Source organism: Podarcis filfolensis (assembly GCF_964270895.1).
Source record: "Podarcis filfolensis genome assembly, chromosome: 14".
NCBI classification, from domain to species: domain Eukaryota; kingdom Metazoa; phylum Chordata; class Lepidosauria; order Squamata; family Lacertidae; genus Podarcis; species Podarcis filfolensis.
Window position 1 is genome coordinate 37,195,783 of NC_139616.1, and position 243,793 is coordinate 37,439,575.

Genomic DNA, 243,793 nt, shown 5'->3' on the forward strand with positions numbered 1-243,793 from the left:
TGAGTCTGCTCTGGCTCCTGAGGTGATGGAGGACCCATTGCCTGCAGGTGCTCCACTCTCAGCCCTGTCAGGGGAAGGTGAGGTTGCCTCTGGGTCCAGTAACCCTCCAGCCTCTCCTGAGCTGCAGAGGCTCAGGGCAGAGAGGCGGAGGGAACTAAGTTCCTGCAGGAGGAGTGCTCGCCTCCAGGCCAGGAGAGGTGAGTCACCTGTGGACTGGGGCCGCCCTATGCCTCGGGGCAGATAAAAGAGAGCCAGCCCCAGTTCCAAGTTGCGGGAGCAACATTGTTGGTAGCCAGTTCCTGCCTGCACGAGCTCCTGACCTCACCCGACTCCCTGCCTTGGACCCTGCTTCAGCTTTGATGGACTGCCTCCCTACTGCACCCTTGACCTTGGACTGGACTCGGACCTCACCTCACGGTTACCCACGGGACCAGCGCAAAAACTTTGGGGAAATGTCTGCTCCAAAGACACATATTTTTGCAGGAGGGTGAATGCCCCACAAAAGTGTATGTGTGTGAGAGACAGACAGACATGCAGACAGACAGACAGATTTTAGAGTTGCTTTCAGGTTAGCATACACAACTCACTCTTCAACACAGCTGTTCTCATGGCTGTGCACTGCCACAGCAAATCTTTCTACTGCAGTACCTTGATGCTCAACATCATTCTCTGTTTTAGGATATGAAGTTTACCTACTTGGTAAGGTGGAGCAGATGTTTCTTTCAATGTTCCTATGGCTGATTTCATTTCATCTCTTTAACACTTTTTGTCCGAGATTTAATGCTTGAACAGCTATAATGAAATTGACCACTGGAGTCTGAAAACAAAGTGGAGGGATCCATCTGCCTTAGAAATTACGCCTTCATTGCCATTCCCCTTCCATTTTCTAAATACTGCTAAGTTCTGATGCTAATCAGAAAATCCATTTCCACTCATTGCTTCAAAACACAGGCTGAGCATATTAACTTTTTAGCTGAAGCCTGTTCATAAACCTCCCTTGCTTAGCCATGATTGTGCTCCTTGGGCACCCATACCTTGACTGGGGAGCAATTAATCTGTTCTACTCCTATACCAGAGTGAGGAACTACTGGTATTTTGAGCCAGAGGGCTGCTGTCCCTTCTGATCAGCCTTCCCGGGGCCAGAGGTGGGGATGTGGCAGAGGCAAAACTGTTAAGTATAATTGTTTATTTGACACTGAAATGGAGAATGCCTGGGTGTGTGTTGCTAACTCTGGGGAAATTCCATTGACGCTAAAGAAGTGCTACCGGAGCTTTCACTACTCGTGTCCGGACAATGTTTGATTCCAAAAGGAGTAAGTTTTTATGCATCCAGTTGCTTCAAGCTGTGCAATATTCACATCTGCAATCAAGACTGGGTGGATCGCTGAATACAAAGTTTGCATTTGCACATTTGGCTAGTCTCTACACACACCACTCTCTTTCCTTCATCCAGGCAAGCAGGAAGCATGATCACAGTTCAAGAACACAGACTAGCCAGGCCAAATCAGGCGAGGTGCAGAGCGAGGGCAAGTCAGGGGTGCTGCCTGTCATTTCAGTTTCTCTTGGGGTGCATTCAGAAGTAGGTTTAATGCTAGAGCTTCTGTCCTGGTTCTAACCTTCTATTTACACTGCATTGCACCATTGTGGAATGGTGCCTTTTTATTTATTTATATACTGCCATGTTGTGCTGAGTTTCGTGCTTTTATTTTTTTATTTTTATGCTGTAAACTGCCCTTAATTTTTGGATGAAGGGTTGTATATAAATAAAATAAAATAAATAAAATAAAATAAAATATTTAGGCATGTTTTACTTGAGTATATGCATTTTTGTATACATTCCTCAGCCGGAAAACTGCACTGCAGAATTTAGAGAAATGCAAATTCCAAAGACGGCTGTGTTTTGGTTCTCGGCTAGTTTCTGGAAGGGCAGATTAGGTAGATTCTCCAGGAAACATGGACTGACTTGAATTTCTCTCCCATCCCTACTTCTTCATTACTGATCCTTCAAGCCAATAAAATAACAATAAAATATAATGCATTGCAGCTTTCTTTCTCCCTCCTCTCCCCACCCTGCAGTTTTGACAGCAAATGATGCAACAGATTCCAGCCCAGTTAATTCACCTTTAAACTGTCTGCATCACCCTTCACCTTGGTGCATTTGGAATGGGGCAAAGTGCTAGAAGTCCCTTGTGTTCCTCAATGCAACTCTCCAGAGGGGCCCAACTCCATCTGACAAAATAGGTCAACGCTTGATTTAGTCTCCACAGACACCCTCCGCCCCTGAAAACCTCTGTGCTGAAAACTTTGTCTCTGCTTTAAACAGAGCATTGCAGGGACTCTGAATCACACCCCTCCATATCATGGTGAATTCACGGACAGGACTACAATTTCCCGTCTTGCTACCACCACTGTTTGCATTCCCACAAACAAGAAAGCAAGCAAGAATCTGATTGCCTGATTACATTTCCTCCGCTTTCTGTTTCTTAGCAATGCAATTCATGAAGCAGATTTTTAAATTATTATTACTATTATTATTCCTTGGGTTGTTTCAGGGCTGGTTTTTATGCAGCTGAATTTCTCTCCAGGCCAGTGGCTGATATTCACTCATAATGATGAATAATAGTCGCTGCTTTAGCTTGGTCTCTTTGCTTGATGCCGGGTGACTTGATGTGGATGAATGGTCCATGAGACAAAAATTGCTTCCTGTTGAATTCATCCTGTTTCATGTTTATGAAAGAGACCGGCACTGGGATATGAGAACTTGTGGCTTGAGTTTTGAGTGTTGGGGCAGGGCAACTGGGTGCAGTTAAGGGAACCGGGCTCTTGTGTTGTAACTCCTATGGAGGTCTCTTGGACTGATCCCAAGGAGGAATGGGATGAGCTCAGAGACTTGGAGCTGGAGGACCCTGTGGAGGGTTGCAGAGAGATGGGGCGATGTGGAGTTGGGACCCCAAGAGCTGACTGTTCCTGTGCAGGGACCCAGTGGGCTAGGGTGTGTGCACTGGAAGGTGGCCAAGATGAGGAAGGGCCTGGAAGCCAAGCCTTAGGAGGAACGGTTGAGGGAGTTGGGTATGTTTAACCTGGAGAAGAGAAGAATGAGAGGTGATATAACAGCCTCTTCAAATATCCACATAGAAAATGGAGCAGGCTCATGTTCTGCTACTCTATTCCCTTTTCTCGCTCTTTCAGCTGGGAGAAGGACAGCTCACTCTTGCGAGCGATCTGAAACAATTGCTTACATAAGGCTTCTGAATCAGACTGAAGACCACAAAATAATAGACTGGGGGCCACAAGCTGCCCATCCATGTTCTAGACTAGGGATAGGGAACAGGATTCACCCCCTCCCTACTCCTTGATGGCCTCTTTGACAGGTTAGTGGTTCCACTCCCCTGTCAGTCACATGACATCACCAGCTTGCCTGGTGTTCCAACTTCAAAGTAATCTGGAACATGTTCTAAGTGTGGTCTTGGTTCTTTCCTTTCTTCTGTTGAAGCCTGGCTTGAAGTCAACCTAGTCTGCAAAGAAAATTCCCTGCTAAAAGTGGGGCTGGCAGGTGTGAGTCAGGTGTGAGTGGCTTGGTGGAAACAGCCTCTCGGGTCAAATTAGCTCCCCTCCCCCAGGGCAGATTAGTCCCACAGGTGAGACATTCCTCACCGTTGTTCTAGAAGTTGCAATATTCATACCAAGAGCACTTCCACATCCATCTTCCATCGCTGATCAGTTTTCTGAAAGGTGCATTTACTTTCTCTCCTGACAGGGCGGGAAGCAAGCTGGGTCCCATTTCCATTTTCCAAATTTGCATTTGACTCACTTCACATGCAAAATGATTACAAGTTTGAAGTGTGCTTGAAGGAAATCTCTTCCAACTTGACATTTATTCAGTTAATTATTCACCTTCAGCAGAAGTGAAGGGAGGAGGTGTGGGAGATCATGCAAGACATCAACAGCATCATTTGTGCCATCATTATGCAAAGTTGGTGTGAAAGTCACAACCACCATATTCCCTTCGAACACCTTCTAGGCGAAGAGCTGCCATCAGAAATCCTAATTCTTGTTTGCTTCCAAGATGTCAAATATTATCTTGGGGTGGGAAGCTGCCTGGAACTGAGCAAAGGCTTGCGTACAGCAGAGACTGATTCATTAGGGTGAATGGGGTACCAGCCTCAGTCTACCCTCAGCCACAGGTGTCCCAACTTGGCCCTGCAACTGTGGGTGCCTGGGGCTGTGGGTGCCATGCAGCGTGCATGGCCTTGGTACCAAAATTTGTGGGTGCCCAACCCCTTCATGTGGAATTTTGTGGGTGCTGAGCTACCCAGGGCTCCAGGGAGTTAGCACCTATGCTCAGCCAGCTCCCATCTGCCTGCCTTCTTACTTACAACCAGTCTAATGGGTAGCATTGCCTGTTAAATTTGCTAATCCTTATTTATTTATTTCATGCAATCCGTATACCACTTGATTATGAAAAACTTCAAAGCGGTTTGCTAAAAAGAGTGCAGCAATGAAATTATTAGCAAAAAGAACTAAAATGTTCAAACGTTAAAACCAGCAATGAATGAAAAGCACACCTGTGTGCCAGATATCTGGGTAGGCTTGTCCAAACAAAAAAATGCTTTTAGCAGAAGCCGCAAAGCGTACAGTAAAGACCCCTATTTGATGTCAATAGGCAGGGAGTTCCAACGTGTAGGTGCCACCACATTTTTTTTTAATGTTTAAATTTTTTATTTTTTACCAACCACACTAATTATTATTATTATTATTTTACAGATGCAGAACAGGTATTATGTGGCACTTGTAACAGTGCCAGTTCTGCAGATCGAAGTGGTCGAGAGGGCATATATGGGATAAACTGGTCCCAAGTTGCTAAGGGGTTTATATACTAATAGTAACATCATGAACTTGGCCTGGTAACAAATCGGCAAGCAGTGCAGATCTCTCGGCCAACCGGTGTTATATGCTGACAAGGTCTCACTCCTCCAGAAATCGTGCTACTGCATTCTGTGCTAACTGCAGCTTCTGGCACAAGGAAAGCCCAACACAGAGTGCATTACAGTAATCCAGTCTTGAAGTAACTAATACATGAACTACTGTGACCAAGCTTTCCCAGTCCGGGAGTGGTTGGAACTTAGTCCTGGTGTTGTCCTTGTAGAACTCAGCAGAGAAGAGGATGGGGAGAAAACTTGAATTAGGTGGTTCTGTCCATCATTGGCTCTGGCTCTACCTACTGTTGGTCTTCCTGCCTTCCGCCCCATGAGTCCCAGATCAGAGGCAGTATGCCAGCTGCTTGTGAGAAGCAGTGGGAGAGGGCTATTGCCCTTACTTCCTTATTGTTCTTCCACCCCCATGGACATCTGGTTAGCCATGATGAGAAACGGAATTCTAGACCAGGTGGGCTTTTGGTGAATGGCTCAGATTCTGCATTGAGGCTCATTATAGACATCTTATCGGCTACTCTGAGAATAGGATGCTTTTCTCCTCTTCTTATGAAGTTTGAAGGACAAACTAACAGGACAGTGACATAAGGAGTGATAGTGTTGCTTATATTCTTTTGTCCTCCCCATAATCTTTCATTGCCCTCTTCCATAGTCTGGATTTGAAAAAAGCTGTCAAGTATTGCAGGCAGAAATGTGTCGATGCAAAGAGAAGAGTTTGCAAAGGGAATGTCGAGTTTTCTAGGACACAGGATTAGCATGCTCTTTTGATGGACATTATTCATCCAGAGGACCAGCTGTCAAGGATTAACAGCAGAAGATGGATATCACTATGATGCTTTGCTTCTGCACTTCCCAGAGGCATCTCTGAGAGACAGTTGGCAAGCAGAACGCTGTGCTTGATAGAACTTTGGCTTGAACTGGGATGATTATTTTATCCAGTCCTGTCTGAAGGAATGAGTGGGTTCCTGCAAGGGCCTGGAATATGGAGAAACCTGTTCCAAATTAGAAGTTGTAGCTTCCAGATAGACAGAAGTGCCAATAACTGGAATGCAAGAGCCAGTATCAACTCTAGATGGTTTGCCAGGAGTTGAGGATTTCCGCTTCCTTGATCACAGTCTGCCACGTAGTGATGAGTCTTAACCACCCCTGCAGCTGTACCAGGACTGCAGAGATAAGCAATGGAGAGCAGAAGGCCAACTCCAGCTGGACAAGCCCTGCCCTGCCCCAAGCCATCTGCCATCAACTGCACTGTTTGGAAGATTCACAGAGAGAGAAGGAAGCAGGTGGAGGAGACCTGAGATGGGCTGCCCAGATGGACTTCCCTCTGCCACTGACCGACAACCTTGCTTGGGAGATTGAAGAATGAAGGATGGGTGCAGATTTAGATATGTTTTCTATAAAGCCAGAAACAGAGTTTTAATTCCTGCGTTACTGCCATTTTCTTAAAAAAGAAATCCTTGTTGAAATTTATGAGTGTGCATTTATACTAACAAACACATTTTTATGTGCACTTTTGACTAATTCCCATTATTTTTTGTCAGCCATTTACCCTAATATAATGCATTTTTAATGTTATTTTCACAACCATATCCGTTTTTCGTGCACATTTCCCCCCAACATACACATTTTTTTTGGAAATGCTGTTTGGTTGCAGAACTGAATTGAAAAATTCAGAGAAGTGCAAATTTCGAAGGATAGTTGTGTTTTGTAAATTAAGTAGTTTTGCCTTTAAATGTGAACGGGAACAAATATCTCCCCCATCCCGACTGAGAGGGCTGGGTTGAACCTGCAGCACCAAAGTCCTTCCCATCTTGCCTAAGGCTACATTTATCCAGGCAGCTTAGGCTGTTTCACTGTGGTAAGACTCCCAGTAGCGTAGCTCCAGAAACTCAGCGGCTGTCCTGGTGCACTAGTCATTATTTTCTCATCTGGTCCCAATCCCAACAATGCTCACCCCCACCCTCAATTCCTCAATACAGGCTTCAGATTACCCCAAAGAAGCCTATTTTCTGTATTGTGTGTTTGGCCTTGCATTCCTGCAGACCATATGGTGATGCTCCACTGCACTGAGAGGAGGCTGCGTTATCGATCTCAGCTGCTGTTTCACATTTGTTAAAAATACTGGTTCTCTTGTATACATTAACAGCCTGAGTGCACATTACCATATATGTCCCGGGTTTGGGAGAATAGCAGTTTTGGTGAAAGCATGGGAGAGGGACCCACCACGCAGAATGTTGGTGTTAATAGCAGCCTCACGCTTCCTCAAGATGGAACATTTTCTTCTCACAGTGACCCTGTGAAGTAGGCCCATTACTGAGAATAGATAGGCTGGTATTCAGCAGAATGTTAGGATGAACTTCTTGATGGCGAGAGTGGTTTGACAAAAGAAGATGTGACATAGAGGGCAGATGACATCTGCCTTACCGGATGTCTTCAGATCCATGTGTGGAGTGTGTTCTAATTGTGCATTCCGAGCATTGATCACAGATCCTGAAGCTGAGACTCCAATACTTTGGCCACCTCATGAGAAGAGAAGACTCCCTGGGAAAGACCCTGATGCTGGGAAAGATGGAGGGCACAAGGAGAAGGGGACGACAGAGGACGAGATGGTTGGATAGTGTTCTCGAAGCTACCAGCATGAGTTTGACCAAACTGCGGGAGGCAGTGGAAGGCAGGAGTGCCTGGCATGCTCTGGTCCAGGGGGTCACGAAGAGTCGGACACGACTAAACGACTAAACAAAGCATTGATCAGTGGGTTGGGCTGATCCATTGCCCTAGAATTCCATTGCCCCGGAATTATGATGTGCCACAGTTTGGCTACCAGGGGCATAGTATGTGATTGTTTAGAACAGAGATGGGGAAATATTTCTCAGCCTGAGGGCCACATTCCTTTCTGGGCAACCTTTCAGGGGCCACATATCAGTGGTGGGCAGGCTAGAGGCAAAACTGGAGAGGGCAATAAATGTGAATTTTACCTTCGTACATTAGACTTGTATCTAAAGCCTACTCACACATCACTTTCTATCCCCTATCCAAGCAAACAAGAAGCATGAGTGGAGTTCAAGTCCACATTCCAGCCATAGGAAGTTGCCTTATTTTGGGTCAGGCCATTGGGTCCATCTAACTCTGCATTGTTTACACTGACTCTCGAGGATATCAGGCATGAGTCTCTCTCAAACTAACCTGGATATGTGGGAGATTTAACCTGAGACCTTCACTGCATGCAGGACAGATTATCTACCACTGAGCTTCCCTATTTGTTAAAGACACAAGAAAGCATTGAAGCAGGCCTTGCAATGGGTGTAGCTGAGGAGGGTGTGCAGGCTCGAGAGAGTCCTGAAGGGCCAGACAGAGAGGCCTGGGATGCTAGATTGGCTCCCCCAGGCCTGAGGATTCCCATCCCTGGTTTAGAAAATGAGACCCACACCTCTGCTCCCTTTCCCACTCCTCTGTGAGATTTCACTTCCAGTTAGCAGCAAGTAATGCACATTTATAATGCAAGTGTGAGTGATGTTGCTAAGCAAAGGAATTCAGAGATGACTAATGCAGGCAAGGTGCAAATGAGAAGGATCTGTGTTTTACAATAGACTAATATTTCCAAAGCAAAATTTGGCAGAAGGACTTAATCCCTGTTTAAGTTCGCTGGAAGCTTTTCAGCTCCCAGCTCATTGTTATATCAATATACGAATAAGCAGTCAGGCCATGAGCCACAGAGAGGAGGAAGCAGGAAGAGCATCCTTTTGTGCTCTGAAGAGAAGACTACAACTCCCATTATCCCTTAGACAAGTTGGCAGGGGCTGATGGGAGTTGGAGTTCCACAACGGCACCTGGTTTCCTTACCCACATTAAGGGCTCCCAAGGCCACCTAGTTGACAGCAGATTTGAAATTGGTACTATCAAATCCAGGCCCAAAGCTCATGCTATTGTAGCATATTGAGAGCAAGAAGGAATGCTGCAAACAGAATAAACAGAAAGACATAAGGCAGAAAGGGCATACTCAAAGACATTCAAGGGAACAAAGTGCCACAAAAGTAGGTTCGAAAAGTGTCGAATGTGAGCCAGCGATTGTGTGAAGGGTAGAAAGTGCGGAGAGTGGTTGGTGAGGGAATGAGAAAGTTCAAATGGAAACAATTAATCAACTTGGCAGAAGTTAATAAAACTACCTGGAAGAGATGGCCTGCTGCCCTCATTTCCTCAGGAAGCTCCAGGAGTAAATTGCTCCCCCATGTTGGGGCATCATGAGTCTTCAGGACAGAGAAATATCCTGAATCTGTGTGCTTACATCAGAACTGGGGGATCCCAATTGTTCATGACCTTTGACAAGTGGCCACTGAAAAACACTCCATTCTTCTTCACCTGCTGGGAAGACCATGTATGCACATAGATGTAGGTGTGCATCTTCGTTGATGGCCCTCACTACCTTTTGTGGGAGCTAACTTCACAGTTTACCTGTGTACTGTGTGACGAAGTACTTCCATTTGTCCCGCCTGAACCTTCCAACATCTGTCTTCATTAGATTCCCTTTTATGAGATCGGGTGACTTTGTTTAAAGAGGCTGTGCATATTGCCTGCGCTGGGTCATTCTGTCTCCCCTGCCTTCAGAGGCAAGCTGACAAGACTAAGGAGGAGTCATCAGGATTGCAGTGGATGAAGAGTCAGGCGTTGTGATCTCAGACTTCAGCTGGGGGCACTTTGAAGTGAAGCAGTATTTGATTCTAAAGGTCTTGAGTAGCTCTCCAGAGCTTTTGAAGAATTGCTTTTCATCTCAAGAAATAATGGCACCAGAAACTCTACTCTTCATTTGATAAATTGTCTCCTGTTTTAATTGCTGTGCTGCTTTAATTGGATTGCTTTATTGTGCATTTTAATTATGGGTGTTTATATTTTAATGTCTTGATTGGATTGTTTTTATTGCGCCTTTTAATTTTGGGTGTTTATCTTTTAACGTTTCTGTAACTGATTTTTATCCTTTTAAAAATCACTTAGGAACCTTGTTCAGGTATTAAGTGGTTTATCAACCAGTCAGCTAATTAATAATACATTCCTGAACTTCATTTCAAAAGGGAGATGCCATTAGCTGGGGACATCACGTGACTTGGATAGGACAATATCCTTACTGAAGTCATCTGCAGCTGTTTAGTTTCCAGGTACCTTTTGGTCAGGTCCAGCTCTACCGTTAGGCAGAATGAGGAAGCTGCCCTGGGTGCCAGATGGTGAGAGTGCCATGCAACCTACTGTACACTGCTCAAGTGTGGTGAACACTATCCTATGTAAGATTTGGTTACTGAAGAGATGGGAAACCTCAGGCCTGGGTGCTGGGTGTGGCCTCTATATATGACCCTCAGAAGTCTGTTGGCTACAGCTTCTCACCCCAAATGGCTAGAATGTGTCCTTGAACTCCAATGATGCTTCTTGCTTGCCTAGAGAGGGGTGTGTGAATGTGTGTCGAAACCAGACTACTGGATCAACATACAATTTACGTTTGTTGCTCTACCAACCTTTGCCTGTTTACTTACTCATCACTGGTATGTGGTTTCCCAGAAGGAAATGTGGCCCTCAGAGCGAAAAAGATTCCCATACCTGAGGTACTGTTGGAAGAGCAGGAGAGGGCAACATCTTGTTCTTCACCTCAAGTAGCAAAATGCCTACAGCTCTGGCCGCCTGTAGGAAGGGCCCACCAGCAACGTAAGCAGCTAGCATTTACAAATGGAGTCACCAGTTCACACACACATATAATCAGTTTTTATTGCCCAGTAAGAAATTCATATTAATATAGTGAATACATATGTTTACAAATAAACAACTTTAAAAAACAGACATTTTCTTCTTCTTCTTTTTTGTGTTTAGTTGTAGGAAGTGGTTCTCAAACTCTGTCATCGTTAACAAGTATTAACACATGTATACTTACAGAACGTACATTTACTAAAGTAGCTTCCACGTAAAAAGATGCTCGAGTCACACAAAGGAAATCTTGAGTGGGTTATTTTGAGCACAGCTGCGGTGTGTATCAAAAGCGCATGGACTGAGAGCGACATTCCGTTCAAGGGTTGAAGGTGAAGCCTCTTTGTGCGTCACGAGGAAGCAGTGACTGAGGACGCAGGGGCAGCTCATGCACCCTCTTGCCACATTTCTGGGGTGCAGGGTGTGTGTGGGTGTGTGTCCCAAAGCTATGGAATTTCCCCTTCAAATGGTCACCAAAAGCAGGGAAAGAAAAGGCACGAGTGACAGAGGAGTCCTGCGCCCTCAGCCATTGCTTCTGCACAATGTCACTCATATAATGCGAAGTTGTGCTGAGCGCTGAGGCAGCCCTAAGGTTGTGGGAAGTGGTTGGGGTCAGAAAGGACTGAATGGGAGAGATTCAGAAGGAAAGCAGAAATGCCCCCTGGTACTCATCCATTCATGTGGGACTTCAAAGATCAGGGAAGGGAAACCTTAGGCCTATGGGGGCATGCACAGTCCTTCGGGCTTCTCTGCCTCAGGAATCCTCAAGCCACACTTCCTTCCCAGGCCATGCTTCTCACTGGCCCTCCTCTACACCTACTTCCAGTTCTTTTGACTGATTTGTAAGAGTGCTTCCTCCTTGATGTGAGTGTAGGGATGCCTCCAAGAAAGTCCTACTTAGACCCATGGAAATGACTGGACGTGACTCATCTAGGGCCATTCACTTCCAAGGGTCTTCTTTGGGTGGGACTTATTTGGAATCTACCCTTTACCTGGAGCTACAGAGGTTGCCCCACCCACTGCTGGCAGGCGGCCCTTGGAAGCTTGCCCATGTGGGAATGTGGCCCGTGGGCTCAAAATAATTTCCCCACCCGTCATTGATGATCCCATAGCAGCACACTTCGGTGAAAGGTTTACTGAACCTGATTTCAGGTGCAGAATTTCGTCATTCTCCAAGGATACACATATAAGTCAGGCAGTTTTTTTCTCAACCATGAATGCATGGCAGCATGCATTTCTCAGGTTAACAGGGTCGCCGGACGAAAGATTTGGAGGCACCTCTCTGTTTCTGAGATCTCAAAGAATCATGGCCAGAGTCCATAATGCTAAGATGGACTAATGGTTTGATTCAGTGTAAGATAGCGTTATATGTTCATAATTGCTGGGGCAGAATACGTAGTATTTCAGGAAAAACTAACTAACTGGGGAAAATATAAGTTAATGATTATTATATATAATAGTCAATCTTTTTGGTGTGGCAGCATCTGCTAGCAGTTAATATTTTAATTTAGCAGCATCCATGTTTTGGAACCTCCCTGCCTGTGAAAATTAGGCAGACAACCTTCCTTAGGGACGGGCGAAACTGTCAATTTCAGTTTCTTTCAGCTGCTTGTTCTCCCAGTCCTAAACTCAGTTCTCTATTTTTCCTCATCAATTTGCAATATACTTTTATAAAAAATTAAAAGTCCTCAATAAAATTCATCAGCATTTTAGTTACGCATACTTCTTTTTAACATTTCCTGATTTTATCTAATCATTGTTTTATGTACACCACTTAGAGTGGTGCCTCTAGTATATACATATATAAAATATTGAAATATATTAAATATCTCTTATATCTTCTAAACTTAGAGATCTCTGGTTAAACAATGGTGGGTGGTAGTGGGAGAAAAGATTTCCTAAAACTGGGGACTGAATTCTTTTCTGTATGAGGAAAGAGTGAAATTCTGCCAAAGTTTCCAGCCCTCTCTTATTACTAATTTCTGAAAACTATTGGTTTGTTCTTGGGCTCTCTCTGCACTATACGTTTAAAGCCATATCATACCATTTCAAACAATCATGGCTTCCCTCCCTTGAAGAATCCAGTGGACTAGAGTTGTTACGGGACCCTTATTTCCCTCAGAGGCCTACAATTCCTAGAGTTCCCTGGAAAGAGGGATTGATGGTTAAATCACCTCAAAACATGTGGCTCTGTGAGGGGAAAAAGGGGTGCCCTAACAGTTCCCAGCACCCCTAACAAACTCCTGTTCCCAGGATACAATGGGGGGGGGGAACCATGGCTTTTTAAAGTGGTTTGAGATTGCTTTAAATGTATACTACAGATAAGGTAGTTACACATTCCTCACCATTTACCTAAATCTTGTAAAAGCAATAAAAAACATAAGAAAAGTCAGCCAAGGGCCCATCTAGCCTGGCAGCCTGTTCTCACAGTGGCCTATGGGAAACTCATAGGCAAGACTTGAGCACAAGCGTCTTCTTCTCTCCTGGGGTTTCCAGGAACAGATATTCAGAAGCACTGTTGTCTCCAGCTGCAGAAGCAGAGCAAAGCCATCATGTCTAGGAGTCTTCTATAGCCCTCTCCTCCATGAATTTGCCTCATTATCTTTTAAAGTCATCCAAGTTGCTGAGCATCACTGCCTCCCGTGAGAGCAAGTTCCTCAGTTTAACTATGTGCTGCATGAAGAAATACCGTATTTTTTTCGTGTATAAGACGCCCCATATTTTGGGGGACTAAAATTTAAGAAAATGGGGGGAGATGGCACAAAGTTGTTGAGGGTTTTTTTTTGGGGGGGGGGAATTGCTCAAGGTTGTTGAGCTTTTTTAGAGGGAATTGCTGAAAATCGCTAACCCACACGCCAGCAGAAGCTGCCAATCGCCCGCCCAATGGCCACAGTGACAGCCAATCAACACCAGCCCTTCACACAGCCCAATAGCTTCTGACAGCCATGGCAGCAAGCAATCAAACATCCACCCTATCCGTGTATAAGACAACACCCACTTTTTAGCATACTTTAACCCCCCCCAAAAAAACCCTAGTCTTATACACGGAATGTGAATCTTCCAGCATTCAGCTTCATTGGAGGTCCACAAATTCTAGTTTTATGAGAGAGGGAAAATACTTTTCTTTACCCACTTTCTCCATGGCATACACACTTTTATAAACTTCTGCCATGTCACTCAGCCTTCCTCTTAACTACAACATCTCAAATGTTGCAACCTTTCTCCACCCCCTTGATTATTTTCGTTGCCCTTTTCAGAGCTTTATTTCCAACTCAAGCAATATATTCTCCATTGTGAATACCTGTGATAATTATCATAACCTTCTACAAACTCTGTGTAGGCTGGTCCATTATGGCCCACCAACTTCAGTCTGCCTTCAGCCAGCCAACCAACCCCTTGCCTCTCTTCTTATGTTACAGCCAATCCAAGAGCACAGCCTACCAGCTTCCTCCTCCTTAGCCTTAACGTTGTCCTTCTATGACTCAATAGGGAACAAAGCGAGAATTAATTGGCTCTGACTGGCTCTGGCGCCATCTACTGTTGGTCTTCCTGCATTCCGCCCTACCAGTCCCAATGGGCAACAGCCACTACCGCACAAACCTACACCCAAGATTTATAGAACATGGAGGGGCACAATCCAGACCTTGTCCAGGAAAATCAATTTTAAGCCTAGGGAAATCAATTTTAAACACACATGAGCTGGGGTGTGCTCTGAGTTATCATTTGTGGTGCACTACCATGCATAATGGGGGTGGGGGATGGGGGAATACATTCAAAACACAACAGAGGTTATCGACATCATTCAGGCAGGAAAACAAAGGGCAGGCACCCTTGCTATACTGTTTTAGATGCCTTGCTAAATGCTCCCTTTTTTATTTCGACAAGCCTATCCAGATATATAATTCAGTATTTGTTTTTAACTTCTGCTGGCTTTATCTGTGTAGCTTTGATAATTATTTTATATTGTTATAAATAAATAAAATAAGAAATACTTGTTTTCATCACTTGTTTTATGTACATTGCTTATAGACTGATTTTTTAAATTAAACGGTATATCAATTCTTCTAAATAAATATTCGTAAATCAAAGTATAGTTGTACTTCTGCTGGCTCATAAATTGAACTTAAGCGCAATGGAGAACAAAACCCTCCACATTTGTGGAGTGGAGTGTCTAGGAGTGCAATCCTATATTTTCTTTTAATGGGGAGTAAGCTCCATTGAACTAAATGAGACCAGCATTGGGCTGTAGGGCTCCTTCTGTACTATAATCTTAAAGCAATATACCACTTTAAACAGTCATGGTTTCCCCTCAAAAATCCTGGGAATGATGATTTGTTGAGGATGCTGGGAGTTGTTAGGAGACCCTTGAGCTCCACCTTGGAGCTTGTTGTTCTACCTTGAACTCCTTGGAGAAAAGTTAGAATATAAATGTGATGATAAATGCAATAAACAAATTAAGGTGTTCGGTGTCAGGGATCTCAGCAGCACTGCACTTTGCAATGTGCCCTGCCACCTTACAAGGAAATATATATATATATATGGCAGAAGGAGGCCCAGGGCTCAGGCCACCTCACAGGGCCGCCCCTAACAATGCTTGTACCAGTCTCCCAGCATCACGAAAACACCTCCCTCTCCTTCCCTATCGCTCATGGGCCACAGGTGTGCAGATGCAATGAGCAAGTATGGGACATGTATGAAGGAAAGGAAGGAAAAACAAACCATTAGAAGGGAGGCAAACCATTAGCATCAGTGGGCCCTGCCAAGGCATTTGGGCCCCAACAGCTACGTGGACAAGCCAGGTGCTGTCACCATCCCTGATGAGACTGAGTTTTGCTTTCTCCAGGGAGTGGCGGAGTTTAGTGCACAGTGATTGTAAAAATCTTATCTTTTCAGTTCATTGGCTCCCAAGCATGCAGACACAACTCTTGCATGCTTGTTCAACCTCAGCCTTGATCCAAATGTCCTTTATCATCCCAGGAGTAGCATGCCTCACATTTAGATGGGTATATTAGCAGGAACAAATGCATATCAATAATGAGAAACTAATAAAAATATATATTTTTCTTTTTTTACATGCAGGCTTCCTTTATGGGAAATGGTAGCATGTGACGCTCCCTTTAAAACATATGGACCTTTTAAAAGGGATTAACCATATGGGGGGAAGAGAGAGAGAAAGGCTGAAAAGAAGTTAACGAAGGAACATTGGCATAAATGCAAAGATGGAATGAAAGGCTGAAAGCCAAGGATAGCCAACGTGATGTTCTCCAGATGATGATGGACTACAGCTCCCATCATCCCTGAATATCCACCACGCTGGGCTAAGGCTGATAAGAACTGAAGTTCAGCAACTTTGAGAAGATACCACATTAGTAATCTTCATACTGGGGAGATTTGAGGCAGGGAGAGATTGTTTCAATAGGTGAAGAGGCAGGCCAGGAGAGCAACTTCTGGCCTGGCAAAAACACGACACATCAGTAAAACATGTTCTCTCTTGGCAGCAAAATGGACGGAAGGATACCTGATTGGTTGCATCCCACACATGAGGAAAGAATCGTAAGTTGGTACAGGTTTCACTTTAAAAACAAGACGATCATTAAACGTTAGCAATACAGTAAAGGCACCACCCACGCTTATTTATCTTCAGTCCAAAGTAACAGGAAACGGAGGAGAGGGAATCAGGGTAAGAAAAATTTGGAACTGGCTGAAGAGCAACTGGCTTTATTCATTGCCCACAGATAGGGCAGCTTAGACTGGGGTGAAGAATCCCCACCAACATCCTGCTTCTTCTGGCCCTACCCCCACCCCCTGAAAAGTCCTGAAAAATGTAAGACATAAAAGTGGGGGCTAAAATCATCTCTCGTGTGAGCTTTCCACTTCCTAGAAAGTCTCCATATGCTTGTCACTGTAACAGTCTTCACAGGTTTTGCGTGAGTCTTTTCTTATGTTTCGTATGTATATAGATATTTTTTGCTTGCTTGCTTGCTTCTTTAGTGACGGTACAAAAAGAAAAGAAAAGGAAACACTAAAACGTAAGGATTTCTACCCAGGCGTTTGCTCTTTGTTTCAGCTTCCCCTTCTTCTCCACAGATCTTAAAATTTGTACAAAAGAAAGCCCCGAACTTCACAATGTCCCTCCCGCCCTGATGTATCGTTTTGCGTTGATGCCCATCTAGCCCAAGGTAGGGACGTTGCAGAAAAAGTTCTTAAGCTGATGGATGGTGTCTCTAGATTGTGCTACTTCTCATCATGGATTTGAATTTGGAGTAGAAAGAAAGAAAGAAAGAAAGAAAGAAAGGTTGGTTCAGTCCCAAGGGGTTGGTTTCCAGTGTAAAATACAAATGGAGTTCAAACAACCTTCGGTGTATATTGCTATATAGCGCTAACCCAATCTTCGGCTCATAGCTGGCTACCTTAACCAGGAACCGCCGCCTCCCCTCCACCAGGAATGTCCACCTCTCCTTGTTCCGAGCTTTTGATCTTATCTCTTCCAGTTGTGTTTGTGTTTTTCCCCCTTGTTGTTTTTTTTAATTAAAAAAAAAGAGTAAGAAGAAAGTTGGTCTCAAACAGTCACTTCTGTCTTGCTGTTGGTGATGAAGTATGGCTGTGTGGGTAAGTAATGCTGACTCCGCGTCGTGAGTGGATCACTCCCCGCCGGATCACCTGCGAGGTTCCTCCCTTTGGTTGCATAGGCATGCCTTCGGAGGGACTGGTCGCTAGGGTCCCAGGTTTTGTACGCTAAAGGGTGCATGTGTGGCTTGGAGGCTTTTGACTTCTGCCCGTTGTGTTTCATGGTGCCGCCCTCGAGGATGTGTGGGCGGTCATCCTCCATATGCACCGGGTGGAGGGGCAGGTTCCCCTTTGCGGCGAACTCCGAGAGATGGCGCCGTTTGGAGTAGAAGTCGTCATTGACCTTGTCAGCTGGTTAAAGGAAAAGGAAAGGGAAAGCAACGTCAGCTAAGAGTCAGTGGGGAAAATGCAACAACCTTTGAAATACCATACTGGACCGAATATAAGCCGCACTCACAAATAAGCCGCACCTTTAAAATTCAAGGGGGGGGGAATACCCAAATATAAGCCACTCCCTTATAATTCCGCAGGCACTCATACCCATAAATGGCAAATGTAGAAGAAAACCCTACAGCAATATCGTAAAAGCCAATTTTTGTAAGGTCGCAAATTTAAGCCGTACTTTTCACGGTCAGAATTTTTTGGGGAGGGAAAAGTGTGGCTTATATTCGGGCCAATACGGTAAAACATGCATTCGACAGACGACGCTGTATAAAAAGACTACGACGTTGGTTAAAAATAAGATACGCTTCCAGATGGGAATAGCTCTGTCTTCATAAATAGCGCTTATCAAAATAAAAATACAGTGATTTTTCCCTTACAGAAGGGATGAGGAAACTGTGGTCTTCCAGACGGTGGTGGTGGACTCCATTGCCCACCAGCCCAACTGGCATGGCCAAAAGCCAGGGATGCTGGGAATTGTAGTTCCACAAGATCTAGAAGGCCACAGGTTCCCTATCCTTGCCTTAAAGAGATCTGTAAAATCTTAGCACAGCAGACATTGCTTTCTTTCGTGGTGCTCCAACAATTCATACAGTCCTACACGTCTTCCTGGGACACTAATGTATTTAATGGTTGCTAGTTTTCTGGATTTTGTCCTGGCATTTGTTTTATTTTTTTTATTAGGTTTTAAAACATAATGATTTTCAATATAATGAACAATTACACAGCATTATTATGATTATTTATGATTTCACATATGTCATGGGTAATTTGGATGGCTATTTGTAAACAAGGAGAAGACGCAAAAGTGAAAGAATATATATCATAGGTGATACCTGACAGAAGGAAAACAACAGATAACCACATGATCTACTATAAAAAAGCAGTGGGATGTATCCAATACTAGCCCTACTCAGAGTAGACGTTTTGAAGCTATTGGACATGATAAGTTCATTAAATTCAATGAATCTGAGTGGAACTTAGACGAAGACCACCCTTAATTTCAATTTTCTACAGGTTCTGATGTTTATTACAGCCTTTGATGGCAGGTATTAAATTTCAATATTGTTTCTATAAGAAGTAAATATATATATATGCCATGCTTCATAAAAGTTGCTTGGTGTCCCTAGATCTCTTCACAAACCCACTTCATGCATTAGTATTTTGGCTATCACCTACAGATATTTGTGCATCATAAATCCAATTAGGTACAGATTTTTCAGTTCAGCTGCCAAAATAGGAAAGAGAAGTAAATATGAAAAATTAGAATCATCCGAAAAGGTTATTTTTAATCTTCTTCTCAATTAATAATAAAAAAAAGTATAATAATGTGGCTTTTATTGTTTTTTATATTTTACAATTCCCCTCTTGGGAAGGATCAACTGGAGAGGCAGATTATAACTACAATATTAAGGTAAGCTTTTCTCCATGTGTGCATGTTGTCAAATGTCCTGAGGTTCGCCCAGATGAGATGGCCTTTTGGGTGGTGGTTCCCTTGCTATAGTATGCTTTTCTGTTCCCTCTGTCTGTCTGTCTGTCTGTCTGTCTGTCTGTCTGTCTGTCTCTCTCTCTCTCTCTCTTATATTGGTCTTTTAGTCCCTGCGGTTTGGCTGGCTGGCGCTTGTTTTAGCTCCTCTGCTTACTGATTGTTGTTCGTACCTGTGATTTACCTTGTATTTCATTATGTTATTCTTTCTGCACTTGGGTTTCATTCCTGGTTAATTTTTTCTAAAGGTTTAAGATAACCTTTGTTAAGAGACCAGAAACCATTTTTATTAGGCATTTCAGGTCAAGACATGCGAAAAGAGAAGAAGAAACTCTTCATGTATGCTACAACTGCGGCTAGGATATTGCCATAGCTGTCAACGTTTCCCTTTTTTAAAGGGAAATTCCCTTATTCCAAATAGGATTCCTCGCAAGAAAAGGGAAAAGTTGACAGCTATGGATATTGCTAGTCCCAAAATGGAAAAGTGATGAAACACCAGCCAAAGAACAATGGCAACAAAAATGGAAGGAATATGCTGAAATGGCGAAACTAATTGAAAGACTTAGAGACAACGACAATAGAGACTTTTAAAAAGACTGGGAACCATTTATGAAGTACTTACAAAAACAATGTAAAGAAATGGACTCACTAGCAGGGTTTGAGTAAACACTTAAAATTGATGGTAAAATGATAAGAGAACGATATACGATATAAAGAATCCAATATGAAGATGTAATATAGCAAGCAGGGGAAGCAAACATCTTAAAAAACAACAACAACCTTTATTACAGTCCAAAGACCCAACAAATCGTTACAAAGCAATACACAATTCATACAGCCTACCTCCAGGTTAAGCATTTTGTTCAGAATATAGGGATCATTGGTTCTTGCAACCACCGATAAAAACTTTGCCGCTGCTAATGTTCTAGCATTTGTCCGGTCTTCCAATAGGAACCTGACATAGTGAGCCTCTGATTTTCCCGGGAAAGGTACCAGCAAGGGTAGTATCAGTTCAGCCCTGGCTTGCTCATATTTTGCACAGTGCAACAAAATATGTTTTATGGAATCGATGTCTTGAGCACACAAGCAAAGTCTGTCCTGGTCTTAAAAAACCAGAAGAGGATGTTGAGGGAAGTCCAGGGAGGGGGGGATCTGGGGAAATGTTTTATTTTTCTTTCGTATGTAATATTAATATGATAAAAAACTGTAAAGCTCAAGAAAAATTATTTTTTTAAAAAATAATTTTTCTAAATTCATTTTGGAGTTTAAAAATTGCACCATTGTGAAGGTTTTGTTTTGTATGGCACCTAGAGATCATGTTTTATGAAGCCAGTAAATAGCTAATAACAGCAAATAAATAAATAAGCAAGTAAACTCTGGATTGTAGGTATCATCTTCGAAGAAGCTCCCTTAGTCATAGAGAGATGGGTTCTATGTACATAAGACGAGGCTGCTGGATCAAATCAGTGGCCTTTCTGGTCTAGCCTCCAGTTCTTACAGTGACTGGTCAGATGCTCGTGGAAAGCTTGACAACAGCACAACAGCAAGACTGGGGGGAAATCTTGCGAATCAGCAGCATTTGGAATCTGAGTTGGACTCAAGAAATACAGCATTACTCTAAGAGGCCTCCTGCTGCAATATGTGTGGGAATCATCTAAAATATGGGTGGGGTGGGGTGGGGTGGGAAATATATGACCAGATTTAGCTGGGTTTTAATTCCCATCACCTCTGAAGATGGAGCAGACTAGTTGGGACTAATGGAACTTGGATCGCAAAACAACTGGAGGACCACAGCATCCCCCACCCCAACCAAAGTTCTTTTCCCCTTGAGAATTAATGTATTTTCATTTGGAAAGATATGCATGTTCAGTCAATTAATCAAATAAACCCACTCTGGTTCCAGTTTGGGATATTTCTCATGTTTGGGATATTTAGCTGCAAAGACAGATTATACAATGATTGCAATGAAAAGATGTTTGCAGTTTCCAAATTGTTCTACATTCTTCTTGCAAACACATGCCAGATCACACATTGTTCCCCATTCAAAAACAGCAGCTACAACAGACTGGGCTCTTTCACCTAGTTTGCTATTCGGAAAGCCAAAGTCCTTGGCTCTTATGAATGGGCCCTTTTCAAAGATCTGTCCATTGTGTTTCATTTCCCACTTTTGAAAGGGAGCCATTCTACTGAAAGAAGAATGGAATCGTTGACTACTAGGGACGCACAAATCTGTCAATTTCACTTTCCATCTTTCTTTCATTCTTCTGACCTGAAGTCCAGTTCACACTGTTCCTACTTCAGTTTGTGGTTTTTAAAATAAAATTTAAAATGTATCGGCATTTTAAAGTGCAGCCTTTTCCCTAATACACACATTTTGTGTGTGTCATTTTCCCTATATGTAGAGACTTTTTGTGCAGGCAGCTTCCCCCAATATACTGCGTTTTCATTTGACATTTTCACTCACATAAATTTTTATGCACATCATTTATTGCATTGCAAATTTGGAGTTGTGCTAATTCAAAGGATTGGCTTTCATATTGTTTCTGGATGTGCAGATTGGGTTGATTTGTATTAAAGTGCAAAAATGATCTGAATTCCTCCTCTACCTGTGACTGATTGTCATGCTGGTTATACAGAACCTCCAGGACTGAAGCCAGTATATTATAGACAGGGAACCTGTGACCTGCCAGATGTTCTTGGACTGCAACTCCCATCTCCCCTGAACATTGGCCGTGCTGAACATATGCAGAGCCCTGCTGGATCAGCCCAATGGCCCATCTAGTCCAGCATTCTGTTTTCGCAATATATGAAGTTTAGCATGCTTATGTCTGGGACGCGGGTGGCTCTGTGGGCTAAACCACAGAGCCTAGGACTTGCCGATCAGAAGGTCAGCGGTTCGAACCCCCGCAACGGGGTGAGCTCCCGTTGCTCAGTCCCTGCTCCTGCCAACCTAGCAGTTCGAAAGCACATCAAAGTGCGAGTAGATAAATAGGTACCGCTCTAGCGGGAAGGTAAACGGCGTTTCTGTGTGCTGCTCTGGTTCGCCAGAAGCCGCTTAGTCATGCTGGCCACATGACCCGGAAGCTGTACGCCGGCTCCCTCAGCCAGTAAAGCTAGATGAGCGCCGCATCCCCAGAGTCAGCCACGACTGGACCTAAAGGTCAGGGGTCCTTTACCTTTATGTCTGGGAATTAATTTTGATGGAAAAGTTAACAGAAAGGGTACATGAAAGAAAACAACATGGGAAACTACATAACTTTTATACAATGTGGTCCTTCTTTATTACATATGCATCAAAGAAAGAACATGCATTTAAACCACCTAAGACACATGGGAGCATGTGGAATGATATTTTTAAAACCAGCAACTGTAGAAATAATTTTTTATTTGATTATATTACTAATGTAATTACCTGGATGTAGTTGGGGCTGGTTTTTTTTGGGTGGGGTAGGGGAAAACTGTATTTGATTGCTTGTATTTGATTATATGTTGTTCTTATATTCAACTAACAAAATATTTAAATATATATATATATATTTGTGATGGATAGGATATGGTTCAGATTCTGAGAATGAATGGGTAACAATGGCACTTCCTGCTACACTCAGGTATCATTTCTGGAAAGGGCTTGTAATTCAAGTCATATAATGGCTTGTGGGCTTGCAGACATGAGTTTAAAATGTAGCATGAGGAATCAGCTCTTAAAATACTGTCCATCTGCAGATAAGTAAGACTCCAGGAGTACTTAAGTGCTCCAAAATTCTCCAGTTGGGACTTTGCCCATGGTGAATTTCATGGGCAATTATTGCCATGTGAGTTGCTAGGCTTGCATCAAGGACATTAGGTGTTTAACAGCTGCGTGCTCAGAGTTTCTTTTTGGTGCCATAATATGTTCCCTTCCTTAAAGAGATGATTTTCCTCCTCCAGGTGAATTTAAATTGCTTTTGAAGGAGCCCATGTTGTAAAATTACGCTCTACACGCCTTACCTGTCTCCATCTGTCTCCTTCTTAATTGGCGTCTGAGTGCTTTATATAACATGCAGGTGTAGTTAAAGGGATGTCTTCTCTTTTTAATTAAAACATGGAATGTAGATAATGGCCTGTTCCAATTTCCAAACAGGATCTGAGATCGCATCTTATAGGGCTCTTGTCAGCCTTCATTGCTGCCTCCTTTTGGAGATCTGGAACCTATCAGTGAGGCATTTTCCGTCTGCTAAAGCTTTTAAGTTTGGCCAAGCAACACAGACATGGGGGGGTAGAACTGACCCCCAATATATATAATTTTAGCCAATGAAAAGGAGATGAGCTCCTTTCAAGGAAAGGCTGAGGAGCATTTCTGCATTCAAGGGCTGTAACTCCATACACACATTCCCCCTCCCCCAATATAATATATAAGTTGTAGCCATTCTGAATTTTTTTTTAAAAAATGATAGCAAAGAATATATATCGGTATAAGTAAATAAATCTCACTATGTCATTTTCATGAGTTTCTGATTTTTTAAGCACACGTTCCCTATTAGAGTACACATTTCTTGGTTGGAAAACGGTAACTGCATAATTTGGAGAAGTGCAAATTTCAAAGGTGAGCCAATTGCTTTTGTAGGATTGGCACAAAACCCCTGAAGCCATCACAGCTTCTCACTTTTTCATGCAGAACCCCAAATCCCGAGAGGGCCTTTCCTTCAGTACACCATTTCAACATGTTACTGGAAGTTCAGACCCATGCATCCCTCTAAGTTCAGACCCATTTCCCCTCCCACTCAATATGGCATCACTTCCTGTTTCTATGAAAAACAAGGTCCGGGTCACTTGAATGCCCCCGAGAAAGTTTTTCACTGTTTCCCCACTACTCCACTGATTGGTCTTCCATAAAGAAGTGGTGAATGGGAAACCGAAGTGGGTGGGGCCTGTTTGCAAGGCCACTGCTATGGCTGTGAGGGGCGCTGAGGGGTCATGGGCACTGAACCTGTGACTTTCTGTATGCAGATTATATGCTCTGCCACTGAACTACAATCCTCCCCCATTAGTCTTCCTGTTCACCACTGGGACAGTGAAACTGCTTTACTAGTATTTTATGGATTTGCATTACAGTCATACCTCAGGTTACAGATGCTTCAGGTTGCGTGTTTTCGGGTTGCACACAGTGCTGAACCCGGAAGTACCGGAATGGGTTACAACCCATTTACAACCCAAGCGTCCACTGTACTAGTATTTTATGGATTTTTGCATTTTAATTAATCATTTTTTAAATGTCATGCTTACATTTATGTTTTTAGATTCTGTAGTACCTTCAAGAGCCTGTTTGGACTCAGTTCTAGAAGTACATAGGGCAAAAAATGTTCAGCATGTTAACTGAAAAAACAGCTTCTTTTTTTTTTGCAAGAGGCAAAATCAGGACCTTGGTCAGGCAGCTCTTCAGGGGGTGGAAATTGCCTTCTGATAGGAGAAACGTAGGGGTTTCTTTTCTGATTAAAAGCGGGGGAAGGGTACTCTGTCTTTTGTGCCATGTTTTGAAAGAGTTTTATTACCATATCTCCCATAAATGATTTAGCACTGCAAGCGTCATTAGAGTACTTTGTTTTCCACCCCCATTAACGTTGCAGCTAATTAAATCAAAAGAGGTTTTCCTGGAGTGGCACGGAACCAGGAAACTTGAGAGTTGGGAGAACAGAATCACTTAGCTCAGGTGGAAAAACAGGGGCTGGGAATGGAAAATGCTCCATAAAGACGCAGGGAGGAATTCAATGTCACACTTTTCTGATTGTTCTATCAGCATTTCTGCTTCCCAGACAGAACAATCCACCCCACCTCTACCCCATATGCTGTTCTAGGGGTTCTCCCAACTCTCCAGATTGGATTTGGTGGGATCCTCTGTGCTGGTTTTTCCTATTGTGCTGGTTTATCTGGGTCAGTACTTGGTGCTAAGGTAGACACAGTGCTAATTACTGATCTCCTGCACCACACTTTTGGCCTTTTGTGGGGGGTTGAAATGGGAAGAGTGGATTTTGGACAATCTACTGAGATTAGACTGGGAGTGGTATCATTGTGCTTAAGACGTTCCCACTGATGTTTTGTGCTATGATCGCTCTGCTACAATTTTTCAAAGGACTGCTGCTTCATCTTGGCTTCTTTGCAATTTTCATAAAAGGTGAAGGTAAAGGGACCCCTGACCATTAGGTCCAGTCATGGCCGACTCTGGGGTTGCGGCGCTCATCTCGCTTTACTGGCCGAGGGAGCCGGCGTACAGCTTCATGTGGCGTACAGGTCATGTGGCCAGCATGACTAAGCTGCTTCTGGCGAACCAGAGCAGCGCATGGAAACGCCGTTTACCTTCCTGCCGGAGCGGTACCTATTTATCTACTTGCACTTGACGTGCTTTCCAACTGCTAGGTTGGCAGGAGCAGGGACCGAGCAACGGGAGCTCATCCCATCACGGAGATTTGAACCGCCGACCTTCTGATCGGCAAGCCCTAGGCTCTGTGGTTTAACCATAGCGCCTCCCACGTCCCTGCAATTTTCATATTTTTCACAAATACTTAGATATGTGTTGGGGCCTCCTGGCATTTCATTTTATTCTTTAAAGAAGCTGTGTGCATGCATATGGGAGTGCTCTGAGTTTGATGGAAACAATAGCGCAGAGGGAAGGTGTGTTTCACCCCCCCCACCATCCCCCCAACTTCAGTGGCCCCACACCCTGTCTGCAATTAGCTTCTCTTGTTTCCTTACTCAATCTCCCACCTTTCTTCCAAGTCGCGTAATACAACATATCTGGTTCTTCTCCCACAATTTTCTCTTTGCAAAACTCCTGTGAGGTAGGTTTGGCCAATTGGCCCAACGTCACCTAATGAGCTTCGTGCCTGAGTGGGAATTTGAACCTGGGTCTCTCCAGCCTTCATCCAACTCTCTAACATGAGGCTTCAGAGCCAGTTTCCAGGAAAGAAAATACTCTGTCTGAAGGTGTGGTCTCTCAGCATGTCCAAGCCAAGCATGCTGAGATAGAACACTCTTCTCTTCTACTAGGAATGACTAGATTCCCTCCACACTCCCTCCCATCTCACTCCTTCACAGTTCTCTGCGTATACTGGAGAGAACGTATAGAATTTATTCTGAAATACGGACCTGCACTTTCTGGTTTATTTGCATCTTCACTCTGTGATGCCAATTGGCAAGTACACTTTGATAAAACACTTTTTTCCCCAGAAGGAAGCCTTGATATGATTATACCCATGATTGAATCGAGACTTTTGCAGTGTTCGATGCATGCAGGTGGATGCCTTCAAAACATGTTTTTATACCTCCTCTGAAAGGGGGGATTGCATAATTTGGGTATCTGCCCAAAGTAATGCATTACATTATGAATGAAGTGGAGGACTACATCCTTGCCTGCTACAGGATTTCCCCTCTCTGAAACCATCTGAGCTGAACTTACGGATGGGAGAGAAATTCAACTGAGTTTGAATTTAAAGATGAACCTGACAGAGAATATGGAACTGAAACACAGCCAGCCTTCTCTGACTTTTGCCATGCACTGCCAAGGAAAGTGCTAGGGTACTGTGCACATAAACATGCAGATATTAGTGAAAATAACATACAAAACAGCATTACATTTGTCCATATATATTTTATAGTTTTCCAATGAGACAGGAGCAATTGCTTCGCAAAAATGTATATACATCAGGGGAAATGACATACAAAACATTGCCTATTAGGAGAAATTCACACTAAAACGTGGATGAATTTGCACGAGGACTTCTAAAAGGGGAAAAAATCATAAACTAATGCAGAAATGTGGAACACTGAACAGTATGGGAAACACGTGGAAGAATATTACTATCATGACCTCCAACAGGTCATCTTTTGTAGAGTTTATTTAGAGGCCTGAAACTACTTAATTAGACTCCTTGTCTAATTAACTGGCTATAGAAATATATTATGTCACGAGTAAGAGCTGTGCACTTCTGTAAAGACCACAGCATGAGTACAATAATAGGGGCGGTGAGCTTCCCTTAAGGCAATCAAATATGACACTGGACAGCAGTTAGGTTTCTTGGGTGCAAGAGATTAGCACAGGACCCATGACCTATCTCCCTCGGCTATTAGGCAGTCCTTTGACGTCACCCATTGGCTTTGCAGTCATGACAGTGGAAAGTGTGGAGATTTCATTCTAAGACATTAGAAACAGTACATAAAGCCAAGTAGAGCCCTTGCTTAGTGGAGGTCCCAACACAAACCTTAAGAGACAGGAAGAGTGAGATGAGATAACTTGACCATCAGGACTTTGGTAATGTTGCTAAGGAGAAGATTTCCCAGCAACTCCAAAGGCTGTAAAAGATCTGCTTTCCTTTGTTTTCTGCTACATACTTATCAAACACATAAAGCCTGTTAAAGTGCCTGCTTGTTTGCCAGCCAGATTCCCAAAGAACACCTTGCCCCCTTAGCAAGGCGTGGGTTTATGGATGGGAAAATGAGAAATTTGCCTCTCCCACCCCAGACCTCTAGAGCGTTATGAGAAACTGTACCTATAGCATTGCCCACATGGATGTCACTGAATCCCTGCAGTTGGTGGATCTGGGGTGGGTCCCTAGCTGAGTTGGAGAGCACATGCTTTCCATGCTTATGGTCCCAGGTTCAGTCCGTGAAAAAGACTTGGTTTGACAGATCTGAACAGCCATCTCCTGTGAGAATTCTCAACCAAATTCTCTGGTGTAATATAAGGTGGTTCCTACCTCATCCCAAGATCCTGAAGCTGAGGCTCCAATACTTTGGCCACCTCATGAGAAGAGAAGACTCTCTGGAAAAGACCCTGATGTTGGGAAAGATGGAGGGCAGAAGGAGAAGGGGACGACAGAGGAGGAGATGGTTGGACAGTGTTCTCAAAGCTACCAGCATGAGTTTGACCAAACTGCGGGAGGCAGTGGAAGACAGGAGTGCCTGGTGTGCTCTGGTCCATGGGGTCACGAAGAGTCGGACACGACTAAACGACTAAACAACAACAACAACAACAACAACAACCTCATCCCATGATGGCTGGGTCAGAACTTTAAGTGACTCCTCTCTCTCTCTCTCTCTCTCTCTCTCTCCACTACTCCAGGCATTATAAACATCACAGCTTGAGCTCCTCTTTCCCCAATTTCATTTTTTCTTTGCTGCACATGAATTGATTTCAAAGCTGCCTCAATACAGTGGATGCCTGAGTTTACCTGGGGATGAATGTACGGCTGAAAGGCAACCGTCACTGCATGCCTCCAAACCCCATTTTCAACTGTTAATGCCGTGTGCAGCTGTGACGTGTCAACCTCAAAAGACAATGGTGTTCAAAGCTAGCCTTGCCAATCCAATTTTCCACCTCTTTTCTTAAAAAAAAATGTTTTGGGGTTTTTTGTTCTTTTTTTAAGGCATCTATCTCAAACACAAACAGCAAAAAAGCACACTGTCAAAACCCATCAAAGCTGCCAATATCCCTACATGGCACATATTTTATGCTTTCCGAATTGTCATTGTCACCAGGGTGGGGATGGGGGGGGAGAGAACTCAACTGACAATGGCTGAACATTCACTGATTGTAAGAGAATTGTCAAGGCTTATGCCGGCACATTTACAGTAATACTATGTGTACATCCCCAGGCACCAGGGCAGCGTGCTTCTACAATGTGCTTGGGAGCAACATTGGAGCTGGTGGAAACAGCAACAAAGACAGACTATAGGTTTATTTGGACCTGTAAGTCTCCCCCTTTTTGAAATAAAGGGAAAAGAAGAGGGGTGTATCTATCAAGAAGGGAGTGAGTTCCAGAAACACCCACCCCCCTCATTTGGGCATCATTAGAATGGAGGTGGATCCGGGATGCGGGTGGCGCTGTGGGTTAAACCACAGAGCCTAGGACTTGCCGATCAGAAGGTCGGTGGTTCAAATCCCCGCAACGGGGTGAGCTCCCGTTGCTCGGTCCCAGCTCCTGCCAACCTAGCAGTTCGAAAGCACGTCAAAGTGCAAGTAGATAAATAGGTACCTCTCTGGCGGGAAGGTAAACGGCATTTACCTTTCTGGTTCACCAGAAGCGGCTTAGTCATGCTGGTCAGATGACCCGGAAGCTGTACGCTGGCTCCCTCGGCCAATAAAGCGAGATGAGCGCTGCAACCCCAGAATCATCCACGACTGGACCTAATGGTCAGGGGTCCCTTTACCTTTACTAGAATGGAGGTGGAGGGCCTATTATTTGATAGAGTAAGGGAGAAACTCCTGGCATTGAATGCTGCGAGGTAAGGAATGATGCTGTGGATTTGGGTAGCCAAGTGATGTATGCTATGTGGCCTGCCCATCACCCTTACTCCAGGCTATTCTGTTGCTCTTTAGGATGCTCTCTGATTGCTGGTGCAGAAATAAGAGTAAATAAGAGTGTACCAGTGGATCCTGCTCTTGTGATTCACTGCCCCCTGCAGGAGGCAAGGGAGACCTGAGCTTGTGGACTTAACAGGGCCTGCAGGAATCAAGAGAAGCATGGGCTACTTCATGGTTTTTCCCACATCAAGATTTTTGCATAGTACACACACACACATCATGATTTGCGATATGTTGCCAGGTCAAAAATTATGAAACCAATATCACAATGGAGACTTCAAACTGGCTCTGGATTGATTGGTCACTGTGAAAAGCTCCCTGCCCCAGCACCAATGGGGTGTTTTTTGGGGGGTGGGGGTGGTGAATAGTTGTGAAAGAGTGAAAAGGCTTTTCCTGTCCACCCTCCCCCCAAAAAAACATTGCCATGAAAATAAGCATTGTGAAGATGCACCTGGACTTTGCTCTCATTAGTGATGTGACGAATCACCCAAACAATCCACACCAGGTAGCTGAGCTTGGGTGCAATAAACTATGGTTGAGTCAAAATGACTCACCATTTTCTCATAGCATTTTCTATAGTGTCAAAATGTAAAGGACCCCCCTCCCCATTCTGACACGCCTTATGAAGATGTTTCCCAGTTTACATTGTCCACTCTCATTCATTCTTTCTCAAATGGGTTTATTTGCCCTCAAGTGATCTCATCCCATAGCGGTAGTGTTCTGTTCACCACACGATCTCTCATCCACTGGGAACGTAGGTTGTGTAATTTGGATTAAGACCGTCTCTTTCATTGTAAACCACTCTGAGGTCTACAGGTGAGGGTTAGGGTAAATGATAGTAGTAATAATTTACCATCAGTAACTGTGAAACCTGAATGACACACACAGTTGTGATATACTGTCCCATTCACAATTTAATCCTTGATTGACTGGGATGACTCACATAACTAATCCAGAAGTGGTATCTTCAATTTCAATTGACTTTGTCAACAGTGGTGTCATCCCGTTGCCAAATCTGATTGGTTGCACAGTGTTGTGACAGCATCCTAGGTATTACATGATTCCTGATTGGTTGGAATTGCATAGCTAACTAATCCAGAAAAAACAAAAAAAAATTTTTCCTTCCAGTAGCACCTTAAAGACCAACTAAGTTAGTTCTTGGTATGAGCTTTCGTGTGCATGCACACTTCTTCAGATATCAGGTATCTGAAGAAGTGTGCATGCACACGAAAGCTCATACCAAGAACTAACTTAGTTGGTCTTTAAGGTGCTACTGGAAGGAAAAAAATTTTTTTGTTTTGACTATGGCAGACCAACACGGCTACCTATCTGTAACTAATCCAGAAAAGTGAAAGAAACTTTAATGGGGATGGTGGCACTCAATGAGAGAGTGGAAATTTTCTTCTTCTTCCCTGAAATATTTATATCACTCTCCCTCCTAATTCACATTTTAGAAAAGGAAGTAAAATAGAACATATTTGGTGGAACCCAACAATAAACTCATGGCATAACAAGCTAACTGATACCTCTCATATGATGTCTATAGCATCGTTGGGACCAGCATGCAATGATTTCTCAGCATTTCAGAAACGAGGTATGCACTTTACCTCTCACCATTAAAATGGTGAAGATGGGAAGTGTCTAGATTGGTGGCTTAAGGAAAGGCTTAAGGATAATGAATCCAGGGAGATCCTAAAATCTTTCAAAGGCGTTTGATGCTTCAGTGTATTAGTGTAACCAAATTAGCTTGATCCTACGTTGATCCTGGTGATTATCTCCTTGTTTGCTGCAGTTATCTGAATTCCTTGAGAGGTATCACATCACCATGTCTCCCTCTCTCCTCTAGTATGGACTGATATGCCTGTACTATCCCAGCCTTGTCAATCATTCAGTCATTAGGAACCCCGAGGAACTGACTTTTCCTTTTTCTTTTTTTTAAGGAAAGGGCTTTACTAGCACTGTGCTGCTTTTATTATCTGCATGTTAATAGATTTTTTTTATATTGTATTAGAGTTTAATTGCTATTTAAATAAAGTAATTTACTTTAAAAAACTATTATCTTTTATATGTTTTTAGCTTTTTGTATTTTATCTGTGTTGTTTTAATTGGTGGAAGCCACCTTGTATCCTGGTCTGGGAAACGCATACACACACACACACCTGTACACAGGGTGCAAGAGGAGGGTTCCCCAGCCATGACACAGATTAAATTTCCTGCAGCCATGCCTCCTGCCAGCGCTGATTGGACAGTGGGGTCCCACACAACACCAGTGACGTGGCCCAAACAGCAACGAGGGGGCATCAGTCTCCACTCCCTGCCAAACCACTGCAGGGGGGCCAATGCCTGGCCGCAATGCCACCCACCAGAAAAGGTGATCGGACTTCCCAGAGTTGCTTGGAAAGAGAGATTCACTGTTAAACCACTCTAGACACTGTAGCTCTGTGAGGGGAATAAGGGTCTCCTCATAACTCTCAGAACCCATAACAAACTATGTTTCCCAGGATTCCTTGGGAGAAGCCCTGACAGTTTAAAGTGGTATGCTGCTGCTTTAAATGTATAGTGCAGATGGGCCTTTAATAAGTACTATTTTATATTTCTATCAGCATTCAGTTCTCCACATAACACCACAGGACTTGTTTCCCTTACTAAATGCTCTTTTTTTTTGTTTCTGCAGAAGTGGAACTCTCTCCTTCTGACTGAAAAGCCTGTTGTCTCAGTGACAGCCGACGTCGTCTTAATGGATCTCGTCGGCAGCACAAGGACAGTTCCTTAATGTGCAGTTTTGTCACATCAGTGTGGAAATTTCACTAAGTGCTAAATATGTGGTTTCAGGTTCCTATTCTGCAGGCGACAAAAAAGGTCCATTGAAATCATCATGCCCATTGTGTGCGAGCTTTTCTTCTCCTTAAAAGTGGCGACAGCTGAAAAGCCTAAATGGTGAAAAATAGTGGGTTTTGTCTTCCTGTGGGAATGGGAACAAGGTCGCAGGCGTTCCAGTTCACAGTAAACATAGGTTTGGGTCAGATGGCAATAGCAAAAGCCTCCTAGGAGGCTTAGCTTGTTGAGAATCAAGTACAGTCATAACTCATGTTACATTTGCTTCATGTTACATTCTTTCAGGTTACGTCCCACGGCGACCCGGAAGTACCGGAAAGGGTAACTTCCGGGTTTCGTTGCTCGTGCATGCGCAGAAATGCTAAATTGCTCTTCGCGCATGCGCACAAGCGCCAAATCGTGCCGCACACCTGCACAGATACAGCGCTTCAGGTTGCGCTCTTTTCATGTTGCGAACGGGCCTCTGGAACGGATCCCATTTGCAACCAGAGGTACCATTTTATACACTTCCAGAGTCAATGTTAAATAAATTACTTCTGGTAAATGAGCCACCGTAGCTGCTAGAGGGCCATGAAAGTTTGTGTCCCAGGTCCAGTCTGGACCCAGCCCCTCAACCCCTCTTGTTTCTCCCTCCTTGCATAATTCTGGATACTTCGCAAAACCATTTTGCCCCTTGATATCACTGGAACCTTCCAAGGGAAAGATGCTGGGATGTTCTTGGACTGAATGTTCTTGAGGGCTGAAATAAATTTCCAAATCTCTGCAAATGAGGGCTCTTGTACTATGTTGCTTGGATCTGTTGGGTCCCAGAGCTCATTTCACACGACATTTCAGTCAACCCTGCTCTGAAGCAAAAAAAGTCAGGCGATGTTCTCCACACAAAAACCCTCCCCAATATTAGCTGTGCGATAAAATCAGCCACGGAATATGTTTTTTTCTAGAATGTAAGAGAGCAATACAGAGAAGTTGTACACTTTATTCTGAACATAAAGCATAAACTTCCTTGCTGTCAAACTAAGAGCTTTTTTTTCTTGACACAGAGTACTCTCTGTACTGAATATATTACTTTTAATGCTCACTGTAGCTTTTCCTTCCTCCCTAAGAGTAGTTTGCTGATTTGACTACCAAAGAAGAACTGATAGAATACTTTGCCTTAAAAAAACCCCCAAAACCGTGCAAGAAACATTTACACCTAGGAATGGATGACTCAATCTGTTCCCATCTTGGGTCAGTTTTGCATGTGTTCATTCATATGTCTGTTCCTTCCACATTATTCTGCTGCTTTATTTTCAAAATCAGTATGGAAACTGAAACTAAGTCCTGAAAAGACAGAGGTGCTATGTGTCCTGACTTTCTCAAGCCCAGTGGCGTAGCGTGGGTTGTCAGCACCCGGGGCAAGGCAAGTAATTTGCACCCCTAACCCGTGGATTTGCGCCCCCTAACCCGTGGATTTGCGCCCCCTAACCCTAACCCCCAGATGTTGTGCCCGGTGCGGCCGGCCCCCCTGCACCCCCCACGCTACGCCACTGCTCAAGCCCAGGAGGTGGGGAGATGGTCTGTCCTGAGCAGGCCCATGACTTGGTGGTGCTCCTGGACTCAACACTGTCCCTGGAGTCTGAAAGCCCTAAACGGCCTCAGGCCTGTACCTGAAGGAGCGTTTCCACCCCCATCATTCAGTCCAAGGCTTTTTCTGGTGGTTCTCTCACTGCAAAAAGTGAAATTACAGGGAACCAGGTAGAGGGTCTTCTTGGCAGTGGTGTCCACCCTGTGAAATGCCCTCGCAGCAAATGTCAAGTAAGCAAAGAACTACACAACTTTTAGAAGACATATGAAGGCAGCCCTGTATAAGGAAGCTTTTAATGTTTGATGTTTGATTATGTTTTATATGTATTGGCAGCCGCCCAGAGTGGCTGGGGCAACCCAGTCAGATGAGCAGGGTATAAATAAAATAGCAGCAACAACAACAACTGCAATGTGGATGACACCCAGTGACTAGGAGTCCATTTTTCCAGCTCTAGCTGGCTGGCGAGTTACAGCCCCTTTTGGGCAGAAATGACCACTTTATTCCATGTTCTGGTAATGTCTTTGTTAACAAATACTAATAAAAAAAGCACCAAGCTTCTCGAAATAACAACCACTCATTTCTCCTGCCCACAAAAAAACCATACTCAGATTTGTTTGGAGGTGTGGCTTTGAAGAAAACAGCTCTGAGCATGCTCAGAACAGCTCCTGGGTCTACCCAAATGATAGATCAGTTAATGCTAAATGCCTTACCCGGATTGAGATAATGATAACAGGAGGGAAAGGAAAACTAAACAAGCAGGACAAATAGTAGCTCTGTTAAAACAAAACAAAAAAATGTGGTTTTTTTTCTGCCTGGTGGCAAATGAGTGGGACCTCCTAGCCAAAGAAATACTTTTGGATTGAGATTGGCTGAGTGGTGCAGAGGGATGATTGGCCAGAAAATAGGAGATTGTTGTATCCAGGACTGTCTCTATGTTAAAATGGATTTTGGAAGGATTTGTGGGACAGAAAAGAGTATACCACTAATACACACACACACACGGCATTTCATTTGATAGGGTTGAGCCCTTTTTGTCCTAATGGACCAGCCTCCACTGCTTAGAAATCCTGATGGGCGCCATGTTGGCAACTTTTGCATAAATTGACCAATGTCTCATACACCTAGACCTGTGCACAATGAAGGACATTTGTGGATTTAGCCAATAGAACTCAAACTCAGCCAGAGATGGGTTACTCACTCCTCTTGAGAGTGTCTCTCCCATTGTATCTGTTCTGCTAACATCTTTCTGTCATGTTAGTAAAGGTGGTTGTCAGATCAGCTAGCCACAAGTCTGACAAACAGATTATCTTTAACCTTTAAATCTTCTTTAAGTTTAAACCTGTCACTCAACCTCTTGGGTTATCCATATTCATGTCTTTAAGATGCATTCCTGAGACATCTTTGCTCAGGATGAGCCATTAAAACTTTGAAGATCCTCCAAATCCATTTCTAATTCCATTTTCCTTTCCTCTGATGTGTAAGGTTCTTTATTATTAGTAGTGTAAAGTAAACGTTGCATTTGAGTCTGAGTAGGGGGTACAGAAGTAATTCCCTGCTTGCTCTGAAATGTGTTGAGCCTTAAGTTATGCTTATGCCATACATTTAAAGCATTTTGATACCACTTTAAAGAGCCGTTGCTTTCATCAAAAAGTCTGGGAGCTGTAGTTAGTTAAGGAGCAGTAGTTAGTAGTTAGTTGAGAGCAGTTAGGAGACCCCTGTTCTTTTCCCAGAGCTATACAGAACTAGAGTGGTTTAACAGTCATTTCCTCTTCACAAGGACTCTGCATGAACCCAGTCCTTGATGGATCATCTTCCCCCACCAGGAACTAAGACTGCCTCTCCCAGAAGTGATCCTATGTGGAACATTACTGTAGACTTAGAGCGCCCAAGTCCCAATGGGATTCTGGGATTTCTTGGGGGATCTGTTTCATTTCCATGACAGGAAAAAATCATTCCATACTGGGGGGTTTTCAGTCCACCCAGAAGAAATCTTTAATTAAGTTGACCACATTGGAAATTATGTTGATGTCTAGAACTTGGGGATATCAAATGAAGATGAATGTTGGACGCTTCAGTGCAGACAAGAGAAAGTCTGTTTTCATATACTTGTAGGAGCAAATGCCAAACTTTGACTAGACACTGGATGAAGATGTACCTTTTTTGTCTATCCTGAAGCTTCTAGTAACTATTGGTTAATCAAGACATGCTCAGAGCCCCTCTCCTTAACGCCAATGTTTAATAACTGTTTGCAAAGCTTTACTCTATTTGCAAACTTGTCTTTCTGCTCCTTTCACAATCACTGACAATTGATAGTAAATTGGGGGGATGGGACTGTAAGTCTGGCTGTGCTTGCCAAATTCTTTAGGACTGCTTGACAAGCAAAAAAGTGAGATGGATGAAGTGCAGTAATTCTAAGTGTGCCATAACTTGGCATAGAATCTGTTTTGATGAGGGCAGCTCCTCCAAGTGGGCTGTAGCTCAGTGGTACAGCATCTACCTTGCATTCAGAAGCTCCTGGGTTCAATCCCCAGCATCAGAATGTCCCCTGTCTGTTTTTTTAATATAAATATTTATTAGATTTTCCACTTTTATACAAACACAAAAAGAAAAAGAAAAAAATATTAAAAACAAGTCAATTTCAGTAACAATTTTTCAATAACATGTTTCTTCCTCATACCTCCCCTTCTTGTTTTCTAGTTCAACTTGTTAATCCAGCAAATCCTAATCTCTTAACATTCCTTTTTAAAATAACACCTTATTTTCCACTCAACTTTTTAAATTTTATGACTTAAACAATTTTAATCCCTATTATCTTTATCATAACAGCTAGAGACCACAAAAGTTCAATCCAACATCTTTTCAGAGTTCATTAATTTTGTAGTGTTTCTGTAAATAGTCCTTAAATTTCTTCCAATCTTCTTCTACCGACTCTTCTCCCTGGTCGCGGATTCTGCCGGTCATTTCTGCCAGTCCTATACAGTCAATCAACTTCATCTGCCATTCTTCCAGAGTGGGTAGATCTTGAGTCTTCCAGTGCTTTGCTATAAGTATTCTTGCTGCCGTTGTAGCATACATAAAAAAAGTTCTGTCCTTCTTTGGCACCAAATGGCCGACTATGCCCAAGAAAAAAGCCTCTGGTTTTTTCAAGAAGGTATACTTAAATACCTTTTTCATTTCATTATAAATCATTTCCCAGAAAGCCTTAATCTTTGGACACGTCCACCAAAGGTGAAAGAATGTACCTTCAACCTCCTTACATTTCCAGCATTTATTATCGGGCAAATGATATATTTTTGCAAGCTTGACTGGGGTCATGTATATCATTTTCATAATATTCTCTCTTAAGGCATTACATGCCGCAAATTTCATACCGGTGGTCCATAACTGTTCCCAGTCAGCAAACATAATGTTATGTCCAACATCTTGTGCCCATTTAATCATAGCTGACTTAACCATTTCATCCTGTGTATTCCATTTCAGCAGCAAGTTATACATTTTTGACATGATCTTAGTTTTAGGTTCTAGCACTTCTGTTTCTAATTTAGATTTTTCCACCTGGAAGCCAATTTTCTTGTCCAAATTGTAAGCCTCCATTATCTGAAAATAATGGAGCCAGTCTCGCACTTTATTTTTTAATTTCTCAAAGCTCTGCAATTTCAGTCTATCTCCTTCTTGTTCAGAATGTACCCTGTCTGGAACCCTGGAGAGGTGCTCAAAGTTTGTGGAGGCAATACTGAGCTAAACAGGCCAATGGTCTAACTTGGTACAAGGCAGCTTTCTGTGTTCCTGTGAAGAGGCCCACAACTGACCTTTGCAATATAACAGCTAAGACCAATCTAGTTCTTGTGTTGTTGTTGTTTAGTCATTTAGTCGTGCCCGACTCTTCGTGACCCCATGGACCAGATCACGCCAGGCACTTCTGTCTTCCACTGCCTCCCGCAGTTTGGTCAAGCTCATGCTGGTAGCTTCGAGAACACTATCCAACCATCTCGTCCTCTGTTGTCCCCTTCTCCTCATGCCCTCCATCTTTCCCAACATCAGGGTCTTTTCCAGGGAGTCTTCTCTTCTTATGAGGTGGCCAAAGTATTGGAGCCTCAGCTTCACGATCTGTCCTTCCAGTGAGCACTCAGGGCTAATTTCCTTAAGAATGGATGTGTTTGATCTTCTTGCAGTCCATGGGACTCTCAAGAGTCTCCTCCAGCACCATAATTCAAAAGCAACAATTCTTCAGCAATCAGCCTTCTTTATGGTCCAGCTCTCACTTCCATACATCACTACTGGGAAAACCATAGCTTTTACTATACAGACCTTTGTTGGCAAGGTGATGTCTCTACTTTTTAAGATGCTGTCTAGTTCTTGTAGAATCATATAATTGTCAAGTTGGAAGGGATCTCAAGGGCCATCTGGTCCAACTTCTTGCAATGCAGGAATCACAGCTAAAGAATCCTGGACAGAGGGCCATCCAACCTCTGTTTAAGAACCTCCAAGGAAGGGGAGTCTACCACCTTCTGAGGGAGTCCGTTCCACTATTGGACAGCTCTAACCATCAGAAAGTTCCCCCTAGTGTTTAGTTGGAATCTCCTTTCTTATAATTGGGATCAGCAATGTGAGATCAGATGGCTGGGCTAGCTGGGTCTTTGGCCTGATCCAGCAGAGCTCTTGTTATGCTCTGATAGCGGTGGATGTTTCCTTTCTGCTTCTCGCTTGGGTGGGAGAGATCCATGGCCCAGGGTGGTGAATCAAAGGGAAAACACCTAGCCGAGCATTACATGTAAACCTGAAGATACCTGAAGATACATGAAATCATTAAATGTATCATCCTCTGGATGTGACAAACGATGCATTAATCTGTACTTTGCAGCCTGCTTTTTCGGCATTAAACCTGGAGAGATATCCCTAAGGCTAAGACTCCCTTGATCTATTTTCCCTCCTCCTACAGGCGTTTCTGGAAGCTGAAAGTTCAATATTTTACTGCTGTCTGACACAGAGATTTGGAGGAGGGAAGGGGGAAAGTACCACTCTTCTATTAGGTTTGCAGTCCCTGGCTGAGTATTTTCAAGGAAACGTAAGTCTCTTTTTACAAGTCTAGCAGCGTTGATGGAAACACGGTCAGAATATATTAGCCCTGCGCTGCTTCGACTTCCCCATTTTTCAAAACAACATCAGACAGCATTATCTGTCCTGGAGCCATGCTTGGATATTTCCTTTTTATTTACAAGAAAAGAGCACCATTTCTTGGGGGGTTTCTTGTCTTCCATTCCATTATTTCCACTGCTCACTCTGTGTATACACACATCTTAGCCAAACTTCCACAGGCAGGAAGCAAGTAGCTTGCCTGGAATTCAGGACCACATTCCAGGAGAAATATCGAGAGGAACAAGAACTGCAGCAACGTTTCTGTACTTCTTACAGATATGCATCTGCCTCCCCCAAATTCACAAAGCAAATTTATATTAAATCTGCATCTTCTAATGCCCATTGATAGAGCACTGCATTAGTTTCTGGTCTTCCTCCTTTTCCTTGACCCTCTTGAAAGCTCTTTTGGTTTGTGAGCTGTTTTCATGATTTGGCCAATCAAGGGTTGTATAGCCAGCATATTATAGTACCATGTAGCAGGTTGGTGGAACTTTCTTTCATATGTGGTGGACTTGTAATAGGGTTGTGATAGGGTTGTATCCGGGGTGAAAATCTGAACACAAATGTTGTTGTTTGCCATTTCTGATCTATTTGGAACTATTATTTATGAAAAACAGCACTGCCCACATGCCTTGCCATACATCTGGATTTTCCCCGACATCAATTTTTGCCTGAACACTGCTTTCAACCACAGTATTCCGGGTATTCTGGACGTATGGCAACCCTAACTTGTAAGAAAGTGAGGGTTTGGGGGGACATGACATACGACAAGATAAAAAAGATGTTTAAAGTGATTATACCAAAACAACCGGAAGCCTTTCTCTTAGGGATTATTGGGACAGAAGTTCCCAAAAAGACGATTAAGTCATTTATGTAAATAACAACAGCAGCCAGGATTCTCTACACACAAAAATGGAGGGGAGAAGTAGTTCCCTCCAAAGAAGAATGGATAAGTGAGGTTGTGGACTATGCAGAACTGGCAAAGTTAACAGCCAAAATAAGAGAATCTAACGATGATTGCTTTGTGGAAGAATGGAAGTCCTTTTCGATTTAAGTAAATATTATAGCATGATGAACTCGCAAGCAGGACTTGAGATATGAGCAACAGAAGGAATTAGAGAATACAGTAGGGAAGTGTTGGTATAAGAGATAGGAGGTATTGTGCAGCAGAGGGGGAGAAATTAAAACACCATGGAAAATGGGGTGGGAAGTCGGAAAAAGACAAATTTATTATGTATTGAAGTATATATGTCAAATTTTTGAAAATTTTATAAAATTTATTAAAGCAAAAGGTATTATAGGTAAAGGTAAAGGGACCCCTGACCATTAGGTCCAGTCGTGACCAACTGTGGGGTTGCGGCGCTCATCTCGCTTTACTGGCCGAGGGAGCTGGCATACAGCTTCCGGGTTATGGGGCCAGCATGACTAAGCCGCTTCTGGCGAACCAGAGCAGCACACGGAAACGCTGTTTACCTTCCCGCTGGAGCGGTACCTATTTATCTACTTGCACTTTGACATGCTTTCGAACTGCAAGGTTGGCAGGAACAGGGACTGAGCAACGGGAGCTCACCCAGTCGCGGGGATTCGAACCGCCAACCTTCTGACTGGCAAGTCCTAGGCTCTGTGGTTTAACCCACAGTGTCACCCATGTCCCTAAATTATAGTACCACATAAACCATCAGATTTTCTTAGCTGGTGACATCACAAAACTGTATCAACAGAGTCAAAAGTATTACTGCTCTTCCTCTGAATGGCAGAAGATTTGCCATACTCCAATTTGCAGCCCCTCAAACTATCGTCCAAACTATAGGAAAAACTTTTTTTCCTGAGATCATCTTCTCCCCCACCTCATTTAAGGTCAGGGTTATTCTAATGGCTGCAAGTAAAGCTTGACCTGTTTATGCAATCCAAATGCTGAACTAATTCCACAGAGTCCCTGAGATAGTCCTCTTTCTAGCCAGCTGTGATGAACAAGTCCAGGTACGTTACCTCTGCTCTTGTCATTGGCGCATGAGTGAGCAGTGACCATTTAAGCATGGGAGTAAAAAAACATGCTTGATGAATCGAAAAAGAGAGAGAATAATTTATGCAGAAAAACCACTTTCAGCACTTTTCTACATGAATAATAAAGTGCCGGAGAAATCCCCCAAGAGACCACAACTGTGTCAGTAATAAGGAAAAGTCTGAAAGCAGAGTTTGGGCACATGTGTCTGAAAACTTTCCCTTAACACTATTGGCTGAAGTAGCCTTTCTAGGAGAAATATACTAGGGCTGTGCGCATTGGTTCTGTGTGTACCACAAATTGTGAGCCAGGATGGTGGAGAGGGAAGCAGGGGGGCATAGTGGTTACAGTTGTTGGGCCAGGACCTGGGAGACCAGGGATCAAATCCTCACTTGGCCATGATGCTCAGTGGGTGACCTTTGGCCAGCCACTGCCTCTCAGCCTAACCTACCTCACAGGGTTGTTGTGAGGATTAAATGTGGAGGGAGAGAACCATGGACACCACCTTGAGCTCAATGGAGTAAAGGTGGCATATAAAAGCAATACATAAAATAAGCAAATAAAAAGTAGGTGATCTGGGGTTTGTGAGTCAGGTGATCTCATCTTTGTGAGTCAGACCAAGTCATTAACAAGGGATCTTGAGTTGTATGAGGGGTCACCTAAGCTTCCAAGCAACTCTGTAGCCTCAGGTGACCAAAAAACCGAACCCTAAATAAACCCACAACTGTTTTTTGTTTCTGTTTTAAGAAACTAAACCCAGTTGTCTGGGTATGTGCCCAGAACTTGAGAGGGAAGGTGGTGGAGAAGGGGTGGTAGAGAATCTTTCATTTTGATGCATGTCTGGCTTTTAATCACAGTGAATTTCCCCCCTCCACTCTAATCACTGTGATTCAGGATGGATTATAGTGTTCGTTTTTCACATGGATCTATGACTTCCTCTTTGTGAGTCTATGGAATCTCCATAGTGCCCTGAAAAATCTGTTTGTTGGGTGGAACAGAAGTCCACCCCCACCAATGCACTTTGTTGTTGGGGGTGTTCACATTTTCCCCACCCCACTTACCTGGGAGTTGTGATGGAAAAATCTATCATTGTTGGCTTTCTCTTATTCTAATTTTTCCAATCTTAAATTGACATCTCCACATTTCCACAGCAATTTACAGGATTGTATTTTGTTGTTGTTGTTTCATGAAAATTCATCATCATATTACTGCAAATTTCTCCTTTTCGTCTGCAATTTTGCCTAATATACACATTTTTGCAAGCCTGTTTTTCCTGATATGATGCATTTTTGGAAGTCATTTTCACTAATACATGCATTTTTATGCACACCTTTCACGAGGATATGCATTTTTTTAAATACATTACTTCGCTGAAGAACTGTACTGCAAAATTCAAAGAGTGGATTCCAAAGGATGGCTGCATTTCAGTTCATGTATTGTTATGGGAAATATGAAGCAAGTAAGTTTGCCTTTAAATGCAAAGTGGATCAAATTTCCCCTCCATCTTTACCTGGGAGTAAGCCCCATTGAATTCAATAAGACTTACTTCCAATTAGAGATGGTTAGGATTACAGCATCATGTTGCTATCTTGTATGTATTTACTTGGGGGAAAGTGCCAATGAGTCCAGTAGGGCTTATTTCCAAGTAGAATGAATAGGGTTGTGCGTTTGTTAGTTTCATATTATAAAGTGACTTGCTCAGATTGTCCAAATTCTCCTTTAATTATAGGACCACAACTAATTTGTTGTGCTAGTAGAAGGCAAAAAAGGTAAAAGGTAAAGGACCCCTGGACGGTTAAGTCCAGTCAAAAGCGACTATGGGGTTGTGGAGCTCACCTCGAAGGCAGCATGAGCTCCATCAGAGCAGGCATGTCCAAAGTCTGCTTTGGGGGCCCTAATCCGGCCCCTGGCAGTTTATTTTCAATCACAAAAAAAGCTCAACAACTTTGGTCAGCCCTCACTTCATCAAATCTGGCCCTCTTTGAAAAAAGTTTGGGCACCCCTGCACTAGAGCAACAAGACTTTGACCCCTGCTCCTCCTCCTCTTGCACCCTCCATGCCCCCCAAATCAGCTTTGGGGGGTCATGAGAAGCCTCAGAACAGCACACAGAGGGAAGAGGGAAGAGCATAAATGTTGGCACTGAAATAGTGCAACACTGAAATCCATCCAAAGTCTTCACAGTAGGCTAACTTTTACTTAACGTACACCTAAGCTAGTCATGGTGGTTCATTTCAATAGGTCTACTCTGAGCAAACATTAGTTGAATACATTGTTTACCCAATGCATTGAGTACCCATTGTTTCTGAGCTATGAAACCAAGAGGTTAAATGCTGGGCTTTGTTGTACACAGCTTAAAGCTTGTATATTATTTAAAATTTAAAGAGACAGGGGATTATCAAAGTGAGACTATGGAAAACAAAGATCCCCGCCTCTAATATTGATGAAATAGTTGGACTTGTGCAAAATAGCTTTGCTAGATTTCTTTTAAAAAAAATACATGAGGGGAATAATTTTGAATATATGAAAACTTTTGTACATTATTTTATATGAAAAAGCAGGCTTGCTGCTTTTACAAAGGCCAAGAAATCTCACTCCCCCCCCCCATTTAGCTGTGTGAAATATTAAATGGACATTGGGGCATTCAGCCTGCTGAGGTGGCAAAATTAATGAAGGAGGGGAATTCAATATTTTTTGCTTACCTACTGCTTTTAGGGATGCATACTTGTTAAGCTCCTTCCCTGGCGGCTGCTGTTCGTACGGATTTGTGATCTGTCCCATGCTTGGGAAGGAGTGCGGATGTGTCAGCTGTGGGAGAAGAGGCGATGTTGGCACCACGTTGTTCATCTGTGTTGCATCTGTATAAGAGAAGTAAGAGGAAGATCATCACACCGAAAACCAATCAGACCTCTAAGGTTCAACATCAGGGAAATGTCCTGCCTGTAAGGCAATTTCAGGGGTAGGCAATAGTGTCCTCCAGGTGTGGTGGAATACAATTCCCATGAACCCCAAGCAGGGGATGATGGGAGCAGTAGTCTAGGGTCACCTAAAGGACACGGTATTACATACCGTATTTTTCGCTCTACAAGACGCACCAGACCACAAGATGCACCTAGCTTTTGGAGGAGGAAAACAAGAAAAAAAATATTCTGAATCTCAGAAGCCAGAACAGCAAGAGGGGTCACTGCGCAGTGAAAGCAGCAATCCCTCTTGCTGTTCTGACTTCTGGGATAGCTGCCTAGCCTGCATTCGCTCCATAACATGCACACACATTTCCCCTTACTTTATAGGAGGGAAAAAGTGAGTCTTATAGAGCAAAAAATACGGTAATTAGGGTTGAGTGAACCTGTCAACATCACTTTCTCATTTCTCCACATCAGTTTGTGATATTTGCATTGCAGGGAGTTGGACTAGATGATAATAATAATAATATAATATTTATACCCTACCCATCTGGCTGGGTTTCCCCAGCCACTCTGGGCGGCTTCCAACCAAATATTAAAAACAATACAGCATCAGACATTAAAAACTTCCCTAAACAGGGCCGCCTTCAGTAGTCTTTTAAAAGTAAAATAGGTGTTTATTGCCTTGACATCTGCTGGGAGGGCATTCCACAGGGCAGGCGCCACTACTGAGAAGGCCTCTGCCTGGTTCCCTGTAACTTGGTTTCTCGCAGTGAGGGAACCGCCAGAAGGCTCTCAGCACTGGACCTCAGTGAATGAGCTGGATGATGGGGGTGGAGACGCTCCTTCAGGTATACAGGACCGAGGCCGTTTAGGGCTTTAAAGATCAGCACCAACACTTTGAATTGTGCTCGGAAACGTACTGGGAGCCAATGAAGATCTTTCAGATGACCCTCATGGCCTCTTCCAACTCTACAATCTATAATTCTATATTCTTCATGAAAATTCACCAGCATCTTATTGTGAATTTCTCCTAATATACACATTTTTTTTTTTGCAAGCAAATTTTCCTAAAGTGCGTACCTTGCAAAGCAGTTCTCTCAGATACAATGCATTTTTGTGTGCTGTTTTCACCTGCATATGCATTTTAACCCTTGCGAATGTATTTTTGTACACGTTACTTGGATGAAGAATTGCGTTACAAATTGGAGAAATGTGAATTTTAAAAGATTCCTGTGTTCCGGTTTGCATATTATTTCACACAGTGTGAATTAAGGAAGTTTGTATTTAAATGAAAACCAAAGTAGATTTCCTCCGTTCCCATCTATATGCATATGCATTCTCACTGGGTTAGAACCCCGCCCCCCTGCTGTTAGGAAGACTGTGGAGGTGAGGTGACATGGGCCCTGCACAGGTTTTGAATATGAATTGCAGAAAGGGAAACCATTGATGCTGACTGCTGTTTGGGGGCATCTTTATAGGTAAAGAAGTAACACCCTAGAAAAAGCATTGCTATTTTACTAATAAGATGAAAATACTGTGTGGGTGTTACTGTCTGTCTGTCTGTCTGTCTGTCTGTCTGTCTGTCTATCTATCTATCTATCTATCTATCTATCTATCTATCTATCTAAACTGGCCATCAAGGCAGCTTGCTATTCCTTTCTAAAAATGGTATAAAAATAACCCACTAAAACTAACTTCAACACAACTTAGTGCCCTTCCACACCAAAAACCACCAAAAACAAGAGAAAGCAGCTAAAAATTAGTAAAATGGGTCATCTTATTTGACATTAGAGGCCCAGAAGAATAGGATGGTTCTAACCAGAAATTTAGTAAGTTTTATGAATGCGGCCGCATGCGCGTGCACACACACACACACAAATTCATTAGAGTAATACTCATCAGAATACATTAGATAAACTATTCTAATGCACTCTTAAAAGAAAAACTGTTTTTCCCATGGCTTCATCTTTATTTTTAAGCCCAGTATGCTTCATGTTTGAAGAACAATTTGAAACCAAGTCTCCTACATGAATTGGCAAGACTCTACTGGGTCCAGCCCAAGGTTTATAGCTGCTCTAACACTGCACATCTGTTGATTTCTACTCAGAAGTAAGTGCCATTCAACTGAATGGGGCTGACTCCCAGGTAAATAGTTTTTGGATGGTAGCCATCTGAAAGCAGCCCTGTTTAGGGAAGTTTTTAATGACTGATGTTTTAATGTATTTTTAATCTTTTGTTGGAAGCCGCCCAGAGTAGCTGAGGAAACCCAGCCAGATGGGCAGGGTATAAATAATAAATTACTACTACTACTACTACTACTAAGTCATCCCAGGGGCCATGGGATATAGTAGGTTCCTTCTCTGACAATGGAGAGGAAGATTCTTCTTCTATTGCTGCAGTATAAGTGGACTCATAATTGCATATTGTTGGACCCAAGAGGCATCATTCAGGTGGTGAACTTCTAGGCTGTCTCTAATTGCCTCACACCCCTGGAATTTTGGCACCCTAAGTAGTTGAATAGTTGAGTTGGCCTCATATAACATCCACAATATAGCAGTTGCTTGCTCCTCTATTGCCCTATCATTGAGTTCCTTTTAGCTCAAAAAGAGGATGGGGAAACAGCCACGATACCTTTAATGTGCCTTATTACCTCTTTCCTAATATTTCAACATTAGGGCACTCCCGTTGCCTTTTAATGCTGTCGCTCAACAAAGTGACTGAGAACCATCTATCACTTGTAACAGCCGTGGCATGGCCAGCTCCAATCTAAATCACAGCACAAATCACACAGCAGTGCCTGTTTTCTGCTTACTCCCTACAGAGGAGCCAGAAAGCTGAACTCGTGTGGCAGGCTAGTTAACTCCCCACAACATCAAATTCAGGGTTAGAATGTTCAAGTCCAAGTGGGAGCAATCTTGTTCATGCAGAGTGAATTGTTCCCTTCCCGGGAATCTGGCGGTGGCCTCGATGGCTCTGCAAAGGAAGCCAGGATTTTGAGGGACTCTTGCCACATGGTTTTCTGCAAATGGCTAATGGAGCAGAGTAGATCAGCAGGAGCACCCAGGGGAAAACATTAAAAAAACCCACTCTGCCAATACCAAAGGAAATCGCTTGAAAGTCTGAATGCCAATCTCAATTAATAGGGAAAGCAATTCTGAAGAGTGGATGGAGAAATTAGGTGAAATTTCAGGGGGTGGGGGCTTATAATAGATGTCTTGAAGATGGACCTGAAATTCAGGAGAGTGAAATTTTAGAACCCTGGGTGTCATCTCTTGGGTATCACATTGAGTGTCACAAAATCTGTCTTGCATCTGTATCTTTGGTAAGGAGCCTGATCTCTCTTGTAGCTGCTCTATGCCTTTTCAATCCAACTCGTTATTTAGAACCAGTGGCATGCGGTCAGTGGACTAGGGGGACCAGGCTAGTCCCCTAAATGTTCCCAGTAAATTAGAGTATGAAAGTATTAAAGCCTAGTGCCTCCTTCCCCAAACCTGGGAAGCTTCTGCCTGGGCTAGGGAGGGAGGCGTGATGCTCCAACAGGGTCCAAGAGACCTCCTGCCACCTTCCCAAAGCCCGCCTGGCAGGCATGATGCTCCTTCTACCCAGCTTAGGGAGGGAGAGGCATGATGCTCACCTGTGGGATGCTCAGCTGTGGGATGTCCAGCAAGCCTCTTGTTACACTTTTATGTTCTTATGCTATTGTTATAGGTCTTGGGTGCTGGGGTTTGCGGGTGCAAGTCATACATAATTCTTAGAATTAGTACAAGTTAGAATCAATCAAGGTTTGATTAAACCATGCCAAATACGGAAATTCCTGGGTTCCGCTTATGCTAAGGAGCCAGAGGGCTAGCTGAGTGTAAGTCATTAAGGAGCAAAACAGAGTAATGGCCCATCAAGGGAGCCATCAAGAGAGAGTGAAGACTGCCAGACAAGGAGAGGTGGGGCTCCTCTTCCAGCTGTGAGCTAGTTGGCAGAGACCACAGAGGATTTAAATGACAAGCAAACAGGAGGAAAATATCGGTTTTGCAAGTGGTTTGGCAAGCAGAGGGGGTGGGGGGTGGGCAGAACACCATGTCAGCTGAGGAAGACAGGCTAGAACAAAGAGACAGAGAGACTATGGTGGATTTCTCTGTCTTTAGACCTAACCCTGCTAAGCCAGTGGAAGAAGCAAGAGCCCCTATTGAAATGTGATGTGTGCAAATAAAACCGTCTGTTATAAAGACACCACAGTCTCTGCTGTGCCTCATTGTCCCAAAAGGGGACACAGACCTTGATAAGCGCAACTGCTAAGCTGTGGAGATTGGGGTGGCATGCAACATTATGTTCTTGTTAAATTTTTAGGGCAAGTTACTGACCTTGACATCTAGAGGCTGACTAGCAGCCTAGGAGTTAAAGAAGTGAAATCTCCAGTTGGAGAATGCATGCCTCTTGTATCTCACAAAGATCCACTGCATTGTTTAAACTGATTTTTAATCATGTTTTTCTTTTTCTTTTTTAGTATCATTTGTTTATTGAATTCATATCCCACCGTCCCTTCCAAAGGAGTCACATCCTCAATATATATAAAAAAATTATAAAACAGCTAAAGCATCTAAAAAGAGTTTCAGTTATTCCCCCCCCCCAAAAAAAATCAACGCCCAGTTTCAGTTAAAAACATCGTCTCATCCAGTGATATCAGGGTTATATTTGTTGTAAACTGCCCTGAGACCCTATGGTAGGGTTATCAGATGTCTCCGGTTTCCGGGGACAGTCCCTGAATTTGCAAATCTGTCCCCGGACAAATTCCATCCCCGGAATGTCCCCAGATATGCAAATGTTTCCCCGGGAAATGTGGCAGCAGCAGCCTCAGCAGCCTGGAGCCAGCCTGATAGCACAGTTGGCTTTGGCTGGCTTCAAGAGCTGCTCACTGCCGTGGCGCCTGCCATTTTTCTTCGCCAGAAGTCCCCATATGATGTATCTTATGTGCAACACATCATATGGAGACTTCTGGCGAGGAAAAATGGCGGGTGCCATGGCAGTGAGCAGCTCCTGAAGCCAGCCAGAGCCAACTGTGCTACCAGGCTAGCTCCGGGCTGCTGACTACTGCTGCCACCGCCACTGCCGAAGGGGAACCAGGGATGTCCAGCGCTAAAGATCTCCTGCCCCCTTCCCCCTTTGTTTTGACTAATTGGGGGAGGCTTGGAAGTTGTGGTCGGCCGGCCGTTGCCCACTTTTTCAAAAACTCTGCGCGTTTATGTTTCACAAGGTGTGAAAGAAGGGCTTTGCACCTTGCCTGGCAGAGAAACTATGCGCCTTGCATCCCTCCTGGGCAATGCCCGCCCACCCGCGTCTCCTGAGCCTCCCCCCGATCAGTCAAAACAAAGGGGAAAGGGGGCAGGAGATCGGGGAAGGCTCAGGAGTTATGGGCGGGCGGTGCGCCGTTGCCCAGTTTTTAAAAAACTCTGCGCATTTATGTTTCACAGGGTGCGAAAGAAGGGCTTTGCACCTTTATACAATATGCATGTGTGCTTGGGCCCAGGGTCTTTTGCCTCACCATCCCCACAACTGACTCTCTGTTGCTACTCAGCTTCAAATAATAATAATAATAATAATAATAATAATAATAATAATAATAAAGTGTCCCTGGATTCATTGAAAAAAATCTGGTAACCATACCCTATGGGGAAGGGTAAGAAATCCTATAATGACAAATGTTGGCAGCAGATTTGGGGGACCCTCTCCTTTGATGGCACTACCTCCTCAGTGCTGTAGGCGATTTGCTTGCCTTGGATCTCTGGGAACAACCCAGACCACTACCCAGGGGAAGAGGGCATGGCCAGGGCTGAAACCACATTGGGGGGTAGGTGTTCTCCCCTCCAGTGGGCCCACAGCACCCCCCCTGCTGCCTGCTGCAAAGCTTATCACAAAGGAGAGAGCATGGATATGCAGAGAAAAGTTATTCTCTCTCTCTCTCATAACAACTAGAACTTCCGACAACCAACGAAGCTGCATGTTGGAAGATACAGGACAGACAAAACAAAGTTCTTCTTCATGTACCACATAGTTGAACCATGGAACCTGCTCCCACAGGAGGCAAAGAAGGCCACCGATTTTGATAGGCTTAGAAGAAGATCAGACAAATTCATGGAGGATAATGGCTACCAGCCACAATCTCTGTCCAGCCACCTCTGCTGTCAGGGGCAATATTCCCCTGAATGCCAGTTGCTGGAATCACAAGTGGGAAGAATAATGCTGCCCTCAGTCCCTGCTTGCCAGCTTCCCATAGGCATTTGATTGGCCACTATGAGAGCCAGATGCTGGATTACAGGGCCATTGGCTTGATCCAGTAGGGCTCTCTTCTTATGTTCTTACCTGGGAGACCAGGGTTCAAGTCCCTACTCCACGAAGCTCACTGGGTGACCTTCCCCCCTCAGCCTACTCTACCTCACAAGGTTGTTGTTGGGATTAAATGAGGTGAGATGGTAGGGGAACCGTGTAGACCACCTTGAGCTCCTTGGAGAAGAAGTTGGGATATAAATGCAGATAAATAATGAAGAAATGAATGTTCAAAGCTCTTGGCGGTAGCTGCACCTTGCGGCAATGACTTCCACGAGCAGAGAAGAAATTTAAAACAGAGCAGAACTAATGCTCAGCGAGCATTGAAAGAGTCTTCTAATATGGCAGGTGAAATCATACATAATTGAAAAGTAAAAAGGGGAGGGGGAACGAGGAGAAAAGATCTTTCTCTTGCTGACACTTTCCTCTTCACACTGAAGATATTCTCTCTCCCCCCCCCCCCACCACCTCAGATAAGAGATAAGCTCAAGGGTGAGCTTTGTTACCATTTCGGCCGCAGCAGCCCTTCTTTTTTACCCATCAGCCTTCAGCTTCAAAGGCAGTCAAGATGCTGCGGGTGTCTCAACCTGATGTTATTTTAAGAACCTATTTCTCTGGAGCTTCCGCAGTGATCGATAAGGACTGTATCTAGACGGGGATGTCTTGTCGTGATGATGACCCACTTCTATTTTGGGTTGCGAGGGAGGCCTTCTGATGAAGTGAGACTATTTCACTAGCAAAAAGGACGCGAGGGCAGGGGGGAAACCCATACCTTTCAGCATATGGAAACGAGAGTGGCAGAAAAATTAATGGAGTGTGAAACATTTTCTATTATTATTTGTAAGTGTCCCCAGTGTTGGATATGGATGCTGATGCTACAGCAGGGACAAGGAACTTATTTTCAGTCCGAGAACACTAAGAACTTGATCTTTGAGTGTGGCAGCACCTACTCTTCGGAACTCCCTGCCTGTTGATATCAGGCCGGTTCCTTCACTATACTGTTCTGCACCTGCTAAAAACATTTTTGTTTAGATATGCCTATCCAGATATTTAGGGACATGGGTGGCACTGTGGGTTAAACCACAGAGCCTAGGACTTGCCAATCAGAAGGTCGGCGGTTCAAATCCCTGTGACGGGGTGAGCTCCCGTTGTTCGGTCCCTGCTCCTGCCAACCTAGCAGTTCGAAAGCACATCAAAGTGCAAGTAGATAAATAGGTACCGCTCCGGCGGGAAGGTAAACGGCGTTTCCGTGCACTGCTCTGGTTCGCCAGAAGCGGCTTAGTCATGCTGGCCACATGACCTGGAAAAACAGTCTGCGGACAAACGCCGGATCCCTCGGCCAATATAGCGAGATGAGCGCTGCAACCCCAGAGTCGGTCACGGCTGGACCTAATGGTCAGGGGTCCCTTTACCTTACCTTTATCCAGATATTTAGCATGTTGATGTGTGTTTTGCTCTACTGTTTTTGTTTTACTGTTGATTTGCATTTTTCAATGCTTTAAATTATTGTTGTTATTTGTTTTCATTGATTTTACTGTTTTAGCTTTTAGCAAACCACTTCAAGGTTGTTGGGTTTAATAGTAGTAGTAGTAGTAGTAGTAGTAGTAGTAGTAGTAATTTATTTGTACCCCATCTGACTTGGTAGCCTCAGCCACTCTGGGTGGCTTCCAACATATATAAAAACATAATAAAAGATTAAACATTAAAAAGCTTTTTACAATCAAGTGTTGTAAAATTTAATGAAATAAATAGATAATAAGCTGTGCTCCCACATGACGGTGGTGAGTAGGACTGGATGCAAAAGTGGGCATGACCAAAGATGAAAGTGAACAGAGTTAAGGATGAGACTCTGACCTTTGTACCAGAGGTTACATTCGAGCCACACTTAAGCCAGAGGTGTCTACGCACCCACCCACCCACCCACACCACTTCATCACCCATTCACAATTAAATGATCACATTTCACAATGACCACACTTCAAACACACATTTCAACTACTCATAATAACTCAAGGAAGGCATGGGACAAAAGCTGAGAAGGGATGGTGGTCGCCTAAGGAGAGTCCTGAGACCAGACACAGAGGTTCTACATATTGTCTTGATCTATACTAGTGGTAGTCACTAGTAGGGCAGTAGGAGACATTGACAGTAGCCAGAATGCGCCGGGACACTGGAGGATAGATTCCCTACTGAGGACATCCTTGGCAAAGGACAAGGCATAAAGGCTATCAAATATTCATTCAGTCAACTCAAGGTCTGACCGGAGATCCACTAGCCGTGGCACCACAACTAAGAAGGCCCTGCCTCATACGCATGCCAATCTAATGGACCTTAAATGATGGAGCCTCAGCAACGGGCCCCTCAGAAGCCCATCTTAGAGCTCAGTTTGGTTCACACAAGTGCAGGTGGGTCTTCAAAAAGACCTGCATTGTTACCTTCCAAAGTCCAGCCCTGGAAAGACTATTCCGTCAGTCTACATGATGACCAGGATTACCTGACAGAAGCATCCTGGACAATCTCTCTCCCTGGCACTTCCTTCAAATGCCCATGAGCATCTCTATGAAGCTACCTAAGCCATTCATGTATCAAGCCTGCACGTGGGGTTCCCCTCCCCCCTTTAAGTCGCTTTGGGATTTGCAAATATTTTCGATCAGGCAGTTCATTTCACAAATCCTCTCCAACATTAGTCACACACTCCTTTGCTGCTGGCAGGGATTTGCCTGCTTTCAGCAGCGTGTTTGTGTTTTCCACCTTGCGGAGGTGATTTGTAATGCAAAAGTCAACAGGAACTCGGGAAAACATAGAGCAGAGGGCAGGAAACAAACCCAAGAAAGGGGAGATGGAGTGGGAAAACATCACATGCTCTGAGCTACAGCTCGAGACTCAAACAACAGTCCTGCATCTTCTTCAATGTTGTCGTCTGCTCTAAACAGCCCTTCCTCCCATAAGAGCCCAGGGCAGTTTGCAGGGATTATGTACAGCCTCTTCCATCGAAGACTTTTGCATTACAAACCTGTGCCACACATGTCAGCAATTCAGGTGCCCACATTAAAGGGCATCGCTGTGTTAAATCTCGACTAGGAATGGGTCCCCTCATTCAGCAGCAGTGACATATGGTTTTCAGGGAGATTGAAATGCAGAATGCAGACGAAACACTCCTGTCCCCAGAGTTTCTAATTGTTTGCCATGTTTTACAGTGCTCAGGTCATAGCATACCAAGTAAACACAAACACATACACAATACCTGTTCACTTCTAGGCAGTGTTCACCTTTGCTCAATATGCACACAGATTTAGAATGAGCTACAGAAACATGTATAATTTTAAAAATCTAAGCAGAAGCAAAGCATTTTGCAGCACCAGAGTGGCTTTTCCTTTTCAGCTGGCAAGTTAAGTTGCTGTGGCAAAAAAGGTGACCAATAAATTTAATAATACTAATAATTAACAATACTAATACAGTGGTACCTCGGGTTACATACGCTTCAGGTTACAGACTCCGCTAACCCAGAAATAGGACGAGAAGCAGTGGTCAAAACTCTCATCTCTCACCTTCCTATCCATATTGGTAAGTAAGAAACTAAGATACAGTGGTACCTCAGGTTACATACGCTTCAGGTTACATACGCTTTCAGGTTACAGACTCCACTAACCCAGAAACAGTGCTTCAGGTTAAGAACTTTGCTTCAGGATGAGAACAGAAATCGTGCTCCGGCGGCGCGGCAGCAGCAGGAGGCCCCATTCGCTAAAGTGGTGCTTCAGGTTAAGAACAGTTTCAGGTTAAGAACGGACCTCCGGAACGAATTAAGTACTTAACCCGAGGTACCACTGTAATCAGTGCTGTTTTTATAGAAAAAGAGGTGCTGGAACTCACCATGAACACCTCCCTTGCTCTTTTATAACGTCAATGGTGCCCAGCACCTCCCTTGTTCTCTTATAATGGCAACAGTGCCCACCTGAGAGGTGCAGGGACTGAGTTCTGGCGTGTTCCAGCTGAAAAAAATGCCCCACTAATAATTATTGTGATTAATTTGTAGCCTACTGCATCTAGAAGGCCATGCAGGGGCATAAAAACACGATCGGGGGAAAGCTGTTTCTCCAGATGCTGTTGGATTCCAGTTCCCCCATCCCTAATGGTAGGTAAGGGATGATGAGGGCTCGTTCATGAGTCCCGTGAAGATGTCTTGGCAGGGTTGGTCAGAAGGGAAGGAAGAATGGGCTGACTCAGTAATGGGCAGCTTCCTAGGTTTCTATGGTCCTTGAACTGGAAAAGGGGAGATAGCCACCATTTTTCAGTCTCACGCAGTGGGCAGTCTTGTGCCAATATGAGCGGCCTGGGACACTGCCTTCAAGCACAAATTAAAGGAGCAAATATCTACTGCGTACAATGTTTTTACATGAACCAAAACAACCTGCAGAACCTTTCGTTCTTCAAATAGGAGGAAATCTACCCAGAAGGCAGATAAATGTGAACCAAATGTGAACCAAATTGCCAATTAGGAAATCACCCAGGCCTGGCAAAACCCAATCATCTAATGGATGTATTCTACCGCTCAGTGATAAGGGCTTTAAAGACCCATTCACCTCTTCCCCCAGCTAGCCTGTTTTGCATTCCTTATTATTTTCATGGCGGTATGAATGCCCTTTGCAGAATTGCTCCTTTGACAACTAAATAGAGGCACAAAGGGCAGTTTTGCAATTTTTAAATGTATGCTTCTGTCCCGTGGCTAGAGGCTGAGTAGAGGACCTGACCTTTTGGATGATAAATGGAGAAAATCAGACACATAGATTAGTAATAATGTTGTCGGGGATGTATTCGTTTAAAAGCATAGCCTCTTTTTGCATGGCATTATTGGTTCTTGTCAAAGCATGGGATTTCCTCGAGGAATTATACACATTCACACTGGGGCAGTAAAAAGTCCTGGATTTTGCACTGCCTGCCCCTGTGCTTGCAAAGTTTGAGTGCTGTTTACAAGCTGTGTTGCTCAATCCCCTATAAAACAGTGTGGAATCAGAGTGTCACCCATGCAACTAAAGGATGAGAAGCAGTGGTCAAAACTCTCATCTCTCACCTTCCTATCCATATTGGTAAGTAAGAAACTAAGATACAGTGGTACCTCAGGTTACATACGCTTCAGGTTACATACGCTTTCAGGTTACAGACTCCACCAACCCAGAAATAGTGCTTCAGGTTAAGAACTTTGCTTCAGGATGAGAACAGAAATCGGGCTCCGGCGGCGCGGCAGAAGCAGGAGGCCCCATTCGCTAAAGTGGTGCTTCAGGTTAAGAACAGTTTCAGGTTAAGAACGGACCTCTGGAACGAATTAAGTACTTAACCCGAGGTACCACTGTATTCTGATTGGTCCATCAAGTACAGTACTGTCTACACCAGGCTTCCTCAAACTCAGCCCTCCAGATGTTTTTGGCCCACAACTCCCATGATCCCTAGTTAGCAGGACCAGGGGTCAGGGATGATGAGAACTGTAGTCTCAAAACATCTGGAGGGCCAAGTTTGAGGAAGCCTGGTCTACACTGACTGGAGGTGGCTTTCCAAGTTTTGAGTATCTACACTTCCGACATGTGTTGCCATACGCCCAAGTTTTCCCGGACATTTCGCCGATTTACGGAAATTCTGCCCGGATACTATTTCCAGCAGCCAAATCCCAGCTATGTCTGGGAAATTCCAGGCGTATGGTAGCCCTACCCCTGCCTGATGTGAATAGGCAAGGAGTTCCAATGTGCAGTGTTGCCATACTAGTACCTGACCTACTGGTGAGTGTTAATGCTCTCTTACATTTTGATATGAGCTGTTAATTGCTGATTTCTAAGTGGCTGATCGCCGAAGAATTGATGCTTTTGAAGAATTGGTGCTGGAGGAGACTCTTGAGAGTCCCATGGACTGCAAGAAGATCAAACCTATCCATTCTTAAGGAAATCAGCCTGGAGTGCTCACTGGAAGGACAGATCCTGAAGCTGAGGCTCTAATACTTTGGCCACCTCATGAGAAGAGAAGATTCCCTGGAAAGATGGAAAGATGGAGGGCACAAGGAGACGGGGACGACAGAGGACGAGATGGTTGGACAGTGTTCTCGAAGCTACCATCATGAGTTTGACCAAACTGCGGGAGGCAGTGGAAGACAGAAGTGCCTGGTGTGCTCTGGTCCATGGGGTCACGAAGAGTCGGACACGACTAAACAGCAACAACAACCAAGTGGCTTTTTGTTCGTTTAGTGCAGTAGTATTATACTTTTTATAAAGTCTCATGACTGGACTACTGCATTTAGATGATTTTGTGTTGTTTTTTTTAATGTGAACTGCTTTGGGCACAGATGTATTTGTGGAAAGTGCAGTATATAAATAAAATTGACTATGACTAAATTAGCACATGGACATTTTATGCAAGCCAGCATCCTCCTTGATCCTCTTTCCTTTTTTGGTGGTATGTCAGTGGCTGCTCTGTCAGATGTTCTTATCTTCCTCAGACAATAATAAAAGCTGGTGGACCTCCTTCTCTACACATTGAATGCTGCCTCTGCTGGATTCAAGGGGTCAGGGAGCGTAGGTGTGGTGAACCTTTGGCTCTCCAGATGTTGCAGCTCCTGCCATCTCTGACCATTGTACATGCTTACTGGGGCTGATGGGAGTTGTAGTTCAGCAATATCTGGAAGACCACAGGCTCCCCATACCTGCCTTACTGCCTTCAGTGAGACCTCCACTTCACTGTTCTTGTCACAGCGCCACTTGGCTATGACACCTGTTCTTATGACCTAATCCAGGCATAGGCAAACTTGGCCCTCCAGATGCTTTGGGACTACAACTCCCATCATCCCTAGCTAACAGGACCAGTGGTCAGGGATGATGGGAATTGCAGTCTCAAAAACATCTGGAGGGCTGAGTTTGCCTATAACTGACCTAATCACATCATGAGGAGTATGGTGGGATATGCATTCATAACAGGGATCAGGGAGAAATGAATTACTCTCTCTCTGTGTGTGTTTCTGTGTTTGTGTTTGTACAGAGAGAGTTCAGCTTGCTGAGGCTTCTTTTGAATTGAGCCGAGGAGAATTTGCTCATCAATAATTGCCTCACAAATTCTTACATAGAAAGATTTCCAGCCTTTCTGGCACGGCTTCTTTGGGTAGCCGGAATGTAAAAGTGGTGAATAATTCAACATCCCACTGACCTTTATGATTTTTCTCTTCATATAAGGAGGAAATGTGCTCCCATTGAACACAAGGCCAGCAGGCTTTTCTCCTTCAGTTGGAGCATGTTAACCAGGAACGGTGGGAGGAAAAAGATTGGCTTTGTTTCTTGAGGTAAACATGTGTTTATTATTTATTATCATTTCAGTTCTGTCCCGCCTTTCCTTCAAGGAAATCAAGGCAACGTATGTGGTTCTGCTTCCCACTTTTTATCTTCACAACAACCCTCTGAGGTAGACTGTGACTGGCCCTAGATCGGCAAGTGAGCTTTGTGGCTCAAGTAGGGATTTGAACCCTGGTCTCCTGGGTGCTAGTCCAGTGCTCTAACCATTGCACCACAGGGGCTCTCGGGCAAATCTGCACCCAGGATTACATTCTTTAAAGTTTACAAGTGTCCATAGGGGATGCTGAGGTGGGGATCATTCCCTATACCCCCTTAGGCTGTGTTCTTCATGCAAATAATCCAGCAAGAGCTGCTAATTGCTTTCTGTGTGAAAACTTACAAGTACTCATACATTTTAGATGCAGAAGTAAGTCTGATAAAGCAGCCTGCAGTTTAGTGGGAGATGTCCCTAATCCGAAATTCTGGGCCTAGGTTCAATTTCCAGTATATCCAGGTAGGTCTGAGGGTGACTCCTACTGGAAATGCTGGACATCAGGGCAAGATGGACCAATTGTCTGACTTGGTATAAGCAGCTTCCTATGTCACAAACACATACACACACTCATACTCATTCATTTCATTCGTTTATTATATTTCTATGCTGTTTTTCACTCATATGTGTCACAAAGCAGCTTACATACAATAAAAATAACATAACATATTAATAATGACATAGGACTCAGCTAGATTGGTAAAGAAAAAGTGTGTGTATACGATATAACACTGTGACACCAGGTGGCGCTGTGGAGTTCTGTCTCTCCCTACCGGATTTCCCTGTATGAGTTTACCATGCTTTTAACTAAATCGCTCCTTTGATGTGTCTAGGTCCAGCCATAGTAGAACATCACAATTGCAACATAAATTATATAAAATAATTAACAAATCATCAATAAAACAACTACCTTCTATAAAACATGATTAACAAAACAACTTGAAAACAGGTTGAACAGCACAACCACAAGAATAGTAATAGTAATAGTAGTAGTAATAATAATAATAATATTTATTTATTTGTACCCCGCCCTCCCCAGCCAGAGCCGGGCTCAGAGCGGCTAACATCATATAATACAAAAATAATACATAAAAACAAGCAGTCAAATGATTAAAATGCATCTCAAAATTAATTCAAATAAATTAAAATTAAAATTAAAACTGGACAAATGACAATCCTCAGGTTAAAATTGAAAGTGGTTAATAGTCGCCAGGACCTACGCTTTCCACTGATATTATAAGGCTAGGAAACCTCCTTCACGCTTGTTCTTATACAAAGGGAAAATGAGTCAGACTGAACCCTGACCAAAGGCCTGGTGGAACAGCTCCATCTTGCAGGCCCTGAGGAAGGATGTCAAATCTCACAGGGCCCTGGTCTCTTGTGAGAGAGCGTCCCACCAGGCCAGGGCCACGGCTGAAAAGGCCCTGGCTCTGGTCGAGGCCAGTCTAATATATAATATATAAAACCCACAAAGCATTACAGCACTCATAATGCACAAAACAATATTAACAACATTAACAAACGAAGCCAAAAGCAAACTGAATTCACACACATGCACAGCATAGCTGTAAGCTGCTTCAAGCTGTGTGTGCTCCTTAACAACAAAAATGGTTGTAAAAATCCAATTCTCTTAGTTAAACTGGAATTCAATAGGTGTGGAAGGCAGTGCAAACATCCACAGCTCTAAATAAAGGGCAAGAGAAGGAAGGCTCCATGAACCTCTGACACAGAATGACCATCATTTTAATGAGGCTTCTCCCAAATAATCCTGGGAGCTGTAGTTCACCCTCACAGAATTACAAATTCCTGCACCCTTAGTGAACTACAGTTCCCAGGTTTCTTTGCAGGAAATCATGTGCTTTAAATGTGTGGTGTAGACCTGTAGTCATTCAACAAATCCAACTTAAAAAAAATTAAAATATATCTAGACCGTTTTTGTTTTGGAAAGTGAAGGGGAAATGCACTGAAATGCACGGGATGAACAAATGATTAATGGGGAACATGTAAATACCCCACAAACACTGTGCTATAGCCACCCCATAAACAGTTCAGAATGAATGCTCAGTAAAGAAAGGGCATGATCTAAGCACAACGTAAGCTTTGTGCAAGCAATTCAGGATGAATGTTCAATAAGCCGGTCTTATAGTGGAAGCCAGAGCACTTTAATTCACTTTAATTGTGCAAGGCTGAGTTTATGGTATTTATTAAACTTGTAGACCATCCTTCATCTGAAGATCACAGGGCAGTTCACAACATAAAAATACAAAATAAGAACACTATATATATATATATATATATATATATATATATATATATATATATATATAACACAAAACAAACCAATAATCTCCCTCCTACAAACACATTTAAAAGGTCACAGAATGTACTTTTGTTTTATTTAAGATCTCTCCTGCAAAATAAAGAACAGACTGGAGGCAACCTTAGAAAGTTTATCACCCTTTCTACTTAACGGTGGTCCCTTGTGCAGAAAGCTTGCTGCTGATAACCTCGGCGAAGATGAATATCGTTCAGATGTCGATGCAATTAGTAACTAAGCCAAATGCCCTCATATTATGTAAATACCGAAAACAGCATCATTTGAGGTGGCATGAGAACTGCAGGTGACAGATTACTTCCCTGTCCTTTTCATCCGTCAAGTCAGGCTAGCCTGGTAGTTAACATATTTTACCATAATATTAAAGGCAGTTTAGCATTAGGAAGTCATTAAATAAAATTTAAAAAAAACATTTCTCAGAGGTATTAATTAGGGAAATGTTGCTTTATGCTCATAAACGCTTTATATTTTCCCGACTAAGGGGGTCATTTTCATAAATAATTTGAAATGTTTGCAGTTCTGATGGCAAAGAACAGGAACTTTAAAGGCCTGGAGGGAGAAGCAAGGAAGGGAGAAGAACGCTGAAGGGCAAATCAGCAACGGGGCCAAGTGCTAAGAGAGCAACTTTTTAAAAATGGTGGATAAAGACAGGAATGTAGGCAAGCCACCATATACCACTATTTCTCCATTGATCCCAGGGGTGTGGAAGAGTTTCACATTCCCTTCTGGGCAATCTTCTGGAGGCCACATTGCTGAGGTTGATGAGAGTTTTGGTCCAACTACACAAAGAACCATAGAATTCAACCCCATGCAATGCAGGAATATGTAGCACACATAGCCTCAGACTTATCGAATCAGGCTGGTCTAACGCTAATCTCAACAGGAAGTTAGAACTGGCCTGAACCACCTTTCCCAAACCTGGTCCCCCCCCCCAGATGCTTGGAACGACAGATCCAAGTAGCCAGTGTGGTGTAGTAGTTAGTGTGTTGGGCTAGGAGCAGGGAGACCAGGGTTCAAATCCCCACTGGCCATGAAATTCATTGGGTGTTCATGAGCCAAACACAGCCTCTCAGCTTAACTACGTCACCAGGTTGTTGTGAGGATAAACGGGGGTGGGGCATGTACACCACATCAAGCTCCTTGGGGGAAAGCCAAGATATAAATGAATGAATGACCATTCACCATGCTGGCTGAGGTTGATAGTCCAAAACATAGAATCATAGAATTGTGGGGCTGGAAGGGGTTCCAAGGATAATCTACTCCACCCCCCCAGCAGCACAGGAGTCACAGGTAAAGAATCCTAGATAGATGGTCACCCAACCTCAAGCCTCCAATGAAGGAAAGTCCCCCTCCTTCCAAGGTAGTCCCTTACACTGTTGAACAGTTGAATGGCCTCGGTCCAGTATACCTGAAGGAGCCTCTCCACCTCTATCATTCAGCCCAGACACTGAGGACCAGTTCTGAGGGCTTTCTGGCAGTTCCCTCGCTGCGAGAAGCCAAGTTACAGGGAACCAGGCAGAGGGCCTTCTCGGTAGTGGCACCTGCCCTGTGGAACGCCCTCCCACCAGATGTCAAAGAGAAAAACAACTACCAGACTTTTAGAAGACATCTGAAGGCAGCCCTGTTTAGGGAAGCTTTTAATGTTTAATAGACTATTGTATTTTAATATTCTGTTGGAAGCCGCCCAGAGTGGCTTGGGAAACCCAGCCAGATGGGCGGGGTATAAATGATTTTATTATTATTATTATTATTATTATTATTATTATTATTATTAATTATTTTATCAGAAATTTTTTCCTAATGTTTGGTCAGAATCTTCTCAGTCTTCTCTTCTGCAGGCTAAACCTACACAACACCCTCAACTGTTCTTCATAAAGCTTGACTTCCAAACCCTTTAACATCTTGGTCTCCCTCCTCTGTACAGGGCATGAGATTGGGGAAGTCTGCTGTGAGGTGTCAGGCAACAGTAGTCTTTTTTGTGGAGATAGAATAACTTCTCTGAATAGCAATAGTACATTTCTGATCTCTTGTGACATCAATTGTTACACAGGTCCACAAATGAAAAGTGGTGCATTAACACAGAAGCAAAAACAAAAATATTGTAGTTTAATGATTCAGCAACAGCGACTTTTTAAAAGCAAGAAGCAGGTCAACAATGCATTCCCCACCACTAAATGATCATAGCAGGGGAAATTAGGCTGCATTCCTATGCTCATTTGCCAGGAGGTAAGCCCCATTGAATGTGATGGGTCATGAGACAAGGTTCCTGAGATCCACATTACAAAGAAGTGCAAAAATGGAAGGTGTGGGGTCTTCCTAACATAGGACTTCTTCCCAGGTGGGCAAAGCAATCCAAAATACAGGAAGCCAGTGGGATTTATGCCAGATTAATGTAAACTGGTGTAAATTACCCTCTTCCAGGAGCAAGGCTGCTGTAAACTAAGCTGGACAGAACCTGATAGAGGGAATATGAGCCTCAGGTGGGCTTGACCAAGAGGGTAAATGGAGTGGGAGGCAGCAGGAAGGTCAGTGAGCTGTAAACTCACTCGCAGAACCAATCTGGCACTGCTGCTGGTGTGCTCCGAACCATCTTTGCCCCTTCTCCTGTTAAGCAACAGCAACCTGCCTGCCAGGAAGATAGCATCCTGTCCCTTCCCCAGTTGGTGAACCACTTCTGGGAGCTATGAAGCTCTCGCCCACTGACATTTTGAAAAGCTCTGTAAGCCCTCTGATACAGCTCAAAAATTAATATTAGTAATAAGGAACAGAAAGAAGCTTAGCCCAGTAATGAACATCTGATATGTTTACACTCTTCCTTAAAAACAAAACAGAAACAAATCACACATACACAGACCAGAAGCAATTTATCTGTTCATGGAGAGAACCAATACCAGCTTAAATAAAAGCAATTGTTTATTTGTGAAAAGGTGGTGGAGTGAAGAAGGATGGAACTTTAAGGGATATCACTGGCATCAACAAGCCAACTTAGACATATTGGAGTCGCATATTAGTGATGTATTTGTCTGCAGAAAACACTGACTGGTGTGACTGGAATGTAGGGGAGTTTAGAAAGGGGAGAGTTATGGATGTTGCTCCACCCACTTTTGCTTCTGGCTCCTCCCACACTGGCATGTGGTTCTTGGAAGGCTTCCCACAGTAGGCTATGGTAGGGCTGTGCACTTGGGCCCCTTATCTGATTTAGGGCATAATATGTTGCTTTAGTGGGGCCTAGATCCAACTCAGCATAATCTGGGATTGACCTGACTCAACCTAGATTTGGTCTGACAACTGACACAGGAGCATTGCATAGTGTTCAATAGAGTTGACCCAGGGCTGCCTCAACCCATCTGGCTGAATCCCATATTGACCCAAATCAGCCCAAGTCAACTTAGGGAAGTGCTGGTTGAGATCCCATGGACAGTAATACTAAAAGGAAAGGGAGTTCATGATGGCTGGGAGTTTGTTAAGAGGGAGATAGTAAAAGCACAACTTCAGGCAATACCAATGAGACGGAAACATGGAAGGTGTCTAAAGAAGCCAGGGTGGCTATCTAAAGAACTTTTAACTGAGTTAAGATTAAAAAAGGATGTGTACAAAAAATGGAAAAGGGGGGAAACAACCAAAGAGGAATTCAAACAAATAGCCAGCACGTGTAGACACAAAGTCAGAAAAGCTAAAGCACAGAATGAACTCAGGCTTGCTAGAGAGGTTAAAAGCAACAAAAAAGGCTTTTATGGGTATGTTCGTAGCAAAAGGAAGAACAAAGAAACAGTGGGGTCACTCAGAGGAGAAGATGGTGAAATGCAAACAGGGGACACAGAAAGGGCTGAACTCCTCAATGCCTTCTTTGCCTCAGTCTTCTCCGATAAAGAAAACAATGCCCGACCTGAAGAATTTGGAGCAAATGATTCAGCAGAGGAAACACAGCCCAGAATAACTAAGGAGATAGTACAAGAATACTTGGCTAGTTTAGATGTATTCAAGTCTCCAGGGCCAGATGAACTGCATCCAAGAGTATTAAAAGAACTGGCAGATGTGATCTCAGAACCACTGGCAGTCATCTTTGAGAATTCCTGGAGAACAGGTGAAGTCCCGGCAGACTGGAGGAGGGCAAATGTTGTCCCTATTTTCAAAAAGGGGAAAAGAGAGGACCCAAATAATTACCGCCCAGTCAGTCTGACATCAATACCAGGGAAGATTCTGGAGCAGATCATTAAGCAAACAGTCTGTGAGCACCTAGAAAGAAATGCTGTGATCACCAATAGTCAGCATGGATTTCTGAAAAATAAGTCATGTCAGACTAACCTGATCTCATTTTTTGACAGAATTACAAGTCTGGTAGATGAAGGGAACGCAGTGGATGTAGCCTACCTTGATTTCAGCAAGGCATTTGACAAGGTGCCCCATGATATTCTTGTAAAGAAGCTGGTAAAATGCGGTCTTGACTATGCTACCACTCAGTGGATTTGTAACTGGCTGACTGACCGAACCCAAAGGGTGCTCATCAATGGTTCCTCTTCATCCTGGAGAAGAGTGACTAGTGGGGTGCCACAGGGTTCTGTCTTGGGCCCGGTCTTATTCAACATCTTTATCAACGACTTGGATGATGGACTCAAGGGCATCCTGATCAAATTTGCAGATGACACCAAACTGGGAGGGGTGGCTAACACCCCAGAGGACATGATCACACTTCAAAACGACCTTGAGAGATTAGAGAACTGGGCCAAAACAAACAAGATGAATTTTAACAGGGAGAAATGTAAAGTATTGCACTTGGGCAAAAAAAAATGAGAGGCACAAATACAACATGGGTGACACCTGGCTTGAGAGCAGTACATGTGAAAAGGATCTAGGAGTCTTGGTTGACCACAAACTTGACATGAGCCAACAGTGTGACACGGCAGCTAAAAAAGCCAATGCAATTCTGGGCTGCATCAATAGGAGTATAGCATCTAGATCAAGGGAAATAATAGTGCCACTGTATTCTGCTCTGGTCAGACCTCACCTGGAGTACTGTGTCCAGTTCTGGGCACCACAGTTCAAGAAGGACACTGACAAACTGGAACGTGTCCAGAGGAGGGCAACCAAAATGGTCAAAGGCCTGGAAACGATGCCTTATGAGGAACGGCTAAGGAAGCTGGGCATGTTTAGCCTGGAGAAGAGGAGGTTAAGGGGTGATATGATAGCCATGTTCAAATATATAAAAGGATGTCACATAGAGGAGGGAGAAAGGTTGTTTTCTGTTGCTCCAGAGAAGCGGACACGGAGCAATGGTTCCAAACTACAAGAAAGAAGATTCCACCTAAACATTAGGAAGAACTTCCTGACAGTAAGAGCTGTTCGACAGTGGAATTTGCTGCCAAGGAGTGTGGTGGAGTCTCCTTCTTTGGAGGTCTTTAAGCAGAGGCTTGACAACCATATGTCAGGAGTGCTCTGATGGTGTTTCCTGCTTGGCAGGGGGTTGGACTCGATGGCCCTTGTGGTCTCTTCCAATTCTATGATTCTATGATTCTAACCCAAGATCCAGGATTCAGCCATTTCCAGTGCACAGCCCTCGAATTATGCTCTCTGAAGAAGGGTCCCTGGTCCCTGAAGGGATAATATACCAGTGCTCAAAATCACAATATTATTTCTCATATATTTCTGAAAAGTATCAGCGGCCTAGCAAGGAGTGCCTTTTTTCAAACATGAAACTGGCTCTCAGTTACAGTTTTGGACTTGCTAAATCAGCTTAATGGGGTATAATGATATTAGCGGCATTAGCAATCAGACGTTCAAAAGGGTGTGTGTGTGTGTGTTTTAAAGACTCTCCATGAAATGCAGAGCTAATGCATATCGCAGGAAGAATTTCCGTGCAAAAACAAAAAAAAGCAGGGGAATGCAAAACGATGCACTCTTGACAATGTTTCTGGATGATCCATGCTCCTGGATGAGAGGAGCATTTAAATAAATGTGTGCTCGTGATTGAGGAGTTCTCTTCCCACTCTCTCATTTCACTTATGCAAATTGAATATTGGCTACTTAAGGAAAGGCATGAAGTGAGAGGCACAATCTTTAAAAGAACATTTGTATAATGGGAGTATAATGGGTACAGTGCAGTAGGAAAAAGGCGGGCAAAGGGGCCCATCAAGTTTGTAGCTCTCTACTATCTCGTGTTCAGGCTACGTGATAGTCGGGGGGGGGGGGAATGAAAAGCCCAGCATTGTTGAAGGATAAGCAGCAGGTCCCACAAACAGGCATTTTGCAGATCAGGGTGGGACCACCTTCCTTCTTCTGACCTGGACCACAGCCCTCTCCCCTCTTTGACAGCATGGCTGCCATCCCTGCTGATGGCTTTCTCCCATACCACTACAATTGCCCAGTCACCATGTGTAACAGGTGGTTCCACTGCAGTATTTGCCAAGTACAGTGGACGCTCGGGTTGCGAACATGATCCATGCAGGATGCACGTTCGCAACCCACAGAGTTCGCAACCTGCATCTGCGCATGCACAAAGCTCAATTTAGTGCTTCTGCGCATGTGCGACCCCTGAAACCCGGAAGTACCGGAATGGGTACGGGTCTGTAACCCAAAAAAATGCAACCTAAAGCAGGTTTAACCTGAGTAAACCAACTGTACTGGTGCCATCTCCAGGGGGCTGCGGGTACCTGGCCTTGGTGCCTGGCCTCCGCCCCCCTGCTACCACCTGCTGCCTCCACGGCCACCTCCACACGCCACCACATCCATGCCAGAGCTGCCCAAGGGGGTATAGGAAGGCATTCTTCTCACCCGTGTGCTCCCTCTCCCTTTAGCCTGCACGCAGACATACAATTTTGTCTCTGTCTGTGTGTCTCTGTGTCAGGGAGCGAAGTGAAGCACATGAGGCAGGAGTTGGTAATGCAGGTGAGCTGCGCACAGGTGAGCTGCCCAGCTCTGTGGAGGCTCCTTTTATTGATACAATATTCAAACCCAGGCAGATACATTTTGGACTGTGACCTTTACACATCTTCCAGTCCCGAGATAGTGGGGTGGTACAAAGTTATTTTGGCACCTATTTCCACTGCGTCATTTTCCCCTTGCACAGTGTATGACGAAGGAGACAAAGGTCTCAGAGAAAAAGGTTACAGACAGGACACCGCAGACTACTGAGACCGCAAAAGGTTAGATAGAGGGCACGATGTTCAGACAGCTGTGGCTTTGTCTGTGAGGGTGAGTGTGCAGGCAGGCTGAGGCTGCCTGCAGGTGGGGAGTGTGCTCCGCACCCAGCGATCATTCCCACAAGGGAGGACCACAGCTAATACAACCCCCATTCTCCCTCCAAGGGGCCTTCTTCTCCCCCTGGCTCAGGACTGAACCCGCAGGGAGTCTGTTGGACTTGGGTTTCTTTTTGAATTCTCCAAATTCCTGGAGGAGTAATGCCTGCTAGTCCAGGCCTGGAGGCATTTTCCTGCAGAAGACTGAGGTCTATCGGGCTCATGCCCTGCTTGTGGACTACATGGAAGAATCTAATTGGCCACTGTGAGAACAAGATGCTGGATTAGATGTATCTTTGGCCTGATCCAGCCGGGTTCTTCTAAGGTTCTCATACAAAGAAACATTATTTCTGTATGATTTGTCCCAGAGTGCGGCAAGTGAGGACCTAAGAGCCTGTAGCTTCATTATTATTTTTTGGTAAACTGTGCTCTGTCACATTGAATAAGATAAGCAAAGGATTTAAATTGAGGGCATGGCCTACAATCTAAACAACACATTTAAGATGCCTACAGATTTCCAGCATTAATAACTGGCTGACCCAAACCATCCTGTTAAATCTTGCTGTTGCTAAATACCATCTGAACACTTACATCCTTTCGTTAGACCGGCATATTTTAAGGCATCCACTTTCAGCATTGGGTATCCCAAGATCACTTCTGCATAGCATGTCTACAGCACTCCCACAGTGCAATCCTGTACATGTTTGCTCAAACATAACCTCAGTGGGGTTACTCCCAGGTAAGCGTATATAGGAGTAGATCTTCAAATGTTCAAGATGTTTCACTTACAGTATACAGTCATACCTCGGGTTACAGATGCTTCAGGTTGCGTTTTTTCAGGTTACGGACCACCGAAACCCGGAAGTACCGGTACAGGTTACTTCCAGGTTTTGCCGCATGCACAGGAGCTCTAAATCGCGCTATGCGCAGAAGCACTGAATTGCAACCCGCGCGTGCACAGACGCGCAGCTGCGGGTTGCAAACACTGCGAGTTGCGAACGCTGCGGGTTGCAAATGTGCATCCTGCACGGATCATGTTTGCAACCCGAGTGCCCACTGTATATTGTTATAAGTCTCGCAGCAACCCTTCAATGTAGGTCCGTAGCACTAACCCCAGTTTGCAGTCTGAGAGACACCTGCCCATCTTTCATCAGGTCATCTTCCCCTGGCCCATTGGATCAGGGTCTACCTGCTATGAATCCTGGCCACAGGTCAGCCAGTCTTAGATCACAGATCTAAGGCACAGTTGCCTGTGTCCTGGGAACATTCAAATGAACAAAAAGTTAAGAAAGGTACAGGAAAGTCTAAAGAGCTGGGGTGCCTCATCCATTAAAACCTTTCTTAGGAAAGGCAGGCAGTTAGGTAATTTCAGACTCTGGACTTAATAGCCTTATGCCTCCAGCTCTTTAGATTGTGAAAGTGCTTCTTCATACAGCGCATAGCTAAACTCTGGAATCTGCTCACACCATCATTCAAAAAAGACCTTAATTAAAATATTCAATAAAGGAATCCCATTAAAACACAGTGATTAAAACAGCAGACTCGGGACAAGAAATCAAGGTTGCGAGCAGTGCAAGAGATCAAGGAATAATTTGTTTATTTCACTCTTGCCCCAGTGTGGGGTGTCCGCCTTGTTGCACTCGGGGGCCCTTTCGGTCCTTTTGCTAAATGGGGGCGCCCCCTGGCATCTGCCAAGATGGCGCCACTGTTAAACAATGTTAGAATTTGTGGGTGGCGGTGGCTAACTGTAAAGTTTCTCTGTGTGAATAAGGCTGCAGTTGGGCATGAAGGTATTTAAATATTCAAATTTATCCTGTGGAGGACATCAGTCCCTCCAAGCAGGATTTGATGAGAAGTTTTGGAAGCTCCCTTTTCCTTTGAATAAAAAGCAGTGTGATTCCAGTGATGGTGAGAATGAGATTAAAGTTACTAAGATGAAATGCAACAGGGACCCAGAGGCGCCCAGATCCTGGCTCCACCACTGTGTTGCGGGTGGGGGAGACATGCATGAGCTGTTCCAGAGGGGTGAAAAGACTGATGTGCATTTGGGGAGATGGAAATGAAGACTGACACCTGAAGCAGGGCAAATTATCCACAGGACTGTATTTATTTTTTTAAGGGTGCATTTCTGCCCTACCTTTGCATCACATGAGACCAGTTCTCTTCCCAAAGCCTCTAGTTCTGTCCTCTAAGTCTCCCTGACTTTGGATGCTCTTAGCACAACAAATATACCCACAATTCGCAATATTGGAGATATAAGCCTTCAAGTACGGATGAAGGAGAATTTTTTCTGGTTTGCATTTAAAGGTAAACCTATCTAATTTGAACTTTCTGGAATTCACACGTTTTTCTGGAATTTTGCACTGCATTTCCCCATCCAAGGAATGTATACAGAAATGTATACACTAGGGAAGAGTGTGCATAAAAATGCATGTTAGTGAAAATAATATTTAAAAATGCATTATATTATGGAAAATATAAATACTAGAGAATATATATTTTGCAAAAATAAAAAAGGACCCTGGGCGAAAGTGCATATAAAAATATGTGTGTATTAGAAGTTTGCACCAAAATGCTGATGACTTTTCTTGGGGTTTTTTTTTTTAATGCTCACCCGTAGATGGTAGACATCTGTTTTGCATGCAAAAAGTCCTAGGTTTAATCTTCAGGTAGAGCTAGGAATGCCCTTTGCCTGAAATCCTGGAGCATCTCTACCAGCCTGTGTAGACAATACTGAACTAAATGGTCCATTGGTCTGACTCACTATAACGGTGCTTACACAACAAGATCCAAAATATGAAAATCCTGTTTTGAACATGAAGAACGTAAGTATATATACAACTTCATGAAACTCCTGTATTGAACTTTAAGAAAATAAATATATATGTTACAATTAAACAACAGGGTGTGATATATATCAGAAGACCGACACACTGGTTGAAACTCCATTTTGACTAATTAGTCTTTTGCTTTCAATCCCATCCATTGAATGGGAAGAATGAAAACACCCAACTCCTGAGGAAGTGTATCCCAAGTCCTTCATGTGCATTCCTGGCTGAAAGTAGTTCTTTTGCCTGTGCAGCTGCTTTTTCATTGGTAGATTGTTAGCTACCCCCATCGTTCAGCCCGGACACTGAGATCCAGCACCGAGGGCCTTCTGGCTGTTCCCTCATTGCGAGAGGTGAGGTTACAGGGAACCAGACAGAGGGCCTTCTCGGTAGTGGCGCCCACCCTGTGGAACGCCCTCCCTTCAGATGTGAAGGAAATAAGCAGCTATCTTCTCTTTAAAAGACATCTGAAGGCAGCCCTGTTTAGGGAAGTTTATAATATTTAATGCTGTATTGTTTTTAACACTTGATTGGAAGCCGCCTAGAGTTGATGGGAAACTCAGCCAGATGGGCAGGGTATAAATAATAAATTATTATTATTATTATAAGCACAACACACGTGTGGGGGGGGGCATCGTTAGACAAAGAAACCCAAAGAAACAGCATAAAATAAATATCCTCCCTCCAGACAAGCAAGAGCCATTGCATGGACAGGTGGAGTCCCCCAAACCCTGGGCGGCCCCCATGTGGAATAACGACTCAAGACTATGGGATTAAAATTGGCCACAACTTTATTATGTTTCAGATGTGGGTAGACCTTGGCTCAGGCATTGGGCATTTATCCCTCCCAGTCCCCCGCTAGAGATCTGGGGAACATCAGGGTTATTCAGTGTGGGGGGGGATTGGGCTGGCTCTGGAGAACATATATTCAAGCAGAGAGAGCCTGCCCCTGTTACGCTGCCATCTCAGGGAAGAGCAATGACAACCTCTAGGCATACGGCCAAACAACCCCTTTAACAGGGAACCCTGGTATTGCCACCATGAAGAGGAGGAGGCGTGGGTCACCACTACAAGCCCTCCCCCATTTAGGGAAGATAGACTAAAGGATTCCACCCAAGGCCTGATACCGCCAAAATTGTGATGTTTTGCTACGGGAAAGGCAAACCTGCCAATGCAGGAGAATTCCTTTCCGGCCCGTCAACAGCGACCTTGATGTACCAGCACCCACGTACCTGTGGAGAAAAGGTTAACCTGCAAAAGAAGTCTTAACTGAGGGTGGGAGAAGCTCTGGAGCCAACGATTCCCAGGTAAGATCCTCCCCCTATTGTGTAGGCAGGTGGTCCCTCCCCCTACCTGGCCTGATCACCTTGGCAACGCCTCCTCAGGTGGGATTAGGCAACTGGCTGAGGTGGGCGGAGACCTCCAGGTATCCCACCTGGGGAAGGCGAAGCCAAGCCTGTGCAAATGGTGCCGCATAGGGTCCAGGGGGCTGCGTCCGACCACGCAAAGGGCGCCCCCTATTTAATGTGGGGAGCGGTCATTATCAGAGTTCAATGTCCCTTTCCAGCCAGGCGTGAATACTCAAGGAGGGTGTAAAGCAGAGTCAGTGAGCGGTGTGGCCTGGGGAGTGGGGGTGTGGCTTGAGAAGGGCTATGGCCTAGGGAAAATCTCTTGGGTTAGACATAGCAGTTTGGAGGGCTGCATTAGACCCCCACCCCACCCAAAAGCCTGATGTTCCTCTGTCCTGAAGTACAGTAAGACTTCAGTGTAAACATGCACAGGACTTCTCTGTCACCATCATATGATTAATCAACCATGATCTACTTTAACAGGATGACAGCCTTCATTGTAAATTGGCTGGGGAGTGGATATTCTAATATTATGCAGACTTAGTCCTTCCTTTCTGAGCCTGTATTGCTCTAGTAAAGCTAGATTGCTGTATTCCACCCCCCCACCCCCAATACACACAAACACACACGGCAACTTGTCTCATTTTTGCTTCTCTGCAAGACAGTTCCAGACATCATAAAAAAAAGAAAAGACATTTCTGCAAAGGGATTTGACGCATTAAGTTTACTCTAACTAAGATTCATGATAGCCTTCTTGCTCTTTTCCACCAGTGGAATCAAACAACAAAACACTTGGAGGGAAGATTAGTCAGTATTCTTTTAAAATGCCTTTAAAGTACCACTGGGGGGCAATTCCATTTTAGAAAGATACAGCCGTGCTGCTCCTTATCTGTGCCCTGAAGGTCAGGCAAAAGTGCAAGAGGTTATCGTTGTCTCTTAAGACAGAATTTATCCTTGACCTTTTCCCATCAGAGAATCCAACATGAATAAATGAGGACGTGCGGTTGACAGAGCCATCCTATACATTTCTGCTGAGATATTTTAAGTCTTACTGACTTCAGCAAGGCTGGAGATTAGGACTGCACCTTTTCTCTTAGTATGGAAGAAAGAAGTAAGAACCCAAGAAATACCAGTCCAGTCTCCACCAACCTGGTGCCCTCCAGATGTTTTGGACTACAGCTCCCATAAGCCAGTATGATATAGTAGTGAGCCCATTGGACTGGGACCTGGCAGATTGGGGTTTAAATCTCCTCTAGGTAATGAAACTCCTTGGGTGGGCGACTAACCTCCCCAACAGGGCCATTGTGAAGATAAACTGGGAAGCAGGAATAGCTCCATAGAGGAAAGGTGGGATATCAATGTGGTAATAGCTAAATTATAAATAGATAGATGGGACGCGGGTGGCGCTGTGGGTTAAACCACAGAGCCTAGGACTTGCTGATCAGAAGGTCAGCGGTTCGAATCCCCGCAATGGGGTGAGCTCCCGTTGTTTGGTCCCTGCTCCTGCCAACCTAGCAGTTCGAAAGCACTTCAAAGTGCAAGTAGATAAATAGGTACCGCTCCGGCGGGAAGGTAAACGGCATTTCCATGCGCTGCTCTGGTTCACCAGAAGCAGCTTAGTCATGCTGGCCACATGACCCGGAAGCTGTACGCCGGCTCCCTCGGCCAATAAAGCGAGATGAGCGCCACAACCCCAGAGTCGGCCACGACTGGACCTAATGGTCAGGGGTCCCTTTACCTTTAAATAGATAGATAAATAAATAAATAAAAAGCCATTTGCCATGTGGGCTGAGGCTGATGGGAGTTGTAGTCCAAACCTTCTGGAGGGCATTGTGTCGACGAAGTCTAACAGTGAGTGTAAGCATTTGGAGTGGGTGATGAGGAAGAAAATTACTTAAGAATAAACCCTGCACTTCATGCCTGAGGCCAGCCAGGAAGCAAATTTAACACATCCTTCCCAGAAAGGCATGGTTCTATTCTTTTGCTGCCACCTTCCTAGCATCTTCCTCCACTTAGCTGCACTGTGCTATATGGAGAGAGGGAGTGTACAGTCTATTTCTATAGCAAGCTAAATCCGAGGATGGGATCAGAAGGTGCGTCAGTGAAAACAACAGAACTCCGAAGATAAAACAACAAACTTGAACACACAAACTCAGCGGCATCAAGGAGTTTATGAGTCCTTTTGTTAAAAAAAAAGAAAAAGCACACAATCACAGAACTATGTAGCTGGAAGGGACTGCAGAGGTTATCTAGACCAAGGTTTCCCAAATTTAGATATCCAGCTGTAGTTGGACTACAACCAGTGCCAGATTTATGTATAAGCTAAACAAGCTATAGCTTAGGGCCCCACTCTCTTGGGGGCCCCAAAAAAACTTTAAAGGAAAAGAACAACCTGGATGTACATTTCCAAAATATAAAATAAATATTTGTTATGTGCAAATGGCTTTAGATACATATTAGGTCCATAAATTAACATATAGCATATATTCAACACAAAAACAGTGACAATTTGTTGTTGACAAAGGACAGCTGGACATATAAAGGGCCCCATTACCTTCTGTAGCTTAGGGCCTCATCAAACCTAAATCTGGCTCTGACTACAACTCATCATCCCTGGCTAGCAGCACCAGTGGTCAGGGATGATGGGAATTGTAGTCCAAAAGCAGCTAGATACCAAAGTTTGGGAAACCCTGATCAAGACTAACCACTGTTCAGTGCAGACATCTTGAAACTACAGCACCCTTGAGAAAATGACCATGCTAAAATATTTGCAACAAAGGACAGCCCACCATCTCCAGAAGCCGGCTACTCCTCTGTTCAACAGTTCTTAGAGCTTGAAGATCTCCCAAATTCTCTGCTGCAATTTCTACCCATTTGTTCTCATCTTGCCCTCTGGAGCAACCACAAACAACTGTGCTTCTGTGTCACAGCCTTTTGTGTGTTTTAAAACGACTCTTGTATCTCGCTTTAATCATCACTAGGCCAAACATATCCAGCTCTTCCAATCATCCTCACAGGACTTGGGTTTCAGACAAGGTCTCCTGATCACCCTCCTCTGGGCATGCTTCTTATAAGGGAATTAGACAAATCCATGAGGAATAAGGCTATGAGTGATGACTAGTCGTGATGTCTCTACGTCTAGTATTAGGGGCTTGGGCAAGATGCCCTCAGGGCCACATCCTCTTCCTTTCAGTAATCATTCACTTGCTCTTTCACAGAGGAGAAGGCTATAAATGTCTACAAGCTCCATAGCTGAAGGCAGTACACCACACTGGCTCAATTAGAGAAAACTAAATTAGTTTTCAAATGCACTTCTCTCCTAACAGGATATGTCTGAAGAATGGATGCTTTGAGAATAGTCCTAGTAGGATGCACTTGGAACAATACCTGAGAAAATGGAAGCTGGAAGGCAACCGAAGGACCACTGGTTTTCCATCCCAGCCCTAGGCAAAAATGACACATATGACACTTTCCTGGAATATACTCCTTTGAGACCAGCTGAAATCATATGAATATTTCCTTGGGAGCGAGCCAGATTGAACTCAGTATGACTTACATCTGAGTAGGTTTCATGAGATACAGAGGATCATAGGATCAGGCCTCCTATCTTAATAATAGTAATAATAATAATAAATTTTATTTGTATCCCGCTCTCCCCAGCCAAAAGCCAGGCTCAGAGCGGCTAACATCATATAAATAAGACAATATGCATAATACAATATACAATATGCAAATAAAATAACATTCAACATTCATTAAAATAATATAGAATAATATTAAATACCAGCATTTCAAAATTAAACAGAAATCCACTCAACAATTACAATAAGTAATTTCTAAACTACAATCAATAAAACAACAGCAAACCACAGTGCATAACATAATACAATAGAAAATAAGAAGCAGAGACTGGAGGGTGGAGCAAGGCAGGTGGAAGGAGGCCTTGCCTGATGGAGTCTCTCCCCTCTCAGTTCTTTCTCCTACTCCCTTCACTGTTGGAGGCAGCACACACCTAAGTTGCTGGAAACTGCAGGAGTGGGTTGTTCTGAAATGCTTAGGTCCTGCTTGCAGGTTTCCCACAGACATCTGTTTGGCCACTGTGGGAACAGGATGCTGGACTAGATGGGCCACTGGTCTGATCCAGCCTGTTCTTCTTCTGTTTCCTTCAAGGAGACAAATATAGCAGTGGCACCTCCTTTGGTATACCCTCACTTTCTATGTCAAGACTTTTCTAAGGAGGGGGAAAGGCAGCGAGCTGCAGAAAGGCTATAGTTACCCATATAGTGAAACAACAACAACAAAAATCTAGTGCCTAATTATACAATTAGGAATTTAGTAACCAAGAATAAATTAGGAAAATGATTCTCTTAATAGGATAAGCATCTCCCTGGGGGTGGAGGCTGCTGCTGTTTAGACCTGTTAAAAATTGCACTAGTGAACTTGGCTGATCCTTCCAGTGACAGATTGCTGGTTGCTAAGGAAGGATGCAGAGGTCAGGTGCTGGGGTCTTGTCAGGCGGCACATCAGGCTGCATTAATTCCAGGGCACGAATTACACTCTCTGGTCTGGGCGGCGTGCAAGGAGACACTCATGAAATCTGCCACAATTATCCTCTAAATTTAGTTACCTAATTATAGGAATAGCATCAAGCAGAAGAAACTTTAAGCGCTACTTGCTCACATTCCATTTGTGTTTCCTTTCCTTTTTTTTATTTATTAAAAAAGAGACACATTCTTGTAATGTCTTCCTCCCACCCCATCCCCATGGATGAGGCCATTCAGATTTAAAGGAGGCCATTGTCCCAAACACCTGTCATGTTAGTGGCTACAATTCATCGTGGAAGAAAAGCTTGTCATTGAGTAAACAGAGTCTACACAATGGATGGGGTACTCAGGGCTCTCAAGATGTTGTTGGACTCCAAGTGCCATCAGCCTCAGTCCGCATGGCCCATGGACATGGATGCTGGGAGATGTAGCTATGAGTCCTCCAAGACCTGCTCCACTGACCTACTTCCACCTGGCTTGGAGTGTGTGGGACTCACTGAAAACTTCTGCTTCTACTGAAGGGGTCTGAGACCATCTCACTTACGAGGCCTGCAAGACCTGCTGTTCAAGATGCCTGGAGACTATTTGGACGAATTATCAATTAAGATGGGTTTTAATTGGGAGGCGGGGTCCATTTTCCATTTTGGAAATGCTTAATTTTTGCTGTTGGTAGAGCCAGTGTGGACCATCTGGGCTGTGAGTCCTGGAAGACTTTGCCTTGCAGTCCTTTTCCCACCTGGCCTGGGAAGGATCAGCCCTGACTGACTCCAGCTGCAGAAGCCGAGGCTGCTGAACAGACTCTTCGGCTGGGGTACTGTTTAGGGGTTTTTGTTGGGGGTTGTTGTTCTTGATATTATTTTTTTGTATCTTTATTTTAGGTGTTATGATTTATGTGGAAACGGTTTCGATTTGGTTATGTACTTTTTGATTTATTGTTTACGACTGCTTTTGTTATGTTTGTGAGCTTTCTCCCCTCATGTTGTAACCACCTTGAGCATGGCTATAACTGTGGAAAGGCAGCATACAAATAACATTATTTATGTATCTATGCGGTGTACTGGTTAGAGTGTTGGACTATTTTCTCAGAGATCAGAGTTTGAATCCTCATGCAGCTATGGTGTCTACTGGGTGACCTTGGGCCAGTCTTTGTCTCACCACCTCAGTGGGTTGGTGTGAGAAGAACATGAGGAGGAGAGAACAATGTAGGCCACCTTGAACTCTTTGGATGAAAAGGTGGAATATAATTGAAATAAATATAATGCTTTGGTATCTTTATTGCTTGACCTTATTATGTGGAGAATACTTAACTTTAGAAGTCTTCATTTACTCCTTTATGGAGGTCCTGGGCTGCCCAGATGACGAGTCCTTGCTCTCGGCCTCACTGATGTGGCCCAAAGGAAAGCAGAGCAATACGTTTGTCACCAGCTTGGCTGCAGGAGTTGCCAGAAGGAGGCATATAAGGTGCCATCCAATCGCCTTAGGGATTCCACTCCAGATTTGTGTAGGGTTTACACCAGGGGTAGGCAACCTAAGGCTCGGGGGCCAGATGCGGCCCAATCGCCTTCTCAATCTGGCCCGCTGACAGTCCAGGAATTAGCGTGTTTTTACATGAGTAGAATGTGTGCTTTTATTTAAAATGCAACTGAGTTATTTGTGGGGCACAGGAATTCGTTCATTTTTTTTTTTCAAAATATAGTCCGGCCCACCACATGGTCTGAAGGCCGGTGGACTGGCCCATGGTTGAAAAAGATTGCTGACCCCTTGTTTACACCTTAGCCTTTTCTTCTCCCGAAGATATGCAGCAGGACGATGAACAATGAAAAAGCCCACAACCCTCCTTTGAAATTTGCACTTCTTTGAACTTTGCAATGAAGTTCTCCAACACATACCACGTACATAAATAATATACTAGGGCAAACTATGCATAATCTTTGCATTTTTAAGTGAAAATAAAATAGAAAGAGGCATTATACTGGGGAAAATGCATTGCAGGAGTGCATATATGAGGATAAATTTGTATTAAAGTGCTGATGAATTTTCATGAGTGTTTTTATTATTATTATTATTATTATTTGCAAACTGATGAGGAAATGTGGAGAACCGAAGCCTGGAAAAATGAGAAACGGAGAGAAAATGAAATTGACCAATTCATCCATCCCTAGTCAGGTTACAAATATTTGACTAAAGAAAAGGAATAAAATGAAACCCTGCAAGGTGGAATTTTAATCTGGGGCGCTACCAGTGTGATGGGAGTTTGCCATACAGAGGAATAGAAACCATATTCCAAAGCAATTGTTGAACCAGATACTGATTTAGCCAGCAAACCTGCCTCTGTATAGTGAAACAAGCTCTACTTGTTCCTATAGAGTTGATCCTCTGCTTTGTCTGCAAAAGGGATACAGTGGATTAAAAATGCTGAAGATGCTGTTTTGAAGGAGGCTGGAGTTACAATATCAGATGCAGAACAGATGGAGTCTAAAATGTCACAACATTGATACAGATAGCAAGCACGCACTGCAATGGGAAGATTATTCATCCCCAAACATTACAGTTATAAACTGCAGCAGCAACAGACATATAATCATGCTGAAATACAGAGACTACTACTACTTCTTATTCCTTCTTCTTCCTCTTCTTCCCAGCAGCAATTGTCAAATAGCCAAGACGATGGCTACCTACACCTAGAGTATCCGCAATAAATCCAAAGGTTCAATCCTGTGCTGGGAAGGAGAATGCTTTAAAATGCTAATGAGTGGGAGATTTGAAATGATTGATTGACTGGCAGTCCTTTGGGCAGGGAACTCGCCGGGACTTCTGATAAAACTGGCACAGAATCAGGCTGTTGGCAAGCAAAGCTTAATCGAAAAGAACTCAAGCACTTTTGAGCTCAGCATCGTATATTTTGCAGATGAAAAAGATATAAAATAGGAACTATGTACAACCAAGAAATAAAGAGGATCACAATGGATTGGTTTATTGTTGCTCTTGTTGTTGCTAATCAAAAGTTGCCTTGAGCCTGGTGGAGGAAGCTGGCTATAACTTTTTTAAACCATTTATATATTTCTTTAACTTTCTTTTGTGTTTCCCTTCAAATCGCAACCCATTTCCCAGCATGAATCACATGGGGGGAGGGGAGGGAAGTGCAGAGGAGGAGAATGGAAATCAAGGTGAGGGTAAGCAGCCAATTTTAGTAGTGATTTGCCGTTAGTTTCTTTGCCTCCCAATGTAACAACATCCCAAAACCGAGGCTAATCCTATCGACCGGTTGCATCGGATCAGGAATGAGGAACCCCTGGCTCCCAGAATGTTATTGGACTTCCATCACTCCCAGCCAGCATGGCCAACAGTCCAGGATGATGGGACTTGTAGTCCAGCTACATATGGAAAGGAAGGGGCTGTAGCTCAAAAGCAGAGCATCTCCCTTGAATGCAGGTCAATCCCCAGCGTCTACAGGTAGGGCTGAGAGACCAGCTCCTACCTGAGATCTTGGATAGCTGCTGTCGATGAGACTGAGCTAGATGGACCAATGGAATTGTATGGCGAAACGCTGTCATGCTGGTAGCCATTTATCTGTAATAGATTGTTGCTGCATGAAGCCTTGTTATTGTTGTAAGCTGATATGGAGCCAAACTCAATTGAAAAGGGGGAGTGTTCACACACTTTCACTCTCATGGAAGTCAGAGAAGGGGTATAAACAGCGCCGGATTTACGTATAAGCTAAACAAGCTATAGCTTAGGGCCCCACTCACTTGCACCCCCCAAAGAAAAAATTAAAGGAAAAAATCCTGGATGTACATTTCCAAAATATGATAAAAAACAACTAAAATGGCTTTAGATACCTATTAGGTCCATAAATTACCATATAGCATATATTCAACACAAAAAACAGTGACAATTTGTTGTTGGCAAAGGACAGCTGGACATATAAAGGGCCCCATTACTTTAGTAGCTTAGGGCCTCATCAAACCTAAATCCAGCCCTGGGTATAAATACCTGGAGAGGCTACATCATGAGAGCCACACCAACCTCAGTCAGCCCCCACATGCCTGCCTTCTTATTTACCATCAGTAAATAATCGAGAGGATGGCACTGACAGTGTCAACTTCCGCTTCAAAACAAACAAACAAACAAATTCCTTCTAGTAGCACCTTAGAATCCTGCCAACCTAGCAGTTCGAAAGCACGTCAAAGTGCAAGTAGATAAATAGGTACCGCTCTGGCGGGAAGGTAAAGGGTGTTTCTGTGCGCTGCTCTGGTTCGCCATGCTGGCCACATGACCCGGAAGCTGTACGCCGGCTCCCTCGCCCAATAAAGCGAGATGAGCACCGCAACCCCAGAGTCGGCCACGACTGGACCTAATGGTCAGGGGTCCTTTTAGCACCTTAGAGACCAACTAAGTTTGTTATTGGTATGAGCTTTCGTGTATTCAGTATCAGTATTCTTCAGATACCAAGAAGCATGCACACGAAAGCTCATACCAGTAACAAACTTAGTTGATCTCTAAGGTGCTACTGGAAGGATTTTTTTTATTTTGTTTCGACTACGGCAGACCAACATGGCTACCTACCTGTAACTAGAACTTCCTCTTCCTTCGTCTCAGTGTCGCCCTTGTAGAAGCAGATAGGATGAGATTGGGGGCAAAACTAGCTTTGGTTGGCTCTGCCTGTCATTGGCTCTGGCACCACCTACTGTTGGCTTCCTTGCCTTCCACTCTACCAGTCCCAACAGCAGCCAGCGCCCACTGATAAATTTGCTAAACATTTTTTAAAGCCTATTTTATGAGGCAGTGGCCATGAATTCATTTTACCCATGAATAGTCAGCCGTCCCACAGGGCTTTGTGTACTTCTTTCATAAGAAGGCTCATTTGAGTCGCATTCCTTTTGTGAAAATCTGTCTGTTTAAAATCTATTTCAATACCTTTCTGCATTGGGAAGAAGGGGAGAGGAATTTGCTGTCAGCATTAGCGAAAGGAAGAACTTACCCAGTGAGCGACTGAATTGGAATGAAGTGGTGGTGGTGGGGAGACTGAATCACTTCCCCACCTGTGAAATAGCCTGTTTAACAAGTGGGACACTGCAACAAAACGTTGCAGCATGGATTGCTCCTCTTCAGAGTTCTAGTCAGTGAATCAAGTGTGCCTTTTCCCAGGATACTCCATTACATTCTTCTACCTGTGGCTTTCTGTCCCATCCCTCTCCAACTGCCAGTCATTCCAAACCTGCATTGGGCTGCTCTGGAGTTTGCTTTCAGTCAGAGCAGATTCACTGAAATTAATGACCATGACTAATTGAGGTCCAATCAATTCAGTGGGTTTGTGCTGAGTAAAAGTTAGTCAAATACAGCCCCGGGCTATATTTCTAGGGGTGTTTGTTTGTTTGTTTGCAGGTTTCTTCCCAAACTTGCAATTCCAGCTACATAAGGAATACACCTACAGACAGTAAGTTCACTATACCTAAAATATCATCAAATGATGTAATCATAACGGGCCTTTGTATATCATACTACTACTACTTTCCCAGTAGTGATGTATGGAAGTGCGAGCTGGACCATCAAGAAGGCTGATTGCCGAGAATTGATGTTTTTGAGTTATGGTGCTGGAGGAGACTCTTGAGAGTCCCATGGACTGCAAGAAGATCAAACCTATCCATTCTGAAGGAAATCAGCCCTGAGTGCTCACTGGAAGGACAGATCCTGAAGCTGAGGCTCCAGTACTTTGGCCACCTCATGAGAAGAGAAGACTCCCTGGAAAAGACCCTGAAGTTGGGAAAGATTGAGGGCACAAGGAGAAGAGGACGACAGAGGATGAGATGGTTGGACAGTGTTCTTGAAGATACAAACATGAGTTTGACCAAACTGCGGGAGACAGTGGAAGACAGGAGTGCCTGGTGTGCTCTGGTCCATGGGGTCACGAAGAGTTGGACACGACTAAACGACTAAGCTACTACTACTACTACTATACCCTGCTTCCCCCAGCTCCTAAGAACCAGGACTCAAGGACGCTTCCAAAAATAAAAACAAACATAAATAAAGCACAGAAAGCTAAAAACATATAAAAGATAATAGTTAAATTGTTATTTAACTATAATGGAATGAAAAACCAAATCTATTAAAATATGGATAGTAAAAACAGCAGAGAACTATAAAAGGCGCTTTTCTTAAAAGCTGCTAGCTCCCCAAAGCCTGCAGCAACAAAACAGCCTTCACCTGCCGGCAGAAAGACCACAAGGAGGGATACTAGGAGTTCCTGAGGCTGCTTTTCCTCAGAGAAGATTGCAAAGCAGTTTACGAAGGAAAACTGAGCTCACAATCCTACAGCTCTTACTTGTCCGGGTGCCTGAAGTCGAAACCTCACGTCATGCTTGATTTAGGCTGGTTAGAAATAGCTATATCATAACAAACGGCCTGATTGGAATAAATGACTTGAATAATGAGATAGCCTTGTTAAGTATTTATATGGTGACCATCAATCTAGGTTCTTGACACCAGTTCATCACATTTATGCCTTTCTCAGCCAAAGATGCATGGCGAAGATAACACGAACAGAGTTTCGGCACAAAGAGTGTAATTATTCCTCACTTCTCTGATTGGCTTTTATAAGATGTTTTGATTTGAAGCATGGCTTCAGGTTCAGACTGCCTTCTCTTCCAGGCCACCGTGACATATGATCTCAAGAAAGTAAACAAAACAAAACATGCAGAATGAAATCCTTTTTGATATATCTATACACGCCACAGGTGGGGAGTATTTTTCAGCCCAAGGGGCTGAAATCCCTTCTGGGGCAATCTTCCGGGGTGGGGGGCACATGACAGTGGTGTGTGGGGCCATAGGCAAAAGTGGGCAAAGAATTAATCTAAATGTTACCTTTGTAACATTTAAACAGGCCAGTTTCTACACACACTCACAAAGCTCTCTATCTTCCATCCAGACTAGCAAGAGGCATAATCAGGCATTAGTAACATTCAAGGGAGGGAAAACACGGCTGTGAGGCCGAGTCTGCATCCCCCACCCTCCAGAACTGAGGTTCCTCACTGTGGGACATCATTGCAGTCAAAACCAACAGTTCATGTTTTACTAGGTAAGCACACTAAAGGGCTGAGGCTCACAGAGCTCTCCTGTAAAATTTGCCAGAGAGAACTCTGTGAGATCTCTTCCTTTTTCTAGTGTGGCAGGAAGCTGTAACACTACATACTTCCTTCCTGTCTGGGCAGCCTCCTCTTTCTTCATCTTGCTTTCAAGTTGACCACACATGCGTGTCTGAGCTGTACAGCTCAAATACCATTTTTGAAGTTGCAAGTTTTGTAACTTAGTAGTAGTTATAAACCTGCCTTCATTTTGCTGCTGAAACTGCTGCTTCAAGATCTACAGTATGTAAGTAAACACTGCTTTTACTTCTTCACAAACCAGAGTACAGTGGTACCTCTGGTTGCGAACGGGATCCGTTCCAGAGCCCCGTTCGCAACCTGAAAGGAACACAACCCGTGTCTGCGCCAAATTGATGTTTTGGCTACAAATGTAACAACTTTGAACTTAACAGTAAATAACATTACGGAATTTGATAAGGACTTGACTCAGGAAGCCCATGCAACTGGACAAAAAGAGAACTTTGAGAATCTTGAAAGTGTGGAGAAAGAGACATATGTTGTTTCTGAGGAGAAGGAAGGAGGAGCTGTAATTTTGCAAATGACAAAGGAGAGCCAGAGGCCTGATATCATGCTCACAAAGGAAAACAAGAAATCAAACCAGAGGCCTGACAGGATGACTACAAAGGAAAATAAGTATTGGATGATGAAATTCTGGCTTGAATTGGCGACTGAAGAATGGAGAGATCTCCTTATGTGGAGACCTGAAGACCTATGGATTACAAATCTGATTAAAGTGGAAGCTGAAGTTTTTGTGACAATTGGACTTTTGGACCCTGCTTTTAAGTATGGAGGTCTGGCTGGAAGAAATATGGACCTTATTGGGGCAGAGCTCCTCCGAGATTTGGAGTTTAATATTAAGGACTATCAAAAAAACCGGCAGAGAGGAACTGAGAGAGAATTAAGAGCCTCGGACGTGAGATCTCCAGGCTGATAGAAGATTAAGACTGATGGACATTTGTTGGGGATCGAAACTGGGAAAGGGGGTGGTGGGGTTTGAGAATCCAAAGGGTGTATAATTATGATCTGTTTTATCTTTTTTTGTTTGGTTATTAATATGAAAATTGGGAAATTCGTGGAATGGAATTTGGGTCGACCTTAGAAAAAGGTTTGTGTATTGAGGTACAAATATTGATGTCTATAAGTCAAAATTGGTGTTTTTTTAAAAAAAATGAATTAAATATAAAAAGGTTAAAAATTGGGGATAGGAACTTGTTGAACAAACAATTTGAATTGGAATACAAGAAGGGGAGGTGTGGGGAAGTCAGGGAAATATGGTAATGAAAATATGGAATTGTAAATTTGATGTGTTTTTAATTTTCTTCTTTGTTTGTTTCTTTCGTCTTTTTTGGTTTGTTTTTTTTTGTATTGAATGTGAAAAATTTTAATAAATATTTCAGAGCCCCGTTCGCAACCTGAAAGGAACACATCCCGTGTCTGCGCGTCTGTGCACAGCGGGTTGTGATTTGCCGCTTCTGCGTATACACATCATGTCATTTTGCGCGTCTGCACATGCGCGAGTGGCGAAACCTGGAAGTAACCTTTTCCAGTACTTCCAGGTCATTGCGGGACGCAACCTGAAAAAACGTATCATGAAGCAAATGTAACAAGAGGTATGTATGTATGATTGTTGTTTTTAAGTTGAGGAAAAGAGATAATACCAGGGAAAATCCAGTCTGCCTTAAAGCATTCTGGATTAATGTTTAGAGGAGGTTAAATCAACCTTGTCTTAGCTTCCAAGTTTAACGATGATACCCCACTGATCTCACTAACACGAACATGGAAGGATAATGATAGCTACAACTTGCTGTATTGACCACCCTTGAAGGTCCATATTGGACCAATGCAGGCATGATTGCTATGTGAACTCTGCCAGAGCCAACTTGAGGTCACGTCTTTTTTCTTTTTGAAATGTAAAGCTATGCTCTATGAGTCACAGTGGTTTGTTATTTGCCCCCCAAAATCAAGGGCTCAAATGCACTTTGGGAACACTGTTTAGATTTTTCATTCATTCCCCTCCTTTTTTACCTGCTGTGAATAATGCATCTGTTTATCATAAACCCTTGAGAAACGGGGATCAGAAAATAGAAGCTGAATTTCAGCCCACTCTGGAGTGACATCGCAGCAACAATGCGCAGCAGATAAGGCAAAAGAAGATTACAGGCGACATGCTGACAGCACGGCCATCCTTAGGCACTCAGAAAGAGAACACAGGTTTCCCGCAGCCTGGAAAAATCACACCAATCCATTCCTCCAGCCTTGGCTAATGTTACCTTCCTTGCTTCCTTACTAGGACACTCATATAATACCACTGAAATAAAGGCAGGAAAACCAATGCACATATCTGTCAGAATTACAAACAAATTCCCATACATGGAAGCATTTCCATCCTCTTGAAGAACAACCAGCCTTCAACTGGTAGGGTGGAATTAGGTGGGGAACCTCAGGCAAGGGCAAAGGATAGTCCTCTCTATCATACTGGCTACCCAGTTGCATCCCCCTTGAGTGTTTTTAACCTGGCTGAAATGTGTCCTTGAACTCTAACAATGCCCCCTGCTTCCTTGGATGAAGAATAGAGAGTAACCAGCCTACCATACAGAGGTTAAATCCAAATTTCAAGTTCATATCCATTGCTCTACCCACTGGTGGGGGAATAAATAGATGGAGAGTGGACTTCCTTCACTTTCCATTTTTTAATTTATTTATTCCTCCCTCCTCCACCAGTGCAAAGCTGCGATTGTGCAAGTAAAATAAGCATAAGATGTGAGTTAACAGTACTCATTATAATTTACGCTTAATCTTTTCAGGGATTTGCCCAACGTTGCATCCAAAGAAAGTGAGTTATGCTAAAGTCCCATTCAAATTAATGGGGGTATAAATCTAGTCACAACTCACAACTTGCCCTATTGATTTCAGGGAGACTTGCGCTACAATACTATGCACACTTATTTCAGAAGAAGCACCATCAAATACATGGCGGACATGTACGGAATCACAGCATCAACCAAAACCGTTTCCCTCTGGATTTGGACGCCTGTTCTTATTTATCAGTTAGTGTTTAAAACATTGCAGGTCTCTTTGTTGCTGCAACGGACTAAGAGAACTACCCCTATGGAACATCACATTGCAGTGTTTCTGGCGCATCTCTTTCCTTTGCGTTGCCTCTCCTTTAGAAGCGCCTGCACCAGAAGATCCTTCGTGTCCCAACATGGGTGCTAGTGCACCTGTTCTTGAAAGCAACATGGATTCACAGATGGCTGATAAAGTGCGTCGGGCACTGACTGCAAATAAAAAAATCACAAGCACTCCACAGCACAGCCTTCAGTCAAATTTAAATGAGCCTCTAGTAAGTTCGCATTACAGTCAATTCACAAGTGCACACAAGGGTGTCTTCACAATAGAGGCTAAGAATAGTACTTGAATTTCCTGTGTTTGCAAATTAAATGAGACACTTGGATTGGGATGAAAATGAACTTTTGCTTTTTTAAAGGCTCTCTTCTGCTTTCTATAGGACATTAACAGCATTATGAAATGGTGCATTGGAGGCGGTAAGCTTTTTGGCAAATGCCCACAAATTAGTGGGAGGCTAGCGGGAATTGGGAGTTGGTGAGTTGGTGAGGTGGGCCCCCGCCAGGGGCGCAGGTGATGGGGGGCCCCTGCAAAATCGGCTTAAAAATATGTTCATAAATATAAATACTGATTATTGCCTCATAAGAAATAGAGAGTGAATTGAATGGGTGGAAGGGGCGGGGTTGGAGGAGAGGCAGAAAGAAGAGCTAATTTGTCCATGGCTAGGGGGCGCAATCTGGATGGTTCTGCCACGGGTGCAAGATCACCTAGCTACGGCTCTGCTCTCTGATGGGCAACTGCCCCTCACCCATGACAAACATGCTTAGAAGAGAGAGCTCAGGTGGTAGAGCAGGTACTTGCAAGCAGAACGTTCCAGGTTCAGTTGCAATTGAAGCTGCTAGACTCAACTACTCAGTCAGAGCGCCAGACCAGAAACAAATTAAAATCGTGTCCATGACAGGCAGCAGTGATGAGCCCCTCCAGGGCATTGGACCCCAAGCAACTGCCCAAAGGTGCCAAGCTCTGAGTCTGTTCCCGAAGCCTAGTTTTACAATGCTTTTAGCAGGACGCAGTATCCTATGGCAAAGGTGGGGCACCTCAGCTCTGGAGGCCAAAAGAAGCCGCCCGGGCTCTTTATGCGACCCTTGGGAATCTTCCCAAGCCGCACCCACTTCCCAGCCACACCCCATAGGCCACACCCATTCCCAGCCTTCCTTAACAACCTGCTTGAGTGTGTACAGTGGTACCTCGGGTTAAGTACTTAATTCGTTCCGGAGGTCCATACTTAACCTGAAACTGTTCTTAACCTGAAGCACCACTTTAGCTAATGGGGCCTCCTGCTGCTGCCGTGCCGCCGGAGCACAATTTCTGTTCTCATCCTGAAGCAAAGTTCTTAACCCGAGGTAATATTTCTGGGTAAGCAGAATCTGTAACCTGAAGCGTATGTAACCCGAGGTACCACTGTATTTCCTGGCTGGGGTGTCCTTGAAGTCTAGTAATGGTACTTGCCTGTCCGAATGGAGCACAGAGTATGATATGTGAGGGTGTGTAGAAACTCACCTACAATTTATATTTATTGCTCTGCTGTCATGGTCTGGTTGGATGCAGAGGAATGGTAGGAGGAACCAGCAAGGGAAGACTGCTCAGAGCGCTGCGGAGTGGTGGTGGGACAATAACAAGTGGCCACAGGGAGAAGAGTGGGAAGAGGAGGTGTTGAAAGCTGAGGGGTAACACGGCTTAGTGATCTGGGATAGACGGTGACAGAGATAAGTCCAGAATTGGAGGCAGAAACAGAAGCAGGAAAGGGGGAGGAGGAAGGCCAAGAGGTAGAGATGAGTCAGGCTGGTGAAGAATCATGGATGTCTCCCCCTCCTGCTGCAATGAGCTCCCTTACTGCCTTATCTCACAGAACCAGAAGAGGCATGAAAAGGGTGGAGAAATTGGTGATGTACAGACAGTCTCCAAATGCTTGGAAAAAACCCTGGAGAGGCAGGCACCTTAGGCAGGTGTGGGGAGGTGGGAACTTTCAGTCCTGGCAACTGATTTCCATGGAGCAAAACCACCAGGAATAAGTTGCTGTGCTCATTAGACCTGACACTCAGCCAAGTCTGTGGAGGCCGTGTTTTTTGCTAATAAAGAGTTAACTCCAACTTTGAGCTGTTTGGTTACTGACTGGCCCACTCCTGTGACATCTGCCTACCTTTGTCTCTGCTCCCTCTCACCACTGGCATGTGGCCCCTGGAAGTTTGTTCAGAAGGGAATGAGGCCCTCAGCCTGAAAAAGGTTCAAGCGGAACTTATCTGCTACTGAATCTCATCTCCCCAGCCCCATGGAGTCCCAGTAATGTACGGCCCTGACATTGCGACTCACCACAAAATATTTCCCTTCCCATCCTCCAGACTGCCAGTGCTGCAAGACTCTGCTGATCTTCTGGAGCGGGGAAAAATCCAACTATATTTTATGGCTGTTTCTTACAACCTCAGCGGTAATAAAGATGCAGGATGTGTGGAAACCTGGCTTACAATTTTGTTGCTGATGAAGGTGGCAGAGCAGAATCCATCTCCTCTGCTCAGCACCACAGGGCCATTGGAACAAACTTGTACCAGGCATAAGGGCTTAAAGACAAATTGAAGGTCGCTACCCAGAAAAAGTGCAAAAGGCATGATTGCTCTTTGCAATAGCCCCAGAGGCTCAGCGCTTTCCCAAACAGGGTATGTGGCCATCCCTCTTACGGACTAACCTATTACATCTCCCCCTGCCTTATAAGACTTGGTTTTATAGCTTGCTGTATCCTAAGGGCTTGAGCACAGGGCAGGCTATTTGTATCTTGGACTGTTTAACACAGTGGAGATTGGAGCATTAGGGAGCATGGGGGCTGCCCCACCAACTCTGTCTGCCCCCATTCAGTCCAGAGGGTGGCACTGGCTCAGGGCTGTCTTACCCAGGGGTAGGCAACCTAAGGCCCGTGGGCTGGAAGCGGCCCAATCGCCTTCTAAATCTGGCCCGTGGACGGTCCGGGAATCAGAATGTTTTTACATGAGTAGAATGTGTGCTTTTATTTAAAATTCATCTCTGAGTTATTTGTGGGGCATAGGAATTCGTTCATTCCCCCCCCTTCAAAATATAGTCCAGCCCACCACATGGTCTGAGGGATGGTGGACTGGCCCACGGCTGGAAAAGGTTGCAGACCCCTGGTCTTACCCATAGGCATTAGGAGTGTGGGGCATCCGTGCGCCGGGCTCTCAGGGGCGCCAGGCTGAGAGTCCAGGGAAGAGCCCACCCGTCAGCTGGAGTGCCATGGTGGGTTCTTCTGCTGCCACGAGTTCAGGGGCGACTGAGCCAGCAAGATGCTGAGGTGGCTGGCCAGCTCTGCCCTCTTGTGTGCCTGGGACTGGGCAACCGGGGGCAGGGCAGGCGGATCTGTGCACCCCGGTGCCGCATATGCTTAAGACAGCCCTGGACTGGCTATCAGTTCCCTCCTCCTTAGTCTCAGTGTTTTCCCTGTAGAACTCATCCCTTTGTAAGGGAGGAGGATGGGATTGAACTACAATTAGTTGGTTCCACCTATCATTGGCTGCAGCTTAGCCTGTCACTAACTCTGGCTCCACCTACTGTCGCCAGCAGCCATGGATAAACAACAAAGGAAATCCCCTGTGAACAACCACAGGCAACACGCGGCTAATAATGTGCTAACAAAATATTTATAACAGTATAATGTTTCACAATTCATAAACAGAAAATATACAATGGAGTAACGAATAATTGGAGAGCAATAGAGAGCATGGTTAGTCAGTATCAGAGAAGTTGGAGATGAAGGCAAAATGCCTTTCAACAGTCACAGTCCTGCAAATGTGCAGTGACGTAGCGCAGAACAGTTTTCCCGGATGACGAACAAGACAACTGCATCTCCTTCTGTTTCCCTTTCATTCTGCAGCCATTGCTTTTCTTAGGTTATTTACATCTTTTCTTTTTTACATATTTATTCGCGTGAGGCCAGCTGATACAAATATTTTTGATGGTAATTCTTCATCAGCAAATGAATTGTCCCTACAGGTACATCAAGTAGCAAAGGATCAGCAATCACCGAGAAGTGCAGTAAGCTGATACCAGCTTACCAGACCAGGTTCTAATCCCCACTCAGCCATGGAGCTTGCCGCATGACCTTGGACCAGTCCCAGTCTCTCAGCCTGACCTCACAGGGGTGTTGTGAGGATAAAATGGAGAGAGGCAGGAGAACCATGCATGCCACACCTTGAGCACCTTGGAAGAGAGATGGAGTATTAATGCAATCCGTATAGTTAAAGCCATGGTTTTCCCAGTAGTGATGTATGGAAGTGAGAGCTGGACCATCAAGAAGGCTGATCGCCGAAGAATTGATGCTTTTGAATTATGGTGCTGGAGGAGACTCTTGAGAGTCCCATGGACTGCAAGAAGATCAAACCTCTCCATTCTGAAGGAAATCAGCTCTGAGTGCTCGCTGGAAGGACAGATTGTGAAGCTGAGGCTCCAATACTTTGGCCACCTCATGAGAAGAGAAGACTCCCTGGAAAAGACCCTGATGTTGGGAAAGATTAATGGCACAAGGAGAAGGGGACGACAGAGGACGAGATGGTTGGATAGTGTTCTCGAAGCTACCAGCATGAGTTTGACCAAACTGCGGGAGGCAGTGGAAGACAGGAGTGTCTGGTGTGCTCTGGTCCATGGGGTCACGAAGAGTCGGACATGACTAAATGACTAAACAACAACAACAAAGTCTAGCTCAGTATTGTCTACTAAGACTGGTATCAGTTCTCCAGGGTTTCAGGAAGGAGCTTTTTCCAGTCCTACCTGGAGATGCTAGGGATCAAACCTGAAACATTATGCTAGGCAGATGCTCTACCACTGAGCTATGGGTCTTGCCATAAGGTGAGGGGCTTATGCTATGTTATATTGGCTATGGAAACCTAAGACACAAGGAAAGTAGAAATTATAGCAAGGATCAATATTTTTCATTTTCTGTTCCTGCACACCTTTAGGTAGAGTTTCACAGATCCTACCCATCAGCCCTACTGAACTGAGAATGTGGGCAGAAGGTGTGTTTCAGGTCTACCCACAATCCCCAGAGAACCGACCACTGCAAGGTATGCAGAAAACCTTTTCCACTTGAATTTTTCCCCTACCATCTTTAGAATGGTGTGTGCGAATGTATAAAACACCCCAAGTAACACCCCTTATAAACTAGGGCAAGGAGAACTTTCTCTGTTACTATGGTGATGGTTGCTGCAAAACTCTTCAGATAGACTGATGTGCAGAACAAAAGCCTCTCAGAAAGACACCGGGGATTTTACTGTATGGATGTGGGTTACCTCAGCAGATCCGGAGAAGGAGCCTCTTGAGAAAACAGTTCCACAGCGAATAGTTACTCCAGAGCATTGGCTTGCCTTGTGTGGTGCCATGCCACCCCCCAAAGCTAATTGTTTAGTGGAGAGAGTGTGCGTGTGGGGAAAAAGAAAGATGTGATCAGAAGTTGTGCTTGCCTGAAGAACCGGGCTTGTTTACAGTAGCAGGTCAACAGATGTGCATTTATATATAAAAAGGTAAAGGACCCCTGACAGTTAAGTCCAGTCACGAATGAATCTGGGGTTGCGGTGCTCATCTCACTTTACTGGCCAAGGGAGCCAACGTTTGTCTGCAGACAGGTTTTCTGGGTCATGTGGCCAGCATGACTAAGCTGCTTCTGGCAAAAGCAGAGCAGCGCACGGAAACGCCGTTTACCTTCCCGCCAGAGCGGTACCTATTTATCCACTTGCACTTTGACGTGCTTTCGAACTGCTAGGTTGGCAGGAGCTGGGACCGAACAATGGGAGCTCACCCTGTTGCGGGGATTCAAACCGCCGACCTTCCGATCGGCAAGCCCTAGGCTCTTTGGTTTAGACCACAGCGCCACCCACTGTATTTGTATATATACAAATATATACAGTGGTACCTCGGGTTAAGAACTTAATTCGTTCTGGAGGTCTGTTCTTAACCTGAAGCACCACTTTAGCTAATGGGGCCTCCTGCTGCTGCTGCGCCGCCGCTGCACAATTTCTGTTCTCATCCTGAAGCAAAGTTCTTAACCTGAGCTAATATTTCTGGGATAGCGGAGTCTGTAAACTGAAGCATATGTAAGCCGAGGTACCACTGTATATGCATTTAAATGTGTACTCTCATGGGGTGTATGAATGGATGAAACCACAAGCAGGGATAGGCAATTCCTCCCAAAGTTGTCCTGATCAAATGACTTGCTGGCTTGGTTCAAATGACCACATAAAACATGGCTTACGAGATTGGAAATGAGCCACAGCCAGTCTCTGGCACATGTATTTCTCCTTCCCTCTCCACGGTTCCCTGTTACATCTCTGGAAATTATGCTTCAAACCACAGTCAAATTAGCACACAAGAATCTGAGGCCATGCCTTGATCCTGGTTTTTGTTTCTTTGTTTGTTTTTAAGCAGAGTGCCCCCTGATATTTTGGACTACAACTCCCATCATCCCTAGTCATTGGTCATGCTGGTTGGGAACGATGGGAGCTGTAGTCCACAACATCTGGAGGACACCACGTTGGCTCCCCCTGGTTTAAACCAATGGGTTGGAGCAAACCACAGCTCCCACAAGTTCACCTGTAACACAGAACTGTGGTTTGCTCATACCACGAAAGGGAAAATGTTCTTTTACCTTTAAACTTGGAGGAGAAATAGAGGACAGAGGAAGTATGTGAGTCCAGGGCTGTCTGGAACTCATTTCTGGCCTTAATTACATTTTTAATGTGATTATCCTAAGTAGACCTTTATTTCTTTCATTGCCTATGGAAAAAGAAAAAAAGAAACCCTAATTCTGGCCTTCCTTACGACAATCGCTTCATGCATCTGTTATCAACCTCCCTCTCAGGTTTCTCCAGGCTAGACAACTGCATCTCCTTCTGTTTCCCTTTCATTCTGCAGCCATTGCTTTTCTTAGGTTATTTACAGCTTTTCTTTTTTACATATTTATTCGAGTGAGGCCAGCTGATACAAGAGTTGAACAAGGATTTAGTGTTTAGAGATGAACAAATATTTAGATGGGATTTAGCATTGCTGGTCCCATACTGTGGAACACTCTTCCAGCAGAGATTCAGCAGCCGTCCTTGCTGTTAACCTTCAGATATCTCTTGAGGACATTTTTATGCTGGTAGGGCGATCTAGTTGCTTAATTTTTCATTTCTTTTTAGATTACTCAGTCATTTTGTGATTATTTTGTATTATACCATAAGATATTTCATAAGTGTAGGTGGTATATTTTATAAAGACATAAATAAACATGAATAGTCCAAGAAAGCTCTCCCCCATGACCAAGTAGTTGAAGTACCTGTTCATGACAAGCTGGAATGTGTGCAGGGGAGAGTGACCAAGATGATGAATGGCCTATAAACCAAGCCTTATGAGGAACAGTTGAAGGAGTAGGGTACATTTAGCCAGGAGAAGACTGAGAGGTGATTTGATAACCATCTTGCAATATCTGAAGGGCTGCCACATGGAAGATGGAGCGAGCATGTTTTCTGCTGCTCCAGAGGGTAGGATGCAAACCAATGGATTCAAATTACAAGAAATGAGATTCTGACTGAACAGTAGGAAGACCTTTCTGGCAGTAAGAGCTGTTCAACAGTGGAAAGGACTACAGTGGTACCTTGGGTTAAGAACTTAATTCGTTCTGGAGGTCTGTTCTCAACCTGAGGTACCACTTTAGCTCATGGGGCCTCCTGCTGCCACCGTGCCGCCGGAGCACAATTTCTGTTCTCATCCTGAAGCAAAGTTCTTCACCTGAAGCACTATTTCTGGGTTAGCGGAGTCTGTAACCTGAAGCGTCTGTAACCTGAAGCATCTGTAATCCGAGGTACCACTGTACCTGGGAAGCTAATGGCCTCTCCTTCATAGGAGGTTTTTAAACAGAGGCTGGATGGCCATCTGCCAGGGATTCTTTAATTGTAATTCCTTCATTGCAGGGGTTGGATTAGATGACCCCTGGGATCACTTCCAATTCTGCAATTGTGTGATTCAGTGTATATTATTGGGGGAAGGGAGTGTGCACAAAAATGCATATATTAGAAGACAAGCGTACAAAGATACGCACAAATTTCCAAACCTGTGTGTAAGATCTGGTAAGACTGGGTTACTCGATTGCATGTCTAAGACACAATCTTGAGGATCTGCAGGATATTAATTCAGCCTGATTTAATTATGGTTCAGTTGTTATCTGATTTTACAGTTGCCTCTGAGGAAGAGCAACAGCTTGAAATGTGTTGGGCACAGTAAATATTTACCGGAAGGTGTGTTGTTTTTTTAATGGATACGTTTTTATTTGACACCTTTGGGATTCCCCTCTCTGTTTCCAGTTATATTTGAGCTAATACCCTGATTCCCTCCCACTCCTCCCTTTTTCGGCCACCTCAAATTCAAGAATCAATACACCACCAAATCTCAAATACAATTCTCCCCTTCGGTGATGCAATGAGGCTGCCAGGGGGAGGCTTTTGTAGTGTTTTGTCAATTTCACATCATCCCTTGAGCTCCTGATTTGTTTCACTTCCCCTGGCTCAAATCGCCTTGTCTTTCCACCAGCATGACTGCGGTGACAGGGACTGCATAGGCTTTACAGCCTTATATGCTTAACCAGCTTCCTGCCATTTCAATTCTCTTTTCTAAAAAAGAAGTGTATTCCGTGTGTCCGCCTAGAGCAGGGCTAGGAAAGAAACCGTCTTTCAGCTCAGGGGCTGCATTCCATAATAAGAGAAGCCTGCTGGATCAGGCCAATAGTCCTGTAGCCATAGTGGCCAACCACATGCCTCTGAAACTCCTAAGCAGGAGCATAAGAGCCCTCTCCACTCCTGTAGTTTGCAGGAACTGGTATCCAGAGGCATTGCTGCCTCTGATCATGGAGGCAGAGAATAACAATCATGCCCAGGAGCCATTTAAAGTCTTCTCCTCATCTAATTCTGTTTTATGGGACTGCCTCTCCTGGTATGCCCTGCAGAGGACCTTAAGGTCCATGAATAACCATAGTTTAGAGGTCCCGGGCCCTAAGGAAGTCAGACTGTCCTCCACCAGGGCCAGGGCCTTTTCAGTGATGGCTCTGACCTGGTGGAATGCTCTGTCCCATGAGACTAGGGCCCTTCAGGATTTAACCTCCTTCCGTCGGGCCTGTAAGACAGAGCTATTCCACCTGGCCTTTAATTTGAATTCAGCCTGATCTTTTATATCCTTCTCTTCCCTTTCCCCTCCCCTTTTATGAAGATTACCCACTCTGAGACCCCACAGCTAATTCTCCCGGTGTCTCCTCGCTGGCCCAAGTAGGCCCAATTCAGCCAGCTAGCCCTGGGGGTTATCTAATGCTTATTTCACCTAAATAGATTTTTGATTTTTATTGTTCTTCATGTTTTTATACTGTATTTTATGCTGCTTTTACAATTAAGTGTTTTAAATTTGTTGTTAGCCGCCCTGAGCCCAGTTTTTGAACCGGGAAGGGCGGGGTATATATATATATATAAAGAACCTTTTTTGCAATTGTGTGATGTTAACATGATTAAAAAATCTTCCTCTCTGCCATTTTTTTTAAATGGTGGTGATGTAGGAGAGGGAGAGTCCATTGGCTTGTCATAAATCCTAGATAAATAGAGTCTTGAAATAACTTTTAGTTTTGTATTTCTTTTTTTTTTTTAAGGAGAAAAAGAAAATTGTCCCACGGAGCAAAGAGCAATGGTGAAATGATGAAACTGTGCGCTTCCGCCATTGCATTAAAAAAAATTAAAAAAAATGAGTGGTGTTGGGGAATAAAACTAAGTGCTCTTTCAATGTTTAGCAGATAAGTTTCCGAAACACTTTATTACGAACTTCTGTTCTGAAAACCATCCCAGGAAGTGCAACGTTCAGGGTGTGTTCTGGTTGAGGGGGATTCCATTGCCATTCCCCCCCACCCCCAGCTCATGAAATATTCTGCTAGCAGTTGAGGCCAGATTTCCAGCCTATCAGCATATTGGGGGCCAGGAGACTAATGAAGTTTTAAAACCTTCATTTTGTGATCTCTGATATAATGGAGCACAGTAATTATTGGAAACCCTCAGAGCGCCTCCTCTTCGGACGGAAGAGGTTTTAATAAAGTCATTAACTCTACAAGAGGAGTGAAAGCCTTTTGCAAGTCTCTTTGCTCCCAATTTACTTTTGGTGTTAAGGGGGGGGGGAACAGTTTGCAAGGTGGCTCCCCAAGGTATTTTTAAAGTGTGTTTTTTATTATTAAAATTAATAATAATGTGCTGAGTCAAGTTATGAAACTGACTGGGAGGAAAACACAGGAGAGGCATCTCTGCTCAAGTATATTTCACTTGCTAATACTTCAGCCTTACTTGAAAAATCACCTTCTTGGTAATTAATCCCGTCCGGTGGGAGCATTCAAGGGCAGCCGCCATGAGAATCTGAAGTTCTTGCAAAAGTCTGCTAATGCTCTGATAATTCATACATGGTCTTCCATTTGAAGGGAAAACCCCAATGACTTTACAGTTTCATCAGGACAGGTTTTGAACTGCAATTCTGCACTACACTTGCATGATGCCTGTTATCTATTATATTGCATAGTGTATAAAATCACACCTGCAACCAGAGCAGGGCCCTGTGGGGAAACTGGTCTCCTAAGGGACGTTCCAGCTCCTTCCCTGAAATTTCAGCTTTCTTTAAATTATATTCACTGCAGGGGGTAAGACTTGATTACCCTTGGGGTCCTTACCAACTCTATGGTTTACACGCAATCTCAACCTCTAGCTACCACTTTCACATTTGGAGATATAAGGGAGAGCTTATATCGTCCTAAAGAATCCTGGAAATGTGGTTTATGAATGGAGCTGAGAGTTGTTAGGAGACCCCTTATTCCCTTCACAGTGTTACAATTCCTGGAGTGGTTAAACGATCAACTGCTCAACCAAGGGGACTCTGGCAATTGTAGCTGTGTGAAGGGAATCAGGATGTCTTTCAGTACCCTGAAGAAACTACAGATCCTATCAATGCTTTCTCCCCTATATTTGTACTTATTGCTGCAAGCTACTCCTTCAGCAGGGAAGATGCAAGAAATGCTTCACACTCCTTTCTTCTGATTCCTTGGCAGCAGTGAATTAAGTGACCAAGTGACCTTAGTAACAGCAGCACCTCCATATGTGCCTAATAAGACTTATAATGTTGCCTCCACATTTTGCTTTCTAACTTTCTTTATAGATATCCAATTGACTTGCTTTGTTTTTCACAAAATGAAAGCTAAGAGTCCAGATCTCATGCTGGGGAGGTGGGATGACAGAATGAACATGAAGATGAACTAGAAATCATGCAAAGTTCTACCCCAAAATAAACTTAATTCATTTTCATTGACTCAGCAATCATGGGAACTGCTTTCAGGTGTTGTTCAGAGATTTTTGAACTGGTGCAATTAACTGTAGTCAACTGAACTTGTTAATTCTATGAGCTGGGAAGAGAGTTGCCAGTTCAGATACAATAGTTTGCATCTGAACCGTGATTTATTTTTATGCCTACAGGCTTCCTCCTCCTTTATCTCAGAAGCACTATAATGCAAGGGGAGAGAACCACACACACATGAGACCAGAGCAAGAGCTTGGCTTTAACCTCTTGCTCTTGTAGTGGTCTGCATGGGGAGCTGTTTCCCTGCATGCACATGCATAGGCAAGCTTACTACAACTATACCTGTGATACCCTCGCTTTGGAGAAAGTCAAGCAAGTGAGAACAGGCAGACCTAGAAAGTGTGAATATCTTAAAGTAAGTTTACTTAAAAGCAAACATCAGGACGGTATTCATTGGTACTTGAATGAATGACTGCACTTAAACAGCTTAGATATGTAGAGGAGCTGAAACTAATGAAGCATGCTTAGCCTCCAGCTTACTTAAAGCCTTTTAGCCTGGAACGAAGAAAATTGGCAACAATGCAATTTTCTTATGAATGAGGGCTGGATGAGAAAAGGGTGGCGGGGGGAGGGGAGAGAGAGCATGGTTGGGCTTTTAAAAATTTGATGTGCAAGGAAGGATGGCAAGGAAGCAAGGAAGGATGGTCTAAAAAGCCCATGACACAATTTTTCACGGTCCTCTAGTGGCTATGGTGGTTCATTTACCAGAAGGGGTCACATACGAGTGATATTGGCCCAATTCTCGCTTGGGACAGTCAGTTGCATTACAGCCATGCAAAAGTCAAAGGTTACTATGCACAGCAGACATCTCTCAATTCTCCTTTCGGCCACACTGAAGGGCATTATCTCAGTTCAAAGATACAGTCCAGCCAGGCAAGAGCACGTCAATCATCTTGTTACCAAAGATGATTGTGGAGCCAGGATCAGTTTGTTAAAGCTGTTTTTATCTTAACGAAAGCTTGAAGAAACGTTTAAAATGCAGACCCAAACTTCCTGCTGTGCAGGTTTTAGAGGCTGTTTCTTTCTGCCCACCCCAACCCAAATCCTGGGTGGTTTCCAACCACCAAAAGCTATGAATATATTTCAATACTTAGGTTGGCGCGAGTAATCTCCCGGAATGAAGCTGTTCATCATTCTCGGAATTGTAATTCGGAGAAGTTGTTAAAAGCAAGGTGCCCAAACTACTTACCCCCACAGCAGCCCATTGAGACTATTTCAGAGTAAACAAGCCTGACAACTGGAGTCTTTTTCAGACTGCAGGCTACAACTCATTACTCAGAAATGGTCATCATCAACATGGCACAGCAGCAAATGAGCCTGTGCTGGTCTGTAAGTTGTTAGGGTGGGCAGCTATGATTAATCCCAGCTTCTGGGCACATTGTCCTCTTTCAGAACACACTGCTAAACTTGTATTTAACTTACATATATTATGTTTTCTTCCCAAATGAAGTGGGGTAAAAATAATCATCATTGAGTGTGCTTTTCATTGCACAATTTACATGGTGGTAGATATTTCCTTTCTAAGGCTCTGTTCTAAAGCCTTGAGTCCCCAACTCTCATCATCCCTGGCTAGGGATGTGCATTAAGTTCTCATTTTTCAAAATCCCGTAAGATATAACACATAATTCACTATTTCGTGCCCTCATCAAAGCAGGCAGACATTGAGAGAGATTCCACAAGCATTCACAGGATTACAACGCCCTGTATCATGTTGGGGTTGGTTTTTTGAGGGAAAAAACTCATAATAAAAAATTCTGCTACATTACCTTCCATTGACCTACGAAATCTCCTTTCCATTTATACCTATATGTCTGTAGTAAAATAATATAAAATTACGCAAACCAAAACATGTTATCAGTTATGTGGTGGAAATTCATGTTATGAAACAGACATCTAAGTTTTGGAAAACAATTATGGAATCTTATGCAGGGATAGATGAGGATCAGGATTACAAAAGAGAAAGAGCTGCAAAGTGGGATGGGCTTGATTATTCACAAAAAAAATGAATGAAGCATGATGACATCACAAATTACAACCCTCTCCCTGACCATTGGCTGCAGGTGAAGGGAGCTGTATCTATGGCTGGCAGAGTATTTATATTCAATTCGCATTTAAAGGAAAACTTACCTAATATGCATTTTCTGAAGTGATCTACAAAGCAAAGCACAGCCACCTTTTGAAAATTGCACTTCTACGAATTTTGCAGTGCAATTCTCCAGCCAAGAAACATGTATAAAAAGTGTGCATTGAATGCCATCTATTAGTGGAAATAAAAAAAAAAATGCATTAAACAGTGGTACCTCGGGTTAAGAACTGAATTCATTCTGGAGGTCAGATCTTAACCTGAAAATGTTCTTAACCTGAGGTACCACTTTAGCTAATGCAGCCTCCCACTGCTGCCGCGCCGCCGCCAAACGATTTCGGTTCTCATCCTGAAGCAAAGTTCTTAACCCGAGGTACTATTTCTGGGTTAGCGGAGTCTGAAACCTGAAGTGAATGTAACCTGAAGCATCTGTAACCTGAGGTACCACTGTACTAGGGAAAGTTGCTTTGCAATGATGTGTACATTAGGGAAAGCTGCCTTCATAAAGATGCATGTTAGGAGAAATTCACATGAGAAAGCCAGTGAATTTTCATTACAAATTGATGTGCAGACACAGAGAACAGAATTTAAGTTTGGAAAAATTAGTTTCCATATTATTTTGGGGAAATGTGCCTTTATCTATTATTTATTTAGTGCATTTATAGCCCACCTTTTTCTCAGCGGAGCTCAAGGTTGAGAAATGCATGGTTCTCAATTAATCCCCATCACAACCCTGCGATGGAGGTTAGGCTGAGATCAGTGACTGGCGCAAGGTCACCTGGTGAGCTCCATAGCTGAGTGGGGATTTGAACTCTGGTCTCCCAAGGTCCTCGACCAACACTCTACCCACTACACCACACTGACAAACTGAATCCTAGTTAACATACTATCTTCCCGCTCCCTGAAATTCCAGTTCACCACAAAACTGAGAATTGACAGACTATTAGAAAATGTGGGCTATTGGAAGTATTGGAAGAGAACGTCCGTTTCACACTGTGTGGCATTTTCAAAGTGACAGCACCGGTGATTTAAAAGAGCTGTAACCCACTTCTCCGCCAGCTGCAGTCACGTCAAAGCAGTAAAAGATGAGCTCTAACTTTTCCTCCTCCTTTGGTCTTAAAACAAAATGTGATGCACCATACCCAGCTGTTTTCATTTACCAGGAATGAGGCGTCACAGGGCTCTATCTCGTCTCCTGTGCAGCTCATCATCTATGTGGAACAGTTGGATGAGGTCATCCGGACAATTGCTCTGAAGTGTCTTTAACATGCTGATCTCACACAGCTCTCCAACTCTTTTTCTTCATCAGTCTGATCTTATGGAGGTCAGTGACGGATTCAGCATGCTGTCCTCAGTAGGATAGGGGCAAATCCAGAAGCGCTGGGTCTCTTCATGATGGTCACAGCAATGGCCCCTCACAGCCAGGCCCCTTCTAAGGTTATACAACCTTCTAACATTATACAATAATCTTATAATTATGCGCTAATTATAATTATTAGGGATGCATTGCAATGATCAGTGCAGATCTCCATGTGTTGCTTTTCCACTAGGTCTACTATCTTCTATGCTTGTACATGGCCAAATAACTTGAAGTGCTCTAACAACTTCTTTCAGAGTGTCATAAGTTGCATTTTCCTTGCAATTCCACTGTACGTAACAGAACTTGCACACCATTCTCTCGAAACTGAAGCATCTTGTGTTTTCAGTGTTCCTGTGTATGTGTGTGTATGTGTTTCCTGAACCTTAGGCTGCCTCTTGTTTTCTCTCTCTCTCTCTTTTAAATCATTTTTATTTGATTTTGCAAATATAAATTTATAACCATGCCAAATACAGTGGTACCTCGGGTTACATACGCTTCAGGTTACATACGCTTCAGGTTACAGACTCCGCTAACCCAGAAATAGTACCTCGGGTTAAGAACTTTGCTTCAGGATGAGAACAGAAATCGTGCTCTGGTGGTGCGGCGGCAGTGGGAGGCCCCATTAGCTAAAGTGGTGCTTCAGGTTAAGAACGGTTTCAGGTTAAGAACAGACCTCTGGAACGAATTAAGTTCTTAACCCAAGGTACTACTGCACACATTCATATAAAGAGATTACTCTGAATCTCGAGACTTCCCCCCATCCACTCCATGGTTCCTATTGTCAACATTTTCAACTCCATATTACTTCGTAATCTATATTTTATATCTATCCATATTGTCCGTAGTATTTGCTACATTACAAGTGAGATTAAAATCCTGCTAATGTTTGCATCTGTTTACAGTGGTCTCCTAAATAAATTATAAACTTTTCCCATTCTTTCTTGAATTTCTTGTCTTCTTTGTCCCTGAGCTTTCGGGTCAGTTTTGCCATTTCTGCGTAGTTGTAGTTTGCCATTCCTCTCTGGTAGGGTGTTTTCAGTGCTTCTAAATGCTTAATTTTGGAGCATACAGACAAATCCTCCTCAGTGTTCTTCCTGAGTGCCTTCTCCAGAGAGACCCTCGGAGCCAATCCTCCATGACGGTCTCATCTCCTTTTCTTCTGGCTCCAGTTTGCATGAAGGGTGAGAGGACTTCCTCTCAGTGACTACAAAGATCCCCACCCATGCTGATTGGGAGGTTCTTAGATGCAAGAGATAGGAGGACCCTGCAAGGACCATGCTGCCAAAACAGTAACATCATCCATTGTGTTGTTTTATTCTGGATTGTTTTATTTGCTGTTTTAATGTAGGTTATAAACTGCTTCAATATTTAAAATATAAAGTGATGACAACAACAACAACCCAGAAACCCAGACTGCTACACTACTGGCTGTCTTCCATTATTTGTGGACCACAACTCTCACCAGTCCCAGCCAGTATTGGCCAATAGCTAGGGACACTGGTAGTTGTGGTCCATAATGTCTGAAGGGCACCATGCGGGCGACCTGGTCACTATGCTGGAATCTGGCGCACACTTCTGAGCATCTGTGTGCATTGTTTTCACACAGAAGCAGAACAACAGGTGGACTCTTTCACATCTCAGCCTGAAATGTTTCCTTACCATTTTCCCCAGGCTTCCACACATCCACTTGCGCTGTATATTAATATTGCATTATATTAATATTACATTGAAATCAATGATCCAAACATCCCAGTGATTGCAATAAAACATTACTGCTTATTATTACCAGCTGTGATGAAAGAAAATGTGCCAAGGTCCATTACACTGAAAGTGGAGTCAACATGAGGGTGTTTTTCTTAGTATTTATTTTCTTCCTTCCTTCCTTCCTTGCTTACTTCCAAATGGATAAACACAACCTTGGCCAGCAGCTAGTTTTAGAAACTGGTCAGTGAGGAACGAAGTGACGGGAAGAATTTATAACTCTAGAACAGGGGCTGTGTAAAGCCCCCCTCCTGATCCAAAATGGCCCCCAACCTGATCTGGGCTGACCCAGGGAACACTCAACGCAACCTGGCCTCATATTTAACTGGAGTTTTATAAACGTTAATTAAGCATAAGGCGAGAGAAGGAGATGTGGTGTCTCCCCGCACACAAGCCACAGAGACTAGAAGCATTCAATACTTCAGGAAGCTGCTTTCTAAGTCCCTACTCCACAGGGAAGGACCTTGCAAGAAGGGATACTGCTCCAGTCTGCAGCCTTCCTGTCTGATATCCCACCCCGGACAGACCCAAATCGCTTGGGGTGGCCCAACCTGGGTTTATCTGTGTGATGGCCTGGGACTCGGAACCGGAGGAGTCTCAGTCCACACCGGATCCTTTGCCTCAGGCATCATCTGAACCAAGTCTGAGGCCTGATCCTGAAGAGTCCCAGTCTGCACAGGTTCCCCTGCAACAAACACCAGCTGGGCCGAGTCAGGGGCCTGAGCCTGCCCTGGCTCCAGATGCGAAGATTACCTTGTTGCCTTCAGCTGGGCCATCACTTACAGCTGCTCCACTACCGGTTGGGTCAGGAGAGGCTGAGGCGGCCTCTGGTCTAGTAACCCACTGACGTCTCCCGAGCTGCAGAGACTAAGATCTGAGAGAAGGAGAGACCTGAGTACTCGCAGGAGGAGTGCTCGCCTCCGGGCGAAACAGGGAGGTGAGTCGCTGGGGGATCAGGACTGGCTGTTACCCTGACAAAGATAAAAGGCTGTCGGACCCCGCCCCGGGTTGCGGGAGCAGCGTTGCTGTATGCCAGATCCTGTACCTGTCCTTGCCTGGTTTCCTGCCTCGTGTCCTGCCTCGGCACTGTCAGACTGACTCCTAGTGGAACCTCCAGATTCTGGACCAGTCCTGGACCCTGTTTCTTGGGTTATTCCCAGGCCCAGCACAATCTGGGGCTCTTGTGACTCAGCTCAGCACAAGCCTGGATGCCCCTACAGTGAGCCTGATTTGGTTCAGTTCTTGGCTGAATCTGGTGCACAGCACATGGGCTTTACATACAGAAGAGTGTTGATATGATAGAGAGGCAACAGAGCTGGCCTCAAGGCAAATGAGACATGGTGCACACCCAATCATGAGTGGTTGCACAGTGGTAGAAGACATGCTGTGCTGGCAAAAAGTCTCAGGTTTGATGCTGACATTTCAAGGTAGGGGTAGGAAGGTCTCCTGTCTGTAACCCTCTGGAGACACTGCCAGTCAGAATTAGATGTTCCCTGCTGAAAATCCCCAGCCACCACAATGTCTCCTCTGTAACAAAGGGCCATACCCAATGCTAGTCCTACTCAGCCCCATTGACATTATTGGAAAGGACTGGCTTAAATTTATTAATGTCCATGGGTCTACTCCGAGAAGGACTAGTATGGGCTGTGTGGTTATATTGGATTTTTATTGCATGTGACTGTGTGTTGTGTTTAGTGCAGCCCTAAGGAAGAGCGTGTTCAAGAGACAATGCAAAACAAAGCCTTTCTGCCAAGACTTAGGGCCCCTTCCTGACACATTTGGACAAAAACTGGCCATTTCTATTTTTTATCTTTGTTACACTTGGGCGTATCCGGATGAGTTCGTTTCAGTGGGTCTTTGGTTGGCGTAATTGTTTTGATAACATAGCGCTCAGAATAGCAGAGCCTTGATTGACTCCAAGAATGACACTGAGGGCTTCATTCATAGAATTAAGAGATCACACACATGTGAAATGTGCATAATTTAAGAACATAATAGCTGTAATCACTAGCACAGTAAAGGTCACTGGGTCCATCATTACTGCTAGACCATTTCCCTTCATTTCCCGCTTTTTCAAATGTCTATGTTACCACCTCAGCGCTTTGTCCGTGCCTTGTTTTGAACAGCTCTTTTTCTCTCGTAAAAACTTTTCTCTGGTATGCTTCCCCCCCCCAATTGCATCAAGAATCTGTGTCTGAAACAAGGCTGACTCCAGGTTTCAGGAGGGCGAGGGAGGGGGCAACAAAAGGCCCTCCAACTGCCCCTCAGAGGGTTTATTTGCTGACAGCAGCGATGCTGCAATCTGTGGTGGCTGGCTACAAGCTGCCTTCCACTTCCATTACCCACAATGCCTTGCTGTAGCATTGCTCCAAAGCATTGTGGGTCAGTAAAATGGCAAGTGCAATACAATATAAATAAGTGTAAAGTGATGCATGCAGGGGTGAAACATCTTAATTTCACATATACACTTGTATGGGGTCTGAACGGGCAGTGACTGACCAAGGACGAGATCTTGGGGTCGTAGTAGATAGCTGGATGAAGATATTGACCCAGTGTGCCACAGCTCTGGGGGAAAAAGGCAAACTACATGCTATAGATCATTAGGAAAGGAATTGAAAATAAAACTGCTGATATATTTATGTTGTTACACAGATCTATGGTGTGACTGTAGGAAACCCACCAGGAAGACTTGAACACAAGAGCAATCTCTCCTCCTGTGATTTCTAGGAACTACTATCCTGAAGCATCACTGCCTCTGTGGAAGCAGAGCATAGTCATCAAGTCTAGTCGCCATTTATAGCCTCATCCTCCCTGAAACTGTCCCATCTTCATTTAAAGCAGCGGTTCTCAACCTGTGGGTCCCCAAATGTTGTTGGACTACAACTCCCATCATTCCTGAGCTCTGGCCTTGCTAGCTAGGGGTGATGGGAGTTGTAGTTCAACAACATCTGGGGACCCACAGGTTGAGAAAGGCTGATTTAAAGCCATCCAAGTTGGTGGCAATCACTGCCTACTGTGAGAATGAGTTCCATAGGTTAACTGTGCTACTGTTTTTTTATGTCTGATTAGCCTCAATCTTCTGTCTACTGAACTTCCAGTTCAAACCACTGACCTCAGAGGCTACCGGCTGTCAAAAAGTCACCCCAGCTCTGGACTTTCATGTGACAAACTAGTGCCCCTGTTGGCTGGGAGGTGGAATTTACTCTGGCCCTTATCCTAATGTGGTAAGAGTTGTTTGACAGTGGAATGGGCTACCTGGGAAAGTGATGGCCTCTCCTCCCTTGAAGGTTTATAAGCAGAGGTTAGATGGCCATCTGTCATGGATGCTTTAGCTGAGATTCCAGCATTGCAGGGGGTTGGACTAGATGACCTTTGGGTCCCTTCCAGCTCTAAGATTCTATGATTCTACTCCATACATGGAACTTTTTATGTAGGGAGCATTGGTTAACAATAACTCCCCCATGCCCCACCATTGTAGGTTTTATTTTATTTTTTAACAGAGAGACTTTAAAAAAAAGTACATTAAATATATCTTAGTAAACCTTGAGGAACAATACCAATAGGTTAACTGGTATGGCATACCCATTAATCACAATAGTAATTATCTGTACAGCATTTCTAAAGAGGTAAGATTTTCTAGCAGCATCTTTTATGGTGTGTTTTTTCCCCTCTCCCCCCTCTCGCTCCCTTGAACACACACACAAACATAACCCGCCTTTAAATTAAGCTAGTTGACTATAAAAGATTATTCCTTGCTCCTTTCTTGAAAAGATTTATATGCACTATTGTATTCTCCTCTCCCCGCCCCCTTTCCCCGGGGAGCAAACCAAAATACAGCCATCGTTTGAAATGCGTGCTTCTCTGAATTTTGCAGTGCAGTTCTCTACCCAAGTGATGTGTACAGAAATGCATATACGGCCGTAACGTTTGCATGAAAATGCATACATTAGTGAAAATAATGTAGATAAATGCATCATACTAGGGAAAATATATGCTGCCAAAATGTATAAGATAGGCAAAATTGCAGACAAAAAAGTGTCTATGTTAGGAGAAATCAGCACTAAAATGCTGACGAGTTTCCATGAGGATTTTAAAAAAGAACCACAGACTGATGTGGAAATGTGGAGAATTGAACTTTAGATGGAGAAAATGCAAAACTGAGGGAAACAGAAATTGACAGAGTCTCCGATCCCTGTTCATAGAAACATAGAGTGGAAGGGGACAACCATCTTCATCTAGTTCAAATCCCTGCAATGCAGAAATCTTTTTGCCCATTGTGGGGCTTGAACCCATGACCCTGAAATTAAGAACTCAGCTGAACAGCTGCAAATAAAATGTTTTCAATGTGTTGTAAAGTGCAATATACAAATGTGACACTAGAGGGTGAGAGAGAGCTATGCAAAACTCAATGTATTTTTAAAAAAGCATTTTCACAGCTAAGAGTCTCATTCCCATAGTTAGAGACCACTCTATCTATTGATCAATCTATCAATCTATCAATCTATCTTAGCAGTCTACAACACTATAAAAACAGAAAGCTAAAAGCAAAAAGAAATGAAGAACAAAAATCAATGGACTGTTGTGGGTGATGTACTTGTTTAGGCCTGGCAGAATAGAAAAGTTTTCAGCAGGTGTTTAAAAGTTGGCATAGAAGTTGCCCACCGGAGGCACATAAATCAGGGAAACATAGGAAACTGCCTTATGCTTAGTCAGACCAACAGTCTATCGAGCTCAGTATTGCCTGCAATGACTGGTAGCTGGCTCTCCAGGTGTTCAGGCAGCAAGTCTCTCCCAGCCCTTCCTGCAGACCCCAGGGGTTGATTTTGGGACCTCCTGGATGTGAAGCAGATCCTCTCTCACTGAGCCACAGCCCTTCCCAAGCTCCAGAGCTGAAGCTACACCAGGCCCCTTCAGACCAATCTCTGTGTTCCATCATCAAGTAGTGGCGATGTTGCACACATATATATTATCTCCCCACAGTTGATTTGGCCTGCAGGCAAATAGGTGGATATGCAAAGCTATTTGATCCTTCAGTCCCGGGGAGATTCTGCATGTCATGCCCATAAGGCAAGATCAGTGCGCTCCTGTTTGCAAGGAAGAAAGAAGCACGTCTATCGCTGAGAATTCAGTGACACAGATGCCTTTGTTCCTTGATATATTTTAGGATGGTGGGAGTGCCACACTTCGCTGATGCTGACGTCTGGGAGTTGCCACTGAATATTGCCCAAAGCAAAATTCAGAGGCGAATTTGGAGGTACCGTTTCAAGCAAAAGACTGGAGCAATTTTCAGAGAAGGAAAGACGAGTTTTGATTTTGATTTTTTTTACAAAAGGATTTTTTTAAAAAAATCATTGGGGTGGGAGGGAATCAGCCTATTCTCATTCCAATTTCACGTTCTAAGTACATTCTATCCCATTTCCTGCAGATTATCTGAAAAAAAATTGCATTTAAATTCCACATGCTATTTGTACGCTCTTCCCTCCTAAAATATGAGATTTGGTTGGCAATGGGGAGCTTGTGATACAAATGCTATTTGTATTTCCAGATGGTCAGCTGTTGGCTCATTACTTGATGCCCTCCTAGTGGGCCAGAGGGAGCTACTTTTAAAAAGAGGCAACTGTTTTTAAACAGAGGTTTCTATTTTAACCTCTATTTTAAATAGAGGTTAAAAAGAGGTGCCAGGGATTCTTTTGCTGTGACTCCCACGTTGCAGGGGGTTGGACTAGATGACCCTAGGGTCCCTTCCTTCTCCGCAATTCTGTGTTTCTGTAAATCCAGCAAACCTCCTAATAACCCACATTGTTCATCTAGCACCTTTCTTACTCCCAAGATAAATAATGCACCAGTTGAGGGTTGTCAAAACCTTTGGAAACATATCTAAAGGATCAAGCAACTACAGTGGTACCTTGGGTTAAGAACTTAATTCGTTCTGGAGGTCTGCTCTTAACCTGAAACTGTTCTTAACCTGAGGTACCACTTTAGCTAATGGGGCCTCGCACTGCTGCCGCACAATTTCTGTTCTCATCCTGAAGCAAAGTTCTTAACCCGAGGTACTATTTCTGGGTTAGCGGAGTCTGTAACCTGAAGCATCTGTAACCTGAAGCGTCTGTAACCTGAAGCATCTGTAACCTGAGGTACCACTGTACTTCACTGCTACTGAGATATCACCAGATTTGTGCCTTAGGCAATGGAGGTGATGAACCTTTTTTTCAGCCTGCAGGCCACATTCTCTTCTGGGTAACCTTCTCAGGGCCACATGCAAGTGGTAGGTGAGGCCAGAGGCAAAGTGGATGGAGCCATGGATGTAAATGTTACCTCTCTACAGCAGCTATTTTCAATGCACATTCAGCAACCTGTTTTCCATTCATGCAGGTGAGAGCATTACCAGAGTTGAACATTTGGGACATGAAGCAGAGGCAGTGATAGGGCGGCCTGGCAAGGGACAAAGAGGCCCAGAACAGCTGCATTTTGCCCCCACGCCTGAGGTCCCTCCCTGGGTCAGAAATTGGCAGGTTACAATGTGCAGCTCTTGGCAGTGAAATAAAGTCACCATTGTGGCTTTATCGGCGTTATTTTTATTCCTCAGTGGTTACTCATTTTATCCTCCAGTCAATGAATTTTTAGCTCATCATGATGGCAGCCTCTGAGCAGTGTGAGAAGTCTTGTCAGCCTCCCTTTCCCCTCTCTGATCCCAATTAAAAAGTCACAATTGTGACGCAAAAGGATTGTGCCACATGATCTCTGTAAGACGGAGAAAAAGGAGCATTTGATTCTACAGCAAGTTTGCTGAAATGATGGCCAAAGCTGGGTGCCTTTCGTACCACGACTTGTGCCAAGGATGCTAAAATCAGGCCAGAACCCCACTTTCTGGACATCCTAGCTCACAACAGCATTTCTGCAGGATTTGGGACTTTTTAACCTCCAGATCCCTTCAGCCCCAGCCAGCATAGTCAATGGTCAGGGATAATGGGATTTGAAGTTCAGAAACATTTGAAGGTCCCCTGATTCCTCCCCACCCCCAGTTTATGGTTTGTGGAAGATTAGGGGGACACTCCCCTGTGAATAAAAGTTGCAGTGTTTAGGACTTGTACTAGTTTAGAGAAAAAGGCAAGAAAGATGTAACATGATAGAAGCAAATATAATTATGCACGGCATGGAGAACATGGGTAGAGAAAAGGTTTTCTCCCTCTCACATAACAATAGAACTCACGGACATTCAATGAAGCTAAATGTTGGCAGACTCAGGGCAGATAAAATAAATTACTTCATCATGCAGTACAAAATTAAACCAGGGAACTGGCTCCCACAGGAGATGGCCGCCATCTTTAAAAGTGGGTCAGGCAAGTTCATGGCACATAAGGCTATCAATAACAAGGGGTGCAGGGGGCGCTGTGGTTTAAACCACTGAGCCTCTTGGGCTTGCTGATCAGAAGGTCGGTGGTTTGAATCCCCACGACGGGGTGAGCTCCTGTTGCTCTGTCCCAGCTCCTGCCAACCTAGCAGTTCAAAAGCACGCCAGTGCAAGTAGATAAATAGGTACCACTGCGGCGGGAAGGTAAACGGCGTTTCCGTGCACTCTGGCTTCTGTCACAGTGTTCCATTGCACCAGAAGCGGTTTAGTCCTGCTGCCCGCATGACCCGGAAAGCTGTCTGTGGACAAACGCCGGTTCCCTTGGCCTGAAAGCAAAATGAAGCGCCACAACCTGATGGTTGCCTTTGACTGGACTTAGCCGTCCAGGGGTCCTTTACCTTTACCTTTTTACTAGCCACGATGGCTATACTCTGCCTCTATGGTCAGAGGCAGAAATGCTTCTGAATATCAGTTGCTAGAAACTGCAGGAGGGGAGTGTGTTTTTGTGCTTCTTTCCTGCTCTTGTATGCTTCCCAAGGGCACTGTGGATGACCACAGTGAGAACAGGATGCTGGGTCAAAAACTCATCCTTAAATATGTTTTTCTACTGGAGGAGAAGAAAGCAACATACACGACATCTTCCATGTGAATGTCTAGCAACCAATTAGCCTCTCTGTTGAGGATTTACCTTACCAATCTTTCCTTGCCTTTTTTATGACTTTGGTGATCTGCTTGTGGGAGATTCTGCCATTACATCCTGAACCTTTTCACAGGTCACTGCCTTGATGCTTTCTGGAAGTCCCCCAAGTAGCTTTATGGAATCACACAGCCTTCTGATGACCATTAAGCAGTCTTCAGAGAGAACCTGGCGTTGCAGTGGGGAATACATATTGAAAAATTGTTAATGTTGGCAGAGAACAGCAGTAAGGGGTTAGCTATAAAATCTTGCTTAGATCTTCTGTTGGATTGTTAGGCTTCATTAAAAAACAATGGGAACATGAGCTAGAAATCAAACTGGACGCAGATCTGTGGAATAAAATATAGACTAGCCCCCCCCCCTCTGATCCATCTTGGTGAGGAATAGAGAATAAACTTTGAAATTAAATTAATTTATGGTATTTAACCCCCAGGAGATTGGCTATAATCTATCCTGGTTCATCCCCAAGGTGCTGCAACTGGAACATACTTACATTTATGGTAGGAAAGCCCCCTCATGGCAAATCTTTGGGTCAAGAATTTCTAGTGAAATATGATTCGATGATTCTGTGCAAATGGCTCTCCAGAATTAGATTAATTTATATAGTATTTATTTTTATGTAGTAAGCAACTTATCAGTTATCTCTTATGAGCAGCAAGACATATCATAACCAGGGCATTTGAAGGATCTTTCTGGTAAGCAACTGGTTTAAACAGTCTGGGAAGGTGCCTTATTAGAAAAACTGGCAAATAAACTACGAATGTTGCATGGACAAACAAAACAGAACAAATTTACTCCAGTTTGGCTTGGCTTTATAATGTTTCCCAGTGTCCCAAAATATCAGCAATCTCCTCCAACAGCATATACCACAATCTGGCTAGTTTCTTTCTCTAGCCTTTTACATACTTGTGATACAAAGGAACACAAATATATAATTCAAATTACTACCCTTGAAACTTCACCTTATTTTTTACCCGTTCCAGAAAACTCATGGAATATTTATTACTATTACCAATGTAGTTGCCAAGTCTTGGGGCTCTTTTTAATTTAAATTTTGTTATGTCTGTGGTTAAGACGGCAACTTGTTAGAACTTCGTTATTTTGTCAAACTATCAAAGATGGGTTGTTGTTGTTTTTTACAATCAAGCTGGTTGAGTTGTTTTGTTTTTTACGATCAAGCAGAAGATGAATTTTATGACACAAGCAAATAAATAAATAAAATTGAGCAGCGCATGTATACATCTCCACCGATTTTGGAAATGAAAAGCAGAACACTCCTCGATTCCTTAATTAGCACCTGCCTGGTGCCAATAGGCAGGGAGTTCCAGCGTGTAGGTAAAGGTAAAGGAAAAGGTAAAGGGACCCCTGACCATTAGGTCCAGTCATGGCCGACTCTGGGGTTGCGGCGCTCATCTCGCTTTATTGGCCGAGGGAGCCAGCATACAGCTTCCGGGTCATGTGGCCAGCATGATTGAGCCACTTCTGGCCAACCAGAGCAGCGCATGGAAACGCCGTTTACCTTCCCGCCAGAGTGGTACCTATTTATCCACTTGCACTTTGACGTGCTTTCGAACTGCTAGGTTGGCAGGAGCAGGGACCGAGCAACGGGAGCTCACCCCGTCACAGGGATTCGAACCGCCGACCTTCTGATTGGCAAGTCCTAGGTTCTGTGGTTTAACCCACAGCGCCACCCATGTCCCCTAGCATGTAGGTTCTGCCACACTAAAATATTGATTCCTTACAAATGTGGAATGTGTATTACATGCCACCTGTAACAGAGCCAGTTTTGCACTTAGGAAGCTAGACTGAGTCAGACCACTGGCTAGTAGCTTAGTATCACTGACACTGCCTGGCAGTAGCTCTTCCAGTCCTATTTGGAGATTCTGGGGATCAAACCTGGGACCTTTGGCATGCCCAGCTTTGCTGACAGCTGCCTAGCTTCATTTCTGCCAGAGGGGCACCTCAGTCTGTGCATCTGTACCTCCTCCCCCAAGATCCGCGCATGCAAATCTTTCTGTTTCCATCTTCCTGTTTGCTCATTCACACACTGACTGAGCTGCATTTCCCATTCATCAACGTCATGCCGCCCAGCTCGGGCCGGTGGCGTAAGCCACAGCTGCTGCTTTGGGAGCCACCATGCTGCTGTAAATAAATGCCATTCTTGGAAAATGCTTTGCAGAAGTGCAAGACTTAACACATTTCCCTTCCTCGGAAATAGGCCCTTTCAAAGTCAGCTGGTTAGGAAAAAATAATAATAAGAGGATGAAATGTTAGGGGCAGGGAGAAATGAGAGTACCAGCATAACTGTCAGGAAGAAACTGTCACTGGTCTTGATATTACTGGATTTCATGCACACCTGGGCAAACTGGTCTATTTTTGCATGTCTTCAGTCAGAAGTGTATCCTGTTTCTGCCTGAATCTGCAATTTGGGAACCAAGCCTTATGAAGAACAGCAGAGGGAGCTGGGTATGTTTGGTCTGGAGGAGTCTGATGGGTGATATGTTAGCCACCTTCAAATATTAGAAGGGCTGTAACATGGGCGCTGTGGGTTAAACCACAGAGCCTAGGACTGATCAGAAGGTTGGCAGTTCGAATCCCCGCGATGGGGTGAGCTCCTGTTGCTTGGTCCCTGCTCCTGCCAACCTAGCAGTTCGAAAGTATGTCAAAGTGCAAGTAGATAAATAGGTACCGCTCCTGTGGGAAGGTAAACGGCATTTCCGTGCTCTGCTCTGGTTCGCCAGAAGCGGCTTAGTCATGCTGGCCACATGACCCGGAAGCTGTACGCCGGCTCCCTCAGCCAATAAAGCGAGATGAGCACCGCAACCCCAGAGTCGGCCACGACTGGACCTAATGGTCAGGGGTCCCTTTACCTTTACCTTTAACACGGAACAAGTTGGAGCTTGTTTTGTGCTGCTCCAAAGAGTAAGACCCAACCAGTGGATTCAAATGACAAGTGAGGAGATTCCGACTAAACATGAGGAAGAACTTTCTGACAGGCTTCTGGAACAGATGACATCAGTAGGTAGTTGGCTCTTCTTGGTATCTGTTGGGAATTCTTTAGCTGTGATTCATACTTTGTGTACGGGTTGGACTCAATGACCCTTGGGGTATCTCCCAGCTCTGCAGTTCTATGATTCTTTGATTCTAATTAAACAACTGAAAAGGCCTGTCAGCATAGAAATATCTTCAAGAGAAGCCTGAAAATCTAATGCAGGGATGATGATGATGATGGATCTGTGTGTATACACACACAAAGAGATACATACACACATTCAAAATGCACATTGTTAAATGCACTTTGATATATTTGCTGAGTGATCTGAGGAGGATGTTTTTACCTCTGGATTTATTGAGCTGAGCAAGGGACCGAAATTAGGATGGGGGAACATTTTTTTTTGGGGGGGTGAACCTACCTAATTCACACTTTCCAGACCAATACACAAACAAAAACACAGCTACCTTTTATAATCCACACTTCTCTGAATCTTGCAAAGAACGTTCTCCAGCCAAAAATGCAAAAAAGGTGTTTATTAGTGTACATAAGCACAAAGGTGCATATATTGGTTAAAATAACATACAGATGCACACTGTGTTTAGGAAATGGTTTGTAAAAATGTGTTTAGAGCAAAAGTGTGCACAACATATGCATGAAAATGCTTTTTATTTTTGAGCAAAGTTTAAATTTTTTTTTTACAAATTGATTCAGAAATGAGAAACTGAGAGAAGCCACAGTGGAGAGATTTGCCCATCCCTAGTTGGAACTAGATGGCCTATAAGGCACCATTGAAGCCTATGACTCCAATTCAGGCATTCAAGCAACACATGGGGAAAGAATGTGGGGGTTCTGACCTTTCTGTATTGAGTAGGAAAGTCTGAGAGGGACTTCTAAGAATGTTCAGATAAATACCTCCAAACAATCAGGGAACCCTCAGGTTCTCCTGAGGGGCTGGAGCTAGTGCATATGATCCCATTGCCCTCTTCACACAAAGGTGAATGTGTGAACCTGAGCAGAGCTCAAAAATGCATCGTTTGCCGAACAACAGGCAGTAGTTTTGCTGAGGCCATATGACTGCAGTTTATTTACAAATGGTGTTCAAATACTGAATTGGATAAGGTGGTATGTACTGTTTATGTTTGTCACTGATTTGACACAATGTCTAAGAAAAATGACTGAGTGATTCATTCAGGCCAGCGAATGAGCAGCCACAAACACCCAGGAAAATCTACACATGAAAATTTTGAGGGCGGCAATTTCCTAGGACATTTCGCTCCCCCCTGTGAAAGGTAGTGTGTTTCAAGTTATTGACAACGATTGTGTGTGCAAGCACCATGCTGGAAAAGGAACAGTGATTCACATCTATCAGAAAACACTAAAACAGTTCGTTTAGCACTGTTTAAGGCAGCCATGTAATTACCTGTCAATAAGAATGAAGATGTGAAAAGCTATGGAGCAATTCTAACGATGGGAGTTGTAGTCTAACAACATTTGAAGGGAATCTCTAGTCATAGAACTATAGAATGTTTAGAGTTGGACACCAAACCCCCGCAATGCAGGAATCTCAGCTAAGTCCATTTCTTCGTATTTGTGCCATGAGCAGAAACTGAAAACTCCAACCCAGAATTTTAATGTTTGGGTATTAAAAGGAAAAGAAAACACACAAAACAGCTGCAACTTGAGAATTCTGACAAAAATTAAAGAGGAGCGGAAATTCCCTGTGTTTGTTTCTTTGCCCTAGAAATCATGTGGCTGGTATTTGCTGTTATTTTCAGTCTACAAATGTTATGTAATTGATGACACCTCACCAATGTTTGCATCGTGTTTCCTTTGCAGTGAAATGAATGGGGTGGGATAACGTGATGATGGCACCATCCATTCATTAGAACATCATGCGTTCATTATGTAAAATTTCACCACAGTGGATAGAGACAGAGGCAGTGAAAGCAGAACAGTACTGCAGATGACAAATATGAGGTGGAACAGAAAGGAATACCTAGCTGCAACCAGAGTATTTATTTTTTTAAGAACGTCAGGCCAATGGCCCATCTAGTCCAGCATCTTGTTCTCCCAGTGGCCAACCAGATGCCTGTGGAAAACTGGCAAGCAGGACTGGAGCACAAAAACACTCCCTACTTCTGTAGTTTCCAGCAATTGGTATTCATGAGCATGGATGCCTCCATCTGTGCCATTGTGGCTTGCAGCCATTGATAGCCTTCTCCTCCATGTATTTGTCTAATCCTCTTTTGAAGTCATCCAAGATGGCGGCCATTACTGCCTCCTGCGGGAGCAACTTCAACTACACACTGCATGAAGGGCTTTATTTTATCTGTCCTGAATCTTCCAACGTTCAGCTTCATTGGATGTCCATGATTTTTTATGTTACGAGAGAGGAAAGAGTGTGCTTTTTTTTTTTTAAAAAAAAGACTTCATTAACCTAAAAGCTATCAAATCCCTTTTCAAAATATAATCAAGCACGATCCTTCTTTCATTCTCTCTCTCTCTCCCCACACCCCTTCCACAATTTAGGAAACCACTTAATGAAACTGAATATCTTTGCATATTTCACAACTTCAAAAGGACTCTCCAAAACTTCAAAGGGTAACTTTTGAAGTCTCCTCAGGTGCAAGCCATCTGAAAGGGATTTATGTTCTGACTCAAGACCTATTTTGGTATGTACACATACATTCTCTCTCTCTCTCTCTCTCTCTCTCTCTCTCTCTCTCTCTCTCACACACACACACACACACACACACACCAGCTCTATACATCCCTTTTAGTATTTTAATGACTCCCCTTCCCCAACATCCACAGCTCCTTCTTAATGTGACATGACTACAAAATTTCACATGGCTAAACCTGTATGGATTATAATTATAAAACCCAGTATAGCAGAACTTTCTTCCCTTTCCCTCCCCTCTCCTTTTCTTAATAACTTAGCAACCGAAGTTATTGCTATTTTAAATAAAATGTAGCAGAGAAGAATAAGGAAAGAGCCCACTTCTGCACTGAACATTTAGCATCTCTGTCTCTCGGGTCTACAATCAACCATTATTTCCCCGTGGTTATAGCATCTTTCCATGTGAATAGCAATATCCAATGTTATCCTTGCAAAAATCCTATTAGGTCAGGAGGGCCACAATCCCTCCTGGGCAGCCTTACAGGGACTGCATGTCAGTATGGCAGCCTGGTCCCAGTTTCAGCACAGAAACAGCTTTGGTCACCCTGTATGATGACCTCTGTTGGGAGACAGACAGGAGAAATGTGTCCCTGCTCATTCTCCTCAACCGAGGAACCAACAGTTCAGCTCCCTTCAATTTCTTCATCCCCCTGCTCTTTAGGATTGCTGCTTCAAAGGAATATTTTTCTCCTCGTTTGACATTTCCCCCCTCCCACTTTGTAGGTGTGTGCAACATCCATAATCTGCATTCTATTTCTCTCCTTGTCAGAAGACAACTGGAGCAGAACCCAAGGCATACGGGAACAGTGGAATAGTAAGAGAGCAGAAGTGGTCATTCCCAATTCAAACCGTGAACTGTTTTGAGCAACTCAGTCACAGGCTGCAGGAAGGTAAAAGGGAATCTGGGCATCCCAACAGTATATTCAAGGCATCTCCAGCGTGTGAAGTACTGATCAATGGCACTTCCACAAAATCGGCTTCCTTTCCCATGAGTGGTTTCCTATATCAAACCGAGCTTTCAAATTGGCTTAATGTGATACAGGAATGCAGCCTCAAAACTGCACCAAAAAAGGCTTAATTCAGGGGCAGCCAACAAGCAGTGTTAGAAATTCATATATATAAGCAAGGTGCCAAATTGTTCCTTAAACCAGGGTTACAGTCACCAAAACAGAATGCCTAGTTGCATTTTGGGGGCCAGACAGCTCTAAAGTGGTATTTTTTTCAATACGACTTTTTGGTTGCTGAATTTCATTCTGATTGTGCAGATAAAATATAATGGATAGAATTCTACAGGTTGTGTTGCTAATATCAGGTACAAGGATACCCAGGCATGCACTTCCAGGTGGTGGAGACATCAGGCACCATCCTGGCACCTGGGCATCTTCACTTGGTCACAAGTGGCCAAAAGCCAGGTGCAAAATGTGCCTGGCACCTGGCAAATTTTGAACTACCTTTCCCATCAGCTCCAGCCAGCCAACATAGATAATTGTTGGGGGTGATGGGAGCTGTAGTCCAAATCTGAGGTCATTTCCTCCACAACCAGATTTTCTTTCTTATTTTTGGATTATGGTGGTGGTGGAGACTGGAAGCCTTTTTGAAAGTGGTGGTGCAGAAATGACTAAAGGTATATTTTGCAGTGGGAAGGATTCAGCACTCTTCTCCCATTGGTACATCTCCCCAGACCACATACTGCTGCCATGTGGGAAACACTGACTTGGTATCTGTCCCTTTCCTTTGAAAGGTCAAGCGTGTCCCCCTCCTGTACAGAAGTCACAACGAAGGCAACGGAGACAGTCCCTGACAAAGTCTTCCATAAGCAGTTGCAGGACAGCAGCCTGGAAATTTCCCTACTTTTTCAACATCCCCAGTTCAGGCACTGTTCCCGCTTGCTTCCCGATTCAAGTGTGTGGTCCCATAAATACTAATGTGATTGGATCTCCGTGTACATAATAGATGTTATTCAGAGGTAGATCAGATGCCATCTGCAAAATGCCTTTTAATTGCCCTGCGCACACGACACTGTTCCTTCCTCCCTTCCTCCTGAGTTATTTAGAACTCTTGCTTTATAAAATGCATTATTCACAACACAATCTGTCCTACTGATGTACGGGCAGAACATACATTTCAAGACCCGCATTCATTTTGTGTTGAGCATTTTCCCCACGTCAAACTATTCTAATCTACACACATGGGGGAAAATTATTCAGATTGCCTCTCATCAGAATGTTGAAAAAGTGAGATCCATTGAGTTGTACAAACTCCTCTTAATGAGCAATCAATCCCCTCCTGGAGCCTTTATCAATCGTCTTTAAGAGCAGTGGATTCCCCTCACCTGGAAGACATCACTGAGTGATTAAAAGGACCCCTCAACGAATCCCTTGATGCAATGACCCAAATGTTGCTTGTCCTCCATTGAAACCTTTGGAGGTGTTCTACAGTCTCCCTCACTCCAAATTCTGAACCTTCCCATCAGGGGTGCCCTAGACCAAAAGAGACAGCCAGACTGAGCAAGCCAGAAGGCAAGACTAAAGAATACAGGAATACACCAGAGCTCAAAAGGGCTGTAGCTCAGTGGTAAGCGTGCAGAAGGTCCCCGGTTCAATTCCAAACATCTCCAGTAGGTCTGCCTAAAACCCTGAAGAACTTCTACCAATCTGTGTCAACCATACAGAACTAGATGGGCCAATGGTCTGAGGCAGTCTAAGGCAGTTTCCAGTGTTCAAAACTTGTTGATCAAGAAAGGCTCATATGGAACAGAAAGCCAGGGCCTGAGGGTACTTCACCGAGAAGTTCCTCCTGCAGTTCAATGTCTCACCACATGGGGCAGCCGTCCACAAATCCTAGCAGCTCCTGACCCTCATTTCCCATCAGCCCCAGCAAAAATTGCGCTTGCTTTCTAACCCACCAGTAAGGTTACCTTTCCAAACAATGCACAGCGAATGCAACTGTTTCCCTATGACCGGGTTGCAATGCTCAGCTATGCCACTAGAGCCAAAGCATTTTCACAAAGTGTGGGCGTGATTTAAAATCTACAGCTAAACTCCTCTACATTCAATCTCACTGATGTTATCAGGGGATGCTACCAAAGTTCATGTCAGCGGGTGTTTGGTTGAGAATTTTAAAAAAAGTTTTATCTGAGTTCATGATCCAGACCATGTTTCGATCCAGTTCTGATTTATTCTGAACTAATTGGGCTATCTCTGTTTATTATGCGGCATTATCTCTCCTTGTCTCTGTTTCCATCAGTCCCTCCAAGCTGTCAACTGTATTTTTACAGATACTTAAGATGTTATGTGGTCAAACCGTGGGCCATAATTCACCCCCACAGTCAGAGTCACTTTCTCTTCTCAAAGCACCAGCCTCATAAATCACTGCTACCAAAGGGCCATAAATCACCCTGGTTCCTACCAGACAACAGTCCCATTATTGAATTTCAGTCTACCCTTCCTTAAGCAAAATAAAGATTAATGCACTTAGCGATGATAAACAACCAGGATGCATCCGTAATTAAAGGCTGGAAAACATTGTCAGCATGCATGGAATCGGAACGAAGGAGGGAAACGAGATCTTTGAAGGCTCATCTGTGTTATGAGTTTATCACTGGGCTGCGCTGAGTTTTAAGTTGATTTAACCAGAGGCTGTCTCGACAGCAATGGCGCAGAAAACCTGGGAGAATCAAATTGTGTTTGTGCAGGTCAGAGTGCAGCAGTCCTCTGGTACGCAAAACAGGAAGATTGATGACCTAACCAGGGAGGGTGGTTGTAAAGATCCACAGAATGAGAACTACTAAAAGTATATTTGCACACTGGCACCGTAATCCTAGATCTTTAAATTGCAGAGATGTTTTAACATCCTTACTTTGTCAATAAGGCTGTGGCGCTGTCTCAGTAACCCTTCACTGTTACTGCTGTGGGGGCAGTTGGCTGGTGAGATGGGAAGTGGTGTCTGCCACATGGCAGAGAGTAAGAAAGTCTGGAAAATAGAGCCAAGGCAAGTCTTAGCTTTCTAGTTTGGAGTGGAGCTCTGGCACTGGATGTAAATGAGGGATGGAGAACTTGTAGTCCTCCAGATGTCATTGGACTACAACTCCCATCATCCTGCCTATTGACCATGCTGGGTGGAACTGATGGGATTTGGAGTCCAAGAACTTCTGGAAGGCCAGAGGTTCCCTATTATTTACTCTCTTCTGTCTCAGGGTAGCTCTCCGGAGTCTGATGACCAAAAAAAGAGAGGAAATTAAATAAAGCATACAATTTCATTTCTTCCCATTCTTATATAAAGAGGTATGGGTTGCATCCAATGTTAGCCCTACTCAGAATAGACCATTTGAAATTAATGAACACAACTAACTCACGCCCATTAATTTCATTGGGTGTACCAGGAAATTAGCTGGATGCAATTGTATATTTATTGAATTGAATAGTGTAATTAGTTGTATGGAGTTCTGTACTCCTTTCTATTGGAAGAAAAGGCTATCAAAAATAAAATTAAAAAGAGGACAAAATGAGCACATAGATTCCTGTAAAATTTGCAGATGTTAATCTATGGGTGTGGATGCAAATGTAGAAACAATCATTAAAATATAAATGCAATGCAACTCATCGTAGAGGGAGAAGATGTGTGCCTGCTGCCAAAAGCCACACTCACATCATACGTTTAAAAGTCTATGGTGTCACTTTAAACAGTCATGGCTTTCCCCAAAGAATTATGGGAGCTGTAGTTTCTTATGGGAGCTGAGAGTTTTTAGGTGGCTTCTATTCCCTCTATTCAGCAACAGTTCCCAGAGTTGTTTAACAACCAATCCCTCTTCCTACGGAACTCTGGGAAATGTAGTGAGAGAAATGGAGGCCTCCTAGGAACTCTCAGCATCTTTAATAAACTACAGCTCCCATAATTCTTTGGGGGAGACACCATGATTGTTTATAGTAGCACCACAGTGATTTAAATGTGTGGTGTGAATGTGGCCTGAAAAAGCCCTGTCATGGGTCAATACCAACTAGGCAGCCCCCAGTGGCAGTACCACCACCAAGGCCTCACCTGCCAATTGCAGGGTCTAGTGCCACCCTTTCATGGTCCCATTGGGCGGCCCCATTTATGCAGAGAACACGCAGCCACCACAAGGGGACAACAGAGGAACTGCTGAGTCAGTATAATGAAAATGAAGGTTTAAGGAAACCCAGCCAGATGAGCGGGGTATGAATAATAATAACAATAAAATATCTACTTAGCAGGCTCACCAAATGTTGTTGGACTCCATTACCTATCAGCCCCAGCAAGCATCCCAGAATGATGTGAGTAGTAGTCAAAAAGAGCTGGAAGGAACTGCATTGGCTTCTCCCTACAGAAGTCTGTGAGCACATCTGAAATGGGTCTCTGGCTTGCAGCCTTGGCATGACTATCGCTATACAAAAGCTACTGTGTCCACTCAGCCCCACCTTACAAAACTCAAAGCAAAGAGGCCAGGTGAATCTTCCTTTTTATTCAACAGAATGCGTCATCATTTCCATCGCACTTCAAAGGGGGTTGTTACACAATCACGCCTCTTTATGTAAATGGTGCCTCTTCCCTGCATTTTATGTAAACAGCCAAGAGTTATGTAAATAAGGAGTCATATAGTGCCACCCTCACTTTCATGTGATAGAGTTGATTAAAAATATATATATCCTGAAATTTATCTGCTTCCCAATGCTCCAACTAAATCATCTGGGATGGTTTGCCACATGGATAAAGGTAAAGAGACCCCTGACCATTAGGTCCAGTCGTGACCGACTCTGGGGTTGCAGCGCTCATCTCGCTTTATTGGCCGAGGGAGCCGGCGTACAGCTTCCAGGTCATGTGGCCAGCATGACTAAGCCGCTTCTGGCGAACCAGAGCAGTGCATGGAAACGCCGTTTACCTTCCCGCTGGAGTGGTGCCTATTTATCTACTTGCACTTTGATGTGCTTTCGAACTGCTAGGTGGGCAGGAGCTGGGACCGAGCAAGGGGAGCTCACCCCGTCGTGGGGATTTGAACCACCAACCTTCTGATTGGCAACTCCTAGGCTCTGTGGTTTAACCCACAGCGCCACCTGCATCCCTTGCCACATGGATAAGGATGGACAAATCTTTCTGTAACCCCCTTCAGTCTGCATCACTTAGATGTGCTTTGCCCATAGCTATTCTCTACCATTTCTGGATTAATCTGCCAATTTTAATTTTTATTCATCTCAAAGTACCTATTTACAGGCACATGCTGTAACTTTGGGGGGTTAGTCTGGATGTCACCTGTGAAGTCATTCCTCTTACAGCTCTGTGATTCTTGACTGGAAGAATAAGGTTTGGGGACACATGAAGCTGCTTCATGCTAGCTCAGGCCAACAGTCCATCTACTTCAGTATCGTCTACACTGACTGGAAGCAACTTTTCAGAGTTTCAGAAACAGGTGTCTCCTAGTCCTACCTGGAGATGCCGGGGATTGAACTTAGGACCTTCTGTATGCCAAGCAGTTTCCCTGCCACTGAGTTATGGCCCTTCCCTGAAGTGTTTGGTCAGAAGGGGATTGATGGATCCAGTAGGAATGCTGGAGCTTCTCACAATGGTTCTGGTAGATCAACTACCCTGCTTTTCTTATGGATGAGTCTCTCAATGGATGGACTCTCCTGGAAGTAGAGAAGTTTGGGAATCAGGGCTTGGTTTCGCTTCTCCCTACAGGAGATACTCAGTGCTATTTTTCTAGAAAAAGAGGTGCTAGAACTCAGTTCAAATTCTACAAGGAAGGCTCAAGCAGTATGTGGACCGAGAACTCCCAGAAGTGCAAGCTGGATTTAGAAGAGGCAGAGGAACCAGAGACCAAATTGCAAACATGCGCTGGATTATGGAGAAAGCCAGAGAGTTCCAGAAAGACATCTACTTCTGCTTCATTGACTATGCAAAAGCCTTTGACTGTGTCGACCACAGCAAACTATGGCAAGTTCTTAAAGAAATGGGAGTGCCTGATCACCTCATCTGTCTCCTGAGAAATCTCTATGTGGGACAAGAAGCTACAGTTAGAACTGGATTTGGAACAACTGATTGGTTCAAAATTGGGAAAGGAGTACGACAAGGCTGTATATTGTCTCCCTGGTTATTTAACTTATATGCAGAATTCATCATGCGAAAGGCTGGGCTGGATGAATCCCTAGCCGGAATTAAGATTGCTGGAAGAAATATCAACAACCTCAGATATGCAGATGACACAACCTTGATGGCAGAAAGTGAGGAGGAATTAAAGAACCTTTTATTGAGGGTAAAAGAGGAGAGCGCAAAATATGGTCTGAAGCTCAACATCAAAAAAACGAAGATCATGGCCACTGGTCCCATCACCTCCTGGCAAATAGAAGGAGAAGAAATGGAGGCAGTGAGAGATTTTACTTTCTTGGGCTCCATGATCACTGCAGATGGTGACAGCAGCCACGAAATTAAGAGACGCCTGCTTCTTGGGAGGAAAGCAATGTCCAACCTAGACAGCATCTTAAAAAGTAGAGACATCACCTTGCCAACAAAGGTCCGTATAGTAAAAGCTATGGTTTTCCCAGTAGTGATGTATGGAAGTGAGAGCTGGACCATAAAGAAGGCTGATCGTCGAAGAATTGATGCTTTTGAATTATGGTGCTGGAGGAGACTCTTGAGAGTCCCATGGACTGCAAGAAGATCAAACCTATCCATTCTTAAGGAAATCAGCCCTGATTGCTCACTGGAAGGACAGATCGTGAAGCTGAGGCTCCAATACTTTGGCCACCTCATGAGAAGAGAAGACTCCCTGGAAAAGACCCTGATGTTGGGAAAGATGGAGGGCACAAGAAGAAGGGGACGACAGAGGACGAGATGGTTGGATAGTGTCTTCGAAGCTACAAACATGAGTCTGACCAAACTGCGGGAGGCAGTGGTAGACAGAAGTGCCTGGCGTGCTCTGGTCCATGGGGTCACGAAGAGTCGGACACGACTAAACGACTAAACAACAAGAACTCAGTTCTGGTGAGTTCCAGCTGAAAATAAGCTGGGTCATTGAAGTGTCTTTGTTTTTTGGTGTTTTTTAAAAAAGTTTTAACATTGTTTATTGTTGTTGTTGCATAAAAACAACCCTGAACACATTAACATACCAGCATGCAAATCTATCCAGAGGAGAAAGATCTGTAAAGGACAGTTTGCTGCCTGCTTAAATAAATACGAGGTGAATATAACAGTACATAATTTAAAAAAAAAAAAATCAAGGAAAACTCTCTTTTTATGTGTCTTTGTGTGGAAGTTGGATTATAGATGGAAACTTTCGGAGGCTGAGAGAGGAGAGGCAGAAAGACACATCACTCTCTGCAAGAACAGCAATTTGCTCATCAACCGAATGGGAGATCAGGATCAGTGCTGGCTGGTTCCCATTGGGACTGGTGAGGTGGAGGGCAGGAAGACCAACAGTAGGCGGAGCCAGAGCCAATGACTTGCAAAGCACCCAATGAAAGGCAGAGCCAACTAATTCTACTTTTGTCCCCATCCTCCTCCCAACTGAGTACTATAAAGGTCAACACAGTGACTAAGGAGGAGGAAGCTGACAGCCCCTTAGACTGGCAGGCAGCAAGAAGGCTGTCCAGTTGGGTCTAGCTAAAGGTGGACTGTGGTCAGTGGGGCAGTACCCCACATGCCCCAAAAGGCCAACTGTTGGCATAGTACATGCAGTAATGTTTCTAAAGGGAAAGAGATTATACACAACCTCAACAGGCAGGCTTTTTCTGGAGGGTTCTGATAGCGGGGACGTCAGCTGCTCAAGGAAATACAACTCATGATTCAAGCCAGTGAGCTCCATAACAGAAACTGCATAAAGGCATCAGCATATACACAAGCTGGACTTCTCTGAACAGTTTTCTAAGGTTTTGTGCAACTGGAGCAGCATGGCGTTCTTTGCACTCACTTTGAAAGTGATGTCAGTCCTCAATCATTTAAGAGCCTGTTGTGGTAGCATGTGATGTTGGCTGAGCCCACTCCCAGCTACTCTCCACCTTCAGATTTCTCAGGATTAATAAAGTTCAGTGAATCATTTTGAAAAAATAAAGGCTCATGGATACTTAAGGATATTAGCTAAGCAAATTGGTGCTCATTTCACTCCTCAAGTTCCCCAAACACTTAGCAAAATGTTCTATTGATTTGACGGGGCAAAGGTGGCTTTTTCATCACTCCTTCTTATTGAAGGTCATGGCCCAAGAAGAGAGAGGAAAATACGGGAAGCAAAGCACTGGCTGCAAAGGTGGTATCACCAAGAAAGGTTTGGCTTCTTGGACTGTGGTCTCTGTTTCCTTGAGGAAGGACTCCAGGCAAGAGATGTGTCGCACCTCACAGCAGGTGGCAAGAATATGTTTGCTAAGAGTCTCACAAACCTGATCATGAGGACTTTAAACCACCGTATTTTTTGCTCTATAGGACACACTTTTTCCCCTCCAAAAATTAAGGGGAAATGTGTGTGCGTCCTATGGAGCGAATGCAGGCTCCTTGGCTTCAGCGATAGCAACACGAAGCCTCCAAAGCACGGAGGGAGTGCTCCCTCCATGCTCCGGAGGCTACGCATTGCTTTCACTGAAGCCTGGAGAGCGAGAGGGGTCGGTGAGCACCAACCCCTCTCGCTCTCCAGGCTTCAGGGATAGCCGCCTGAAGCCTTTGGAGCACAGCGGGACCTCGCGCTGTGCTCCAAAGGCTTTGGGTTCCTTTTGCTGAAGCCAGGAGAGCAAGATCCACCCCGCTCGCTGTCTTGGCTTCTGCCAAAGCCGCGCTCAGCCTCTCCCAGCTGGAGAGGTTGCACACGGCTAAAGAGGAAGCCAAGACAGCCAGTGGGATGGATCCTGCTCGCTGTCTTGGCTTCTTTGCTCTTTGGGGCTGGGGGGGGGTAATATTTTTTTTTCTTGATTCCCCCCCTAAAAACTAGGTGCACCTTATGGTCCGGTGCGCCTTATGGAGCAAAAAATATGCTAAATCCTGAGGGGGAAGGAGACAATATTGCAGATAACAGGGGATTTAAGAAAGGCGTGTATAAGTAATTGAAGAAAGAGGAAATCACTAAGAAAAAGTGTACATGAGTAGCCAAACGTTGCAGGGAGAAGGTCGGGCAGGCCAAAACTCAGAATGAGCTCAGGTTTGCAAGAGAGGTTAAAAATAAAAGGTTTCTTTTAAAAGGTTTGAAGGAAGAGGAAGAACAAGCAAGTAGTAGGTCCTGGGCATGGAGAAGATGTAGAAATGTTATTTCAGCAGTGGACTTCGGGGTCTCAAATTTCAGCGGTGCCCAGTGTGATGCTAAATTCTGCAACCCCCTCCACTCCAGTCTACAGCATTGTTGTGGCACACCCTGCAGCATGGCATTCAGTGCAGCCAAACCAGTCGTGCTCCCCTAAAACCACCTCTGGCTATTGGGTGAAAGAGAGATGGCAGAACTTCTCAACACCTACTTGTCAGGGAGTGGGCAGAGGAGGAATGGTGGAGACTGCCTCCCCATCCAGAACCCTCCAGGGAGCAGGAAGACAGTATAGATTTGCAACAGGGGTTTGAGGGAGGTCACAGCTCAGAGGCAGATGACGGGGAAAGCTGGGAAATCATGGGAGAGCTGGAACAACACCCAGCTGATATGTTGTCATTAGAAAGCATTCCTGATCCTCCATCTCCCAGAACCTGGCAAGCCTTAAAAGTAGGAGAGCAAAGAGCTCAAAAACAGAGGGCATGTAGCAGCACCTGTAGAAGAGTCCATGAGAGTGATGAATGAGGAAGTGGGAGAGACGAGGGGTGGAGATTCACTCGGGACAATGCCATTATCCAAGAGGCTGGGTTCTATAGCCTCTCTCTCTAAAGACTGAAATAAAGAAGGACGGTCAGAAACTTTTCCTTGTCTTTATACTTTCCTGGGCAACCAGTTGGGAGCTACTGACAGCAGCCTGACACTACTTTGCCTTTGTCTTCACCCAAAAGGAAAGCCATGCCCAACCTGGTGATAACAGAATAAATGATGTAAGAAGGGAGCTGCAGCCCAAAATAGGGAACAAGGTGGTAAGAGTACTAAAAGAGCCTTCATCTCAGAGACTCTGTCAATAATCTTTGAGAATTCTTGGAGAATGGGTAAGGTCCCTGCAGACTGGAGTTGGGCAGATGTTGTCTCCATCTTCAAAAAAGGAAAAAGAAGAAGACCCAGGTAACTATCAGTTGGTCAGCTTGACACTGATATCACGAAAAGTCCTAGAACAGATAATTGAACAGCTGGTCTTTGAGCACTTAGAAGAGGATGCTGTGGTTACGAAGACTCAAACTGGGTTTCTCCAAAAGAAGTCATGCCAGATGATTCTCATTTATTTTATTGATAGAGTTAGCAGCTTGGTGGATCAGAAGAATGCTATGGATGGAGTGTATGTTGATCTCAGTAAGGTATTTGAAAAAGCCCTCATTCTTGCAGAGAAGCTGGTAAAATATGGGCTGGATGAGGTAGCTGTTAAGTGGATTTGTAGCTCGTTGACTGTCTGAAGCCAAAGAACGCTCACTAATGGTTCATCATCATCCTGGGGGGAAATGACAAGTGGAGTTCTGCAAGGTACTGTCCTGGGCCTGTTTTTGTTCAACATCTTTACGAAATGACTTGGATGAAGGAATTGAGGGGTTGCTCATCAAATTTGCAGATGATGGCAAACTGGAAGGGGTAGCTAATGCCGTAGAGGACACAATCAGAATTCAAGATGAACTTAACAGATTGGTGAACTGGGCCCAAACTAACAAAAAGAATTTCAATAGAGACAAATATAAAGTTCTACACTTAGGCAGGAATAACCAGCTGCACAAATATCAGATGGGGGACACTTGGCTTGCCAGTAGTACATGTGAAAAGAATCTAGGTTTCTTAGTAGACCACAAGCTTAACATGGGTCAACAGTGTGATGAAACAGCAAAAAAATAAATAAAAAGGGAATTCTATTCTAAGCTGCATCAACAGAAGTATAGTGTCCCAATCAAGGGTAGTAATAGTACCACTCTATTCTGCCTTGCTCAGACCACACCTGGAGTTCTGGGCACCACAATTTAAGAAGGATATTGACAAGCTGGAACATGTGCAGAGGAGAGTGACCAAGATGGTCTGGAAACCAAGCATTATGAGGAATGATTGAACGGTTCGCTGCCTGTTGTATAAGGTTGGCAACAATAGGAAGTGAAATCTAAAACAGTTTAAAAACATCTATTTTCCACCCGGGTGTCCCAATGAGATCTGCAGCCATTTTATCCTTCTGTTTTACAGGTGGCAGCCTGTTACTGAAAATTGAACACCATCCAGTGTTAAATGCTTGAAATGGCTAACCGGTGTGCAGGCTGGGAGAGGGTTTAAGAGCGATGATTCTGAAAAGCACTGCAGAAATGAAAGAACTCAGGAAGAGGAAAACTGAGAGAGGAAGAAAATAATGCGTGCAAGAAACAGTTATCTTGCAAGTATCGTGATGGTTTGTATAATTCATTGTTCCAAACCTTTCTCAGCCTGAGGGCTGAATTCTCTTCTGGGGGGTAACATGCTAGTGTTGGGCAGAACCAGAGGCGAAGAATGTGGGGCAAGAAATGTGAATTTTATTTTTAACAGTAGGCTAGTTACCACACACACAAACACACACACACACACAGAGGGAGAGAGAGAGAGAAAGAGAGAGAGAGAGAGGGAGAGGGAGAGAGGGAGGGAGAGAGGGAGAGCTCTTGACACACATACCCAACCACTTCGCATCCAGGCAAGCAAGGACTCAACCCAAGCAGACAACAAGAACAAAACAAACAACCCTCAAGGAAAGTGTGATGTGGGACTGGGGAGAGGGGTGGTTTGGGGGAGATGGGTGTGTGGCTGTCTGGTGGTAGTGTGGGGAGAATCCTGAGGGCCAAATAGAGATGTTTGGAGGGCCACAATTTGCACAGAAGTTTCTCTCCCATGCCTTACAGCAGCGATGCTTACTTAGAAGGAGGAATGGATAAATAAATCTCTTTCTGACCAGTGTCGTATTCACATCTGCTCACCCATAGGTCCATTCTGTTCCATTTCTATATCAATCTGTTTTAGTTTTTAAATCTTCATGGTGATTTGCATTTAAATGTGTATTTAAATAGTAATTTTGCATGTATTTTCTCTCATAATATGTATTGTGCAATGCCTGTTCTTTCAAGATAAGTTTCTAGTCCCATTTTGCTGCATTCCCCCCTCCCCCCAAGAACTAAGGTCCCACACATTTTGCTTCTTGGTGCAGAGCAGAAAATGGTACCTCTCCCCCGCTCCTACCAAGTATAGACTTGGGTGTGTGGAGAGTGTTGTATGAAGTTAACTGTGCTTAGCTTATTTTTTCAAGTTACTGTTTCGTTAATGTTGCTAATAATGTTTTATAGATTATAAATGCCGAATTGATTTGTTAATCATATAATATGACTTTTGCTGTAACTGTGATGTTCAGCTTATTTTTTAGTTGCTGTTTTGTTAATAGTGTTTTATTGATGATTTGTTAATTATTTTATATGATTCATGCTGTATTTGTGATGTTCTGTTCTGTTTTGTTCTGTTACTTTTATTTCTTGATTGTAAGCCGCTTTGATATTCATTTGAATGAAAAGTGGCATAGAAATACAATATACCAAATCAAATCAATCTCTATCACAAGATTTGGAGCAGTGTGAATTCCAGTGGACAGCTGCATTCCAACTTTCATGCTAGAGTGGGAGGTGTAGATCCAGTTAATTGATATGTGAATTTACCAAGATTGAACTCTTCAAGCAACCCTACTCAGAAGCAAGTCCTACTTTGTACTGTGCAGTTTACTCTCTAGCACAGGGATGGGGTCCTCCAGATGTTTTTGGACTCCAACTCCCATCATCCACAGTCCAATGGTCAGGGATGATGGGAGATGTAATGCAGAACATCTGGAAGACCACAGCAAGTGCACTTAGGTAAGTCCTTTCGGAGACTCCAGCTGCAATGCTGTACTCATTGCAGCTTACTTTTGAGTAGCCATGTAAAGGATTGCAGTGCAAATGTGGCCACAGATCAAAATGCAGCTTTGTCAATTTATTGGTTTACACAGCACCACCTCCATCATGGCTACCAATATGTCCCATTGAATTCAACTTACTACTCCATAGGTAATTGGGGTTAGGATGGCAGCCTTTGTCCCCTAAAATGTTGGGAAGTCTTTATTCGTCAATGCAAACACAATCACAGAGAGTATAAGATCAGCCAGCCCAACTTTAATATTTGTCCTCCCCACTCAGACATTCTGGAATGGTTCCCATTTCTTTATGTCTACCGTGAGAAGTCATTTTTTTTCTTATATCCAACTTTTAAGTCTTCCTGAGGATTTCTTTCCCTTCCAGTTGCTCTTAACATTTCTGAATGTGCTAAACACATCAGAAAGGATGCCCCAGATTAAAGAACAAACGGCCAATTTCAAAGCTGTGAGCACAGCACTTACGGCACCAAGGGAAATGGCGGCTGTGCTAACACGAGGACTTTGCTATTAACCAAGGGCACTGCCCTTGCTAAAGGTTAGGGCAGTCTCTCTTTCTCAGCTCAACCTACTGAAGAGATGGGAAATTGTGCTTCTCTTTGGCTCAGGAGAAGTGTTAATTCAGGTACCAGCTACCCAAATCGGAGCTGCTTAAAAAAGAACCCAACCCACTATATTTTTTTGGAAAACTGCTTTGTAGAGTTCCTCCTCCTCTTGGAGAAATTTGGTGAAATGGTCCCTGCAATGTCACTACCCACAAATAAGTGAAGAATAATGACTTGCCATTTGTATGCAGCTCTAACTAGGAATCCTAGAGGAACCTGTGGCCCTCCAGATGTTGTTGGATTCCATCAACCCCAGCCAGCATAGCCTACACCTGGGGATAATGAGAGGTGTAGCTTAGGAACAGCTGGTGGGCCAAAGGTTTCTCACCCCTGTTCTGGGGAATGAATTGGGGGTCATTTTCACATTGAGCAGGTGTGTTGCCACTGAGCCATAGTCTTCCTTAGGATCTCTTAAAGATCCTTATTTTCTGGATGGCAGTTCTAGCAGATGGCTAGCACATGCAAAAAGGAGCAAAGGAAGATGCCTTTCTGTGAGTCACCTGAAACCAAACCACAGTTAACACAGTACATGCTTGTGAATGAACATTCTTAGGAATGCCATCAGTGAAGTATTCCTATTGCAAATGCCCCGGGCAAGATCCAAGTCTGAGGGGGCTTTGGTAAAAGTGTTCCCTAGTGGGTCTCTGCTGCTGCATCCTGGTGGACCTTACCTGACACTGGTGTCAGGTAGGTAGTAGGAGTGCTCTAAGCAGCACTTTCTGGTCAGGAAGCTGCCATTTTAATTGCCTGCAATGCCCCAGAGTGATCCTGTGTTGGACATTTGTTAAGAATGTTGTTGTTTAGTCGTGTCCGACTCTTCGTGACCCCATGGACCAGAGCACACCAGGCACTCCTGTCTTTCACTGCCTCCCACAGTTTGGTCAAACTCATGTTGGTAGCTTCGAGAACACTGTCCAACCATCTTGTCCTCTGTCGTCCCCTTCTCCTTGTGCCCTCCATCTTTCCCAACATCAGGGTCTTTTCCAGGGAGTCTTCTCTTCTCATGATGTGGCCAATGTTTCGGAGCCTCCGCTTCAGAATCTGTCCTTCCAGTGAGCACTCAGGGCTGATTTCCTTAAGCATGGAGAGGTTTTATCTTCTTGCGGTCCATGGGACTCTCAAGAGTCTCCTCCAGCACCATAATTCAAAAGCATCAATTCTTTGGCAATCAGCCTTCTTTATGTTCCAGCTCTCACTTCCATACATCACTACTGGGATAACCATGGCTTTAACTATACGGACCTTTGTCGGCAAGGTGATGTCTCTGCTTTTTAAGATGCTGTCTGTTAAGAATGTAGGAACTGCCTTATGCTCTTAGCAGACTAGTTCAGTATTGTCTACACTGACTGGTATCAGATCTCGACTGTTTCAGACAGAAGTCTCTCCCAGCCCAATTTGCAGATGCCAGAGATTGAGCCTGGGACCTTCTGCATGCGAGGCAAATGTTCTACCACTGAGCCACAGACTGCAATGGTGTGCTGTGACCTCAAGATGCTCCCAAGCACTGGGAAAGGAACACAAAGCAATGCTCTTCAGCAGCAGTACCAAAAGAGCCGCCAATACATATAGGTAGCTCTGTCATAGTGAGGAATTGGATGAACTAAAAGCTCCCCCGAAACACTCTGGGAATCAGATATATGGCCTCAGTTGGACTACTAGAAATACTTTTTAATGGCAGAACCACCCAGGTAGGCAATCTAATATGGTCTGCACACTTATTTCCCTGTTGATGAGTTGGCGTTACGGTGCTACCTGGGCAGCCGTAGTTGCAAAAGATTTAAAGCTATGCTGATGAAAACGCTGGGCCTCTCTTCTCCTTGTCCTTAGTGGAGATGTCATGCATTTATTAAAATGTATATATTTTGAATCTGGAGGACACGTTGTGCCAAACTGCAAGGTTGATTTAATATCACAGTGTGAATTTCCCCCAACTCTTGTCTCTTTCGGATTATTCTGCTTGAGTTTTTGCTATGCCGAACGGCAGGTAATGTACCAAAAAAGAGCAAGAAAAAGAAAGCCCACCCCACAACACCCTGCTTAAGCCTTTGCATGTATTTAATTTGTCCTGACAAGAACCTCTAGGCAACTCAACTCATATTTGGAATGCAATAACCTCATACTAGTTCAAGGTGTATTCCCCAGGGAGGGATACGCTTTTAAAGTACTCGTGTTTGTTATTTTCCTTCCATGATTCTTTTCTTCCTTTGTCTAACATTTCTCTGATGAAAATAGGGGTGTCTTAAGGAAAAGCGGGACACCTGGGATCAAATCAGAAAGTAGGAGCGCTTTGGTAAATACAGGATTGCCCGTGGAAAATAGGGACACTTGGAGGGTCTGGAAGTGCCCACCCTTGTTCTTAAATGAAGGCTTATTCCATCACCCTCCTCTTTGCCCTTTCCACTGTCCAGTCTTTAGGAAACCTTTCTCTCTTTCCCCTATGTTCCTCTGGCTGCAGTGGTAGAGTTGATGTTCATTTTTCCTCACTCTGTTGCTTTCCGTTTCTCCTCTTCCGCCCTCTTGCCTGCTCCTGTTCATCCCTTGATTCCCAACTGCTATTTACTTATTTCCCTCCTTTTAACATTTACACAGAGGTTATCAGCAGTCCCCCCGGCCCCCCTGTGTTGTCCCCTCTCTCTGGCTTTGATTCACGGCTCTCCCTCTTTGCACCCTCTTTGTCTTCTGCGCTTTTATTCTGGTGGACAAATAATAATGGCAAAGTGCTCTCCTCTTCCCTGAGCAATCATGCATCCAAGGGCAACGCAACTGGATTCACTTTCTTTCTGATGAGACAGCACTGTGGGGACTTCATGGTGTCTTTATGATATTTATTTACAAATACACAAGCAGAGCCGATATAAACAGATCCTTGCAGGAGGCAGCACAACTGGAAATCCTCTTTTCAAACCCCCCCCCCCCAGATCAACCAAGGCAGTGCTTAGCGTGCTTCCAGACTGTCAGTATTTTTTTGGGGGGGGGATTCAAGGGCATACCAGAAATTGAGGTCTGTGCGACTGAAGTGCTCTGTTGCCCTAGTGCCATAAATATGCTTAAAAATAAAATAAAAACAAACTTTCTGCAGTTAGGAAAGTGATGGGGAAATGCAGTGAAATGTGTTGGATGAATGAATGATCAACAGGAAGAAGAAGAAGAAGAGGAGGAGGAGGAGGAGGAGGAGGAGGAGTAGTTTGGATTTGATATCCCGCTTTATCGCTACCCTAAGGAGTCTAAAAGCGGCTAACAATCTCATTTTCCTTCCTCCCCCACAACAAACACTCTGTGAGGTGAGTGAGGCTGAGAGACTTCAGAGAAGTGTGACTAGCCCAAGGTCACCCAGCAGCTGCATGTGGAGGAGCAGGGAATCGAACCCAGTTCACCAGATTACTAGTCCACTGCTCTTAACCACTACACCACACTGGCTCTCTTGGAAGACATATAAAGGCCCCACAAGCAAATCAGGATGAATGCTCACTATCGTATAACCTCCTTGCAAGCAAACAAATGCTTAATAACACAGGAAATTGCCTTATACAAAGTCAGACCAATGCTCCATCTAGCTTGGTACTGTCTTTTCTGACTGGCAGCGATTCTCAAGGGTTTCAGGCAAATGATATCCCCAACTGTATGTAGAGATGCTGGAGACTGAGCCTGGGAGCATCTGCAAGTAAATTGTGTGCTGTGTCACTGAGCCATTCCCAGACATAAAACCTGGACAACGTTTAACCTCCGGCTAAGACTTATGCCAATACAACAGGGATGAAAGCTTAACAGGTTATCATGAGGAGCCTGTAGACATCCAGCCTGTTCCTTCCGTTCCCACTAAATTCAAGGCTTTCTTTCCTTCTGTGTCAAAATTGAACCCCTTCCATTAGTTCTGGTCACATTCCAAAGGCAGGTGGGAGCAATTTCCATGCTAAACACATCCCCAGCCATTAAGGAACATTAACATTATTTTGTCAAGTCCCTGACTGTCCATTAGTCTTGTCAGGCGAAGTCATAGTGATAGGCCCATTTGCACTAATCAAGACAGCAAAATCCCGACTCAGTACACTGGTGCCTCGGGTTAAGTACTTAATTCATTCTGGAGGTCCGTTCCTAACCTGAAACTGTTCTTAACCTGAGGTACCACTTTAGCTAATGGGGCTTCCTGCTGCCACGGTGCCGCCACCGCATGATTTCTGTTCTCATGCTGAAGCAAAATTCTTAACCTGAGGGTTAAGAATTTCTGGGTTAGCGGAGTCTGTAACCTGAAGCGTCCGTAATCTGAAGTGTCTGTAATCCAAGGTACCACTGTACTCATCTTGACTTCTCTTTGGAGTCTGATACTTAACTTCTTTCTTTCTTTCTTTCTTTCTTTCTTTCTCTCTCTCTCTCTCTCTCTCTCTCTCTCTCTCTCTCTCTCTCTCTCTCCCCTCCCTCAGTTCTTTGCATTAGCCACTACACACATGAACACAAGAAGCTGCCTTTGCAGAATGCCCCCAAAAGTATACACTTCCTACAAATGTGACACAAAACTTTTGATTCCTGAGTATGCTAAAGCTATCCAATATTAGAAGTGCTGGGGAAGGTGGCAGTATTTTTCAATCACAGGTTTTTTATGGGAATTTCCTTTCTACACATTGTTTTCCTCCTTCTTTTTCAGACCAAGGGTTTCTCTAGCTCTGAACCGCCTGCACTGACTGGCAGACAACTCTCCAGGGTTTAACAGACATACAACCTACCTAGGGTTGCTGAACCCAGGACTTCCTGCATCGAGAATAGATGCTCTTTCACTGAGTTACAGCCCATTCCACTGCTGTGTTTCCCTGGATCTTAGTTTTATCTCCAGGACCTCTGCCCTTCCTTCCCCTCTACTTTTCTGCTCCCTGAGTGGCATAATAAGCTGCCTTATAACAGGACAGAATCTTTGTCCGTCAAGGCCAGAACTGCATGTTCTACCAGGTAGCTGTTCTCCATTTTACTGATGCGGGCATGTTCTTCTGTGCATTTGTAAAACGTGATGCAAAAAAAAATTATCACTGGCCCTGCTGTCTGGGGCTGACAGGAGTTGTAGTCCAACAGCATCTGGAGAGCACCAGGATAGGGAAGGCTGGTGTAATTTAAGGAAAGGGCACTTTGAGGGTTCTGTTCCCAAACACCAGTGTCAAATGCGTCCTAGGCTTAGAAAGGGTATTTGAAGAGAGGAGATGTCTTGTGAAAATAAATGGTTATGAAAGTCGATACCGAACATCTGCTTAGCAGGATAAAGGTGGAGGGAACGGGGAGCAGAAATCACTTTCCTTTTCTGAATCTCAAGATATCAAATTAGAAGAATCGAAAAAATAACATGTGCTGCTAACATATTGTGATTATGCTCAATTAAGGTTTTTCCATACTTCACAGACCATAGTAAGATGATACAACTTCTATTTTTGCGGCTGTAGACAGCGTGAATTATGTAGTACAGGGAGGGGGAGCTGCTGCTGGTTTTTTGTTTTGTTTTGCCTAGTCATCTGTAAATACGATCTATTAAAATAACTGAATGTATTTTGTTATTTGTGTGGTGCTTAACGCAATAATGGGAGGTGGTGTCATAGTATAGACAGACAGACAGACAGATAGACAGATCAGAGGCCTCTCTCTGTGCATTTAAGTGATTAAATGTTATAGTTTCAGCTGTCTCTGAATCATAGGAACATAGCAGTGATGGTTGGTACACATGGGGACTGGTTGGACGGAAAGCAGGGAGACCACCAGTAGGTGGCGCCAGAGCTAATGACAGGCAGAGCCAACTAATTCTCTTTTTGTCCCCATCCTCCTCTTGCCTGCTGAGTTCTACAAGGTCAGAACTGAGACTAAGCAGGAGGGCATTGGCACAGGCAGTGCCACTACCTGGATTGGATGTAAATAAGAAGGCAGGCAAGTGAGGGACGACTGAGGCCAGGCTGAGGATTGGTACGGCAGTGTACCATTTCCTGTTCAGACCATTCATATAACAGCATGTTAGAAATGCTAGTGGGTTCACAAATGCAATATCTAGCGCTGGCTAAAATAAAGATGGATGCTATAGTTCCCCTTTGGAAGGAAGTAGAATCTCCCTTTCCAACCATGTTGTGCCTTTCTTTGGTGGGACAGGTGGTGTCAGGAACCATTCTGAGGAGGGCTGCTCTGATGAGGAATGGTGGGAGCCTCCCCCCCTGCTCCTGATCAGGATCCTGAATCTTCCCAGGAGCAGTGGGACAGTATAGATTTGGAACAGTGGTTCACAGAGGGACCTAGTTCAGAAGACAGTAGTTCGGAAGAAGTGGGTGGTGAACAGCTAGGAGAAGAACTGGGAAAGAGAGAGTTAACAGACTGTCTCTCGCTGGAAAGCATCCATCCGCCCAGCCCAAGGTCAAGGAGAGCGGATAAGGTGGCAGCACAGAAAGCACAGTGGTTGCGAGATCAGGTTGCAAGACATGGAAGTGATGTGGGTGACTGGGGGGAAGTGGGTGGAACCCTTAATTGGGAGCACCTTCATTCCTAGGAATTGATGCTTTGTTCTCTGGCTGTGATCATTAAAATCACTAAATGGTAAGAGACTCCTTTCGCTTTGTTCTGCTCTACTGCTGAAGGGGGGGCGGGGAGCAGAGTCCCTGAAGCTTGATAGGTGGACACACAAGGAAGAGATGAAAATATCAAAAGATGTTGTCGGAAGTTAACATAGGGACATAGGAAGCTGCCTTCTGCTGAGTCCAATCATTGATTTGTCTAGCTCAGTGTCACTTATACTGACTGGGAGTGATGCTCCAGGATTTCAGGTAAGGTTCTCTCCCAGCTGTACCAGGGATTGAACCTGGGACCTTTTGCATGCTAGTCAGATGCTCTACCACTGAGATACTTCTGGAAGCAGGTCTCTAGGGATGAGATAAATGGAAGGCGATGCTCAGCCTACTTCTTGGCCCTGATGCGACCTTGAGATGCTGATGCCAGTTTGACGGACTTTTACCAGATGGTGTGGGATGCCGGGTTTTGATAGATGAGGAGAGAAGACGCAGGAAAATGGTGCACTCAGCTTTCCTTAAGTCACTAAGTTCAGATCCGCCAACATCTGACAAAGAAGAATAGATGCTGCATCTGTTACTTCAAGCAGACAGCAGTGTACAATCAGGCTAACTTGTCAAGGGGGTATCATGCAGCGACCCACGACACCGGGAAACTTTCTCTCTAGTTGACTTTACGCTGTCCTGGCAATTAGGTGCAAAGGAGAATTTCATCTGTTTTGCAAGTTTAAGTGAAGCAGTCTAATTTGCACCTTTCAGACTGTTACAAGATGGGAAGGACATTTCTCACTTCTCGGAATTTTGCAATACACCTCTATGCTCAAAAAAAGTATCAAAGTATGTTAAAAGAAGGAACCTTGAAGTGATTGTTTCTAGATAGTATTAAGATTAGTATTGAGGTAGATATTAAAATAATACCAGCAGAGGCACACAACAGAATTCTGTGTTGTGTTCCTAGGTATATCCTGCCCAGCTGTTGATGTGTGCATAAGGCATGTGATGGACATGCTTGCAGTCTGCATACATTGTGTTTGTGTCAATCATGTTTGTGTCATGTTTGTGTGCACTGTGTGCGTGCTGTGTGTTTCTTGTATTGTGTGTGCTATGCATGTATGTTGCATGTGCTGTGCGTGAATGTGGTGTGTGTTTTGCACGTGTGTCATGTTGGCACACATACACAACATGAGGGTTTTTTCAATCAAGCTGTGTACAATTTTTATGAAATAAATGTTTGTGTGTGTGTTGTGCATCTTTTGTTTATGTGATGCACATGTATGTGTTGTGTGTGTATGTTTGTATGTGCTGTGCATCAGTGTCATAGCTGTGTATGTGGTGTGTGTGTATGTTGTATGTGTGTGGATGTGCACACACATTTTCTTTGCTTACATTCCCTCTCCTTTTGAGTCAAGAACTATATTGCAAAATGTGAGGAAGTGATAAATCAAACGGGTAGCTGCACTTTGTTCCAAATATTTAGTGCAGGCTAAGTGAAGTTCAGGTCTATTTGTATGGGAAACTGAAAGCACTGAGCATTCTTCAGGGGCAGGAAAGAAATGAAGTTCAGTTTGCATTTTCATGCAAACCTACCTGATTTGCACTGCCTGAAACAACAAGCGAACTGAAGCAGTTCTCCAGCTTTTGCAATGCCCTTTTCTGGCTACGACTTGCTTACAAAAATGTGTATATGAGATGAAAGTGTGCATTTAAAAAAGTGCATACACCTGTGAAAATAACATACAAAAATGGGAAACAGAAAGAAAGCTAAAATGACCGATTCACCCATCCTTAAGCATCCCTGCTTCCCGGTTAGGACCTTCTCTTTGCTCCTACTGCTGCTGCATTGCAGTGTCTGGGGACAGAGATATTGCCTGTCAGTTGTCCTAATTTCAAGCCAGTCTAGAAAATGAGGCACAAAAGACTCTCTCTCTCTCTCTCTCTCTCTATCTCTCTCTCTCTCTCTCTGTGTGTGTGTGTGTGTAGAGGAGGAATAAAAGCTCTCACACTTCTGTCTGGCTTGCCTCCCGGAATCCAGGGTTGTCGTTGGCTCTTTGCACAGCGTTTCCCCCAGTGCCAGGAAATTAAGCCCATGGGACACAAAGGTAGACGCCCCTACCTAATTTCTAATGAAAGTTAGATTACCAAATTGCGACTCTCAAAAATTAGCTCCTTGTCTGCCTGCATCTGTCTCCGGCAAAGTCAGCTTTCCAGTCCTGCTACTCCATCCGACAATGCAGCCAATCATATCCCATTCTACGGCTGTTTCCTAGGCAACTGGCATATACTGTATCTATGAGAACTTAACTGCGACACGTTAGTTTAAAAAACACGGGAGAACATGGTGCAGGTTCTTCTGCGTTTGCCGCCCCCACCCCAAACACAAACAAATACTTTGGGAACCTAAAAGTAGTGGAACATTTCAAGATGAACAGTGATTGGGAAGAAAAGGCCAGAATTTCAGGCACAGATAATTCAGTTTGTGACTCTAATGTCCAGTGGAGATCTTTTCCATTGTGGAAGTGAGTGTCTAAGGCATGATGTCGTCTAATGACTTAAGACAATGAGTTATACAAGTTTCTGGTGTGCATCGCTCACCTCTGGCATAATGCCTAGGTGCTTTTAGGCAAGATACTTTCTCTCAGCCTTAGCCCCTCCCCCGTCTGCAACCTGGGAAGAGAATAAAAGTATTTCCCAAACTTGGGGGGGGGGGGAGGTAATTCCCACCCGTGGTTCCATATACTCATTCCCAGTGCCCCCTATCCTATAAAAAGCATTATTCAGTATAGCGGTTTGTACAGTCCCCTATGAAGATAGTAACATGATAGAATTCACAACAGTAACTATTAATTGCGCATTTATTCAAAATCCAGTTACTGTATTTTTTGCTCTATAAGACCACAAGATGCACCTAGTTTTCGGAGGAGGAAAACAAGAAAAAAAATATTCTGAATCTCAGAAGCCAGAAAAACCAAGAGGGATCGCTGCACAGCGAAAGCAGAGATCCCTCTTGCTGTTCTGGCTTCTGGGATAGCTGCGCAGCCTGCATTCGCTCCATAAGACGCACACACATTTCCCCTTACTTTTTAGGAGGGAAAAAGTGAGTCTTATAGAGCAAAAAATACGGTAAGTCAATTTAATTTAATTAACTCAACAAAATCGATGGACTTGATCGAGTGATACCAGCTTTTCAAAATCTGGTAGACATTTTCACTTCTAGCACCCTCTGCCCCCCCTTGCCTCTTTGCACCCCCAGGTAATTCCCCACCAGGGGGCTATACTACCCAGTTGGGAACCACTGCTTTACAACAGGGTTGCTGTAAAGCAACCTTCCTCCAAACTGAATCACCAGTTTCCTATTGTGACCACCCCATAATGGTAAGGTCTGCCCTTGAGGGAGAACCACTGTGGCTATCATTCTGAAATTGGGCAGGATTCATCCTGTCAGAGGGGATGGCTGTGCCTCCAAATGGCATTCAATTCTGGCAGGAAAATCGAATGTTTACACATTTTTCCTTTAAAAATGAACCACTCAACCTGAGAGGTACCTTCCTGTATCTGGGCTTGCTCCTCAGTCCTGCCTTCTGGCCTGTCCAACACGTTCTGATTTGCTCTTGAGTCTTGACTTAAGCGGCTCCTTCATTCTGCCACATGGCTTGTTCTTCAATCTTGACTTGTTCTTCATCCCTGAATTCTGGCTTGTCTTTCAGTCTTGACTTGTTAGTCAGCCTTGACTTCTAATTTCCTCAGCGGCTCTGAGTTGCTTTTCGGTCCTGACAACTGAGTTTGTTCCGTGGCTCCAAGTTTGTGGCTGTAGTCCACAGCCCAGCTTTGACACAAATATGGCTTGGTTTCCTCACTGCTTATTCACCACTATGGTGAGGGTTCCTCTCAACAGAGCATTTCAGTCAATATACAGGGCCACTAAAGTCAAGACCATGCCTGCGAATTTAATCTTATTCTGCACGCTCCCCACCACCCCCAAAAAATCAAGGCAGGACCACAAAAGTACAAATTCGCATCTGAATGGCGCAACAAGAATCTTTAAACTATTGGTCCTATTTTGGGGGTGAGGGAAGGAAGATTTGGCCCCCAGAATAGCAAAATGTCATGGGTTAACATTGCCAATAGATGGGTAAAAAACCGAAAGATTCTTAAGAAGGTTAACGTATTTCTATTGAAGCTCATTCAAAAGCAGAACGAGATTTTAAAATGTGCATATATGTAACCTAGGGGCATGCGAGGACAGTTAGGTGGGAGATCTGTAGCAACATTTCCCTTAGATCATCGTACTATAGAGTGTAGCACATGGAAGCAGATCTGCTTATGTGTCTACACACACACACACACACACACACACACACACACACAAACACACACACTTGTGTCATGATTTGGATGAATTCAGAACTGAAGCAGGCTTCTTCTGACAGATTCGAGGGTTGTCTGAATTGAAGCGAGATCTCTCCAACATGCACTTTGGAGATTATGTTGTTTAGAAATGCAAAACGGTATGCCTGCAAAAACTGAAACATTTCTCCCCAAGCTTGTCAGATAAGGAAAACACCAGGGTAGGAGGGGGTGGAGAGAAAATGAGAGAGAGAGAGAGAGAGAGAGAGAGAGAGAGAGAGAGAGAGAGAGGGAGAGGGAGAGAGATGAGAGCACGATCTTTTTTGATCAACAGGTCTAACTTCTGCTGAGTGGGAATAATTTTACCAGTGCTCTCTAATCACAGCGCTTCGGTGAAGAAGTAACATATCACCTTGTTTTTGACTGATCTGTCCTCTTTGCTAGGTCTGCTTGCTTGGAAAATACTGAACATTTAACACTTTCTGCTTCAGTGTTTTCAAGCTCATGCATTTGCTCTTGTCAAGCCACCTTTTTGCCGTTTCTGTGACTTTTGTTGCCAATTGAGTACAAGACCACCCTGATGCTGCCCCCCCCCACATTTTCATATCCTCCTAGTCCCCACACCCATCCTTCTGAAATTGTATAAGCTACTTTCCTGGGGGATGTGCCTCTATGGTGCATGTCATTTTCATCACAAAACCATTGCCCAGAAAGCCACAGAGAGGGAAGCAAATCAATTTCAGATCTCCACCAAATCAACATTAAAGAGACACTAGGAACCCTGAACCTGTAATTTGGCGGGTTTCTTACCTAGAAGTACCTCCACAATGTATCCCATTTTCATACAGGTGGCCCATAAATCAGAAGAAGAAATTAGGTGACTTATTTTATAACTACAACAAAATTATCAAGGTTGGTCCTTGCAGGAAAACCACAGCAGCTATCCTTCTAAGAACAGAAAGCCCATCAGAAGGAGGGAGAGGGAGATATCAAGATAATATATCAAAGACTCAGATGCATTTTGACTTCAAATGGTGGAAGAAAAAGTATAATTTAAAAGCAAAGCCTCTGCTTTTTTAAAAACCCAAAATAAACAAGTAAATGTCTAATAACGTTTGTTATGACATATACTGTATGTGTGTGTGATATTAAGTTACCTCAAGAAGAGAACATGTACATTACTGAATTCACGCCTAATAAGAGGAGAGTGGGGTCTTCTCCACCTGCAGGTTTTATGTTGTATGGCTCAATTTTCTCCAAAGAATCCCCCCCCCCCTAAATTTGAGGGTAGTTTTAACCGGCAAATTTCATATATAACTATATGTGCAAATTTGCCCAAAAGCTGACCCATCTCTTAAAGGATTGACTAGAACAGTCACACATTTTTAGTCTCCAGCAATCAATTTCCTCAAGATTTACAAGATTTACAAGAGATTTACAAGAGATGTTGGATCCTTTCATGACCTGGAGAGGTCCAGAGGTGGAACTAAAAGAACTTGGAAAATATAGCAAAAGTGTACACGAGAAAATTAAATCTAAAGTTAAGCAGGATGAATAGTTTTGATGCAGAAATCAGGAGAATGTGCCATTTAGTACACACACACACACACACACACACAAACATTTATGAAGCCAGTTGATCCAAATACTTTTTTAGCATATGACAGTTTGCATCCAGACCACCTTAAAAGGATTTTACCATACTCCCACATATTGAGGATTTGCAGGAAATGCAGTAATCTAAGGCTGCAAGACAACCTCCCTTTGCTGGGATTTAGATTGCAGGTTGGTGGATAGGGCAGAGGTGTCCCTCTACCAGCAGGGACCCCCACTAGATGTAGCCCACATAAAGTCCCCAAATGGGGCATTCAGGGCAGTGGGGGGCTGAGTCATCCTGGTATCCACTAGCCCCAAAGCTGGCCCCACCACAGTTACTGAACAGCAATGGACCCATCGAGGGCCTGGCCACTCTGCCAGCTCCAGGCTGGTACAGTGATTTGTTTGTTTCCCACCTTCTGCACCAACCAGTGGGACTGTGAATGTGGTGAGATGTGATGGGCCAGAGTAATGGAGTCACCATTGCTGCCTAGCCAGGGTCTGAATTGTCCCACCAGGACTTTCTTAAACAATCATCGATTCTGATGGAACTCAAACAATGTGGGCATCCCTATAGACTTCTAAAACAATAAATATATAAAGCCAAAGGAACAGGGATTGAAATGTCAGCAGATATGTGTTGCAAGATGGTCGCAAGGAGTCTCTGGTGAATCAGAACCCTTGTGAGAAAAGGTGGAGACATTTATCAAGAAAGGCAAGTTTAGTTTAAATCCAATTACTAGTGAAAAATGCTTGGTGGAAGGTGTCTTATTGTTACTTTCCTCGAACGGATTAATAACTTGGTAAGTGTGTCTACTTGCGGTAGAAACGATAAAGGTTCCTGGGACCTAATTAGGTTTTTGCTCTTATGTTATCCAGAGGCTCATTATGCACACCTGCTTGTTCTGTAGGAATTCCCTACTGGCAAAAAGTCCTGTTTCAGCCAACATTTCTTCCTCCAGTCCCTTAGCAATGTCACTTCCACATTTTGTTCACAGTAAAGCCAAAATAATTCCTCAGTTGTGCACAGAGTTGCAGGTGAACTGGGCTTATCTAAGGCACATTCCGTCCTACAAAGCACAGGTGGACAGAAGGCCAGTTTGGATCTACTGGTAGATTTGTGTGGTTTTCAGTAGATCAGTGACGATTTCTGACAAATAGCAAAAACTACAGTGATTTCCCCTCATCCGCACACCCTCATTTGGCTCCTGGAGCCAAGGAAGTTTGAGGGGCAACCAGGAGTTTAAATGCAGATTGATGCCGAAATAGGATGCAACAGTTCAGTCCACAGAGCATGAGACTCTTAATCTCAGGGCTGTGGGTTTGAACCCCACGTTGGGCAAAAGATGTTTGCATTGCAGGAGTTGAACTAGATGACCACTGTGGTCCCTTCCAACTCTACAAAACTATGGTTCTATAACCAGGGATGGAAGAATCTGTCAATTTCTATTTCCTTCAGTTTTGCATTTTCTCCATCTGCAGTTCAGTTCTTCAACATTTCCACATCTGTTTGTGACTCTTTTTTTAAAGCCCTCATCAAAATTCATCAGCATTTTAGTGCTAATTTCTCCTAACAGTTACACTTTATGTCTGCAATTTTGCCTAACATATACATTTTGGCAACACATATTTCCCCAGTATAATTTTCACTAATATATGCTTTTTCATGTACATTTTACTGCAGTATATGCATTTTTCTACACATTACTTGGGTGGAGAACTACGCTGCAAAAACCTGAGAAACATGTATTTCAGACGATGGGTGGGTTTTGGTTCCCACATTCTTTCTGGAAGTGCATATCAGAGAGATTCACCTTTGGATGCAAACTGAATTTCTCCCCTATGAATGAACACATGCAAATCTGACAATGCAATCTCTCCTTGAACCTTCCAGCATACTTCTTTCAAAGTGTGACCACAGCATGCGTGACCACAGGGACAGGGAACCTTTGTCAGCCTGAAGGCCACACACCCCTCTAGATAACCTTCCAAGGACCACATGTCAGTGGTCAGCAGGGACACAAAGAAAAGCAGGCAGAGCAACAAATGTAAATTTCACTTTTGTATAATAGGCTAGCATCTACACACATTCCCACAACCTCTGGGAAAGAAAGAGGCATTGTCAGAGTTCAAGAACATATTCTGGGCAAAAGCACTGAAGGAGGGTACAAAGCAAGTTGAGTGAGGGATGTGGCCAAGGAGAAGAAGGTGGGGTGGGGCTGGGGACAAGGTGGGGCTTGGGTGAGTCCCACTGGGCTGGAGGGGAATAATAATAATAATAATAATAATAATAATAATAATAATAATAATAATATATTTTTCCCCACCCATCTGGCTAGGTTTCCCCAGCCGCTCTGGGCAGCTCCCAACAGAATATTAAAAACATGATAAAACATCAAACATTGAAAACTCCCCTAAACAGGGCTGCCTTCAGATGTCTTCTAAAAGTCAGATGGTTGTTTCTTTCCTTGTCTGATGGGAAGACGCTCCACAGGGAGAGTGCCACTACCAAGAAGGCCCTCTGCCTGGTTCCCTGTAACCTCACTTCTCGCAGAGAGGGAACTGCCAGAAGACCCTCGGAACTGGACCTCAGTGTCTGGGATGAATGATAGGGGTGGAGACGTTCCTTCAGGTATACTGGGCCAAGGCCGTTTAGGGCTTTAAAGCTCAGCACCAACACCTTGAATTGTGCTTGAAAACATACTGGGCGCCAATGTAGGTTCTTCAGGACTGGGAACATTTGGTCCTGAGAGTCCCCACCCTCACTCTACCAGGAATGCAGCAGAAAAACAGAATCAACTTTGTTTGCATGCACAGAAGAGAAAATATCCCCTTGCATTCCCTCTTTCCTTTTCTCCACCCATCAGTATGCAGAAATTTGATACTGGAAACTCACTCCCCACCTGCAGGCTGAAATGGTCCGTTCTCCCACCTTAAGCTTCCGCCGCTGATTCATTTTTCTGTGTGGTTTGGCTTTGATTACCTTTCCCTTTGGTACCCAACCTAGCCCTTTTGTATTGTGGCAATTTCATACTATGTACGCTCTTAAGCGTAACGATAGGTCAGGGGATAATTAAGGAGTTATGGCCGGCAGAAAAACACACACCTCGGTGCTTTTAATGTCTAGACGGTATAAAAATATAAGGTTCGCTGTGAATAAGTAGGAGAGGGAGCGTTCGGCAGGACCATCCACTCATCTCCTAAAGAAATGTACAGCCTAATTAGAAGGCAGTTTGGGGGCACAGATCGAGCCCCGGTTAGTGCCTCTGAGAGCTTTGTGGCTGTTTCAGAAATGCAGACGGAGCCCTTGCCAAGTACAGGGCAGGCCTAATCAGGAACACTTGATAATTGTGTGCGGCTTTCAAGGTATTTAGGACCAGACTGGTGCCAGAGTTCATGGCGGCAGCAGACAGCAAGGCTGCATTGCTCTCCTGTCTTTCAGCACTACACATCACTGCCGGTTAGCAACTGGGAGAATGGCAAGTGCTTTCCTGAGCTCCAACATCATGCATGACTGCTTGGGCTGCTTTGGTTTGGCTGATCTGGTTAATCGGCTGATCTGGTTAATCTAACCCTTTCCCCCTACCATAACCATTGCATCTTGCATCTTCTTTATGGGTGTGATGGCAATAAGCAGACCAAATGTCAAAAATGAGCTCTTTTGTAAGAACTCCAAATACATACCCTCCAACATTTCTCTGATGAAAATAGGGATGTCCTACTCCATAATAATAACTTTCCTATTTATACCCTGCCCATCTGACTGGGTTCCCCCAGCCACTTTGGGAGGCTTCCAACATACACAAAAACATAATACAGTGGTACCTCGGGTTAAGAACTTAATTTGTTCTGGAGGTCTGTTCTTAACCTGAAACTGTTCTTAACCTGAAGCACCGCTTTAGCTAATGGGGCCTCCTGCTGCGCTGCGCCGCCACTGCACAATTTCTGTTCTCATCCTGAAGCAAAGTTCTTAACCCGAGGTAATATTTCTGGGTTAGCAGAGTCTGTAACCTGAAGAGTATGTAACCCGAGATACCACTGTAAAACATTAAACACGAAACAAAAAACAAAAAAAACCTCCCCTATACAGGGCTGTCTTCAGATGGTTCAGGGGTCAGATAACTACATAACCTCCAAAATTTATCTGATGAAAATAAGGGTGTCCTAAGGAAAAGTGGGGCATTCTGGGATGAAATCAGAAACTGGGATGACTTCTGTAAATTTGGGGCTGTCCCTGGAAAATAGGGTCACTTGGAGGGTCTGCAAATAGCCAGCTTGCCTGGAACGATGTGAAACAGCATCTAGTTCAGGGGTGCAGAACCTCAGACCTAGAGGCCAAATGCAGCCCCCCCAAAAAAATCTCAAAGTTTGGGGTTTGTTTGTTTTTTGCCTGGCTGGAATGTGTCCTTGAACTCTGACAATGCTTCTTGGCTGCTTGAGTGGAAGATAGGGGGGGAGTGAATGTGTTTTAAATGAGGTTACTGCACAAAGGTAAACTTTATACTCATTGTTCCATCCACTTCTGCCTCTGACCACACCCACCTTGGGCATGTGGCCCTCAGAAGGCTGTCCAGAAGGGATGGTGGCCCTTGGGATGGAAAAGTTCCCACACTGCCTATCGAGTTGAACATTTTATTCTTCTAATTATGATTCCTAACATCAGTTAGGTAACATCAGGCCTAAATGAACTCACACGGCTTTTGGTATTTAGCCTGTAACAGAGGATCAGAGAACGGCCCAGCGATGGGCTTGACAAATTAGCTTTTTAATTCTTTCTTTCTTTCCCCTCCATCCTCCCCTCCCTGCCATCAGCACCAGAATCCTCGGAATTCACATTCAAATGAAGATGGTGCATTAGTGCTTAACTGTAACCAGTGCCTTTAAGCACATTACCCAATCTCACCATGGCAACATCTTTCAGCTGATCTTATTTATAGTAAGAGAAAGAAAATAAGCAAAATAAAAATAAAATAAAAAACCTCTCCTGACCCAACCGTAATCACGGTGCCTGTTAAACCTAGAAATATAGTGCTGGAAGGGGCCTTGGAGCCTGACCACTTCCTCCACGCCACATGTAATTTTATAAACTTCTATCATGTCACCACTTAGTCACCTTCTCTCTAAACTAAAAAGTCCCACACTCTGCAGCCTTTCCTCACAGAGGAGATACTCCACCCCCTTGACAATTTTGGCTGCCACTTTCTGAACCTTTTCCTTTTTTAAAAAAAATAATTTTTATTAACTGGCCAATCACATCAAATTAAATCACATCACATAAATTCCAAATTACAAAGCCAAATTTTTAAATTTTGTTGGGGGAACCCATACTTCAAGATCCAAAGGGGGATTCAGATCATCTTCTTATTACTGCGTTAATGTCCAAATCAGTCCCAATCAGTCCAAACAAAATTCATAATTCTATCCAGTCTTATCTTGGTGTTTCCACATCATATCTTGTTCATATAATTTCTATTTTTCCTTTACGATCTCTTCTGTTAGTCTCCTTAAGCCGATAAGCAAAATAATAATCCTGTGTGGATTTCCCGTTCCTCCACTAAGTCCACATGGTTTCCATATATCTCCTTCGTAGATAGCATCGCTCTTTCCATCATAAATTTGGCATTTGTCACTCTTAAGTCCCACCGAGAAGTTGATCCACGATATGTAAACAACTCTATTTCTCTCTTTCTCCTCCCAGACCCAAGAGCTCCAACAATGCCTCCCAAAATGGCGATGGCATTTTTAACTGCGTCATTCCAAAACTCTTAGCTTTCCAGCTTCATCTTGAAACATTGCTTTGGTTCGAAAGTTTATCTCCACACAGCCTTAAATCCACAGCTTAAGTCCTTAGTTTCTGACTCATTAGGGGAGGGGATTCTTGTTAAATCACATAAGAAAAAGGAAGGCAGGTTTTTCCCCCTCCCCCCTCAGTCATTTGTCATACCGTATCTTGACGTATCTTCTCATATTTTATTCTTGTCTTGTTATCAGAGATCTCTTCTGTCAGCAGTCTTTACTCCCCTTTTTCCTTGAAGCATGTGCAATTTATCTCGTCCAAATTGTTTCTTTTGAAGATGCTTGCAACTAGCGGAGCAAATCAGGGACGGCGTCCAGGAGTGCCGGAATCCCACAGGAGGGCTTTGTGCCTAGTGCCCCCACCCCCACAAATTCAGGGGTGGTATAGGGCACAGCAGGCAAGGGCCGTCCCCCCCACAATCCTGGGGGGGTTAAGGAGGCTAATTACCCCCATCATAGCCTCCAAATTACCTCGTGTGGGTCGGAGAGATGTTATTGTCAGCCATCTTCCGATGCGCCACCTAGTGGCCCCCTTTTCTGAACCTTTTCCAGCTCTACAATATCCTTATTTGATGTGAGCTCTAGGCAGTATCCCAAATGCAGTCGCACAGTCGATTTGTATAACAGTATTAGGACCATCTCTCTCCATATGAACCTACCTGGACCCAGAGATCATTCTCTTAGGCCCTTCTTTGTGTGCCTCCTCCACAAGAGGTCCAGAGGGTGGCAACACAAAATGGGCTCTTTTTGCAGTGGCTGCCCATTTCTGGAATGACGCCTGCTTCTTGAGAGAAAAGCAATGACAAAACTAGACAGCATCTTAAAAAGCAGAGACATCACCTTGCCAAGAAAGGTCCGTATAGTTAAAGCTATGGTTTTCCCAGTAGTGATGTATGGAAGTGAGAGCTGGACCATAAAGAAGGCTGGTCGCCGAAGAATTGATGCTTTTGAATTATGGTGCTGGAGGAGACTCTTGAGAGTCCCATGGACTGCAAGAAGATCAAACCTATCCATTCTGAAGGAAATCAGCCTGGAGTGCTCACTGGAAGGACAGATCCTGAAGCTGAGGCTCCAATACTTTGGCCACCTCATGAGAAGAGAAGACTCCCTGGAAAAGACCCTGATGTTGGGAGAGATGGAGGGCACAAGGAGAGATGTTTTTTAATACTGTGGGGTTTTTTATGTTGCGAACCACCCTGTAATTACTTGGGGGCAAAGACCGCACTGAGGTTGTGCCCTGCCTGATGTGTTGGACCGATGATCTTTTGAGAGAGCACCATGGTTGTCATGGAGGCCATGCAGTTTTCAGGAGGTTCCACGGCAGCCTAGAAGGCTGGAGAGAGAGGCCTGCAAGCCTTCGGGTACCCCATCCCTATGCTGGGGTATTCTGGGAAATTAAAAAACAAACAAACAGCTTCTGGGAGGTAGCCCCTGAGAGAATGTGATGATGTCAGAGCACTGCAACCCTTCTATCCTCCAAGGGGTGAATGGGTTATTGGTTTTCAACTGTGGGCTTGTACCTTGTTTGTTTTGCAATAAGTTAAAAGCCCCCACCCCACCCGTGCCCTGTCGATTTGAAAAATGAGCCTTTCAACTGCTTCACTTCAGTGCCTGCTTCCCCTCTCAACCATGGGAGCAACTTTTATGGAACAGTTGGAGAACAACAGGAGGTGACTGGTGGGATGGAGTAATGAAAGATTCATGAAAGGGTAAAAATAGCTGGAGTTCTTTCCTTTAAAAAGAAAGAAAGAATGGGTTTAATTCAAAACCCCTTCCTATTTTCCCTTTCATTCCCTTCCTCACTTAACACTGAAAATAAACAATGATCTTGGTTTTAAATGCACTAGGGGAACATCTTGAAGGGGTGGAGGGAAAGAAGCAAAGAGGCCGATCCTTCCCACTTAGACATCCCACAGAAAGCATCTAGATTTATCCGGGGGGGTCAGAAATTGTATTCACAACTACTCAAAAGACCAGGAATTATTTTCATTAGTTATTATATGTTTATCCTGCCCATCGTTGAAAGCCACATTCCCCTCACAGAGCTGTGATATCTAGATTGGTTTTTTTCTGGGTGTACACAAGGGTACGCATACCCCTAAACATTTTGTGAATCTTTGTACTTTTGTTCATTTACTGTATTTATTTTTCCTGATATGAACTATAACGTTGTGATTTTCTGGAATAAAAATGAGAGTACCCCTAAACATTTTTAGGGGAGGAAAAGAGCTGAGTTTAACAGTCAATCCCCCTTCACAGGGAAGTCTGAAAACTGTAGCTCTGTGGAGGCAACAAGGGTGTCCTAACAGCTCCTGACACCCTTCATGAACTACAGCTTCCAGAATTCCTTGCAGGAAGCCAAGTTTAAGAAAGTATCATAGTGCTTTAAATGTATGGTATGGATGTGGCTAAAGAAGCTCAAGGAAGGTTATGTGGTTCTCCCCACCCCCCAATTTCATTCTCACAACAACCCTGTGAAGGAGCTTATGCTGAGAGAGCATAACTTTGATCCTGAACCAGCCAAATCTGAGATATGTCTGGACTGGATCAAGGCAGTCCCAGATTGCCTTGGGCCAAGTTGGGTCCACCTGGAGCTATCAAGGACTGTCTCTGCCTATGTATTCCCTCTAATTGCTGCCAACCACATGTTTAATTGGGCTTTAAAACAGCATTTAAACAATAGAACTGTGCAAGGCCACCTGATTCTGTTTGAGCTGCAAATTGGCCTCAGTTTGGGACCAGATCATGTCTGGGCCTGATCAGAATTGTCAAACCACACCCCAAACTGAATTGGGGTGCCTTGTACAGCCCTAGTTTAAACACTCCAACAGGAGGCAGCAGCAGAGTCACAAAGGTTCATGCTAGGCTTGGGTTGTGGAGCTTTCATACGTAGGTTTATTCAGCGCTCTCACTGGGGACTATTGTGACTGCTATTCAAACAGGTTGATGAAGTGTGTCGGCAATATTGCTTGTTTTATTTAACTAAATCAGATTGCCAGTCTCACCTGAGGCAGCTTCTGAATGAACAGAGAAGCCCAAAGAAATATGGCAAAGTATAACAACACAGAAAATTCCCACTGACTTCCTGAGAAGAAATCATTACGATTGTATAACATCTTGCCCTTGCGAAACAAACAGAGAAGTCTGATCACATGGGAGCTCTTTTCTAGGCAAACTTCCCAAACCCTCCTCAAATGTTGGAGTTTCGGATTTTCTGGACTGGGCACCGTAGGAGGTGCTAGCAGACATACAAGCACTCATGGGCACTGTGTTGTCCATCCGTGAAATACTGTATTTTTTGCTCTGTAAGACTCTGTAAGACTCACTTTTTCCCTCCTAAAAAGCTGGTATCACTCGATCAAGTCCATCAATTTTGTTGAGTTAATTAAATTAAATTGACTTACCGTATTTTTTGCTCTGTAAGACTCACTTTTTCCCTCCTAAAAAGTAAGGGGAAATGTGTGTGCGTCTTATGGAGCGAATGCAGGCTGCGCAGCTATCCCAGAAGCCAGAACAGCAAGAGGGATTGCTGCTTTCACTGCGCAGCGATCCCTCTTGCTGTTCTGGCTTCTGAGATTCAGAACATTTTTTTTCTTGTTTTCCTCCTCCAAAAACTAGGTGCATCTTGTGGTCTGGTGCATCTTATAGAGCGAAAAATACGGTATTCTCCCTGGGAGCTGACCAGGGTCCTGAAGTCTTGCAGCTAGCCAGTCCGACAGCCCCTGATGGGGTCCTAGTCTGAAATAGAATGCAAGTCGGCATAAACAATGTACATGCAGGAGCACATGTGCATTGCAGTCGGCCACTGTTTCTAATTGCATGTAATGCAGTAAGAACAATTTTGTGTGAGCTGCACAATAATTCTTACACAGAAGTGGGCTCTCTTTAGCAATTATTTCCGAGAGCTGAAGCAATCCCCAAAGAAGCAGACATTAGAAGGAAAGATGAGAGTGGAATGATTTGGAGGGTTTGCAACCTTGGGAGGAAGCTCTCGCTCTCTTCCTCTAGCCCCCTCCCTGCACTCTCTCATGTTTTGCTCCTTTAATTTGCAACATGACCTGTCAGCCTTAAAAGAGTTTGTTTATGCATCCCTTTGGAGAACTGAGTGGGCGAAATAGTGCTACAAAGTGACAGAATCCACCAGAACAGCCCAAGAGAAATTACTATCAATGAGGCAGTTACTCTCCCAAGTGTTTCTACTTAGGGACTGGAGTGAAACAGAGGGATCTTCCTGAAAACAACCAGAGGTTTAGAAGAAGAAGAAAAACTAGCATTATCTCTTCAATCCTCTCCATTCAGGATTGTTCTGGTTTGGAAACTTCAGCTGGTGCAGAATTCAGTGGCCAGGTTGCTCAGCAGGGCAAGACAGTCTGAGCATATAACATCAGTCGTGGCCTGACTGCACTGGCTGCCAATTAGTTTCCACGCCCAATTCACAAGTGCTGGTTTTGACCAGAAAGCCTTAAACATCTCAGGGCCACGGTACCTCAAGGACCGCCTCTCTTCATATGAACTGGCCTGGAACCTGATATCATCATCTAAGGCCTTCTTTGTGTGCCTCTTCCATGAGAGGTCTGGAAGGCAGCAACATGAGAATGGGCCTTTTCTGTGGTGGCCCCCCATTTGTGGAATGCTCTCCCCAGGGAGACTCACCTGGCACCTTCATTACATATCTTTACAAAAGCCATTGGCTACCTGGAAAGTAAGGAAAATAAGCAAACACACGAAAAGCAACCCCACACAGCACCCATGAGAATTTCACCTAAATTCTTTCTGTCCTCTTTGATAATGTCCTAATGCAATTTCTTTTCTCATTAATTGATGAAGAATGGTGTTTGCTTTCATTTAAAAATAAAAAATGCACAAGAATGTTTTGACACAGTGCCAATTTGGTTCCCAAAGTGGAACTGATGCATTCTGAGACTTCAATTGTTCAGGGTTTTAAAAGATTTGTTTCCAAGTTTCCTAGAGATTGCTGCCCACAAGCCGTTTGCAAAAGCTTCCCCTTCCATCACTTCTTTGGTGTCTCGACACAATTGCCCCCATCTGGCATTGATAAAACATTGTAAAACAAATGAGCAAAAGCAATCCTGATGTTATGCATCAATGGTTGCATCCAGATCATTTATGTGGCACCCCAGCAATGTACAGAAGCACTTGTCTGCATTGCCCAGAAATCATACTGCATTTATTTATTTATTTATTTGATTTCTTAACCGTTCATGGACTTAGAAGAGACAACAATGATGTTGACACACACTGATTTCCATTCCTGACCACAGAGAACATAAAAACTGCCACCATTTATTTATTTATTTATTTATTTGAATTAGAATTAGAATTGATATACCACCCTATACCCAGAGGTCTCAGGGCAATTCACAGAATAAAATCAAAATATAAAACCACAAAATACATAATCTAAATAAAAACAACAACCCAATTTCCATTTCCTTTCCCATTTTTGTAGGAATTCTCAGGTGTGAATCGTGGCCAGCAGTTATGCATTCTGTCCTGTCGCAGGAGAGTAGCCGAGTTAAAAAAAATGCTGAGATAAGCAAATAGAATCCTCTCTAGTTCCTTGCTTTGGACAGGTACCCTGTGGCTCTTGTGGCATAATATATGGCAATAAGAGACTATAAACTTTTGAAAGCTTTATGGTGACCCAAAGCCCTACAACATTTGAAGGGGAAGATGTGATGGAAGAGGGAAATGAATGGACTGAGATTTCAAGCAAAGGGGAGAAGACTGTTGCTTTGAATAAGAATGCTGATCCCTCTTTGATGGATTGCCTTTCACACTGTCTGACAAGCTCATATACAGCTTTGCTATAGGCAAGGAAGTTGTGTTCATTTTCATGTGAAAGACACACATTCTTCCTGGTGTGGTCAACTGATTGGCTCCGTGGACAGTGGGGGACATGTTAACACACTTCACACACCCAAAGGACTAGCATACCTTAGAAGGGGCAAACATGTTCTCAGTTGCTCTGGAGAATAAGAGGACTAGATCCAATCTGGGTCCAGCTCATTGAATTGATTTTATGACAGCACAGCCGAAGTATAATTAAAGGCAATACTGAAATGTTCCAAGATTGACAGGACAGTGGTAACTAGGTAACCTCTCCAGTTTGGTGTAGTGGAAGAAATCTGGTACGAATTCTATTGAAGATGTCCCTTCCTGAACTCTGCAATTTACCATTGAATAATGTGTGTAAAATACTGCTTCATATGTTCAATTTGCCATCTGGAGGCTCAGAGAGGCAGTGTTTGATGGATGGAGTTTTCTCTAAATATATGTTGCTACTTTGAGAGAACCATCAATCACTGCCAGGGACCAAATTTCAGCAAATGTCTCCAGCAAACCCGTGCTGTTTCTTTACATCAACTACTGATGAGCATGGCAAGTCAAAGACCCCCATTTTCCAAACCAAGTTCCAAAGTATGTAACTTCTTCCCAAACAGAAGGATGAAAAGAGCATCAGGTCTAGCCTGACTTATTTAAGTACATTTTTTAATCCGCCAGGCCCATGCTCTAGTTAGCAGTGATGGCTAGTACCCATTGGAAGTAGTGGAGGAGAAGGCAGGGAGACCAATGGCAAGAGAAGCCCCAGCCAATGATTGGCAACGACAACCGTTTTTGTCCCCCTTCTGCTCCCTGCTGAACTCTGAAAGGACAACACTGAGACTAATGAGGATGAAAGTGACACACCGTGACACCACCTGGACCAGTTGAAAGTAAGAAGGTGGGGAGGTTGGTGAGGCAGTGCCCCATTTGTCTAGAGGGTCGGCCTCCACTCTAGTTGGCACCGAGAAAAGTGGTAACATTTAGAACTGTTCTACAAGGGATTAGGCACTCAGGCGGACTTACCTAAACAGCTGTAGACCTATTTTATATAAAGAAGGGTTGATGAACCTGTGGTTCTCCAGATGTTGTTCAACTACCACTCTCAACATCCCAGACCATTGGCCAAATTTTCTATCCCTGGTTTAAACCCACGTCTTCCTCACCCAGGTAACAAGAGGGTAAAGGTAAAGGGACCCCTGACCATTAGGTCCAGTCGTGGATGACTCTGGGGTTGCGGCACTCATCTCGCTTTATTGGCTGAGGGAGCCGGCGTACAGCTTCCGGGTCATGTGGCCAGCATGACTAAGCCGCTTCTGGCGAACCAGAGCAGCGCACGGAAACGCTGTTTGCCTTCCCGCTGGAGTGGTACCTATTTATCTACTTACAATTTGCTTTCGAACTGCTAGGTTGGCAGGAGCAGGGACTGAGCAACGGGAGCTCACCCTGTCGCAGGGATTCGAACCGCCAACCTTCTGATTGGCAAGCCCTAGGCTCTGTGGTTTAGACCACAGCGCCACCAGCGTCCCTCCTAACAGGAGGGTATTAGGGTCCAATTATAAAGCAACAAGGCTGCATGAGTGAAGAGAATTAAACCCTTCCATACCTTTAAAGCCCTGAAGGATCTGAAGGACATTTTTTTCCTCTCATACGAACCTACTTGTCAGTTAGGAGCATTGAACTATAGACCGTTAGATAACCCAAACTGCTTTGTTGCTCCTGTAGGACAAGTATTAGAATGGATGAAAGATTACTAATAAACTAAACGTGAAATAAATGCGATTTTAATGAGCCAAACTTGGGGCAAATGAATCTTTCAGGAACAAAAATGAATACAATCCTGAAATTGGGGGGGGGGGGGTCTTGCACACCCTTGTATACAATGATTTGTTCATGGGTTGCCTCTGACAAATAAGCCACAGTTTTATCACTTTGGATTTAGATTACCAGGGATTCAATTTTGTTTATATTAAGGTTCATTGAGAATGAATTATAGCCTATCTGGATACTCAAGGTTCTCATTCAAGGGGGAAATTCATCATATGCTGATGGCAAGAGGCCATTTATTTCTCTTTTTAAAAATATGTTTTAATTAAAATGCAAAATGAGGCATAAAACAAAATCATCACAGAAAACAGGTATGAAATGTTGAAGCAGAGACAAAAAGGAGGCCAAAGACATCAGCAATACATTCCAGACTTTTGATAAAATAGAAATTATAACCAGTCTATAAAAATGAAAACACCATTAACATGGATATCTTCTATTTTCCAGGGGGATGAGGGGCATTTCCAGTGAACCTTAGTTAGTGAGGTTCTGCATATAATCCTATTTTATTTTATTATTCACAGACATTCATAGGTGGCAGGAGTGGGGTAGGGATTGGTTATGTTCTGCCATTTCTAAACAATAGCTAGTGTGAATATGATCATTGCAAGAGATGTTGGGCAGTCAGGCTGGGTTGCGTGATGGGTTTATTAAAAACAAAAAATCTTCAGGATTTTGATTCAATGCACTAAAAGTTTTTCAGATGGTCCTTCCCTCCCCCAATGATGTTGGCACAAACCGTAGCGAACGGGCCCTGAAAAATCATGGGCAACCAGGATTGGAACATCTGAAAGCAGCTTTGGTTGGAAACAGACATTTGGCTTGCCTTCGGGAAAGACAGCTTTGGGGCAAAAGGCCAGGCTTTCTGAAGCTCAGACATCAGGAGAAGTTACCCACCTCCGCTCTCTAGGCAGAGCTAGACAATATTTTCGGTTCAATTAAGGTGCATCACACAGTGTGTAAAATATCAAATGGAGCCTGTGACAAAAGGTTGCAGTGTGGAATTCTGCTGTTTAAAATTCCATTCCGCTTCATTCCGTTCCACCACATGTCAGCTCCTCTGGCCAATAGAGTTAACATTCTATAGCTACTGAGCACACTAGACCCTCCTTAGAACGGTTTTGATGGGGTGTTATCTCTCCTTGGGTTTCCCCCCTACAGTTAAAACAACAACAACAAACTTCTGCAAACCCTGGGGTTTCCTCGAGCCTGCTGGCACCTCTATTTTGTGGGCGGGTGGCGCTGTGGCTTAAAGCACAGAACCTAGGACTTGCCGATCAGAAAGTCGGTGGTTCGAATCCCCGCAACGGGGTGAGCTCCCGTTGCTCGGTCCCTGCTCCTGCCAACCTAGCAGTTCGAAAGCACGTCAAAGTGCAAGTAGATAAATAGGTACCGCTCTGGTGGGAAGGTAAACAGAGTCAGCCACAACCCCAGAGTCAGCCACGACTGGGCCTAATGGTCAGGGGTCCCTTTACCTTTAATGATATTGTAGCTGCACATTTGGCAAACCCTCACCGTGATCAGCTCCCACCCGGAAACCTATGTCCCCACAGTGGAAGGACGTGTGGATCCAGAATTGGCCTCCTCAGTCACTTACAGACTCACTGTTAAGACCGTGTTCATGGAAGACAATCTTACTCAGCTACAAGTGATCGCCAAAGAAGAAGAAGACAGTATATAAACAATCGTATGCAAATCCTGAATGCTGGGACTAAATTCAGGCCTGTGTACCACTCAGCCAAAGCCTGGATCCTGAACTGAATTGGCCCAATTTGGACCAATCCAGGCTTTGGCTGCATCAGGTTGAGACACCCCTGGATTGCCATGGGTTGGGTTAACCTGCCCAGAATGATCCCAAACTGCCGAAAGGTGTTGAGGTGGCAGGACGATGGGAGACAAGGCAGACAACCTCTGCAGGGTCTACTTTGCCAGTACATTCCCTGAGAAATGAACTGGTGAAGCAGCACCCAGCAGCACTGAACTCTCCACTAACCAACAGGTGAGAGGAAAGTTCAATCCTCCTCCCTGCGGTGATCTGTTTAATCAGTGTGGGCCCTGGAATGGATCCTGGGGAGATGTCCACATCCTAAAGAAAAGGAATGTTACCTTATTTTTTGCTCTAAAAGACTCACTTTTTCCCTCCTAAAAAGTAAAGGGAAATGTGTGTGCGTCTTATGGAGCAAATGCAGGCTGCGCAGCTATCCCAGAAGCCAGAACAGCAAGAGGGATTGCTGCTTTCCCTGCGCAGAGATCCCTCTTGCTGTTCTGGCTTCTGAGATTCAGAATATTTTTTCCCTTATTTTCCTCCTCCAAAAACTAGGTGCGTCTTGTGGTCTGGTGCATCTTATAGAGTGAAAAATACAGTATGTCATTAGAAATACTTTGGTCTGTGTGCATGAATCTAGAGTATTGTGTGGATACAGAATCCCTCAATTTCCTTCTGAAAGAAGTGACATTCATTTGGACCTTCAAGGTTTTCTTTTGTTTCCTCAAATCTAGAATTTTCTAGTTGTCATGGAACAATGGAGTTTGCAAAAAAATAAATTTAAAAGTCTTGCAAGAGATGCCACATAAATATAGTGCCAGGCAGGAGACTTTGAACAGATGGCCAACATACATCACAAGGCAGCTCCTTGAAAACTCTCGTAGGTCTTGGAAGGATAACTTGGGAGTTTCAAAAGACAAAAGGCACAAAAAAGAAAGCAGACGTGTGAACTTTCTGCTCTGGTTTATATATGAAGCTCTAACATATCCCTGAATTTTGGAAACAGGGGGAGAAAAATTGGGTGAATTCTGTTTAACATGTCCTTTTCTGAACTCTGCAATAAAGTAATGTGTGTAAGATTCTACTTTGCATGTTCAGTTTGCATCTGGAGGCTCAGAGATGCAAGGTTCAAGGTCCTGGTATTCATTTACAAACTGGAAAGTAGGGACATATTCAGAAGTGCTGGTTCCTTTCACAGTCATGCCCCTTCCTAAGACTGAGTCAACTAGATCACCTTCCTTTAACTTTTACCAGTTCCCATGCATCAGTGGTTGTGCATCTCTAAAGGTAAAGGGACCCCTGACCATTAGGTCCAGTTGTGGCCGACTCTGGGGTTGCGGCGCTCATCTCGCTTTATTGGCTGAGGGAGCCAGTGTACAGCTTCCGGGTCATGTGGCCAGCATGATTAAGCTGCTTCTGGCGAACCAGAGCAGCACACGGAAACGCCCTTTACCTTCCCGCTGGAGCGGTACCTATTTATCTACTTGCACTTTGATGTGCTTTTGAACTGCTAGGTTGGCAGGAGCAGGGACCGAGCAACGGGAGCTCACCCCGTCGCGGGGATTTGAACCACTGACCTTCTGATCAGCAAGTCCTAGGCTCTGTGGTTTAACCAACAGCGCCACCCGCGTCCCCTAGGGCTCCCATTTATTGAAGATCCACCCTGATATGCTTGCACAAAGCTTTTGCAGATGTTAAACAATGTTCAGTCTCTACTGAGCATTCGTTCTGGGTACATTCAGGGTGGCTATACAACAAGAAGCATATGTCCTGATTGCATCCTGATTTGCTTGTGCAGTGGTGACACATCACCATCTTCGTCAATGGCTTAGTCCCATAACTTTTGGTACAATTTTCCTGGCAGCTTCCTGTCTGTAGAAAGTGTCGTGTTATTTTCACATGGCTTTGTTGCACTAGAGTGTTTTTAATCCACTGTTAATTGCACAAACATTAATTTCCAGTATGTGGTTGAATGCCTATCACAAAACACTGGCTGGTAGCCCTAGTGTAACTTTTTTAAAAAAAAGCCTGATTCAAGATTTCGACGCTATTTTAAATTCTTTCCCAGATCTATATTTATTCTCTGGGTGATTGAATCATATCTGAATTATTCCTCTCTTTAAAAATAAAATAAAATACAAGTATGTTGAAGCCATACATCTGTCTTTCATTTGTGACCTCCCAGGAGAAAAATGTGATTTCTCTCCAAGCCTTACAGCGTATTGAAAAGTTTCATCCAGCCGGAGTAATTAGGCATATTCCTCCATTTATCTCAATGAAATAAGAACCATCTCTGACAGTCACTGTGTCTTGCATGGTAGCTTAAATCCACTTTATCACTAAAGGAGCTTTAGTCAACCAGGAGATGCTGAAGCTAAATGTCCTGAAAGTAGGTTGATGTATTTAGTTGGTCATGGCCTCTTGACAGGAAACAATGGAAGTCCTTTTGTCCTTCCTTATCACGTTATTCTAATTTATACTTTTGGCATACATATGTAATTGCACCTAACGAAGCTCTGTGTATCATGGATAGGGATGGAGGAGAGATACTGATTGTTTAGAAATCACCTCATTTGCACTTCTCAGACTGATACGTGAACTGAAAGCTATTCTTCAGAACTCACACTTCTCTGAATTCTGTAGTGCAGTTCTCTAATCAAACAACGTTTACAAAAATGCAGTGCGGTGTAGTGGTTAGCGTGTTGGATCAAAACCTTGGAGACAAGAGTTCAAATCCCCACTGGGCCATGAAGTTCACAGGGTGACCTTGGGCCGGTCGCTCATTCTCAGCCTAACTGACCTCACGAGGAAGGAGGACAACTATGGGAGGAGGACAACTACGTATGCCACCTTGAGCTCCTTGGAGGAGAGGTGGAATGAAATAAAATAAATAATAAAATAAATATATTAGGGGAAAGCGTTCCTAAAAATGTTGGTGGAAACCATGTGTCAATATTCAATGCCATCACACCCATAAAGAAGACTCAACACAATAACTAAGTTGCAAAAGGTTTATATCTATTTTAAAAATGTAACACTATAGAGGAACTGCAGAAAAAGCAATTAACCAAGATCAAACCAGATTATCTAAATTGATGTAGTCCGAGCTGGAAAGTTTCCTAATGGGGAGGGATCAACTCCCCTGCAACTCCTAGGCATGTTTCCAGTTGCCATAGCAAGGATTGGAAGGAGTGCGTTGGGTCTACAGACCCAACAAGAGCACTGTGGCCTCACAAGACTGACATTGACTGCAGCATGCATGCTGATCCCTCAGGGCTGTGAGATCCAGAACACACTCCCTTTGTCTAATAATTCCCAGCATAGCTGAGCCACCAGGAACATGCAGTTTCTGTTCCAAGCCCTGATCTGAATTCAAAACAGGACGTATCTAGATCATCAGCCTCATCCAGGAATCCCTAGAGCTGCGAAGCCTCCACATGTTCAAACACTTTCGTACAAAATGGCGTCTTTGAGGCTAGGCAGTAGCTGAACCAATCAATGACTGCCATCAAAATTGGCTTCAGCAGCTTCCTCACTACTGCCTTGTTCCACATCCGTGGCAAAACCTCTTTGCTCAATGAGGTAATCTGCTTTGAACTCCATTGTCAGTTCTCCATCAAAGGCAGAATGTCAATTATTATTATCGTTAAATAACAACAGTAAAGTAGCTCTGTGGTTACGGCATCTACTTTGCAAATGGAACGCCCCAGGTTGAAATCCCCAGCCCCCTCCAGGTAGGGCTGGGAGACAGCTCCTGTCTGAAACCTTGGAGAGCAACTGCCAGTCAGAACAGGCAATACTCAGCTCATGCAAGACTGAAACAGAGCAGAAATAGACTGACACATCCATCGTTAGCTGTGAGTAGATGTAACCCGGCTGCCCTTTCATATACATTTAAAATCTCATGTTGGTTGTCCCTCATCTTGTGAATGTGTTTTTGCAAGCACAATAAGAACAGCACACGGGTGAAGAGGAATTACAAGCGACAGATCAAAATGCATCGGAACAATCAGTATCGGACAAAGGGTACAACCGCGCAGAGGCTACGTGTTAAATATTTTCTAACACATTTTCTAGGGACATGTCTTTTGAATTAAAATTGCTAAAGAAATGACCGTGCTGAAGGTGGAAGAGAAATTCACTTAATTTCATATCTGAAGGAGAACTGAACAAATCCAAACTTTCTGGGACAATTTGCAACCCTAAAGACAGCTGTCCTTCATAATTCACACTTCTCCGAATTTTGCAATGCACTACTCCAGCCAAGCACAAAAATGCATATCCCCAGGGTAAAGTGTGCATAGACTAATGAAAAGAACATATAGAAATGTGTTGTGTTAGAGGAAATTGTCTTGCAAAATAAAGTGTAGATAGGCAAAATTTCATTAAAAAGGTATACAGTATATTAGAAGAAATTCACAATAAAATGCTGATGAATTTTCATGAAGACTTACTTTGTTGAAAATGCAAACAAATGCAGAAATGGGGAGAGATGAACTTAAGTTTTTCTAAAAGAGAGGGGGGGAATGGAGACTGAAATTGACATATTTGTCCATCTCTAGTTGAGAGCCCAAAGTAATAATTACTGTAGATCTTAAATAATCTGGATTTAAAATGTGATATTGTCATTCTGTTGTTTGGAATCATCCCCCTGCTCTCCACCCCCCCAAAAAAAATCTGGCTGTCAAAAAATTCATATGTGCTTGTGCTGCACAAAGTCTTTCAAAGTCCTAATATATTGCTCTGGGCTGGGTGAAATCTTACGGGGCGGGGGTGGCGCTTAAAACAGCTTGTGTTTGAAATTGAACGCAAAATGATAATATTGCCTAACGCTCTGAAATACACAGCATCCTGGACTGAAAAAAAGGAAATGAGAAACCTCAAAGGACTTGCTAGTCAAATCCAAAAAGCAAAGCAATTATTAAACCACCGTTTGATCCTACACAGCTCTGGAAATCTAATTCTGGAATAAAGAAAGTGGTATAAATGAAGATGTAATAGAATTAGGGGCTGCTGAAGTCAGGGTATTGATTTCAAGCCATCAATCGTCATGCATAAAGCTTCCTCGCTAAAGACTTCTGCGCTTTTATATTTCTCAAGCCCCTGTCTGACAGTTATTTGACTCTAACTTGTCTACAGGGTTGAATTTAGGCATTTTGCTGCTTGAAGCTTAATTATCACCGCCTCCCAATAGCCAGGGCCTCACTAGATACACCAACCAGCCATTCAAAGGAGCTTGCTATATCCTGCATGCATACATTCCACCCTGTGGAACTCACTCCCACAAGAGGCAGCAATGGCCGCCAAATTGGGCGGCTTTAAAAGAGGATAAGTCCATATTATTGACACAAAAATGGACGCAAGAAGAATTACCGACGATAGAAGAATGGTGGATAAAATTGATGGACTATGCAGAATTGGACAAATTAACTGGAAGGATTCGAAACCTGCGGGATCAGAGATTCTTAGAAGACTGGAGTAAATATACGAATTATTTGAAAAGTAATAGTAATGAACAGATTACGCTAGTAGGACTGCAAGAAGTTTTGTAAGGAGAACTATATGAAATATTGCAAGAAAGACTATGAGAGAATTTTTAGTTGATAATAATTAAAAATAATAGATATATTAAGAAATGCAGAATAAGTGATAAAAGATGGAAAATCATCAGATGTGTTGATGGAAGTCTAAAACAGTGTATAAGATAATAATAATAATAAATTTTTATTTATACCCCGCCCTCCCCAGCCAAGACCGGGCTCAGGGCAGCTAACAACCAATAATAAAAACAAGTTGATTAAAATACAATTTAAAAAAGATTAAAATACAACATTAAAACATTAGGATGCAGCCTCTTCACAGGAGGAGAAAGGGAAAAAGAAAGAGGGGGAGGGAATCAAACTGATTCTAAGCCGAAGTCCAGGTGGAACAACTCTGTCTTACAGGCCCTGCGGAAAGAAATCAGATCCCGCAGGGCCCTGGTCTCATGAGACAGAGCGTTGTCCATAAGAAGTTATGTTATGCAGTGGCGTAGCGTGGGGGGTGCAGGGGGGGCCGGCCGCACCGGGCGCAACATCTGGGGTTAGGGCAAATCCATGGGTTAGGGGGCGCAAATCCACGGGTTAGGGGGCGCAAATCCACAGGTTAGGGGGGCGCAAATTACTTGCCTTGCCCCGGGTGCTGACAACCCACGCTACGCCACTGATGTTATGTGATGGTTGGAAATGATATGCTAAAAACCCCCAATAAAAAGTATAAATAAATAATAAAAAAGAGGATAACTCCAATTCATGGCTGTGCTCTTCCTTCACAGTTGGAAGCAATGCATTTCTGAACACCAGTTGCTTGAAAGCCCAGAATGGGAGGGAACGCTTGTGCTCAAGTCCGGCTTGTAGGCTTCCCAGTGACCTCTGGTTGGTCTCTGTGCTCAAAGCAGTTAGCAGGTTTCATTCAAGAGGAAGATGCTGGGGGAACTTCCTCTAAGCCAACAGATACTTGCTACCCAGGAAAAATTACCCAAGGAGTAGGCTTCATTGGTTGCAAAAGTGCAAAGTTGATTCCATAAATAAGGATAATGGAATAACTCCAACAGAAAACTGAAGCTTCTTCCTCACATTCCAACAGAATGCTACTATGAGATTCGCCCTGGAGTAAAATTATCTAATGAATCTACCAGCCCCTGGGAAAAGACATCTACTTACAGAAAAGGAATGAGTTATTTTCTCAGTGCTGCAGCACTGAGACTTCATTTTTCCCTTTTCTTAAAAATGAACAGAAAAAGAGGGCAGGAAAGCCTTAACATTCAGGTAAAAATGAATGAAGCACAGAAGAATATTTGTATACTCTGGGTTTTGAGCAACTAGGTTTTACTCAGAATAAACTCATGTTCATTAGCTTCAATGGGTCTTCTCTGTGTAGGACTAATGTTGGATTCAACCCGATGTCTCCTTATTTCCTCCAAGAGGATTTCAATACTGGATTCCCACCTTGCCATTGACTTGCTGTTACCGCCCATAAATCCACTGTAAATTGAGACATTCAGCTGGATACACACACACACACACACACACAAGCTCTAAAATAATGTTCATGCTTATTTTGTGTTGTGGCTCCATATTTTGACTGAAACATCATTATCATTGGAAAAGAGTAACACTAATATTAAAGAAAAGCCACCTATGGTTTGACTTAAATTAAATAAACCCCTGATTCCATTGCTTTTCCCCAGTACAAGTAGAATTTTATTTTATATCTTCCTCCTTGCACATAGCCACAAGTAGACCAGTTTTCTTCATTCCAGCATTCCCCTTGACCCGCAAGTCTAGTTTAAGCCCAGGGCATTTTGGAAATCCTGCCAGGATCATTGCTGAGGATGGTGGAACAATGTCCCTACATTCCACTTACTCAGACACAGAAACAGCGGATGCTGGTCCCCTACAGCAGCAGCACCAACCCTCAGTCTGTCCCTAGTGTGCCCCTATCTATCTGCCTGCCTTCTTATGTATGGGCAACCAGTCCAGACAGTGGCACTGCCTGTTTGCTTCCTCCTCCTTTGTCTCATTGTTCCCCTTGTAGAGGTTGAGAGGGAGGAGGATGGGGACAAAACTAGAATTAGTTGCCTCCACCTGTCATTGGCTCTTGACTCCCATTGGCTGTGTCTCCACCTCCCATTGGCTTTTCTGCTTTCCATTCCACTTAGGACTTGTCCATCAGACTCTACCCCTTGAATACCTCTGCCTCTTGCCCTTCCTCCATCTCTTTAAAAGACTTGCACACATATCTCCTCACACCGCAATAGTGAAGTGAAGTTTAAAGATTTCTCCGAGTTGCTTTCGCCACCTCTGGTTAAAGCAACTGCAGTGACCTGGTTGAAAGATGAAATGATTTTGTGCTACAATGAGATGATTGCGAGAGATGAAACGATCGCTGCAGCTCATTGCTGCGGATTCCCTTTATGCCCTAGATATTCCCCTAACTGTGTTTCTTTTGTGTTAGGGTTAGGATGAGAATAGGCAATTTCTTCAGACAATTACGACAGTCAGGGGTTCTTGCTTCAAACCAACAAAGCTGCCAGCAGTTCAAGGCAGGCGAGGGCTAGTGGGTTCACTTTGGGACAAGGGGGAGAATATATATCAGCCCGAGGACCACATTTCTTTCTGAGCAACCTTCTAGGAGCCATGCGCTAGGGGTTGGTTGGGTCAGAAGCAAAAGCAGAGAGCAATTAGTGTGAATTTTGCCTTTGTACAGTAGGCTGCTTTCTACACACAAACTCCCCTCCCTTTCATCTAGACAAGCAAGAGGCACTATCAAAGGTGCCAGGGGTGTCCTGGGGGGCGAGCCCTTTTCGGCTCCCTCAATATAAGCAGGGAGCGGCACAGCTACAGTGGCTGGCTCCTTCTCATCCTCCTCCCGTCACAGAGGGGAAGGGGAGTCGAAACAGCCTCCTGCTGGTGACAGAACCAGGAGGAGAGGAGGAGGAGCTGCCGGCCACTGAAGCTGTGTGTGTGATGTCACACCTGTGGTGTTAGCCCAATCAATCACCCCTTGCAAGCTGGCACCTCTGGGCACTATCAGACTTCAAGGTGCTTCCCCATACCTTCCCTAAAGGGGTCTATGCCTTTGAATGCCAAATGGAGAGAGTGTTGTTGCCCTGAGGTCCTGCTTCCAGGCTTCCTATAGGTATCAGCTTGGACACTGAGAACAGGATGATGAACTCGATGGGGCTTTGCCCTGATTCAGATATGGTTTGGAGAGAGTTCTGAGGGCCAGATCCAGAGATCCAGAGGGTTGCATTTGGCCCCCAAGGCAGAGGTTCCCAACCCCTGCTTTAGGACCTCACAGAAGTACCACCAACATCCTCAGAGCAGATATGAAAGAGCTGTAATAAGAAGTCATCACCTGATACGACTGGACTTTATGACATTTCCAATAACACGGTGTTTCATTTTCCACTGATATCCTGTCAGATATATTTTTTTTAAATTCTTCTCTACCTTGTTCCTGACTTTAGAAAGAAATCCAATGGAAACAGAACAGAACTTGAGTTGTCAAGTAAGAAATATGTGCCAGGTTGGCATAGCCAGAGGCAGCATCTGAAAAACACATAATTTTTTTTAGCCTGCTGGGCTTATTTTATTTTATTTTTATTTTGCCCCAGACCAAATAAGCCTTTGCTCCAAACAAACATTTGCTCATTCAGTTCATTTGGCTATTATGGGCCAAATCAGGCAATCAGTTTATAGTGCAATAAATGTGCAGTGGTGATTATTCAGTTCTTGCATGGGATCCATATGTTTTGAAGCAAAAGAGTACTTTTGGTGCCCAGCCCACAATATTTCACTTTCAGGCGGAATTTTCAGCTTCGTTAACAGATCTGTAATCTCCAAGTCATCGGAAAGGGATGTTGTTAAGAGTTGCATATGCCCCAGAGGTATGCCTGACATCAACTGGAAACTGGGGCTTTAGTATTATGGCTCCACGTCTGAGGAATCAGCTTCCAAGTGGATAATAGAATGATAGAATTGTAGAATTGGAAGGGATCCCAATGATCATCTAGTCCAAACCCCCTGCAATGCAGGAATCACAGCTACAGAATCCATGACAGATGGCCATCCATCCTCTGCTTAAAAACCTGAAATGAAGGAGAGTCCACTCCACTCCAGCCAGTCTGTTCCACTGTGGAACAGCTCTTACCATCAGAAAGTTCTTCCTAACCTTCAGTTGAAATCTCCTTGCTTGTAACTCGAATCAACTGGTTCAGGTCCTACCTTCTGGAGCATCATAAAACAAGCTTGCACCATCTTCAGATATTTGTTTTGTTTTGTTTTTAATTGAATGATATTTTATTCAAATTTCAAGAAAGAGTTTACAAAAATAATAAGATAATAAAAAAAGAATGCAAACAATAAAAAATACAGAGTAGAGGAAAAAAAGAAAATAGAAAAAACAGTAAAAAAATAAATAAATCCATCTTTCAATGTCTTATTTTTCATTCACTTGTTTCCCTGACCTCCTCACACCTCCCTTTTTTGTATTCCATTTCGAATGGTTAATTCAGCAAATCCTTTCCCTCTTTGTTTTTATCTTAGCTCTTTATCTTGACATATTGTATCCTTATAATTTCATCTATTTAATAAATCATTTTTATATACTCCTTTTTAACATTGTTACTAAAACCGCTTCGTTTCATTCCAGCATCATTTTAACATTCATTAATTTTGCAGTGTTTCTGTAAATAGTCCTTAAATTTCTTCCAGTCTTCTTCCACCGACTCTTCTCCCTGGTCTCGGATTCTGCCAGTCATTTCCGCCAATTCCATATAGTCCATCACTTTCATCTGCCATTTTCCAGAGTGGGTAAATCTTGTGTCTTCCAATACCTTGCAATAAGTATTCTTGCTGCTGTTGTGGCGTACATAAAAAAAGTTCTATCCTTCTTTAACACCAATTGGCCGACTATGCCCAGGAGAAAGGCCTCTGGTTTCTTCAAGAAGGTATATTTAAATACCTTTTTCATTTCATTATATATCATCTCCCAGAAAGCCTTAATCCTTGGGCACGTCCACCAAAGGTGAAAGAATGTACCTTCATTATCTTTACATTTCCAACATTTATTATCGGGCAAATGGTAGATTTTTGCAAGCTTGATTGGTGTCATGTACCACCTGTATATCATTTTCATAATATTCTCTCTTAAGGCATTACATGCCGTAAATTTCATACCTGTGGTCCACAACTGTTCCCAGTCAGCAAACATAATGTTATGTCCAACATCTTGTGCCCATTTAATCATAGCCGATTTAACTGTTTCATCCTGGGTGTTCCATTTCAGCAGCAAGTTATACATTCTTGAAAGTATCTTAGTTTTGGGGTCTAGCAATTCTGTTTCCAATTTTGATTTTTCCACCTGGAAGCCATTTTTTTTGTCCAAATTGTAAGCCTCCCTTATTTGATAATAATGAAGCCAATCTCGCACTTTATCTTTTAATTTCTCAAAACTCTGCAATTTCAATTTATCTCCTTCTTGTTCCAGAATTTCCCAATATTTCGGCCAATTGGCCTCCATATTGAGCTTTTTCTGGGCCTTTGCTTCCATCGGTGACAACCACCTTGGGGTTTTATTTTCAAGTAGGTCCTTATATCTTATCCAGACATTAAACAATGCTTTCCTGACAATATGGTTTTTAAATGCTTTATGTGCTTTAACCTTGTCATACCACAAATATGCATGCCACCCAAAAACGTTATTAAAACCTTCTAAATCCAAAATGTCTGTGTTCTCAAGAAGCAGCCATTCTTTCAACCAGCAGAATGCTGCTGATTCGTAGTAGAGTTTAAGGTCTGGCAGGGCAAATCCACCTCTTTCCTTTACATCAGTTAATATTTTAAATTTTATTCTGGGCTTCTTGCCCTGCCAGACAAATCTAGAAATATCTCTCTGCCACTTCTTGAAACAGTCCATTTTGTCCAAAATTTGCAATGATTGAAACAGAAATAACATTCTTGGCAATACATTCATCTTTATAACAGCAATTCGACCTAACAAGGACAGCTTCAAATTTGACCATATTTCTAGATCCTTTTTCACTTCTGACCAACATTTCTCATAATTGTCTTTAAATAAATTTAAGTTCTTAGCGGTCATATTAACCCCCAGATATTTCACTTTCTTAACCAATATTAAACCTGTCTCCTTCTGAAACCTCTCTTTCTCAATCGGTGTTAAATTTTTCTCAAGAACCTTAGTTTTTAACTTGTTCAGCTTAAATCCTGCCACATGACCAAATTCTTGAATCAATTCCAATACTCTTTTAGTACTAGATTCTGGCTCCTGTAACGTCAGTACTAAATCATCTGCAAAGGCTTTCAATTTGTACTGTTTGGCTCCGACCTGTATACCTTTAATCAAACGGTCCCTTCTGATCATATTTAGCAAAACCTCCAGGACCGAAATAAAGAGCAATGGGGAAATTGGGCAGCCTTGTCGTGTCCCTTTCTCTATCTTAAATTCCTCTGTCACCACATTGTTAACAATTAGTTTAGCCTTTTGTTCTGAATAAATTGCACCTATACCGTTTTCAAAACCTTGACCAACCCCCATCCCCTGAAGATTTTTCTTCATAAAACTCCAAGAAATATTGTCAAAAGCTTTCTCCGCATCTACGAATATTAAGACTGCTTTGGTGTTAATATTCACTTGCAGTTTCTCCAAAATATTAATTATATTTCTCGTGTTGTCAGACAAGTGTCTACCCGGGAGAAAGCCAGCTTGGTCTTTATGTATCTCCTCCACTAATACTTTTTTTAGTCTTTTAGCCAAAATGTCTGCAAAAATTTTGTAATCCACGTTAAGCAGGGATATGGGGCGGTAGTTCTTAAGTTGTGTCTTTTCAGACTCAGTTTTCGGTATAAGTGTAATATAAGCTTCCTTCCACGACTCTGGCGCTTTTCCCCCCTCCAAAATTTCATTACAAACCTCCTTTAGTGGTTGAATTATCCAATCTTTCAGAGATCTATAGTATTTTGAGGTTAAACCGTCCGGCCCTGGAGATTTGCCCAACTGCATATTCTGGATATGCAGAATATGCATCTTCAGATATTTGAAGACGCTCATCATATCACCTTTCAGTCTTCTCCAGGCTAAACATACCCAACTCCCTCAACCATTCCTCACAAGACTTGGTGTCCAGGCCCTTGATTATATTTGTTGCTCTCCTCTCCAGTTTGCCAACGTCCTTCCACGCCCTGGTGCTTTCTTTTTTATAGTAAGTTTAGAGACATAATTTCATTCCCCTCCCCCATAAATGCTTTTCCACAATGTGTTTGTGTGTGTGTCCAAGTCACTTCAGGGGATCCTCACTTCAACTTGATCCACCTCATACAGATCCTGCTTTGCTTCATAGAAGCCATGGGTGACTTGGTGGCACCCTACTTTAGCTTGGGGTTTGGGATTTATCCAAAGCCCCATTAATTTCAGCAGTGCATGGGAACCAGAAGGTTGTGTCAAAAGCTTCATGAAACGAGGGGACTTTAAGGAGGAGGAGTATGAGAACATCTAACCATACATACAATATAAGGCAGGTGTGGGAAACCATCATCAGATGTTGGACATCGGAGTTCGTCAGCATGGATAATGAGAGCGCTAGTCCAAGAACATCTGTGTTCTTTTCCACAGTCTTCGTATGTCATTTTGATGACACCTCTCCCTACCTTCTAGACCAGCCTTTCTCAGCCTTGGATCCCCAAAAGTTCTTGAACTCCCATCATCCCTGACCACTGGCCATGCTGGCTAGGAATGATGGGAGTTGTAGTCCAACAGCAGCTGGGGACCCAAGGTTGAGGAAGGTTGTTCTAGACCAAGGATGGGGAACCTATGGCCTTCCAGATGTTGTTAGACTTCAACTCCCAGCGACTCCCGCCAGCAAGGGCAATGGCCAGCGATGATAGGACTCAGAGTCCAGCAACATCTGGAGGGCCACAGTTTCCCCATCCCTGTTCTAGAGAGACGGTAACTAGCAGCCTTTTTTTTAATTAATGTTTGTTGGTTCTCTTAGGCAGTGATATCCTTCCCTCCTCCTGGCACAGAACTAGTTAGCTCCCCAGCCTCTGAGTGAAATGTTGTGACAAGATGAGTAAGCTTTAATCATAACCTTTGCACACATTTTAATTTAAGGGTTTAGCATTAAATTGCCAACTGTTTGCATCCTTGCCCCTTCTTTTTTCTGGTTTTGCTATAAACAAAATCCATTTCTATAGTGGCTACCGTGGCTGCAGTGAAGACTTCCTGCAATTGTTTTGCAAATTGTGCTAAGGGCTTCTTCTGCGAGATCAAAGGTTTATTGAGTGGCTGATTAGCAGAGCCTTTGAAGTTTGGCATTGCTTCAAATTAACGTATCTTTTTTTAAAAGAAGAAGAAGGAGGAAAAGACAAATAATGGCCCCACGGCATAATCAACAAACCGTTTGGGTGGATGTTCATGAATTTCAGATGTTTTACAGCTTGGGCTGTAGGATGCAATGTGGCATGAGCCCTAATCAGGCTTTCTACAACAGGGTACAGTCAATACCTAGAAAGAGAACTGGGATGGTTCCTGTTAGTCCCATCTCTGACCCCTCACAAATTGATATGTCCTTCTGCACAAATCCTGCATGTTGTCATGACTAGGGATGTGAGAATCCCCAGTTGGCAAGCCTCTGTCCAGTCTTCAGGAAAGCTGTTCCTCCCCCGGTTGCAGCAAGAGCAGAGGAAACAAGGTCAAGTCCCTTTTAATGAGTTTTTTTTCAATCTTAATAGCAAGCGACAAAAGAACGCAACAATGGCGTTGCTCCAAACTGGGCTCCACCCCGTCCCTCCTAGAAACAGCACTTTCCCTGACTGTGGCCACCTGTGGTCAAATGTCTCTGATTCCGTTGTTCCTGCACCCTTAATGAATGCCAAGTTCTGGGGGAAGGGGGTTCAGAAACACTCTCCAGCGACAACGTGTCAGCTGGTTCCCTTCCACATTTCCCCCCTTCTTCTAACACTTCCCAACTCTTCTGTTCATCTGTCTCTGAGCTGTGACTTCCCTCAAGCTCCTCAAAGCCCTTCTATAATTCAATACTGCATTCAACATGCCTTCTGTAGTGCCAGGAGAAGGGGTGTGTGTTATCTCCACCATTCCTCCTCCCCCTCGCCCTCTTGAGTCAATCCCAGACACTAGTCCGCCCTGAATTCGAAGCATGCAGCCCTGTTTCCGTTCCACTGCAGTTTGCCTCCCACCAAAATCTCCATATCATGATATCATGATATCATTGATATCATGGGACTTGCTGTCCACCAAGGCCAAATTATGTAATTTATGTAATTAATTTACATTATGTTGTCGTTTAGCTTTTCCTCACCCCATTCACTTCGATACAAAGAAAGCACAATGCAAGAGGCTATCAGAGGCATCTGCTTGGCTACTGTGAGAGCAGGATCATGGACTTAAAGTGGCCTGATCCAGCGGGCTCTCTTGTGTTCTTATGTTCAAAGAGTGTGGGGTGGATATAACCCATTATGTATCATTTACAGATTGAAAGTAACAACAGTGTATCCTGACTGCATTCACCAGATTGATTTCCTTTCCAGACATGGGACGAGAAAGCAACCACTGGTGATTTCCGATGTTCCCTGGGAAGAGGGATTGATTGAGAAACCGTTTGGGGAACTGGAAATATGGGTCTCCTAAATACTCTCAACACCTTTAAAAGACAGGTATCAGGATTCTTTGGGGGGAAGTCACAGTTGTTTAAAGTGGCATAAGAGTGCTTTAAGTGGATAGTGCAGATGGGGCTGTAAACAGGAACTCAAATGGCACACGAGGGAAGAAGGGTTTTTCTTGAGAGTATTTGCAGCTTCATCCTAGGGAACTTTTGCTGCAAAAATGAACTTTGCAAAACAAAAACAACAACAACCACAAAGCCCCCAACGTATCCAACAGCTTCTTTGTGGGCAAAAAGAATCAAATGAGGCAGTAGCTTTAAATGCTGCCTTTTTATGGTGGGTGAGCACACAGCCAACAAAATATTCTTAGAAAATCAAGTAATGGTTCCATAAATGAGTGGTCAGAGGGAACGATTAGCCTGCTCTTGTTTCTGAAATTTCCTTTATTTAATTAGCTGTGGGTTCTAGTGCTGAAGTTGCATTCTTTGGGAGAGCTCAGCAACCAGAGACGTGAGTCAAGAAGAGAACAGGAATTCACAAAACCAGTCCAGAGTCAAACTTTGTCAGACAAGATTGTGCCTTTCCCCTCACTCCCTCTAGAAAAAAACCCCACCACTTTGCAGAATGTTCTCCAAATATTCTCCACCATTTCTTTTGTGGCAGATATCATCCACTCCTACACACACACACACACACACACACACACAGTCCTTTAAAAACGCTGGGTGTGGAAAATTGTGGAGAATACATTGGAGGTTGATCCATTAGGGGAAATGGGGCCCTGCCCCACCAACCTCAGTCTGTGCTCAGCCAGCCTCTCACCTGCCTGCCTTCTTGCAGACAGCCAAGCTACAAGATTAACCTGGCTGTCAGCTTCCTCCTCTGTAGTCTCAGTGTTGCCCTTGTAGAAATTAGCAGAGAGGAAGATGGGGACAAAACTAGAATTAGTTGGCTCTGCCTGTCATTGGCTCTGGACACAACTGTGGTGAGCATCTTGGCATTCTGATCCACCAGTCCCCAGAGACACCAGCCACCACTGGGAGGTTGCCAATCTGTGACCAGGCTGCTAATCCTTCCCCACCCACCAAAAAAACTAAAAATAAATAAATATGCATACTGTCTCTGACCATGGAAACAAAACATACCCGTGATGGCTAGTTTCTAGTTGTTAGCCTTATGCTCCACAAAAAGCTCCACAAATCTTTCTAATCCTCTTTTAAAGCCATCCACATTGACAGCCATCACTGCCTCCTGTGGGAGAAAGTTCCTGTCAGGGGCTGGACTGAGGAGGAATGGTGGGAGCTGCCCCCCATCTCTCTGCACCTTCCTAAGAAGACGAGGACAGTATAGATTTAGAACAGCGGTTTGCAGAAGGGCATAGTTCAGAGGCTGCATAGGGGGAAAGCTGGGAAATATTGGGGGAGCAGCAGGAAGACGAAGCACCGGGGGAGAGTAAGCTGGCAGACTCAGTGTCTTTGGAGAGCATTCCTGAGCCCCCCCCCCCCTCAGGACTAGGCGGGCATTGAGAGTGGTAGAACAGAAAACCCAGAGGCAGAAAGCTCAGTTCAGCTGATGCAGGAATGAAGTAGAATAAGGGGGGCAGAGGGGGTTGGGATTTACTTGGAGCAACACCATTATTTAATAGAGACAGCATTCCTTTGTCTCTCTCTGTGAATACTGAATAAATTATGTGGTAAGAACTCTTTTCGGTTATCTGTTTTTGACTGCCACCAGGGGAGAAATCGTAACTCCCCATAGCCTGGACAGATCCATAGTTTAACAATGCGCTGCATGAAGAAGTAACTTTCTTTTATCTGTCTGGACCCTTCCATCTTCATTGGATGTCCACAAGAAAAACTTTTCTCTATCCACTCTCCTCAGACCATTCCTACTTTTATAAACTTCAATCATATCACCTCTTTTTTAAAATCCCAGGTGTGTTTGCTATCTTGAGCTCCTTTGGGAGGAAAGGTAAGATATAAAATTGAATGAATGAATGAATGAATGAATGAATGAATGAATATTATCTCCTAGGCATTACCCCTTGTGGTTTTGATGTGGTACAGGCTTAAAAAAAATATTTAGCATACTTCTATCAGCACAGGACACACTGCATCATGGGTGTTATAGTCTTAAATCTGCATAAACACCTTGGTTCCCCACCTCCCACCTCACATATGTTCATTTCATACTTGGCTGCCTTGATATCATGGGACTTGATGCAATTGTGTGTATTGGGCTGGGTGTATTTTTTCTCTCTTAATTCTTCATTGGTGAGGCAGCAGCTCCTTCAAAACAGTCTTAGAACTATCACTTCCAATCTAAACATCAGGAGCTTAACAAATGTCACTCTGTAAGTGCTTCAATATATTCACCAGCTGTGGAACAGTTTCCACCACGTTCATGCAAGTTTTATGCAAATTAGGTTAATTATTTATAGGTAAGGTAGACAGATGCGTTTCCACCCCATCTTGGAAGCATATGAAGTATCCAACTCCCACTCTTGTTTGAGATGTTCCATGTTCAAGAACTTCTCTAGCCCCAATTGACCCTAAACATTCAGATTTTCTGATTTGCTGAAAGCCTACAGGATCAGCTCAGGTCCTGCTTCTGTCTAAGATATGCCATTATTACAGTTGTACTTCCTCATCCAAGCTCTGTTGGTTTCCCCTCCTTTTGCATTCCATCTTCTATTGCACTTGAACAAATCCAGACCTAGCCTAATTCAGTCATCAGGTGGTAGAGGCATGAGATGGTTAGATGGACTCTACCACTTATGTTTTTGAATGCTACCCTACTTTTTTTTTAAAGACACCCTTATGGGTTGTAGCCAACTAAGTTCTGCTCAGCATGGATCCATCAAAATTAATGGACCTGAGTTAGTCAAATTTAAAGCACATGACTCAAAGAATCCTGAAAATTGTAGTTTAGCCTCCCCCCCCCACAAAGCTACAATTGTCAGCACCTTTAACAAACTACAGTTCCCAAAATTCTTCACCTTCAAATATCTGAAGAGCTGTCACAAGGAAGATGTGGTGAGCTTGTTTTTCGCTGCTCCATTCAAATGACCGGAAAGGAGATTCTGACTAAACATTAGAAAAGAAGGCTGTTCAGCAATTGAACAGATGACCTCTGAAGGTGGTGGAATCTCCTTCACTGGAGGTTTCTAAGCAGAAGTTGGATGGTCATCTGTCAGGGATTCTTTAGCTGTGATTCCTTTGGGTCCTTTCCAACACTACAATTCTATGATTCTATGATTCTATCCTGTGAAGTGGAGAGACATGCATGTCGAATGTGCTTTACATGGATGGCATGGATGTCTCTAGTGGAGTTCAAGGAAACTCATAGGCAAGACTAGTTTCCAAAACTGCAGCATCATCGCAAAGACTGAGGGCTCATCCAGACTTCCTTTTCTGCTGCATTTTCTATGAAAAGCCCATCATTTCCATGTCTGAGAGGGTTTTTATTTTTATTTTTTGTCCCACTGCTTTCCCCAGGAAAACCTGCTGCTTTCCACTGAAATGGAACAAACGTCAGCTCTGTGGAAAACTCTTATTGCTGTTTATTCCATTTCAGTGGCAAATAGAGGGTTTTCCCAGAGGGACAAAACAAACAAACAAACAAACAAACCCCCACCACTCAGACCCCTGGCTGAAAAGCACAAACCTTTGCCTATAAATCGCGGCACAAATGGGAGTCTGGATGAGCCCTGAACCTGCTCAGAGCAAAACAACTTATTGCCTAGATATGCTATGCATTTGTCATTACCTTTTGCTAGAACAATAAAATGTATTATTGATTGTTGCTGCCTAGATTCTTTTCTGGCAATGAGCACACGCTGCTACTGTAAGCTGAAACACATGCAGTAGCTGATCATTTCAGTAATAGCGTCAAATGGATTGCAAGCAAGACTATTCCACCAAAATATTTTTTCCCCTTTTTGAACACAAAATATGGAACTGGGGGAATTGTGCCGTTAGAAAGCTGATGATTCACACTTTTGAAAGTGGGGGTAAAATTAGACACATTAAGCGTATGTGTTTATTAAGGTCTTAAATGATGGGCGATGTCAGGGTCACAGACTCATAGAACTGTAGAGTTGAAAAGGACTTGAAGAGTCATCTATCCCAATGCAGGAATAGCAGTTAAAGAATCCCAGACCAATGACCATTCAACCTAAAATTGCTCCCTGTTAGCTACCACTAGGCAGATTGATAAAGGAATCATCACTCTAGAATAGACAAGAACCACTGACTCCAATGAAGAACTCACCACTGATACAGGGTGCAAGCAATGAGTTTTCCTTTCCTTTTAGTCTATGGTGTCTGATAGGGAATTCGTGCAGTTGGTATACCTGCTTTTTATTATTTAAAAAAATCCAGCCCCCTCCGCTATAATTATCGGTCATTTAATTAACCTAGGTGACCCTCAGGCTGCAATACTAATCTGGGAATATGCCCCATTGAGCACAGTGGGACTTGCATTATGTGCACAGGGTTGTGGTCCATAAGTTTAACTAGTAAGCCCATTCCAGATCTAGGGAAAAGTTGTGCCCCAAGACCAGAGTTTTATTATTTATTCTAATTATTTCTACCCTGCCTTAATGAACTTTAAAAAATCTATAACCAGGGGTAATAACAATAACAATTATTATTATTATTATTATTATTATTATTATTATTATTATTATTTATTACGGTCAAATACCAGCTCAAATTAAAAATACGGCCACATCAAATCCAAGGAGAGCAATATAAGTAGAGATCAACCACAAAACGCCTTCTGGGATTTAAAAGGAAAAGGTTTCGGTGCCCATCTATATGAAGGGAAAAAGAGGGCTTGGTAAACCTAGCTGGATCCCACAATGTGGTACCATTTCTGAAAAGTCTCTGTCCGTGGTTTCCACCTGTTAATAACATTTCTATTCCTGTTAAGAACCTAAGAATATAAGGTGAGCCTGCTGGGTCAAGCTGATAGCCCGTCTAGTTCAGCATCCTCTTCTCACAGTGGCTGACCAGATGTCCGTGGGAAGTTCTCAGCAGGCAGTATTCAGTATAATGCCTCTGACCATAGGAGCCAACTCCTAAGAGCTGAGGGGTCTTCGCTCCCCCAATAAAATATTTGAGGGGATGCCCCCCACCGGACTTGATGGGCATTGCCATTGAAATGGTGTGCATGCTTGTGTCATGTGATCAATTATGGGGTGGGGCTTACCTGGCACCCCCAATATTTTATTGAAGTTGGGACCACTGTCTCTGACAGTGGAAGTAGAGCATAGCTGTCATGGCTGCTAGCCATTGGTAGCCCTGTTCTCCATGCATTTGTCTAAAACCATCTAGGTTGGTGGCTGCCTCCTGTAGGAGAGGGTTCCCTAGTTTAATTATGTGCTGTGCCAAGAAGTGCTTCCTTTTATCCGTCCCAAATCTTCCAGCGTTCAGCTTGTTATTTCTATTATTATTGTCATGAAAGCTTCTTGTTATCTAGGGTCTTTTCTAGGGCTTTTGGTCCCCAGATTTTGTTGGGCTACAGCTGCCATCATTACTGATCATCGACTATGGAACAAGTAATGAAAGGGAGTCCCCCACTGCCTTTTCCCACTCTTCTACCAAAACCAGACATTCTCTAGATGTCCCAAAGCAGACTGCAAGGAGTCCCTTTTCAGCCCTGTGGCCATTCAATTGAGATGTGATTATGTAAACAAGGCCCAGCAAAATTGCTCAGTTAAGTGGTCTGTGCACTGCAGGCTTAATAAAAGAGATCATAAATCTTCTCCTGACAGAGAGACAAAGGAGAAGCAAAGATCTGTGAAATCCTCGTTTTATACATCCATTAGTTTTCATTCCTGTAAAGTGTTAAGTCCCTCGTCCAGCAGATATGTATAGAGATCTGTAACCCCTTTCTTTAAAAAAGTACTCCTCTATGAAATGCGTTTGAGTACAACATGCCTTTACTTTTAAGCACTGTGACCTAAATCCTACCCACATATTCAGAACCATTGAGATCTGCCCTTATCTGAGAGGAGGAGGAACGCAAACCACGGTTTTCTCTTGAGACTGCACCTTAGGAGGGAATAAGATTCATTACACTTCATCCAGGCTTTGGAGTCTCCTCTGACATCAATCTCTTTACACGTAGCTCCAGGAAGCTTGTATCTCCCAGAAGGGAACTGCCTAGGATAAGATCTGACAGCTAGTATCTATGTGTGGGAAATGGAAGGTTGTTTGCCTTTGATTCTTGAACAAAACCTTCAAATATCCTTTTGTTTAAATCATCAGTACAAGTTTCAAAAGGATGAGGAGTGCCCTATTTTTCTGCTGCCCTTCCATGGTTAAGAATATTCACAATCAGATCAGCCCAGCTCATAATTTGTTCTTCTAGAACTGCTAAGTGCTAGGAATGCTAAAAAGGGGTTCAGTTGTGGCTCATTTGAACCATAGAATTCCTGGCAGCCATAGAAACTGAGGGGAAGTTTACATATACGTACAGGTCACTAGAGTATGGTACAATTGTCCCAGGTGTCAAACATATTCCAATGACCAGCCAGAGCTTCTGAGCTTGGAGCCACAACTGTGGAACAAGACAGCGAAGTGGTGGTCAGCTCAGCAGACAAGTGGAGCAGATGAGACATCAACCCGAGCAGCTGCAGCCTTGTTGCTATGATAATGGGAGTGTGGTGCTTGTACACACAAGGTCTGCATGTTTTGCAAGAGGTGGAGAAGGAAGACAAGGCAGTAAAACATGGCATGCAAGACGATGAGGATGATTGTTTGATGGCTCTGTCAGAGACCATGGAAACAGAATGTGGATAGAAATAATGGTGAATTCTGATGATAACAGGCAAGGCCGTCTTAAGTATATCCGGCGCAGTGGTGCAAAGTTCCCTCTGGCGCCCCTCCTCGTTTCCCAGAGTTGCCAACCATTTTACGGCGCTGCTGGCAGCTTTGTGGGGCTGGAGGAGGCAGGCAGCGGCTGGAGGGTGGCTCCTCCAGCAAGGAAGAGGCGGAGGCTCTGGGCACGGTGCTGCTTTGGTGAGGTGGGCGAGGGCAGTGAGCTGACGCCAGGAGGCACCACACCCAGTCTCTGCCTCTTCCCTGGAGCCGTCCAGAACTTGGTGCCCCGGTGCCCCGCACCACTTGCCTCTATGGGCAAGAGGCCCCTGATAACAGGAGTGGAAATGGCCAGTGTGGACATATTTGTCCCATGTCCAGAATGAAAATCAGTCCAGTGAATACAATCAATATTCTCTGGGAACTGCCCTGAGACCTGCTGGTATAGGGTGGTATACAAATTTAATTAATAATAACAACAATAACAATTCTTCTTCTTCTTCTTCTTCTTCTTCTTCTTCTTCTTCTTCTTCTTCTTCTTCTTCTTCTTCTGTGATCACTCATAGCCAAGTAAGATTGATTTCCATAAACACGGTTTTAACAGTGAGTCCGTAAGTGACTGAGGAGGCCAGTTCTGGATCCACACATCTTTCCACAGTGGGGACATTGGTTTCTGGGCAGGAGTTGATCACAGTGTGGATTTGCCAATCATGCCTTCCTCTTAGCATGTTTCTCCCTTGCTTCCTGAGTTTGAGTGTCTTCAAAGCCCATGACACCTTTGGTAAAGGCTGTTCTCCAACTGGAGCGCTCGCAGGCCAGTGTTTCCCAGTTGTCAGTGTTTATACTACATTTTTTAAGATTTGCCTTGAGACAGTCTTTAAACCTCTTTTGTTGACCAACAGCATTACGCTTTCCATTTTTAAGTTCTGAATAGAGTAGTTGCTTTGGAAGACGATCATCAGGCATCCGCCCAACATGACCAGTCCAACGAAGTTGATGGTGAAGAATCATTGCTTCAACACTGGTGAGCTTTGCTTCTTCCAGTACACTGATATTAGTCCACCTGTCTTCCCAAGTGATGTTTAAAATTTTTCAGAGACACCGTTGATGGAATCTTTTGAGGAGTTGGAGATGGCGTTTATAAGTGGTCCATGTTTCATAAGCATGTAGTAAGGTGGTAGTACAATAGCTTTGTAAACAAGCATTTTGGTTTCCCTGCGAATGTCCCGGTCCTCAAACACTCTGCACTTCAATCAGGAGAAAGCCGCACTCGCAGAGCTCAGGAGATGCGAACACAACAGAATCAAAATTATAGAATTGTGAAGGGACCATGAGGGTCATCTAGTCCAACCCCCTGCAATGCAGGAATCTTTTGTCCAGTTGTGGACCTCAAACCCGTGACCCTAAGATTCAGAGTCTCATGGTCCAACCCCACACAATGCAGAAATCACAGCTGAAAAATCCCTGACAGATGACCATTCAACTTCTGTTTAAAAACATCTCACGAAGTAGAGTCCACCATCTTCCAAGATAGTCCATTTCACTGTCAAACAGCTCTTACCACCATAAAGTTCTTCCTAATGTTTAGTTGGAATCTCCTTTCTTATCATTTTAATCAGCAATGAAATTAAATGGCAATGCAATTTACCTAAATTACCGAATTTTGTCACAATGGACAATGAAATGAAGAGCATCAATTTTGGTGGAAGGCAAACTGCAGTGAAACAGAAACAGTGCTGTGTGCAACAAAAATAGGACAGGGTGAGCAGGGACTCTGGGGAAGTAGCATTAAACTATACATCTCCTGGGAACCAGTTTTGGGTGCCACCCAGCCCCTCTCCTCTGAAGGTGGGGGTATCCACAGAAAAGACCAGAAGATTATCTAATTTCCCAGGATACTAGAGGTTTCCAAGTCCATGACTGAGAACTGAAGTGCTGATCAGCCAAAGAAAGAAATGCAGCAGCAATTAACTTTTTCAAAAAGCCATAGTCAAGGACTCTGTTGGTAATTACAGCCGCAAAGTCACTAGCTGGGGTGGAAGAGGAGGAAGGAAGACCTTGAGTCCTGTTTTGTGCATGTGTGTATTGAAAGGTTTTTGTGTGCATGTGGCTGTGATTTAAAATGGAATGCACTGTTACAAAGTTCAAGGTGTTCCATGGATTCCTTTCCAAATCCTCTGCCGAGAAGATTCCTAAGCCCGATAAGATGAAGAAGATTGCTTATAAATCCACCTACAATATTTGAATGTTTCTTTTGTGCTCTAGTTACCTCTAAACATCTGGCAAAGTCAAAGAGGTGAAGGCCAATGTATGCACCAAGTTGTCGAAACTCCCTGTTGGAAGTGTGGACTCCTAATAGTGCACCCAGGTTGGAAAACACAGAAAGAGATCCTCAGAAAGTTGCATACTTTGTCTTGGGGGCAGTGGTGGCTGCTGCTCATTGAGACTGGTAGGCCAAAGGCCACCAGTAGTTGGAGCCAGAGCCAATGACAGGCAAGCCAACTAATTCTTTCCCCCCCCCCATCCTCTTCCCTAGTGAGTTCTACAAAGGTAACACGATGACTAAGGAGGAGGAGGAGGAGGAAGCTGACAGCCAGGTCATACCCTGGACTGGTGTAAGTATGAAGGCAGGCATGTGGGGGCTGACAAATGTTGGATTTGATATCCCGCTTTATCACTACCCTAAGGAGTCTCAAAGCAGCTAACATTCTCCTTTCCTTTCCTCCCCCACAACAAACACTCTGTGAGGTGAGAGGGGCAGAGAGACTCCAGAGAAGTGTGACTAGCCCAAGGTCACCCAGCAGCTGCATCTGGAGGAGCGGGGAATCGAACCCAGTTCACCAGATTACGAGTTCACCGCTCTTAACCACTACACCACACTGGCTCTCACAGTGTTGGTGGTGCAGTGCCCAATGTCCCTCAAGGACTAGCACCCACTCCTCAGGGGGTTTCACTACAATAAGAGATACAATGCTGGAATATGGAGCTTCCCCCTTTTCCAACAAAGCACCAAATATTATTAGTGTGCCATGGACAATCCTTCCACACAAAGGAAGGAGCTCAGGGTTTCAAACTACAGAGCAGCAAAACAATACAATTAAAAAATTTATACAGTGGTACCTTGGTTTGCAACCGCTTTGGATTACAACCGTTTTGGATTACAAACATGTCAAACCCGGAAGTGCGTGTCCCCCCCTTTTTTATTACAACCCATTTTTTAGATTACAACCAATGTTGGGGGGGAGGCCCCATTGGCGAAAGTGCGCCTTGGGTTACAACCTGTTTTGGTTTACAACTGGACCTCCGGAACAAATTATGGTTGTAAAACAAGATACCACTGTAAAGAACATCTAAAACATTTAAAAACAGTCACATACCGTTAAAGCTAACAGTTTCAAGGTTGTCAGGAACAGTTTCATTCAGCCATTAAATGTCTGGGTGAACAGGAATGTCTTGAAGTCCCTCCTTAATGTTACCAAGGAGGAAGATAGCACAGCTCACCAGGAAGGCACTCCACCAACAAGGAACCACCACTGAGAAGGCCTGTCACAGGGCAGCACCCAGAGGTGGCCCCAGCCACAGGAAATACAATTTCAGTGCTGGTCCTCCACTACATTTGAGGGCAGCAGGCTAGGGTCCAATCTGCACTATACATTTAAAGCAGTATTATGCCACTCTAAACAGCCGTGCCCCCCCCAAAGAATCCTGGGAACTGTAGTTTGTTAATGGTGAGGGTTGCTAGAGACCCTATTCCACTCACAGAGTTCCATTTCCCCAAGTAGCCTGGGACTAATTGCTAAACCGCTCTGGGAATTTTAGCAACAACTGCTTAAAGTGGTAAAATACTGCCTTAAATTTATAGTGCAGATGAGGTCTAGCTTAGGAGGAAGATGGATAGCCTCATGGTCCACTTTGCTGTGTCCTCCAACACTTTGTCCCAGCTCCTCAGAGTTGAGGCTCCTGCTTTGAACTGCAAAGTTAGGACCAGTTCTTTCCACACTTCTCCCCACCCCCATCACAAGTCCTATTCCTGTATGTGAGGGCTTCAGCAGGGCTGGGGTACCCCCTATAATGGACAACATCTAGTTCTGCTCTAGAATGTGTGAGAGACACCACAAGTCTGTAATATTGTCTCCTCAAGGGAAGATGTCAAACTTGCAGCTGTTCCAAGTAGCAGAAACCAAATTATATGAAAAAAACCCTTCTTTTTTTCTGACAGGGGGTGGGGGGAATGGGAAAATAGCAATTATGTCAGAGGCTTTGAGGAATCCATCACAACCCATAAAAACATACCGAGTTTTGTTTTTACATCACAAAGTTGGAAATGTAAATATCCGTGCAATGTCCTATGCGAGATTAAAGATGACAGAAATGTATTCTTGTCCAACAGATTGACTGAGGTGAAAAATAACTTTATACAATAGTTTAAGTTCTAAACAAAATGTTACCCAATAGCAATGTCTTGTAGGAGAAAGATTGGAGAGATGTCGTTCCAAGAGAAGGTAGAAAATATTTGGTACAGAGAGAAAAATATCTAGGGCTGTTGAAATCCATTGTTGGTGGTGAGAAAATATTGCCCATGCAGGAACAATTTGAGCCCCTGCAACAGGACTGAATTAACTCAGACATAACACAGGATGGGCCAAATCTTTATTGACTGCAGCAGAAGGTGGAATTTGCATGAAAACAGGGAAAGGATGCTGTTACTTATTCCACCAACTCTTAATGATGGAATGGGACTCCATTGGGGTTGGGGGCACCCAAACAACGTCCACATGGGAATCACCCAGCACTGAACCCTGGCACAAGTCAAGCATCCAGGGCCCTACTGGGTGACTGGAATGAGAGATTGTGTGGCAAGGTCCCAAACCCTCCCGGGGAGTGGAATAAAGACACATGAAACAGTATTTTTGGTTAATGGGTGAAAAAGGCCACAACTTTATTGGTTACAGAATGTGAGAGGTATTGGCTTAGGCATTGGAAACCACACGACTATATCTGACTCCTGCCTGTCTGCAGGAGTCATCAACTAGGGACTGCTGCAGGGTCACTGCTAGGGGTCGTACCATGGCCCTAGCCCCCCATCTGGGGCTTCGGACGGAGCCCGCGCCCCCCGGATTCCTTTAACGGAATACCCTTGAATTAGGAGGGGTAGGTGATGGCCACTACCTCCCCTCACCATCAACCTAATACTCCAATGCCCAACCACCAAACCTTACAAAGTTGTGACGATTTGCTACGAGGTAGGCGAAAAAACCAAATTGGTGCCAATTTGCCAAGTGGAAAAATTCCTCCCAGGCCCCTTGGACAACCAAGGTGACCAACAGAGGTTGATAGCAAGGTCAAGAAAGAAAAGAGCCTAATCTAAGGGAGGGAGGGTGGGAGTACTGGCCGAGCAGGGGGAAAACAGGGGCGAGTCCTTGGCCGTGGGGAGTTTAAATAGCCACGCCCCGGACCGTCCGAACTGGACAGCCTAAGGGTGATGTGGCCGAGGACCATTCAATGGCACTGGGGCGATCGCGCCCTGCGTGTGTGGGGAGGGCTTTCTCCCAGCCTGCAACAACATCTCCCCGGGAATGGGAAATGGCTTTCCTACCTGGCAAAGGCCTTAACCTGCTCTTGTGGGGGCCATAGCCAATTCTCCCCACCCCCTTTCTTTTATGCCCCCTTTATTACGCTTATCGTGGCCAGTGCTGTTTCAGCCAGTCATACAATTGTTCCAACAACACTTAATAATAGTGTTTGTAGGGGAGGTTTGGGTTTATTTTTGGTTTGTTGGGCATGTTGACTTCTCATTTTGTATTTTTATGTTGTGAACCATCCTGTGATCTTCAGATGAAGGGCAGTATGCAAATTTAGCCAAACGATGTTGATGTAAGTAAGCATTAAGTCACTGAGGGAAAGGCAGAAAATAACCCAACCAAGGGGTGACTTTAGGTTGGGAATAAAAAAATCCTGTCAACCAACAGCCCGAACAGCCCAGTAGCTCTAGCACCCAGGGTGGGAGGGTGGGAAAACTACAAGGGCAAAATGGCCCTAAGTCCTTATGGGTGAGCCCCTCGTACTTCTCACAGATGTTGTCCTCTCATGAGAAGCTGACAGGGGAAATGATACTCAGCCTCCCCCTCCACTTTCCAGGTCCCACACCACCAGGGGAAATCACCCCATGCACAGGTCACACCCAGAGAAAGGTTTTTGGTGACTTACGGTGAAGTCTCCCTCCTTTTTACTTTATGTCTCACATGATTAAAATGTTTTAAGGTAAAGGATTTCTGAAATCTCACAGTAGTCCCTGAACACCACCTAGAATTCCTATCACATTCCTGCAACTACAGCAGCAGCATCTGACAGGTTGCCATCATCATGCTGTGTGTGCAAACCAGTGTGTTCCATCATTGCAATGATGGAAAGGTGAACTTACCAAATTTGCATTTTCTGAAATTCCTTCAAAATTTGCACTTCTCTGAATTTTGCAGTGCAGTTCTGAAGTACTAAGTATGAAAACATATATAGCAGGGTAAAGTGTATATTAGTGGGAATGATGTGCAGAATGCATTATATGGGGGAATTGCTTTGCAACAGTGTGTACAGTTGCAAATAACAATCTTCATAGTAGGAGAAATTTGCACATAAATGCTGGTGAGTTTTCATGGGGACTTTTTCTTTTTAAAAAAATAAATAAATTGCAAACTGATCTAGAAATGTGGAGAACTGCATGAGAAACCGAGAAAGCAAAGCTGACATATTTGCCTATCCCTAGTATTTATAGTCAGAGTTTTGGATATATTTTGAGAAGACTGCAGGAAACAATTTGACTCCCTCCACCAGTTGCAGGCTCGTGATGCTTTCTAGCAATGCACTGCATTAGGTCCTAGCTCCCACTGGTTAAGAGGCTGACTCACTCAGCTTGGGAAAAGTTTTACTATTCAAACCATGCTGCCGGCTGGGGAGTCAGAGTGTCAAGCATTCATGATGCAGGACTGCTGCAGATCTCTCCATGCTGTTCTCTTCACATTAGTGTAAAGACAAAGCGGAACTCCTGGCCCTTTATAAGTATTGACAAGAGGCATCACAGCTGGTTAGCAGAGGCCCACATAACCAGCGAAGAGAAGACACTAATTGCTCTTTCCGTTATCAAGAGAATTCAGACTGGAAGGGATTGCCTTGTCAAAGAGCTTCATTGTTTGTATCAGGCTTCATGAATTGTGATCGCAGCCAACATTTCCTTTCTTGTGTTTTCAGAGTCAAAATCCCAGGACTGCCTTTCCCCTGCTCCTTACACATAGCAAACGAAACACAGTCATAACAATATCCATGCATTAATTGCACTGGTTGAGGACATAAGAACAAGCATCCATCTAGCCCAGCATTCAGTTCTCACAGTGGCCAACCAGATGTCCATAAGGAGTCCTCAAGCAGGACCTGAGTTCAACATCACTCTCCCCATTTCTGATTCCCAGCAATTGATATTCAGAGACATACTGCCTCCAACCATGAAGACAGAATATAGCCGTCATGGCTAGTAGCTACTGATAGCATTATCCTGCATGAAATTGTCTAACCCTCTTTTAAAGTGTTGGTGCTGACCTTTAAAGCCCTAAACGGCCTCGGTCCAGTATACCTGAAGGAGCGGTCTCCACCCCCATTGTTCAACCTGGACACTGAGGTCCAGCTCCGAGAGCCTTCTGGTGGTTCCATCACTGTGGGAGGTGAGGTTACAGTGAACCAGACAAAGGGCCTTCTCGGTAGTGGCGCCCACCCTGTGGAACGCCCTCCCATCAGATGTCAAGGAAATAAACAACTATCTGACTTTTAGAAGACATCTGAAGGCAGCCCTGTTTAGGGAAGTTTTTAATGTTTTATGTTTTATCGTGTTTTTAATATTCTGTTGGGAGCCGCCCAGAGTGGCTGGGGAAACCCAGCCAGATGGGCGGGGTATAAATAATAAATTATTATTATTATCAAAGTTATTATTAAAGCCATCCATGTTGGTGGCCATCACCACCATTTGTGTTGTGTGAAGAAGGAATTCATTTTGCCTGTCCTGAGTGTTTCAACACCACACTTCTTTGGATAGCCCTGACTATGGATGGTTGCTCTTTTCTGCAATTATGACCCATGCAGAATTTCAAAGAATTGTTGAGTTGGAAGGGAATGTCAAGGGCCATCTTGTTCAACCCCTTGCAATGCAGGCATCATATCCACAGAATCCCTGACAGACGACCAGCCAATCTCTGCTTAAAAACCTTGAATAATTAAATGCATGTACACATATAGATGTGGCTAGTGGGCAGAATCCTACCTCTTCCTCCAAATACAGTGGTGCCCCGCAAGACGAATGCCTCACAAAACGAAAAACGCGCAAGGTGAAAGGGTTTTTCAGTTTTTGCGTCGCTTCGCTAGACGATTTTCCCTATGGGCTTGCTTCGCAAGACGAAACATCTTGCGAGTTCTTGCGAGTTTGTTTCCTTTGTTCCTTTGTTTCCTTGTTTTCTTAAAGCCGCTAAGCCGTTAATAGCCGCTAAGCCATTAAGCCGTCAATAGCCGCTAAGCCCGCTAATAGCCGTGCTTCGCAAGACGAAAAAACCGCAAGACGAAGAGACTGGCGGAACGGATTAATTTCGTCTTGCGAGGCACCACTGTATTGGCTATATAACACAAGGAGATCACTTCTGAAATCAATTTAGATCAGGGATGGGAAATCCAGATGTTGCTGGATGACAGAACTGTCAGGAGCTCAGCCTACACTCGAGTAGGACCCTGGTAAAGACACATGCCTGACTGGCATGCTCCCTCCCTCCTGGTCGATTGTTCAGGAGCGTCAAAAGCTTTCTTCAGTCTGAACATCACAGTGACCAATGCCAACAGACATCAGCACACTTAGGGATCCGCAGAGTCTTTGCAGCTTGTGTAACAGAGCTCAGCAACTCAGCATTTTGGCTAATCTACTTTATTTACATATAAAGACACACAGAGCACTGCAACATGGCTCCCTCTCTCTCTAGCATCAGACAGCAAAGAGAAAAAGAACAAAGGACAATAGTCCCACTTCACGGAACACAGTAACACAAACATCCTGTCTCCCTCACTTCCCACTCTGTGGAGTCAAAATATATACCGTCATGTGATAGACAACAATCCCATGACTGCAATCATGGAGCAGGAATTTTAACAAGAACTTGGGCAATTTCTACACAGCAACTTAAGTGTCTTGGAAACCTCTTCAACCTGGAGCACAGAAAGTTGCCTCATAACAAGATTTGTCCATCGGGTCAACCTTTGGGTTGAGGAACCTGGTGCCATCCAGACTCCAACTCCCATCAGTCCCAGCCAGCATTGCCAATGGGCAAGGAAGATGGGAGTTGTAGGACAACACCATCTGAAGGGCCACAAGTCCCCCACACCTGGCCTAGATTGACAAGGTACAGCTCTCCCAGGGTTTCAAAATCTGAGTCTAACCCAGCCCTACTTTGAGATGCAACTGATTTTATGTGTGGAATTGCTAAAGCCATGCTCCATGCAGCTCGGAGAGCAGTATACGCATTCATGCAGCCATTAACGGCAAGCGTAATGCAAAGCAAACACAATTAGCTTCAACTCAATTTATATTTAATGACAATTAAGAAAGCTTCATTCTTCCAATTAAAACTTCACTCAATAAAACAAAGAAAGGCTTTAATCAGCTCTTTGCAGGATACGGGCTTTCCAACAGCACTGCCAATTCTCTCTCATCCCCCACCATTATATTTGCACATCTCAATCAGGACAAAATTTTCTGTTGCCTGAGGTTGGATGATAGCAAAATGTCCCGCCCTGTATTTCAGGGCAGTGGGCTAGCTTACGGGGCTCACTGCAGGCCACATAGAAGACACATCTCTTTTCTCCAGCAGTGGAGGGGAATCAGAGGGATTGGGAGGAAGAACTGGTAGCTCCTGCTGCTACCACCCTCTCCATACCATCCAGCATCTTCTGCTTGAAGCAGCTGCCTCACTCTGTCTAACGGTAGGGCCAGCCCTGATTCTCAATCTTCATATAATCTCAGGACAAGCCTAGGGAACCTCAGGTCTGGAGGCCAATGTAGTCCTCCAGGACTCTGTATCTGCCCCTTGGGACTCTCTCCAAACCACACCCATCATTGCCCCTGCTTTGCACCCTTCTTGAGTATTTTTGGGTAACTAGAACCTGCCCTGAAATTCTGATCACGCTTCTTGCTTGCCTGGATGAAGGACAGAGAGGGCGGGGATTGTGTTCTGGGCCTTCATGTGTATCAGCAGTCGCCCCTTCCACCCCCGCACCATCCCACCCCCATTCTACCACCCTCCGGGGTTGAAAGCATCAGTTGTGTTGGCAGCAACACGTGCCTTGGTCACATGCAAAATGGTTGTTCCCTGTAATTTAATATTTGTCACTCCACCCACATTTGTTTCTGGCCTGGCAAGTGGCCCCTGAAAAGTTGTCTAGAAGGGAATGTGGACCTCAGGCTGCACAAAGCTCCCAGCTTCTGCCATGGGGTAAGAAGGCAGGCAGGTGGGGTCTAGCTGAGGGCAGATTGAGATGGGTGGGGCAATGCCCCATTTCCCCTAATGGACCAGCATGCACTGCTCTTAGTAAAATATATCTGGCTGTATGTCTCATTCACCCTAGTCTCCCTCCTACCACCCATACATTCAAAACCACTAGCCTGTTACAGAAGGGGGATGGGCGCGGACAGGCTACTGTGAACATTTAAGGATTTTCATCTGTGAATTTCTTTTGTGTCAAAGGGTGTGTGTGTTTCTCTCCACCGAATGCAGGCAGGGTTTCCGTAGCAATTTAATTTATTCTAATGAAAAGATATGATTATATATAGCTTTTGATTCATTTCCATGCTGGGCTACTTTGTTGAACGCCGCATCCGAGGAGTGGTATTAATTTAACTAATTACTATGCACGGATTGAGGAGGGATTCGAGGCCATTGCAAAAAAATAAAATAAAAGGAGCTTCGTTTTAATAACTGGTAGAGAGGGTTTAGCAAGAAGATGAAAGGGGAGGAAACGCCATGTGGCCTTATTCCTCAAATGTATTTATGACCACCAGTGGAAGCTGCTTCCAAGCAGTTTAGGCTGATCAAGAAGGCATCAGACTTTGGAGTTAGAATAATGGAGCCATAGAACTGGAAAGGATCATATACTCTAACCCCCTGCATAGCTAAAGAATCCCTGACAGATGGCCATCTACCCTCTGCTTAAAAACCTCCAATGAAGGAGAGTCCATCACCTTCCGGGGGAGTCTGTTCCACTGTCAAACAGCTTTTGCAGTCAGAAAGTTCTTCCTGGTGTTTAGCCGGAATTCCCTTCCTTGTAATTTCAATCCATTGGTTCGGGCCCTATCCTCTGGAGCAGCAGAAAGCAAGCTTATTCCCTCTTCCACGTGACAGCTCTTCAGACATTTGCAGACCTTCCAAGTGTCTCTGTTTCCCAGGGATGTTGTAAAGGTGGTGTTCCCCCTTCGCAGTAACACTCCCGCACAATCGGCGCGACATTTACAGTCTTTATTACATATATACAATAACAGCTACAGTTCAGAATTAGGTGTCCGGACCCGTTGAGTCAGATTCGGGGAGTGGCTTCCTACGATTCCCGCACCAACAAAGTAGGCGTGGGAATCGCGTGAGACGTCTTTGATCCTTATGTTTCATTTCCCTCCTTGTCTATGCTGATTTGAAAGCCCCCTCCCTTCCTGAGTCTGAGCTTCCCTCCTGAGCCTCTGGGTGGATGCAGGGCTCTTCAGCATCTCTGAGCCCCTGTTTTTCCTGACTGCTCTCCGCTCCATGTTCTGCCTCTTCTGCCCATTGCTCCTCAGAATCCTCCCTGACAGACGTCCCTGATTTAGAAAAGCCACCCTGGTTTCTGATTTGATCCCAGAATGTCCAACTTTTCCTTAGCATGTCCCTATTTTCATTGGAGAAATGTTGGAGGGTATCCAACCCCCGAGCTGTCTGAAGGCAATCCTGTATAGGGAAGGTTTTTTTGAATGTTTTATCATTTTATATATATATATATAAATGTTTTATCATTATATATATATATGTTGGAAGCTGCCCAGAGTGGCTAGGGCAACCCAGTAAGATCTGTGGGGTATAAATAGTAGAATTACAATTATGGAATGGGACATCCCTATTCTCATTGGAGAAATGTTGGAGGGTATGTATTTGAAGAGGAGTATCATGACTTCTCTCAGTCTTCTCTTATCCAGGCTAAACATACTCAATTGTTCTTCATAAGGCTTGGTTTCCAGACCCTTTATCATCTTGGTTTTTCCTGCATTGTATTGTTGGAAATAAAAGACACCCATCAGGAGAGCCCATTGGAACTGGTAAGCCAGTTCCACTGCTTAACATTGTGCACCATCAAAGATGTTTTCCCCAGTGTTTCATGTGTGTGTGTCCCAGCATCTGAGCATCAAGGGCATGCTGCCCCAATGAAAGTATGAGCATTTCTCTTCTTCTTAGCTTATAGAATATTAATTAAGGATGAAAGGATAGCCATCAAGGCTTGGCCCGAAATGACTGCTGTAAACAGGCATTGATAGGCCTATCCTTGAGGAATACATCTAATCTGTCTCAGTTTTTACTGACTTGGGTATGTCCAGATAAACAATGCCCTTCTCTCTTCCTCTCTCTAAAATGACAACTAAAAATATAAGAACCTGCTACTGTCAGGGGCTGGACTGAGGAGGAATGGTGGGGGTTGCCCCCCTTCTCCTGAACCTTCCCAAGAACAGAAGGACATTATAGATTTAGAACAGTGGTTTGCAGAAGGGCATAGTTCAGAGGCTGCAGAGGGGGAAAGCTGGGAAATATTGGGAGAGGAACAGCAGGAAGAAGAAACACTGGGGGAGAGACAGTTGACAGATGCAATGTCTTTGGAGAGCATTCCTGAGCCCCGCTCTCCCAGGACTAGACATGCATTGAGAATAGTAGAACGGAAAGCTCAGAAACAGAAAGCCCAGCTCAGTCGGTGCAGGGATGACGTAGGATAAGAGAGATGCAGGGGGTTGGGCTTTACACGGAGCAATGCCATCATTGAATAGAGACTACATTCCTTTGTGTCTCTCTCTGTGAATACTGAATAAATTACGTGGGAAGGACTCTTTGTGTTTACAGTGGTGCCTCAGGTTACATACGCTTCAGGTTACAGACTCTGCTAACCCAGAAATAGTGCTTCAGGTTAAGAACTTTGCTTTGGGATGAGAACAGAAATCATGCTCCAGTAGCGTGGCGGCAGCAGGAGGCCCCATTAGCTAAAGTGGTGCTTCAGGTTAAGAACAGTTTCAGGTTAAGAACGGACCTTTGGAACGAATTAAGTACTTAACCCGAGGTACCACTGTATCTGCTTCTTCGGCTGATACCCAGGGAGGGATAGGATTCCAAAAGCTCATCTAGTCGAGCACCCAACTCTCTCAATAGCCGACCAGATTCCCCAATGGGAAGACTGAAATCAACAGCAACAGCACCCTCCCCACTTGTGATGTCCACCATTCACAGTCTTACTGCTTCCAACGCTGGAGGTCCAACATACCACTGGTATCCTCCACAAATGTGATTTTGCCTTTTGCCCTGAATATGATTTTGGCCAGATAACTATTGCACCTCCTCTGCTTTCTCTTCTTTAACATAAAACCATTTTTTTCTGCAACTTTTTGAATGTCCTGAAAAGTTATTTCCAGGAGAGGGAAAGGTATGCTGTAACCTTAGCTTTAAAAAAAGAGAGATGGGGGGGAAACAACAACCAGCTTTGACAGCGATGTCATACCAATTCAGATCGCTGCCAGCTCGGCTAAACTTCTAGCATTACCCTTCAGGACTGTAATTCTAGGATGTCAGCCTGGATGCACAATTCAAGGCACGAGCTCCTTTCCATTACACTCTGCAATTAATGGCAACATTAAGGACTCAACAGGGCTAAGAATAACCTCGGTCCACCAGCAGGATAGCAGAGGCATGTTCCCAGCAAAGAGACTACATCAGGAGGATGCTCAAGAAACAGAATCCATAGTCGATGTAGGATAGTGCTGAGCTATTTTTGTTGGGGGGGGGGGGAGCCTACAAACATAAGAGCCCTACTAGATTTTGGACCAAAGGCTTGTCTAGTTCAGCATCCTGAAACAAAACAAAAATCGCAATATTAACAAAGATTTAAACAGGAATGGGTAAAAAAAACAAAACAATCAGGAACGAAGTAACAACAGTGTCTGAACTTATGAGTCAAGGAAAGCCTGGGCAAAAAGATAACTCTTCACAAGGTGTCTAATAGATGATGCTCCACATTCAGAAAGGGAAGGGCATTCCACAGTGCAGGTATCAACAACAGAAAATGCCTGTTTACAGGTCACTGCCCTGTGATTTTCTTTAGGGTGCCATGAGCAAAAAATCTCCCCAGATGATCAAAGTGATGTTGCAGGTCTAGACAAGGGCAAGCAGTCTTTCAGATAACCTGGTCCCAAGTTGTTCACGGCTTTCTATGTTAGTCACAAGACCTTGACCCTGGCCCAGTAGTTGATATTCAAGCTCTGTAAAGGTAAAGGGACCCCTGACCATTAGGTCCAGTCGCGGACAACTCTGGGATTGCGGCGCTCCTCTCGCTTTACTGGCTGAGGGAGCCAGTGTACAGCTTCCGCGTCATGTGGCCAGCATGACTAAGCCACTTAGAGCAGTGCATGGAAATGCCATTTACCTTCCCGCCGGAGTGGTACCTATTTATCTACTTGCACTTTGACGTGCTTTCAAACTGCTAGGTTGGCAGGAGCTGGGACCAAGCAACAGGAGCTCACCCCGTCGCAGGGATTCAAACTGCCAACCTTGCAATCGGCAAGCCCTAGGCTCTGTGGTTTAACCCACAGCACCACCCACGTCCCTGAAGTTCTGTAGCATCCAGTATATTTTCTTCAGCACAGGTGTACTATGTGTGCATCCAGGCGCTTCATTCAACCTGTAGAACACAGCCAATTGCAAACCTCAGCCAGATTTTTTTCAATGGAACAGAGTACATTTCAGGATGGACTTTGACTCCTAGTAGAAGATGACCGTGGAAGTTCTGAATTAGTGATGGACAAGCCAGCCTATGTCTGGTCCATGTTAGTTTTGTATAGCTTTATTCTTAAGTCCCTGTGAGTTCATTTGCAAGCCTTTTTGCACCCCATTTCCACATCATTATTATTTTATTTTATTTTTTTAAAAAACCCACCTGAAATTTCACATTTTAACATACTCCCCCACCAAAAAAACAACAACCCACACCTTTGTGTATGCATTTTCACCTGGAATATGTGTTTTCATGTGCTTGGGGGGGTATGTTCTTCAATAACTGTATCATTGCATTTCCAGAAATCTGGAAAACTGATAACCGCATTCTGATTCGCACGTTGACCAGGAAGTATAGATCAGGAGAGTTCACATTAAAATGCAGACCATATAGAATCATCAAGCATCACCCCTATTCTGAATAGAGGAGAGAAATAATATATACATCAGTGCCTGGGTAGCTATGAAGACAGCTCTCCATTAATGATTTATAATTACATATGATAATTGGAGAGATAAGAGATGTCAAATAAGCAGCACTGATTAGTCCAACGTGCTCTGCAAAAGTGATTAAACTCTAGTGACCTTGTCTGAGGCTGCACACCAAAAAAGTAAATGTGAGTCAATCTGACTGCATCTTCTTCTTACAACGGTTTACATAATAAGTATTCCAATGCAAGGATTTCCCCACTTTTTCCTGTACTATGGAGTTGTGCCACGGCTAATCTGAGGCCAGTCTTATCTCCATTAGCTTCTGAGGAGCCATCCACACTTTAATTGTTCTGTGATTGTATGTCATGGGTCAGAGAGGTGTTTATTCACCAGCGGAATGGACTCCCTTGGGACTCTCCCTCCTTGGAGGTTGGATGGCCATCTGTCAAGTATGCTTTAGTTGAGATTCCTACATTGCAGGGGGTTGGACTAGATGACACTCAGGGTCCCTTCCAACTCTACAATTTACCACTTTCCTCAGAAAAAAACCTGCTGTTTACTGCTGAGTTGGAACAAACGTCAAACCGCAGAAAGCCCAACTGATGTCTGTTCTGATTCAGCAGTAAACAAAGGGTTTTCCCTGGGAAAGCGGGGCGGGGGGGGGGGGGAATCCTCTCAGACCTGTGACTTGAAATCATGGAACAAAAAAAAGTATAGATGGGCCTTGATACAGATATGTAGCATATTTAACGTCATAGAACTGTAGAGCTGGAATGGACCCCAAGAGTCATCTATTGAAATCCACTGCAATGTAGGAATCACAGCTACATTTAATCATTTAGTTTAATCATTCACAGTAAGAATATAAGAAGACCACTGCAAAGTCCATCCAGCATTTTGCTTCCCATTGTGGCCAGTTCTTTATAAAAAGGTACATATTAGTGTTTAAGGGAAATTAGGCTGTATACAGTAAGAATAAAGGTCAAAAATGACCCTACACACACACACACACACACACACACACACACACCAAGCACAAATTGTTCAGTCTGGTCAAATTACCAGTTTGTCTTTAAATTATGTAAATATGCAACATATGTAAATATGTAAAGAAAAAACTAAGGTTGCATCCTGCACTTACAAAGTAGCATTTACAGGAAAAATTCAGTAGCAAAACAGCATATACAATTTAAAAAACCTGAGTGCCAGACCTTAATATTTTTCTTGCCAAAGGGAACATAAACAAGACACGGACATAGGAAGACTTTGTTGCCAAAAAAACCAAACAACCCCAACCCTGAAATATTGAAATGCATAATAAATTTATCAGAACAAAGAAATTACTATACAAAATATATTTCCTATTTAGTTTTCCTTTATAAAAAGGTGCTTTGCATATAGGTAAAACTGATTACAAAGCCTCTCCTTATATAAAAAAATGTATTTCAAGTTTAGCATTAAAACACATTGATATAAACATTATTAGTGCATTTTTTTGTTAACCAGTTCTCTATTGACTTTTGTATTATTAAAAAAAAGTTCTTTAATGCCCAGGAGGAGATGTTGAGTTTACACAAACCGGATGATACTGGCCCCCCTCTTTTCTGTGGGGGTGTTGTCAATGGGGGCACATTCACAATGAAAACTAGTACTCTCCAGCTGAAGGGGGAAATGGCACTGACATAAGAAGAAAGAGGAGGGTTAAATGAACATTCAGCCCTCCCACCAACCAGGAATCAGGGTAAAATTATGCTTAATGCACTGTGTGGAACTACTTTGTGTGTTTTTCTTAGTTAAGCACAGTAATAGGGATTGGTATTGGGATCACAGCATGTCAGGAAATGAAATTTATTCCTTCCCTTCCCAACCACGACCCCATTACTTCCTGGGTCATGGTAAGGTATTATGTATTGACAGGGATGCGGGTGGCGCTGTGGTCTAAACCACTGAGCCTCTTGGGCTTGCCGATCAGAAGGTCAGCGGTTCGAATCCGTGCGATGGAGTGAGCTCCCGTTGCTCTGTCCCAGCTCCTAGCAGTTCGAAAGCACGCAAGTGCAAGTAGATAAATAGGTACTGCTGCAGTCAGAAAGTAAAGGGCATTTCCATGCGCTCTGGCACTCGTCACGGTCCTCCGTGCGCCAGAAGTGGTTTAATCATGCTGGCCACATGACCTGGAAAGCCGTCTGTGGACAAACGCCGGCTCCCTCGGCCTGAAAGCGAGATGAGCGCCACAACCCCATAGTCGCCTTTGACTGGACTTAACCTTCCAGAGGGGTCCTTTACCTTTACCTTCATGTATTGTCATGCTGGGTTAAAAAACAACAACTTTTAGCATTCATGTTTGTCACCTGTATTCTTACAAAAGTCTGGAAAAAAAATTATGCATTATAAAATTTCTCTACAAGAGTGTGTGTGTGTGTGTGTGTGTGTAAAATCTTCAACAGCTTGGGATCAGTTCACTTGGGGAATTGCTGTGTCCTGTCCATGCCTACTTGACTGCTTCCTGAAGATTTTGGGAGCTGGTCTTTCAGTGTGACTTTGGAACTCCCTGCCTATTGGCATTGTATTGTTGTATTGTTCTGTCGTTCTATTGTTTTAGACAGCTGCTGATTTTTAAAAAAATATTATTTCAACAAGCCTACCCAGACATATAATTTAATTACCTGTACATCTGAACAGTTTTACTGACTCTATCCAGGTCTTAATGATAATTATTTTATGCATCCTTGGTTTCAATAGCTTTGTGGATTTTAACTGCGTTTGAGCTACAATTTTATGATGTGCACTGCTCAGAGAGCTCTTTCATTAAACAGTTTACATATCTTTCTAATGAAAATAAAAAAAATAACAAGCGGATCTCCTGCAGCTATAATTAAGTTTACAGTAGCAATTAATAAGAGATGTAGCTGCAGACTATGCGTTAAGTATAAATGTGTAGTTTGACCCTCAGCATCCGTAGAAGATCCTGATACGAAAGCATCAGTAACGTTTTGGGGGGAGATGACCTTTCAGAATAACCCTTGGGGCTCTGCCTGGGACACGCCTCTTCCCAAGCCACGCCCCCATACCCTCCAGCATTTCTCGGATGAAAATAGGGACATCCTAGCCTACATCAGAAAGCTTCTCCCACGTTTCATCTCACTGCACACATAAACATCATATACACATATACATTCGTCACCTTGAGCCAATTACAACCTCTCTGCTGAATGTACCTCAAAGGATTGTTGTAAAGAAAAATGTTCAAGGAAAGGGATTGTGCACAAGACCTTCAACAGATAAATGGAATGAAATAAAATTTTAGCAAGACGTTGCTCTGAGTCCTTATCAGGGGAAAAGGTACGATGTAACAACAACAGGGACGCGGGTGGTGCTGTGGGTTAAACCACAGAGCCTAGGTCTTGCCGATCAGAAGGTCGGCGGTTCGAATCCCCACGACGGGGTGAGCTCCTGTTGCTCGGTCCCAGCTCCTGCCAACCTAGCAGTTCGAAACACATCAAAGTGCAAGTAGATAAATAGGTACTGCTCCAGCGGGAAGGTAAACGATGTTTCTGTGCACTGCTCTGGTTCGCCAGAAGCGGCTTAGTCATGCTGGCCACATGACCCGGAAGCTGTATGCCGGCTCCCTCGGCCAATAAAGCGAGATGAGTGCCACAACCCCAGATTCTGCCACGACTGAACCTAGTGGTCAGGGGTCCCTTTACCTTTACCTTTAACAGCAACAACCACCAAAACTGTGAGAATGATCAGTAACATACCAGAGAGAAAATTCTATTGAACTCAGTGGGATTTACTTCTGAGTAAAAATGCTTAGAATTGCAGTGTAAGGCTGCCCAGTTTTTACTCAGTTACCTGGGAGTAAGTTCCATTGAATACAGTGGGACTTACTTCTGAATAGAGATCTAAAGGCTTGCAGTGTAAAGCTCAATTTATAATAGAGGAATCCACACTCCCTGCGTTTCACAAGTGGGTTGGCGACATTTTTCTTCAAAATTATAGGAAGGGCTTCGTATGCCAGCCTCGCCATTTCCTTCACTTGGTGCAGGTATTTTATTGTCAGTATAAACAGGACTCCATCTTTGCACCAACATGCACACACACACACAACACTTTTAATTGTTCTCTGAGACATGGAGGGGAGGAGGAGGAGGAGGAAGAGAAGGAGGAGGAGGAGGAGGAGGAGGAGGAGGAGGAGGAGGAGGAGAGAGAAGAAGAAGAAGAAGAAGAAGAAGAAGAAGAAGAAGAAGAAGAAGAAGAAGAAAAGTTTGGATTTGATATCCCGCTTTATCACTACCTGAAGGAGTCTCAAAGCGGCTAACATTCTCCTTTCCCTTCCTCCCCCACAACAAACACTCTGTGAGGTGAGTGGGGCTGAGAGACTTCAAAGAAGTGTGACTGGCCCAAGGTCACCCAGCAGCTGCATGTGGAGGAGCGGAGACCCGAACCCAGTTCACCAGATTACAAGTCTACCACTTGGCAGAAACCAGGGTGGCTTCTGTAATTCTGGGACTGTCTCTGGAAAATTGGAACTCTTGGAGGGCATACACCCCAATGGACTGGCCCTAAGCTGTTGATGGCCTTTTCCGGGTTGGAATGAGTCCTTGCCTCTTGCTTGTTCAGATGAAGGATGGAGAGGTTTGTGGATATGTGAATGTTTTGTCTGAACCTCTGATTTTTAGTGTAAGAAGACAAGACTTGTTACTTCTCCCACATTTGCCTCTGTCTCTGCCCACCACTGGCATGTGGCGGCCAGAAAATTGCCCGTGATGATATGTGGCCCTCAGACTAATAAATCACTCCCTGTCCCTGTTCTAAAGGCTGCAAAGAGTGGCCCCCCTCTGGAATCTCCTTAAATGTCTTCCACTTGCTTCTACACCCCAGTCAATGCAAGCACAGTGCAGAATCAGATTGCTATTAAAGTATTCAATGGGCAGAGTGCTGAGTACCATTCATACTCAGAATCAGAGAAATGACAATGAGAGCATCACCTGAAAGAGAATGATCCAGACAAGGATCAAGTCCTCAAAGGGATTTGAGAAACAAACAGTGGTTTGGTGGGAGACAGATAATCAATGGAGCTTCGCACGATTCAAGATGATGCGCTCTGCTGGATAACTGCCCAGCCGTTGCCCTGGCTTTAAGCCAAGGTGTCTTATGCTGTCAAATCCAGTCTTTGGCCTGCGGGGCTACTAGTTAGTTTCCCCACACTTCACCACCTGGCAGGATCTGTAACCAGAGGAAGGAACTCTAGCTTTGAACTCTCAATCTAGCCTCAGGGTCTGCTGAGTCAAAGCTCAGGCCAATTCACTCTCAGCAAACCACCATAACACAGCTGCCATGGTTGATCTGGCCCTTGAGATGGTTAAGGATGTGCTCTCAAATTGTCATAATTGGGGACATAGAAAGGATCACACCTTTGGGCTCAGGGTTGGGGTGGAGGAGGAATTTGATGCAGTGTGGATGTGAAGCCAACTTGATCAAATTCACACAAAAGAATACTAGAACCGAAACATAGATAGCATTCAAAATTCACACCTATCTGAATTTTGCATTTCTCTAATGTTTACAAAGATGCACATATTAGGGAAATGTTTGCAATATATATAGCAAACATTCCCCTAATATATCTGATACCTCCTAAAAAAAAAAAATCCTCATGAACATTCTTCAGCATATTAGTGCAAAGTTCTCCTTTTAAACTTCTTTCAATATGCAATTTTGACCAATGCACACATTTTTGAATGTTTGCATGTTTAATAGGAGAACTTTGCACTAATATGCTGAAGAATGCTCATGAGGGTTTTGTTGGGGTTTTTTTAGGAAGTATCAGAGTGAGAGAAGAAATATCTCCTCCCCACCAGCCCCAGAACCTCACTTTCCCAGAATCCCCCTCTGCATCAAGAACCAAGCTGCCTACCGCCTCCCTGGACTGAGCAGCTATGTTGTCATCCTTTAAGGATTCCAGACTGGTCTCCCTCACAGTGTTGGAGCTAACAGATGCTGAAGCAGAAAGAGGCTGCTCCCATTGGAATCAGAAGCCATCACCCAGACTTGTCCAAAGTCCTATTTACATCTAAGTCTGGGATTGTCTGTTGCTAAAGCAACATTTGAATCTGCTGGTATGAGCCTCCAACCTGAGAAATTGATTTTGCCTTGCCTCAACTTTGCTTTGCCTGAGATGGAACTTCCCTTCCCTGAGCCTGCCTTGCCTTTACTTGATATACTGAAACCTGGACCCTTGCCTAGAGCTCTTGCTGGAGCTCCATTAACGGAGACCACCACTTGAGTCACACCAACCAAAACAGAAGAAAGCATCCTCTTGTTGGGCAATGTCCTTCTCTTTGCCCCCAATACAGTAGGATTCTTCAGGGTCCACCATGAAGAATCAAGAGGTCAGTTTTGCACTCTATGGGTGAGGCTGTCAAGTAAGAGCTGGTGTTTCTGATCCATCCTCATAAAGACCATAATAGGGGCAAAGGTAAGAAGATGCTAAGAAAGCCAGAAATGGCTTCCACTATAACCTACATTTTTCCTATCTAGTATGGCTGAAACGACCATAATTAATTATATACAGTAATTAATGTCAATGTATTTCAATGGGAGAGAATCACCAGAAACAATGCAGAAATTGTTTATGCAACACTTGCTGTTGAACTGGTATAATAGTGCTTTGACTGTATGGTACAGACGTGGCTTCTATTCACATAACATTCTCCAGTATCTTCTCCACTGTCTCCCTCCCATTCCATTTCCCCACCCCCCATATATCTCCTTCCATCTCAACATCAAAGCCAATGGGGCGGCTGGCCATTTTGAAACAAAATACAACCTGTCACCATCTAAATTTCAAGAGGGGCTGTACTGCCGCAAACCTCTAATAATTATCTGATAATATGACACCATTTGTCGGAACCGAGTCTATTTCACACTTGCTGCTGAATAGCTAAATGGAACAGTGCTCTGTTCCAGTTCTCTCCTTTGCCCGATTAATTAGATTTCAATTGCTCCTATGATAAATTCTCAATATGCCCATAGGATGCTAGCGAACAGTTTCTTCTCCTCTCCTTTTCCTTTTTAATTACACAAAGCATCTGTGACTCACTCGCAATGCTGTGCAACAACTGATAGCAGTTCATAGTCAGTCTACCTCTGGGTCTGATGTTTCTACGTAAGAACAAGGGTTTGACTGTGGTTCTTTCACAATGAACTAGAAAGATTGCTTCCCAATCCTGCACTTAGGTAATGCTGTACTCTGGACTTCACGGTCTTACTGTGGGCAGGGAGGACCCTTCAGATGGTAATGTGCCCTCCATTACAATGGTACCTCAGGTTAAGAACTTAATTCGTTCCAGAGGTCCATTCTTAACCTGAAACTGTACTTAACCTGAGGTACCACTTTAGCTAATGGGGCCTCCTGCTGCCGTTGTTCTGCCGCCGCGTGATTTCTGTTCTCATCCTGAAGCAAGGTTCTTAACCCGAGGTACTATTTCTGGGTTAGCAGATTCTGTAACCTGAAGCGTTTGTAACCTGAAGTGTATGTAACCCGAGGTACCACTGTACATTCAAATGATATTGTGGGGAGGATATTTTCATTACTTCACTTACTTTAAATCGGGGTGGGGAACCTCAGGGGCTGAATGCAGTGGTGTAGCTAGCTGCTCGAGTGCCTGGTGCAGTGCATGGGTCCTGCAGCCGGGGGCGGAGTGAGCTGCCCATGGGGGCGGGGCGAGCCAAGGCAGGGCACGCTGCGCGGAGCCTCCCCGCAGCCTCCCCCTCAGCTGTAGGGCGGCTGAGGCAGTGGGCAGACACAAGCAGTGCAGAACATGCAGGCAGTCCGCTCGCTGCCTCCCCCTCAGGAGAGACACACGGCTCAGGCATGCTGCAGGCCCTGTGGTGTGGCGCCCTGTGCCCCCAGCCTCACCTAGCTACCAGTGGCATAGGAAGGGGGTGTGGTGGGTGCAGGAGTTTTTTTGGGGGGAAGTGTCATGAGCCCCAATTTTTAAATTTTATTTAAAAACACATATTTTTGCCATTCTGTCACCCCCCTCAGTGATGGCACACAGGCAGGGCAGACCACACACCCCGCACCCCCCTTCCTACACCACTGGCTGAAGGCAACCCTCCCAAGTCCCAGGCCTTTCTATTTGGCCCTTAGGACTCTCCCAGTGTCACACCTTCTCACTTGGCCACACCCCTCAGTGATCCTGCTTTGCACATTCCAGCCAGGCTAAAACACTAAAGGGAAGCCCAATTGTAAGCACTATCCCAGGATCATATCTGCACACAGAAGTATCTCATGGGGTTGGGCAAAGAAACTGGGCTAGTTTTTCCATCAAGTGGGGCACCTTTGCTCACCAGGACAGAAAGGGACTCTTTAGAAGTATAGGCTTCATTCACAAGTTTTGCTTGTATGAAAAGGAGATTTCATTTTGTTAAAAAATAAAATAAAATAAAATAATGGAAATAAAATGTTCTTTTCAAATCTTTTTTTTTTAAAGCACCCATTTTTAAACAATAGTCCTTCTTTTGAAACAACATTTACAAAATTAAACAAAAAGACTCCATTAAATTAGATAGTTTAATAACAAATCTTCTGCTTTCTTCATTTGTTTGGCTATGGCCGAGTGAGCAGGGATTGAAATGCATTTATTTATTTATTTATTTATTTATTTATTTATTTATGGCGTTTGTATGTCACCCAATGATGGCATCAGTATTTTGTGGGAGGGTTTCAAGAGCATTCCAGAAATTTATGCTTGCTCAGTTGGGTTTGTCCTGGGCCCTTTCAGGAAAAACAGTGGAATATGCATTGAGGGAAGATAAATAAAAATACTAAAGTGGATTAAAGCTCTCTGTCACAACATACACACACAAACACATGGTTCTTCTTCATTTAAAAATGGACTGTTTGCAGTTAGGAAAGGAAAGGGAAGGGAAAATGCACCAAAAGGTGTGGGATAAACAAGCAATTTATGGGAAGACTCACAAACACCACACAAGCAAGCTAGAATGAATGCTCATTGTTTTGTAAGAAATAAAAACAAATGAAAAACAGATGTGTTCTAACCTCTCACAAACTTTGGGCAAGCAAGTCAGGGCAAATGTTCAATAAAAAGGTCCTCTAGAGGAGCCCTGGATGGTACACAATTAACCAGAAGCATCTTTTAAAATCAGATTTTAAAAGAAACAGTTAATCAAATCAGTGACTCATCTGAATATTGCAGCCCTACTCATTTTCATTTGAGGCCATGTGCCATTCATGACGCAACTGCTGTCCGAGAGGTCCGCCACGCACCAGCACCAGTGTCACAAAGCTTTGAAAGGAAGACTTGTGGAAAGGTGCTAAATCAGGGTCTGGAGGCAAACAACCATTTCACAACACTCGTATTCAATTCAGGCTGACACTGTGGATTGAAAACGAGCCCCCCAATCACTTAAACTGTCAGCCCTCAGAATTATGACTTCTCTTGGGAGCCTGATATTGGGGGGGGGGATTATAAACACATTATAAAAATAGGGTATTTCCTCCCCTTCTGCTCCAGTTGTCCTTGGCATTCTGATTTTACAAAATGACACGGCATGCTAACCTAGGCAGTTTTCTTTCATGAATAGAGCATTAATTTAATTATCTCGGGTGCTTATTTTACATGTGTAAATATTTGAATACTCTTGTTCAAATCCATTGGAGTCGTTAGAAATCCCCAACTTGCTTTCTGCTTTTCCCACAGAAGGCAGTTCCAAATGAAAAAGAAAACTTATTTACAATCCTAAAAAGCTTTTGCTGTTGCCCTGACCCTTCTGGGAATTAGAAACTCTCTATACCATGTTTCGACAGAGCGTCATAAACTCATGGCCTTGTTCAGCTCAAGTTTCTGGTTGTTCTGATTTTAAGAACATAAGAAAAGTCCCTCCTGGGTCAGGTCAAAGGTCCATCCATTCCAGCATCCTGTTTTCAAGCATGACTGGAGTGCAGCAATGATTCAACTGGTTATCAGAGGGATAACCTCCTCTGATTGTGGAGGAAGAACATGGCCCTCATTGCTAGCAGCCACTGAAAGCCATCTCCTTCATGAATTTGCTTAGGTAAAGGTAAAGGGACACCTGACCATTAGGTACAGTCGTGACCGACTCTGGGGTTGTGGCGCTCATCTCGCTTTATTGGCTGAGGTAGCCAGCGTACAGCTTCCAGGTCATGTGGCCAGCATGACTAAGCTGCTTCTGGCGAACCAGAGCAGCGCACGGAAACGCCGTTTACCTTCCCGCCGGAGCGGTACCTATTTATCTACTTGCACTTTGACGTGCTTTCGAACTGCTAGGTTGGCAGGAGCAGGGACTGAGCAACGGGAGCTCACCCAGTCGCGGGGATTCAAACCGCAACCTTCTGATCGGCAAGCCCTAGGCTCTGTGGTTTAACCCACAGCGCGACCCGCGTCCCATGAATTGGCTTAATCCTCCTTTAATTTTATATTTTTAATTTTATTAAGTACAAATTAGAAAACATACATATTTACAACAGAAGAAAATACAAAAGAAAAAGTAAATACCCCTTTAAAGCCATCCAAGTTGAGGGCCACCCCTCCATCATGCAGGAGTGAATTCTGTAATTTAATGATATGCCGTGTACACCTCCTTTATCTGTCTCGAACCTTCCAACATTCAGCTTCATTGAATGGCTCTGAGTTGTAGCATTATATGAGAGAGGAAGGAGAAACCTCTCCCTACTAGGGATGTAAGAAGACACTGTTTTCTCTTCCACCCTGTATTTGTCACCAGGAGAACTGTTTCCATTCTGCTGCAGTTTGTTTCCCACCCAAAGCTATGTTTATCCATCTCACTGTCTGCTGCGGCACAATTCTGTGACTCACGTTATTTCTGAAAGTAATCACAATAAATGGCCTTGTTATTCCATCCCATTCAATTCAATTCAAAGGAAGCACAATGCAAATGGGGAGCAAACAATCACATGATTGTTTGCAGGCTGAAAGCAACAACAGTGAATGCCAATAGTATTCGCTGAGTTGATTTCCATCCTGGTACATGGGGTGAATAAGGGAACACCTGCAATTTAAGAATATAAGAGCACAAGAAGAGCCTGCTGGATGAGGCCAAGAGCTCATCTAGCCCAGCATCTAGTGGCCTAATAGATGCCTGTGGAAAACCCACAAGCAGGATTTGAGCATGACAGCACTCTGTCAGGTGTGCATGCAGGAGCCAGGCCCTGTGACCAATAGGACTCTGCAGGACTGGGGCCTTCCTAAGTTTCTTCTGAAGAGGCAAGGCACGGCCTCACAGGTGAGGCCGATTGGTAACTCACAGCACCTGGTGGCAAGAGCTGGGAAGGGATATAAGGTCAGCATTTCCCTTCAGCTCTTTGCCACAGCAACATGCTCCCTGCCTTGCTGCGCTTGGCTTCTTGCTTCCTGATCCTTGAACCTCGGCTTCTTGACTCCTAGCTCTCTGACCCTCGGACTCTTGGCTTTCTGACTCCTGGCTTCTGGACTCCCGTTCTTGCTCCCACCCCGCCATCTTGCCCCTGGTCTTGACGTTCCCAGCCAGGACTTTGATCACCCGTGAACAGGACCGTGACACACTCTGCCCTCCTGTGGTTTCTAGCAGCTGGTATTCAGAAAGACTGCTGCCTCCATCGTGACCAGTAGCCATCAATACCCCTCTTTTCCGTGCATTTGTATAATCCTCTTTTAAAATCATTCAGGTTGGTGGCCATCCCTGCCTCTTGTTTAACCATGTGCTATGTGAATAAGTCATTTCTTTTATTTCCTCTCCCACTTCTGTTTTTGCTTGAATTCTCTGACAGCCCTAGTCTCCATGCACTTTCTCGACACCATAATTTCACACACCTCTATCATTTCCCCTCTTACTTCCCTTTTCTCCAAACTCAAAATTCCCCAAACACAGCTGGGGTCACACAGCCTCTGCCTATCGCTGAAGAGCTTGGATCGAGCCCCGTCGACTCCTTTGCTGCCAAAGAGAGACCTCATAATTGCTCTCATTCTGCTGATTCAGGAATGTAAGAACTTTCCCTGCCAGTTCAGCGTGTGCACCAGAAGGTTTGGGAGGCAAGTTGTGACATTTAAAAGGTGAAGAAACATCCTTGCTGAAGTCGACTGAAACGGAAGCGTTAAAGTGGGGGGGGGGTGCTGTGGAGTTGTTATTGTTTCCCTCCCCACTGAAAAGAAGAAGAAAACCACCGTGAATTAATTGCATCATTCCTAAGAACATCCGGTGACCAGACAACCACAGTGTGGAGAGAATATGGCCATTAAGGCATCAAGCTTGGAAGTATTAATTAAACTCAGCATCTTATTTATCCAGCAGCAGCCAGCTCCCTTATAAAGCCCAGGAGAGGCTCAGAGAACAGACAATGAATGACACTCTGAGTCCTAAGGGAAAATGACTTCTGCTACTTGGCAAGCCTCTTCCTGATGTCGAGCTCAGTGCCGAGAGCATTAAATGAGCATCGTTTACATGCCCGGGAAGGAAGGGCAGGCACACTACCTAAGGGTGGGAAGTGGGTTAAGAAGGGTAAGCAAGCATAAATGTTGGCTGAAAATAAATCCATCTGTTATTCTCAAATATGAGGCATTGACGTCGCCTTTAGGATGCATTCAATTTCTCTCTCTCTCTCTCTCTCTCTCTGTGTGTGTGTGTGTGTGTGTCCTGGAAAAATGTTCTTAGTTGGACACTTCTTAGTTGGAGGGATGGAGGAGAAATTTGATCCAATTCACATTTAAAGGCAAGCCCAGCTAATTTGCCCTTTCTCAAACGCTTTGTGAAATGAAGCACACCCATCCCCTGGAATCCACACTTCTCTGAATTTCGCAACGTGGCTCTCCAGCCAAGTAAAGTGTACCAAAATGCATATATACTAGTGCAGAGTATGCATAAAATGTTTGGTTCATAGAATCGTAGAGTTGGTTTCCTCCATTCCCAGGATCTATGCTGATCAGTGCCGGATTCATGTATAAGCTAAGCAAGCTATAGTTTAGGGCCCCACTCTCTTGGGGGCCCCAAAAAAAATTAAAAGAAAAAACTGGATGTACATTTCCAAAATATAAGATAAAAAACAAATAAAATAAAGCCTACATACAGCAACAGTATTTTGTTTTGTTTTGTGTTGTGCAGGCTCCTGTTTGTTATGTGCAAATGGCTTTAGATACCTGTTAGGTCCATAAATTACCATATAGCATATATTCAACAAAAAACAGCAGCAATTTGTTGTTGGCAAAGGACAGTTGGACATATAAAGGGCCCCATTACCTTCAGTAGCTTAGAGCCTCATCAAACCTAAATCCAGCCCTGATGCTGATTAACAATGGTCTGCTCATTCAGAATGAATGCATATTATTACAAGAGTTAAAGGAGTGCTAAAGCACTAAAGGACAGACTTGTGCAGAGATTCTCCAGAGGATAACTAAGTCCATTAAATGTGCTCTGATTTTTCTCCATTCCATGGGTAGGGAGAGCTCATCTGCTCATGCCAACTGGGTCAACTCCAGTAGATTTGACTCTGCTTGTCAAAGTTCTTCGGTGAGATGCGTTGGAAGAGCAAACAGGAATAATAAAACACAGGAGCCCAAATCGAAACACACACATGATACAAGTGTTAAAATGACATGAGCAAAGTAATTGGTTGTATATGCAAATGATCTTGCTGGTGGCGGTGGGAAATGCCAAGAGCTCCTTCTAATTAAGGAAGGCTTTTAACAGTAATTTAGTTAGCAAAGTGTGGCTGGAATTGTTAAGAGGCGTTCTGAGTGAAATGCTGGTCAGGTTACTGATGGCAGAGGAGGTATATTTTGTGAGAGGTGTCTTGAATATTAAAACTTGCTTGCATTTAGAAATCAGTTTTAAGAAGGATCTTAGAAATACACAAAGGCTACAATTCCAGCCCCTTTAAACAAGTTTTTTTTTTGGGGGGGGGGGGTTAGGGGAGTTGAATGAACACATCCTCCCCTTTGATTCTACCAGCTCAGCCAGCCTCCTGCTGACCAGCAAACATTGGTGGTATTCCTGCCAATGAAGCCTTGCAGAAAACCCTGAAACTGGACATTCCAAGGGTGAGGGTGGGGCTGGAGTTGGGGTTGGGCCCACTGAATACTTGTACATTTTCTGGGACTCAATTGGGGTGGGGAATCTGCAATGCAAATGCCATATTCTGCAATCCAGCAATGTGCCTGCTTATATTTTGCCCTTGGTACACTAGGTGTACTTCTTATCAAGGAAGAACTATTTTGCGATTATATCCCGGGCAGTTTGTCATTCCAGGAAAAGACAAGGCTGTGCTATTTCTAGAAATGGGAATGGGCAGGTGAGAGCAAGCGGCAAACAACAAAAGATAATGTTTCTGGGTCAGTAGATGGTATGGAACATTAATCATCTTGCATGTGGGAAAAGATTGTGTGGGACCAAAATAAACAGAGAGATCTTGACCAGTTCAACGGAGATAAACTGAGGTGCGCCTGTGTTAATGGTGTCTGGAAGCAGCCCAGTCTGTTACAGAGTCACTCTGCATTGCTCCAAATCAATTCATTATTTGGGTATGAATCTGATCTATGAAATAGGAAGCTCTGTTTTGCCACCACTGGCCATAATGGGATTGGAGTACACTGACAAAGTAATTCACCATGATTAAGAATTTGAGCTGTCTGTCAACAGGAAAGATCCTGCACTTCTCCATCCCCTCCCCTCTCCTCCCCTGTACATAGAATTGTAGAATAGTAGAGTTGGAATAGATACCAAAGGCCATCTAGTCCAACCCCCTGCAATGAAGGAATCACAGCTAAAGAATCCCTGACAGGTGGCCATCCAACCTCTGTTTAAAAAGCTTTCAGCACCTTCCAAGGTAGTCTGTTCCACTGTCGAACAACTCTTACAGCCCTCACTCCTGCTGAGCTGTGGATGCTCCTCTGAGCAGCTTTATTTCATTCCTCAGGAAATAAGAGGGAGGTTGTGTGTTCACCGTTTTGAGAAAATGGAGGTGACAGTGCTAGTCAGAAGCTTAGAGGGTCCATGATGGTCATGCTAATGGTGCAACTTGGGAGCATAGTTAATGGGGCAACTCAGAAGTATGAGAGTCTGCCCTGAAACTCCCTAACCCCACTCTGTTTGGGATCCACACAGACCAATGCACACCCTTAGGATCTCATCACCCTTTTCCATAGTGCTGCAGAATGAAGCTAGGCTGGAGGCATTGTGGGATGGGCAAACTGTCAATTTTGTTTTTTCTTAGTTTCTCATTTTCCAAGTTTTGTTTGCCACATCCCCCCCCCCCTTTTAAAAAAACAAAACAAACCCTGGTTAAAAAACAGCAGCATTTTTGTGTTAATGTCTCCTAATATGCAGTTTGTTGTATGCAATTTTGCTTCATATACACATTTTTGCAAAGTGATCTCCCCTTATATAATGCTTTTCTTTCCCTTTTTCAGTCATATATGCAGTTTATACATGCTACTGGGCAGGAGAACTGCATTGCAAAATTCAAAGAAGTGCAAATTTCAAAGGATGGCTATCTTTCGATCCATGTGTTATTTCAGAAAGTGCAAATTAGGAAGCTTCAATTATAAATGCAAACAGGATCAAATTACCCCTCACACCCCAAATCTCAGATCTATGGATCCCAATCTCAAAGCTGATTCATCTTTGTATTGGGATAGTTTTCCAGGGCAAACATAATTCCCGTTTCCGAAGGAGAGAGAGAGCTGCAAAACCTTTTTAAACATGCTAAACACTCACCTTTCGCCAGGTCCTTTTAATCCATCTGAGCCATATTTACAAGCCTGCATCATATTTTAGCAGATGCTGGATAAAGCAAGGAAGCCTGACTGCATACATTAGGAAGTTTATGAATGCCTAGCCTAGTAGCTCCTAGGCAATTGTTAAATACTAATGTAGGCTTTTTCTCCTGGACCTTTCCTTCCATAGATTGAACTTCAAGTGGTGTTTCTGCTCCTTTGATCCCTTTAATCTGTGTTTTGCTGCTTTATAACACGATTCACTTAGAAATACCATCGCCATGCCAGTCCCATTATTATCAAGCAAAGCCAAGAAGGGATCTGAGTGTGTTTATTATTTATGCAATGGCTACCTTGTTGAAGCGGATAAAGCAAAACGCAGTAGGACAAATCTCTAGAGATGTGGCACCAAGTTACAACTGTCAACATTCAAGACAACAGAAATATGGGGAAACAGGTTGTATTCATTAAAATATAACAACCTGCAAATCAACCTAATTCAACCAACGTAACCAAGTCAAGGATGTGTCTGCTGGGATAGCTCAGCAGGTAGTACATGAGATTCTTAATCTCAAGGTCTTGAGTTCAAGCCCCATGTTGGGCAAAAGATTCCTGCATCACAGGGGGTTGGACTAGATGACCCTCATGGTCCCTTTCCACTCTACAATTCTATGACTCTATGTCTGACCAGGCCAGTTGTAATAAATGGGGCATAGCCGACCCCACTCATCACCTGAGCAAGTTTACTGCTGCCACAAACTGTGCCCCCATAAAAGGGGGAATGGCACTGTAATCACTCACAGATTATCACAATTTTGCTTTTGATGTACAACCAAGTGTTTTAGTACGCTTCTTAAGAACTGCTGAAAGAACTATTTTAGCTGTTGACAACTGGGCAAGCTCCTGCTTCGGCCTTTAGGAACTCAAGTAAAGAACAAAAATAAAAGTTTACTTAAAGAAAGAAAAAAATCAAAGGCCTTTAATAGTGGTGTCGTATTCCAAGACTAGACAAATTTCCTTTCCTGGTGACAAATCTTTAAAGATAGGGGTAAAAGGTCTACAGATGATGGATCAAGTAATTTATTCATTTGGACGGTGGGGTTTGGTTATCAGATGTGGGGATGGGAAAATTCCTTTGAGTGCAGTTAAGAATTTGACTTGGAGACTGGAACTCCAGGATATTGGGGAAACAGCTTGATTTCCTCATTCATCCAAGCTCAGTTCTGCAATTTGGAAGCCCGTTATGCTCTTGATTAAATCTTAGGAAGTACAATGAGGCACAAATGCCTTTCTTAAGCCTCCTACCCATGGGCCCCTTGTGTTATACCTTGCTGTCTCCTTCCCTCAAACTTTTTTGGTAGCAGTAGCAGTGAGGACTATCCCCTCCATTGAGTCAGAGATCCTAACATAGCAGCATCCCAGCTACCAGGAGCCCTGGGACTCGGGTGCCCTGGAAGACTACACATCCCAGTTTTCCTTGCTGAGTTCTGCATACCCAGGAGGTCATCTTACTTTCCAAGTTGAAGAATGATTTCATGGGGCCATAACACTCAATATACAATGCACTCAAGATGCAGAAGCCCATATCTGAATCGCTAGAGTTGCAAACAACTGTGTTTTACCCACTGAAATTAGTGAACCTAAATTAGTCATGTCCATTAATTTAAATAGGCCTACTCTAAACATGGGATATAAACTACAGTGTGCTGTGTTTTTCACACTGGAGTCCACACTGAAGGGCTGTAGCTCAGCAAGAGAGCATCTGCTTTGCATGCAGAATGTCCTGGGTTCAATCTCTAGCATTTCCAGGTAAGGCTGGAGAGCCACTGTCGGTCAATATAGACAATACTGAGCTAGACTGAACAGTGTTGTGACACAGTCTAAGGCCATGTGTTCCGACTATAGGGCAATTTCAAAGCTATGCATTTCATGTGAAGGAGAATAATCCGGAGGGTGTCTCCTCTTCCTCCTCTACAGTGTTCCTTTCTTTTTCCAAAGCAGGAAGGCAAAATGTGTGAGATCTGTCTGGCGCTAAGTACCTGAGAGAGGAAATAACGCTTTTAATAACAAGCGAAAGAGTGATCCCTTATGATACTGGAAATGTCCACTTACAGTGAAAAATGTGTATTACTAAAAAGGTTTCATGTTGTTCCAGTCCAAGCGTGATGCCCAAGAAGAGAAAGTGCTCTTGAACCAGGAACTGCAAGATGGTGTGACTTTGCCACATTAGGAATGTCCCCAACAATGCTACATAAAAGGAACTGTGGGAAATTCAGATGGCAGCTCACAACTACCCATTGCTGATTGGTGTGTTGCCTCTGCCTCTTGCTACCACCAGCCAATCAGCCCACTGGAGTCAACTGGTGTAGAAGAGGACCCAAGCAGGAGTGGCCATCCTTTGTGGGCCACTGGTCCTATTGAGATTTTTCTTTTAAGTCATGTGTGTCAGTCACAAAATGGCTACCATGGGGGCATGGCATAGCGCAAGATGGCCTCAAGAGCAGAAAAAGAGCCAGGACCACAAAATGGTGTGAGAGTGCTGCTTCCCACATCAAACACCCCATAAGGGGGAAAGGAAAGTGACCCACCATCATGTTCACTCACAGAGAGAAGCTCATTGCACCTCTTCTGTATTCAGAACAGATGGGAGGGTGTGTGTCCAGTTCTAGCATCCAACGAAATGAGTCCATGTTTACCGGGAGGTGTTGCGTGTAGGAGAGGCGAAGCATCTGAGCAGGAAATTCAAACTGTCTCTTGTCCATTGCAGATTTTTGAGGCAATGCTTACAGAGACCTTTTGCAGTCCTATAGAAGGAACTAAGCAAGCACAGCGGTACCCAGGGGCACCATTCTAGCAACCCTCGCAAACAGAGGCATGCTGTCAAGAGCTCACTCAAACCAGGAACCAGCTCTGTTCTGGATTCATCCCAACTTTTACGCCTTTACCATTCTGGAGCTTAAGCTCCAGCCAGTCCTCGGAGTCTTTAACGGAATGTGGATCGAGTACTAAATGAAAGCGACAAACTCTGCTGAACAGCGGCACATGCAAGATCCCTTTCACTGATTTCCCAGGGAGTCGAACTGATAAATCATGTCTGACAAGAGCCATTTTAGCATCCAGACAAGATCTACTGAACTTACAAAAAAGACTCCCCCCGCCCTCAGCTGCCTGTGGTACATTACACTGAACTTAGCCAAGGACAAATGCCTGTGGTCCACACATGCTGAATTAGGCCCTGGGCTTGCGGGGTGTGTGTGTGTGTGAGCTTACATATATTTAATTTTCTAAACTCATTACTTCCTCCCCTTCCTCCTGCGCCATGCAGCATAAGAAAGAATCAGTCCCCTACATTGTCCTGCAGTTATCTAACCAAATGTACTATGAGCCTCTCCATTTGCTCCATGCCATGGATACATCTTTTGACTTGAGCTGTAATGCGCACAAACAAACAAAGCAGTGCGCTCTGTGTTTCAAATTAACAATTACCCATTTCCACGGCAGGCTCTTCACATTGTATTCCATGCTAGCCTCGCAGATCCGTATTTTATGAAATGTAAATTAATTATATTTTACATTAAACGGCTTGCGGAAAGTGGTTAAATACAAACTCAGGACTAATTAATCAGCACTGGTAGATTACAGAGGCTGAGTAATTCATGTAGGCAATCAACGAGACGTACAATTGCTGTCTGAGGGGGCTTACAGTGCCTGCTGGGAGTTCAGACTTCTGCATATCAGGCTGAGGAGGCCTCTTTAGCACAGGTGGTGAGAGCCAAACCCAGGTCTCCAGGCCTACCTGCCCCTTGGAACTAAGCCCAGGCCATGCCCCTCACTGGCTCTGCTTCAGCACCCTAAATATTGTTGCATGGCTTGAATGTGTCCATCAATCCTGACAATGCCTCTTGCTCCCCTGGATGGAGGGCAGTGAGGGACGTGTGACTGAGCATAGAAAATGGTCTGCTGCACAAAGGTGAAATTTGCATTTGTTGCACCACCCACATTTATAGCTCAGAGGAATCAAAGCAGCAAGCTAGTCCAGTCCTCCCTGCCCACTGCAGGAATCTTGCAACTGGAGCAGATGGCTGTCCACCAGGCTTTTCTTATCTCCTGCAAATAGGGATGATTGAATCTGTCAATTTCAGTTTCTCTCCATTTCACTCTTTCCCCAGTCTTCAGGTCAGTTCTCCTGAAGTTTTCACAAGCAGTAACAATAATAAAGTCCTCGTAATAATAAAGCATTTGACTGCGAACGTCTAATAGACACATCTTTGTTTCCAGTTTCACCTAGAAGACACATTTTTGCAAAGTGGAAATTCCATTACATGATGCATTTTTGTATGGCATGTTGACTAATATATGCATTTATAGGCACACTATACACCAGTTTTATGCGTTTTTGTACACATTACTTGGCTGGAGACCTGTTCTGCAAAATTTGGATTTTGAAGGATGGCTGTGTTTCAATTTGCATAGTATTTCAGAGAACTGGGTAGACCCACCTTTTAATAGGAATGGAACTGAATTTCTCCTTCATCTCTACCTGCAAAGGAGGGCCAGGAGTAGCCAGGGTGGTGCTACAGAGCTCCCTTCCACCACTGGCACTGTGATGTGGGGATGGGGAAGGACGGTGCAGAGGCCAGATTACACTGGCAACTTACCAAATTGGCTCTGCTAGTGTGCCCATGCAGCCCCTGACCTCTGCCATCCTGTTCCACTTCAGACAGGTAAGCAACAGTGGCACTGGTGTTGGGAGAACAGCTCCACAACATCACACTGGCCACTCCTGAGGAGGATCCAGCTGAATCCCATTGTCAAACCACTCTTGATGTTTAGCCCCAAACCCGCTTCCTTTCCATTTCTCCTCATAAGTTCCAGGCCTGCCCTCTGGAGCAACAGGGAAAGACTTTGATACTTCTCAATGAATCCAGTCCATGCATCCAGCTGGAGAGGCAGTGTTGTGCAGTGATCAGACCTGGACCCGGGACACCAGGGTTCAAATCCCCACACAGCCATGAAACTCACTGAGTGACCTTGGACTAGTTACCAACTCTCAGCCTACTTCACAGGGCTATTGTGAGAATAATCTGGATTTTGGGGTAAGCCGTGTATGACCCTTAAATGCCTTTGGATGATACTGGGGATACAAATGCAATAATAAATAAAGTAGATGAATAACAATTATCCAGTGCAAGAAACTGAATTAGTCTGCTGTTAGAACCACTTGCATAGACTATTGCTTGTGTTGCAATGTGTACAGCCATTGGGTTATCCTATCTTCCCAAAACCAGTTTTAACAACATGGATGCTCATTTCAGAAACTTTTGGGGAACATTGTCCAATGTGAAGATCATCCACTGGACTCCTCCCAGATTTGGTCCATGAAGAGCGTCACTGATATCACACCCTAACCAACAGCAGCCAAAGGAATTGACTTCCCCGTGCAGCTGCTACCTAGCTAAGAGCAAAACAATACTATTGACATGCAGAGGAGTGTCATGGCATGGGAAAATAAAGTGTCCTGTACCAACAGCCATTTCTTATTCCTCTCATTTAGGAAGCGTGACAGCCACCGGGTGATGATTCCACTGATATCGAGCAGCAATCATTAGGAACTGAGGGGGAAATTACTAAAGGCATCATTCTGAGGGCTGCTTCAGGTGTAATGAGTTTTCAGCTCAAGAAAATCCTTCCACATGGAAACAGGCAAGTCCCTGTGTGCTGTACTGAGCTGGGGTGGGGAGCCTTTTACAGCCCATGGGCCACATGCCCATAGTAGGTAGGGCCAGATGCAAAAGTGGGTGGGGCAAGTAATGTAAATTTTACCTTTGTGCAGCAGGCTCATTTCTAGACACACCTCCCGATACTCCATCCAAAGAAGCAAGCGGCCAAGGAGTTTTTTTCCAGCCAGGCAAAAACTATTGAGTGCAAAGCAGGACTAATAAGAGAAGGGCCCACCTTTCCAGTCAAGACCCACTCATGGCCAGAACCAGCACTGGATGAGATGTCTCCAAAGGAGGACCGCCCTATTGCCAGCCAAGTGTGAAGAAGGACAGACAAAGCACCCTGCCAAATTACCCACCTCCACAACCATGGAAGATGTCCTATCCAAGAAGTCTGTAGACGAGGTGTGGGGAAATGTTTGCCCCTCCAGATGTTGCTGAACTACAGCTCTCATCATCCCTGGCCATTGTCATGCTTGCTGGAGCTGATGGGAGATGCAGTTCAGTAACATCTGGAGTTTCCCACAACTGCTGTAGACTCAGGGGGCCTGTGGCTCCCTGACTGGTCACAAATCCTAACTCCAGATCTTTATAATCATCTCTGTGATGCCAGGATCAGAAACAGCAGTGACTCTAAACCCAGATCAGAAGTTGCTGTGTTGCTGTGTTGCTGTGTTGCTGTCTACATACGGCAGAATGTGACCACACATCTCTAAGCTGCTGACCCATTCAGCATAGTATTCCCCAGGCTGCAGCCCTGCTGAAGCAACTAGGAAGGGATGAAGTAACAAAACCAACTATTAAGCTCTTCACATGCAGCCTGGCAGTCGCTAGTCCATCACCACATTCTAATCATCCCCTAATTGTATGTGCTAGTTTTGACTCCTTGGATGGACAACTCCACTGAGGCTTCAGCACTCTTCCCGCTGGACAGCTCCTCATCCTTGCTCCGAATCTGAGAAATCCAAGCCTCAGCAGTGGTGGCAAGAATGAGACACCAAAGGGTCGCTTTCATAGGTTTAAAAGCAACTTTTGAAGCAACCCACTGGGGAAATTGAAAAGCCTGCCTTTGTCTTTATCGCGGGTTTCCTGCAGTGCATTAGAGAGGTGGCCATTTCACGTAAGGTGAGTCAGGGCTTGAGGACATGGGAAATTAGATGTGCTCAGTCATTAACTCAGCAGTGTGAGGCCAGCAGGCAAAACACAAATCCTAATGCTGCCTTCCTGTCACAGAATGGGGGACGTGGGAGTGTGGAGGCATATTTCACTAATCAGGCAGGTAGGTTGAAATGTTTCCTGGTAGGCAGTGCTGCTCTCATATTTCAGCTTCTTTTGTTTATTTATTTTGAGGCTGTCCATTTCAGCCGGAGACAGATTTGTGGTGGCTACCCCAAAAGAAAAGAGGAAGGGAATGTTTGTTGAGGTTTACTTGCAAAGATGCAATCAGAGATACAGGGCACAGCTTTTCATTCATTTCATCAGTTGGATGGGAAAGCCGTATTTATTTGGAATTCTTTGTATGCCATGGATGCCATACAAAGTATATATCAAATGGAAGGGTGTGCATAGCATTTGTAAGCATATAAGAGCCCTCCTGGATCAGGGCAAAGGCCCTGCTGGTTCAGCAACCAGTCTCACAGATGCCAATGGGAGGCCTTCAATCAGGACCTGAGTGCAATAACATTTGCCCCACTTGGCAGTCAGAGGCATATATACCCCTTTAGACCAGAGGTGGGGAAACTCAGACCCAGGAGCCGAAGGTCTCCCTCCTGCCCGCCCTCTCCATCTGGCCCTGAAGGTTTTCACAGACCCCACCCCCTACTGGCCCTCTTTGCCCCACAAATGTTTTGCTTTGCTTGGGTGTGTTCTTGAACTCTGCTCATGGCTATTGGATGCCTAGATAGAGGGGTGGTGCATAGAACCCAGCTTACTGTACAAAAGTAAAATTGGCATGTGTTGCTCTGCCCATTTTTGCCTCAGGCTCCAACCACCACTGGCATGGGACCCTCAAATATTTGCCAAAAAGAGAATGCGGTCCCCAAGCAGAAAACTTGAATGCCTGACTTCTGGTTGAAGCTACTTAGGAATCTGTAATGCATGGTACAACTGCCCCAGCCGATGATCTCAGTAATTGAGCTGGGGGAATAAGGGCTTAGCCAGTCCTCCAGGTATCATGGGCCCAAATGGTTCAGGGCTTTGTATATTAACATACACCCGTGTGCCAATTCTGTGGCAGTCAATTAATAGTACTTATTTAATAACAGCGATAATGGTCATGATGATGATGGGAAGGAGAAGAACAAAAATGAAGACCAAAGCATAATGTTTGAAAAACATCCCTTTGGTGTTATACATCTGTCTGGAAGAGGTTTAGATTGTATCTTTATTGTCTTGCTCTTGCAGCCTTGTGCTTTCAAACAGATAAGTAGGGAGATAAGGAACAAGGAGGCAGAAGGAAGGAAAAGCAAGAAGAGGGAATGCTGATAAGTTTTGTGTGTTTACAGAACAAGGGGTCCAAGTCCCATGTTACAGCAGTTGTTATTTTGGGACGATGTGGCAGTAATCAAGGCACTCCAGAAAGGCACCCCTATGCCATTAGCTGTGTACAAGACAGTCCCTCAGATATATCTCACTCATTCTGAAAATGCTAGTTCTGCTACCTAGTTCTGGCATATGAGACACAGCAATATCTCCCAGGCCATTAAACTAGTTGTGGAAGTTGCTCCAGATATGCACAACTGTCTGAGATGTTCTGAGAACTCAGTACCATCAAAACCTGCAATGGGATTCAGGGAGGGGTTCTACCTGAAGCACGCAGCAGTGAAAGTTCTTGTCATAGCACTTGCAAAACACAAGTGGAAAACTTAACAAAAAATAGCAGTCCTTGCAGCTGTTACGTGCAGGAAATCAAAGGAAAGCTGAAAACATCACAAGGATTGCAACTTAAGAGAAGCTCAAGAAAAACTTTGCGTTTTTCCTAGGCTTCCCCTGAGGTTCTGCAAGCGCTGTCCAATCATTTCCAAAACCCAACCCAATGCATTATAGACAATTACTTTGGTGGATAGTATCTTTTGGTAGCACATGATACAAACAAGCTATATTGCTGACAAGTTATGGGAGTGTGCACTTGTGGAAGGAAAGACTATTACTCTGGTGTGACATGACATTCTTATCAGCTCTGAACATTAAAGAAATATTTACAGGCACATAGTAAAACAAATTCTGCAGTGTATCCTTATTGCATTCAAATGTCAATTATGCAAGCACATGAGAGAAACCCGGTTGGATCAGACACTCCACTGGTTGCCCTAGGCAACTGCAGAAAGAAAGGGATGCAGCCACTAGCCTCATCCATTAACCACGTGACTAAAGGGTGCTGTGTTGTGTGCATGTAAGCCTGCAAGTTTGGGCCTTTTTGTTGCTTGCAAGCCGCCTTAGAGTCATTTGAATGAAAGGTGGTTCATGAATATTCAAAATAAACAAACACTATCAAATCCTGGAGGCTCTACATGACAGTCAGAACTGTAAACCACTTGACAGATTTCTCTTCTATGAATTTTGACTAAAGGCATCTAATCAAGTGATCTTCACAACATAGGAAGTAGACTTCTACCAAGTCAGACCATTGGCACTTCTACCTTAGTGTAGCCTGCACCGGCTGGCAGCAGCTCTGTTGGGTTTCAGACAGGGGTCTGTCTAAGCCCACTCTGAAGATACCAAGGACTGAACTTGGGTTTTGCCTGCAAGGGAGATAATCTATAAAACTGAGCTACAGTAGCACATTCCTTACATTGATTATGCATTCTGTGTGATGGTGCAATGTTGCATTTATAGGTTGTGGCTTTCTGTGGTCTGTCCCAAAAGAATATCATAAGCTAAGCCCCATCCTCTCTTAATTTGATTAAAGGCATCTAAGCTGGTGGTCATTGTTAGATCTTGTGGCAGTGAATTCCATAAACTGATTATGCACTGTGTGATTATGCAGTGATGTGTTTATGAGATTATGTGTTGTGACTTCCTTTGATCTGTCCTGAATCTGCCACCAGTCACTTTCATAGCCTGACCCTGAATATGATGAGAGAGGGGGGGAAACTTATCTTTCTACTTCCTTCACACCACCCATAATTTATCCATTTCAGCCATGTCTTCCCTTACTCACCAAATTTCTTTCTGCAAATATATTTTATTGCACTTTCCTGACATAACAATAAACTTAATAAGCATAGATTTGTGTACAATGAGTTTGAGTCATAAGCGTCTTAAATGCATCAGAATTTTATGCACTCAGCTTACATAACAGACTTTTCCCTTCAACAATTCCTCCTTTTTGCTGTATTACAATACAGACCTCCCCCCCCCCTGCAAAAAAAATATCTGGGATTTCAGTGGGTGAAAATTACAGGGGGGCTCCTTTACGGATGATCTGAAAGGAAACTAGATATCTATAAATTGATCTTCTTTTCCTGCATCCTCTGTCTAGTCTAGTACAGTGTGTTAACCTCTCAAACAATGCCAGCTGTCACATTCTGTCAAAAACTGAACTGTATATCCTGATCTGGTTTTCTGATCCCGTGAGCTGCAATTGATAAAGAAAGAGAGCCCAGAGTGCTTTGAGGAAGATGGTTCAAATCCCTGAGAATTTTGGGTTGCTCTTTTCTTAAGCTTTTCCAAGCTTTCTGGTATCCTTTTTGAGAAGGGAGGGCACTATCAGAATTGTGCATGGTATTCAAAATGTGCCTATAGCACAGATTGGTAGGAAGACTTCACAATACTGTATGTAGGTTTGTCCACATGTTACACAGGTGCTCCCTACAAATGTACGTACAAGTGTTTGTGTGAAAGAGTCTACACCTTTTTATGTGTACAGCTCATCTGTCATGTACAAAGGGACATAGACTGTACACTCACTGAATGTAATGTATGAAGACCCCTCGTTTTACTTTCAACCCCCTTCTTAATCAGCCCTAGCCTGGAATTTGCCTTCCTCCATTCCATAAATAAAGTGGATACTTTCATTGTTCTATCTAACTGTGATGCCAAATTTCTTTCCTGGTTAGCAAACACATGCTCAGCCCACATCAGTGTATGTATGAAGTTAGGGTTCCCACCTTTTTCACCACTTATTTCCTTATGTTGAACCTCACTTGCCGTTCTTCTGACAATGCACCCAGTTTGCGGATAGCTTTTGAGAAAGAACTCTGCGCAGACTAATAATTTTGTGCCTGCCACGTTAAACAAAGTCAAAATCACATGCTAAGAGTGTATTTTGTTGTATACTAAATAACTGGAGAATTACGGAAGTGCCAGAAATACACAAACAAATAAATGTTAGGACGAAGCTGCAGCCCTGTACACACTTTCCTGGGAGTAAGCCCCACTGGACATAATGAGGCTTACTTCTGAGTAGGCATGCTTAGGATGGACCGCACTCTTAACATGAATAACATCACAATATTACAACTGGATTAAGAAACGATGTGAGAAAATCAATTGGTTTAGGATAGATGGAAAGGGGAATGAAAATTGTAAGGATAATGAATGGGTTAATGACAGATACGACTGCAATAAGTAGGAGCTTTTTTCTTTAATTTACAATGCATCATTATTTGTGACTTGAGGCTCTTGCATATTAGCCTTATACCTTCTTTTATTATCATTTACTGTTTTAACAGGGATTACTGGAAACAGAATAGGTGCGAAGTTTAAAACGTGCCTGTTGACTACTGTTCTTAATTATTCACTGATAAGTCTTGTTTGAGGGTGTGTTCAGATTTGCAAACTAAATAGTTGCATTCCAAAGACCCAATATAAGTTTGCAAAAGAAAATTGGAGATATTACTGGTTGGAAATGGGGCCCGATAGACTAGAGATGGGTGAGCTTCCCAAACATACTCCCTCAAGTAATAATTCCTCCATTATTTGGGGGGGGGGCAGGAAAAAGTGGTGAATGAGCAAAGTCAGAGGAGAAGATTTCACCTATTTGGGGTTTTTCTCTGACCTGAGATGCTCCATTATCTCTTAGAGAACAGAGGGAAGCCTAATTAGGGTCAAAACAGCAAAATTTCTCCAGTTTGAAATTCAATCTGAGCCAGAGAAGAAATGTGAAGGGTTGGCAATGGCCTCACTTCTCCACTGAGATGGACTTCATTAAACCCCTAAAGGTCGTCGTCTTCCTCTTCTTCTTCTTCTTCTTCTTCTTCTTCTTCTTCTTCTTCTTCTTCTTCTTCTTCTTCGTCTCCTCCTCCTCCTCCTCCCAGGCCTGGCTCAGGAGACTTTCCCTAGCATCTCTAAAGAAGGTAAATATTGAAAGCTAAAGAATGAAAGGTCAAGGCAATAAATATATTGTCTGTTTGGATTAAGTTGTCCATAGAATGACACTCTGCCCTTTGCTAGACCCACCCTGGACATTTCAGAGAAGAAAAGGGCAACACAGAAAGCAGAATCCCCATTGGCTATCAGGATATCAGGAAAATTTTTGCACTTGTGCATTTGGGGATTTCATATTGTGGTGTACAACAGGTGTCATAGCATAAAGGGTCATCATCATTGGGCATCCTAGGAAGGGCCCACTGGCAATCAGCAGAACCCTCTGGCCTTGTTGCTGTCACCAGCAGTTTCCTTGCCAAGACTGAGCAAACAAGGAGGGACAGGAACGTGAAGAAGTCACAGCAGCCTCCCATCACCTCACTCTTTCCTTCTAGGTATCCATGGTAACAGTGGTGAGGAGGGGCAGCCACAGGGGGCAACCTACCAAATGTTGACCCCCCCCCCAAAAATAAACCCCTTGCAACCTGATACAGAGCTGATTCTCTCAAGCCAATTTGGCAAACAATGGTTTGTATTTATGCATGGCAGAGTGGGGAACTGAGGGCCACATTCCTTCTGTGCAACATTCCAAGGGCCACATGCCAGTGGAGGGCAGGGCCAAAGGCAAAAGTGGGGGGATGACAAATGTAAACTTTATCTTTGTACAGTGGATTAGTTTCTGCACACACTCACATATTCCAGTCCAGCTAGGCAAAAAAACTCAGGAGGTGTGAAATGGGATCAGTGAGGGGTGTGGCAGAGAGTTTCAGGGGCCAGATAGAGAGGATAGGAGGGCCACATTTGGCCCCCAGCCCTGAGGTTCCCCACCTCTGGTGCATGAAAACCAGGTGGTCAAACAATTACATTTCTTGGTCCACTTAAAAATTGGGACTATTTGATTGATGGTATGGTTTAAACATTTGCCTTCTGCCTTTTTGGTCTCAAAGGACGGGCCTCGTAGGGCGTTCAAGGTTGCTGACAAGGTAAATTAGAGTTCTTGGCAAAGTCCAATATGAACCGACTAAACTGCATGTCCTTGATGTACATGTGCAAAGCTTATTGTGATGAATATAGGTCAGAATGGAAATCTCTGCCTTCTGACAATCTCTAGACAATACTGAGCTACAGTTCATGCATCAAGGAGCTACATACAAACTGCATTATACACATAGGCACATACAAATCAAAAGGCCTAACTTTGTCATGTCCCTTAATTTCAGTGGGCCTACTTTGAGTAAACTTAGTCAAATGGCACTCCAGTGGTCAGCCTGAGGATAAGACAGCTTGCTACGTACCTATTCCTGCATTAAGCAGGGGGTTGAACTAAAAAGGCACATTTATGGGATGCATTCCAAACTTTTAACCCATCATGCTGGGGGTGGGGTGCTGGATAGGGTGGAAGCATCCCACTCCCCAACACAGCTCTGCCAGCCCGTGTCCACAGAGTGAAATTAGTATTGCTCCACATGCATGAAATTCCCTGTTCCACCTGCTGAAAGGGCAGGTGGCTAGAAGTCACTGGAAAAACCAGAAGTGGAATTTTCTTATTTTCTCATCACTTTCATTATTCTATTTTGATGCGTTTTCAAATCATTGTTAAGATTCCGTTCAATTTTCAGTAACTTAATATGCATTCTTTTCTCTCCCCTTTCCATTTTCAGTTCCAGTTCATTTTGATTCCTTGGCAAGACTGCAGGTATATTGCAGTGTCAACATTTTGCCTTGCTTTGTTTTGTTTCTAGACTATAGGCATGTCCAAAAAACACACCTTTGATCTGCTTCTTGACGTATCGGTATGACAATAAAATAAAATAAGGATGCTTTAGAAATTCAGCTTCTGCAAATTCTGGGTCGAAACCACCCAATGCACTGCATTGCCTCTATTTCAGGAAACCACAGGTTCCTGTGGCCTCTTCATCTACCTGTGCATCCTTCTCCTCAATACATGGCCTAATTAGGCTTGAAAACAGCCTGTTATTTGGTTCTGAAGGGAGACTATTTCAAACCTAATTATTGTGAAAGGCAGTGGCTGTTTTTTTTGGGGGGGTGAGGGTTTCAACTAGGTAGGGAGATTTTATCATGATGTTGATTTAAAAAAAAAATATTTGCAATTTAATAAGGGGAAAGAGGATGCAGTTAAAAGTACATGAACATCTGCAAATATCAAGGATTTCAACAATACAAAATTTACGTGAGTAGCAGCTTCAAACCAAAAGGAATAAATCACTGAACACCCCCCTCCATCATATGCCTCAAAGAGGCATCCTTAGCATTACACCTCCAACATCTATCTGTATTCAACAGTGGCTTCCTACACAAATTCTGTGGAATCCAATATACTCCAAATAATAATTGGATCAATCTCAATTTCAGGTACTAGGAAACATTCCATATGGATTCTAAAGCAATTTTCCATTGTTTAGGCTGTATGATTCCTTGTTCCACACATCCCTGTTGTACAAGTTCCTGAACTCCCACCAAAATCCATAAAGCATTTATAAACAATGGTTATGGGTTTAGTTTTCTGTAAAAAATAATCCAATAATTCCCCACACACACATAGTTTTGAAGATGCCAACAGCACTGAAAACCGATAGGCCATAGGCAGTGCTTGTTTTAAAGAGGAGGGTGTGTGTGCCAGTACTCACTATGAAGTTGTTACAGTGAGTGCAAGACTTTTAACCTTTTTTGGGAAGGGGGTGGGGTGCTAGTACTGCATACCCTTGAATACCCCCAGGAAAAAAAAGCACTGGATAGGAAGGGTTAACCCATTGCAGTGTGCTGTGAATCCTGTTTCCACCCAAAATGCCACCCGTGGCAATTAGATCTGCAAAGAGCCTCCTAGCAATATTCACACCTAATAGCAGGGGGCAGGAGGAGTGAGAGACTGGGGTTATGTGGGTGAGATAAAAAGAGATAATGAATGAATTGCTGTGTGTTTTATGTGACAATGAATGAGAGAGAGAGAGAGAGAGAGAGAGAGAGAGAGAGAGAGAAAGTAGCCCTCCAGATATAATTAAACTCCCACTCCTATTGGCTATTCTGGCCCAGAATAGCCTATTGGCCCAGAATAGCCTGTTGGCTATTGGCTATTCTGGCCCAGGGATGATGGGAATAAAAGCCCAACAATATCATTAGAGGGCACCATATTGGCTACCCCTAATGTGCATGGATGTGCGCAAAAGAGAATGCGAGTGCAGCCTCAGTACTTTTTGCATTGTACCTGCACACTTCTGCATTGGCCCCAACTACCACTGTCATGCGGTCCCTTGAAAGCTTCCCAGCTCTGCTTTACTGATTTTGGAACTTTGCCATCTGCTGGATTACGAAATGCAGTAATGTAAAAAAAATAAAACGCAGGTTTTCATTCAAGGCAAATGTAAAAAGTTGTACTGCTTCCATCTCTGTCCACATAGAAAACCATGCTTGCAAGGACATACACACCCAACCACACACTGAAAACTGAACACGCATAATTCCCATCTCAACTGGCTAAACCAGTTTGGCATGGAAGAGAGTAACACTGCTACCAGTGTCCTGGGATTTGGAGCAAGCTAGGATTTCAAATACAAAGAAATATTTCTTTGAGGACAATGGGTGGGGGAGTGAAGGGAAGGGAAAGGGTTGTGTGGTGAGAGAGGTGTTATGATCTGGGAGAAAAGATCTAATTATTGAGTGGGTAGGAAAAGAGAGGAATCGGACAGTGGGCAGAGGTTAGGGAGGAAAGGAATATGAATGGAAAAGGTATAAAGTGAAGCCTGAACACAATCCATCCCAACTGCATGTAAGATGAAAACAAAAGCACGATATTATGCATCAGTAATAGCCGATGTGTTGGTGGCAGATGTTGTTGGACTACAGTTCCCATCAGGCCCTGTCAGTGTGGCCAATGGCCAGGAATGATGTAAGATGTAGTCCAAAGCACCTGGATGACACCATATTGACTACTCCTGTTCTACCTGTCATCATCAGTGGAACCATACATGTGGTATGTAAGAAAAACCCACAAAACAGAGCAATAGAGGCAGTTTTCTGAGCGGGGGGCGGGGGGGACAACCAAGGTTGCAGTCATTTCTCATGTCATAAGACGTACCTCTTCAACAAGCATGTATCTCGAAGTTCCAAAATGGCCTTTAGCTATTATGCAGTTCCATCTCCAATACCGCCTGTCCATCATCTTGTGACTCAATTGCACATTCCACATACGTTTTAACCAACAGGCACCTACTGTCAGCCAACTTAAGACAGATACAGATAGAGCCTAAGGTCAGTGGTTTCAAACAGGGAGCTGCATCACATTTGCAGAACCCACTCTCACAACATCACAACCCACCTTCATCACAAACTTTGACAAAATCGCCGATTCCAACCACAAGGACTTGTATAGGGAAGTGTTCATATTACACTTCAAAGACTGACACCATTTGAGATTTCTTATTATGGGGTGGAGGGGAGTATTTGTTAAGAAACTGCTTGAAACAACTTTGACATTATCAGCAAAACAACCCTCCCCTCCCCCAACATAAAACATTTCAAGAGGTCCTGAAAAGCTAATGAATAAATTGCCCAAATAAGCATTTTGCCTCTTGCCATTTGCCATAAATACATTAAAGAGCAATTTCCAATTTTAAAAAAGAACTCAGTGCACCGAGGGTCTAAACACTCATGTCAAATTTTTGATCTCATGACCTTCCATTTACATTCTTGCCTGAGATATTCTTGGAAGTTGAATAACACCAAGTGGGCTGGAGCAGTCATCGCCAGCTACCATTCTTTTGTACTGCTCCATCTTCTCTCCAAATATAATTATATAAAATGTTTTTCCCCTACCAAATGCATTTTTCTTGCTTGCATTTGCTGATAGGGAAAAAAATGGCATGGAAGCTTTTGTTTGATGAAACTGAAACTTGGCTATTAGAAACTTTCTCCTACTTTAGGCATAAATACATTCAAGCATCATTGCTGAACTGTCAAAAAAATGCAGTCTTCTAAGACATTTCAAAGTGTTAGCTTTACGTAATCATGTAAATACTTTTCTCCAGCAGATGTTTTGCCCAAACGTGGCAACAGCAAGCATACAAACATATAAAAGGGATGGTCTTGATCCTTCAAAGGGTTTAATGCATGCCCCAATCCCACTTCCCTCTCCTCCCACTGCTGAAACACAAATGTGTGTACTTACACTATATGTACTTACCTATGAGTAAATCTTACTGAATTTGGCCAGACTTACTTCTGAGTAGGCATGCATAGGATTGCCCTGCCAGACACATTTTTCATCCTTACAGTGGGGGACAGAGAATATCCCCCAACAATCTGGCAGAGAAAGCAGCAGCAAGATCTGTCCACATGAAGATCCAAGTGTATAATATCCTCATTTTAAAGTACGATTTATACACTGAAGATGCACAGCAGCACATCATAAACCTTTCCACTGCCTGAGGGATATCTCTACATTACTTCAGCTCTGGCCTCCCAGCAAATATCCTTCTTTGAGCCAAAATCCATAATCCTCCTTTTGACAACTTTGCAAAGTGTCGAGTCCTCTGTTAATTCTGGCTTTGGCAGCAGCTGACTCCTTGGGAGTCGGTCCCATCAACTATGTCCTACTCAGAGTAGACCAACTGAAATGAATGGGCCCATTAGTCATGTCCGCTGAATTCAGTGGGCCTACTCAGAGTAGGACTAGCAGTGGGCACAACCTACTGAGACCTACTTCCAAATGAATATGCTGCATGAGGGTCCCCTCCTTTTGTCCTTCTGAGGTGAAGCATAAAACCAAGAACAAACTATTGCATAAATGTTTCAAGCTAACTCTTTCAGAAGGGGATGAAAATATTGGGGGCAGAGGAACAACAGCCGAACAAACAAAAAGTGAAATCCAGACTCTGAAAGCATTTGCTGACTGCCAAGGCATAGCCTTTACTGCTATCGAATTCAGTGACAAGGCAATAAAAGATCCTTTCTCCTTGGCAAGAACCCGTTGACTGGCTCCCACAGCTGTAAACATCTCTGACCGTGACCAAGCAAAAACCAAGACAATGCAACTCACGCAAGTTGTTTGCAGGAGGTCTCGTTTCCATGTTCTCATAGTGCTGCACGTGGACCACAATGTTGAGATCTCGTTCCATGTGGTCTGTTGTGCAGGGAGCTTCTGGTCTCATAACATCAGCAAGAGCCCTAAAGAATGGTGGGAAAGGGGAAAGAGTTAGATGCAGCCTTCCATAAAACCTTTGGCGCTCTCTCCCCCTCTCTCCAGTGTGGTGCAGTGGTTAAGAGCGGTAGACTTGTAATCTGGTGAACCAGGTTCGATTCCCCACTCCTCCACATGCAGCTGGTGGGTGACCTTGGGCTAGTCACACTTCTCTGAAGTCTCTTAGCCCCACTCACCTCACAGAGTGTTTGTTGTGGGGGAGGAAGGGAAAGGAAAATGTTAGCCACTTTGAGACTCCTTCGGGTAGTGATAAAGCAGGATATCAAATCCAAACTCTTTTCTCTCTCTCTCTCCTGCCCTGGAAATAGACTCTTAAATTTTAATTTTGGTAGATCCCTTCCCACTAACAGCAAACTTTGTGAGCCCATGCCAACAGGACAGAAGCCCAAACTAAACCACTAAAAACAAAATGGAGGTATCAACCAACTTGGGTACCTCCTGAGATACGAGAAATTAAAAAAACCACACACAAAGGGGTTTTTTGAAATTCCTTTTTAACAAAAGACATACAATGAAGACTGAGGGTGCTCCGTCAACTCCAGGAGATATGGAATGATGGGAAAGAAAACCAGAGAAACAGTAGAATGTCATGCTTGAGGAGTTCACACATGGCTGGCTGGAACCCTGGACAGGAGTATTCATATTTGAGTGGGAAGATATACTGCAACAGTTTGTGGTGGCTACAACTTGTTATCAGAGCAGCGGAAGCTTCTTTTTAGAATGTTCCTTTCCGAAGTGAGGACTCAGGGGAAGAGTCCATGAACACAAACACACACATACCTTGCAAATGCTACTTCTGTCTGTTTTGTGGTTTTGCTGGAGGTGTAGACACTTTTGGATGAGGCCAGCTCCCAAGACCCCCAAGCAAATATACCACCTTCATGCTGATTTGATTTCATGATGTCATCTGAAGCTATATCTTTCCCACATTCTGGATTCTCGTGGGTTTGTTTATAAAGCACCCAGAAGCATTGCCTCCAGTAGAATTTCTCCATACTCCACCCCACTTTGTGCTCACAGAAATGGGTGAGATGTTCACCAACTTCACCATCTGCAGTAACTTTGACACAGCTGGCAAAGTTGGGCAAACTCTACAGGCACAAGGATAGGCGAATGTGTCCATTTCAGTTTCTCTCGGCTTCACATTTCCTCAGTTCAGTTCTCCACAATTCTGCATCAGCTTGATCCCCCCCAAAAAAAATCCTCAAGGAAATTCATCAGCATTTTTGTGCAAATTTCTCCTGATATACACATTTTTCTTTGCCATTTTTCCTGATATACACATCTTGCAAAGCAACTTTCCCTAACATGATCCTTCTGAGTATGGTATTTTCAGTATCGTGTGCACACTTTACCCTGGTGTATACCTAGTTGTACATATTACTTGCAACATCTGCAGAAGTGTGAGTTTCCAAAGATGGCTGTCTTTGAGTCCGTGTATTGTTTCAGAAAGAAAGTGCTAGTTAGGTTAGGTTTGCCTTTAAAATCAAATTTCTTCCCCATTCCTAGTTGGGAATAAATCACTTTGGGCAGCCTAGTTTTTATGAGGTCCCCCCTAAGATTACTACTAAATGAAAACCAGTCCTGCAATATGGCAGGGGAAAGGAATGAGTATGTGGTTCCCCAGAAATATATATCTATTTTAAAAATGGCTCATAGCTTTCTCCTGCCATACTCCAGCACTCATGGAAATTGATAAAATGAGCATCTCATCAGAACATGTCCTGGTCCTGTAGTGCTCCTTTGGTCTGATCAGCCTAAGATGGAATCCAACATGTTGGCAACAGCTTTGCTGACACCCATCTGGTGTGGCCTCACAACGCACCTGTGGGTCCTGACCCACTGGCTGGAGACTTAGGATTTAAACCAGTGGCTCCCAAAAAATTACCAGGTCCGCTAAGAGGCAAGCAGGTAGCAAAGGGGCACTGGAGATGTAAATAACTATCAGACTTTGAAAAGCTGTTATCACTGGATCAAGTTCATCAAGTTTGTTGAATTAATTACATGAAATAGTTTTAATTGGATTATGAATAAATGTGAATTGATTGTGACTGTTTTGAATTTTATTGTGTTATTATCTCGCTCAGTGATGCGGGTGTCACTGTGAGTTAAACCACTGAGCCTAGGACTTGCCAATCAGAAGGTCGGCGGTTCAAATCCCCACAACAGGGTGAGCTCCCGTTGCTCGGTCCCTGCTCCTGCCAACCTCGCGGTTCAAAAACATGTCAAAGTGCAAGTAGATAAATAGGTACCGCTCCGGCAGGAAGGTAAACGGCGTTTCCGTGCACTGCTCTGGTTCGCCAGAAGCGGCTTAGTCATGCTGGCCACATGACCCGGAAGCTGTACGCTGGCTCCCTCGGCCAATAAAGCAAGATGAGCACCGCAACCCCAGAGTCTTCCATGACTAGACTTAATGGTCAGGGGTACCTTTACCTTTACCTTTATCTCCCTTAGTGGGTCATGCTGACTGCTGTTCTGGTTATGCTTTTTATAGGGTAGGGGGCACTGGGGGTGGATTTATAGAACCAAGGGGCAATGATCACCCCACCAAAAAAAAAAAGCTTTAGGAACCACTGATTTAAACCATGCCAGGGTCCCTGGTCTGGCTGGGCCCTTCTAGGCAGCATAGATTATATAACCACTAACCAAATCTGGAGGGTACTGACAGAAACGTGTAGCAAAAAGGGGAGGAGAAAATTAATCCAGATTTATTTATTTTTTTTACTCTCAGACTGTTGGAGTCTCTTTTAATGTGCATGGCAAGCTAATTACACATGATACTCAGTGATTCTTGACTGTGGGGCAGTATTATGTCATTTGAATGTCAGATGGATTTCTGATCACCAGGTTCTTTTTATTTAAAAAAAAATAGAGAGGAGAAGGTTGTGCTTTCTTGATCCAGTTAAAAAAGAAGAAGGAGGAAGATTTGTAAGAGCAGGTAGCCAGAATGAGTTTGGGCATTTTGAAATGACACTTCAATAAGAAGCAAATCTTCAACACCCGCCACTGCAGAGCTGGCCTACATAGCAGAGGAAAAACTCGCAGCTAGCAAAGATCCCAAAGAGCTGTGTACATTAATAGGCTCCTAAGAGGGGAATATTATCCCAATACAGCCTCAAGTTATAGACTGATCCTGAATAATCCACAAAAAGCACACACACACACAGCACACAGATCCAGTCAGTTCAGAGAGGATTTTTGATAGAGAAAAAATGGCCAAAGCTTAAGGTAGCTGCATATATTTTACACAAATGCTGGAGACGGCTTCGTGCTGGGACAGGGAGGCAGGGAGCAGAAAAGTGGCAAATCTAATGACCTGTTTATTGAGCATTCATCCTGGTTCACTTAAGCGGAGGTTAGACTGTGTTTGACTATTGAGCATTCCTCTTGATTCTTTGCTCCCAAGGCTGTCATATGGCAAGGAACATTTCCTCCTGAATTTCTCTTGGTTTGTTTGCGTGATGATTATACACCTTCCCATTAACCATTTGCCCCACGCTTTATTATTTATTGCATTTACATCCTACCCTTTTCCTCCAATGAACTCAAGGCAGTGTACGTGGTTCTCCCCCTTCCTCATTTAATCCCCACAACAACCCTGTGTGAGGTAGGTTGTGATGAGCTTCATGGCCAAAATAGCAATCTGAGCCACTACTCCGCACCTGCTCTGTTTGGGATGCATTTTGGTGCATTTCCCCATCACGTTTCTTCTTTCAATTTTTTAATAATATTAATTAATTAATTTTAACATAAATTATAAAATGTACCACAAAGCTTATCGCTTATACAATCTTTTTGGACTTCCATCAGCACCTCTGATGATCCACCGTTTTCACCACTTCTTATGCATTTCTTAACTTTATATTGCCTTTACATCTCTTAACAAATCTTCCTCCCCATTATCCATTTTTACAATACTTCTAATAATACTCCTCACAAAACTTCTTGCAACCCTACAAACGTCGTCTCCCCATCACGTTTCTAAGCAGAAGATGGGCAGGTGTTGTTGTTTTTTGAGTTGATTTATTGCACTGGGACAACAGAGAGATTTAATCCAGTTTAATGGTGCAAACCTCTTCAGCTTTAGAAACCTGAGTAACAATAACTGCATTACTCAGTTTTGGAGAAACAAAAAACCTCCAACAGCGGGAGAATGGCTGCAGAAAACTTGGAAGAATGTCTTGTTCACTGAGCTAACATACAATAGGAATCCAATATATGCAATATGTTTTGGCTACATTAGCAACAACACTCCCAGCTTGAAGACTGGAAACAGAACAAACTTGCAAATTGGGGAGCTGAGACAAGGAGGCCATCGCAGCCTAGCAGAAGACCACTTGCAGTTACAATACAATACAATTCCTGCAAGAAACCCAAATAGCATGGGCATCATCAAAATGTGTGCCTGCTTCTTGAAACCCAAACGCATGCATATGAGTGGCCAGAGACGCCCAGCCAAGTGTGACATGTGTAGAACATCCACATTTTAGATGCCGTCGGCGGAGGCATTTCCTGCAACAATATCTCGACTTGTTCCTGGGCAATTAATTCATGGGCTTTCAAATTAGGAGCTTTGTTGTTTGCTGCTAATATTCATAGCTAATACACTGGCTTGCAATCAGGTTAGAGAATCTATAGCGGCAATGGGGAACGTCCTGTTTTTGTTGGATTACAACTCCCATCTTCACTGGCAATTGGGCAACAGCAAAAGGACCACAAGCTCCCCATCCCTGATTTATATAAGTTGCCAGTAGAGTCTCCTGTGGATGAATACCCCTCCCTACATATCTACATGCAAACTAGGGGCTGAAGTCAACTCATGTTTTTCACTAGCCAAAGCCAATACAAGGACTCTTGCTTGTGCAATGGGGTTTTCCTACCTCTCCCAACTGCACATGCCTCACCCGTATCTGCTCTGTGGGGGCTCAGGTGTGCCCCCAGAACAGAGCATGGGGGGGAGGGGAAGGAGAGGGGAGTTCATTTCAGCAAGCAAGCAGAAATGCTCACACTGCCAGAATGATCTCCTTAGCACAACAATGGCTTCTACCCAAAATTATATGCAAATAAAAAACTAGGTATCAAGGATAATGGTCAGCTATGAAGATAGAGTGTAAAAAGAGGTACAGTGGTACCTTGGTTCTCAAATTTAATCCATTCCAGAAGTCCGTTCGACTCCAGAACCAGTTCGAAAACCAAGGCGTGGCTTCCCATTGGCTGCAGGAGCTTCCTGCACTCAATCGGAAGCTGCAGAGGCCGTTCAGCTTCTGAAAAACATTCGCAAACCAGAACACTCACTTCAAGGTTTGTAGCGTTCAGGAGCCGATTTGTTCAGGAGCCAAGCCGTTTGAGTACCAAGGTATCACTGTAGTGGACTTTATTTAGATTTAGGTGGTAGATGCTATGTAAGTTTGATGTTACCACAAACCAACTTTCCCCCCTCTCTTTCCTCTCCCCACACCCCCACCGTCAGACATTGCTGACATTGCTCCTCCTTAGGCAGCAAACTCTACTGTTGCTACACCCCACTCCTGTTATCATTGATTGATTGATTGATTGATTGATTGATTGATTGATTGACTGACTGACTGACTGATTGATTGAATGATTGATATACCACTTAATGGCCAAATGGGTTTCTATGTGGTCTTCAAAACATAAAAACCATTTCCACTAACATTAAAACAAACAAGGGTAATTTAAAAACACCATGAAACAAACCTATTAAAATATAAACATCCACAATTAAAATATGCAATAAAGCAATGTAATTTTTAAAAGCCCAGCCATTAAAACAGGAGACTCAGGTCAAGGGAATGCTTGTGTAAATGTGTGCTTCTTCCAAAGCCAGCAGAATACCAATGCAGATTCTCTCACCGCTGTCACTTTCACTCATCCCCTCCTCATCCCACCACCACCACCACTGTGCTTATTTTTGAACCATTTTGCTGGCAGCAACCCTGGCGGCCTCTCTGCCTACACTGAGGAAGGGGGTCCCGTCAGCCCATTCAGTAGCCATGCCTAAGTAGAAGGGCGGCAGCAACAGTATTGACCATTGAGTTAAGTGAGCAGGAGCCCAGAAGTTGCTAATCACACACATCGATGCGGGAGACAATGGATGGCATTAAAAGAGGATTAGACAAATTCATGGAGAACAAGGCTTGCTGGTTCGTAGCCACCATGGCTATGTTCTCCCTTCACTGCTGGAGGCAATATGCCCCTGAATACCAGCTGGTGAGAATCCTAAGGGGGCAGGATGCTGTTGTGCTCATGTCCCTGCTTGTGGGTTTCCCATCTGGGTGGCCACTGTGGAAACAGGGTTCTGGAAGAGTTGGGCCATTGGCCTGATCCAGCAGGTTCATATTCTGTTCTTACGAATGAGGCCATTGCCTTGGTTTGCTGCATGAAAGTGCGGTACCTATGCCTGAGTTTTGCTTAACATCCCACCTGATGAATAGTTTTGGAGAATTCAAAAGTTTGGTCCCTATTTTGGGACAGTCCTAATAAAGATATTGTCCACCTATTGATTAGGGTGGAGTTGTGGTGCAGAGAGTGGACGATTCTTAAACACATTTGCAATTCTGATGTACAGATTGAGCCATGCACCAGCCATCCAATTCCCCATCTGTTGTGTTTATTCTGCAAGAGCTTCAGCTTCCCTTCCAAGCTCCTGAAACACTTTGTTGCTTCTGTCATGTCCAAATGGACTTCCTCATTCTCTTATCGTAGATCGCCACTAAGACAATCTTTCAGCTGCTGCAAGGAAGAAAGTGCCACTGAAGTCAACTTCTGAGTAAGCATGCACATGACTGAGCTAAAAGGATCGCTTATCGCAGTTCACAGCTAAAGTTCCATTATTAAATTCCTGTTATTAAAGTTTCTTTTTTTTAATGCTACTTTTCTGAGCAAGGGTAAACACAGGCCAATCTTGGACGTTGATTGATTTTATTCCTGCTGTTTACTGGGAGGAAATATAAGCAGAGCCTGTTTGATCAGGTCAAAGCCTCATTTAGTCCAGCAATTTATTCTCCCAAGGGCTAGTTATATGCCTCTCCTGGCCCACCCAGCTAAGGAAGGCATATGTCTGATAGTTCAGTCTTCATTGACAAAACAAGCACTTACAGCAACTCCCACAGTGCTCCAGATGTGTGTGTGCGTGCGTGCGTGCGTGCGTGCGTGCATACACACACACACACACACACACACACACACACACACACACTCTTCTGGCAACAAGACGGCTGTCCCTCAGATCTGCAACCTGAGGAGCAGTTGCACCAAAAGGTTGCCCTCCTCTCCGCCAGTTGATATACCCTGCCCTGACAGGTTGCACACCTGCAACCCAAGACTTTTTTGGCATGGAAGTTGTCCCACTTCAAGCCCCTTCTGGTTCTAGGAGACAGTAGGGCAGGGAAAGGTGAGTAATCTACTGACCCGTCTGTCACTGGAACAGCCTCTGCATCTTCCACCACATTCCACGTGCCTTCCTCCATCTCAGAATGCTCTGACTCTTCCCCCTCCCCCTGCCCTTGCTCCTGCCTTGTGACGGGTGCCAAACCCCATAAATCACTGGTCCCCTCTGCTGGGTCAATCTTCTGGCCCCTTGCCTCTGTCACACACTCTGTGGAGCCTCTGTGGAGCCTCTGAGAATTGTAGCTTTGTGAAGGGAATAGGTGTCTCTTAGGAACTCTCCGAACCCTTAACAAACTACAGTTCCCAATATTCTTTGGGTGGAGCCATGACTGTTTAAAGTGGTAGCAGAGTGCTTTAAATGTGACATAGTTCAGTGGGACAAGCCAGAGTATTTCACTTCTCTCCCCCAAAGTCTTTGGGCCACACAAAATGAATGGGGCGAAGTAGATGGAAGAGCCAGATAGAACAGCAAAGGGAATGTTAACATAGTCATGGATACAATATTTTTGTCCTCAACAGTGGAGTTAGGTACTTTTACAATCTTGACTTAATGGTCAAATGGGAACTCCTCTTTAGAAGATAATGTGTGTTGCTTAATTTCTTTCTCCTTGTGGTACACCAGCACTGCTCATTCTGCTGAGCATTGCCCTGGGACATCTGTCCCAAAGTGCTGCCTTGATGACACCAGTATTTGTCCCTCTCCTCTATTGAAAATGTGTAACATTCCTGTTTTACTTAATTACAATGAATTCCTGGTGACAAGTGTCCTATGCCTTCCTAAGCTCGTTGGATAATTGTCCCCTGAATTCACTCCCCACCCCCACCAGAAATCTTTAAAGTCTTCCCACCTGGTTATTTTTCATGAATATATACCAAGCAGGCATCTGATTCTGCCCCTTCCCTTCCATCATATCATTCTCTTTTCATCAGCTGCTTCTGGTCCTAAGTTTGGAGACCAGGTAACAAAAGAGCACTGTGGAGTTCAAATATCATGAACTAATCTGCAGCAATAGAGGACTTGTTGAAGACTAGCCATTTAATCTTGACAGATGCTGGCCAGAAGGGGTTTGAAACACGTCCCCTTATGAATCTCATCCATTAACTTAAGTAGCAAGATCTCACCAGAAACTTTCATACCACTGTTAGATGAGCAACAGGGAGTTGAGGGATTATGATTTCTGTAAGTGAACACCATACAGCTTCCCTCCTTCAACAGCATTTGAAACAGGTAAGACGTTTAAGTTTGGGTGAGGATCAATGAGAAAGGTAATTATAAGCACCTTCTCTAAGGAATGAGGAGTATTGGGAGCTACTGTGGACCCCTTTGCAGCCCAGTGATGACTCCTGGAGTAATTCCAGCAGTTGTAAGTGCGTAGAGATGTGCCAGGAAAACTTGTCAATAGAGGACCCCAGTTGCTTTGCAGAAGTTTCAGCCCAGAGAATTGCTCCTGAGCAAACATTAATGAACATTAAAAGCTGCTTTATACTAGATCAGACAATTTGTACATATAGGCTATAGCTATGTATGCTGACCAGTAGCAGCTTTCCAGGTCTCAGGCAGAAAAGGACCTGTGATTCCATTTAAAGAAACAACCTGGGGTCCCTTTCAGCTAGATATACTAAGGTTCAAACACAGAACCTTCTGCATTAATTCCATGTGCTCTCCTATGAGCTATTGGCTTATCCAAAAATGGTACATTCATTGGACACGTTTTCCTATGTATCTTCGTCCTTGAGAATCACTCCGGCAACCATCTCACTGCTGAAGTGTCCTCAATCCCAGCTGCTCTGTTGCATGAATAAACTAGCAGTTTAGGGTATGCAATATTTGTCATATATATATATATATGACAACTTTATAGAATAAGCACATACACAAAAAGGAAGCTGTCCCCAATGAAGCTTTGCTAGTAGGAAGAAGATAGGTGAGAAGGGAAAGAGAAGTGTGGCAAAAGCAATAAAGGGAAAAATGGGGCAGATGCATGGAATTCTAGAGTTAGAAGAGACCTCAGAGTTTATCTGTAGAAAATCCATGAGTTCAGCATCACTGATAAGCAGCCATCCAAATTCTGCAAAAAAGAGCACCTTTCATGAAGGAGAAACCCTCACCTCCTGAAATACTCTATTCCAACGCTGAACAGCTTTTATCACCAGGACATATTTCCTAATGTTTAGTTGCCATTTGCTTTCCTGGGATGTGAATCTGTTGGTTTGAGTCCAATACTCTAGATTAACTGGGGATGAATTAGCCCCATCTCTCTCAGATATCTGAAGACCACTATTTATAATGCCTAATTTTCCCCTTTCCAGGCTATTTAGACTTCATTGAGGTTGGGAAAAGATGTTGGGAGAAGGTGGGCAGAAGTTAAGCATGGGATTTGTATAAATGATGGGGTTTAAGGAGGGAGTTGAAGAGGAATATAGGAAGGTGCCTTATACGGAGTCAGACTGTTGGTCCATCTAGTTCAGTGCCATCTGCACTGACTGGCAGCAGGTTTTTGGGGTTTCAGGAAGGGGGTTTTCCCCAGCCTTACCTGGAGATGCTGGGGATTGAACCTGTGTCCTTCTGCATGCAAAGGCACTGAGCTATGGGCCTTCCCTGGGTAGCTCCATCTAAAGAACTTGAGAGAGAGAGTTCCAAGCGTAAAAGACCCACAAGGGGAAATAGGTAGAGTTGCTGGGAGGCTCCTGCTTCTGTGCAGACAATCTTTGCATGGAACTGAATGTCTGGATGATGAGCACAGGCACTTGCCACAAATTAACCAGAGGCAAACCATCACCTCCCCTTCCTAGCTCAGAGGTTGTCCTGCTCATTGTCGCTGTGTCACCTTTTCAGCATACCTGTCCACGTAGGCACTATAGAAGCAGAGGCAGTAGGGTGCCCAAACCTCTGCCAAGATTCGAGGGGCAGAGGACAGAATGGAATCTCACTCCCCACCTGCTCTTGGCCTTCATTTAGTGGCTGAGCCTTCTCAAGCCCAGGAGGGCGTTTTTGGATAACCCTCCACTTGTAACCCTGGATTCACAGCATGTTGGGTTGCCTGCGAATTCCTGTGCTCTGCTGCTCTCCTCCTTGGTAGTAAAAATGATCACCCATCAGCCAGTTTATAAATAGCAAATAATTGCTAGTGAAAGAACGGGTGATGCATTCTGAATCCTATTTTGGGTGTCTCGTTGCAGGGGGAGGCTGTTAATCACAAAGCAATAGCAGGATCTTGGACAAGGAGATGCTCCAGGTGCAGAGTCCATGGGAGGGGCAAGGAGGAGACCGGGAAGAGATGAGGAACCAGACTACCTTTGAGTTATACCTTTCCAGAGCAAAACAGCCCTGTCCATCTGAAGGCATCCTGGCAACTCCAGCCTTCATCTTGAAAGTTCCCCTGGCTATGCTGGGATCAATTTAATAGAGCTATTTGCTGCTGCTGCTTCTCTCTTTTTTGTAATTGTTTTTATTTTATCTGCAAATGTCTTTCCCCATCTGTTTTGCTTTCATGTGTTGGGGATTAGCATAATGAATCAGACAGACCGAATGATTTGACAAACGGGTTGGGTCTTTGATTCTCTACTGTTGACACAATTTGGGGGGAGTGTGTGCGCGTGTGTGTATTTAGAATGGCAGGGAGAGGCAGCCAAAAGTGGGATTGTGCCCACTTGCTTGATCGCCAGCTTGTGGTTAGAGCAGCACCCATCAGCTTAATTTGCCATTGTGTGTGTGTGTGTTATATTTGATCTGAAACAGCCAGTTACTTGATAGATGCAAAGCGTACAACACAACACAGAGACACCAGTCCACCTCCTCATTGGCCTCATTGTAAAGTGAGATATTATATGAACCTCTGTCTCATCAAGACCCTCAGTCTGGGGTCCTTCTCTGCAATCTCCCTGCTGTGCTTCATCCTTTCCTTTCAATATTAGGGAGCAGGTTCTGTTTCTCAGGTGTGGAGGCTCATGCACCCGCGAGCTGAGATTGTGCCCGCTTTGTACCTGGAAACCAAGGAGATGCTCAAATGAAGGGGTGGGTGTGTGAGAGAAAGAGACAGTGTTTACAAGCCACTGCGGAGAAGTTTGCCCCGTAAGCGCAACAGTTGGAAAGCGGTGGAGAGAGAGAGAGAGAGAGAGTTACCGGCAGACCTCGCAAGCAGAATTAAACGCCACATTTGTTATTTTTATTTTTTTTGCTGCTGCTGCGCTTCTCCATCATGAGTGAGCTTCTGTGCGCGCGCGCCCCTCACCCAATCTTTTCACTATCTGGAGCTGCTCGGCCGCCGCTGCACCAAGACATGTGCGTTAATCCCTGTGCAAGCATCTGGCTAACACACCAGGGGGTGGCTACTGGTTCCTACATGCCCCATCGAGGGGGAGAGAGGGCACCAGCGCGCCCTGAAGAAAGTGGGGAGGCGGGGGGACTCCAGCGACGGTGGTTTTGTAGTCATGGCTTTTAAGGCCAGCGGGAGTTCTTTCTTAGGCTCAACACGCGCACAGAGATTCGGGCAGGTGGCCGCCTCTGTGCTCGGGTTGAGTTCGCGGGTCGTCAGCCCCCACCACACAACATCCGAAAAAAGGTGGTTAAGCCTCGCCTTACCTGGACATGTGTTCCCTCTGAGGTCGATGCGCTTTCTCCAGCCCCAGTTTGGTGAAGATGCCCACCAATACCATGACAGCCACCACCCCGCAGATGATGTAGACGATGAGGTTGGTTTTGTCTCGGGTGGGGTCGTGGGAAGGGTCGACGGGGCGGTTGGGCGTCTTGCGCCCGTTCAGCCAGGGGGGCTTGATGTAGTTGGTGCAGATATCCTGATCCAAGCGGCCCTTCCGGTACTTGCAGCAGAAGCGAAAGCCACAAGTGCCGCAACAGAAAGGGTATTCTCGGACGCTGCAATTGAACGACGGGTCCCACTGGCCCATCACGTCGTAGTAGCCCCTGCATTCCTCCGGGGTCGGGGGCGGCTCCGAGGCGTCGACGTGCTGCTCCCCTTCTCGGCTCTGGTTCCCCCCGGAGAGCATCACGATGCTGCCCAAGTGCTGCCCGGCTTTTTCCTGCGCCCGGCACAAAAGGGTGAGGAGGTCCGCCACCAAGTAGCTCAAGAACAGCCGGAGGAAGCCCTTCATCCTTCTCAGCGCCAGCCCGGGCGAGCTGAGGCTGTCTCCGCCGCCGCCGCCGCAACTCAAGCCGCTCGACGCTGCTGCGATGCGCCAAGAACTGCACATAAAGGGGGCTCTCGGGCAACCGCGGGGAGCCCGCTCGCCTGGCAGCCCGCGCGGGGTTTCAGCACCGTGGACAGCTCCGTGGCTTTCAGCTCGCTGGGAAGCTCCTAGCGGCCGCGCAGCTTTGCAGGGCCGCCTCTGCCGAGCATGCGGAGCTGGGGGGCGGGGGTGCCAGTCCCACCTCTTCTCTCTCTCTCTCTCTCTCTCTCTCAATCTCTCTCTCTTGTTCTTTTTCTCTCCCCCCCCCACCTTCCGAAGCCTCAGAGCGCGGGGAGTGAACTGCGCGCGGCACTTGTGGAGCGTGGAGACAGGCAGGAAAAGTGAGCGTGGATGAGTGAGGGTCCAAAAGCACGGAGGAGGGTGGTCGGCGAGGGGAGCGGAAGGGGCAAGAAGCCTCTGGGGAAATCGGAGCGCGGGGTGGTGGCGGCGGCAGCGGCTGCAGAGCGGTTTTGCAGCGGTAGGTGGTTGCGAGGGGCGGGGAGATGGAGAAGCGATGGTGTCTCTAGAGGGAGGGGAGGACGCGACTCAACTGGCTTCGCTCTCCAGCTGCTATCCAGCTCTCACACCAACGGGCAGAGGAGACCTCGCCAAGTTCTCCAGCAGGGAAACTCTCTTGCTAGAAGATGCGCGCCCTCCCCGGTCTCTCCTGCAAGGAGGAGAGGGGAGGAGACTGCAGCTTCTTCCTGGCATGGGAGCCAGGAACAGTTTGCGTGTGCCCCACCTCTCCGGTGGGAAAGCAGTCGGGCAGAGAATTAGGTCGGATCCAAAGGCTCTGAGCGGGTGGGGCAAGCAATTTGGAGATACAGAGCGAGCACATCCATAACAGATTTTGGGCCAGTTTGCTTTTGGGGCGAAGGGGTGACACAGCCAACCCCCCACTTCCTCCAGCATCTTCCAAACCACTCTATTCCAGGAGTGGGCAAACTCCAGACTTG

At 44.1% G+C, this 243,793-nt stretch overlaps 1 protein-coding gene across 1 annotated transcript; it reads right to left on the reverse strand.

Moving 5' to 3' along the window:
* Nucleotides 1-15,708: 15,708 nt before the first annotated feature.
* Nucleotides 15,709-243,583, reverse strand: SHISA9 (shisa family member 9). Its single transcript, XM_083585313.1, has 4 exons — nucleotides 242,236-243,583; nucleotides 230,082-230,209; nucleotides 43,717-43,872; nucleotides 15,709-17,570 (listed from the first exon to the last, which is right to left on the reverse strand). The coding sequence occupies exons 1-4, from the start codon at nucleotides 242,859-242,861 to the stop codon at nucleotides 17,212-17,214; spliced, it is 1,269 nt and encodes a 422-aa protein (XP_083441439.1). The 5' UTR covers nucleotides 242,862-243,583; the 3' UTR covers nucleotides 15,709-17,211.
* Between the last annotated feature and the right edge of the window lie 210 nt (nucleotides 243,584-243,793).

Excerpts from the sequence above, each read along its gene's own strand:
- SHISA9 (XM_083585313.1), bottom strand. The coding sequence starts at position 242,861 with ATGTGCAGTTCTTGGCGCATCGCAGCAGCGTCGAGCGGCTTGAGTTGC. Across the intron at positions 230,210-242,235 it reads CAGAGGGAACACATGTCCAG|GGCTCTTGCTGATGTTATGA; the intron begins GTAAGGCGAGGC and ends ACCATTCTTTAG. Across the intron at positions 43,873-230,081 it reads ACCTCCTGCAAACAACTTGC|ATGCAACACAGATGAACAAC; the intron begins GTGAGTTGCATT and ends TCTCTTATACAG.